Source organism: Sinohyriopsis cumingii, chromosome 14 (assembly GCF_028554795.1).
Source record: "Sinohyriopsis cumingii isolate HCF-2022 chromosome 14, ASM2855479v2, whole genome shotgun sequence".
NCBI classification, from domain to species: domain Eukaryota; kingdom Metazoa; phylum Mollusca; class Bivalvia; order Unionida; family Unionidae; genus Sinohyriopsis; species Sinohyriopsis cumingii.
This window is the reverse complement of record NC_142974.1, coordinates 115,201,987-115,490,344: the sequence shown is the minus strand read 5'-3', so window position 1 is coordinate 115,490,344 and position 288,358 is coordinate 115,201,987. Positions and strand designations below refer to the sequence as shown.

General features: G+C 34.6%; 2 protein-coding genes across 4 annotated transcripts; one reads left to right on the top strand and one right to left on the bottom strand.

The window, feature by feature from the left end:
• The first annotated feature begins 23,434 nt into the window (after positions 1-23,434).
• On the top strand, positions 23,435-102,417 carry LOC149784646 (uncharacterized). 3 transcript variants are annotated; one of them, XM_089932699.1, is made up of 14 exons: positions 23,464-23,558; positions 30,955-31,060; positions 33,036-33,183; positions 38,745-39,527; positions 40,049-40,309; positions 48,355-48,888; positions 51,850-51,956; positions 62,632-62,892; positions 64,333-64,451; positions 73,450-73,613; positions 77,687-77,814; positions 81,677-82,252; positions 87,428-87,932; positions 98,535-102,417. In XM_089932699.1, the coding sequence occupies exons 3-14, from the start codon at positions 33,111-33,113 to the stop codon at positions 98,537-98,539; spliced, it is 3,516 nt and encodes a 1,171-aa protein (XP_089788825.1). In that variant the 5' UTR covers positions 23,464-23,558; positions 30,955-31,060; positions 33,036-33,110; the 3' UTR covers positions 98,540-102,417. The 3 variants fall into 3 exon arrangements, with proteins under 3 accessions (XP_089788826.1, XP_089788825.1, XP_089788824.1); XM_089932700.1 differs by lacking the exon at positions 30,955-31,060 and having other exon boundaries at positions 23,435-23,558; XM_089932698.1 differs by lacking the exon at positions 23,464-23,558 and adding an exon at positions 29,071-29,172 and having other exon boundaries at positions 30,955-33,183.
• Positions 102,418-139,036: 36,619 nt separating this feature from the next.
• LOC149784645 (uncharacterized) lies at positions 139,037-268,480 on the bottom strand. The gene is made up of 13 exons (XM_089933021.1): positions 268,405-268,480; positions 253,524-254,300; positions 249,503-249,763; positions 187,189-187,752; positions 186,811-186,959; positions 182,005-182,106; positions 175,277-175,528; positions 168,247-168,368; positions 165,344-165,555; positions 161,729-161,850; positions 144,879-145,382; positions 142,641-143,257; positions 139,037-140,666 (listed from the first exon to the last, which is right to left on the bottom strand). Exons 1-12 carry the CDS (start codon positions 268,478-268,480, stop codon positions 142,676-142,678), a joined length of 3,723 nt encoding a protein of 1,240 aa, XP_089789147.1. The 3' UTR covers positions 139,037-140,666; positions 142,641-142,675.
• Positions 268,481-288,358: the final 19,878 nt, after the last annotated feature.

Sequence of the window (288,358 nt, the reverse complement as noted above, 5' to 3'; positions counted from 1 at the left end):
GGTGTCAGGATAATGCGACTGGGTGGAACATCATGCGATATGTCTGCGACATGATGCCCCAGTGCTAGACATCAATATAAACTGCCAATCTGCATACATCGTAGCAATATGACTGAAAAACCGTTGAAGCTACGCTAAAAATCCCAAAATTCAAAACATACACACACATACACACACAAAGTAAAACTGGGTCATGTATACATATCCCACATGTTAGATTCTGTGTCTGTTAAACAACCATCAAACCCTTTAGTTTAGATAAAATCTAAAGGTAGGAGACGTACATAATAAGACGTATTCGGACCTTTCATCAGCTTATTGCATGATGTGACACAATATAATTTTAAAGGTATCACCAGTACGAAATTAAGTAAGTAGCTATATGAATACAACCTAATTCATAGTTCATTTTTTAAAAAATCATTTCATATTTGTTTTAATAAATTGATTTGCAAGTACATCACAAGTACGAAACTATCAGTTGCAGCTACTTAAACACAGTAGATAAAGATGGTGTATTACTAGTAAGACTAAGTTCAGTTGTTACTTCTACAGTCTGGATCTAAATTTAAAATTATTGACAAAATTAGGGATGGCTGTAGGTACAATGGCACCAGCTGTGTAAGCCAAAGGAGAAGAATCTAAAGTTGCAGGGAACATTGTAGGTAGAAATCGACATTAAAACCAGTTGTCATTGGAGTATTAGGTAGAGATTTAAGTTCTGTACAAGGTTGAGTATCTCGGTTAGATGGCAGATCATACTAATTCATACCTAGATCATGTTTTTTATTTTTATTGATTTTTTGCAAGTTAGATATACATCATGGAAATGATATTCTTGTACTATGTGAACTCTGACCCTTGTCTAGTTCTGGCAGAGTTATCTTTCTTAAGTGGTGTCGGGAATCGACTCAATGTATGCAATTTACTTTTAAACTGTTGCTTTCCGCTATTTCATGCACGCATTGAAAACGTAGTAGTTTTATGTGTGGGCCGGAAATATTTAATGGGTCAGTAGCTGTAATTATTGGTCATTAGGTGTAGCTAGTGGTCAACACGTAAAGGTGCGCATACTCAGCGCGAGCCACCATCTTAAATTCAGATGGATTCTATCAGCCTATCTGTAAAGTCAAATCCCCATAACCGCCATCGCAGAGCAAAACAATCATTCTGTAGATCTTTAGATTATTAGATTCGCATAACCTCCATAGTGTTCCGATCGAACATAACGGCGTAATTAAATTCTTGATACCTACATAGGGTCATATTTACCATTGTAGTGGCGGAATCGGTGTAGTATAGAGCAACCGTACGTAGGGCGATATTATTTACCATACTGTGGTCCAGCAATAGATTTTGGATAAAGTTTCAATGGAGTTTATTCCCATGATACTAATTTCACCAATTATATCTGTTTAGTCGTAAATAGTTATCCTCTTGATTTAAAGTATCAAGGCGGTTTGTGTGGGGCTTTTTTTTTGGGGGGGGGTGGTAGGTGGCGTAACAACAATTTGATATGTTCTCCTCTATACAACACTTTTCCAACGGTCTTCCAACTGTCAAATGTTGTAGCTAAATTCCAAGTATATGGCGTTTAAGGCCCGGGGAAGCTCAAATCGATGCAAGCCAGAGCACAAGCAACGAGACAACAGAACATCTGCAGCCCATATTCCTTGGGGTTGTACAGCATCATTTAAGAGTTAGGTTTAAGAGACAATATAGCAAAGCATTGGTGTCTACTTTAATTTAGATTTCAGTTTCTTCTGTAAATTATTCTGGAATTATTTTATCGCATTCACGATTTCAGAAGTTAAAGAATTAATTATAATATACATGAAGCTAATTTGAAATGTAAATTCGGTACTTAAATGTAGAACTTAGCTTTTTATATTGTTATAACGTTATACATTTATCCTATATTCCATTTTCATGAGTTTTATATATTTAGGTGTTCAACATAAATTTTCTTTTTACGACACTAATTGTTTGCAATTTCCATATTGAATAAATGTGGACGATCCCGCCTTGACGCCGGGTACATTGCAATTGTACAATGTTGTTTTGGTGATCATTAATGACGTTTCCTAACCAGATATCGCCTCTTTCTTATTAAATCCTGTGAGGCCATTGAATGGGTCTATTTTCTCTTCACTTACCACGCTTTTACTAATGCATCTTGCAAGATCGTTGTATGATAATAATATTCTTGTTATATTGTACCAGTTCAGTACTAAAAAATGTACATGTGATCATTGAACGAATATATTTAACTTCAACGATCACACTTTCTTAGACTGAGACTCTCAGTCTGATGAACATCTGTGCGTTCGTCAAACGAACATAATCTTCTCTCAAGATACCACACCAAAACTGCAAGTATTTATCCTTTAGGAAGAGATTCAAGGGGAAAAACTCTTATTCATATTGAAACAGTCAAATAATTAGTTGTCTCCCCTGATATATTTGGAAGCCTACTGACTACATTTGTCAATATCAGCAAGAATTTCACCTAATAAAATTGTCTTCTATCTAAGACATCACAGATTCTCAACCTGTATTTATATGAACCTCGCAGAAGGTAAAGTAGTTTATCCGACACTTGAATGTAAAATACTTGAGTAACATCCAGTAACAATCGCTATTCCATGTTTAAACATGAATATAATTATCCTCATTGTATAGTCAGTCCTATAAACCTTACTTTTAATTGGATCAGGTGCGTTATTTTCATGCTTAAATAAATGTCAAAGAAACATTAGACCGATGGTCATAGGTCACACATGAAGTATGCCTTTCGTCATGAAAATAACATTCAAATATTTAGACAGGGGTCAAAGAGCATGCTCTTGAAAAACATCGATTGTCCAGTTTTCATAATTTGTGCTGTTTTCCCATGAAGAGTAGCGATGTACGATTTTGTCCAAGTAGGGATCATTCATTACATACTATCACTACAAAATCAAATACAGTTTGCTTGTCCACAAAAGTTGTCAATTTTATTTTCTTCTGTACTGCTCTAGTTAGAAAACACAAATGTGTCGTGTATTTTAATTTCTTTAATGCTGCACAAGACAGAACTATAATACAAGTCGTGTATATATTATTTCCTTATATTGTTCGATATATAGAACACACATTTATTGTGTATTGTATGCTATTTGCCCCTGTTCATGATAGAGAATACAAAAGCTTTGTGTATTATAATTTCGTCAATGATGTTCAAAATAGACGACACAAATTTGTTGTGTTTTGTACCTCCTCATATTCTAATCAAGACAGACAACAAAAACGTGGTATGGATTGTAACTTCTCCTATACTGTTTGAAATAACGAAAACTCATTGCTGCACGTATGAATGTATGTTGATGTGCCTGATGTTTTGCAAATATTGTTGCACATTTCGATTGATTTGATCCCGAAAAGAAAAACATTTTTTACATGCATTGAGGAAATAATATTTTCACATATATCTATTTTTCCCTTGACCCGTGAACACAATTTTGCAATATACTTCCCTCCAGTACCCTTTTAAAAAGAAATATATGCTCTTATTTTGAATTATTTTTATTTCCCATCGTTGAATATTTTTTATTCGTACATATGGAATAAAGTTGTAAAATTGTAACAAGATCAGCACAAGTTATAAATTTACATTTGGTTAAATGTTGTGGAATCATCTTTGCAAAATTAAAAGTACTGTAGCAAGAAAATATTACTTTCCCAAAAACCGTCAGTCATTTAAAATGTTACACAGGATTTTACGTTGTGTGCATGGTATACATCAGAAATCTTAATTTAGAAAACAAATATCGAGCTAAATTGCTAAGGCAATATGTTGTAAGGTAGTAACTATTGCGTTAATCTGCTTCGTTGTTTTCTTCTGGTGGTGTTTGTAAATGGACTTAATATATTCAAAACTCTTTGTATAACACAGTGTAGTTAGTCACTCATTGTTTAATTATATATCATATTATGAACCCCTCTCTATCATTATCTAACTGTCCGTCTGTGTGTCTGTTTATATACTTTATGATAAGTAATGTGTTCGGTGGAGAGGTCTGTACTTGTTGAAATAATATCAGGTTCTCATATCATTTCACTTTCTTTTTCATGGTCTGGAAGTGTCAGAAAACTAGCACGTCATGCTGAGAGCCCGTATTGTGAAGCTACTAGACAAAATCTAAATATAAGTATGTAATGAGAGCTTAATCCACGAAGTGATAATCTATGGAATATAACTTTTGCATGTATTTCAATTATTTATTATCGTATTACGTAATTTCAAATATCAATTGTATTGTATCATTTAGGTCCATTCATCTATCACTTCTCTTTGAAATTCAGTGATTTGTAATTTATTCCTGAGATCCATTGATCTGTCATTTATCCTTTAAATCAATTCATCTGTAAGTTCTCCTTTAGATCCATACATATGTCACTTCTCTTTTAGATCTATATTTAACCTTGAATCTGTCATTTGTTTTATAGATCCGTTGATCTGTCTTCATACTTTAGGTACATTCATGTCATTTATCTTTCAGATTCAACCATGTATCACTTCTCCTTTAGATCCATTGATCTGTCATGTATCCTTTGGATCAATTCATTTCTCAGTCTTCATTTAGATCCACATAGCTACCACGCTTCCTTCAGATTCATTCATTTGTCACTTCCCTTTAGGTCAATTTATCTGTCGATTATCCTTTAGATCCACTCATCTGTCACTTCTCCTTTAAACTCATTGATATGACATTTCTTCATTAGACCCGTTCATCTGACATTTCTCCTTAGATCCGCCAATCTGTCATTATTCCTTTACTTCCACTATCATTTCACTTATCATTTAGATTCATGCATCTATCATTTCTTTAAATTCATCCAACCGTTACTTCTGCTTTATATCCTTTCATCTGCCATTTCTCTTTAGATTGATTCAAATAATTTCTCATTTAGATCCATTTATCTGTGGTTTCGTTTTTTTTTTTGGATCTACTCACGTACCACTTCTTCGTTAGATTCACTCATTTGTCCCTTCTTCTTTAGATCCATTTATCTGTTACTCCTCTGTCCACTTCACACATTTGAGGTGAAATCATTCCTTACTATATCACACCAAGACTAACCACATCGAACTAGTTCAAACGATCTAATGTTTCTTCTGATGGGATACAATTCCGACTCAATGTAATTTGTCTATGACAACTGTAGTTTTCTGTTCTACCAAACATAATTAAACGTACCTACCCTATGGAACGTGTAAATGTGGATAATTAACTCAATTATGTATTTTATTTCCTTATTTTTTCTTTTTGTTAATCTTATTATAAGGATTACATAACGTTACTAATCTATTTTATATTATTTTCAGTACAAAAAATGGAAATTGTATGACCTTCAAAGTACAAAAAATGGAAATTGTATGAACTTCAAAGTATACTATATTTTAATGTGTATAGGGTCATGGTGACAATGTATATTGTGACATAAATCGGTGGTGGAGTATGTTTACAATGGCCATGGGATTTATCCAACTTTCAAACTTATTAACGGCTTCAGATTTATGTCAAATATTGCTTTTTGTATGGTAATTGTAAATTACAAAACAGTACGATTTGATCTTCTACTGTTGAAAAATATCGGAAGGGTGAACAACATTTGAGGATATGACTGTATAGATAGGTAAATGCAATAATATTACAATTTGTATCCTATTCTGAAAAGATGCTGATTCAACACTTTTAGTATCATTACATCTATATTTGGTCCAGATAATCAAGTTGTTGTTATGCTCCATTTCCGCAGAAGACGAAAATAATTCGATTTAATCGATGCAAATATGGAAACATGGAAAACAAAATATCTCATATCTGAGCAGATATATATGAAACACTACCAGTTACAAATGTAGTTCAAATAAATATTATAATTCACTTCTGTCAGACGTATCTGATATTGAAATTGTATGATTATAAATATGGTATAGTAGTGCTTCTCTGACGATACCACAGGGCATCCTTTAATTTGTTTTTAGAGCATTATTACATTTAAGTTTTAGTTATCAAAGGTTTTCTTAAAGAATAATTGATAGAGAAATAGTGTACATGTTTCTTAACAAAGACCGGACAAGTGGAAGGTGCCTACATGTACACTTCAAGTTAACTTTGAAATTGAAAACTATAGCTGAGTTTTAAGTTCATAGTTGACCTATGACCATTGATGGCGTACCATTATTCAAAAGTGATGATAGCATGGTAACTTGTCATAGAACATATGGGATATAATTATAAAAATATTTTGTAATGGACTGAACACGTTAAGATTTATCCACATTTGAGTAAGCCTACACCAATTTTACTTTGCACTCATACCACGGATCAAAGAAAATGCAGTGGTGAATTTGCTCAAATAGTGTGCCGATAAAAAAAGAACAATAATATATATATTTTAATTATGATATGCTTATTGTCCATTCATTTTATATTTCTCCGTTAACTTTACTTTGTCAGAAGCGTGCAGTATTTTTTCCATGCTACTCTGCTTCATACTGCACGACACGTGTGTCACAAAATATGATCGTGTATAAGGATCTACATTTTAAACTACATGACCGGAATGACTTCGCTCATTGATGCAAGATTGTGTTCGAAGATGAACACGACGTTATTAATTTTTTCTTCTGTGAAAACGTGATGATCAAGCTCGTTTGTTCTCTGAAGCGTCTGTTGCACACATTACGGCTTACTTTGTCGGTAGAGGAATCAGATTTCATATTGAATTGTTTCGATATATTTCACTTGACATGTGTTTGCTTTTAGTTCTTTCTCATTTAGAATGTCACACAATTGTGAAATTGATACTCTGTTCAACGTAAAAAGACAGATATTCGTGTTTAAAGAAGGACAAACTTAGAAACGAAATATATAGCATTGAAATTCTTCACATACAAGTTTGAAATTTCAGCTGCTAACTTCTTTCGAGACCAGACCTGGTCCGTTACTGAAATGAATGAAATACAAAACATGTTAAATGTAAAATAAGTCATTGGCTCTTTATGTTTAAAATTTATCCCTTCCTCTAAAGTTGAGTTTTTTCTTTCTCTTTTTTTTTTTTTGAGGTCTAGTTATCAATATTATTCTATAAATACGAATTTCTTGCGGAAGAAAAATTCATATTATAACGTGAACATGAGATAGAAAATTTATATTAATATTATTGATTCTACAATCAAAGAACACATGTTATGCAATAACCCGTCGTCCGGCATCGTGCGTCCGTCTGTCCATTAGAACAAAGTTGTTATCGCAACTACAGCGAAACTAAAGAATGGCATGAATCCTAACACATACTTTCGTCAAACGTCTGGATGGTCCAAAATAAAAAAAGAGCGCCATTCTGACGCCCCTTATGGCCTCTATGACATGTTTTGTATTAAAAGACTTTTCTGATGTCTATTGAACAGTAAGAGGTATTGATACCAATTTGACTTCCAACATGGTCGTCATGCGGTCAGCTTGAATAGATTGCTATCATTACTTGTCCTGAAGGGATTGTCCTTGCGACATGAGGTTGCCATGAACAGACACCGTTTGTTTCGCGGTTGGTTCTAAATGAAAATAGTAAAAATCGAACCAAACATACGGCCCCATAGTAGCCATTTTGAAACTCCGTTTATCGTTCTTTCTTCTAAAGAGATGGTCAAATTTATATTTGGTCGTAAATGAAAATTATACTGATTGTACTTACAAAATTAAGGCGGCAGGGTTGGTCTTTTTGTTATGAGATTGTCACTTAAGCACTTCTAACTTTAGCTCTTTTTTAATGAAAAAATGATACCGATTTGGTCTAAATATATACTTTAATGAAAAATAAAGCTAGATTTCGTGCATTGGTTTGTTACCTGTCCTTAACTGGTATTACAGTAAATATAGGACCAACCGTTCAGAAGAAGCCACATACAGATTTGTAGGATGGCTGTCAAGACATCAGTTTCGGAGGATGGGTTAGGAACATTTTCTGTTATTGGAATAACGGTTTATTGCAACAAAGAATTTACATCAAATTAACACAGGTCAATCTGGCCATCTGTTCGTGGGAGGTAGCTCTAATGAGATTTGTGTCAAATTTATTTTGTTGAGGGAGGTTTGGAGTGGGGCGGTGGTGGTCACATCAACATTTTGTTGTATGTTTATTTCTTAAATGGGTTAAGGGTTATGGATGGAAGCGTACTAGCTCGACCCCCTACTCTATCCGACCATGTGCAACACAAAACGACGTCATGTTTTACATGTCACGACGTCTGGTGTCTGTGTTAGGGTTTTCTAACATATAGTCGTGTCTTATACTGCGTTCAAATATGACCGGTAAGGTAAAATATTTCGTCAGAATGGACAGAAATGAGAGTGGAAATCAATGTAGCACACAAAATCGAAGATTGTAGACATAGGACAACTCACCCTCTTTGTTGCGACTTGGATCATAAATAGACATAATGCATTATTCAGCTAATCGGATTAATGAATAACTGGTTAGAAAGATACTGTTCGGGGAAAAAGCATAGCATCACATTAAACAAACTCCACAGCTTGAGTGCACACTTAAGCTCATGCGAATTTGGATAGCTTAAATTGTAGAAATGTAATATATTACAAAGCAGCATTTAAATACATCCTTTTGGCGAAGGTAATTTTAGTTAGAGTGAACACTATAGTAGAGATGTTTCATGAGTACGGGGTCTGGTTGCACATGATTGTGTGTTAGATGTTGAGCACACTATGCATGAGAGAGGGATAGAGAGACAGAGAGAGAGATTATTGAATGTTAAAAGATAAGACTATATAAATAAGGTACATATTTAAAATCTTGCACCATTTCTCTGTAACGACGTAACTTTCGTTTTCTTTCTTTTTTCTTCTTCTCTCATTAATTTATTGATATGTTACCTGAAGTGCGAACTCAAAACAATGCTTTCTTGTTAGTAATATCTTCACTATAGTATTGATTTATTATATATATATATATATATATATATATATATATATATATATATATATATATATATATATATATATATATATAACATAAACAACACTAACACGTAGAATGTGTTGACCGGTTTCGCTTTAATGCTTCATCAGAATTAATTCAAACTGAATTCAATACCATTGCTTACATCATTAAATGTGTTGTTTCTAAGTGATCAATTTAATAAACAATATGACATAAACAAGATGACGTCATAGCTTATATTTTTAACTTAATTATCCTATACTTTAACGAATAATTTGCATGGAGATATGCTTATGCAGCATAGATTAGTGATATCTTAATACATACAAATATATAAAACTTCATCTTAAAGATACATATATCTCCACTGATAACTATATATCTTTAAAATAATTCTCAATACAAATATGATTAATTATTTATAAAATACTTGATAGTAAGCATTATGCACACCATAATTTTGTATTATATAAATTGAGTTCTGATAGACTATTTAACATTTGTCAAGAATATATCAAGATATATATGTTTTCCATTTATTTAATTTCTATATCTTTAATAAGTGCATTATACATAATACAAATATTGATAAAACTGTTTATCTCTATTTAGTCATATATATATATATATATATATATATATATATGTATATGTATATGTATCCTTACTCAGTTCCAATTCAGGTGTATTATATGACAAACGTAGAGGAAATATCATTTATTATTTGAATTATGACTGTACCAAACTTCTATCTGAAGTTTTCAAAGATTATCAAACTATAAAACCCCAAATTTCCTTTAGAAATCAAGGAGTATTCAATGTCTTATTTCAAAAAGCCTATCTATATCATATGAATAACTATAAAGTTGAAAACAGATTTATTAATGGAGGCTTTAAAATTAGATACAATTACTACCTTAATTAAGGAATTTAACTTGTTTTCGTTTCGTCATACTATAAAATTATTATTAAATATGCTTAAACCAATAAATCATGACCCACCGTTTCAATGTTTGGAGCACGTTTTATGCAAGTAATTTGTCTCTCACAGCTAGTTAGACTTTTGCTGAATGAAAATTATTCTGCACCAAATAATATCAAGAAATAATTCATAGAGTTGCCACCATATTTACTCATTGCTGTTCAAGCTTATTCCTGATGCGACCAATGGCTCGCAAAAGGTGGACATATATTTATTATTTAAACCAAAATAGAAGTGAAAGAAGAGATGATGCAACTTTCATTTGTTGCGCGTAGAAAATGGTTGCTTAAATTTATTGCGCTGTTATACAGCCAGTAAATATTTTTAGTCTCAGTATACAAATTGTATTTCCGAATAAATATAATGTTTGACTCAAAGAACATAAATTTTCCACGCAGACGGTATATGCAAGTTCAGTTTATATCACATAATTTCAGTTCGGTTATAGAAATGTTCAGTAGACCTTTGCAGATGACCTTGCTATCTCAAGGGTGTGCCTCTCGCATGCTAATCGATTACATGATTAGTGTAATGAGTAAGATATTACTATTCCTGGACCATTCCTGCAACAACGGTTGGCTCACGACAAAAATACAGCTCGAACAGCTGCACCTGGATGTGACAGTGTATACAGATGTAAGCACATGTTGATAAGAAACCCATCTCTGGCAGTGTCAACAATTGATCTTTGTCACTGTCAAAACAAGTGGGGTCTGGATAATACAGGACTCCACATCAGTTTCTTTGAGATGAAATCTATCATTAAAGACTTTCTATTTTGCAGCAGCCATCTACGTTAAAAGATGTCATGCCCGTTTGTTTGTTGCTTACAGTAGGTCTAATTATTTCCTCCACCAAGTGAAATTAAAACCAAATATATACAAAGATTACGTTCAGTTGAAAAGTGTAACGAGAGTCACAGGTCATTGGGGCTTTGAATCAATCTACAGTTTCTACAACTGAACTGAAGGTCATAAATGTCTAAATGTAATTATGAAAATGAACTTGAGGTCACTAACGTCTAAGTGTACGTATGAGATTGAACGTGCGGTCATTAACGTCTAAGTGTACGTATGAGATTGAACGTGCGGTCATTAACGTCTAAGTGTACGTATGAGATTGAACGTGCGGTCATTAACGTCTAAGTGTACGTATGAGATTGAACTTGAGATCATTGAGGTCTACATGTAGTTATGAAACTGAGCTGGAGGTCATGTGTACTTAAGAATTTGAACTTGAGGTCATTGAATCTATATATAATTATGAAACTGAACTCGATGTCATTAATGTCTTATTGAACTTAAGAAAATGAACTGGTGTAAGTCAGGGTCTAAGTGTACATAAAACTCAACATGAGTTAACACACGTCTAAGTGTACTTATGAAAATATACTAGAGGTCATGAACGTCTCAGTATACCTATGGAACTGAACTGGGGGTCATGAACGTCTCAGTATACCTATGGAACTGAACTGGGGGTCATGAACGTCTCAGTATACCTATGGAACTGAACTGGGGGTCATGAACGTCTCGGTATACCTATGGAACTGAACTGGGGGTCATGAACGTCTCAGTATACCTATGGAACTGAATTTAAGGTCAAGAACATTTATCTGTAATTATGGAACTGAACTGGACGTAAAATCTTTTCCAATGCATATTTTACATCATCCATGGCAACAAATGCAGTATAGTGTTTTGTTGTACCTTACTGAACTTAACATATCATTCTCTGTGTCACTTTTTAGGTTTCAAATTGTTGGATATGTTACAGGATGTTTATTAATGCAGATATTCCAGATTTACAGTCATGCATTTGTTCTTCGATTTGGAACAGTAGACATTTACAAATTCGGAATTGCATCATTGATAAGAGTTATTTTACGGCACTAACATGCTTTGTGTTCGATAACGTTCTTTCAGTTCGGAGAACATTTTGTGTCCACATTCTTATGTGAAGAGATGTGTGTTTATCAACTCCTATAAGTTAATATTTAAACTACTAATGTACATAGGGTGGATTCCATGTTACAGTTATACTCCCACCGGGTCCACACGCACGCAATAAGTTAACCAGTTCCCTTAGTTTTATTTGTTGATGATCTTGATTGAGGTTTAAGGCTAATTTTCAGCGCATCATAATCTATATATGGTGTAAAGAGCCCAAGTGGGGGTAGATGGGCCATATTCAGACAGACATAACCTTTATTCACGATTCCCTTTCGGAGGTCGATTCGAAAAAAAAAATGGTTACCAAACTGTTAGCGAGTAATGGTAAAACAAAACGTTCCAGAGGGCGGGCTAATTAAATGTTCCCTCAGTCGCAGCTTATTTGGACCAATTATAATGGCATCAAGTGATATTTCACTTGTTATAGTATCACAACTATAAAACAGCACATATTACATCTAAAGTGTACCAACCACGTGATGAAATATGTTATCGATATTGTTTATTATAACTGAATTTATGAATTGAAAATAGTTTCCATTAAATAGAAATATTATAGGGCCAACAACAAGCCTTGTATACATTAAGCCTATTGCAAGATTAAAATGAATCGGTATGTAGTGTTATAAATAACATGTGGCTTTAGAAGAATACACCATTAATCATAATCGCAACATTGTCAATACATTTGCAAGGTGGAAAGTTTGAAAATATATTTGTCCATTTTAACAATTACAAACCCTAGTAGTAATTGTAGAAAACAATATTTTCGCATCATTGGTATGCAAGGGACAACAAATCCTATGATTTCAGTCCCGTTTCAGTTTTAGTATGGTCTTAGGTGACATTCCTACAAGGTTGGATCAAATTGGTGTCATTAGAATTCGATAATAGAAACGAATTTGTACACGCTCTACAATGAAATTAAAATTATTGACGGAGATATTATCGAAGATGCATTTTCTAACGGTGTCTTCCTAAATAACTATATTGTCGATTTTGATCAGGAATGATTCAGTAGTTAAGTGAATGAAATGCAAAGTCTAACGGGAACTTCATCAAACCTGTATTACATGTATAGAAACAAACAAGTAATCAGCTTAGAGTCGATTTGGATAAGTCTAAAACAGGTTCGGCACATTTAAAGCACTACCTCTATACAGGACACACCAACTAAAACCAATGGCAAATGTTGACGAATGACAAAGGCAAGGAAAACAAACAATGTGATCAAGGATCGTACCGAAAGAAAACATGACCTTACCATCAAGTATGCTAAACGATCCTAGTAAAAGATAAGGAAGTAAATATATTGCAGTGTTTTGGGGACAAATTATTTGCATTAACTTGGTGTAGATTACAATTAGTTTTTATGTCAGAAAATAGATGGACACTTTGCAGGGTATGTCCACAATGCTGATTGAGAATATTGAGATATTTATTTATGTATGTATGTATGTATGAACATTTGGACTGGCCCAGTGCGAGGGTGCAGAAGAAGAAGCAGGCAAAACAAATGTGTACAAACAACATTATAGAGTGGACAGGCATGGGCTTTCCGTTAGGGCAGTAGAGAGCAGGGACAGATGGAGATAATTGGTGTGGTACGTCATCTGTGGTGCCCCAACGGCCTATTGGGTTACAGAATTGATGATGATGATCATCATCATCATGAATATAAATAGCATTGCTTAGTGACAATCGTAAAATTTACTATGACCAAAATTTCCATATGTCAACCTTCATACATAATTTATAAAAGAATAAATCCTATCAACACTTTCAAAACAGGATTTCTTCTTGTTGCAATCCGACAATGATGTTGATATAATGGTAATTTCCCCATGTCCCTATAATGGCACAAAAGACGAAGGACACCAAAAACCAGTAATTGCGACCAGATGTAAATTTCCATTATATTCCTATATTTCTCAGACCCTCTTTAACATAAGATTCTCGTTTACGTCTCAAGGGGCATTATATACTAGTGCCATTCACAGAAAGATATTCGCATACATATTTTGATCAGACGTGATCCCCAAAACTAATACAGATTTCGCTATAAAAAAATGGAGATCTTGTTAGTTCTGAGAAATGAAAAGTTTCATAGAATTTGCACAATAGATAGAAATTCAAACAGTTGATTGGCCCAGTCATTCTAGAGAACAGTTATCAGGTTTTACACCCTGTCGTTACAATATTTAAGTTGGGTCACATCAGCTATAATTTAGGGCACAGTTTGATCAAAATGGCCTGAACCAATATGGAGAAATAAAATATAGCAAATTCTGACGGAACGGAAAATGCGAGAAAGCAATATAAACTAACACAGTATGGACACGGGGCCATACCAGAAGTGCATTTGACCTTACCGCAAAGTGATGTAAAGGTAAACAGTAGAAAAAACGAAATAAAAACGAAGGTTCAGGGGACAAACTTATACCTTAGCTAGGTGTAGATTACACATGTTTTTTATGACATATAAAAGGTCCCGTAGAATTGCATGCTGCATCATCAACGCCGATCACCTCAGAACCAATAATTCCACAGTTCTCACCATTTGGTCAATTTAGACTCAAAAAATGCTAAACCTCCTCTCCTGTCCAGCTCACCAAGTGTCCCTCACTAATTTCATCTGACAAGCCAGTATATGTCCAGGCTGTGTAAATAGTAAATATTTATATGCATCTATCATGCTGACTCTTGATAAACACATACATGTATGTATGTATGTATGTATGTATGTATGTATGTATGTATGTATGTACGTACGTACGTACGTACGTACGTATGTATGCATGAATGTATGTATGTATGTATGTATGTATGTATGTATGTATGTATGTATGTATGTAAACAATTTGTTTAGCTGTTCACTTATGCCAAGGTAGACTTAATGTTGGCTTATGTCACAAATCATATCAATAGGTTTTGAATTTACTGTGTTTTTGAAATAAGTAAGAAATATAACAGGCGTCAGTTAGAAGAGATTGGCAAAAATGCTAAAATTATCCCTATTTGTCGCACAAAATTTTCCCATTTTTATTTCTGTTATGTATATTTAATTTGTATTGATTATCGTTGTTTTTCATGATTATATGTTATGTATATCTATATTTAGAACTTTGTCCAAAATCAAGTTAAAGGTGTATCTGACCAGTGACATTTAACAATATAACAAATATTGCTGTATGATTATTTAATCAATATTCCGATCATCATTAATAGTAAACATGTTTACTTCGCTTTCGAGTTGATGATTCAATTTTGATTCTGAACTTACACATTTATAGCAAGGACATTTCCCATCAATTTGGCATAGTGTTTCCAGAAAATGATAATTCAGATCTAGGTCAAGTAGAGTGGTATGTAATCGTATTTACATTAGGATTATTCATTGTTACGGTATCATATGAGGCATGATCAGTCGTATTGCTGTGTTCAGTTTATAACCTGGGTAGATGTATTTATTAAAAATTATTTACTGTAATTACAAAGTTCTCAATACTTTTCTCGGACTAAAACATTCATTTGGAATTATAGTGAAACCAAACAAGGACACGTTTTGGATTATATTATTGTGATACATCAAAACAATATTAACACATCGTCACATTCTAGGCCATAGGCACAATATCACATTTGAGGCTACAAGAATATCTACATATTTAATATTTGAATGCTGTAACTTCTAGGCCTATTTGGGATTCAAATTAATTGGCAAATAAAATAATTTTGAATTTCGCTCTTTTCTGCTATTCGGTTTAAGATCATAGAGTCGTAACATTTGCAGTTACAAATATCAATCTATCATACAACTAGATCTTCCATATTTAAGACGATAATATTTTCTCGTTGTAAAACAAAGCAATTGCAGACCAACAGAAGACGATTTAACACTCAGAATTCAGGGGCCATTGCATAAGGCGGGAAGCTCGAAAGCATTCAGATTGGACACCATGCTCGTCTTTAATATTAAAAAATATACTTTCCAGAATGCACACTTCCCACAAATAGTAGTATCTACCCTTGAATTATTGTGCTTCACCACTACTTTAATTCTTTACTAGATGTTATACTGTTTTCGGTGAAATCTTAATTAAATGCGTGGTTAACATAAATAATTACGTCGTTCGTTTAATATAGAAACAACATATATTTTACAGATATAATTTAATTAAATTTACGAAATGCAAGCAAATAAATTAATCATCTTGTTGTATAAGCCTCAATCAAAACGTAAATGTCATTACCACTGAATGCACAACATAATTATTTTGAAGTCAGAATTGTTTTAATAGTATAAATCCTTTCACGAGGCCTGTTCAAATACCTCTGAAAAGAATTGGTCAAATTTAAAATCATCCTGCAAGAAAGACTTTACAGGCATATATATATATATATATATATATATATATATATATATATATATATATATATATATATGTGTGTGTGTGTGTGTGTGTGTGTGTGTTCCGATCGTTTGAGGAGAAGATGTTATGCAACACTATCGCGGGTCTTTCAACTGTTGACTCCCCTAAAAATGGAAGTTTGTAGTCTAGAGATTGAAAATTGCGCATAAAGAGATAAATATGTACAGCCCATGAATTTTGCTGAAAAGCAGACCATGTGTTCCTACTGGATTAAATACAGGCCGGGCGATATCATGGTACATTACATATTGAATTTCAAGTTAAAATAACAATACCTTTTGGAAAGTCATATAGGTCCATGCAAAAATAAATCTAACCAGAATACATAAAACTTAGTTTAGAAATATCGCACCTCCGATAGATGTACGCTGACGATATACTAATTTTGTAATAATAATAATGAGGACTGTGTATAGCACCTAATCTTTAGAAGCTCTAAGCACTTTACAACATTAGACAACACCTATAACTTAAAAAACTTTATATAATGATATGGTTACAAAACAACAAACACCATGATATCAGAAAACATTAAAAACATGCTGAAATACTTAAGATAGGAAACATTATTAGGTCTTTAAATTTGTTCTTGCAGTCGAACTAAGTGAGTTTTAAGAGCACTCTTGAATGGGATTACTGTGTCTTTGTGTCTAGGTTCAGTCGGCAATTCATTCCACGTTGCTGGGCCCTGAGATGCAAATTAACGTTGTCCATATGACTTTGTTTTCATAGTGGGAATAATGAGTATACGATTGTCAGAAGAGGAGCGTAAGTATCTAGTGTTTAGACATGGGTGAGGTCGGATAAGTATATTGGATGGAGTCCGTCAGTGAAACGTACCACAAAGAACAAAGTGTCTGTATGATTCTGGATTGAATGCATAGCCAGTGTAGGATACAGAGCAGCGGGGAGGTGTGCTCCGATCGTGGTACTCTAAGTATGATCCGAGCAGCTGTTTTGAACTTTTTGAAGTTTCTATAGTAGATAATAAGATGAACCAGACAGAACTGAGTTAAAATAGTTCAGTCTTGATAGTACTAATGAACACATAAGTGTTATAGTGGCATCTACTGAAAGATATTTGCGAATGGAGTTGATGCGTCTCAGCTCAAGATATGCCGCCTTGCATATGTTCATGACATGTTGGTGTAGTGTGAGAGTACTGTCCTGAGTAACACGTAGGTATCGTACTGATTGTGTGAATTTAATGTTGGTGTTGCTGATATTTATTGTTCGATGTTAAGAATGTGAATGAGAAAGTATTTTTGTTGTGATCAGATTGGCCTCAGTTTTATCATCATTCATCTGCAGCTTGTTACATGTCATCCTTGACTTCAAATCAGAAATGCACCTCTCTACACCTTGAATGGTAGCATGAACTTCAGTTGGGTGGCTAGATTTGTATATTTGGGATTTATCAGCGTACAATTGGTGAGACACTGAATGATGATATATGACACTTGAGAGCGGCTGAGTGTATAGAATGAAGAGAACATGTCCAAGAACAGACCCCTGTGGAACACACCACAACATAGATTAACTGGGCTGGATTGTATTCCATTTGCAGACACAATTTGTGCTCTGTTGACAACGTAGGACTTGCACCACAATAAGGCTGTATCATGAATGCTAATTAAATGTTTTAGCGTCGTGTATTGCACCCAATCTGCGAGCACACACGGGAAAGTCATGTTCTCAATGTACACGACACAATCTGTAAAGAAATTCGGATGCGGCTTTTGATTAAATGTTTGCTGCTGTTTACGCAATAGACAGCCGAAGATATATATAATATCACTGTGTCAGTCGCAAAAATCTGTATAATTTAATTAGTCTGTGCAGAACGCTTATATATTTGTTACATGATCAGAACGCTGTATAACGCTGTATATTTTGGGCAGAACTATCTATATCTTTGTGTGGGTATAATTTAAACTTCTCGTGGGGAGGAAAAACCTTAGTAAACTTTAGGAAAGGTCAAAACTGCCCGTAATATTTAAATAACTGCCCGCTAACTAAACACATGAAAATGACAAATATAAGTAAATATACAGATTTTCAACACACACACACACACAAATATATATATATATATATATATATATATATATATATATATATATATATATATATATATATATATATATATATGTGTGTGTGTGTGTGTGTGTGTGTGTGTGTGTGTGTGTTTGTGTGTATGCGTGAAAGAGAGAGAGAGAGAGAAATAATACCTTTTTATCTATAATTTAATTTTTAATTTAAATTATATCATGACCATCCAGTAAACTTACTTTCCGACTAGCTGCTCACACCGTACGCAATATATATATATATATATATATATATATATATATATATATATATATATATATATATATATATATATATATATATATTCCCAAATTGCACAAGTTTTGTAGTTGTAATAACTAGTCTACGTACTCCCGCGCCAAATAAACGGCCTAATATGCAAGGTGTCAGAGAGGCAACTTGAGGTATATAAGTCAGTCCGACTCTCTCGCTCTCTCTCATACACTCTCTCTCTCTTTCTTGATCTTGATCTTGAGTATATCATCGTGCTATGTTATATCGATAATGTCGTCAAAGAGAGAATTATTATAGAGATCGAACTCACTGCGTCCATCCAAGGGAGCTTAGCTATGAGCAGATAATCAAAACATATTGCGTGGAATATTTCCTCCTAACAAGTCATCTGGAAAGCAACAGTTGCCATCTTTCGGTTGAAGTGCGACGTTGTTGAATAACGCATTCTTGAAAATTGAAGAAAGATTTTGTCACTAAAATTGATTTGCTACTAAACGGAAACAGCACCTAAAGTGTGGTTTAAGTAGATTTTATGAGGACAAAAGAACGTTTGAGTCACTATTTCCTCTGGGACAAAAGAACGTTTGAGTCAATATTTCCTCTGGGACAAAAGAACGTTTGAGTCACTATTTCCTCTGGGACATAAGAACGTTTGAGGCACTATTCCCTCTGGGACAAAATAACGTTTGAGTCACTATTTCCTCTGGGACAAAAGAACGTTTGAGGCACTATTTCCTCTGGGACAAAATGACGTTTGAGTCACTATTTCCTCTGGGACAAAAGAGCGTTTGAGGCACTATTTCCTCTGGGACAAAATAACGTGTGAGGCACTGTTTCAATGAGAACAAAGGAACCCGGACAGACTATTTTCCTTAATTATATTGAGGCATATTGAAAAGCAATCTTATGGACAGCTGAAACTTTTATATATTCGAACAAGATTCAAATTCCAATCAAATTATACTTCATAGTAAGGGCTATTGGTAATGTGAATAGACGTAATAGGTGGTTGGGGGTGGTATAGTCAAATATCATATGTAGAATGTAATGCGTGTCAAGTCATATAATAAGAACATAACATCTGTCCTTTAAATGTTCAGAGACGATATGTTTTATGTAATATATGTTAACATGAGCTAAATTAGGCAACTTGATAATGTAATTTACGCGCTAGAGAAAAACACCCCATATGGAATACTAGCACATATAAAACACAAAAACAAACACAACACTTCTATTTCTGACTCTCTCTTAACTATGCAGCTCACGTACCGTATATTTAACTAATAATAGTTGAATTTTGGCCATAATAAATAACAGAGGGGGCCAAAACTAGAGTCGGGCGAAATACAACAAATACATGAAGTATGGACCATCACTCGAGTACAGCCCAACTCAATTCAAAGAAGTAAATCATGATATGATCGACACATGTAAGCACGTATATAAAACACTAGACTTTTTGTTTGTTTCTATTGAAAATAGTACACTGCTCAGTCGCCCTTTCAAAAATTATTAATACAAAAATATGAATTGACAATATAAAAAATCGGTACTAGGGACAACTGGGGAAAATTGACTGATATGCTGTCTCAACATGAAAAATAGTATAGCACTCACACACACTGCAATTCACATATAGCAAACACGAGACTAAGGAGACCTTTAGCAAAGGTCACAAACACGAGCTAGGGGAGCTAATTCGAGCTAGGTGAATGAAACTTGGTTCGGATGAACACCCCTATAAATAACACTGGGGAATATAAATACCACATCAAAATCTTCATATAAACAAGTTTGGATTGGAAATTCTTTTCACACAAATGAAACAAACAGCATACCTGGGGGACACACATACACATACAATACTTTTTTATATTTTTTTGGAAATAGGGAGCATCTGTCTGGTGCACACACCCCATCCCCCCCCCCACACACAAAAGGCAAGAGATCACGGCATTGTTATAGTATTTAGATATTGGATTGGAATTATGATTATGGTATTGTTATATTATTTAGATATTGGATTGTAGCTATGAGAATAGCATTGTTATAGTATTTAGATATTGAATAGTAATTATGATAATGGCATTGTTATAGTATTTAGATATTGGATTGTAATTATGATAATGGCATTGTTATAGTATTGAGATATTGGATTGTAATTACGATAATGGCATTGTTATAGCATTGAGATATTGGACTGTAATTATGATAATGGCATTATTATAGTATTTAGATATTGGATTGTAATTATGATAATGGTATTGTTATAGCATTTAGATATTGGATTGTAATTATGATAATGGCATTGTTATTGTATTATATATTGGATTGTAATTATGATAATTGCATTGTTATTGTATTTAGATATTTGGTAGTGATATTGATAATGGCATTGTTATAGTATTTAAATATTGGATTGTAATTATGATAGTGGCATTGTTATAGTATTGAGATATTGGATTGCAATTATGATAATGGCATTGTTATAGTATTTAGATATTGGATTGTAATTATGATAATGGTATTGTTATAGTATTTAGATATTGGATTGTAATTATGATAGTGGCATTGTATAGTATTGAGATATTGAATAGTAATTATCTTTCTGCATGAAGACTAAACATGATACAAGAAGTATCTAAATGTTAGAATAGAACAGATATAGTGTGCTAAATAGGTACACACATCTAAACTTAGTGGAGTTAGAATAACAATATTAGTACAATGGCCGTCATTACATCACCACCACAATATTCATCACCTACATCGCTGCCGTCACTACCACAGCCAGTGAATGTCTAAATTAATAATGTTGTAATATAACTCGTTACGAAACAAAGCGGGGTCAATGTCTACAACGCTGACCCATGTTAGCAAACACACTGAGTTAATCTCTACGACACTGACCCACGTTAGCGCACACATTGTATCAATCTCTACAACGATATAATGGCCTACGTTAGTGGCCGAGTGGTCTAAAGAGCTCTCCGTTACGGATCAATACCATCTCACCTCTGCCTGCGCAGGTTCGAGTCTCGGATTTGGCCAATGTGGGTATGTGAGAAAGCTTGCCAGCAGCTTCTCGAGGGTCGGTGGTTCTTTCCGGGGATTTCCTGGGTTCTTCCTCCACCATTAATACTGGCCGCCATGTATAGCCTATCTTGTGCTGAAAAATGGCGTTAAACCCTACAACAACAACGTTAGCAAACACATTGCCGTAACGTTTGCGACGCTGTAATGACCTACTCTAGCAACCCAAACGGGGTCAATGTCGCAAACGCTGCAATTACTTTAGTTAGCAAAGGTAATGGGATGAATGTTACCAACGCTGTGATGGCCCACTTTAGTAACCACAGCGGGGTGAACGTCGACAACCCTGTAATGGCCCACGTTAGTAAGCACGGAGGTATCAATGTCGACAACGCTGTGATGGCTCGCATTAGCAAGCACAGCTGGACTTGAGGCTTATGCACTACAAAAGTGAGCATATCATATAATTTTGTTTCATACTATTTTGATGTAAGACAATCCTTAACGACGCAGCTTCAAGTGGACTAAGTAATATATTAGACCAAATGTGTCATACGATCAATATATATTTATAATACATATGATGTTGGTGGTATCTGGAAAGATAATGAAATAAATAAAGCAGGGGCAGCAACTCTGGTGATTGTATTAGCAGATTTATCTATTTTCGGTAGTCTTTAGTAATACATACATCATCAATAATCTGTTGCAGCTGCGCTGGTGTCAGCAGCACAAAAGACGAGCAAAAACGTAAAAGAAAAACAGAAACGGTGACGTTTGTAAGAATATCAACTAGGTGTTAATAGCGACATCTGGCAGATAGATTGTATAAAACATAACAGACAGTTAATTTAGGAGTGAAAGCGATAAATACAGCATTGACAGTAGTAGTGGCTCCGATAATGTTACTTGATGAGATAAGTGATGACTTGCTGTAGTGGGAGAGTAAAGCTATAAACACAGCCTTAAGCAGTGTTAGTGGTTGGACCAGATTGGGTGTCCTGACAATAGTTCTGATACTACTGTTTGATGAGATGCTGAGTGTTGATTGTTGTGGAAGCAACATTGACACTAGTAGCAGTGATAGCTGCATTGGAGTTAGTTATTGTAGCAATCATAGTGGTGGTGGTGGTCGCATCATTAGTAGGAAAAGGAAATGAATGGTTAAGGAGGACGGTGATTTAAATCATAGTAGTAGTATTTGGCTGACGCACAACTAGATAGATAGATAGATAGGTAGATAGATAGAGAGAGATAGATACGTACGTACGTACGTACCTACATGCATGCATGCATGCATGCATACATACATACATACATACATACATACATACATGCATCCATACATACATACATACATACATACATGCATACATACATAGATAGATACATACATACATACATACATACATACATACATACATACATGCATGCATACAAAAAACTGAAATGCTTGTATGCTAGGGTCGAAGCTTTGTTCTCATATTTTTATCCTTTTTCATTATTTCATGTTTATTTATTTTCATAGTCTTTCTTAGTTTGAACAAATCACGTGTCCGAGGGATCCATATCATTATACAATGAATTTTAATCCTTCAAATGTCCTTGAACTAATAATTCCCAACAGCATAATTTAGCCAGGTAAGGTGTTACCTATTCAGTACCTAGCTATCGTGTTGCTACATGCTTCACAAATTCTCTGCATTGACTGGTGGTTTTGTTTATAGCGTCGCAGCATTGCCTGAGAAGGTACAACAAATACATGTCAAAATGTCACATTCCAGATACGTCAGGATTCTTACATTTTGAGGGATTTAGACAAATGTTGTAAGTATCATTTTTCTTTATATGATTATTATACTACACAAATGAACATTCGTAGTACACATGTTATGATGAGTGTTAGGCAGTTATAACAGCCAGCGTAAGTCTAAGTACATACAAACGTAGCCATCTTACCCGCATTCACAATTACGGTAAATTCTATTTAGTCATTGAATTGTTCAAATATCATTCTGACTACATAAATATGCATTCCTACTACCCATGTTCTCAATTACGGCAACTCATACCCAGTCAATGTATAAAATGAGGATATATATTAGCCACTATTGACATATATACATATCTTGGTTGAGTTCAGACTTTAAACAGATCTATAAACTTCTGATCGCTTCGGTAGAGACTTGAGTGGAGGACGGTAGTGATTCTAAGAAGCTCAGTGGTATATACATTATTTTAATGACATTAAATTTGTAAGTTTAATATTTTGGATACGGTTACATTCTTGAATTAATATATTTCAACACAATCAGCCAGGTATGGTGTAATCTATTCATTACTTAGTTTGTTCATACATGCTTCAGCCATTCACTGCGGTGATATCGCGGGTTCGTTTAGAGCGTCATAACTCTCTCTGGAAAGCTAGAAAAAGACATGTTGCAAAATGTGACATCCCAGCTATTTCAGGAACCTTACATTTTATGGGATCTGTATAAACTTTGTAAGTATCAGTCTTCTTTGTCTGATTACTAGACTACACAAATGCACGTTCATATTACCTGTGTTCACAATGGGTGTGGGGCAGTTTCCTGCCAGTACCGGTTTGAAAACAAACAAACTCAGTCATATTACCCGTATTTACAGTTAACAGCTACTTTTGCCTAGTCATTGTATTTTGCAAATATCAGTCGCGGGCCTTGAGTGGCCTAGTGGTATCGAGCGCTCACTATTCCAGATCGATGCCATCTTACCTCTGCATATTTTTTGGTGGGTACGTGAACATTTTGCCAGTAGCTTCTTGTGGGCACTGTGGTTTTTCCCGGAGTTTTCCTGGGTTCTTTGTCCAGTAATACTGGCCGCTATGTATGACCTATATTGTGCTCTATAAAGCACTCCGGTATATGCATTTTTTAAATATCCATTAATTTTTTAAGATTTGATATTGTTGATAGGAAAAGGAACAACAAAATAGGTTGCTTTGTACGTTTATTCTTGTTTGTAATTGCAAGATACTATAAATTGGTATTACAATTAATAAAATAAATACATAAATAAATAAACAATACAATTTATGATCCATCACATTCATGATGCGGGTAACTATAAGTTTTTTCTTAAATTATAATGGCTATTGTTTTCAAATATATGAATTGAATTTAAATCCTGACCTACGACACATTGCATTGGCAGCAGTATAGGAATAGCAGTTTCTAGTGAATATCGTGTGCGGCAGATTTCATTGGAAGCAATGTGGTACGGCTTCTAGTGACTATCGTGTACGGCACATTTCATCGGCAGTAAAAAGGTAGTTTCGAGTGACATGTACGACTACTGGCGACTAGAAGCAGTTACATATATACCATTGCTTGGTTTCATTATTCATAGAGATGCCCCGGATATGTGAGACGAGTGGGTATGAAAATGTATGTACAGCGTAATCACTTGATAAGCGTGTCGTTATCTTCATTGATGCAAACTGTAAATGGCAGCTTGCAAGTGCTTAGATATACTTTCCATTTGCAACATTGTATCTTGCAATTTGCCTATTACTGAAGCGATTCTGTAGTTTGTCATATGGCAAACGCTTCGTCAGTTATTACAAGTTTTTTATATTCTGTTCTTAAATTTGCCATATTACGATTACATTGTTCCAACTGCCGTTTTCATACAGATTTGGCCATGCAACCATGTAAATACCAAGTTGTATCAGTATCGTCTTTCTGGTCCAACTCGTGTCGCCATCTGATGTCATAATGGCATACTAGATATTAGCGTGGTATTCTGACAACAGACGGCGCTCTAAATTTCTAACGTTTTTCCTTTACCATAAGTAATTAATGCTCCCCACTGAGCTTTACAGCATTCATTTTGAGTCGATAAACATTGTAATTCTTTCAGTCCTCTTTGATACGGTGTACGTTAGCAACGAAGTGTTAATCGTTCTCTAAAACCACGTGCTTTCTCGAAGATCTAAGTGATTTATATCACAATCCAAAATCAAAAAGGCGTACAGTACAACAGGGTGGTTTATCAACCCCAGTTTTTACGCACTTAATTAATTATTTTTCACCGTTTAAGAAATCTACTTCTTAGTAATATCTCTCATTACTTTGGAAACATCATCTATTTTAGCAAAGTAAGGATCAGAAATGACAATGCTATATTCCCTCGTGCTCTTCATAACGAGCTTTAATCAGACGACCCCTGGTTGTAAGGATCCTATTGTACGTCATCCATTTTGACGCACCTCACAGACGTCTGTCTTCTCCTGTGATACTATTGCACATAAGCTCCCGGCAAAAATAATATATATATATATATATATATATATATATATATATATATATATATATATATATATATATATCAGAACAACATCTATAGCACATTAAAAAAATTTTATCGGCAAAACGACATTTATAAAAATTAGCCATTCCAAAAGGTTTTCTTATTCTTATCACAATCCTCATTTTGGAACATATTTTGTCGCAAAATCCGAAATAACCATATTGTGGAAAATGATGTTCGTATCACATGATAAAAATGTTTACTGGCAATTAGAAGTATTAAATTTAGTGTACGATTTTTTACAATACTTAATTTGAATTGTTACTGTACAGAATCTCAACTATTGAATGTATTTAGAAAAAATAAAGAAACATCATTAAAACTGGTTTGCATCCATTAAAACTTTTGTCTCTAAAAGTGGAAATAATCAGAGATATAACATGTAATCTTAAGGGAGATATAACTTTTATTTCTTGTAATTCTTACCATTATAAAACCAATTAAGATTAATAATTTGGTTCAAGAATTTTAAAAATATAAATATAGCACCCTTAGGTTTTAATTATTCAGCTGTTCTTTGTCACATTAGATTTAAAATAAACCTTTAAAGAATTTTTGTAATATGAATGTACTGACGCATGGTTCCGACTTATTAAGTGTGCTGCTCTTTGCAATATAAAAGTAAATTAGCGCATTATATATGATCAAACAGAGAGAGAAATTATACAATGCATGATTTTACTGATCACTGTCATTTTTAAGGTTAGATCCAATATAAGTTGATAGATGTGTCCTGGGTAGGTGAGTTTTTCCAGACAGTCTTGTGCTAGATCCATGACTTTCAAGGTGATAAGCAGAACAATTAAACTGTTGGATGTCTCATTCATATATAAGTTGTTGAAAATAATCAAATATAAAATTGCTGGACAGATTTGGGAGGCAAATAAGTGTTAAAAACATTGCTTAAACTTTTAGAACATTTTTTTGATTTGATATTCTTCAAAGGAATAGCCTGTGAAAATCTTGACGAAACACATTATGATCAACAAGCATTGGTTGCTTGACTTGGTATTAGGTAAGGAACCGATACTCTACAATATGTCTGCAAAATGGCTTGTGTAATTGCCAAATGCAGGAATAGATTGCAGATGTGCCTTAGCCTCGTTTCCTTTTAATGAAAAGTTAATACATACCGTGGTATATCATTGATACAGCGTACACACACACACACACACACACACACACACACACACACACTAACAGTAAAATTAATGTCATAGGGATGAGAGAATAAACAGAATCCTCATCTCTGTAATTATCTCTCTCTCTCTCTCTCTCTCTCTCTCTCTCTCGTGAATGAATAAGAAAGAGAAAGTATGGCATTGAGGTGCAATTATCTGCAATTTGCTCAAACCTTTTGAGGTCTTTACTAATAGAAAAAGCAGACTTTGCACTGCATTCTAAAATAATAAAAATGCTCTAAATTGATAACATTGTGAATGAAATTATATAAACAAATTTGACCTTAAACCTTGCTTTTAGGCTGCTACCGTATTCTGCCACCGTGCGGCAGTGGTAAATTACACCCACAAAATGTCCAAATAAAAATGGGGTTGGAAGGATCAGTGGAAATATAACATTCTATAAATGCATCTAATTGTATACAATTTGATACATTTAATTTGTTTGTGCTTCTTGCATGCCACCTCTCTTTCTAATGTTAATAATCTAATAAATCAGCTGACTGTAATGCGGTTATATAATTCGAGCGATATTTTAAATAAGACGCCCAAATAAACCACAAAATGATATAAACTCTTGTTGCAATTGTCAGGGGAGTAGTCGTATTGTAAGAAATTGACTTGGCACAGCGCAATCTGTTGTCATAATGAGGCATTATGCTCACTTCCGTGATGCTAACTTGCAACGAGCTTGATTCTACATTAAAGGTGTAATATATGTAATTTATCATATAGCAAGTATATAAATAGAATATTAAAACTTGTAATGGAATAATGTAATTGTAATATGGAAAGTTTATAAACAGAATAGACAGAATATACAAAACTTGTAATAACTGACATAGCGTTTGCCAGTCGACAATCTACAGAATCGCTTCAGTAATTGGCAAATTGCAAGATACAGTGAGGCAGAAGGAAAGTTGATCTAATCATTTGCAAGCTGCCACTTACAGCTTGCATCAATGAAGAATAGAAAATTCATGACTAGAATTATGAATGTAACACTTGCAAGCAGCCATTGACAAACATGCAGACGGAAGATAGCACTTGCAAACTGCCATTTACAATAATGCATCGAGGAAGCTTAGAAAATACATGCATATAACTATGGCGGTAATCCCCTTCCACAGTAGTGGTGGTTCTGATAGTACTGTTTGACGAGATGCTAAGTACTGATTTCATTGTAGTGGGAGCAACAGCGGCACTAGTTGTAGTGTTAGCTGTAGTCATATTAGTCACTGTTGAAGTCATTGTGATGGTGGTGGTGGTAGCATTAGTAGGAGAAGAAAAAGAAATGAAAAAGAGGAAGGAATTTCAATTTAGAGTAGTAGCATCTGATAGATAGATAGATATGCATAGATTCGAGATAGAGATTCAAATAACCGAGTTTCTAAATTCAAACAGCTAAACAGAAATATATGTCTGCAAAGGTCAAAGCTTTGTTCTCATAAACTGATCTTTGCTCTTTATTTCGTGCTAATTTGTTTTAATGTCTTTCTTTGTTTGAACCACAGGAACTCGTATCGTTCCTTACAATTGACCTGTCATATATATACTATATAATAACTAGTTATTATATAGTACATGTATGACAGGTACATTTTAAGCAATGATACGAGCCCCTGTGGCTTGAACAAAGCACGTGACCGAGTTATACATACAATTAATTTGTATGCTTCAAATGTCCTTGAACTAATAGTACCCAACAGCATAAGTCAGCCAGGTATGGTGTTACCTATTCAGTACCTAGCTAGCTTGTTGTTGCGTGATTCAGAAATAATCAGCCATGATTGTTGTGTTTGTTTATAGCGTGACAACTTTGCCTGCGAAGGTAAAAAACAAAATGTTCTCGAACGTGACATTCCAGATAATTCAGGAAGCTTACAGTTTGAGGAATTTACATAAATATTGTATGTATCACTTTTATTTATATGATTATTAAACTACATACATGCGCATTCACAGTACATGTGTTCACAGTGGATGTTAGCCCGTTATCAGTATATGTCTAACTGCATACGAACGTAGTCAGAGCACCCTTACTTACAGTTTCGGTAATTTCTGTTTAGTCCATGTATTTTGTAAATATCAGTCTAGCTACACAAATAGGTGCTCACATTAGTCATGTACACAATTACGGAAAGGTATAATATGCTTTTGGAATGGCCATACATTTCAAGGTATTTATTATCCATTATTGACATAAATACATGTCATGGCTGAGTTCAGACTTGACACAGATCTAAAAACTTCCAATTGCTTTGGTAGAGACTTGAGTGGAGGATGGTATTGATTCTAAGAAGCTCTCTGGTGTAAACATTTCTTTAATGTTATTAATTTTATAAGGTTTAATACTTTGGGAAATATTTTGAAATTGATATATTCTTGAAGTAATAGATTGCAACACAATAGGCCTGGTACGGTGTAACCTGTTCGCTACCTAGCTTGTTAATACATTCTTCAGAAATTTAGTTCAGCAATTTCGCGGGTCATTGCAAGCGTAACATCTTTGCCTGGGAAAGTTGAAAATAAATGTCGAATGTGCCATACCAAATGATTCACGAACCTTACATTTTAAGGGATCTGTATAAATTTTGTAATAAATTGTAATAACATAAATTGTCTTCTTTGTCTAACTATTAAGCTACAAAAGTGCACATTCTTATTACCTGTGTTCACAATGGGTGTGGGGCAGTTACCTACTAGTACCAGTCCAACTACATACAAACACATTTATATTACCAGTATTCACAGTTATGGTAGCTTCTGTTTAATCTATGTATTTTGCAAATATCATTTGAGGGCCTCAAGAGGCCTAGTCGTCTCAATCGCTCACTGTTCCAGATCACTGCCATCTCACCTCTGCGTGTTTTCGAGTCTCGGGCTGGGCTAATGTAGGTACATGAGGAAGTTTGCCAAAAGCTTCTCGTGTTTCGGTGGGTCTTCCCGGAATTTTCCCCGGGTTCGTTGTTTGCTATTAATACTGGCCGCCATGTATGGCATATCTTGTACCAAAAAAAAAAAAAAAAACAGTTAAACACAATAGCAACAACAACAACAACAACAACAACAAATATCAATCTGACTACACATATACGGATTCATATTGCCCTTGTTCACAATTATGGAAATGTATAAACTGTTACTCGAATGACACTGCTTTCGAAGATATTTATTATCTACTATTGATATATATCGCATGGTTGACTTCAGACAATGGTCCTATGAAGCTCTCTTGTGTTTTCATTTTTGTAATGACATTAATTTTGTAAGATTTAATATTGTGGAAACGAAAATGAGTAACAGAGTATACAATGGTAGTTTTGTATGTTTCTTCTAGTTTCAAATCGCTAATTATTAGTAATTGGTATTACAACAGATACAATAAATATGTGAATATATAAACAATAATAACTAAGATCCATCGCATTCATTAGATCTGAAAGTTGTAATGTTGCGATGGTTAACCCACTCCTTCATAGCAGTACAAACTAGTATTATTCAACACGGGTTAGGAGATATAAGGTGACAGAGTAACTCCAAAATGGGACCGGAGATGTCAAAGAAACTCAAACTATGATAAATTGAACTAAATTGCTATTAACCTGCACAAAACGTTCATGATTGTATCGGATACCGTATCATAATACAGTTTTTCATCGCGTTCGCACCAAAATAATTCTGTCTTATAGGGTGGAAGTGTACAGACTCGACAATAATGTGTTCCATTGCCAGTATCCACCAGCAGGATGCCCAGTCTGGTCGAAGTTCGCTCTTCAGGAACTATGCATGAGTCCGGTATATGTGTGGTCAGAAGCGCTATCGGCACTATGATATCTCTACGATTGGTTATATACGAGGGATGCCACTATCCAATGGCGGCTTATACGTTCTAAAGTTTGCTAGTGGTGTTTTTATTCCACATATTTTTGCCTAAGCCAAAGAACAGAATGAATGATATATACATCATATTCTTTACTAGATATATAATATTTCAGTATACTGAATCGTCCATTTTGAAGCATTTAAATACAAATGGATCATGGTATAAATTGTAATAAAGTTGGTGCAATCCGCACCTACAATATTACATCAACGATGTGCTAAAGTTTAAAGTTTTGTTATATTTTTTCGAGTAGAAATCAAGTGCGTAATGTCTGCGTGTGCATACGGAAAATGTGCTTAAAAGATCTGAAGCGTTAAGTGGACGAACGTCTTTGTAGTCGCCTTTAGTTCGGCTGCTTATATTGCTCAAACCTACCACGCGTGAAGATTTGAATGTTTGGAGATTGGATTAGTTACTTACAGAACAGAAAAAAAACCTAAAACTATGCAAATACACAATTTGTCATTTAATTCAAGATTTATTAATTTGAAAAGATACACAAGAAAGAAAACGCGGGTATTCCTTATAATAAATTCCGGTTGGTAATGAGTGAGCATTGAATTTTGATGAGAACAAGAAACTTCCTCACAGCTCATTTCAGGTTTGCATGATATACATTGTATATATGTTAACTCGATGATGTAGCTCATTCTGGTTTGCCAGATATTCAGATATTTTAATTCAATGATGCAGTTCATTCTGGTTTGCCAGATGTTCAAGTATGTTAACAGTTTCATAAGTTACTCAAGCACATGATACAATATTCATTCAAATAAAATAAATGTCCAATGAAGGTCTGATAATACGGTGCAGACATAAAAGTTAAGGTTGCAAAGCCATCAAATCGTACTGTATCTGATAAACAAGACATCAATATCGACATGATATATACATGTTGAAATGACCCATACAAATTTAAGAATGTAAGAAACAAGATTATTTAATACAATGAATTATGTTATATCGTTTAACTTGATTATTGTCGTTGTTATTGTTCGGGTTTAACGCCATATCTCAGTATAATATAGACTATACGTGATGGTCAGTGTAACTGTTGGAGGAAGAACCGGGGAAACCCTGGCAAGAACCGCTGACCGATGAGAAGTTATTGACAACTTTCTCCCATATCCACATTTGCCGAGCCTAGACTCAAACCCACGCAGACGGAGGTGAGACGGCTTTGATTGGAAAAGGCAAGCGCTGTAGAGCAATCGGCCAGCCGACCCATGATTATTTATAAAAATGATTTTTTTATGTTATGGGGATTATTTATTAGAATGGTTTACTTTTATGTTTACTGATTTTTTTTGTTACTAAAATGATTTACTTTTATGTTTACTGGATTATTTAATAAACTGATTTACGTCTCTATTTCCGGGTCATATGTTTTAAAATCATTTACTCTTATGTTTGCAAGGATTTTTATTAGAACTTTTTACTTTTATATTTCCGGGGATTATTTACTAACATTATTTACTATTGTGTTTTCGGTGATTATTTAATATAATGATTTACTTCGACCAGGTGCACAAGAACAAGTGTGTAATACACATGTTTGATACGCTAGTGTATTTCTCAATCATTAATTTTTCTCAGTAGCTGACTCTGAACGGAAATTGATTAGAAAGAAGATTAACAATATTAATACATTATCAATGCTGGTTGAATACTTTTTCCCACTTTATTTTCAAAGGAATCATACATGGTGTGACAATTTACGCATGCTTATAATCTAGACTTAGTTTTACAGTGCTTAATAGTGCATATTTATTTGATTCCAAAGACAGTATTCTATTACACACAAACTGATCTGTCAGTAAGTATTTCTAAATTAAATAGTAGTTATATAATGGATTTTGGTTGCAATTTGTTCTCTATCATTTGCAGCCATGTCCTAAAATTAGCACTGTGTTAGGTTGACCATTCACTTCACCTGGAGCCACAGCAAATTAAAACGATACGATGGCCACATCAAGATCACAAGAAGCTATTTGCAGTTTGGTCGAAGATAGCATTCTGGAACTAGAAACGGAAGGTATGTGATAAATACATTCAATATACCAGCATAGACAGAGATAACATGATCTATCCTAATTGTTAGACACAGAAAAGTAGCATACAGATGTATCCTTTTAAATTTCACCAGTGTAATGTAAATTATGTATATTAATCTGCTCATGAACGTAATTTATTCCTTTTTATACCGAAAGGTTCTATGAATCTTATTATCAGGGTTGACGCTGCTTATTTCAATGTTAACAATCTTGCTATCATCGCTTACTGTACTATATAAATATTCATGTTTTATAGAACATTGTGTGCTATATCTTTGATTTAAAATTGACAAATCAACATTTTATTCTCCTGAAAGTTATATTACAGGGCATCAATCTTTGACCACACTCGTATCCCATCGAAAATTGTAAACAAATGCACATTATCATTTAATTCTTACATTGTTGTTTTTATGTTAAACTCGTGAAATATTTTCATCAGCCCCCCCCCCCCTATCGGACGTTTTACAATATTGTAATGAGTCATTATTATAATATGCATAATTGTTCAATTTATTTTTTGCTCTTCTGTTTAGTGAAGATTATTATTTGGGTCTAGGTACTGCAGTGCATCATTTTCTAAAACAATCACTGGTTTATATTTGAAATAATGTTATTGGGTGGGGTATGATATGGATTCATGTTTTTTAATTAAAAATACGGTTCGTAAATTCCCTTGTAGGGAATGAAGAAGTTAAACAACGTTTTAATATTTTGTAAAAGTAATCATGGAACTCGAGTCTTTTCTTTTACTACATGTGTGGCTCAGGAATTGGCGTATTTTGAGTAGAGAATGTCTAGACTATTTACGGTGCATTTCAAATTTACCTACTATTTAAAACTTCTGTCAAAAGACAGTATTATTTAAAAATCTTACAGGGGCATAGACTGTCATTGTATACGTGTTTCTTTATAGTCCATGCTTAATATCCAATATGGTGCTGGATGCGTACAAAGATTTGACGTGAATATGTTTTGGGAACTTTAATCTCAACCGACCTTCGATAGGCAATCCATTTATTATTAAATTGTAAATGATTGCGCTTGGCACCTTTAAATGAAAGTTAAAGGTTATTGCGCTCGTTTTAAATACAGCTATGGTTACATATGTTAGAAAATAAATCAGTGTTCCTATCATTGCGAGGTTAAACATAGTTATGAAAGTTCACCTATCAATATTAGAGAAAATATCTGATATTAAAAAAATGTTGATGAATTTAAAATAACATATATTCAAAATATAATCTATATCCAATACATGTATATGATATCAAAAATTAATTTACGAGAATATCTATTCACATTTAGGTTATCAAAAATGTTTTCAATGTGTGACATTATACATTCAGCTATATGACATACAATCATTTTTTATATCGTAAAATAATACATCATCACATCGATTCATTGATATAATAAAAGAAATCAATTGTATTTAAACTGATCAATCTAAATTATTATAAGTTTTAACAAGTATGATATTCTTTTACCTCTCAAACCCGGAATGAAATACAATAAAAACTTTAATTTATATATTTATTATTGAGACTTCACCTATTTAATGTCTCTTCCATCTTGGCCATAGCATCCTCCAGTTTTAAAATTTTCCAACTTAACCTACAAACTTCATCCTCTAATAATTTTACTTTTCTGCTGTCTGGTCTGAAAGAAAGGTAAAGTTAGTTAATTACAGATAATCTCTGATCAACATTGTTTTTAGTTTTTAGCACATTATCATTGTACCCCAATTTATTTACTGGAATAATTATAATCCAACTCAAAAATTATTTAATCCCTTACAACTAACGGAGCATTTATATTATTGAACAATTTTGTCACTAGTTTTATATTAATTGAAGCTGTCTAGCCATAGGTATAGTCACAGGAGTCGGATGTTTCAGTCAATAAGAAATGACCAATTGTTTTTACAACATCGTTACACTAAATAACCTTATATATATATATATATATATATATATATATATATATATATATATATATATATATATATATATATATATATTACAGATTACGGTTATTTCGTGCTTTCAAATATTTTCGCCATTTTGTATTGATAAAACGTCAGGCTTGTGTGATATAGACCCTTAGTATGTCACTATTGCATCCACTCCAAATCCGCATGATGCATATAGCAGGTTCCGGTTACATCACGTTGTTATTTGCAACTGCATTGTGTAGTTTCACACATTAACTATTTTGTTTGTTTTTTTTTAAATTACCAAATTGCATCAGATTATAGAAATAGTGATATCATGTAAAAGAAAACGTTCTCGAACGTCTCAATTCCTATCGTAGATGTCGTACCGAGTCTGGTATCGATATTTAAGGGGGGATATGATAATGGTTAGTGATTTTAAAAACTTCGATGAGCACGTTTGAATTAGGTATGAACAAAATTGTATAGCATTAGCTTGGTTATAACTAATATGATGACATAAAAACCAATATATCCATATAACTTCCACTGAAATAATCACGACTGACCAAGAAAAATATACTCACTGTAATTTTGATCATCCAGGATGGATCGCTTTTTCTGCCTAATTTTGCTCTCACCAAATCATTTCCTTCACATTCTTCATAATTATTTATTTGCACTTCTACTTACTTTAAAAAAAATATTTTGAAAATATTCTCATATGTCCATTCCACGGAGTCCACGGTTTTTGTTCGAGGTTTTTGCCTAACCGCCTGCGTGTTCTTTCGTTTCTAGGGAGAAAAAAAAATGCTCAACTGTTGAAATCTCACGCGTATATTGACCAATCATATCACGTCTTCTTTCAGTCATCCAATCAGGATAATCGTTGTTTACATATTACGTTTTTTTTTTACGGCAAATTGGCAACTAGTGACTAAGTCAATAGAATATGAAATTTATTACAGTAATGGACAAATACGTAAGAACAAAGTCATTAAAAGCTTTCTAAAGCAAATACATTTTGTTCATGCTGGCCAGAAAATATTTTCCCATATTAATCCAGCACTACTCAGGTTATGTACACAAGTACTGAATTAATGATCTGTATGAACAGTTATACAGTCAGGGCCGGCGCCAGACTATCTGGCGCCCTAGGCAAGGTTAGAGTCTGGCGCACCCCACCCCCCGGAAAATATCAATTTCAAAATTTATAAACATAATGTACATTTGTCTTCTCATAGCCAACAAACATATAAGACTGAATCTACTCGATTTTTTGTCCCTGTGTGAAAAAAACAAGTATAAAAAAGACCCTCAATAAAACTGAAATGTATTTATTTATTTTTCAAAACTGTTGTTGATTTTGAGAATTGCGCCCCATGAAATCAGCGCCCTAGGCGGCTGACTCGTTTGCCTATATGGTAGCGCCGGCCATGTATACAGTAGCATATCATTTAAAAAAAGAAAAAAATATTCACCTTTATTTAAATTTCACTAATATTGTGAGAAGTTTATATGATGAATTTTCATGAACATTTAATGAATATAATGATATAGATATTTAATATACATTGTTTTAAAATAAATATCTTGGTGGTGCACAAAGTACTTGCATTGTTCATGAACCAAGTTCCTGACATTTCAGGAACTTCAAAGATCTTATAATAGTTCATAAAAGTTCATCAGTGTGTTCATGAACTTCAAGTACATGATTCATCAAAATACATGAAGTGTTCATGAACTTAGTTATCGAACTTTCATGAACATTTTTTCATGAACTCAAATAATGAACTGATCATGAACATTTCAAGAACGTTCATGAACATTCATGAACAGTGCATGATTGTTCATGAAGTCATGAATTTGTTTTTATAGGGGTCATGGGGTGCTTGTTTCCTTCAGTAAAAAGGAACTATATGGGCAACACCCATCTCCATTCTTCTCATATTTAGATGGGGAGCGGGTGTTTTCAGTAACTGTTTTTTCCCCACTAGCATTTATATATTCGAAAGAAAAAGTGTATGTTTATTTTTAAAAAACACTTTTTACATATAACGAGTTTGTCATTCGCCTGGTATTATATACTTCATGTAGTTTTTCACTGGTTTTTAAAATAGAAAATATAATTTAAATTTAGTGTCATACCTTGTGCATACCTTGTGGATGATTTTATGTGATAATTTTACCTAAAAACAACCAACAGTTTGAATATTGTATATGTTAAACATCTGCCATAATCTTCTTCATTTCTTCCCGTTTGGACTAAAAACCTGAAGTTTGAACCTAGTTTGGGTAGGTCACGATCAATTTGATAAGAATTGATCTAGAGGCAAACATCAGTTGTGTATGTGTGTACATTTGTCTTTTTTAGCCAGCAAATAACTTTCTGCCATTTGTATATGATATTAAGGTGGGAAATACCCAATGGCTTAGTCTACTGAGTAAGCGCTATTTCATTTGTACATATTAATCTGAATTTTCATGCACAGTTTGCACGCTGTAGTTAAATGGTGTATATTTCAAAAGTTTCCAAGTTATGATTCAGGGGAACAAAATAAATCCATTAGAGTAGGGGCGATTCCTGTGGTCGAAAAAAGTTACAAGCATGACTCTTTTTTTAATGAACTCGAGGATCTGAATATTTTCCAATCAATTACCCAAGGGTGAAATCTCTTTAGGGGGTGATTATTGACTATCGTAAATGCTGGTTGTGTTTGCAAATTTGTCTTTTGATGGCGAATAAGTGTGCATTATATTTATAGTGTGGTGAGTTTCTGAATAGTTTCTATGATATGACCCAGGGGATGATTTTCTTAGGGTGGGGATACTGCATGGGATATTACATTATGAGGTTTTATATTGATACTTGGGCCGTAAATCACATATGTCAACTTCACATGTGTTACTTGAAATTTATGTAAACTCACTGCTATCTGTTTTAGCCCTCCTTTACTTGGAGCGAGGCACTTTTTCAATTTAGTTTATGGTCAAGCATTATGACATGTAATATTTATATCAGATTGAAGTAGCATATATCTAACTCGATTACCGTTTATTTATTATGTTTTTCTTTCTCAATTAAGCCAGTAGGTTTGAGCATCAGGTAAAAATATTTGCATACTGCATGTGAATAACGAATATGATTCATCACGTTGACAAAAAACTTGGTATTTTCAAGATTCGCCACTGGTGAAAATACCAAGTTTTTCACCCACTCTACGAAATATATCCATTATTCGCTCATTTGAACCAAATATTCTCTATTTATTGACTGAAAGTGTCCAAAGTGACTTATTAAAAATATTCGTAAGTTTATGCCTTGCGTATACGAAAATTATGGTATAATTATTAGTATTAGCAGTAGTAGTAGTAGTATTTGCAAAACAATATAATATAGCAATTATGATAATAGTAAATATAATACAAATAATACGATTATTATGATAATGGTGGTGTTGGCTAAATTACGACACTACACCTTTGTTTTAGGTGTAAAATAGATATATTGATATGTACCATTTTACTTTGCATTGTTTACTAAAATTATATATGTCTGTATTTTGTGTGTTCCATATCCTGATGCATGTCACTTTTTCTCCACAGCTGGCCGTAAACCCAACTACTATGGCATTGTGCTGATCCAAGACACGTTGCTAGTCATAGACTACAATGAGTGTAATCTCCAGCTTTACAGTCCTCGTGATGGCAAACTTATGTATACGTCGCATAGACTGGAGTCCAATCCCAATTGTGTCTGCCTTATTAGCAAGACGGAAGTTGCCGTGTGTCTGTTTAATAGTACAATTTTAATCCTGTCCTTTCAATCTATAGATGACATAAAACTGGTTAAAACATTAGATGTAAGAACAGGATTTTATACCAGTGATTCAGTAGCAAAATTGAGTTCATCTGACAAACTCGTTGTCAGCGGTTGGAAAATCAACAGAACGTATAACTGGGGTGTTGTAAACCTTACAGATGGACATATAGACTCAACTCACAAGATTTTGATTGGGGGCCTTGGTCGTAGTCACTTGGCCATACAAGACAACACAGTTTGCATCTCGTGTTGGACTAATAACTCCACTGTTGATGGTGTGTATGCATATGATATGTTTAATCCACAGATACAAAAGTTTCTATATCAACACCAGGAATTAAAATCACCGTGGTCAGTAATGGTTGACAGGGATTTCATTTACGTGTGTGACAGGGACTCTAACAGCATTCATCAGCTAACAGACAGCGGTCAACTAGTGACCATACACAGAGTGTCATCAAGGCCCTGGGAAATATTCTATGATGACAAGCATGGAGCCCTGTACACCACAAGCGGGAATAGTAATGTCATAAATGTATACAGACTGGAGTATTTACATCAACCAGGTAATTATATTTTGTTTTACATCAGCTATTACATCACATAACAAAGAAAACTACATGATTTATTATTTACATTTATGAAGGATTTCAAGTCACCATTCAAAACAATAAATATGAATTATAAATGTTACAATTATAACTTTATGATAAGACAGATATGCTTAAAATATATCAAAAAAGTCAAGAATAGAAAAACTAAATTATTTTGTATTATCATGATTTAATGTTATGTAAATGTCATGATGCTTATGAATCTTTTTTGATTTTAGGTTTGAATAATAATATACATGTACTCAAGTCCATTATTTCCTGATTATTAAATGATATTCATCTTGTATGTCATAACAAAATTTTCATATAAACATTTTAAATATCAACTAGCGGTGACAATGGAGTTTGGCTAGTACAGTCGTAAATCTGTCATTCTAAAGTAATAAACGTTTGTCCCAGAAGATGGCACTTCTTTGATGATCTCCTGGCACACTGTTCTTAGTATATATTTAATTTATCCATCATTTGCTCAGGTATACCAATAGAAATTTTAAAGATGGGTGACAGATCCATTCAACTTTTTGAAGAGGCTCTAAAAGATGGAAAGGAGACAGTATACAGCATACGACTTATGGTTGTTGGACACATTGGTGTAGGCAAAACAACTCTGGTCAAGCGCCTTCTTGGGGAGGAGGTCATAATTTCTGAGAGATGTAGTACAGAGGGTATAGATGTCTATGTCAACTGCTGTGATATTTCTTTATCAACCCATGAATGGACAAGGCGAACAAAAGGTATATGGGCACACAAAATAAGAAAAGATCCACATTTATGTATTTATATACATGCTGTGAGGTGAGCTGTTTGTACACAACTTACATGTTTATGTTTAATTACAATTGGCTTACAATAAAGCATTTCATTTTTTCATATTAAGGATATTATTTGTTAGGAAATCTTCCTGAGAGTGTATAGCGACAGTGTGCTTACTTTAGCAGCATCAGAGAAAACATCCATCACAATGTGCTACAAGCCATGTTTGATTACGTTTGCTATGTCTAATCCCTTCCTGACTCAGTTTATTAATGTACCAGCTGGATGCTCAGTCATGATCATTATCTAGACCTGTCAACAAGAACTTGCTTGAGAACTCTGAAACATGATCTGTAAGTATCAAAATGGATTAGCCATGGTATGTTTTGAAGTTTCATTTTATGCCTTGGAATTCAATCGGAACGCCCACAAGCTGCAGAAAAAGAGCATCAATTGAAAACAAAATCTTGAAAATGGAAAGGTTGTTAAATAACTACATTTCACAAATTAAGTAAGTGAAAAATGTACATTAAAAATCCAACTTTTTATACTTCATTTTGATTGTCATGAGTTTGTGATCATATTATATGAAAACAGTAATCATGAGCTATGAGGAAAGCTATCCTATCTGATAAGGACCGCCCAGTTAAATTAAATTAAAACATGCAAAGCATGCTATATTTACACTCCAGCCCCCATTCTATAAAAATCTGGAGATCCATGCGATTATTTTGATAAGTATTTTTGTGGATCCAATCACAGTGGGGGTTATCACTGTATTTTGAGTTTTGAATCAATATGTGAAGTCTAATTTACATTGAAGTGCATATGTCAGAAGGGCTGGGCAAATGTGATGATTAACAAAATCAAAGACAAACTGTTGACTGCTACAGTTTTGGTAATATTGAATGTCTTTGTAGACAGTCCATTTCAAATGTCAGAAATTTTGTATGTATGATACTGCCAGTCATGCAAGATTGGTGTGCACTTTTTCTTGCTCAAAATAATCCAAGGTTGATGCAGTCTGTACATTAAGCAATTAAAAATGTAATGGTTCTAGTGTGATACTGGGTACAAATCACACGGTTTGTATCAGGCCCTACAATTACTAAGGCCAGCAAACGTTCTTACCTTTAAACAAAAAATGTTGTTTTAAAAAATCCTGATTTTTTTCAGTACAGAGGTACAGAATCAACCAAGTTGTAACTATGTTCTAGAAATAATTAAAGACAGAAATTAGTTAATACAAATTTTAGAAATACTGAGGGCAACACTCACTTTAGCCTAGGGTGGCCATTTATTCGGTTTGATACTGGACAGTCCAGTTTTCAGCTGTTCTTTGCCACATCCAGTATGTATGCTGAATCACCATTGTTATATTTCTTTTCACTGGTTAATATATGTAATGTATTTAAGATTGTAGCTATATTGGTACTGCAAATGCAAAGACCGTATTGGACCTAGCAAAGTGACTGCATCCTCATAACAACCTTGGATAATTTTGGTCATTATTATATCATGCCGGGGATCTTACTCGGCCTGGCCGTAACGTGATAATTCTTGTGTGTGTGTTTATTGGTTGTCATGGAAGTGTCCAGTATTGTCAAGTTCCGTCCATGGTCGCCCTTTGAACATACAACTCAGTTCTTTTAGCAATTGACATAACAATCACTGGTTTGCTTATAAGTCTTAAAAGAACTAGAATTAATGCAATTTGGTTGAGAGAAAAACATTTATATTCCCAAAATAATTTGCATGGTGGCTATGTACTGAGTTTTCTTTAAAGACTATTTGCATGACTAGTGTGTACCCACTGTAGAAATGACTATCCCCATGGCAACTAGCGAATACATTATGAATTTGAAATACTCTGAACTTAAATTAAATAATCTAATGAACACAGATTCATTACATATGAAATTAAGAGTATTGGTTAATAGTTAGAATGTTGGTGCAATGGATGGGTTCCAAACATGTAGTGACATTGTCATTGGTTTGGAATCCTCAACCCACTTTTATCTATTAATTAATATTTGTAAATACTTTTGTAATAAGAGCCTATGAAATGTAGAAGTGTAACACTGTACCTGTTTTCAACATAGACTTGCACATTTGGCCTTAAATTTATCCTGGAGTGCAATTTAAAATATTTATTTTATGAGAGAAAATAAAATGTATGTCAATTTCAGTTCTCCAATCCAAAAACATTTAGTCATTTCTACAAAAAACACAACTTGTTTTTGGCTAGTAATTGCCATGATTCCAACACAAGGTGAAATATAGCCTACACATCAGGTATAGACAAAGTGTATGGCAGCTATGCAGATAGTCTTTCTTCTGTTAAGGTCAACCTTAGTATTAATATTAGACAGGATCCGTGTGAATAGCCCCAGTCAAAAAAATATTTTCTTATGCTTAAAAATGTAAAACTAACTTTTTCTGTCCAAAATGTTTTCTAAACTTCCAAACTCATACAAAAGTAATAAACAACAACAACAACAACATGATAATAATAATAATAATAATAATAATACAAGTAATTTAAAATCGTCACATAAGAAAACTTCCAAGCTGAATCAGGACAAGCCACGAACAACATCATTATATACTTTGGATGAAGCCCCCGAAATTGATTTTCATTTACCAATGGTACATTTAGTAAATTTCCACAAAGATTTTATTTCAAAATACCTTTTTACTGAAATTGCTTAAAACAAGAATTCGGAACATGTATCAAGTGATGAACTCATGAACGTTACCGAAGTAGATCGCATGGTTAGATAGAGACAATAAACTAAGGAAATCGCAAGTTAAAATTAATGATATAGCAAAACTGAAGAAGGGATAATTTAATCATCTTCATTAGGCACTGTGTAGACTGAAATGGTTAAGTAAAAATAGGTATTTGGTCAAATTTAGCATATCAAAGGCCGGGGAACTGTTACTCTATATTTTCGATTTGTAGACTATATCAGCTGACAGTCATTCAAAGCAAATAAGATCATAAAAAGAGGCGAATAGCAATTTTGAATCATATGAGAAATTCCTTATCAATGCCTTTATTAATGGAAATTGAGACTCGGAAAATAGATATACATACACACACACACACACATGTTTATATATAAATATATATATATATATATATATATATATATATATATATATATATATATATATATATATATATATATATATGCTTACATACATTCCTATCTGTCATGATTTTGTATGCAAATACCCAAAATGCAATGCAAGCGCACGTTGCACCACCATTTTGATTCCATAACAGACCTTTCTCAACATAAGTAATCAGTATATTCAAGATGAAAATCTGATTTAATTGTCGATAATCATATTTTGTTGATCAAAATGATAACATAGAATATACTTGAAATTAAGTGCCCCTATAGCAAATGAAATGGGGAAGTTCCCTGGCTTATACTGAAAAATTGAATAGTGTGGTTGAACCGCTATCATGCATGTTGCTATCAAATAGAAATAAAGTTATATTTTTAAATAAAAAACAGGCAATATTGTGAGTTAAAAAATTTTTTTATATGAATTCTCAAGAATGTTACCATGATCTTTGGGATGCACTATCAGTTACAGAATTTAAATATCACAGCATGTGGCTTGTGCCAGAACAATTGTATGCACAAATACTTTTAGCAAAAAGAAGTACTTGTGCCAAAGACAGCTGACAAACAAATTTTAATTAGTACGGGAAAATCAGGTATTTGTGGTAGATTGATGAACAGAGGATGATATTGTATGAAAGTTTAAAGACATTTCATCTTTAGTATAATAAAGTGAAACATCTGCCTAATGTAATATGACTTTGTATGAATGTGAAAACAAAGTATTCTTGAAATGCTTTAAGAAATAAGAAATTACATGTATATATTAATGATTGGCTGTTTAACCAGAACGATAACCAAAAATGATTGATTTCAGCCAATGAAAGTTCAGAATCTTGACATGTTTCTACTTGTTTGTGTATCCATTTCTTTATGTATCTGTTTACTGATGGATCTGCTTGTTTATGAAAGTATAAAAAAGATGGTTGAAATTTCAATGTTTTGTTTGAAGAATAAAGGGGAAAAGTCACACATTCGGTCTCGTGCAGTTGATAAGCTCAACACATATATCCTTATGCACTGGTACATAATAATAAATAAATCCAGGCACATATAAACTTTATGTCCTAGCGTTCTGTCTTAGATTTTTTTTTCTGGAAATATGCAGTTTCTGCATATATGTCTTCTTCCCTTTGATATATTCATGGATGGGTTTGTAAAGCAGACCTACCAACTCTTACGATTTTGCTGTAAGTCATATGAAAATTACCTTTAAAATACGCACTTACGCCATAAAAGCAAAAACTACGGAAAAATGATCATTGCCAAATTTGTTCATCGGTGTTTGAGTTGGATCCGGGTTTCATATTTAAAGAAGTGAATATGGTCAAGGAACAAGACTAACTTTACAACACCACTTCAGATGCTTTAAACTTTACCTTTTGGTTAATGCGAAGCGTCTGCATGATGAAACTATAGAGAAGGTACACAAGAGATAGATATGAGGCACATACAAAGGGAAAAAATACCTAGTCTTACTTCGGTAATGATATCAATGAAAATAGCGCATCCAGAAAGTATAAACAGAGTGTACTCCATAAACCCTAACGGATACAAAGGTTACATCATAAGACCGAGAGGGAAGACACCGATTTTGCCGTATAGAGAGATGATAATGGGGAAAGAAACAGTGATAGTTAAAGAACCAGAACCTCTGCGAAGGAAAATAAAAAAACGAACAGAAGAACTACATGTGACTGACATCCCACTTGAAATTCCAATAGAAGAAGTAGTAAAACGCTTTGAGGAAAAATTCCACATTCCAGTAATCTCAGCAAGGAATAAAACTATCGAAAAAACATCAATACTAGACGGCACACGAATACTGGAAATTGAAAAAAATTACATAAAGAATATCAAGAGAGCGTTCTACATGTTCGGCTTTCTAGCCAAGTCTTGGTATAAAGGATGTATATACGACCGTACATGCTATAGATGTGGAAAAATAGGACACACCTTTTAAATGTCCCCAAAATCAAGGAACGACAGCGGTACCAACAACGACAACAACAATAATCACACCCGTTAGACAAATGGCAAAAGTAAAGATACAACAACTACAGGCTAAAGCAACAACAACAACAGTTACAAGTACAGATGCAGTACCAAACAACAAAAAGATCGATCAAATACAACCACAACAACAACAAGGAAATATACAGCAACAAGAAAGACAAAAGTCACCACAGAAAGAAATTGCGAACGCAAAACAAGGGCAGAAATTTCAACAACAACAACACCAACAGACTCAAGCCCAAATTCCAGTAGAAAATAGACAACAAGAATGCAAAACAAAAAGGACAACAACAACAACAACAAACACAGATACAAGCAGGGAATAAAGACGTACAGACGACAATAAACCCAAGGCAACAACAACAGAAACAACTAGTCCAAACACAAGAAGAAAAAAGCCAACAACAAAAAAAACACCAAGCCAACAAGTTATTTAAACCAGACAACAACATCAGCAACAGTTACAAGTACTGGAAGCAGTGGAGGATAACCGGCAAAGTACCAAACAACAAAAAGAACGACAACAAATACAAGAAAAGAAAGTATCGATACAAACAGCAAAAACACAAAGAATCGATCAAATACAACCACAACATCAACAAGGAAATATACAGCAACAAGAAAGACAAAAATCACCACAGAAAGGGCAGAAAATTCAACAACAACAACACCAACAGACTCGAGCCCAAATTCCAGAACAACAACAACAACAACAACAACAAATACAGATAGAAACAGGAAATAAAGACGTCCAACAACAACAGGAAAAAAAAGCCAACAAAAAAAACAAACAAAAAACACACCAAGCCAACAAGGTATTGAAACTAGACAACAACAACAACAACAAAGAGACCAACCACAACAACAAACTCTACAAAGTTTACAAGGAACAGAAATTAGACTAATACAACTACAGCAGCCACAAGAAACCAAGTCACTACACCAAGGTATAGAAATTGAAAAACAACTGCAAGAACAGCAACATTATATAAAGAATCTAAAGAAGACTCATTGCAAGAAGAGATTACAACCTTCCAATTACAACAAGTCCAGAAAACTCAAGTGCCTCAACTTTCAGATGGAAACGCAAATCCGCAGGAACATCCATATATAAGGAGGGTAAGAGAGGTGGAATCGCTGATAGAAAATCCAAATACAAAACAAATACAGGAAGAAGTATTACAAACAACAACAACAACTAAAGATGAACAATGGAAAACAAGTCCAGAAGTACGGAAAACACTCAGGGAATTAACGAAGAAGAAACGAAAAGAAAAAAGAAGACAACAACAAGAGGAGGAGGAAAAAAGAATAGAAGAAGTTTGGTCTAGCACAGATGAATACATTGAATCCTAATTAATTTTAAAAAAAACAAATACAAAAAATATAAAACAGTAACATGATACCAATTAAATATTATAAAACAATAACATGATACCAATACATACAATATAACAACTAAAACATGTAGGGCAGGAGAGCCTCCTTAAATGGTCTGCGAAGATCAGAAAGGAGAGAGAACCCTCCATAAAAAACTAATAATCAGTACAGGAAAAATAAAAAGGAATATTCAGATTCTTGTGAATAAAGGCTGGAAGGGACACAATTATGTTTATTGGACATCACATGCCAATCTGAGTATGACTCGTGGAGGGAAATATGATTGCTGTCGTCATGAGAAATATAAAAAGAATTTCTGGAATTACGTCAAGTTGAGAGACAGCCACAAGCCATTGAGCTGCATAGAGTTTGGAACTAAAGTTTGTGCACTGTATTAGTGGTAAATAAAGTTCCTGCGTACATTAAAAACGTTTCAGTTGAACATAATGTTTATCGTCGCTGCATGTTCCGAATACCGAACTTTTAATTACGTTTTCCAGCTTTACAATAACAGTTTATGAAATTTTGTTACACCTTAATGAATACTGGTCAAACTTACGGAAACAAATTAACTGCCTTACTGAGATGGATTCGTCAGGGTTGGCAGGTCTGGTAAAGGTGACTAATTTACTTTTTCAGTTTCATTCATAGCTTCATTGCTTGTAGCTACGATGTCGTAGCCTCAACTTGATTTGTTGTGGTTGAGGCTACGAACTGATCCCATATCATGTAATGGAGCAAAACAATTCATCACTAAAATCAGAAAAACAAACAGTTTAGAAATCTGCTACACAAGTATAATTATGATGGCTTATTTTGAATTTATTAAGCCCTTACACGATAAAATAAATTGGCATGGTTACTCTAACCGTATTCTGTCCGCCATGACAGATAACGCAAGACTCGCCGTGACCCCTTTTCTACGTAAGGCTAGCCAGACCATATTTTGGATATTCTATGCTATATTATTATCAATCAAGTGCGAATAATCGTTTCTTGGTGGAATTTTAAAGTTGCCGATAAACCGTATTTACTTTTAATGCACAGAATTTCTGACACAAACGGTGCCAAATTTTTACTACGATTTGTTTACATTTCCAAATAAAGCGTCAATGTCCTTATATGGCACACAAACAAACCAGGCTGAGAAAGGAAGTAATCATTATTTGAAATAATATGGCAGACGATCTAAATGAAAATATCGGCTAAAAAAGGTAAACAAGATTTTACAACTATTTCTACAATGATTTTCGATACTTCCGGTATTAAATAAGGGGACTACTCAATGCATTGGATTATATGCAAGGAATAAGTTTAAAGTGTTGTTATTAGGCTAAAAGAGTCAATCACACCCGGCTTGCTCCATTAACACGTATATGCTCATGTTAGTACCCTGTCCACGAGGTACGAGTAAGGGTACTAATATTAGTACTACATTGCCTGATGCAACTTAAAATTCAGCTGTATTTGCTTGTTTCTTTTATTTTCAGATTCTGAACAGGATTATCGATTACAGCGCCTTGCCAGAGTTCTGAATGAGCAACAGTCAATGAAAGACAAGGCTACTCGTGAGGAACAGGTGATAATTCCACCTCAAGGAGAGACAACTCATAGGAGCCAAAAAGTTGCTTATGTTTCTACGGAGGGCGATTTCATAGAAATATTATACATCCGTTCTCCACAGCAAGATGTTGGCCAAGTTCTTTCGTCTACTGCTAGGCAGCAAGAAGAATCCTCCCAAGCATTAGCTCAGAGGGAGCCCATTCAGTCAGAAACAAACATGATAGCCATGCTAAAGTTGTTGCAAGAAAATGTTTTTAAATTAAAACAAGATACAGACAAAACTTCACTGCTGACAATGTGGGACTTTGCAGGCCAGTACGCCTTTTATACAACACACCAGACATTCCTGACCAGGCGAGCCATATACCTGTTGGTTTCAGATGTCAGCCAACAGTTTACTGATCTTGTCGCTGATGAGTATTACTTTGATAGTCACGGGATAATGAAGTGCAAAGTTCATGGTGAGTTCTACTAATACTGTGCCAGAATTAAATAATAAGCTCTTTATTCTGAGTTATGTACAATAATGCACATTCAGCACAGTTTCATTCCCCAAAAGGAAAGAAAATATAATAGAAAATAAAGAAAAGCCAGTGCTAATCCAGACTTAGTTGAACCTTGGCATATCAGTGCATTCCTTTTATTCCATGCCATTTATTTCACCCTCTTTGCATTTGGAATATATCTTCAGTGTGCACCTATCTTTATCTAGACAACAGAATGTAAATTCTACAAAACAAGTTATTTTTGAGCCATTGGACAAAATTTGGGAGACAAATTATGTTTGTTCCTCACCAGGAAAAGCCATGAAATTTTGAAAATATGGATTAAAGTCCATTGGGGGGTGAAGTGCAGTCCTGTGAATTTTCAGTCAACACTTGATGACAGAAAAATATACATAATTGAGTCCTAATTGAATTTGTTGTTGTTATGGGTTTAATACCATTTTTCAGTATAGGAAATATACATGGTTGCCAGTGTAAATTGTGGCAAAAGAACCCAGGAAAATCCCAGTAAGAACCACTGACCCATGTGGAGCTAATTATAATTTAGTGAATTTTTACTATAATTGTTTGGGGCTGCAGAACTCACCATACAGTTCACATCCAATTGTTGTGTGGACCATTTGGGTGATAGACCATAAATATATGTATACAGTCAGTTGAAGTGCTCAGGCTATCAAATGGGCAAAATAGTGGTTACAGATTTATAGTCCATATCCATACAAGTATCTTTTCCTATGTGAAAGATAAGAAGACCTGTAAGATCGTTGTAAATATTGGAGGAAAGTAATAACGCTAATCTACCTGAGTTCCCATCTAGTATGGAAGTTTAATGAAACTCTGTTGCAAAAGGTCACTGCTGTTATAAGTAGTTGACATTAGGAACATGTTGTAAGCATTATTATCAATAGTAACCCTTGACAACCCCAACTCATCTTTGATGTGGTCGTAATTTTCAGTCCTTGCTAAATATATAGAAATCTGCAGATTTTCAATGCAGAATCCCACCTTATAGGTGGCTTTGTTTTGGCAATGTATTAAATATACCTGTCCATAATCAGATTATATTGAAAGTCGATGTTTGGACATCAACCAGACACAGGCAGGCTTCATGAAAACCACTCCTTCTATTCATTGTCCGATGCCAAGGAAATTTTACTACTCATCCTTGAATCAAGTAGATGAAGATTGGAATGCTGAGAATAACTGTGAATTTTCAACCCTAAGCAAGCTATGAAGTGGAGTTTAACATCTAGCATATATAAAGTATGCCGGTTTGTCACAACGTATGCCAGAACTTGTCAAAAAGAATACTGACATTGCATTTTACACAGGAATCTGCTGCAATCTTGTCACTAAAATTGGTTCACGTCTTTAAAAGTGTTCAAGTGATGACAGTATGTGAAAACATCTTCTAGTATCAAGCTTGTGTTGGATGCCAGTGTTTATTTTAGTAAGAGTTTAATTAGCATTGTGACAAGTCTACTGTGTTGGGTGGCAGTGTTTATTTTAGTAAGAGTTTAATTAGCATTGTGACAAGTCTACTGTGTTGGGTGACAGTGTTTATTTTAGTAAGAATTTAATTAGCATTGTGACAAGTCTACTGTGTTGGATGCCAGTGTTTATTTTAGTAAGAGTTTAATTAGAATTGTGACAAGTCTACTGTGTTGGGTGGCAGTGTTTATTTTAGTAAGAGTTTAATTAGCATTGTGACAAGTCTACTGTGTTGGATACCAGTGTTTATGTTAGTAAGTTTAATTTGCATTATGACAGGTCTACTGTGTTGAGTAAAGTGATACAATTACGTGGACAATTATCTGTTGAGACTCACTTGACCCAATGCATGCTTTATCAACCAAAATGTTTTTAACTTTTAAAAAGAATTGAAATGGAACCAGGAAAACAAGTTTTTATTTCAAGTATTGTTTAAATCATTTTAACAGTCTGTTTGTATTACTCATTTTTAAACTAAAGCATTTGAAATTATTGCAAGGTATCCTTTGAAATACTGTATTTAAATAATTGAAAGTGATATGTTTTGTTGAAAGAGCAGTCACCTGCTTGACTGTTATGAAAATGTTGAAACTTACAATATGGCCCTTTACCTGTCCACTGTAAAATGGAAAACATTTTACTATCACACTGTCCATCTGTCAGAGCATCAGTTTTGTTCCAAGTTCACATAGATCACTTTAAATATTGAGTCCATCACCTGCATCTTGATTGTGGGCTCAAAGGTCAAGGTCACTGATTCAGGATAGACAGTGTTTCCTCAAAATAACTAAAGTTTTCTCTAATCTACAGTTATCAAATGTTGTGGATAGTTTGCATGAAGGATAAGAACAAATTGTATTATTATTAAGATAAAAAAGTTAAAGTCAGTGTTATTGAAGTTACAAAAATGGATTCCATACTATAACTTGAGTCTCACACCATATACAGCATCAGTTTTAAACACAAGTGCTTAAAGAAAACCTTGTCAACAAAATAATTAGTTTCCTCACAATAATTTGAGTTCTTTGTGATTTTCAGCTACCACGTTATGGAGATGATTTATAATTGGACTGGGAAGAACCCTATTGATTTAAAGTAGATAGGTCAAAGGTCAACGTCATTGAAAGAATGAAAATGCTATTTTACACAATGACATAAACTCGACATCACAGCCTTCAAACAGCAGCGTTGGATGGCTTTTGCTTGGGATAAAGTAACAACATGGACTGATTGAATGTCTTAGGCTTAGGGTAAGGAAAATGTTAATTTATATTGGGGTCTAGAGATCAAAGGTTAAGGCCACTGTTACTGAAAGAAAAGAATGGATTTCGTACTAATGCGTATTTATTTATATAGACAGTTAATTGATTTGTGGTGGGTGCATAATGTACTACTGACACTACTCTTTTTATGATTTATTTTCAGAACTAATTGAAGTTTGGCTAAATTACATTCATTCCTGTGCACTATCATCAGAAACCAGCACGCCCCCTGTGATTTTGGTGGGAACACATGTGGATAAAATTTTACAGGTACAAATTATGGCCATAAACATAAACATTAGATGTGTTGGTTTCTTCTCTTCTACCAGCTTAGCTCTGTTGCTGATAGACCAGAATAGTTTATGGTATGGCCTGTTGTCTATTGTCTGTCTGTCCATTTGCATACATTTGTTAACATGACTCATTTTAAACTGCTTGGGGATTGCTATTTATTTATTTTTTGTTTGTTTTGCATACCTTTTATTTATTCTTCTTTCAGTTAAAACAACATTTAAATGCAATGCAGTGATAAATTATGTATGGTCGCAGTAGCTAAAACGTTTATTGTCTGCAGGTATTTATTATAAAATTAAGCAGGTTTTCTTTAAAGCGTTGATAGTCAAGAGGTAAATGATGTTGGGGGAAATCTCATGCAGTTTACAACTATACTATCGTTGGTTCTAACCCTGGAAATATGTTGGTGGATTTTTAATTGACGTTATTTATAGAAGTAGGGAGCCGCAGGGAACATGTTTGAAAGTCAACCGTTAAATATAATTTGCTCACATCTAACATCAGTCGAAACTGATGGTGATGTGTTTTATGCACCACTTCAGTAAAGCTGTACTGATTAATCGGCCATACTCCTAATTGGGCTGATTATTAGAACAATCGATATAATTGGTATCGGCAGAAATAATTCTTGCCGATGTAAACCAGTTTCCAAAATATAAATTCAATCATCACATTCATTTTAATATGGCTTGAATTTTAAATCAGAATTAAATAGTGGAAATTAGGAATAAACATTTGATTTGGTGGTTAATTGAAAGACAATCTATTCTTTAAAGAGAATACTTTTTAAAACACTTGCTGTAAAATGCCGTTTGTTGTCTGCACAAATCATATTATCAATACCATCATGCACTCATTTCAATCACAGCAGCCAACCAGCCAATGAGGCCTATGTGCAGCATACACATCAGCAGATAGCTAGGCCAATTAGATAGCTAATGAAATTTCCAGCTACTACGAAACTATAACTCACTATAGTTAATATGTTCTTTAGCCAGTACTGCAATGCTGCTAATCAGCGAATAGCAGTCGGAATCTGAAGCAGCTAAACGCTGACATAGAAATAGTATGCAGTATTGATATTGTCATGCCAGCGCCAGCGACGTTACCCCTGAATACCCCAGCTGCTGAGCTGCTTCAGTCCGCAACCCCCAGCGTTGTGCATGCATCCATCTAGCCGCGTGGCCAACTTAATAGTATCTTAGTTGATTTAAAGCATTCTTCCAAGAGAGCGAATCGATTGGATTATTTATATTGACTAGCAATTGTACACTATTAAATATACTAACCATATTATGCATAATTGTGAACTCAAAACACTCAAGTTTAGTCTGGAATTACTTCAAAGTAACTGCAGATGACGATTCCAAAGCAAATTGTACACTTTGCAAAGCATGCATTTCCAGAGGTCGAAAGGATTCTAAAAACTATACATCAAATCTTGTCCAGCACTTGCGATGCAAGCACATCGTAAACATGGCCTGTTTCTGGCAGATAAAAAGAAAAGGATGCTGTGCAATTAACCTCAGTAGCTGAAGCAACTTCTCATCTTCCAACTATTGACGCCATGCTGAACCGGAAGCAGCCGTTTGCATTTGACAACCCGAAAGCTATTAATTGGCACAAAGCTATTGCAGAGCTTATGACAGTAGATATGCAACCATGTTCCGTTGAAGACATTGTATTTTGACGTCTGAGAGCTAAGGAAGTACTGCACTATAAAATTCCAAGTCGGAATACGTTTCCACATCTTTGATACCTGACATGGATAAGGCGATACAAAGCAAGGTGCGTGATTTAGTTTCTGCCCAATCTGATCTTAGTTTGACCTCTGATGCATGGTCAGACCGGTCCATCGGTGTAGCCTTATTGACTCTTACGGCACACTGGCTGAAAAAAGATATTCAGGGGAAACAGGTCATTTTAACAGCAACGCCTCACACTGGAGAATATTTGGCGAGCAAACTGGACACATTGTGCGAAGAATACAACATTCCCAAAACTCATTTCCATTTTCTTCTGTGTGACGGTGGTGCAAACATGGTTAAGTCAAAGAATCTGGCTGAAAATCGACAGCATCAGCTGTTTTGCACACACGCTGCAGTTCATTGTCACTGATGGCATTCTGTTGCAATGAGCTGTCAAAGATGTTCTGGCGATTTCGCGATTCATAGTCAGCAAGTTCCGGCACTCCATCTTGGCACAACAGCAGCTCAAAGAGCAGTAGGAAAACTTTGGCGTTGCCCATAAGAAAGTCATCCTGAATGTCCAGACACGCTGAAATTCTACATACAATATGATGGTTTCGTTATATGAACAAAAACAAGTCTTGGGGCTTACGCGACTATCTGACCTTCCTAGCCTAACAGCTCAACAGTTGTTCTGTGGGCTGTGATGAATCTGGCCAAGCTGTCAATGAAACAACCCACTTTTATTACGCCATTAATGCGATGCTTGAATTGTATCTGGCCAGTCCTTTGTTGCCATGAGAAGAAGACATATACGGCTGGTGGAGCGCTCACAGTTTTCATTTCCCTTACTTGGCCAAATTAGCTAGACGGTATTTGTCTGCACCAGAATTTATGTTATATCCTCTGGGTCCAGTATTAAGGTTTATTCAATATTTTGATTCAGCACAATTGATAGAGTCCCTGAAAATTCATCGGTTGAATGACGCCATATATTTGTGGTAAATATCCACATTACGCTGCACTAAACACGGACAGCCTATATATCCCAGTGACCTCATCAGTATTTTGTTGTGACCGTGTGGCGAGTCCTGATGATGCTGTGTATACAACGTTGAATAGGCGGGGTTGTATGCGGAACATTAATAGTTTTTTTCTTTGTTACAAGTTTAATGTTAGCCACCATTTAATTTCCTAAAAATTCCGAATTGGCTCTATTCATGTTTTTGTGAAAAATTGTATACCTGGTCGTATAGCCAGAATAATCTGATCTAAAATTAGCTAATTCTTCATTAAGGGCCATCTATGTAATCCTCATCACATTGTCACTGTTGTCGACTTATAATTTAGTAATAGCATAGTTGCCTAAGTCTGCTTCTCTCATGTTAAATTTTTTATTTGTATTCATGTTGAGTTTGCCGGTCGTTGTGCCACCAGTTAACTGTACACACTTAGCAACATTTTTGGTAATTTCATTTCTGATAGCTGCGATTGATATACTAGAGTCTCGGATTCTCCCATCATCAGTAAATACGGGAAGATATCAAATATGGCCTCGAGAACTCATCAGATAATATCAGCGAGTTTTACATCAGAAGTCATTTGCCTGCTGTGCTGTCCTGAAAAATAACCACTTCATCTCGATCCACCTCAGCAAGACTCGTGAGGTCAGGAAGCTGACATCTTTAGTGGCATATTTGGATACATCAGTGTTGCTGAGACTACTTAGATGTTTCTTAACCCCCTACTTCTAACGCTAGAAGAAGATCTCCCATAAATATCCATCATTATTATAAAACATTTAACCTGTTTAAAATAACGGACGGTGGTAGCGTCTGCTTGTATACTCGTGTCCAGCTTTATTAAGGGTGGGGCAGTCGCAGATGAGTCGATCTTGATGCAGCATCAAATGCAGCCAGTACTTCAAGGCCACATACAGGCAGATCTATTATTGATTGTGTTGGTAATGTGGAATACCAGATCGGTAAGATACTCTGCATTCTACTGCTTTAGTTTAAAGATTCTAGTGGTGGGGTGAGCCCATATGAATCAAAATAAGCAATACCATGTGGGTCAACAGCATAGGCAAACCAGTGAGTGTGTTTTGACCGGACTGCGAGTCCAGATTAATGATACTAGTTTCCACATGATTGGATTTGTCAGGTAATTTATCATGCATAATAACTCCTTGAAAGTTTTTAATGTTTAATCGACGAGCATCTTCAAGTAAATCAAAATTAGACATAGAAAGCTTTACTTGATTCATTATTGAAGCATTCCTTGCAATTTTAGACCCCAACCGTACCATGAACTTCTAGGTTCAGGCAATCTTTCGTAAGGAAAGCTCTCCCTTGAAGAAATGACATCGCAGAGCCTTCTGACCCCGGCTAGGTCGTTATCCGTGGCATATATTCAGTAACTGGAAACTGCAGTAAATCTTCAGGATGTGAAAGCCACCCCCTTTTTTGGAATTTGCTTTAATCCCTGCCCTGTAGCTTTCTTTAATGCTATCCCAGCAGCAGTTCCAACTGCTCCAAGTGCAGTCGTGTTTGCTATGGCATGGGCTGCAGCGGCTAGTAATCCTGGTATGAGTGCAAGAAGTGCACATATCCCCTCATCTTAGCCGTATCATAAATAGCACCAGCAGAAATATCGAGTAGCATTTAAGTCGCTGATCGTTTGGCACCATTAAAGTGTTTCAGTCGATGTTCAGTTAGTGAGCTTATTTTGGCCATATAACGCAGAGGATTTCAGTGTTATTTTTAATACGGCATACTTTTCGCTGCCGATTGTAGATTTTTAATCTGACCAGTAGTCAGAGTGACATTCACTGGATGATATGACATTATACTAAATATCATCAACAATAATGTAATCGCTGAATGGAAACATACATGTTTTTCATTGGGACATCAGCCACTCTCATTCGTCCACCCCCGTCAAGCAGCATTGTTTTGTTGGAGAGTATAACAGCGATGGCGCTGTAATTAGCAATAGCTCCTCTTGTTACACTAGCTCGGAAAAGTATATAAACAACATTTTACCTAAATAAATCCAAGTATTCCAGTGAGAAATAATAGATCAGATATAAATTTGTAAAATCCAGCTGTGATATTTGTAGTCCAGAATCCACAGTTTGATCGCATCCCATGAATGTTATTAAACAATGATATGCACTTGCAACATGATTATTTCTAAAAATTCAATATGTCCTCAGGGGGATCTTGATGCCCATTTGTTCCTGTTTATTCTTAATGAAACTCCAGTAACACCAAATTTATCAAATATCCTTGCACTGTGTTCTTGTGAACCTAATTGTGCAGTATCTTGGAGAGCAATAAATATATGTCGCAGGGCAGAGATGCAGTGTCCGGATGCTATTTTGTCGCAGAAATAAACCATTTGTAGTACTCAGAAAACTATCTGTGGTCATCATCAAACATGACAGCGGGGATTTACTACCTTGGTCCGTATAATATATAAATCGTTGATCTTTGGTCAGCGATGGTGTCCTTGTTGGCATCCACAGTGAAAGCTTTGTCATTTTTACTCTACCAACAGTAGCCCCATAAGGGCACCAGAGTGCATCGTTGTCGTCACCCTTTATGCTTAGCTCCGAAAATAACCCTTCTAACATTCCTGCAAAATCCATAGATGTGGGACAGTGGAATTGAAACGTTTATACAGTCACCTCCTAATATTCCTCGATGTGTATTAAATCCTGTGTTGAAGTTGTTATTGACACACAGTAATGTAGAAAATGCATCCGCACGTAGGGATATCATTCCAGCTGGTAGTGTATCAGCTGAACTAGGAAGTGCTAATTATACCAAGAGATGCTGCCTATGATCAGGATGCTCACTCGTATCCTTTGCAAACATCATTGATGGACTGGCTGACCTTGAATAATAATCGGAATATCTTGTTAGACCAAATATCGCTATGGCAACATCGACATCATTGATACATGATTTAATATTTCTTCCGTCGATCATGTATATGACACTGTCAAACAACGCCATGATGCCATTCTTAACAAAACCAATTCTACTCTAAGCCCCATATGAAACAGGTGGATCAGTCTGTCAAAATTTCACCTTCTACTTCAATAAATGCTTCAGCGGGTTAGAAATATCAACTTGTATTCTGAACTTTAGCTCAGATCTTTGTCTTATTTGGCTCTCAGCATCATACGAATACTACTGATAATCACGTATCAATGCATCTTTAAGGAATGGGGCATCCATGTCAAATGCTGGATCTTATACATGCACGAACATTGTATTATTAATTCATTATCGCCTGACACGAAGACCACTTCCCGCTACTAGACATGCAGCTATATTATTCTCTCTTTCTGATTCTGACCATGGTATGGATACACTTGCTACTTCTTTCAACGGTTCATTTGCAGCTAGATTATTACTTTACTGACATTGGCTGGTATCACTTCAGTGCATGGAAGAGTAACTTGCTGTCGTTTTTGTCTGCGTATTAGTCGTGAGTGTCGTTCTTTAATCACTGAAACTGCTTTTCTCACAACATTGTCCACAGTGCTAATACGTTTTTCACGAACAACATTAATAGCTTTCATTCCTAATTGTTTTACAATCGGTATGGCTTTTGAGGCCATCCTTCTGTACAGACCCTGAATAACATCACTGAGTCCATCTCCGTAGATCGATTTGCATACAGTCAATCGCGAACGTATAACTCGGACCATAGTAGGTCGTCATTGAGCACTGTATGATCATGTTATTTTTCCTGTCAGTGATGTAATTGTGATCAATTATTGTAATAATCGTCAGCAATTTCATCGATAAGTGACTGATAAACATTCATATCCATGGCACCACCACTAATTAATTGCTGACAAATAGCTACTGCTTCATTGATAATTTCCAGGCGAAGTATTGCCAGCCCGTCGCCCACCAATTTATATCTCTATAGTCAATCAACATCGGCAAAGATGTTACTGGGACACGGGGTAACAAGACCACTCCCACTGATACCAGTACCAGCCATGGGTAAACCACTTTCAGTAGCACCTTTTTCGTCAATACAAGGTTGTGGTTGTTGTGGTGTCAATGGCTGAGATCGCCTCCTTCAGGGTGGTGGAATTGGTGTTTTAGTACTCTTGTATTTCAATAATGTCTTCCTTAATATGGGGTGGCCCAAATTGTGATTGCTTGGGCGAGAATATATCTCCAGGGGCGCTGTTTGTTAACTTCTTTGACTTATTTCTGAAAAGTTTCAAATTCAAGACTCCATTTATTTTGTGGTTTTACGTATAACCACGTGATGCTCGAAACAGTGTGAACCCAACTTTGTTCTGAAATAACAGCGGCTTCTGATTTAATAATTGATCATGAACTTGATATCTTGTTGCAGTGGTTGCTATGGAGGTATCCTTAAAGGAGACCAGCAATAAAATTGTTCCTTTTATGTATGTAATTCTATACAAATTTAAATTAGACTGTAATGGTTATGAATTAAAAAACGTAGGTGGGTAGTGATTATTTTGTGCAGAAGATACCATGATTTCGTAAATTGCCATGATTTTCTGAGTTTTGATAAGACAACATCACGTGGTCTCGTGATGCAATACTAACCAGTACTCGAATACAAACAGAAACACGGTGAGTGAGACAGGCAGGAGGAGACCAGATTTGGGTTGCACATTAAAAAGTTGAATCTGCTTCTGAGATATGCTCATAACTATATCCTTTGAATTGGCTGCTAACAATGTGTTTACGACCTGACAGCATAATAGTACAGCAGTAAGAAGGTGTTCCTAATTTCATATTTTGAAATTTGAAAAAGCAATGTAATTTTAAAATAATTACTTTTACATTGTGCAAAAATGTAATAAGGATTAAGTGATGGTGCCCGATTTAAATTAAAAGTTTACCACAATGCAATAAATTCATTTAAGAAAGATGAGGTTCAATCGTATTATATGTAAATTACATATGCATTACCTACCCCTAACACACACACACACCATCAAAGGACTGATCTCTTGAACATATACATCCAACACTGAGAGATAATACTGAATTCTGGGCGAAGAGACAAAACTTGGGACAGATTTGTGTGTGAAACAATATCCATTACCGGGGAGGTGTAATAGGCATTGAGGACGGTTTTCAAGGGTCATAACTTAAGCATTAGTTTTTCACACTCAAAAAATCGCACAAAGAAATCTGCAAAGCATAAATCTCAAGTAAATAATTTAAACATTAGGAAGCTTCCTTCTTATGATTCAATTGCAGTGTATTGCCATGCAGGCTAGAGTTAGCGTATTGACAAATCTGATAGTATATACATGTCTGTTATAAATAGTTTATGTACTGTACTGGTCAGAGCTGAAATACATTTCTTTTAGGCACAGGCCCCGGGCTGGTGAATTACACTCACTAGCTATGACTGAAATTACACAAGTCCGGACAGTTCAATGTGTTAACTCTCAAGCCGGGAGGAAAACCTTCTGATTTTTGGGTTATTTCCACACCTACCTCCTGTTTTCATAATATTTCCCGACTTTTTCGCAGAGCACTCCCGATTATTACATTATGTCTGTCAATTTTCATTTCTCAGAAGAATAACAAAACAAACCATTCATAAATAGATATAACTTACGCAGTTAACTTAAATCCCATTATTGTTCACTGTGAAAGTTGTTTGTAATTTTCTCTGTAAACGAAATCACATCTCCATTTCCGCCAAAGAAATTCCGCCTGTTAACACCTGACATTCTTCTACCATATATGTAAAGTTTAATTACCGTGATTAATAAAAATGAAGGAATGAAACAATATACCACGCGGTATATGTGCTCCCGAAGAACTAATTGACAATAAATATTTTATTCAGTAAACGTTGTTAAATGCGTTAAGACATAAACCTAAGGAAATAAGGTGGGATATAAAATATGGGGCAAAACAGTTGCCACATGTACGGTAACTTGTGAATGGATATTTGAATTTACAAAATGAAGTTCTTGGCATCGTAATTTACGATAAAATAGGGCATCGTTTATTTGCCAGTCAATTGCTGGTGCTTATATACACACACTGTCGAACATGATTTCTTTGAAGTATGTCCGAAGGGAAGTCCTTTTCACAAGATAAATGAAAGGATAAGAATTAACTGTTAATCAGTCACACTGGCTTTATTCCTTGTGCAGTTAAGTCAAAACTTGAGTTACTTTCCAGTTTATCCACAGCTGAGCAGAATATGAAAAACGGTCTTGTCCTGGGTGATATGGCGCATCTCATGGGCGCTTGTCCAATTTATATTTGTTTGCCAGTTAATGTGAAACTTTGATTTTATACTTGACCTCTTATTTTAATCGCTGCTATTTAAACTGAACAAGGGATAGCTCTATATCAGTTTCAATCATTAGAGATTACCATTTATACATTCTACGTGTAAAAGGCATACACTGAAAGTTGTTTTATTTTGTTTTGTTGTTTTTTTATTTAAAATTATTACTTTCTTAAGATAACTGAAACTAGTATTAGGGGTTTAGGATCTTATTTTCTTGCAAAGCTTCCATTCGATCAAATTCAGATCTCAATTTCATATTGAACCGTTATTAGTTGATTTACATTGTGCCGTGTTAAGGTAGGTATGCCATCATCTTGAAAATACATATACTCATGTCATCCTAGTGATTAAAGTTTCCTCAGGCAAACCATTATTTTTGACAAGCCTGATGGGCACATCACTTTGAATACAGGATGAACCTGAACCAAAATTAGAAAGGCCCCGGGTGTCGGTCGGTCGGATTTTTGTTAGCACTGCTGGTGTAGATAAAAAATCTTTGAATTGATTGTTGCATTTTGTGGTCACTTACTCAGCCTTCTGCCTTTTTTCGTAACTCACACGTTGACAAATTTCCCAGGATTTAAAATATCCAATGGTATGTCTGGAACAGCGTCAACTTTTAGTCTAATCCTAGCATGTGCATATCCTAGAGCTGCCCTTTTTTTCAGATTCCCTCTCGTAACATTCCTTTGAGACATGTAATGAGCACAGAGTGCTGTATGGTTTTGCTTTTAAATCGACTCGCTTGTAATAACATATCAATACTTTCTTTATGCCTTTCTCTTTTCGAAAAGGTAAAAATTGTTGTTCACAGCCTTTTCTTAATGTGATATTACGCACCTAAGCAATGCAAAATGGCTTTGTCTTTTACTCTGGTAAATAACTTGATAAATAGGCAATATCATCGAGGTGATGCATTGTTTGATTATGAGTCAGACCTATGAATATTAGTGAAATGATTTTCCATCTGAGTAAATGAGTTCATTTTACTCCTGTGGAAATTGCATGTTGAAAAGGATTTTGACCAAACTTGGTATGAAGGCATACATTACAATCATCTCAAATAGTTTGATGGCAATCTAGATTTATGGATATTAATAATGTCATCTTACATTTTCTTTGCCAATGACTATTGTGTCAGCAACTTATCCAATTGTGATTAATATTGTTAAACAGTCTATATGTTTAATAACTTTAGCAAGATCTGCATATTTATCATGTAATAATCTGTGTTATCAGTTGACCATGCTACCAGTTGGGGTCAAATTTCAATCATAATGGTGAGATTTTGCATCTGACTTTCTAAGCTTCTTTTCCTTACTGGAGACTATTTAGATAAAACCTGGTAATATATCATTATGATCTAAGATGAGTTGAGCATGCTATCACAGAGAATTGACAACATGATACAAATATATTGGGTAGGATCTGGGTCATCAAATAGGAATGGGATAGTTAATGATGAGAAATTTGAAAAAGTGTTACCATTTTATTGTTCAAATGAAAATCAGTAGATGTTGCTAGTCCTTAAAAATATATACACTCTTTTGAATTGACACTCATATTCTGTAATTATTGCAAGTATTTATTAAGTAGGTGGCATTGCACAACTATATTCCCTGTATCTCTAGAGCGGCCTTCATGATATAAATGAGATCTGTGAGAGATACTTCAGAGAGATCCGCACTTGTCTAAGAGACAAACCTACCAGGTTTCACTTGGTGGATGAGGATTTTGCCATTGACAACACAGTAGTGGACAGAAAACTAGCTGATTTGAAGAGGAAAATTGTAGAGGTGGCATCCCATCAGCCATACTGGGGAGAGGAGATACCTGCACGGTGGCTCCCTCTGGAACAAGAACTGATGAAGATGAAGGCAGCTGGAGTCAAGGTATACATTTACTCATGAGTTGACATATCTATGACAAATTTTGTATTGCTGGATCAGGAGGAGTAACATGTAGTCATTAATCTGTGATAGATTTACAAGGTATGGAAAGCCACACTGAATCTGAAATATGTTTTATTGGTTTCTAGCATACAGCGATTTCACAACAATTATCATTTTGTTATGCAGCAATCCCAATTTCTTGTCTTAGATATTGCACCCGGCATTATATGTTCATATTTATGTCGGGACATGACTACATCTGACATTTTTTCTTGCTGATATATATATATATATATATATATATATATATATATATATATATATATATAAGCTGTTTCTGTTTCACTCCGATGGCCTACTGGTTAGAGTGTCCACCACGGATGTGGGTGTTTGCATGTTCGATCACCCGCCGGGTTCTACCAAAGACCTATAATAATGATACTAACAGCTGTCTTGCTAGGTGCTTAGCATTAAGAGGTTTGTGTTAGGACTCGTCTGCCTAATGTAGGATAATGTGACTTGGTTGGACATCATGCTACATGTCTGCAGCATGATGCCCTAGTTTTAGAAATCACTACTAACTGCCACACTGCAGAAATAGTAGGGATATCACTGAAAAATTGTTAAAGCTATGTTAAAAATCTAAATCACACAGTCACACATACACACTCTGTCTTTGTTTTATTAGACTAAAGTCTGACATGATACATCCACTTTAATTATTGTAGGTTTTGCAGGATTTTAATAAAGTTGTTCCTCATTAGTTTAGCTCAGGTTTTAAAATTTGTTTTGTGGACATTTTTCTCAAAATATGTCGCTGATGGTCATGCATAAAATTGGTATTTAGTTTTAATGACTCACTTAGTCATACAATGATTTTGAGATGTTTCATAATTATCCATGGAGAGAAAGAGATGTGGAAGTGTTTTTTAGTGTTATGATAATTGACAGATTGGTTGCCAATAATCACCTTTCAAGAATGTATGATTGTAATTCGGGAACTCATTGCTTACTTTTACAGAAAGTGCATGTTTTTTCAGTATAATTAGAACATTTTAAAAGTGTTTGATGTCAAGAACTCTGTAGAGTAGGGTTACCTTTTCTATCTGGAAAAGCTTTTAATCTGCATGCATTTAATATGTTAAAAATTTGAGTAATTAAAGCCTAGAATATGGTCTTTTGAAATGATTGCACAGATTAATCACAAGTGACTGAATTATGTTAGATAATGCAATTGTAAGACAATACATTTGGATTGAGTCATTTTCCATTTCAGTGATGAAGAAAATATTTTCATTGTATACTCTGTGCTATTTCTCACAAATGCAAATAAAGGCCATGCCATAAAATTATATTCTACAAAGAAAATAATCAGTTTAAAATTAATGAAGAAAAAAAGAACCTATGGAACTAAATAATTTTCTTCTTTTGTGTGTATAGGTGATTCCTCTGAGCTTATTGAAAGACATAAACCAGACAGGAGGTATTCCAGTATCTCTCGATGAACTGGATTTGTTTCTTAGATTTCAACATGACATTGGCACAATCCTTTACTTCAGGTGAGATTGGGATCTTTTCCTTTCTGATCATTAGTTTACTACCAGAGTCAAAAGGGAGATAACTGACTGATAATGTTTCTGATAGTTACAGTTATTGAACGTTATGCAGGCTGTATCGAAACATATTTGTGCTATAAGAGAACGGCAGGATAAATGTAACCATTAATATCATTGATGATTTAGGACAGTTATGTTTTAGTCTGCCTTCTTTTCATTTATAAATAATCTAAATTGGGTACGTTTTTTATATGTAGATCAGTTCCTTTAAAGGGTATCCACTCTTATTTGGGGGCTGTGTTTTAGATCAATTCCTTGGAAAGATAATCAGTCTCAACATTTTATGCCATGAGCATATTTTTTCAACACTGAGTGACAGGCCACTCTGATACATACGTGATTTGAGCATCTACTTCGCATACAGAAGGTCGCAGGTTTGAACTAAAGTCGAATCATACCAAAGACTTCGTACTAGCAGCTTCCTTGCTTGGCACTCAGCATTAAGAGCATATTGTTAGCACTAGTTAGCATGATGTCAGGATAATGTGATTGGGTGGAACATCATGCTACATGTCTGCGGCATGATGCCCCAGTGATAGACATCAGTATCAATTGCCACACTACAGACATTGTAGCAATATGACACACAAATTTAAAGCTACTTTAAAAATATAAATCACGCACAACATTTGAGATGGCTGAGTGCTCTAATGTGCTCACCTTTACCGATCACTGCCATCTCATCTGTGTACATGGGTTTGAGTCTCAGGTTTGGCAAGTGTGGGCATGTGAAAATGTTGTCAGTAGCTTCCCATTGTTTGGTAGATTTTACTGAGGTTTTTCCTAGTTCTTCCTCCACCATTTTTACTGGCCACATATATAGCATATCAAATGCTGAGGAATGGTGTTAAACCCTAACAAACATAAACACCAACAATTCGACTAATTGTTTTACAAATTAAGATTTTAAGCTATGTGTATTATAAACATAATGCAGACATTGCGCAATGTGTGTTAAGAAATCAGAATCCATTTTCCCTGCAATATTTATCAAGAAGTCAGTTGTCGGTTTGGTATTGGTTTAGCAACTCTTTTATCAAAGAGTGTATGACTTAAGTCTTTTGGGCTTCGAGTGGCCAAGTGGTCTAAGGCGCTCACCGTTACAGATCACTGCCATCACACCTCTGTCTGTGAGGGTTGGAGTCTTGGACTCATCCAGTGTGGGTACATGAGAAAGCTTGCCAGTAGCTTCATGGGTCAGTGCTTCTTTCCAGGTTTTTCACAGGTTCTTCCTCCACCCATAATACTAGCCGCCATACATAGCCTAACTTGTGCTGAAAAATGGCATTAAACCCTACAACAACAACAGTAACTTAATTTTTCTTCAAACGTTACACTTTTATTATTGTCGATAAACATCATATTTGACAAAAAAGACAATGTAATTTTATTTGAGATATAATTTGAAGATAATGATGTGTAAAATGCCAACTTAGTGATTTTAGATAAAATCATGAAAATGTATGTGCTTAAAGTTGCCATAGTTGCATGTGCTTGTTAGAGTTGTGGGTTTATATTTATGACGTTGTTCACTGAGGACGGTGAAGGCTACTTATAGACCTTTTCAGTAAGCAATTTTGTCTCCCCCTGGTAGGTACTCTTCTGTATATCTTCTGCGCATGTGTTTGCTGCAGCTTGTACTTCCAGAGGCCGTGTCTTACAGCAGTATTTTATGACCATATGCATGATGACATTACTGTCAAAATTTCCAAAACACTTGCCAATATAACAACACATATTTACACAACAATATGAATTGCCGTCTTAATTTTTTTAAACTATTCAGTTTATATTGTTGTTTAACCTTATATTCAGATGTGAGTTGAGTCCATACATGACTTGAAATGTCACCTTATCTTGTTAATTTGACAATCACTTTATATCTGTTTCTTATCATCGCTGACCAACCATACAAATAAATACCTCTAAGCACACGTTTTGTGTACATTTTATGAGCAATTCCTTTCAAATAGACAGAATTTACTTTTTCTACCATAATATTGCACAATTATAAATTGAATGAAAATTGCCTTCATTGTCAAAACGAAACTCAAATGTCACTCTCTGTAAATTTTGGAATGTTGCACTATCTCCTGACTGACCTAGCATGGTCAATTAAATTCTTTGTTATGCTTCCATAACTGCACTTTAGTAACATAACTCCAGAGATTCATAAGAAGCAAACATTTCCAAGTCTCTCACCATTGTTCTCACTGACTTGACATGTTCAATTCAACTCAACTCAATACTTGCTTAATCCAGCATTTCATACACATCATGTATTAAGTTATCATAAGATACCACATTGTCCAATTCATTGTGAGCATCACCGTCACCAGTTTTATGAACTCGATTAAATTTACTATTATGCCAGCTCAATTCGGTGACATAAATGTTTAATTCAAAACATGGTAACAATATCCCCGAGGCTTCATAAGTTGCTAGTCTCACTGAGTCATTATGAATGGCAGCCTCACAGACTTTACACACTTAATTCAATACTTAGTAACACAATATCAGAGACTTCATTGTTGATAGTGTCTTTATGTCACTGTGAGTGTCATTGAGCCAGACTTTACACACATAATTCAAAAGTATATCAATTCATTTGATTTTGATGCTGACCACTCTCATTAGATCATCCGCCTCAGATGCAGGAGGTCGCAGGTTTGAACCCCAGCCAAAGTAAACTGGCAAACTGCAGATATCATAGTGATATGACTGAAACATTTTCCAAATCACACATATAGACTCATTTTGATGCCAGTGCAATTTGATGTTATAATTGTTTGATTCAAAACTTCATCTAATTAGCAGCTGAATTCAGACATATAGAATGATAACATTTTTCACTAAATGCCTTTCTTGAAAAAGTGTTACTAATGAAAGAATAGTATGATGATAATTGTAAGCATGATTTTATTCTGATAATAGTCTGATAAATGTCATGATAATAGTCTAATAAATGTCATGACAATAGTCTGATAGTTGTCATGATTATAGTCTGATAATTGTCATGATAATAGTCTGATCATTGTTATGATTATAGTCTGATAATTGTCATGACAATATTCTGATAATCGTCACGATAATAGTCATGAAAATAGTCTAATAATTGTCATGATAATAGTCTGATCATTGTTATGATTATAGTCTGATAATTGTCATGATAATATTCTGATAATCGTCATGATAATAGTCATGAAATTGTTCTAATAATTGTCATGATAATAGTCTGATAGTTGTCATGATAATAGTCTGATAATTGTCATGATAATAGTCTGATAATTGTTATGACAATAGTCTGATGATTGTAAAGATACTATTTTGATAATAGTCTGATAATTGTCATGATAATATTATGATAATTGTCACGATAAAAGTCTGATAATTTCCATAATAATAGTCTGATGATTGTAGTGATAATTGTCATGATAATAGTCTGATAATTGTCATGATAATAGTCTGATATCTTGATAGGAGTCTGATAATTGTCATAATAATAGCCTAATGATTGTCATGATACTAGTCTGATGATTGTAATGACAATAGTCTGATAATTGTCATGATAATAGTCTGACCATTGTTTAAGGACTAGACGAGTTTGTTGGGTTTATAAGTTGCAACTTTATTGATTTTTCTTTAGTTAATAATTGTCTTGTGTTATGGTTGAAATGAAGTGGTCACATTCTTCTGCATTCACTTGTCCTTATTCAACAGGAATGAGTCCTACTCATCACTGGTATTGTTCTCTGATGTAATATTATAAGGACTGAGTTCTGTCCTTACATGATGTGTGTATTGCGAGAGAGACACATGCGTGTTAATGTTACATAAAATGCAGATAATTAAGTTGTGAGATAAGACCTTTCATTTACCTTGGTTGCCTCAGTTTACGACAAAGTATCTCATTTTTATAGTCCCATCATAACTTATTGTGATGTCTGTCTGTCCATCTGTTCATCTGTATGTTACCGTTTGGTTATGCAACATAATTGGAGTTGTCCTCTATCTACAGCTAGTAAACGTCATGGATGGCTGGCACCTGGTAAGGAAGAAACCTGTCATTTTTGGGGTCAAAAGTGGAAACGTTAAAGTCAATGTGACTGAAAGAAGAAAACTGTTTTCTGCAAAAAGATGTGACATTTATACTACATGTATTCACTTAAAAGTCAACTCAACTAAAAATCTCACCCACACATTTAGGGCTAAAGAAAGCCAGTTTCTCCTTGACCCTTTTTTAAGTCAGGGTTTATTTTGCAATTATTATGTGGAATAGATTGCAAATAAATTGCCAACATCAAATTTGTCCATCTTCATGGAATAAACGCTGTTACAATCTGTAATGTTTGACAGTTTAATTCTCCTTTGAATAGATTCCCCAGTCACATTACGTTAGGAATATTATCCTGCTACCTTGCAAATCCAGCCCTACTAAAGATGAAAATCGTTTTTCTATTTTTAGAAAGACAAAGGGCAGTAACTACTGGCCATTACATCCCCTTGATAACACCAGGTATTGCCAGTTTATAGCTTCCCAGTGTGTTCAGATACACACTTTGCAATAACCTCCGACAATCCAGCCCTTTTTGGTGTTCCTATGGACACATCCAACATTCTTTTATTTTTGTTGCATTTATTGTGCAAATGTATCAATCTACTGCAGATGTACTGCAGATTGTATGGTTTATTTTACAAATTCTGTCAATATTTTGAGAGATTTATCACATGTCAGGACATCTGCTGCTTGATAATTATGCTTAATGTATTCGTATTTCATGCTATTTTGATATAATTAGTATTAACCAAGCATGCTTCATAACATTTTAAACAGGGCCACTGGTTTCTGAAATGACATTTCACCGATCTGGTAGCTATGAGTGTTTTTAGTGACCTTGTATTTTCAACACATTACTAGTTTCTGCTTTATTTTATGTGTCTTGTGTCATTTTAGCATATATCAATTAAACATTCTACAGGCCACTTCAGAGCACACAAGTTTACCATGACTCCTGTTTTGTATGTTATATATATAGATGATTTCTCTTATGTAGCATCTATAACATGTGGTCAAGACAGTGTTTTGTTTAAGCGGGGCCCTGACTGGCCGAGTGGTCTAAAGCGCTCTTCGTTACGGATCACTGCCATCTCACTTCTGTCTACGGCGGTTTGAGTCTCGGATTCGGCTAATGTGGTTATGTGAGAAAGCTTGCCAGTAGCTTCTCGTGGGTCGGTGGTTCTTTCTGGGGTTTTCCCGGGTTCTTCCTCCACCATTAATACTGGCTGCCATGTATAGCCTATCGTGTGCTGAAAAATGGCGTTAAACCCTACAACAATAACAATAAAATTTTGTTTAAGCGACCTAGTAATTTCAAAATATTACTAATTTCTACGTGTGTTTCTTGTATCAGAACATGGTAGCCTACCATGACTCTTGTTCAGTTTTGAGTATGTCACTTTGCTCCTTCGCTGTTAACTATGCATTGTGCTTAAGCTTAATATAGGACCTATGTTTATGATGCGATACATTTATGGGTCTGTTAGTTATGGCAGTGTTTTAGTGACCTATTTTTTTCAACCCATTGGTAGATTCTGCTTTATTTTGTGATTTTATGATTTTGTGTCATTTTTGTCCTTTCCACAGGATATTTAATCGATCTATATGCAATTTCAAAGCATGGAAGTCTGCCATATCTCCTGCTTATTATGTTAGGTGAACATTGTTTCTGATATACAACATCAATAATACGTTGTCTGGGCTGCCAAGTTAGGTTTAAACTATTAGCTAGTTTGTCACATACCAACTTGCTAACCTATGCTTTGTTTTCTCTTGTCTTTTGTCGTTTCAGGAGAAATATTCACTACACACATGACATGCTAATTGGCACCCCATTTTACGTCCTCTTATCAAGCAGTCATGATCACATCTAAATTTGATCATGTCAGTGGGGTACTCCAATCTGCTTGACCATTGGAGTCACACTGAAGAACCCCAGGCAGAAGTAACGTAAAGTACTTCCACCAGTGCACATGGTGGGAGTACCATCCTGTTGCTGACCTTCACTACTGTTAGTGAAACCTGGGACAACATCCTCTACTCATCAATATCAAAGAAAGGAAAGCTGTCATCAATACCTTTCATTTCTGTAAAGATCGATCTTGCAGCAAAACGATGCTCTTTCGATTTGACTATAATTGTGACCTGTATCCTCAAAAAGGGAGGTACCAGGCCACTCGTCCAGTGTTCTGATTTGCCATTTTCTATGTGGGTGCAACAATCTCCATATCAACATACAATTCAGACACCATCTGGCTGCATCAGTGGCTTTGCCAAGAATCATTTTAGAAGGGGGCATGTCCCGGAATGGCCCCTCCATGAATTGGTCATCACTCTAATTCATACCCTTCAAGGACATCAAATGATCGACCACTTGACGACGAGGTGGAGCAAGCCACCTTCATATCCGCAGTTCCAGACACAGCAGCTTGGGCCATGAGATGCACTGTCAGCCATCTGAGAGCGGTTGTGGGCCTCTGCCGCCTCTCCTACGGTTGTACAGTTACGGGATCAGGATGGCAAGATGACTCAGATAGCCCCTCTTTTAGGGAACAAGTACTGATCTATATTTCCCAATGATAATACAGCCGGGAATAGTCTGGCCAACCTGAATAATTTGCCCACTTATTCTAAATGCTTGAGTTTTACCTATCGTCGCTAGCCAAGCTTCCGATAACGCTATATACATATTGAGCAGATATTTCTGTGCCTTGGGTCTGCAGATTTCATGTGATGAGGTAGTGCCACCACATCCATTCAAAATTAAGTTGTTCAAATTTGAACAATTTTCCTACGTGATTGAGGCAAGGGGAGCACTTGAATGGACTGATAAATAAGCATTTTTTCCAGTGTCAGTCCACGTTTGCGAAAATACCTTTCACTCAAATACACCTATAATGGCTTCCCTCTGGTACATAGTTATACTTTGGATGTTAAACTTACAAAGTATCCTTGATAGGTCAATTGCAACCACCGTTTTCAGCGAATGTACAGTGCACTACACCTTTGGTTAGCTGGCATTACATACTAAGGGAGGCAACACACAAAATTGAATATATATCGCTAGGACAAAGCACCAATATTTATGTTTGATCTGCCAAGGTGTAGAGAGAGTTATCAGAACCTTGGCTAGTGAAGATGAACCTTTACCAGGACAACTTTATGAGTCAGACAATTCAAACCTTCGTCAGTGAAAATGTTGGTACGTGATAAGTTCTCAATTTCATCTTGTCAGCCATATATATATGAGTCCCAGATCAATGGATCTCTGCAATGTTCCTTGGGTCATTAGGAGATAGGGTAATCTCTCATACTGGGAGTCCAGCCACTCATCTCCAGAAGGATATGTGAGGTAGAAGCCAGATGCTCAGTATCCCCTCCTAACATAATGTGATTGGGGAGTGTATTGGAAGGAGAAAGCAAATTGTTTAAATAAAACTGTTTTTCTCCGAGAATACTCAATCACATTACTATAATACTTGCCCAATCACCCCACCATGTGAACATCCGAGTTAAGTTCTCGCTCAGCTAAAAACCAACCACATCTGGTGGTATCAAAGGGAGGTAATGGGCAAGAGTTACTGCCATTTTTCTGCCTGAAAATAGATGGGATAAGATGATTTTAGTCTTTAGTAGTGCTGGATTTGCAAAGTAGCAGGATAATATTCCTAATGTAATGTGATTGGGTAAGTATTCTCAAAGGAACATATACAAATTTAATATCTATTTATATGATAAATCCATAAATTTAGTTATAGGTTATATACCTGTATAGAAATTGTTCAGAAAGATATGATTCACAATATCACATAATACATTGAATCCATGTGTCTTACAAATAAGCCATCAAAGATACATCCACATTTTTGTGATTCACAAAATCCTGTAAATGTCACAACCTAATTCCATCTGGTACAAAGTCCAAGAATTCATCCTTATTGTCTGATAATCTTCTGAAACCCTCCATCATTTTCTGGTCATTGTAAACCGTCATCTGGGCAACGTAATTACCACAATATGTTTCATTGACATATGTAGTGATATGTACTGGACTGTGTAAGTAACACTACGTTTCCTGGCACTAAGCAAGTATCAAACTCGGGACTCAAAGGGTTGTCCTTCAGGAAAACCGATTACGCTGCATTTGCAAACCAATGGATTAAAGTCAGACTGGTACAAGAAGTTGCAGAAGTCTACTTTTGACTGAACAAGTATTAAAGTTGCTGTGTTTTCAAAAGAATTTAAACTAATTAAAAACAAAGTGATGGCTGCCATATAAGACAAGGGCTTATAATACCAAAAGCAGTCACAGAAAAAGCAGGAACTATAACATTGGCATTACATCTATCTGATGAAAAAGGATTATGCAAATTGAGTGCAAACTTGTATTTCATCAAACACTATGTTTATACAGCAGAACTCAAATATTATTACAAATACAGGTTGTTCAGACTCGTACGAAAATGGATGGAATACACTTGCTAGTAGTCATCCACAGGAATAATATTTTCAAATTATTAAAATCCAAGTAATTGTAGATACAAGTATTGTTTATCTAATACTGCCATGAAATGCATTACCTCTGTGCATACAAAATATGCATTTGCGAATGGGAAAAGTGGCATGAAAACTTATATATTTTTCGATAGACAATATTTTATTTACTGCAAACACCAGGTTTCAAATGTTATCCCATTGTTACAGCAAACAAGACTAACCTTTCTTTAAAACTTTGTTTTGGGTACTATAGGTTGCAATATGGATTTTAATCTGAATGGGATTTTCTATGAGACACAACTTTGATTTTATGTTTTCATTGAGTCTGAACAAAGAGTTGATACATTAGACCTTATGTGTCATTTATTTCCTGTGTACCATCTACAGCATAGACATATTAAAAGAGAAGATTGTGTTGGACCCCCAGTGGATGATTGATGCCCTGAAGCCTCTCATCACTGCTGAGATGTTTGTTCTGAGAAGCAATCCAGCTGTCACCGATAAATGGTTTGAATTTAAGGACAAAGGAAAACTGTCTCTTGAATTAATTGGTTTGTAGCTTTTAATTTTTTAACATTTTTAACAATTTTTTAAATATGACTATCTTTTTCACTTTCATTTAAGTTAATTAAAGAACAAATAATGGGTCAGAGATGAACATTTATTTGTATCAATTGGTGCACATGGAGAACAGTGATGCTATAGAACTGCTGTAAATTAGCTTTAAGTCATGTACTCGACAATGTTATTTAACTGTTGACCCTTACAGTACATGTTATGACATAGTCTGACTGTTGGTAGAGATCTCGTGGAGTTTGTCATTATATCTGTTTCAAGCAGGCAACTATTTACAACTCTGGGTACTTCAGCATGATATAAACGATTCTTAAAAAAATTGTTTGACATATTTGGACATGGAGCACTTGTTATGTCAAACATTGAACCTTGTATTCACTGAAGAGGTCTTTCAAGTGCTTGATTGAAATACGGGCCAATTAGAAAATCCAATATGGCTGATTTCCTACATGGTTCATCTTTGGATGAATTAAATCAGCAAATGCTGGCTGACAATAGCAGTGTTCATAATTATTTGGAAATTGTGGAAGTATATGAGATTATTGGAGCTGAGAAAATATTACTGGATATGCCAGTGTGTGATTAGGACACGAGATACGTTTTGTGTTTTTAATGTTATTTTCTCAGGTACTGCTCATGCTAGACTTAAATTTATGAAATACATCTCTAATAATTCCCCACCCTTACGACAAATGAAGCTCATTGTAGGCTATATTGCATCTGCTATTACCTTTGGTTAATTATGTTTCATTTAGCTTATGATTACATGAGTATATCGTCCCACAAAGAATCATCAAACTTGGTGAGGGAATACATTTTGATAATTACTGCACCCTTAAAATCAAAGAAGATGTCACCTCCATTATGATTTTATTACCAAGATTGGTTAAATATTTGTACTTAGCTCATGAGTGGGTAGACATTCCATACAACATTGATCTTAGTCGACACAGTGGCTCGTTTCTGAAGATTGTACTTGGAAGAAGTGATAAATATTATATTTCCAGTGATAAACTTTTCATATACTGTTTATGGTATGATATGTTAAACGCAGGATGTTAACCTTGCTATGTAATAATGTAAGCAATGGAAGAATTATATTAGACTGGATCTAATATTCAGTAGTGTAAATAAGTATAGGAATTAGAGGAGGTTAACTGCAATGTGGATTCATGTAAATGAAAAGAGGAATTAGATGAGACTGACTCGTGCAAATGAGCGGGCTGAATTCTTTTCATCTGGGGCATCAACCTTAGCGGCTGTACAAGATAATGAATGACGTATGGACTATGTTTATAATACTGCCTCTTTCTCCAAGGAATAATACAAGTTTATGGTGTAATGATATGAAAAGCTCACACGATGGTTCATAATTTAATGAGCAGGAATGAGTCTTAGTCGAGTTCTTATTCATACATTATGACTCCGAGGGTGGGATTTCCATGTCACTATACGACTGATTATTTTTCAGACATATTCCTGTTCCATCTTTTTACAAAAATGTTAAGTCTAGAAACCTGTTTAAAGAAGCTTGTAGAATACAACTTTTTGAGTAGATTGCAATACAGTTATATAGACTGCAACAGGTTTTAGTTTATGGTGAAATAGTATGTATGTATGTATGTATGTATGTATGTATGTATGTTTTTTATGGTACATCAGCACAATGCTGGCTACATTTTATTTAGTCGAAGTGAGGTTCTGGAACTGTAAAGATGAAAAAAGCCTTTTGTCACAGGATGTGCCGGGAGTGTTTAGATTATGTGACAATGTACATGCAACTGTGTCAGTGCTTTGTGCAATTGGTCATGTAAGCTCCGCTTTCACTACTGCATAACAGGATGATCTGGGTTGGGTTCAGGTTATAGCAAAAACACCAAAAGCAATTTCAGGAATAGATGTTTATTAATAATGTGATTAAAAAGTAATTAATCTGACACAAAACTTGTGAACATATATTCCAACAGTGGATAAAAAAATGATGCCCACAGAGATAAACAAGTGATATAAAAAATAGAATTATTCCGATATGGAACAAATCCTAACATTTAAATTAAATGTGTAATGAACAAGAAATAATGAATAGAAATTAAACAAATATGACTTATGGATTTGTCACCATCGATGATCATTGTTTAGAAATTAAACAACGATTAATCTACTAATTTGGTGATTAAGTTATGGATTTCCCGAACAGTGAATGTGTGATTATTTGCCATGGGGGGATAAAATATGAACATTGTACAAAATACGAATATTTGTTCCACAGCTAGGGTGTAGACTATATATACATATAACAATGGGCAACAGGTTTTATAAAATAGATTAGTGGCATTCACGTTTGTTCAGCAGTACTTGGATTATGTTGGATATCACTGCTGTGTAAATAAAAGATGTTCGAATCTCTTATGGTATTAACAATTACCTGAATGGATGTGAGGACAATATCATAAGAGATAATGAATGTGATGGCAGCGAAAGAGAAGAGGACGAGTTTGATGGATTTGAGCCTGATGAGGTTGAGTGGGCAATTAACGTGGACAGATTGAAGGGTAAAATATATTAGCGGCATGTAGTTTTCGATTGATTTAAAAGGTGTCTCACAACTTACGACTCGAAAAATCGATGTGTTCCAGAACATTCAGTGCAGAAAACAATTACTTTTAAATAATGTGAAGGTCTCCCAACATATACGGTGTCCCAACATATACTGTAAATAAGGTAGTCGTGTCTTGACAGAAAAATGGTCTTTAAAGAAAAGGTCTAGCAAAATTACCCTGGTAATGTTTAAATTAAAATAGAGATGGACCATTTTAAACATCATTAAAGCTGTTTTACCCTGTTATGTATCAGAAAAAAGATTTTCATTTCACTTTATAAAAATGTATCATTCTAATGAATATGTTGATATAAAAAATGAACAAAACATTTAGATCTACCTAGACCAGTACAGCTAATGCAAATGGGGTTTTCTTTGTCCATTGTCAGTCATCCATTATATGTTAAGTTTCATATTTCTGCATCCCCTAAACCCCTGAGTGGATTGCCACCAATCTTTCAGAAAGCAGAAAAACCCCATGGCAAAGTCTAGTTGAGCCTTAAATAAAATAGATAATCATGACCACCATTATAGCCACCTTCGAACCTTGTCATTGACGTGAACAGATAATCATATTAGCATGGAGATTTTATTAAATGATTTATGATGATATCTTGCTGGTCTCACATGAAAACGATTTCGTTCTTTATCCACGTGTATGCCGTAATGCCAGGCCTGAAATTCTTCTGAAAGGATGATAATATGGACATGGGATCCAAGCTAAAAACTTGTTATGATGTTTTGCTGGTTTTAAATGAAAATGATGCCATCTAATGTCCAATATGATCCATGACCCAATATGGCTATCATAGCAGTCGTGTGGAAAATCTTGATATTGCTACTGATTCTGAACAGATGATCATGTTGACATACAGTTATTACAGTTGCTTATGGTATTTAGTTGGTATCTCTTAGATAATAAAATATCACTGTCTTCTATTGATGTATCCACATATTTTCCACTAGAAGACTTCATTTGACATCGCGTGATGCAACATTCCAATGCCCAGTATGGCCACCATGGCCGCTATCTTGAGAATCCTGTCTTTGGAGTTTTCTCTGAAAGAATTCTTATGATGTAAATTAGTTTCAAATGGCAAATGGTACATTGCATACATCCAGTATGGCCGGAACAACAAATGTCTAGGAAATTTTGCCACTTCGTTCTAATGGATGGTCATATCTTTATTAAGAACATATCCATTTGTACTAAGTGAAAATGTTGCCTTTTCAGACCTTTACTTTTATAGCTGTTTCTCCTAAACAATATTCTTTGTTTCCAGTTGGATTCCTGGAAATTCTTTTCAACATTAGCATGTCAGTTCCATCAAGTGATTCTTTTTTTTCACGTTAAATTGAACAAATTTGAAAATTATCTAAACTCTTTTCTTCATATTTACCACAGATGATGCATCTATGCTCAAACAACTATTTTCTTTTCAATTGAAGATGCTGTCTGGACAAAAGAGAAGCACCAGGATCTCCATGACAACAAGGAACACATATTGTTACTGATGGAGCAGTTAAACATAATTGCTAAGCTGCAATTATACAGCGAGGAGGCATCAGAAATCAAGGTAAGTTCATTTTAAAATATAAACCTTGTTACAATTAAAAGCATGAACATCGAAGTTTAACCACCTGTCAAAACGTCATATTAAAACAACATTGAATATATGTTTTAGTAGTTAAATGGACTTAAGCTCGACCAATAAAGAATGCACAGATCATCAGTTAACAGAACGATGCATCTATTATTTTGTTTTGCCCCAGCAATGAAAAAGAGAACACCTGCAATAATGCAAATAATGTAGATGTGTTACTTTACTAAAGTTTACAAGATCTCACATCAGCAGCATATGGACAAAAACACAAGTGAAACAAGGAAGAAAAAAAAACAGTATACATATGTGTCAATCCCTCGAGATGAAACCCTGTACGCCAGGTCAATAAAAACCTTACAAAGACCAAGAAAACCTTACATGAGAACTGTATTCATACATTATATAAGTATCAACAGTTTTTAAAACAACAAATGCTATACACAAACTATTTTTACACATAGTTACATACTGATTTATATTTCTGAAACTTTATTTCATTCTTTTTATTATGTTTTGTATTATCTGCAACACATCCACCTTTTACATTTTTCAAAATGTACTCTGGGGTTTTAAAGTCTCTGCAGCAGGTGCCATTATTTATTTTACTTTGTAAAAACGTTGCTATTTTGTCTGAATTCATAGACTTCTTACACTCTGCATGCATTTTCTTCATCATGGATAAGGATCACACAGCTTGAACTGCTATAGTGCAAGGTAAGTCGCTCAATAAGTACTTTCACATTTGGGAAGCGTATGCCACCAGTCCAAATTATCTGCCTGATAATATGCAGCCAGTAGCTACAAAAGCTCCTTTTATGACCATCTTCTGTTAGTCATCAGGTACCTTGCAATAATCCTCGAACTCATCTTTAATCGCTTCAATATATATGTGTGGAGCCAAGGTATCTGCCAGTCTACTGATGTATGTGTACTGCAGGCTATCTTTATTGGTTGAATCCAGTACTTTCAGGGCCTGAAACACAGATTTTCAAATGCATATTGTCCATTATCTTTCTCATTACTGCAAAACAAATGTTTCTCACGTCCTCGAATACTGTCATTTTGACGCTATAGTCAAGCTCGATTTCCCCCATTAATGTTCTCTAGGAGAGGCCTACTGCTAATGTGCTGTCATCATGCCGCATATCATGGTAATTATATCTTACAAACCTCAAGTCAGCCACCTGCTTGATGTCTCATATGACAACATTTCACAAGAACATTCCTAAGTAGTCTATTCCATACATCAATATGTAATGCTTAGATTTGAAAGAGCTTATTAAATTCATTCAAAAGTGACAATACAAAATGAAAGAAACACAGCTTATGGATGTATTTTTTAAGTATTCCGCCGTGCTATTCCACATCACTGTGGCTCTCAAAATAGGATGAAAGGACAGCATGTTTTTTTTGAAAACCCTGTCCACCACCTCCTGCGATGACATCTACCGGGTCTGGCAGTGTTTTAGTATATTCTTGTCATCAACCTGTGTGAAAAACTGGAACTCTTTATAAGTCTTTCGTCACTTAGAGCTGTGCTCAGAATGTTAGTAAATGTCCACCAACATGTTATTAACTGGCAGTCAGTTACATGATTCCATTTTTGCACACAGATTGTCAAGGTGGCGAATGCAGCACTATAATTTTTTGCTGCATATTTTACAAAAAAACTTGGGTCGATCTTAATTTGGGAAGGCTTTAATCCAATTAGCCTGAAACTTGCCATGATCTTGGTCAGTGTCTTCAACCTTGTGTTTGAGTTAGGCTCAGATGGAATATTTCAACTAGATAAAAGAAATGATTAAAAAATTTACATTTGACATGTGACAGTGGAAGATCTGATTACAGATGTAATATGAGTTTATATTATTTCTCCATAAACACCTACATATTACTCCAGGAGCTATCCAAACATTGAAATATAAAACAAAATCGGCAAAGTAGCAGTCAAGAAGGTTATGCTTCGTAATCTGCTGATAATTTTTATTAAATTGCACATCTGGTGTTTAAAAAGCAATGAATTTGCTATATGGCGTACTGATTTTGGTCGAAAACTTGATATAAATTGGCAGTGCTATATATTTTCGAGTCAAAATAATGACGTCACTCAGTATCTGTACTACTTCTGTCATTATGGCAATTCCTGTCATTATGGCAATTCATCTTCATGTTTGCATTGCGTATCTGATTCACTTAATACGAAACTATAACATCGGTGCTAATTCAGCAGACTATTTTTAATTAGTATAGTTTTAATAATTTTAATAAAACGACTTTATCTCCAAAAGAAAAGTCATACGAACATGAAAATTGATGTAACCTGTATGCATTTGATAGTAATAACTATAGATAATAATTATTACTAATAATGTATAAAATAAGAAAACACACTGCATAGATAGTTAGTCAATATTAGAAATCCGAGTGAGCGTCAAATTTCATAGTGATAAACGATCTTCACACAAAAGAGTTGAACCATGAAATTAAACATGTTTCATTACCCGACAAAGGACAAGCGCCATTTTGAGTATGAATTGATTGGTTGTTTCGGGCTAACCGGTTTTTGTTGAATTCTCGTTCTAAAAAAGTCATGTCTAGACTCCCGCATGCACACAACACCAACAAACAAACAATTAAAAACTTAAAATTTATACCAAAAACTGTACAAAATGGTTGTATAGCTGTAGAACGAATGAAAATGGAACGAAAACATACCAATTATGGGTACACCATATAAGTTGAGAGGTATGGTGTATATAAAAAAATGTAGGCAATTTTTAAGTTAAATAAAAATGAAAAGGAAACATCAAACGTTCACTCAAATTCAAATGTCCTTGAAAAGCAAGACAGTCATGAGGATGAATATATATTTACACAGGTACAAACTTTAGTTCTTTTCTGACTGCTTGTATACTGTATGGGACAAGCCATTGAATTTGTTGTTCGTTCTGATTCATTCTTTACTTTATCGCAAAATAAATTTATTTCAAATAACCTTATGGAAACTTTAATGGTTTCTCCTTAAGAAAGATATGGCTTGAGCAGATGTTCTGCAGAAATACAGATAGTGACCATTTTAAATACTGTTATAAGCTTTTAGTATCAGAAGACGGTGCCAATTTAAAAATGGGAATGGTCAATTTCAAACAGGAATTTCTAACGGGAAGCGATCTGACTTGGTGCATCATATTTTACAGATACCATTTAGGTCCTGTCATTAACAGCAAATGTTTGGTAATTGTTCATATGGTTTACTGCACACCCTGGTTAACGTAATCTAATTACATTTATCTCAAACACGTACGTTTGTTGAGAATGTTTACACTTTCTTGTACCAGTATGTGCATATTTTGCATACTAGGTCATGTAGTGCACAACATACGTGAAGTTATATTTTATCAAATGTTACCATTGATGTTCATAAAAATCTATATGATGTGATTCATGGGGTATGTTCATTGAGTTAGACCAGTTGAATTTATTCACCATTTTGAACAGGATTAAGGAAATGATGATTGCAGTGACCTAGTTTTATACAATAGCATATACTTTGCACATTGCTTCCGCTGTCCCACAAATGTGGGTTACACGGATTATTATTTTCCCACACTAATTACCCTATAATGAGTATTTTAGAAATATCAATCTGAAATGAAGATTTGTGTCTGTCACAGATCTGGTTATCACATCTATTTAAAAAAATATGCATGATTTTTTTTTATAAACATGTGTTACAAAGTAAATTAGTTTATTATTCATTTTTTTTGTCATATGGGCTTAGACTATGAGAAAAGAAATAATTATCACTTATTACAAATGAATTCTATTATTTTAGGATGAGAATTGCTTCCTTGCACCATGCATGCTCCGTCAAAAAACTCCCAGAGAAGTCATCTGCCTTGAACCACATCCTCAGATGGAGAGCTCATCAGTCTTGTGTTTTCTCTTCGTGGGTAAATATTTACCCTCTCCAATTTTTCATAGACTCCTTGCTGCTTGTGTTGCACACTGGCCAATAGCCACAAAGAAGAAAGAGGAGACGTTAGAGAATCTGATCTTTTGTGGGTGTTGTGTTTTTCAGCTGGACCATTATCACAAACTGACTCTTCACTTTAGGGACTACATCATATTTATGAGGGTCACAAGAAAAGGCATCACAGAAAAGACTCCATCTTCAAAATTGTGCATTGAGGTCAGAGAGTTTGTCTCTGCAATGCTCACAAAGATCATTGGATATCTGGGCCAGAGCCTGAAGTTTGAACAGTATATACAATGTCCAGAATATACTGGTGACAGTATCAACAGCTTGATCCCTGTATCTCTGCTCAAGGATAATGCAGAAGTATGTTGTGAACTACACGACAATATAATTGAGTCAAACAAACTATTGAAATTCTGGTTTAAGAATATGGTGAGTACGAGTCTTAAGTCCCATTGAGATCTCCCCAAAGCAATGTAACCCTTTCACTGTGACATATTTTATATGTACGTTTTAAAATTGTATATTAATGTGTTTTTTAAATGCATATTGTCAAGTTGGCACTGTCTGATTGGTCTTAAGTGTTGTATATTCAATATCAGTCTGATATATTGCCTGATCTGATTCTGTTTACTGATTGGTCTTACGTATTGTAGATTCAATGTTAGTTTTCACTTTTGTCTGGTCTAATTATGTTTACCCATTGGTCTTAAGTGTTGTAGATTCAATATCAGTCTTACCTATTGTCTGGTCTGATTCTATTTACCCATTTGTCTTACGTGTTGTAGATTCAATGTCAGTCTTCCCTTTTGTCTGTTCTAATTCTGTTTACCCATTGGTCTTAAGTGTTTTAGATTCAATATCAGTCTTCCCTTTTGTCTGGTCTAACTATGTTTACCCACTGGTCTTAAGTGTTGTAGATTTAATCAGAGGTGCCTATTGTCTGGTCTGATTCTGTTTACCCATTGGTCTTAAGTGTTGTAAATTCAATATCAGACTTACCTATTGTTTGGTCTAATTCTGTTTACCCATTGGTCTTAAGTGTTGTAGATTCAATATCAGACTTACCTATTGTCTGGTCTGATTCTATTTACCCATTGGTCTTAAGTGCTGTAGATTCAATATCAGACTTACCTATTGTCTGGTCTGATTATATTTACCCATTGGTCTTAAGTGTTGTAGATTCAATATCAGACTTACCTATTGTCTGGTCTGATTCTGTTTACCCACTGGTCTTAAGTGTTGTAGATTCAATATCAGACTTACCTATTGTCTGGTCTAATTCTGTTTACCCATTGGTCTTAGATGTTGTATATTCAATATCAGACTTACCTGTTGTCTGGTCTGATTCTATTTACCGATTGGTCTTAACTGTTGTAGATTCAATATCAGACTTACCTATTTTCTGGTCTGATTATATTTACCCATTGGTCTTAAGTGTTGTAGATTCAATATCAGACTTACCTATTGTCTGGTCTGATTATATTTACCCATTGGTCTTAAGTGTTGTATATTCACTATCACACTTACCTATTGTCTGGTCTGATTATATTTACCCATTGGTCTTAAGTGTTGTAGATTCAATATCAGACTTACCTATTGTCTGGTTTAATTCTGTTTACCCATTGGTCTTAGGTGTTGTATATTCAATATCAGACTTACCTGTTGTCTGGTCTGATTCTGTTTACCCATTGGTCTTAGGTGTTGTAGATTCAATATCAGACTTACCTATTGTCTGGTCTGATTATGTTTACTGATTGGTCTTAAGTGTTGTATATTCAGTATCAGTCTTCCCTTTTGTCTGGTCTAATTCTGTTTACCTATTGGTCTTAGGTGTTGTAGATTCAATATCAGACTTACCTATTGTTTTGTCTGATTCTGTTTACTCCTTGGTCTTAAGTGTTGTAGATTCAATATCAGACTTACCTATTGTCTGGTCTGATTCCATTTAGCCATTTGTCTTACGTGTTGTAGATTCAATGTCAGTCTTCCCTTTTGTCTGGTCTAATTCTGTTTACACATTGGTCTTAGGTGTTGTAGATTCAATATCAGACTTACATATTGTCTGGTCTGATTATATTTACCCATTTGTCTTACATGTTGTAGATTCAATGTGAGTCTTCCCTTTTGTCTGGTCTAATTCTGTTTACCCATTGGTCTTAAGTGTTGTAAATTCAATATCAGTCGTAGTTATTGTCTGCTCTGATTCGATTTGCCTAAGACAAAGTAACCTCTTGAAGGTGTATATAGAAAGATCAGAGCAAATACGATTGATTGATAAATTATAACAGGTCATAAAGAAAACAGCTTTGAATAACATTTGCAAGTGAACTTCTAACATTGTTTCATAGTTAAGAACAGTACCTAATATAACTATCGACTTGAAGGTGTATTATGACCTCACCATGTAGCATGTTTACAACAATCCATATCATATGATACCACATCAAATAGAACTAGTACGGGATTGTGTAGCGAAAGAGTGTATTGCACTCAGTCTATATAACTCTAGCAATGTCCCACTGGACATCTGAATTGAATCCCTTTCGATAAATTTGCTTGTTTCGTCTACTTAATTTCCTAATATTCTTTGGTGATGAACATGTTTGATTTTTAAAAGGGACTAAAATAATTATTTGGAATCAAAGATATCTCTCATCCTAAACACACATTTCAGTTAATTAGCTTTAATCCAAAGTTTCTAAAGTTTATTAGATCTAAGAAAGGAAATAAGTACATTTGGCCAAATAAAACAATCTGTGGCTCTGGTTCCATCAAAATTAAAATTAAGTTAGGTCAGTACCATCATATTTTGTTTGTGTCCATATAGGTTTAAATGAATCATAAGTAGAACATAAGTGTCCTTTGCAACCTGTCTTTGACTGTGATTACAATTGCATCCCTTTGTTAATTTGTTTTTCTCCAGAATGTTTTGTTTATTCTAATATTTCTCTGTCCAAAAACGTAAATAAAGGCTCAGTGGGAAATAAAATAGGATATGTTGTGTAACCAGACCCACGCAGATCTTTTTGATTTGGCCTTCTCAAGAATGCGATATTTATAACTTTAGATGCATAGTGTCTGTACACTTTGTATGTTTTTAAAGCAATTTAAATCAATAATGACGTATGTACTGAAGTTCACTACCATCTGCAGTTACCAAACTTTGTGAATGAACTGCAGTTAATTGTAAGAAAGAATCTTGTCCTATGCACAAAGATTGATGCTCAAGGTTACCTGCTAAATAAAAATGTTAGGTTTATGTCAGAAAACTGAGCCACATTTGTGTGGGTGATTTGCACTTGGGTTAAGGAGGAAGCTCGTTTCGGGGTTGATTGTCAAACATCAGAGACACCATCAATACATAATTTTCAAACAGAATTTTTAGATATTGACTTTGATAGCCTCACCACTTTTTGTCGATGTGTTGCACACTGGGTAAGAGGGATGTCTGTTTTTTGGGAGGGTTGGGGTTGGAAATGTTAAACATCAAAGTGACCATGACTTTAACATGTACTGTTCATATATCGCTATGCTAGATAGGAAGGTAGGTCGCTATAACCTGTTTGTCAGGCATCTTTAACATATGTCAGCTCGAAGTTAACTGTTCATGCATATATTACAAACCAATCTGCCAAACATTTGTCACTTTGACCTATCGTTGAACCTGCTTGGCCAACAGTCAACAACATTATTTTTGGTATCCATACGTCTGGTATATTGCTTGTCTGTCTTGCTGTCTGCTCACACCCATGATAAATTGGCTATTGGATCGACATGCAGACTATGGTAAACATCTTGTGAATTTCTGTTGTCAAAGAAGTATCACTTCAAATCATATGGTGGTACATGCAGTGTCATTTTTCTTTTATTTTTCACGTATCTAGCATTAACGAAATTTGATTTAGGATATTCCTATCGAAGAAACTTACAAGTGTTATTTATTCAGACATACTTTATTAGAAGTGTGTATGGAGTGGCTACCTTAGCAGCATTGTAGCTTCTATGGAAAACTTATTTCATTATCTCCAGACTTGCGTACCAATTTTCATGAAATTTTTTAATGTTTGATAGAAAAATGCCCTGTTAAAATTGCATGGAGGGTGGCTCTACCAGCTTTGATGTGGCATCCTTATTGATGAGAAACTTATTTTCTGGTTGTTTTATTGAAATACCAAATGAAACCATCCTCATAGGTGCCATTTTTTTTAAGCCATGCGTAATCTTAATTGTGTCCATGTTTGCAACAGTGTTGTTTTCAAAGCCACAATAGGGACTATGACTAGTTCCTAAATGAACTATTCAAAATTGTTCAGGGTAACTCCCCAACAGCAGTGTGGGTTACTTTGCAACTCTGTTGGGAATGTATTGTTACATTCTTCTCAAGAACAGGTTTATAGTCAGTTTCAGTTGTCATATGAATATTCCATGCAAGATGCGCTGTCAATCCTTTTTAAAATTGCTTTGATAGTAGTTGTGTTACTTCCTTAGCAACAGAGTGGAAAGGCCATTTCTAGTTATATCATAGAACGGCTAATTTAGTTTAAATCAAACTTTGCATTAATATTTCTTAGTACATACTTTATCATGTTTTGAAGTTGTTCCCATCGTAGTGATGTGACTTCATTAATAGCTGGGTGGAACACCTATTTTCAAGTTTGCTTCTAGAATAGCTGGGCCAATTTATATCAAACTTGATATGAATATTTGCTAGGAAAGGCAGTATTCAAATTATGTCGTAATGTGGTTTCCTTAGAAATTGTTAGGTTTCCAAAGCAACCAGATAGAAAACATTTTCGGTATCTTCCTATAACAGCTGAGACAATTTTGAACAGATTTGGAAAAAAACTGTTTGTTAGGACATTTGCCATTAAAATTGTTTCCATCTAGCAACAATGTAGCTTCCTTAGCAAGCTAGTGGACCAATGTTTGTGACATCAACCCTAGAATGAGCTAGGATTCATCAAATCATGGTAGTTTTACTTATGGTATGCTTTTTGAAAGTGTGTCTAAAGTAGTAGTCTTTTCCACAGCAATTATATAGAACACCTATTTGTTGCTATTCTTAGAACATATAACATTGCTGACCAAACTTGATATGAACATTTTAGGACATGTTTATTCAGTATTGTGTCTGAAGTGACTGTTTTATTAGTGATGTCATGACGTCCTTAGGAACTGCATGTAAACCTTAAAAAAGTATTCATCATTAAAATAAACTCTCATAGAAATGACTTTCTCACTAGATCTGAATTGACAAACTAAATTAGTAGGGTAGGTGGACAACATCTGACCAAGTAAGAACTCCTGTTATGGACATTAACTTTCCACATTCAAAGTATCCCATTATTATTCTCGTTACCTCTCTATACTCACAAATAACACATCGTTGGGTTTTAAGTGATGTCTAAACACGACAATGCACACCCACTTGTTATCCATTGTGCCGCATCTAGTTTAAAACAAGATTTACAAACTGCAGACCTATCATTGATTAACTTGTCTTGCCATAATAGATAATGTTGCAGTAGAATTTCTTATTTTTGAAGATACAATTCTTATTTATGGGAAATTGATAATAGTTTAATATTTTTATTTGCTTGGCAGAACAAGATTGAACCAAGTGAGCAAATGCATCCAGTTGAAACAATTTCCATTTCAAAAGGGGAATGCCAAGTGTCTGTACAAAAGAGAGCTCTGCCACCAGGAAAGAAATACCATACCTTTTTCAGTTATTCTAGCGCAGACATAGAGTGGGTCAAACAAACTGTAGAGAGACTAGAAAATGACCACGGGTTTGTTTGTTGTGAGTATGATCGAGACAATACTCCAGGAACACCATTATTGAAATTTGCTGATGACAGCATCAGAAATGCCTACAAGACTATAGTAGTCATGACCAAGGAAGCTTTTGAGAGTGGTTTTGTTTTGTTTGAAGTTGAAATGGCCATTACTCAAGGTTTTGACGAAAGGAGAAAATGTGTTGTCCCAGTTTTATTGAAGGACTGTGAAGTTCCACGTCACCTCAGGATTCTGAATTATATTGATGCTCGGGATGCCAACATGAGAGACACCTGGTGGCCCAAGTTATTGATGGAGCTGGAGACACAAGGTAAGCAAGTATCAAATTAATAAGTCATTTAGACATTCTCACATTAATGATTTTGCATACTATGTGGAGTTTTAATTGCAGATTCATCTAGCGATTCTAAACCATAAATTCAGCTCCAGGTAAAAATAAGAATCCATGTGACATCTATAGTCTCAATACTTCATATGAAAAATGTTCATCTGCCATAAAAGTACAGCAAGCCAATTTCCTGTGTTATTTATCAGCTTTGATATTATTTCTTACTGAATGAATGTTCAGTAAAAAAAAGACACGTTGACTTTTCATAGTTTCTTTTCATTTCAATCTCCAAGGTCCACTTTATATAATTTACAGAATGCAGGAGAAAAGATAGGGATGAAAACAAAAATGCTATCAGGACTCCAAATTACTCAAATGTACACCGAATGTTCTAATTGATAAGTTAACTTTGCAGTACAGTCCCCAACTGGTGACAAATCAAAGTCCATGCTCAAAAATATGATTCCCGTGTATGATTCATGCAATATTGGAACGAATTTGCACACTTGAAACTTCCCACATAAGTCATGCATACAAAATATGATGTACTGATGATAATTGTGTAGTATATACATTTTAGTTGTTATGATAAGTTGAAAAAAACACATTAATCTAAAAATAAATTAATATATAAGTGTATTTTTCCACCATATCTCTTCCATTCCAAAGTCTGCAGATGTATGCTAATACAAACGGATGCTTGGAAATTCCACTAATTGTTTATGACCAAAACATGCGTGTCCTAGATGTGCTATGCAAGTGTGTCATTGGCACATCTGCAACAATTTGGTCTCTTCCTGATAAGTGAAATCAACCATGAAGGGACATGACATTATTGATTACTTTCAACTTAAAGTTAGTGCAGGTGGTAGGGGTGTGGAAAGTAAACTAGAGAATGAATAACATAGTGGAGATTCTCGCGAAACAGAGGATGATATTTGAACAGCAATGTCAGATGCCAAGTTAGATGTGTCATAAAAATAAAAAATAAATAAAAATTTGCTGAACAGTTTGACAATTCTATGTTGTCAGACTATAAATAGTTACAAGACAACTACGTTATAGGAGGTGTCAACTCAATTTTGTTCCAGATAATTTCACGAAAGTTTCAGTTGTACCACTACTGATATGCAGAAATGGTAACCTAATGGACACAAACAGCTATAGACCGATAGCTTTTATGACAATTATTTCAAGCATATTTGAATGCATCTTATTACAAAGAAGTGAAGCTAAATCTCCGACAATCAACTGGGTTACAGGAAGCAACATTCAACAGATTTATGTCTCTATGCCTTTAAGGAAACTGTCAGCTAGTATATATGTGTTTGGATTATGCTTAGATGCTAGTAATTCAAACTTTGGACAGTCTTTAAAAGGTTGATTCATATTCAGATACCCATCTATGTAGTTCATACTCTAGTTAGCTGGTTGTACTATGTGCTCTTGGGAAGTGTAGTATCCAGCTCTTTCCATGTGACCAGTGGGGTGAGACAGGGAGGTGTTATTTCCCCATTGCTGTTTAACTTAATGCATGGAGTAGTTAAGTTAGAAATTTGGACATGTGTCACATTGGGTAACATCTGCTACCCAATGTGTCATTTCTTGACAAATTTAGGTTTCCTGATTATATGTCATTGATAAGTCCTTATATCACAGGTTTATGGAAATTGTTAAAGATATGTGAACAATACGCTTTAGAGAAAGATATATGAACTACACAAAATTCAGTAATCATGGTCTTTCAGTCAACTTCTTTCAAAGTACCATCTCCACCCCCTTTACAACTTAATGGCAATGCTCTTACATATGTCACTAGTTTACATATTTGGGTCACATTTTAAAATCCAGTCTGTCAGGTGATGAAGATATGATTAGACATTACATATTTTTGTGTACTTGTACAAATATGGTTCTTGTAAATATTGGAATTGTTCAAAACTGGATTATTCAAAATCTAATTGCTGCACTATGTGTTGTGCTCCTCTGTAGACAAACTTTAGTGACGTATGACATGAAAGCTAGTTATTAGTTTTAATAATAGTCTTCATTTTCTATGAAGTCTTCCAAGATGCCTCTAACATGTTCGTAAATTATAATGTATTCAGGTTTCATGAAGAATTGAGAAAAAATGTGTTATTAATGATGACAAGAATATCTAATAGTAACAACTGTATCATGAAATCTCTCTGGAACTATGAGATGCATTTAAATTCTTGTACTATATTAAGTAGATGGAAAAAAATTACTCTTTAAATTTGCAATATGATTTCATTGTTAACAATACTGGACACAATCCATTACAATAGTCCCCCTCTTATAAGGCCACCCACATTGAAACAGGAAAGTGGCCTTATAATGAGGGTGGCCTGTCTAGACGGGGATTACGATGCGAATAGTAAATACATATGAAGAAAGTCACAAGTACATTTAATTCTAAAGCATTTAATATTTTCATTAAAAAATTACATGCATGTTGTGAAATAAATATAAAACAAACTGTTTCATCATTTTCAAAAAAATGTTATGAATAACCATAGATATAGTTTTAAAACTGTCTTTATAATTATGTTACAGATCACATCATCTGTCACTTTGTTGGTAACAGTCTAAAAAAACAAACCAGTCTCGTCACAATTAAAAATATCCTTGCTGTCATATCCCATCATATATAATTTAGTCTTTCGTTCCAATCTTCAACAATTGCGTTATTAACATCAGCTGAATCCTTTCTCCATCCATTTCACCTTCCTACTTCTGCAGAACTGCTTTCTTATCTTTCACGATATTGTTTACCTGAGTCTTTCCGACATTAGTTTTCTCCAAGGATCCTCGACCTCCCCCCCCCCCCCACCTCTCGGTCAGTTTAATTACTTTCACTTTCTCTTCTAAACTAATTAGTTTTCTTTTCCTCGATGACATGTTGATCTTTTTGAAGCAAGTTATTCATGTTGCCAACTACAATACTGATAAAACAATTTGTATGCGTATAAACAAATTGCCGTGTGTTTTTAAATGACGTGATCTTGTGATGTGATTCGTTAATCGCAGTCTGGTAACCTATTGTTTTATACATTTCTTTACAGTAAGTGAGAGAAGCCAAAACGGCTTCGATACATACCATTAAAATCACGCAAATTTGACCTCGCGGCCGTTAGGATTTGTAATTTTGACAATTATTGTCAGTAGCGATAGCCACTAATTATCAAAGTGAACAAGCTCAACATCTTATTAAGGGAAGCTATGAAGGCTATCAAACCATTTTCCTGCTGACTTGTGTATTGTACATCAGTGCTGCCACTTCACAACTGTTACTTCAGAATGACTAAAGTGGACATATTATGATAACGCAGCAATGGATTACATGTACTTACCGTTTTGTATGGATCAAATTTTGAGACTTTCATGGCTTTATGGAATAAATGTGGCTTCTCGTGAGGCGTAAATGATATAGTATTAACCTTAGTGGTAGATGTACATTAGTCATCACTTCTTTCAGTAACGAAAACCTGACATCGGGAAACAGAAATCGGATTAATTAACACACATTATGTCTAAAATATTGGTTCTGGATACATATTAAAATACAATGCGTCAGATTGTGAGGGGTAAATTTTATATTATTGTACAAATATGCTAGCCGCTGCTTGCGTTAGACAGGTGGCCTTTCGTAAGTGGTACTTTTGAACACAAACTTGTCTGTGCCAACGGATTCTGGTCCTAAGGAGCGGGTGGCCGCTGGTCACAGGGGCCGTTCAAGAGTGGGACTACTGTACAATAATTTTGTGTTGAAGAATTAAATAAATTAAAAAATAATAGTGTATAATAATGCAATTGTATTTGTCTGTTTATGAAGTTAACTTATATATTTCATAGTTTTAATACCTGAGGAAATGATAATTCTTATTTTATAATAGTGTGTCATGTATGTTATATTTTATGTACACTAAAAATAGTATTCTGGTTGTTTGTAGTTTCTGTTCTTCTGAACTTTAGATGAGTCTTTTATTTTCATTCACTAAAGTTATGTCTCCTGCTTCTGTCTTGAAATAGTCAACATGTATTCAAGTTAGCTAATTTAATGAAGCTATTATTTGCTAAAAACATTTCAAACCAAAAGATGAAATGCAATAAGTGATAACAATGCTGTATGAATTGTCCTAAACTTAAGATATTGTATGACTTTTATGTCAAATGCATTCCTAGCTGAATCTTAAAGTTGCAATTTGCAAACATTTAGTCACCAGTTATGAAAACTACTATTTGACAAACAAACCACAGTATATAATATTTTATATGAGATGCCGTAGCGGACAAAAGCTGGACAAATCAGAACGTTGCGGTTGAAATTTTATGTCATATGTCCAGGATTCCAATTTCACTTGTTGTATCAAAAATACTTGTCCTTAAAATTCCATTTTGTAGATCATGATTTTAGATTGTATCTGTTGAATTAAACAGGAGTGGTTGAAAGTTATATTTACTACGTCGAGGGGTTTTAGATTGTGTCGTTTGAAATACAGGGTGCAGGTTGAAACTTAAATGTTATACGTCGTGAATTCATAATTGACGTAATGGTTCAAAGAGTCTATGTTGAAAGTTTCATGTCATGTGTGGAGTATTTAGATTTCATGTTGAATTATTCATCTCTGGTTGAAAATGTGATGTTCAATGATGAGTTTTTAGATTGTATCTTCACAATTACTTGGTGGTTTTTGAAATGTTAATGTCATGTGCCTCGAGTTTCAATATAACATGTTGAATCACATTGTGCTGAAAGTTCAATTTCGTATGTTGAGTTTTTAGAATGTACCTGTTGAATTATATAGCGGTGATTGGACTTTTTATTGTGCTTGTCAGAATTGTTATTTTTATATGGTGAAATGATATGTTGGTGTTAAAAGTAATATTACACAATGTCCGCTTTAACAATTGAAAATAATATCGAGTATTAAGATACATCATTCGTGTATTAAATCATGAGGCACCATTACATTTCATGCTTTTACAGTTTGAATGTTGCCATTCACAGGTCGACAAAATTACTAAGAATTTCTTCGCTAGAGGTCGCTCTCGTGAACAGACCATGTTATTTTTAAATAAGGAGGCTGTTTTTCATTGTTGTGAAATTCAACAGATGAAATCTAAATACTCACATTATGAAATGGAACTTTCATAATAAACAGTTGCATGCAACGTGAGAATTAAGGATTCTCGATATATGATATTGGAATTTCAACCACAGCTGTGTAATTATAAAAAAATATGATGTCAAACGTCAACATAGGAAATTGAACTTTGAACTACCACTGTATAATTCAACATATAAAATCTCGATCTAGAAAATGGAACTTTAGGACATGCAATTTGACCAACACATGATATTGGATTTCTCGACATACGACATCGAACTTTCAAATGCAACTTTCTCATTGGACCAGCTTTCGTCCGCTACGGCGCCTCATAACTTTACCTTTTAATGACATAATGACATGATGAAGCAGAAATTAAAATTATTTGCATTTTCCAAACTAGGGCTGTCAGGGTAGAAATTTACGTTAATTTATTTATTGGCAATTTCAAAATTTCTTATGTGGCAAACAAGAATATTTCACATCTGGACTACCAAGACGTTTAGGTGATGCTAATTGTATTAGTGAACAATATTTGCTTTGTTGATTTTGTTACAGTATTTTGACTAATAAACTCTATTGTAAATTGCACTACAGAGTTTAAATAACAGCTAGTTGAATGAATGAGCGGATGTGGAGATATAGCATTATTTAAGAAGCCATGAAGGCCAAGAAGTGAGACCAGATAACTTTTAAAAGACACTGTATCAGTGCATAGATATTAATTTTTAAGCTTTGCTTTTTATGCAACTTCTTTGCTGCCGCACTTTTTATTGCTGATTTGATATCACCTCATCAAGTACACCTGCTACACTCTAGGTTTGCTTACATGACATATTATGCCATATCATATATGTTGTCAATTAGTAATGACCCGAAATTTATAAATTGTGTGCTTTTCATTGTTGCTAATATTTTAAAATGTATTGGACATCAATTGCATCTCGTGTTTGTATGGTGGCTCATTCCTTTTCATATGCCTTAAAATTATTAAGATAAGACCTATATCCTATTTCAGACTGTTTTAGCTTGAAGGTGTCGCAAATATAGCACGACATCATAATGAACTTTACACAACAAGCATAGCAATGTGTGCTTGTCTCTAAGCACCAATAAATAAGTAAGGGAATATAAAATTACCTTTGCAGGAGTGACTTGGCAAGATTCTAAACTGCCATTCTAGGTTCTAAATCAGTCGCCACAAATTCCATATTTCATCCTCTCTACTCTCAAAGGAACTTAGAAGTTTTATTGTGATGTTCATGATATTGGAGACTGCATGTTTGTGTCCATTCTGCTTCAGTGACTGAATTGTATTGGGCAAACTTCTGCACAGCAACCATGCCCGGGTATCATTCACCTTGATGAAGACTAATTGGGTACTGCATATAGTTATATTATGTTTTGTGTGTAAAATTAAGAATGAAATGAAACCCCAAAGTATTTATCGTCCCTGTATCTCATGTGGTAACAAGATTGGAAAAGATGTTGTCAGCTTTTACTGTACATGATCACATTGGTCAAGGGTGACTAAGTGGTCTAAGACATTCCCTTTACAGCACTCTCGCTCTCACACACACACATCTCATCCCAGTCCGCATGAGTTCAGGTCTCAACTTGACAAACATAAGTGTGTGAGATAGCTTGTTAGTTACTCGTGGGTCACTGCTTCTTCCCAGGTTCTTCCTACACCAAATATTATGTCCGCCATTATACATACATACATACATACACACACACACACACACACACACACACATATATATATATATATATATATATATATATATATATATATATATATATATATATATATATATATATATAACCAAATCAGAACCAGGATCAAATGTATCATCATCAATACATGCACACACACATGTGCTTTTGAAATGTGTTTTATATCAGTGAAGCACTTCTATACCAACTGTTTTGCTACATTCCACGTTAACATTTTGATACATTTTCAGATTTTGCGATAGACACCAGATTTCATAAAATTGTTTGGTACCTACAGATAATATGCAAGCTATAAAGGCATAAACTGTCTCCTTTAGCTAGTAATAAGAATGGCAAAAAATGTACTTACAGTTTTACGTCGAGAATTTCCTCCAAATGTACTTTTTTAAACGTAGCTTTAACAATTTCTCAGTCATATCGCTACGATGTCTGTAGGGGGTCACTTTATAGTGATGTATCGCACTGGGGCATCATGCCGCAGACATGTAGCATGATATCCCACCCAGTCACCTTATTATGACACCAGGCTGAGCAGTCATAACACTAACCTCTTAATGCTGAGCGCCAAGCGAGGCAGCTGTTAGTACCATTTTTGTTATGACTCATCCAGGGATCGAACCCATGACATTCTGCATACGAGGCAGACGTTCTAACCACTAGTCCACTGGAGCAGTTCCGGCGTAATGCAATGTAGATAATAAAGTTGATACATTCTACTTCATCTCGTTTTAGTTATTATATCAACTAATGTTATAACCTATACTGAATTAAATGGGATTCGACTTAAGAACAAATGCAATAACTTTATAAGTTATATTTATTCTTGTTTTAATAATGTGAAGAGAAATGATGCAACACGTGTAATATGCAGAACTGTACTGGTGTTTTTGTTTTAAACTGATGGATGTTGCATCCCCGTGTCCATGTTTGTATTTTTGAACCAGGAAAAATTCATGAACAGTCAGTCTCTTTGGTGTTGAACAAAAGCATATTAGAGACAAGCAAATATGGGTCAGTCTATGTGGTTGAACAAGAGTATATTAGGGACAAGCATTTCAGATTTAGGAGTTATTATCTTGGGGTTAAACAGGATCATATTAATCAGTTTAGTTTTATGAGATAAGATAATATGTGACACAAATCCTGCCCAGAAACAGAATTATACTAGCTGAGCATATCATCAGAGGAGACAATGTAACCAGTCTTACCTAAATCAACACAAGATCACTGAAATATTTTTGTAATTGTGAATGAAATGGTTGGACAAAATAAGATATAATTATAACATTGTATTATGCTCCCCATGTAAAGTGTTTTATTGTGACCTAGTCTATCTTTTGCTATCGTTAGGTAAATGCATGACTAATGCATTAGGTTACACTGTAAACAGCATATATCACGGCGATGGAAAGAATACCTAAACAAAAGTCGTTTTATTTGAAGGAGTTATGCCTGCATATTTTGCTGAATTTAACGAGTTTCGATAACAATGTATAGTATATCGTTTGAAAATTTAGCAATTCAGAAAAATATTCAAGAGTTTAGAATTTAAATTCGCATTTTCAGCAAGCAGATGTTTGTCAGTATGTGAGTTTGAATCTTGCTTTTGCTAAAACTTATCTCGTTTTTAATTATACTTAGTAAATTATTTTTATATGATATTATTGTGGAAGCAAAGTAAATAAACATTCAGTGACTTCATGAAACATGAAAATCTTTCATCGCATTACACTTTTGCACGATACTTTTATCATTTCTTCCTATTTTGTCCACTTGGATTGAAATTTGGAATTCTGAGCGCTTGGTTTACGGTGTACCATGCATTGGTTCATTTCTAATTGGTGGCTTTTCATTGTTTCAGCCTACGATAAACAATGACCAGTAAGAACTGAATGCAGCTGCGTCTTTGTGGAACACACCAGAAGTTTGTGTGTGTATTCAGGATAGCAAATTGATTGATAGACTGAATATTAGAACATCTTTAACAATGCATAGCAACAAATCCAGCTAGGTTTAACATAACCACACTTTGTTTTGTGTTGCCATGTACATTTGCAACTGTATCAGTTAAATTTTGGTTTGGTATGGTTCTTTACAGCTTGACAACACATGTCGGTTATTTTGTGCCAAAGCACACTTAAGTTAGCTCATTTGTCCATGCTGCAAGATGGGATTATGAATTAATTACAAATTTAAATCATTTTCATGATGTCTAATATCCCTTGTGTCAACAAACAAAACTGCGTTTGAGTTGGGGTATTTTAGTTTTCATAAAGGGCAGACAGGGGATACATAGGTATCATAACATGCAATATGTGCCATATTATACAAAAGATAAGAACCATAACTTCAATAATCTCTGGAGTTTACTTTATGTTAGTGGTCTATTTCCACTGTATGATTTGGCATTGGCATTTTGCACATGTATGGTACTTTGAGCAAGTATTTTGCTTTAAAGCAATGCTATTATTACAAGATGGAGATTCTGATCACTTTATGGCAGTTATTTAAATGATATGAAATGATGTTTGTTCCATTTGTGAAAACATGTGGCATTAGCAATTTTGCAACAAGAACTCGGGCATTTAAAAAAATTGTATGATAAGTAGATTTAGTTGCATAGCATTAGACATTGGTACTTCCAGTTTTGCAACCAGAAATGGGACAGTTATGTAAATACTATAATCTGACTTTTAATTCAGTAACATAAGCATACAATATGGGCAGCACTGGAATCGTATATGATTTAAAGGGGTTCGGGTATTTCTTGCAATAATGGATTTCATTCTTTGGTAATGTCTGTATCAACCATAGCATTCTTTGCTTGCATTTTGGCAAATCGGGCATTGAGCTGGTGATCTGTGAGAGTCTCTTCTTCCACAGAACTGAGTATGCGATTCTAAATGAAAATGAAGGGGAATTGGCTTCAAATGTTTGAATAGTTGTGAGGTGACAATGGGTTTGGGGTGGGGTGGGGGAGAGTTGCTTTACACCTGTGAGTATGGGATGCAAATTAACGTTCATTTCAGTATGAGGTGTTTGATGTATATGAGGAAAAAGTGTTTGCTTCTCACCTAAAAGTATAATGCATGGGATTAAAATGAAAGGAAACTCGATTCTCACCAGAGGGTATATGTGAGTTGAAATTACATCTGAGTATGATGTGTGGAGAGACAATGAGAAAATATTAGTCCTCACATGTGAAAATGAGGTGTGTGGTGAAGCTAAGAGGCAGATGGCTTCTCATTTCTAAGTAGCAGTTGTGTGATGATAATAAGAAGAAACTTGTCACAGGTGAATACGAAATGGAGGATGATACTGAGAGAAACTGTTTCTCACATGTGGGTTAGAGAATACTTGGTTTTCTGATGTATGAGGTATGGGTCCACACTGACAGCTTTTGGATCATCTGGGTTTGAGGCATGAATGTAAACTGAAAGGAACTTTGTTCCTCGCCTGTGAGTATGGTGTATGAGTTGACGTTATAATATTTGTTTCTTACATGTGAATATAATGTTTGGTGTAAAGTGAAAAGACAATTTGCTTTTCTCATGTGTGCACTGTCTGCAATGAAGTTGAGAACATTTGCTTCTCACATCAGGATATTAAATGTGGAATAAAACTGAGAGGAAACTTGCTTCTCATCTGTAATTATGAGGTATGGGTTAAGATGAGAGATTCTTGTTCATTTGATTGTTGTTTCTGCTTTCAGATTAAAGGAAAAGAGCATGTCAGACCCAGATATCCATGCTGAAGCTGTGAAAGGAAAGATTGTGTCAGACCTTGATACCCTTGCTGAAGGTGCATATGCTTATTTGTCGAGGTCTCAGGAGGTCAATGTTCCTGTCACAAGATACAGCAGTGCTTAGCATTTGATAAGGATACTGGATTTTTGGCGTTGATCAATACCTTTTGATAAGGATACAATAGTCTCAGTGGTGATAAATACATAATACAAACGTTATCAAAGTGTGCTAATTACAGTATTTCAAAATATGGAATAAAACGGATATCTCTGTTGCATCTCAGTTCTAGAAATTCAGTTTGTTGTCTGTCATGCTAATCTGAATCAAGTTATCAGCTTTGATCGATTAAATATGCATCAGAGCTGTTATTAGCAAAATTGTGTACTTGGATCAAACAGTGTAGCGGGCAATAAGTATTCCTGAATGTCTGCACTGTAGGAATATTAGGTTGCATTACATCGAGTATGAATCAGAATGTGTATTTGGATCAAATAATTGAGTAAATCAGTAACTCATCATTGACGTAGTGCAGGATATTAGACTATGCATTACAGCTGATATGTAACAAAATATGCTGTTGGATGGAATAATTGAGTAGCCAATCAGTAATCCATGAAATGTGTACTGTAGGACCATTACATCTGTTATAAATCAGAATGTGTATTTGCGTGAAATGAAAAGCTTCATTCAAAATTGTTATATAATAAACACAAAATTCTGGAACTGCTTGGAGATGTGCTGATTTCAAGACTTAAATATAGATTAATGTTCAACTTCCTTGAGCTTCAGCAATACCAGCCAGTTTGTACCTCTTAACTCGAAACATTATTCTGCTCCGTATCTGATGTCTCATCAATCCTGACCAGATTGTACCCTAATATATCAAGAACATTATTAAACTGCAAAAGAAAAAAAAAACAGTTGAGGTTTCATTACTGGATGCAGCATAATTATACTGACTGACAAAGGAAACATCATCTTAAACTGCCACGTAACATAACATTACGTTATAATTAAGTGGACTAGAATCAGTGGAAATATTACCATAAACTGACTCATTTCAGATTTCATTATAGGTTGTGACATTACTATATTGACTGGCAAAAGAAACATCTTAAACTGACACATAACATAATATGATTTTTTTTATTACAGGGACCAAAATCAAAGTATTGTTGTTGTTGCTGTGGGGTTTAACGCCATTTTTCAGCACACGATAGGCTATACATGGCGGCCAGTATTAATGGTGGAGGAAGAACCCGGGAAAACCCCAGTAAGAACCACCAACCCATGAGAAGCTACTGGCAAGCTTTCTAAATACCCACACTGTCTGAATCCGTGACTTGAATCACAAAATCAAAGTAAACATATGCTTAAGCTTATGCATAACATAATATGATACAGTGTGACCCCACTATAACACGGTAGTTGGGAGCCAATGAACCTGACAGCGGTATATACCGAACCATGTTATAAACAACCAGGTCAGTTAGCTGAAGAAAATGTACACCTCAAAAATATTTGTGTTTGGGGGTAATAAATGAGGGCGGTAAAATATGTGCTTCGTTGGCACAGTTACGATCTTAAATTGATGCATACTAAATGAGAAATACACCTTTAGTGAAAACAGAGAAGGCATAATAGTTTACTTTATTTAGAAAAACATGAAATGGTATATATACGTGAATCCTGTTTATATATAAATGTCTAATGTATAGCATATATAGAGTATCAACTCCATGTACTCACCTATGAACCTCATCATGTACAAGTGATTCCATCGAAAATATGCACACACACAGCTTTAAGATGCTCAATAATTTTGTCACAGGTCATGATGGTCTGAATTCAGTGGAAAAACAAAGCACAATCACATAACGAATGACGAAGCACATTTACTTTTCAGTACGTTCCATGTCGGTAAAGGTTACTTTGCGTTTTAAGGCGCCGTTGGTAGCGTTTTGTAACCATAAAGTTTTTCTATGCAAAAAGAAAACTTTCACAGCACAGTTAACTGGTTCCAGTCACATTGGAAAAAGCATAAATCCATCTGAATCCATCACTTTTATTTAAGTTTGGTAATGACTTCCTTTGAAGAAAAGTTCTTTGCTGTTACTGAAAGATTGTAGTCGGCTTTCTTTGATGAAGGGTGCATGCGCTATTTAAATCACCGCTAAAGGAGAGCTTTGGAGAACCAAACGAATGCCCATTTCTTATTTTCGTTGCAATATCAAATAATTGTATTGCATGATTGAGACTGGTATTTTTTTCATTTGCTGAGTACGTTTTCATAACAGTCGGTGCTTCAAAGGTAATATCTTTCCTTTGAAATTTCAGCAAGCTATTTTATCTGGGTACATTTTTAAAAAGGAATAGGCCATTGTTTAGACTATTATAGTTTCTGTCTCTCCATGCCTATTGAATAAACCAATAAGTAAGATGTATTTTTTTTTACATTTGTGGTAGCAACGTGATGTTGCATTCAACGCATGCATCTAAAAATTAATGAAGGGTCAACGGACGATAGAGGCACAGGTGTTCTGACGACAGGAATTATTACAGTACGTGAGTGTTCTGAAGGATTTAATTCTGAGTGAAAAGAAGACTAATTTTACTTACCATCCACATACAAATGTCAGTCTTTGTAAATTTATGAATTGCTAGCGAGTGGCCAAAAATCCGATGAAAGATAGATTACGAGACAATGCCTCGTCCGGTTGATCTCCGTTACAAGAAATGTCAACAACAAAAAAGTGGATATTTCACAACATACAGAACTCATGCTAGATGCCAAGATAAGCGGATTATGATATAACAGTGCACTGTTTAGATGGTTTCTCAATTTTGACAAAGAATTCATGTATGTAACAATATATAAATTTATATCCAGTTTGCGGCTTCCTGTCATGCGGCCTCTGAATTTCTGCACTCCAAACTAATGATTGTATATAAAAGTTTAAACAGCCAACAATGCTGTCAATAAATAAAAAAGCCACATGTATGTTTTGCAGTCAATAAGGAAAAATAATCCAAGTTTGGGACATTGGAGAAGACCTACGCAATCCGAGAATAAACTTTTTACGCGTGTTTTTCTTCTTACTTTTAAGAAGAAAAAAATACGTTTTAGTGTACGATAAAAATACATATTAAATGTCATGAGCCAAGACACGATCGTCTTGTATTATTCATATGCAATCTCTTCCACAAAAATATAACAAACTTTTTGCGATTTTTTTCTCTCGTACATTTTAAGAATTTTTTTTGCACAAGAAAAATACATGTATATGAAATTTCTGGAGCCATGCCATGTTATATCCGAATTCGCGTTATAACAGCGTGCTATAGCGGGGTCACACTGTATTATGAATTGGAATTAAATAAATCATCACATATTTTAAACTGGCACATAATAAATAATTATGATTACATGAAATAGGTATGAGATATTATTACTGTAACTATTGATTTTTAAATCTGATGTATTCGTCCAGTAGATCTGTGTATTATTCATATATATTCATCCAGTCAATGCATTCCATGGTAAGAGTGTAAACTGTGATAGTAGTGTAAATACATATCCATGCTATCAATGCTTTTCATTGTACTAGTCATACATCGTATAAATACCTTCCATGGTAGTAGTGTAAATACCCATAGATTCTATTAATCTTAGATCTATCTATTAACTGATTATCCCATGACCAATTAACTACATATTCCCCATCAACATAAAGGCAGAAGGGATATAAGCCTGCTATGTCCCAAATCCAGCCCTACTAAAAGAGGAGAATTTGTATTTTTTGCCTCTATCTTATAAACAAAAGGTAATAAAGCTTGTCCATTACTTTCCTTTGCCTTCACTTGTGTTGCCACATTTTAAGCTTAGCTTCTATATAAGAACATCCTATGAGACACCTCAATCCAAGCCAAATATGTGGTACTTTCAAACCATTTATACGGAATTTTGGATTTATTTGGATTAATCTTCATTCCGAAATTGGTGGTAAATGTTACCTCTTTATAGTTTTGCCAAACTGTTTTGAAATACATCACATTTTTAACTTAGTACATTTTAGACCACATGGTGCAACATACACCACTCCCTCGATAACTCGCACACATCGGGGTCCAGAAACATCGACAGCACTATAAGTGAGGTTCGATTTATCGAGGAACCTATAAACTAAGCCCAAAACCAATAAAGTGATTGACGACATAAAATAAAAATAAGGGGGTGGGGTAGGCAGATTATACTGTTGAATACACACTTTATAATCGTGCTGAGATTAACTGTGAATAAATATCTCTTCATAATGGTGTACTTTATTATTTCCTCTTAGGAAAGCATTAATTTCAGGATAAATTACAGTATATTGAGGCGATCATCGAAAACATTATTCCACGTGATTTCCGTTCACTTAACATGTGTACCATTTCACACCTTGTGTACTACGTCACTAATTTTTATGTTGAATTGGATACATTCTAGTTGTATTGTTTGATCAAAATAAGACATTGTTTTAGATAGAAAAGATCGACTCTTTTCCGAGAAACAGTGTCGATCGAACGATAGATAGATAGATTTGAATGCGATAGAAGTAAAATGGAAAACAAAAAAACAAGGGTTAATCAGTAAAAACATATTTAATTGGTCTACAAATTTAAAACAACGTAAATTAGAACACGTTAATACTTGCCGTTTGTGCCACGCTTGACAAATATCAATTCACTTTTTGAAAAAATCAGTTAATATTTTTTTGTGTGTTACTCCTTGGTTTCTCTGCCGCCGAGCAAAATTCCTCAGATTTCTCAACTGCATGAGCCTTACGTAGTCAATATTTTTGGTCTCCAGCCACCTTTTGGCAATATCAAAATATTTGATTGCTTCCTGTGCAGAGGGGAGGGGGTGCAACATCTGTGTCTGCATCACTTTCAACACTTGTGTTCTCCAGTTAGAATCGTCTTCTGCTGCAAATATTTTCGTTATAGAATTAATTATTGTTTCATCTGACATGTATTCGGCAGTGGGGCAATCATTGTCAACACAAATTCACTCCTCCATATCATCAAGAGAAATGCCCATCTCAGGACCATGAGTCTGTAGAAATTTATCCCAAACAGCCTCGGCATTAATGATATCAGTTTCACTGAAACCTTCGAAGTCACTATCATCGTCGCTGTCTCTGTTACTGTTTTGCTTTACGTCAAAGGGAGCTCCAAGACTCTTAATCCAGCACCCCAGGTCTCTTGAAATCGATCTTTTTTTAATGCAACAAACATTTCCCCAAGTTGTTGATCAAACAATGCCGGCATGTAATTAGGTTCTCACAGAAGTATTCACGGGTTTCGATGTGACGGTCGATTGACTATTTTCATGTTTTGAATGAACAGAATATGTTGTGATTATAATGCGTACACTGAAACGAAATTAAAGGACTAGAACGTGACTTTCACACAAGAGGACGTTTAACTGGTGTTTATTTCATTCTCTGTTGCCACCTGTTAGCATTTACCAGAAGTTTTCATTGATCGTTATTTCATCAGACTGTTTATTTACAGTATATTGACAACTATTTATCATAAAAAATTACGTAATATATGATATCTTTAAACAGAGGTCTCGCTAGGATTGTAAAACTGGGTCTTTCTGCCTCTGAATTCAATCACTAAATATCAGTACATTTTCTCACCCTGCCGCCAGTCAAAGCCTTTGAACTAGCCGCCTAGCTATTGCATCATGTTCCTTTTTTTAATGGACTCTTATAAAATGGCAACATGTATGTACATCAAAGAGTCTTTCAGTCACCGTATTCTGTCATTGTAAATATCAGCACAGTTAACTGATCAACACATTTTCCCACAAAGCAGGTGGCTGAAACAGGACCGGCAAATCTTTGAATCTTCCCGTGCACCTATTACATGCGTACAGAGGACTCCCGCCTCACTGATTTTCTGCGTCCCAGATAAAAAATTGGCATCTAAATACGCGTAATTAAGCGTTTTCGAGATCTCTGAAATTAGATCTTATTTAGAACTTGCAAATTTCAAAATATGGATTATATTTTTACGGGCATTAATCAATATTTTCGATGATAAAACGAGCAATGTATCAAGGTTTAATTTCTCAAATCTTATCGTAAGTTTTTCATGTTTAGCATATTTTAAAGATATTTTAAATACATTTTCTCTGGAAAAAATCAGTAGCCAAGACGGACACCACGTTATAAGCGGGATCACGAATTATCCGGGCGCGAGTTGTCGAATGAGCGGTGTACTATCTTTTAATTCGCGATTTTGCGCACATTGTCTATTGCTTACCCAGTTAGTAATGGGAGTTGTTTTAGCAATTTAACATACAGTATCATTGCTTTATACAGTTTTGTTGTGCTTGTTTTCATGTGATTTCAGTGAAACCTATTGAAGAATGGTATGAAATGCAACAAATTCGAGGTCAAGGGATACATGTTTAAGCCATGCCTTGTGTTGGCAAAATGATCTTCGTCAGCAACGTGTCCTGTGTGGTCCGCGAGTGTGCAGACCAAAGTTTTGCATTAGATAAATAAAAGCGCAATAATGATGCAAATTTTAGATTCCTACAAGTAATTATGACACAATGCTGTCCAAATTGCCTAAGTTCCCAGCATGTCTCAGCATGGTCTTTGTGCCTGTATGTTACGGATTTTAAATGGATTCAACAGATATATTACAAAAACACTGACTTAACACACCCACCGCTTGCAGAGAGACTACATCTGTAGTATGCCAGTCTCTTGCAAGTCCGATCATGTTAAATCACTGTAATACAAATGAATGATCCATTTCATTTTGTATGCGGTTTCGATATTTTGTCCGAACTTATCATTTTTCTTCATCAACCCTTTTAACGGATGTGCCATCAGATCGGAAGAAGGATGAAATTCTTCAGCATGAGCTCCAGTCGCTCATTGCCAAATGGGCAGTGGATATTGTACGAAAACCACAATCTCTGAGGTTCTGTTCATATCCGCTTCTTATGAAAAAGGCCATTGTAATGTTGATGCCCATCATAGAGTTGAGTTGCCTCAACAAATTTATTCTTTAACCGAGGTTAAAAATAGAGACGGCAAAATCTATACTCTATTCAAAGCGAAGAGCAAGCCAGATACCTTCATTCATATCCGTTTTCACATACCCTGTCAAATGTTTATTTTGTTTGCTAACCACAACAAAGTATACTAATTTTAAAATTGTCTATCTGGTCTAAGTATAAACCGCTTGATCTTTATGAAATTATAGATTGTGTCCTCACTCTATTTTGATCCACATCCTTTACAGTAACAGTGTCATACCTGGATGATCACCCGCAGCAGCATCTGGTAAGGCTTATTCTCCACAAGGTTGGAACAGATCTATTCCTTTTGAGTACTCTCAATTTTCTGGCAAAATGTGAACGATATGACCTAAATCCATTCAAAATGTTGCCCACCTGAGTCTTGAGGTACTCAGTCTTGTACTTCTCCCTCATGAATGCGACATATGGATCGACCAACTCATAGAGTTGGTTTCCAGTATGATTGGGATTGCAGCAAGATAGTTCTTGCAACTCTTTGGGTTACATGCCCTTTCAGTTGCAGCGAACTATCTTTAGATCAGATCTGATGTCTAGCGATCCTCATGACAGAACCAGACTTTGTAGCCAGAAACCGGTTACCGTTTGGGTACTCGAGGCTATCATCAAATGCCCCCAACATACATAGATAAGCTGCAGCCATGCAAGATCATTTCCGTACCCTCAAGCAATGCTTGAATCACACAAAGACAGGTTGTGGCAACCACAAGTGATTGTTTTCTACTTGAAGTTGGAAACGAAAGATATCACCTTCCAAGTCCCGATCTTCTTGGCTTAATTGGGTTATATATTTTGCGAACTCTGAAATCTCACATGAACACATATGCCTCATTTGGACCTGAGACATCACAGAAGCTGTTAGCCTGCATACAGAGTAAATCTTTGTGATATGTTATCAGTGATTTAGATCTGCAGAAACAAAACCATAATTGTGTGGGTCCGGCATCCCAGATGAGCACAAACCTCAATTTAGCCTAAACGGCATTTTAGCTTTGATGGATTTGCCAGTGAATCATTTTGTTCTGGTAGAGAATTATGGTTCACGTGACCATTGGCTGCGTGGCATTAACCTGGAGAGTATTCACAGAAGGAATTCATTATTTCTTACTTAGAGGAATAAATGTGGCATAGGTAGGATGCATGTCACTCCTTTCTTCTATTATTTATTCGAAAAGTAATGTGATTTGAGAAGGTATTCAAATGTTACATTTTCATTTAGACTGAGTTTCTTGGATCATACTTAATCGATCACATTGCTTTGAGATACTCCCATCCATCCCCCAATGCGAATGTGTTCATTGTTAGCTTGCTCAGTTTCAAAACTGTCAACACCTAGTGGCCGCGAGGGGAGGTAATGGGCAAGAGTTGTTGCCCTTGTGTCTATGGATAGAGATTGAAGAAACAAATTTGTATATTATTAGATCTAGATTCATGAGGTTGAAGACTAATATTCCAATATTCCAATATTAGTGTGATTAAGTATTGTCTGAGAGACATAAATTACTAGACTTTTCTTCTTTTTTTGTTCATTGTTTTATATGTATGCATAAGCTAACATTTGATTGAATGATTTGCTGGCATATCTAGTATGGGTCAGAAATAGCAACAAACTGATGGGTGCTGTATAAACTCATTGTGCATAATAACGGCTTATTCTGAAATGACCATTCGGAAGAGGCACCCAGTACGTACATTTGAATGAATTGGGGTTTTTTTGTATGGCACACACGAGATCAGGTAGTGTATAAGAAGTTACCACGGTATAAGAAGATAAAGGTCACCTTACATGGCCCTACACTTTAAGATAATGTCTTATCAAATAAAATACAGTTCTTCCATAATTCTGACCTGATCATGATACAGTTAGAATGCAGCCAAACTATGTCAATCCATCCCTCGCAAGTGCAAATAATAATTATAAATGGATTTGATATCCTGTTTTTTATACTATAAATTATTAACACACGTTTTCTTAAATAACACAAAATTGGAGAGATTACCCTCCCCTTGGATGGTCTTTAGGTGCCACATATCTCGGTTGTTAAAAAAATCAACAAGGCTTATCAAGTGATGCACCTATTGGTCGAGCTCTTCAAATCTGCACAAATATGATGTTCCATCTCAGAAGATTGGGCAACCTCACACGCTCCATATCTGGTATACTTCTGCAGCACAACTTCCAGAATTCACAATTTAACTATCAACATTCTCGAGATGAAAGCCATTTTTTAAGTTTGTCATTGGAGGCAGGGGGATCTACATGGGAATAGATTAGACGTTATGTTCAATAATCCAATATGATGACATCTCAAATGGCAATTCCCCAGTACATGTGTTCTTTTGGAATTTTCTAATGTGTTGTTTTCAAAGAAAAAAAGAAACACATCCAGGCTAATCATATTCCTGGGCATTTGAATGTTTTAGTGGATTCATTGAACCAGAAGAATCAACAAATAGAAAACAAGTGTCTTCATCCCTTGATTTTCACTTACATATGTGTGCCGTGCGATCGGCCAGTGTTTGACCTATTTGAAAAAGGTGGAATGCTGAACTGCTAAGCATTGTTTCACCAATAATGGGTCTAAAGTCCTGGGCAATCGATTCTCTTTCTATGGATTGCTTTTCAACACATCTGATTCCGGAGGTGATACAGAATCCAAGGCAATCGGAGTCTCGCCATATCGTGATTGTTCCAACGAAAAGGGAAATATCATGAATCAACATTTACCAGAAAAATCTCAGAAAAACCGAGATATTTTCTCTTCTGCTACTGCAATCACGAATAATATGTTTCATCCCAACACGGAGTTTGTGAACCTGGATCATATTCAACAATCCCTCACGAGAATTAATTCAAACAACCAGTGGTAGAGCAATTGCTCATTCCAGGTGGCCCTCCATTTTAAAAGGATACCAAGGTAAATGACAAACCTTTACACAGTAGTTTTAGAACAGTATTAATGGTGGAGAAAGAACCCTGGAAACAAAATTTGGAACATTCAGTTGTGGTGCAGGTGTTCAGAAAAATGGATTCCTTTTCCATGCTGCTAAGGCATGAATAACATCTTCACTAAAAGCACGGCTATTGCACTTGCCAATTTCTTGCTTAGATGACGTTTGACATATCTGACAATAAAATGTGGCGATGTATGATTCTGTGTAAGGTTAGAAACATTCAGCAAGTGTTTGTTTCTCAAGATTAAATAAATAATTTCAGCATCTTTATCAAACCCAAATTATTTTGGTCTCACTCCAGATTTATGCATATTTTTTGCACTTATGCACAGGCTGGGGGGGGGGGGGCGGAGAAAAAGAGAAAGTAAAAAGCAATAATGATGAAATCATGTGTACCATGTAAAATTCGTTTAGAAAATATGGGTTATTTACTTTGTTAATTATTTTCTTACATTGGAAATGATTAATCTGTGGAAATGTGTCCTTCATCTATTCAGTCGATTGCATTCAGTTGAAACAATGATTATAAATGTGTATTAACATGTCGTGGGGGAATCACAGTTTGATATACCAACATTATTTGTATATCAAATTGCATATACTATTCACCGAATCACTCATCCAATTAATATTCATAGTATCGTGTATCCTACTATGTGATCCATAGATAGCTCGTTTCGCTCTGTATGCTATATAGTTGTAACTTTGTAACTCTCTGTGTGTCTCTCTATTTCTCATTGTCTCTCCTTCCACAAATATATATATATATATATATATATATATATATATATATATATATATATATATATATATATATATATATATATATATATATATATATATATTAATATATATATATATATATATATAAGAATGTTGAAAATGTTTATGTAAAGTAATATTTTAAAGTTGTTAGCATTGTTTTAATAATATTTGAAGAGCAATCGACATTTCATGTTGTCAAATTATATCCTGTAATCATCTTCATTTTCAAATCATCATTAAGGTAGATAGTACCATTTTAAACAAAATATTGTAAACAACACTATCAACATCTTTTTATATGGCAGATGTTTGCATAACGTACTAGGTGAATTGATTAGAAGCAGTTCTGCGAAAGCACGAGAAACCTCTCCAAAAATAATGAATTACATTATTTATCGTGGAATCAATTAAATATCTTTTTGTCAGAGGTCTCGCTAGGATTTTAAAACTTGGAGTCCAGGACACATATTTTGGTAAAAGTTAGAGTCCCACCAGCAAAAGTTGCAGTCCCCTCCCAGAACTTTGCAGATTAGAAGAACTGTTGGTTGCAATTAAGTTTAATTTCCACATTCTTTATAACAATGACATGTACAACCATGTCAGCCTATTCTGCGCGTCTGGTAATTCTGCACAACAATACGTCATTTCTATAAACGTTGGATTGTGTTGTTTTGGTTAAAAATCCAATGTTTGGCTGAAATGCTGACAGAAAGAGTCCAAAGTAATGTATTTAATTTCCATAGCCTGATGCATAAACATTACATCTTTTCAAAGTCATGAGCAGAATAGTCTGGCATATCGCGAGTCGTGAAAACATAGGGGTAGTATCCCGTTTGTCCAAAGTTAGTATTATTTTGAATAGAATATTCTGGTGACAATTGCCACTTTTCAATTGGTAAGCATTGCAGAATTTTATATTCGTCAATTGAATTCGGTATGGGTTTTGCACCAATATTGGTGACCTTAGATGCACAGAATAGCCAGACAGCGGTGTAACTCTTGTTAGTCCTTCAGGGGAGACTGAATTTTGTCAATCCAAGGAATGATCTGATTCCACTAAGCCAGGCATCACATACATTCTTACACTTTGCTACTATCCCGTCCAAACTATCAGTTCTAGCAACTTTAGCACTCTTCTGAATCTCATTAAAATCTTTGTTAGTTTGCCGTTTAACCCCAAAATACTTTTTCAAATTTGTAAACGACGTTTTGTCCATGTCTTGATGTGTCTTGATTTCAAGGTCGCTTGCACTATTTATTTGGCTATAATCAGAAATGAACACAACAATGGAAGCTAATGTTCTGATGTACTCTTATAATAACCACATGTACATATCTGGGTCTTTCTGCCTCTGAATTCATTCATTGCAAATATGAGCACATTCTCCCACCCAAGCTGCTAGCCGAAGTCTTTGAACTTGCCCCCCCCCCCCCCCCCCCCCCGCTATTGCATCATGTTTTTTTGATGTATTCTTATAAATACTGCAGGTAGATCTTGGGCCCTTTCAACCACTGAATTCTGTCATTGGAAATATCAGCACAGCTAACATGATCAATTAATCAACACATTATCCCACTCAGTAGGTTGTTGAAGTAGGACTAGCAAGTCTTTGAATTTGCCGCCCAGCTATTTGCGTGTGTGCGGATGACTCCTGCGTGAGTGATTTTCTGCATCCCAGATAGAAAATTTGCGTCCAAATTTGTGTAATTAAGCGTTTCCAAGACTTCTGTTTTTATTAAAGTATTTCGTTTTATCTTATTTTGGCTCCCTTCTATAGAAATATGTACAGTAAGTGTATCAGTTTTATTAACTGTTTGCTCTGATAGATTTTATGAAGTTAATAATAAAGGATACAGCTTTGAGATCACGTTACTTTTTATAATTGCAATGTTACAGCTGGTGTAAGATCGCCAATATTATTTTGTGAGAACACACTTATTCTATTGGAAAGCATATTCTGAATTTCTCTTAATTTATTGGGATTGTTGAGTGTTGGAATAGTATCTAAATTAGTTCAAAACTGAACTCCCATGAAAAAAACTTCACTGCAGTCTAATTAATTGTTTTGCTTAGAACACAATTTGCAGAGTGAGAGTATCTCAGTATTAATCCCTGTCTATGGTATATCTCAGTATGAAAACAAAACCGTTTCTTAAATGTGGTATTACTGTATCTATGAATAACCATGCGACATAATCAAATTATTTTCAAAGTTGATTTAAAGAAAACGGCTGCATGCTTTTTAATGTGAAACATCAAATTGTTCCTGACATATCTCCATTTTAAACAACAAGCAAACAACAACAGCAAAACAAACCATTTGATCTTCGTGCAGTATTGAAGGGCGCACAGACGTGATCCTAATTCCTGAGGAATTAGAGGCCTATTTATACGTCAGATTAAGAAGTGAAGTAGGTCTCAGTTTTGAAATATTTTGTTGTGGCAAATGTCACCTTTAGGTAAATATTTTACTGCATTCTCATTCAAGGTGGTAAATAGTTAGCCACACTGATGCTCAAAATTTATTTCATCGTTAGATGGGAACTTGTTCGGTTATGAGCTTGCTTGGTTTTCACATACTTTTGAAACGCCTGGTGGCTTATGAGTGGGATATAAAGTAATGAACCGTTCTGAATACTATTTAGTTTCAGAATATCAATGTAAATGAAAAGGGTCTCAACATAAACAGGTTGGTCGCTGCATTTTTTTTTTTTTTTTTTTTTTTTTTTTGTTATTGGGGGGAGGTCTTTTTGTTTTCTAGATTATAAAATTATTTGGTTAATGTCTCCTCCTTTTCAAATAATGCTTTGTTTATTCGTTTGCATTCCTTCTCCCTTATAGTATCTCAAACAAACCTTGATCACCAATAGTAAATATCAGATCATCAGAGAGAATATTTACCAGACTGTCGGATTAATCTGCACAAATATACAGGTATTTTACATTCTGAATGAGTTCTTTATGCTTCATTTATGACATCAGTCTATGAGCTGTGAATTATTACGTTTCCAAAATAATGTTCGTTCCGTTTCAATTTGAAGGAGTACTTTCATTCGTCCCAAAGCGTGATATAGACCGTATCATGGTTCAATATGTTAAAATGTAAATAAATGTTCAGAGACTAAAAGCAATAAAGTCTTGCTTGTTTTTTTTTTCCTCCATGTGTGTCAATGGATGCCACTATTAAGCTAGAGGTAAACATATATAGGACTAAAAACGTACACGAACCTAAAACAAAAGTATCTTATCTCTATTGTTCACATTATTCTAATTACAGATGGTAACGTCTGGATTTATCATGTCTTTATTATTCACAGTATTATAATTATACATGTCATAGTCTGGATCTGTCTTTATTATTCACAGTATTATAATTATACATGTCATAGTCTGGATCTGTCTTTATTATTCACAGTATTATAATTATACATGTCATAGTCTGGATCTGTCTTTATTATTCACAGTATTATAATTATACATGTCATAGCCTGGATCTGTCTTTATTATTCACATTATTATAATTATACATGTCATAGTCTGGATCTGTCTTTATTATTCACAGTATTATAATTATACATGTCATAGTCTGGATCTGTCTTTATTATTCACAGTATTATAATTATACATGTCATAATCTGGATCTGTCTTTATTATTCACAGTATTATAATTATACATGTCATAGTCTGGATCTGTCTTTATTATTCACAAGTATTTAGATTAAATGAATCGGTTATGGTAAATCTTTGCTTTAAATTCAATACATTGGTAATATTACCACTGAGTCATTTGAAGTGTATTGTAATTAGTTTCTCGTTATTAAGTTTTCGATTTCATAGATATATTCTTTATTATATTTCCACAAGCCTGTACCGCTAATGAATTTTGTTAATTTAAATGTAATATTACCATGGTGTGATCAGACGTATAGCTTTGTTTACTTGTCACTTTTACTACGTTTGGAATAAGACATTCAGAAAGAATTCCAGTCTTCTCCATGTATATCTCTATATTCCAGCATTGAATGCTCTAAATGGATCAAAGCGACCAAAGATTTCTTTTATCGTTAATCCTAGCATTACGGTTATTGACATTTCTATAATTATATGAAACTCATTCTGGGTCTTGAACCAAGTTAAAGTCCCCACTTACAATAGTAGACTCATTTTTATATTGGTAGATAAATATCATTATTATTATTGTAAAATTCTGGATAATCATTATATGGCCAATATATATGAATCATATGTTATAATATTGAATCAATCCGACAACCATCAGGATCATTTTTACATTCTTTTATATCATGTTTAATTACCTAACCACACAGAATCTCTCTTATATATTAAAAATTGTATCCTCTCTAAAATGTTTATCTTGTAAGCAATATATGACAATGTTTTATTCTGAGATAATCAAAAACATTCATACTATTTCAAATATCCAAGTGCACAATTGTTGCTATATCGTCATTTATGTTTAATATATTCACTTTCATTGTAAGTGTACAACTTTCTCACCTATTAAATGCATCTTGTTTTGTGATCAACTAAGGAAGTGATTATAAATGCCACAAATAGATTAAGATAGAACGACATATAGATTAAAAAAACAAGTGATTTGATAAAGGCAAGTGAATTTTAGGTTAATCGGTTAAGTGTTTGAAATAAATAAATAAATAAATATATAAAGAAGTAAAATAAATAAATAAATAAGAATAAGCAAAGAAATAAAATAAATAAGAAATAAAAAAATATCTAAATAAATAAGAAATAAATACATATATAAATAAATAAGATATAGATAGATAGATAGATAGATAGATAGATAGATAGATAGATAGATAGATACAAGAAAACATAAGAAAATAAATACCTAATAAATATCTAGATACATAAATATAACGGTAAATAAATAAAGAAGTAGCATTAGTAACAGAAAATAAAATAATGGCAAGTAACTGTTAAATTGTAAATAAAGAATTAGCAAAACTAGTCTTGTTGTTTACATGTCTCATTTCTTTTCTAACATTAGCTTTTATGTCACTTTTCTATCTATCTATCTATCTATCTATCTATCTGTGCGATGGTAAATGGCGCTCGGGGCCAGGGGCGCCCCGAGCGATCATGCTGGCCCAAATGGTCAGAATACTAGGCGCGAAGGGCTGAAGCCGGGAGAGGTTTCTTCGGAGTGGCTGGTGGGTTTGGGGGTGCTTGTGTGTTTGTGTGAGCGCGTAAGTTTGTGTGTATGTGTGTATCTGTGCACACCTACGTTTGTGTTTATTTTTTATCCTAACAAAAATCATTTTTCCATAAACTACAAAAAGTAGTGTTTGTGTGTATTTTTGTTCGTGTGTGTTCACGTACGTTTGTATGTGTTTATGTGTGTTTGCTTCCATCCTTAACATAAAGCTTATCCCTTAGCAAAAGTGTGTGTGCATGTATGTGTTTTTGTATGCACGCGTTCGTTTGTGTGTGTGTAGTGTGTGTGTGTGTATATATTTTTTGTGCCCGGGCGTACGTTTGTATGTGTTTGTGTTTGCTTTTTCCCTTAACATAAAAACCCTAGTCCCTGCTCAATGTGTTTGTTTTATGTGACTATAACCACTAACTCTTTTGCAGAGGTGGTTGTAGGTAATGGTGTGTTTGGTATATTAAAAATTTCCTTCTCCACAATGTATTGGTAGTAAATAACGTGGAATTCTTTTAGTATGAGTGATATTGATTGAATAAATTTTTTTTTTTTTTTAGAATTGCACACTCATCACTATAGATTGTTTGCTAGGTGATTCTATGTCTATAAAGCTTTCTATCCCGTCCCGCCAGGCAAATATTTATCTTTTCCCCGCTGTCACTGTTTTTTCTGATTGAGGTCAGCCAATTGCAACGTTGTAGCCAGTGATCAGTACAGGGTCGTCATAAGTCGTATTGTCCCTATACAAACTCAGTATTTTGGACCCTATACAGGCCCAGTATTTCCATGTGAAAGTCCCATTATCCCAAAGGTGCCGGTCCTGTATTCCCCATGTTAAATTCTCATTGTCCACAACCATGACTTTTTTAACTGGGAATTCCACTGTCGGCGAATCGTCGTGAAAAGATATAGCGCTTGGTGCGGCGGGACATGTACCGTTTTATTATATGCTCATTTTTGTTCTCTAAGTTAACCTTACATTGTCAGAATCGTTCAGTATTTTACGATATTGCACTCGCGCGCGCAATTCATATTTCACTAATAAAAGATCTACTTTCTTTTGTAAACAAACAATGGACGCAGACGCCAGCACTTTTGATTTATTTTATTTGTCTATGGACAAAGTAAACCAACTGTTTGAGCCATTTGAAAGTAGAGATGCCAAAGTCACAATGTGGATGAATTCATAGACTCATGAAAGAAACATTCAAGGAGACTGAACGTGATATCAGAAATGTGCAGCGATGGCTGTATGATAACTACTTTGCAAACAAATCATGTACACCCACGTAGTAGGCGCATTACGTTTTGGTTGAACACATTTGTTTCAGAAAGCAGATAGTTCGTGGACTGACACATATCAGCTGCTTTGCTACTTTCCGCGTTAACTTTTTTGATACAATGTTTCGGATTCAGGCGGTCGATAGACGCCAGACTCCATAAAATCGCTGGGTCCCTACAAATAACATGCAAGTGGCAAGGCATAATCTATCTTCTTTAGCTGGTAATAAGAATGGCAAGAAATATGCTCACAGTTTTACATCCTGAATTATCTCAAAATGTAATTTCTTAGTTCTGCAAAACCGATTTACATGAGCCATGTCATGGGTTCTCAAGCTTGATTTCACATTTCGAAATTGTAATGTAATTTTGACTATATTCCAAGAACAATTACATCCTCATTACTGCACTCAAAATGAAATAACCATTTTATTACATTGAGTCCTTTTGATAATTGCAATTGAAAGGCTTCATATTTTTTCCACATTATGATTTCAAACATTCACTTTGACAGAACAGACACTCACTTGCAGATGTCAACACGCTGCTCCGTCGCTACAGAAATCCGACGTAATTCATGTAGAATTGGCACATATAAATCCAGTCCATAAACATGAAATTTCGTAGAAGCGACAAAAATACCAAAATCTATTCATTCCAGATGAAATGCAAAAGTTGTTGCAATGCGTATTCGTTCACAATATGACTTCAAATTTCAATTTTAACTAGACCAAAACGTCATTTTCTTTCGAAAGTTATGACGAGCTCGCGACTTAGTTCAAATTTATCTGAGCGGAGTCATGTGCGCATTAATAATGCTGCGTAATGATGAATCAGCGCTTATGTATTTCGTTTGGAATACTGCATACATTCAGTTACTTTTTTCGTGTAGTGTATTTTTGTTTACATAATTAAACCTTAGGTAGAATAAGAAAATGGGCATATAATAAAAAGGTTGTCGCATTTGTATGGGAAAATGTGAACTCATTTGTTCAGATGGATATACTGCACTCCCAAGTGTGAGGATCATTTTAAATCAAGAACTAGTTTTTTCTGTATGTTGGAAAATCTCCTGCAATAAAGAAAGCAGCTGTTTCATATGTTAAATATTAACATATCTACTAACTCCTAACTCAGACGGACCATACATTTCACCCTGTAGTCCTTATGAGTTACTATTTCATGGCAATATTTATGTGGATTTGTCGACCCATTCTTGATGTATACACTAACATATTTTACCTGCTAACATCATTGTGATGTAACTTATTTACCTGCGGAACATATAATTCGCGAGCTGATTATTAGCTACGTTTGTATTTACATGTGTGTGAATTCTAATCGTACATTCCTATATAAGAAATAAACAAATGATGTAAAAAATGGAGCTAAGGGTTGCAGAAATGCTGGTTGTGCTTTGATATATTTATCTAATAAATCACCATTTCTCTGAGATGACCTCACTTAATACAACTCGTCAGTGAACACACAAAAGAAGAAGTGTTTTAACGTACAGTCTTATCAGACGTGATGTAAATCAATAAAAAAAAATACAATGTCTTTAAATTTATTCCACATGTCGCAGGTGCTTTGCGTGAATGAGTGTTTCAATAAAAACGTAAAAAATGTGTACAATTGTTATTTGATCATCGATGCAATTTGTGCGTTGAATTGTTCCAACTGTTAAAACGAAGTCATACGGACAACCTTCTTTGCATACTTGTGCCCATCTACGTGGAACGAATTCCCCATGGAACTTAGACAAGGATACTGTAATCTAATTCAAGAGTGCATTTCACCGCCCTACCACCATTTAAAATTGACCTATCAGGTTACACTTACATTGGTATTCATATTAATAATATTTCCAGGCCCTATCAGTTTACACTTTAATTTGTATTTTCAGCATATATATTTATTTTCGTCAATTTTGATTTCATTTTCGGCTATTTTACATCTATTTTGGGGCGCAGTTTGTTCAGTTTTGTAACATTTAAAATAATTTCCTGTAAGTGATTGCAAATCTATCACTCAATTCTTTTTAGGTTTGATTATGAGGCATCTACTACTTCCGAAATTTAGAATCATCCACAACGATCTAATTATCATGGTGAGCGAAGAACAATTTGAAACATATTATATCTTTTCCTGTACGTACATTTTCGGTTGCAACTGGATCAATTTCAATTCGTTTAAGTTTTGTTCATTGTTTTTATTTTCGGTAATTAGTCATGTCATACATCTAATACACATTGAGGACACTCCGTCAGTATAACCTATTTATATTTAACTTTCAAAAAAAAAATCGAAATAGCGTTAATAGACCAACAATGACCTAACTTTTGTTTTAAATATAGTGAAGAGTCTGCCTTAATTTAAGATGTCTATATGTAAATCTATATATTAAAGCAACCTTTCGATATCACGCAAATGAACAACTTAAGTCCTCAATTGTTTTCTTACCTTCTTGTTTCTACGTCTTCAAAAACTGTTTGATTTTATGACACCCTATTATTACGTTGTAACATTTTTGAATTTAAATGAATGCATCAAGGAGGGATGGGATTGCGTTTCGTAAATGAGAACTTAAGGTTTGTATGGATAGCTGACTATTTTACCTTTCCCAACACCCTGCCTATAAAGGGAGTTATTTAAATTATTTGTGTACATCTGTCTTACATTGTATATTCTTGCGTATCGTTGTCTTTATCTGTTCACTTCATATTTGCATATATGTGGAAGGTTAGATCTTCATCGTTGTAGTTTTGAAACTTATACTTTGGTTGGCACTACATACCCAGTATTGTGCTGACGTATCGTATGCATAAACATACATTTCCCAACCTTTTGTATTAACTTCCACACACCCCGCCTATTACAGTACTTTAGCATCTGTATGATATATTTCATTCTTACTATGTTCAGTATGAATTGAAAGAAACCTGATAACATTTACATGATTATTTCCTGGCAGCCTGGCATAATATTCGGTATTAGAATTGTATCTACTTGTAAAGTTTGTTAAATATAAAACTTATCAGAGTATAAACGATACGCCTGTTCGCTGTGAATGACACTTAGGAAATGATAACGCTGACCAGGTCGTCGCCTTTAGCAACGTCGTGACTTTTGATGTATATGACGCTAATCGTGCTCATCGTTACGTAGTTGTAATGTTAATTCTATTAACCGTGTTTCAGATCTAATTGCACAGTAGGTCATTCTTAGTGATGAAGCTTAGAGTTACTATTCATTGCAACACTCATATTTCGCATAATAACAGCGTGAAATGAAAGGGTTAAATGGATGATTTATAATCAGTGTATATGGAAATATGAAAAATATCCGATAATTATACCAATCATCGTTTTGTATTGAATACAAGTAGGTATTAATGAATAAATTAATATTGACCGTCAACTAGCTGCGGTGTCGCAACCCCGTCTTTGAAGTAGAGGCACTAGTGTTAATACTACCACTCATGCTGCTTTACCATCGAAAGCTTTACAATTAATAAACATAATATTAAACAAATAGAGGCTAGATTTCCTGCCAATTGCAATATAATACTCATTAAGAACAATACCTAAGAAAAAGTATGCCAGGAATGCATGTGTATCTCTCCTATGTATTAGCGTCGTTTCCAAATGTGGCTGTAGTTGTAGGATTTAGCGCCATTTTTCAGCACACGATAGGCTATACATGGCGGCCAGTATTAATGGTGGATGAAGAACCCGGGAAAACCCCAGGAAAGAACCACCGACCCACGAGAAACTACTGGCAAGCTTTCTCACATACTCATTTTCGCCGAATCCGAGACTCGAACCCAAGCAGACAGAGGTGAGATGGCAGTGATCCGTAACGTAGAACATTTTATACCACTCGAGTCCCCTCCAAATGTGGTATATTTAGAATACTCCCGTCGTTATCTCACATATTGGTTAGTGGTCGCTTACAACACGACTCATTAAAAGACAAGGGGCAGGGGCCAGTTTTTATGTACAAATTTGATGCCGCAATCAGCGACTAGTATCAAAAATCATAATATTCAAATAGACAAGTGAGGTCAAAGTGGTCCATCTTTTTGGATACCTATATTAAAACGAAGCATACGAATATTAGCCACTTGACCAAAGAAGTCAATGGCAGTTCATAGCAGAAAAGGTTTTGCACCTCAACCCAAAATTTCTACCTGCAATTTTAATGTCCGAAGTTCATTTTTGACGCCATGTGATGCTCACAGTACTGACATAAGCCCTTTTACCAGATGACAATTCCGCAAAACAGTGTGTATTAAACAGGCTGATGCGATTGAAAATAGTTGTCATCCTAGCCGTTAATGAGATATTCTACTTGCCCCAAACCCATGTGTTTGCTGCTTTGGGAGGCTAGCTCTTCTTCCAAGCCGACTATTGGTATTTCACTATCAACATACCGCAGAGTAAATATGGAAGGTGTATATGCCTAACATCAATTTCAAGAACACAAACCCGAAACACCTAGTTGACAAATATATCCATATCTTTTTAAATAGTAAACGATAATAGATGAGAAATCACACCATAGACTTAAGTTAAGAAATTTGCCAGGGGCCAATTTACGAAACTGTACAGACATTTTGAGATGTCCCCTCGTACATTGCAATGCTCGTTACCTGTTCGCGTATTTTATACAACAATACAATATTTTAAAATCAAATTACCTGCACAAACATTCAAAGATGAGAATGATATATTCGGGTAGGTTTGTCACGACTGATCATATTGTCTAATATTACGTTGAATTAGAAGAATTAAAACACGGAGTTGTGTGTATTACTGTCGAGAGGTCATGTTCCGTCAGCATGGTCGATTTGGATTGGCCGATCGATTGCAATACCCACCAATCCATGCTTTGTTTACCAGAATGCTTACACGTGCCAAACTTCTATATAAAGAGCGTCGTTGTTTCAAGTCGGGGACAGATAGGGATAAGGAAGAGGCAGCAGACGGATAGAGGAATGGGCTGGTGAAGATTAAGATCTAGAATAAAGATTAGTTAAATCAGAGAAAATGAGAGAGGTAATTTTTAAAAAGGAAAATTTAATGTATGAAATTTTGAAGAATAATTTGGAACTTAGACTTTAAGCTACAAGTTCTTATAAGCAGACGAATTTTCTACACACGAATTTCGGAACCCCAGTTTCGATTCCGAAATTGAAAACTTATTCCAAACAACATAATTTGCCCACATTATATATTTTTAACACTCGGGCTTAGTTTTAGTAAATTATGAACTGCTTTTAGCTAATCGAGATATACTCACTATAGTTCTGTATACTGGTATGCTTCTATAAGTAGAACTTGAATCTGTAAACTGGTAAAAAGGGTGTAGTTCTGTTTTACACATTAAAAATGATTGAATAAACCTGTCCTGGATTTTCAATCTTTCTTTATTGTTGTTTTTTTTTTTTTATCTCTAATGTCAGACGAACACTTGTAGCTTCAAGGTCTGAAAATTACAGCTAAAATCCTGACTAATTTTCCAGAACCATGAGGTTACAATAAGATAAGCCATTTGTAAACTCAACCAAAATGATAAATATGGCTATTGTAAACTTAATCAAAATGACAACCATGGTCGTTGCAAACCTAATCAAAATGATATTTATGGCTATTGTAAACCTAATCAAAATGATAAGAATCGCTATTGTAAACCTAATCAAAATGGCAACCATGTTCATTGCAAACCCAATCAAAATGATACGTATGACTATTGTAAACCTAATCAAAATGATAACATGGCTATTGTAAACCGAATCAAAATGACAACCATGGTCATTGCAAACCCAATCAAAATGATAACTATGGTTATTGTGAAACTAATCAAAATGATAAGTATGGCTATTGCAAAACTAATCAAAATGACAACGATGGTCATTGCAAACCTAATCAAAAACAATATGGCTATTGTAAACCTAATCAAAATGATAACAATGGCTATTGTAAACATAATCAAAATGATATTTATGGCTATTGTAAACCAAATCAAAATGGTAAGTATGGCTATTGTAAACCTAATCAAAGTGATAACTATGGCCATTGTAAACCTAATCAAAATAATAAATAAGGCTATTGATTATATCCAGTCTGGTATGACAACTGTGTTGAAATTACATTAATCTTCAGACTGACTTTCTTTCTTAAAACCTCTTAAGAATACGAGTTCTGATCTGCTGCCAATTTATTGCGCTGTTATATATTTACACATATTTGAAACGATTTAACTTCCTAAAGTACTGTTGTGATTCTTACCTTTCAATTGGCACCCATATCATGTAATATGTCATCTGTACCCTATACATAGATAAATATCTTTATCAAAATGTTACCTAGTCACATCCATACACTCCCATATATTAGTATGACTATGACATTTATTCCTTCGCAAAGTTTTCAATATGAATTGGACAATCTGCATAAAATTTACACAATTAACTTTCGGTAACATAATTGTATCCATTTGTGTAATATGTTTAATAAAATAACAAAAAATTATCAGATCCGATGAGACACTACTGTTCGCTGTGAATGACACATAAGAAATGACAACTGTAACGTGGAACGTGGTGTTTAGGAATGTCGTGACGTTTGATGTCTATGACGTAATTCATGGTCATCGTAACTTAATGTAATGTTTATTAAGTATGTAGGTACGTTTACTAAAGATTATGACCATCTGTATGTGCTTGAAAAGATGCTATTAAGATAATTTTATAGCCAAATTTATTTAGTTAAAGTTGCCCAAACTTGATCTTTACATTCTTATCCAACTGCTGCCACGTTCGGCCTTGAATCTGAAGTTTCCAAAAATCAAATCATTATTGTTATGATCGTCTCTATATTTGTCTGTTAAGTAACTTTAACTATTTTTCGCTCACATACATAATGTACTGTTTTAGATAAACTGTTTTTGTCATCCTCTGTGAAGAGAATACCTTCTGCGTTTTCGACTTCAATTTGTCTTACACTAATTTTGCGATCCGACCCAACCAATTATTAAACACCTGAATGCAATCAGTCCCTCCTTACTGTAATATAGTTGAACAGCAACAAAATCCTGATTGTATTTGTTCGGATGATTTGCTTTTGTCAGGATCTACCTCATCTTGTATATAGCGTTCAAAATCACAATACATAATATAGGGAACATGTTAATGCTACCGATAAATTTTTAATGTCTCAACCATGTCTTTTCAATCAATATATGTATATAGTGGTTTACACATAACCTTTTTGTGTTCTAATGTTTTAGTCCTACAAATAATTAACCTACTTATGATCTCCAGTCTGTCGTGCGTCGTACCTTCTTCCATAATTGCTACTTTAAACTACTTCAAAAGATACTTTACTGTGATCCAGTTTTGTACAAAGCATCCTCACACTAATGGCAAATTTGTTTAAATTGCCATTTTACCGTCATCTATGCACGCTGTTGCTAAAATAATTAAAACTCTTTATACGAATTCTTCTCAAAATCGGCTCTACAAATATAGACAGAAAGAATCATAACATGGAAATTATACAAAAAATGCCGATCCATCATAAAGTATGGCCGCTGTTACAAAATTGGAAAGTCCCCGTTACTAAAAGTAGAAGAAAAAAATCATTTTGAACATTTTTGTCCAAAACCGCTGACTAGAATTTCATCAAACTTTAGAACGAAAACTAATCTGGCACAGATAGCTTTGAAGTTGTTGTAAAAAATTATGATGCGCCATCACAAACAGCCGACGTGAATTAAATAGAGAACCATTTAAAACGCTTTTCTCAAAAACTGGTTAACAGAGTGTGACAAAACTCGACAGAGCATAATAGTAATTAGGACTTTCATTTTCGTACAAATCTTGCTGATCAGCCACCACTTGATTACTCTGTCGGTCCTGGATTCCCTGGGTGGCCGAGTGTGCTAAAGCGCTCGCCTTTACCGATCACTGTCATCTCACCTTTGTCCGCGTGGGTTCTAGTCTCTGGCTTAGCCTATGGGGGTATGTGAGAAAGCTGCCAGCAGCGTCACTGGTTCGGTGGTTTTTACCGTGGGTTTCCTTCCAAAAAAGATACTAACCGCCACAGTCTATTTTGCTCTGAGGAATGGCAATGAACCTAAACAACAACTTTCTTGCTCGTAACTCTGCAGTAGTTGTTGATTTCATGACCTAGTATCACGCTGTAACATTACTAAACTGGAATGAAAATGCCTGGAAAAGGGGTGGGATTCTATTTTCTAAACGATACCTTATGGCTTAGAAACTTTAACAACACCATATATTTTAAGTAATTTATGATTTGAGCCTTTATCCTTTGTTCGATCTTTCATTTGATATACCATTTAAATAATTTTGATCTTTAATTTGATATACCCTTGAAATAATTTTAATTGTTTATTATATATATATATATATATATATATATATATATATATATATATATATATATATATATATATATATATATATATATATATATTCAAAAGGAATTGAAACAAAGCAAAATGTTTTATCTCCCGGCAGACTGGTGTAATATTCGTGACTAGAAGTATATCCATCTGTGAAGTCGAGTAGGCTAAAAGTGTCAGAGCTACAAGTCTGTTCTCTGTGAGAAACACAGGATATATTAACGGTAACTAGGTAGCTCGTCCTTATCAACGTCATGACGTTTGATATTTATGCCTTTAATCATACACATTGTAATGAACTGTTCAGAGTTACTGACCTTTCTATCATTCGTACTTTGACAAGCATTTACCAAAATTAACAGTGTATTGTATTCGTAATGACGATGATATAAAAAATATATAGAACCATGAAATTTCCTCAAAATAGATACCTCAACAAAAAGTACAACAGAAATAACCGCATCAATGGCACAAAAAAAAAAAAACAGAAAAAATTATATTTCTGCCACCTCCATCACCACTACTAGTATTATTATCACCACCACTGATGCAATTATTATCAGCTGCACCACCACCCTATCATCAACGCCATACAATAATAATAATTTGCACTAAAGAACCGGTATTGTGCTGACGTGTCGTATATATGCTATACATATATACATACCTTTACCAATGTTGTCTCTTCACTTTCACAAACTCCTCCTGTTAGAATACGTTAGAATGTTTACGACATTTATCTTTCGCAATATTTTCAGTAGAAATAAAACTTAAACAAATCTATCCCGGCGGTCTGATGCAATATTCAGAATCGAATTATCTTCACTGGTTACGTATGATAAAAAAAATCAGCCATTATTATCAGAGCTAAAAAGACACATCAGTTGGTTGTGAATGACACATAGTAATTGACATCGGCCTTTAGCTACGTCATGACGTTGGACGTTTATGACGTTAATAATGCTCATCTTTACGTAATGTTTAGAGTTACCGTTCTTTCTATCACTCGTGCTTAACACAGTTATCCGTGCTTTGTATTCTGAATGATAATGATAATTATGATATAAATAAACAGGAAATTCACATTGAATTGATATTAATAAGACTTCAGTTAGGAAGAAGGACACCAACGATAATACTCTTGCAATATCAGAACCAAAACCAAGAATAAATGCAACCAAATCCACCACAATCAATCCTACCACTATCAGTAATATTATCGCAGGAACAGAAGTACCACCACCACCATCACAATGCAATAATAATAATAATAATAATAATAATAATAATCCATGACCAGATGTATTTTCGAGTAAAGGTAAATGAGAGGTGGAATCATTCCTAATAATGGGGGTTCGTTACAGCACAAACATAGTTTAAATTAGACTCTTTGTTTTTCGCTTCCTTATTTGCCCGTCCCCATAAGCCAATCTTAGCTGCATATCTGAATTCGTATTTTCGTGATCAGTAAAAATATATAAGGTTAAAGATGCGTATGTCAACTGATTTTATGTAATGGCCCTGGGACAAAGTTCACGCTGTTTAGAATAGACTCAGAGTTTAAAGAAAGTGATATACCTGATTTTGCAAATTCAATTCCAGTATGTGTGTGTGTGTGTGTGTGTGTGTGTGTGTGTGTTCAGCAATAGGGAGGAGGATCTCAGTTATTTCGAGTCCAGTGTGTGTGTGTGCAGTAATAGGGAGGGGGATCTCAGTTATTTCCAACTTGCAATGTAGGGACTACAACTGTATTGCCAAAGAGCATGACTTACGGACCGCATTCTAAATTCATATTTTGACATATATTAAAACGAGTCATTGATTACACAGACAGAGAGACAGACAGACACACACACACACACACACACACACACACACACATATATATATATATATATATATATATATATATATATATATATATATATATATATATATATATATATATATCCAGAAATCGAATCGTTCTTTTCAAAGCAGCGTCATTATCATACTTCATGGAGCTATCTAGAAAATTTAATTGTTGCTGAATAAAAAAAAAAAATATTTTGCATCGTTTTCAGATACGATTTCTGCAACTTCTTTCCAAATGGCCTGCTAAATAAGTGACTGTCCTATCCAAACGAGTTGTAACTGAATAGAGGGGTACATGTTCAGTACTTCTCTGTACTTGATAGGCATGTGATCATGGCCTCAAAATGTTGCCTTGAAATATTTTTCTTTCACATACATGGCATGTATATGCTGAGCTAAAATCTTTTTCGTCATCCTCTGTTTACACCATCGGTTTTGCAATTCTCGGCTTTAATGCGTCTGGCATTATTTTTGCAATCCTACCAAATCTGTTATAAAATACCTGAATGCAGTCAATAGCTCGGTACGCGAATGGTACGTAATCGAACTGAGGTAGGAATACAATTTGTACGGATAACGTTTGGAAGCTTGGATTGGTCAAAATGTAGTTGTCTGTTGCATGGCCCGATTTAAAGTGTGGTAGGATGATGCTTTACAAGGATCATGAATAATAAAAGGGACTCAATATTGATGACGATACTGTTTAATTTTCACTACCGTGACTTTTTCAAGGGTTAAATCTCTCGGATTGTTTCTTAGTCTTACCTATAAAAAATGCGAATGTCTAGCCCACAGAACCATGTCAAGGGCATTTAGCTAATTGTTGTACACATAATGTATATGATTCAAATATATAGCTATTATTACAAAAAAAAACAAATTGGTCTAAAGAAAGGCCCTCGGCAGAATGTAATCAAATTTGACAGAATGCAACTTATAAGGAACACATTTAAAGTTTGTGCCAATGATGCCGACCCATTGTTACTAAAAATAAAATAGTCGTTGTACTATTAGGTAAACTAATAAACTCGTGCAAATCCAAAACTGATGGATACAATTTGATCATGATTGTCGGAAAGCATCCTCGCATTTAAGAACTTTAAAGGTTATACAAACGTTGCTGATTCACCATCAAATATAGCACTCTTTGATAAAAATAAGAAAATATTTAACTGTTTTCTTCTATAAATCCGAGCAACATAATTTAACTAAATTTCTTCTCAAGGTTATACACGCATTGTTTCACCGTGACATATAGCGGTCGTTACTATAAAAGTATGACAGTCTTTAAAGGTTTTCTACTCAAAATCCGTTCGACAGAATTTCACTACATTTCATGGAACGGATCCTGACATTGAGAGCTTTACAATTCATACAACTGGCACTGATCCGTCATCAACTGCTGCAAAAATACAATCTCTTCTTCTCTAACAAAAATGTAAAATGTACATGCATTTAAAATGATTTTAGTATTTGTACATTGTATTGTATTTGTACAAATACTTTCTGTTGATTGAAATTGCTAAAATATTTCTCTATCATTCTGGTTTGATAGTCTTTTCAACTTGAACAAAGAATGAATCTAGAAACCAGAAATCCAAATCAAATCATACCCTTTTGTTAGGTGGTGTGAGCATGTATACCCTTTTATACCTGTCTCCCCCATGTATGTATGTATGTATGTATGTGTGTATGTATGTATGTATTGTTACTACTCTATGGGGGACCACGAGTGGCCGGTGGTCTGAAGCGCTCACCGTTACGGATCACTACCATCTCACCTATGCCCACGTGGGTTCAAGTCTTGGATTCGGCCAATGTGGGCATATGAGAAAGCCTGCCAGTAGCTTCTCGTGGGTCGGTGGCTCTTTCCTGGGTTTTCCCGGGTTCTTCCTCCACCACTGATACTGGCCGCCATGTATAGTCTATCATGTGCTGAAAAATGGCATTAAACCCTACAACAACAACAACTATTACTACTACTACTATTTCTCTATGGCCTTAAACTAAGTAACAGAAAGAAGCAAAACCAACAAGTTTAGTAATATTTATACAGAAACTATTATGTGGAAACCATGTGTCAGCAGACGGACATTACAATAATGATCAAGCGTTTGAAGACCGTGCACAACTCAAAATTATTATCTGGAGGCCATTTGGTAACATACAAAAAAAGACAGTTGACAAGCAAAATGTATATTGAAAACAAGATTATAAAAAAATGACACAAAAGAAGCAGGTGAATAAGGGGCAAAAGTTCATTTTTAGAACAATCGTGGTTATATTTGTTAGGTCTGTTGTTAAAATTATACTAAACAACATGACTCTACAGCCAGATGGCTGAGACAACTCAAATATCACCTATTCTACAGCCAGATGGCTGAGACAACTCTCAAATATCACCTACTTTACAAACATGTGGTTGAGACAACTATCAAATACCACCTACTTTACAAACAGATGGTTGAGAAAACTCTCAAATGCCACCTATGTTAAAACCACATGGCTGAAACAACTCTCAAATACCACCTACTTTACAAACAGATGGTTGAGACAACTCTCAAATACCACCTACTTTACAAACAGATGGCTGAGACAACTCTCAAATACCACCTATGTTAAAACCAGATGGCTGAAACAACTCTCAATACCACCTACATTACAAACAGATGGTTGAGACAACTCTCAAATATCACCTACTTAACAAACAGATGGTTGAGACAACTGTCAAATACCACCTTCTATACAAACAGATGGTTGAGAAAACTCCCAAATACCACCTACTTCAAAGGTATATGGCTGAGACAGCTTTCAAACACTCCCTACTTTACAGGCAGAAGGCATAGCGAATTCTCAAATAGCACCTACGTTACAGGCAAATGGTTGAGATAATTATCAAACAGTGCCTACTTGACAGGCAGAAGGCTGATACATCTCTCAAATACAACATACCTTAAAAGCAGATGGCTTGGATAAGCTGGAAAAATGATGTGGATTACTGAAGGCATAATCATTACACTATGAATAGCATCACTCCTGAAAGAGTTACTTCCCATGTATCCATTTTTTTTTAGTATCTGTAATGTGTGTAGAGAGTTATGATGAATGTTGTCGACTTCTGGGACAGCCAAGTTCAAAAGGAAACAGAAGTTATATCTGTTGTTACTGTTATCAGGTAATAAAATTGGTGGAGAAACACAGATGCTGACCCAAATCAAATCGTACTTACATATCGATCTTGTGGCCTATTTCCAAATATCTCACACACAACAGTACCGATATATATGTAGGTTATTACACAAATATATCATGTCATATTAAAAATATAGCTATTGTCAATTATGCAAATATACCTATAATTTTCTATACAAATATACCTAAAATCTGTTATAAAATATACCTATTGTCTCTTTAATAATATCCCTTATTCTACTGTACAAACATAGATAAAATCTATTATAAAAATATAATTATGTTATATCCAAATATAACTATAGCCTATTATATCAACAATTCAGGGAATAAGCCGGAATGGAGCCCCTAAGAGAGTTTCATGTCAATATAGACATTTTGCCAGCAACTACTGCAGATGAACTTGTCCCAGACTGCATTGGATAACCTTTTCTATTGGACTAAATCTATGATGCAGAGAGGGAGATCCTGATTGTTTGGGCAACCCAGGGTCTCCATATTAACCTTCTCAGACACAACATGGTAGGCAGCAGTTTACGGTTATAATAATGAGCATGATTGGAGAGTTCCTCATATTTCAATGGACAGCTACTTCCAGCCACAGATCTGGCTAGTGCAGTTTCCGGTTATAAGAATGAGCATGAGAGGAGAGTTCCTCGCATTTCAATGGAGAGCTACTTCCAGCCACAGACCTGGCTAGTGTAGTCCTACCACAGCTCACCAACTTCAATTGGTGCTTGGAGCAAAGAGGCTATACTAGACAAGCAGACTGAAATCATTGCAAGACAAAAGTGAATAAAAAGAAGAAAACGTAAGAACTGGATGTTGGAATGACACAGCCAAGACAAATGATCTGTTGAGCTGAAAAGACTAAACACTGACATTACAAACCTCCATGAAATATGTCTCACATTAGCTGGATTGCTTTGAGAGAAAGACTACACCTTTTTCAGGCAAGGATAAAACACAGAAGAATCAAGAGAATATGGAGTGGGCTTTGCAGTTAAAGGCAGACTCCTGGCGATGATAAACCCTTATATAATCAGTTCAAATAATCCTGGCATTGTGCCTATTAGTTTTTTAGGGACCTGTAAACCTTGCAAGTAGGTAAACCCCCACATTTCACTTGTAGTCTAAAGCAAAGGACCAGATCTATGAAGAACTCGAGGCCACTATCAACAGAATCCCAACACATGAACACCTGTACCTGTTAGGAGATAATGATGCAAGAGAAGATGCTCATTGTACTTCCAGACAAAGCCTCAACATAGAGTGTTATGGAGAAATGCAATATCTGGCTACAGGCACCAACTCAATCAAATCATTACCAGGCACATCAGTCTCAACAGTGTCATCATTACTTGCAGCTGCCCTAACACTGACTGCAACTAAGATCATTCCTTGGCATGTAGTATGGTCACACTTCATAGTAACTGCACTGGTTGAAACATAGAGGAATTCTTGCATCAACGTCAACACCAAAACTGATGAAAGGAAGTCACAACTGTACACTGATGCCTTGCAACAAGCACTCTGCTCCAAGAACCCTGGCATGAGTTCCCAGCAGAAATGGGATATACTAAAGAATGTTATATACAGCATGGCCCTTTCAATTTTTGACCAAAAACAAAAGACCTAGTGATACGATTTTTGTCATTGAGGAGAAATGCATTACCCTTATCAACAAAACGAGTTCCCAAACCATACAATTTTTACAAGCACTGCGAGCTGGCAGAAGCAATGGTCAATAAACTGCAAGATGCTGTGCTAATGTCAGAATATCCAGACATCAGCAGATACAGGTAATATCAGGGGCATGTAAGATGGGATCAAAAAAGCAACAGGTCCTATTTAAAACAGGTCAGCCTCTCTAAAATCAGTAAGATGGGATGAAGAAAGCAATAGGTCCTATTTAAAACAAGTCGGCCTCTCTAAAATCAGTTACATGGTTGAACACAAATGTTTGTGACAAGCAAATGGAGTGTTGAGTAGAACACTACTCATTGCTGTACTCCCAGGAATACATGAATGATTCAGTCGTCAATGCCATTGAGAGCTTACCAACCTTGGCCAAAAATGATCATGAACTGCCTATTGATGAACTGAGTAGCCTAGTAAATAGAAAGTCTAATGGAAAAGATAGCACCACCAGAAGCCATCAAGTGTGAGAATTATATCCTACTCAGACACCTCCACATCAAACTTCCTTGTCTATGCTGGAAAGGAGATGAAACAACGCAATGTATGAAATACACTAACATCCTCACTCTCTACAAACACAAGGGAACAGGAGATGTTACAATAACTAGAACAGCATGTCCCAACTAAGCAACACAGTATTGTTATCTTGTCAACAGAAGCTGATTCTTTGAGCTGATAGAAAAGATTAAAAGTTCCAAAACTCCTCATCATGACCCAGTTGTTCTGAGAAAACATGCATGGTACCGGTTAGTTTGATAGCTCATCTTTTGAAATATGCAGTGGTGTTAATCATGGCTATGTTCTTGCCACTACCATTTTCTGGATATTCTTCTCCTTCCTGCTAAAACAAGGCTTTGGTTCATCAACCAAGGGAATTTACCTACAAACAAGTATAAATGGAAAACCAAGATCTGCAAAGTTCTCATATGTGACCTACTCTTTGCTGACAATGTAACAGTGTCAAGCCACACAGTAGCTTATCAACAAACCTCACTGACCAATTTTCACAAGCATGTCAACACTTCAGGTGTACTTCAGCCTAAAAAAAGAGATGATATAGAAGAGTCACCCTCTATCAACATCAACAACTACGAATTCAAATACTTTGCATCTACCATCACTAACAACTGCTATATTGAAGCAAAGCTAAATTTAAGCACAGGAAATGTCATTTCAGCAATGTATGGCAACACATTATTGACACTGTACTCAAAAGGAGAAAAGAGGCTAGAAGGGTCGAGTTTCCAACATATAGGTTCTAGGGCATGCACCCATCACTAACATGGTCACACAGATTTGCCTATAATGACTTTGGCATGAACACCGAATGGGTGATGGATGCAAATCTAAGGACATACTTTATAGTGAGACGGAATCTGTACAAAAAGCCTGCATTTCAGAGATGTGTGCTAGAGAGACCTCAAGGCAAGAGACAATGATATAGACAGCTGGGAAGCACTTGCACAGGACCAAAGTAGCTGAAGGCATGAACTCAACCGAAGACTTAGAGCAGAAAAGATCCCGCATAAACAAACAAGATACAACTACACGTGGAACCCGAAGGCATCATCTTTAAGTATGACAAGTGCATCAGATACTACCATGATTGTCAACTGAAGGACTACCTCAGAGTGCAACACATCTGAAACTAAAGGATGTTTATACAAATAAATCTAAGTCCATTATACAAATCTGGCAACACAATACCACACATATGATTCTTTTCTTGTGGATGAATATTAAATTTGTATATTAAATTATGTTTCTCTGAAAATACTTACCCAATCATTAAGATTAGGGAATTACTTTCACTACCTCCATAATACAGCATTCCCTCTAATGGACTTAAAATGTTATCTCTATCTATGGTGGAGGGTCCAGTTTTGTAAATTGGCCCCTGGCAAATTTCTTAACTTAAGGCTATGGTGTGACTTTTTCAGCTAATTTTTGTTTACTATTTATATACATGGATATATTTGTGAACTGGGTGTTTTAGGCTTGTGTTGTTCTTGAAATTGATGTCAGGCTTTGTACACCTTCCATAGCTGCTCTGCAGTATGTTGATAGTGAAATACCAATAGTTGGCTAGGAAGAAGAGCTAGCCTCCCATAGCAGTAGACACGTGGGTTCAAGGCAAGTAGAGTATCTCAAAAACGGCTTGGATGACAACTATTCTGAATTGCATCAGACTATTTAGTAGACAATGTTTTTCAAAATTTTCATCCAGGGAAAGGGCTTGCATTTGTACTGTGAGCACCACATGCTGTCAAAAATGGCATTTGGATGTGAAAAATGCATGTACAGTGGAACCTGTCTTGAAAGACCACCCCTTCTGCCAAAACATAATGGTCTCTCATGACAGGTGGTCTCTCATAACAGGTTATAACACTATATAATCTCTAAATCTGTACATGGTGAACCTGGTCTCTCAAGACAGGCGGTCTCTCATAGCAGTGGTCTCTCAAGACAGGTTTTACTGTATAAAATAGGGGTTGGGGTGCATAAACTTCTTCTGCTATGAACTGCCATTAACTTATCTGGTCAACTGAATGCTATCCTTATGCTTTGTTTTAATATAGGTATCTAAAAATATGGACCTTTTTGACCTTACTTGTGTATTTGATTCTTTATGACTTTTTTTATACTAGGTCGCTGATTGCTGCATTAAATTTGTATATAAAAACTGGACCCTGCCCCCATACTTGAATGGACAAACGGAAATAACTCTTATAGATTACCTCCCCTTACCCTGTTAGGTGGCACTTTGCATACCAGATATCAGTTTTGACTTCAGCACTGCCTGAGACAGAATGATCACATTGTGAGGAGGGTTGTAATGTGATTAAAAAATATTTACGAGAACTAAAATTTACTATAAAATTTAATTTCTCCATCAATTATCCAAACATATTAATGCTAAGAAAATGGTAAATTGGCATAGCAGAAAAAAAGAGCTCACAGAATGAACAAGATGAAGGAGCATGCGGAAACCCATGATGCCTGCTTTTCAATTTCAACAAATGCAAGATTGTTACTCTTGAGTGGGTGTCTTTAGCCACAACAGTAACTGGTAAAGTGAATGACTGACTAACTCAGAGCCTAACACCATATTCTTCTGAATATGAAGGCTGCCAATATGATAATACAAATAAGCCCAAGTCAACTATATAAATCTAACAACACAAACACCACAAATAAGGGATTAGTTTGGTGTGGAAAAATAAGACATTTATGTTTCTCCAAAAAAGCTTACCTGATCACATTAATGTAAGCAAATTACTCTCACTACTTCCAAAATCCAGCCCTCCCATAGACAAGAAAAGTCCCTCTGTTCATTACATGGACAAAGGGAAGTAATCCTTACTGATTACCTCCTCTTACACTGTTAGGTGATGTTTCATATGGTATCACAGTACCAATTGTTTTTCCATAGATCTTAATATGAATGTTTGGGGAAATAAAGATATTTTTTATCCTACTTTAGCGTGCATGTCACACACTTTTCTAGAGAGCAGTGTTAGATTGTCAGTTTGACAAAGACAAAACCAGGTACTCCATTGCATTTAAGAGAGATAACTCCACTGGAACTAGACAGGGGTAAGAGTTATCTAGTCATAACATACACAGTTTCAGACATGTGTACCACATGTTAAAAAAATCATAAAAAATACAAAATATCATTTAGATAGGAATTAACATAATCTCACATGTTGCCAGGAGGCACAACTTTTTTTAAGCCAAACAGAAAGTACAACTCTTACATAATGTACCAATCACAGCTAGTTTTGTTTGTTTATTTTGAAATACGTTCCCTACACCTTAAGCTCCATCAACCTGGACTTGCGCAATTGGTACCGTTATAAAATATACTGGATATCTTCAGTTTTATCTTGACTACTGTCTGAGACAGGATGATCGCATTGTCCTATTGAGGGTGTGGCTGTGACAGGATTGGTGTGGTCTGATTAATGTCTTGGCAGCCATCATGAACAAAATAGTTTCACCTCCATTTAGTCATGCGAATAGGAAGAGGAAAGGTGGATTGGGCATGCCAAATTACTGATGCCATTGTATCTATAATGAGACATTGTTCTAAAAGGCAAGACTCACAGCTTTTATTTTGTGAGCCAAAATGCTCATCAAATGAACTTATTCCTGTGAGAGATCAGATTAAAAATTAAACTGAATTTCACTTGGGCCGTGGCAACAATTGCAATCATCCTTCCTCCCATGCGACATACTCAGATCAACAAATGATGTCAACTAAATGTAAACATTGCCCTTCCTGCTCTTTCCCAAATAATCTGAATATTCCATTCTATTCCTTGAACTATAAAAATTTCTCAAACTTTATCATCCCTTTCATCCTGAGATGTGACTTGTTGGATGCTAGTTAAATATATGCAACAGCTTGATCATGGAGATGTGTTGCATCACAAAAAATGCATAGTCTAAAGTGTGTGCGGTAATCCCGTAAAGTTAGTCTGGTTTCTGACTAATTCCACTTAATCTAATATAAAGCCCCGATCTGAATCAAACAAGGACAGGTCAGCGTCAGGATGCTGCCACAAACAACCATATTTAAGTAATTTGTTTTAATTCTATAAGTCTGTATTTTAAGGGCCATTTCTGTAAGACTAATGACAAGAACTGTAAGGGTTGGCAGGTCTGGGAATGAAAGCTGAAAGTAGTGTGATATCATTTACATCACACATCACAAAAAAATACCATTCCCCTCATACACTTTAAAAGCGGATCACTATTAAGCTGATGAAATTCTTTCCTCAACTGAAAACTTTCTGTACAAGGCCTGCTGGATAAAATGCACGCATGAAGTAGAAGTGCTCAAAACATGGGTGAAAGATTAGTTATCACAGCTGTTTGAGAAGTTCTGAGGTCAAAAGATCGGTGACTCTTGACTTGTCTAATGGGGGGGGGGGGGGGCAATCATAATTATTTTTCAATCTGTGCCACGAATTTTCTCGATTAATATGTGAATGAAAACAGCTGGGGGAAAGGCACAGGCCCAGAGTCCCTCTCATTCAATTGAAAGGGCATTGACAGCCCATGTATTCAGATATATGAATGGGTAGATGAAAGAGGGCAGCTTGTTGTTCTGTCACAAACAGGTCTAACATCGGTCAATCCCACAGGTTGCAAAATCCATGGACCACACCGGTGGCCTAGTGCTTAGAGCATCCACCTTGGATGCGGGAGGCCGTGGGTTTGATCCCCTGCTGAGTCATACCAAAGACTTATAAAAATGGTACTAACAGCTGCCTCGCTAGGTGCTCAGCATTAAGACGTTAGTAGTGTTAGGACTGGTTGGCCTGGTGTCAGGATAATGTGACTGGGTGGGACATCATGCTACATGTCTGCAGCATGATGCCCCAGTGCTAGATATCACTGTAAACTGTCACACTGCAGAATTCGTAGCGATATGACTGAGAAATTCTTAAAGCTACGTTAAAATTCCAACTCATACACACACATACACACATGCACACTCCATGAAAGATAGCTAAAGGGACCACTCTGAGTACATTAACTGTCCCCTCCTTGATATAGAATGGGCCAGAAAATTCAGCCTGCATGAAATGTGTCATACCTGAATGTTTATTTGCATTTGATGTTGGGAACACTAATCAATTTAATCCCACATCAACATATATAATAGTTGTGGTAACTTCATTCCACCATGTTTCTGAAGGTAATCGACCATCAGTGAAACATATGCACTGAACCAGTATCATAGATGTGGTCGGATCAGTTTTATTACCAAAAGGCGGCAGGATGGGCAGCAGGCTGACTTGGCCGGTCTACAGAACAAAGATAAGATATCATCACTGCTGGTAAGATCAATGATGCTTGACAAAGGGAACCCAAACAGTATCTACTGTCTCTGAACTGCTGTATGGTCCTGCTGACAGGAAAACAAATATATTGCTGTGGTCAGGTTGCTGGACAGATGACTAGATGAGCTGGTTGACAGCTGGAGTGGCAAATAAATCGTCATTCACTGCCTAGAAGATATTATAAATATCTTATAAATATATTTGAATAAAGAGATATGTGCAGAAATGTGAACCTATGACTGAAAATAGCTGCACTGGAGTACTAAAAAAAATTAAGATGGCACTGCTGATAAAAACATGTTATATGAAGTGTTAAAATAATTGCACAAATTAACTGCTTTACAAAACACGGTAGGATTGTTTGACTTACTGTGCGAATGAATATACTATTTTGGATGGTCTAGAGGCCTGTTGTCAGTTTGAGGCAAAGGTTAAAGCTGATCATATCCAGTATAGTAAGCCACCTGGTGGGGATGGGGTAAGGGGAAGTAATCTGTATGTTACTGAGTAATTTCCTTTTATCTATACAATGCATGGACAGCAAGTGACTTTTCAAGTCCATGGAAGCAGAGGTAATTCCCTATCATTAATGAAACTGAATAATGAATTTGATGGATAAACCAGTGAATGTGAAAAGAAATTTACTTAAGTCTGTTTGGAGAAAACATGCCAATATTAATACTGAATACCACATTTCAAAATATTTGAGATACAAATTAGACAATATTAATAAACTAAAATGTAATCATCTATTAAATATCATGAATGAAAAGTCCCTTAAATGGACGGATACTCTACTATCTAAGAAGAATCACCAATAAGTGTTTATCCTTTTTAATTTAAGGTTATCAGCACCATTTCTGATATTCTCCACAAAGTCAGTCATATTTGATTTGGTAACAAAATCTTTTCCTTACGTTTGGATTAATATCTTCAAAAGATAAATATCTAATGAACACTATTTTCATTTAGGACCAACTAAATGTTTTTTAATTACAAACCCATTTTGCTATGACTACATATTATCACTAACTAGATATAATAAGAAGCACTTTAGTTAAAACTACATGTAACTGTGACTATTTATATCACAAATAACTAAATAAAGATTTTTGTTATGGTCACCATAGTTGTCAAATTGAACATAACATTTTCATCTAAACAAACCAGACATGAGAAGCAATCTTTGAGTGAAAGCCCCATGCTTCTAATGTCATCCATTTTGAGGTTGTAACAGTAGTTGGTGTCAGTTGTAAGACAGTTCAGCACTTTTTGTAATTAGACCTCACAAGGAGTCTTTTAATAAATATCCCATATCAGTAGGACTTATCTCAGTTAGTAACTAGACCTCATAACAAGTCTTTTAATAAATATCCCATGTCAGTAGGACTTATCTCAGTTAGTAACTAGACCTCACAAGGAGTCTTTTAATAAATATCCCATATCAGTAGGACTTATCTCAGTTAGTAACTAGACCTCATAACAAGTCTTTTAATAAATATCCCATATCAGTAGGACTTATCTCAGTTAGTAACTAGACCTCACAAGGAGTCTTTTAATAAATATCCCATATCAGTAGGACTTATCTCAATTAGTAACTAGACCTCATAACAAGTCTTTTAATAAATATCCCATATCAGTAGGACTTATCTCAGTTAGTAACTAGACCTCATAACAAGTCTTTTAATAAATATCCCATGTCAAAATGACCATTTCGAATCAGGGCTATATTTGATATCAGACTGGGACTATTTTCACTTAGAACCAACTGACTATTCCAAAGATTCTTTCAGTTCAAGTTTCATATTCATATGGCTCTCTGTTAAGGAGTAACAGATGAAAAGCTTTTCAAAATGCTTCCAGTCTGGTCATATTAAGTTTCGGAAGTTCACCATTTTCATAGAGAACCAAAGAGACCTGGAGTAAATGTGTTTGTAATGTTTAATTTCATTTCTTTAAAAGTTTAGGAACAGTAGCAAGAACACCCTTATGGTAACTGACAACCACTGCAGGTGCAAGTATCAATTCAACTTTCTTGTGAAGGTGGAGTACATCATCTTAAATTGAGCTCGGCATATATATATATATATATATATATATATATATATATATATATATATATATATATATATATATATATATATATATCGTGTGCTTTGTACCACTTTCACTTGAAACCTCTTCAGTGATTTTGTGGCTGTATAGGTAGCTCCCTGAAAACAATCAAGGTGTCATCAGTCACATGACCATCACAACTGTCCTGGACACCAAAATGTAATTATGCTGGAAAACAAATGACATCATAGGATCCATGCTATGAAACTACTGAGGCTGCATAAACACATTTAGAAGGTTTAAAACATCAATAATAAACATACTCAAAATTTACAATAAAACAGTTCCATCTACAATTAATAGTTTAGAAGGAAGTTTTTATATTATCAATAGTTATATCACCACCATTACACTGATAAAAAACTATTTCTGATAGTTACCGCTTCGCTAGCCAACGTTTCAATATGATAACTGTATATACACCTTGGCATATCGAACAGATATACTGGTGCTTTGTTCTAGCGACATCTATTATATTTCATGAGTTGCATCCCTTAGGATGTGATGCCAACTAACCAATAGCATGGTGCATTGTACGTTGGCCAGAAATGGTGGAGGCAACTGACCTAACAAGGATTCTGTGTAAGTTTAACATTGAAAGTATGACTATGTACCAGAGGGAAGCCATTACTGGTTTATTTGAGTAAAACAATTTTGTGCAAACACAGACTGGCAGTGGGAAATTGCTCATGTATCAGTTCTTTCAGGTTGTGTACTTCCCATGTCTTGATCATGTAGGAACAGTAGTCAAATCTGAACAACTTAATTTTGATTGGATGCGGTGGCTTGTTGCTGCATCCAATAAAATTCACAGATGCAAAGCAAATAAATATATGTTCGATACACCAAAGTGTAGATAGGGTTATCATATCATAAACATGGCTAGTGAAGATGCCATAGTCAATGCTAACTGTTTTCTGTTTCTGCTTAAAAAAACATCCAAATGGCAACTCATATGCTTATGCATTGTATGTTTCAAATAACCTTATAAGGCTCACACATCCTGATGCTGCATCCGAATTATGCCTCTATACAGTAATGACTCAAGACATGTGATTATGCATAACACTGGTTTGAATTATGCCACATACAGTGATCATTACTGGCATGGCATATTGCATGATGCTGGTTCCTAAATGTGGCCACATACAGTTGTGTCTCTTGGCTTGGGATTATGCATGATGCTGGGTCCTAATATGGTCATATAAAGTAGTGTCTTTTGGCATGCTGGTTGCTGGGTCCTAATAATGGCTATACACATTAGCGTTGTTAGGCTTGGGATTATGCATGATGCCGAGTCCTAATTACGGCCATATACAGTAGTGTCACTTGGCAATGCAGGTTGCTGGGTCCTAATAATGGCTATACACATTAGCGTTGCTAGGCTTGGGATTATGCATGATGCCGAGTCCTAATTACGGCCATATACAGTAGTGACATTTGGCATGCAGGTTGCTGGGTCCTAATATAGCCATATACATTAGCGTTGTTTGGCTTGGGATTATGTATCATGCTTGGTCCTAAATATAACCACATGCAGGAGTGACTCTTGGCATGAGATCATGTATTAAAAAGAAATTTCTCCTGGTGCATTGGATCCAGTCAAGCATTCTTCTTCCAAAGGATAGTACCTCTAACAGGGAAAACCTGAAAAAAGCATACAGCTCATGCTATAGTTTCCACATTTATAAAAATCACATGGACTGCTAGAATTTAGTCAGGGAAATAGTAGATGCATGTTTCATGTCATTAAAACACTATAACCTAACTACAGCATAAATTAAAAGTGTGTAATTAAAATAAAACCCATAACTTGATATAATGTATAGAAAGCTTGGTTGTTTTCTATCTAGGTTTCCATACCAAAAGTCCATAAAATATATAATGGTCACTAATATAATGTCTATAATTAATTCAGTCAAAAGAAAGCCTGTATGTGTGTATGCATGTATGTGTGTATGCATGTATGTATGTGTGTATGCATGTGTGTATGCATGTACCTATGTATGTATGCATGTATGTATGTGTGTATGCATGTATGTATGTGTGTATGCATGTATGTATGTGTGTATGCATGTATGTATGTGTATATGCATTTATGTATGTGTGTATGCATGTATGTATGTGTGTATGCATGTGTGTATGCATGCATGTATGTATGTATGGGTGTATATATGTATGCATATATCTATGTGTGTATGCCTGTATGTATGTATGTGTGTATGCATGTGTGTATGGTATGCATATATGCATGTGTGTATGCATGTATGTATGTATGTATGTGTGTATGCATGCATGTATGTATGTATGTATGTATGTGTGTGTATGTAGGTATGCATGTATGTATGTGTGTATGCATGTGTGTATGTGTGCATGCATGCATGTATGTGTGTATGTATGTGTGTAGTTATGTATGCATGTATGTATGTGTGTATGCATGTATGCATTCATGTATGTATGTATGTATGCATGTATGTACATATGTATGTATGTATGTATCTATGTGAATCAGTGTTTAATGGCACCTCACCACAATATTGATTGTTTAGTGCCATCTAACAGTAAAGTTAAAAAAAAAATTAAAAAAGAATCTCATAAACAATTCAGGAATATAAAAAATTATGAAAATTTAAAGATGAATGATAACAATATAATATGAATGATAACAATATAATGATATAAAAGGTAAAGATGTAAAAAAATGATATAAAAGGTGTATCAAATAAAATATTCAATTCAAACATGTAAAGTCCTGAAAACATTAAATAAAAATTTCTCATATGGACCATATTCCCTCAAAAAAGTTTAAGATTTTGAACACACACTGAATTAGGGCCTACAAATTTCATCTTCTAAATGATTTGATGGAATAGAGAATACTTGGGAAGTATACTGTGGAATGGTTCTTTCTCCCAACATGTATGTTTTCTACCAGTAAGTTCAGATGTACTTAAAGTCAAGTTACTGATTATGTATCTTATAAAGCATCTGGAGGTTTAAAATTTACAAACTGACACAACTGAGTTAATGTCAATTTAGATCTTATAAATGACATGTATAATGACCTGTGAGACTTTCTGATCTGCTCCCCAATTTATATTTTCCAAGGCTCTCAATAAATCTGGGACGTCTCCATATCTATCCCCTGACATATATAGTTTGTGGAGTCAAACTTTGTTACATTCAAAATATTTGTTAGCCAAATTTGGTATCCTCCACAATAGAAAAAAAACAACCAACCATCATGACAGAAATATGGATCCACATGAATTCAATGTATTCAGCAGAATTACATACTATTTTGGATTTTTAAAAGTGGAACCAATTTTCTTTTACCCATTTCTTAACTCAGTTTATCTTAGTTGATTTTCAACATTGTTTATTCTCGTTATCCTATAGTAGATACAAAAAATCACTGTCATATTATGGACATTTACTAAATTGGAGGAAGGTGTTCCTTTAGACCTAGGCTGAATAGGTTAAATTCACTATGTGGTACTTCCATGTGCAGTTATAAGCTTTCTCGAAGTTGAAAAAGATGGTGACTGTTGTTTTTTTTTTTAAACTTCTCTTTTGAAAGCTGTTTATACTGTGCCATTACAATTTGTTTATTATATTTACCTGTATCTCTTATTTTTGCTTCATTACTTTTGTAGCTAACAGGCTTCATAGACAGAGATCACCTGTCTCTTTTGCTTCTCTAACTGTGCCCTGTATACCTGTACTGTACCAAGTGCATTTTCAATGTCCTGTAGCACAGCATCAATTTTGTCCCAGTAATCATTAAAGTCCTGTTGGTTCATCTTTCCATCCATGGAATGACCGACAATATGATTCCTATATGAACGAATTCGTTCCACACTAGCTCCTAGAGATATGTCCCTTGGTTGATCTTGTGGATCATTTCCCCAGCCTGTTTGCGGAGCAAGAACTGTGCTGACATTTCTTATTAGAATATATAGCAAGGACAGATCAAACTGGTCCACTGTACCTGTTGTCTGCCCCTGAGGATCTGGGAAAACTAATTTACATTGATCAGGGTTAAGAAGAGGTCTTCCCTGTCTGCTGGTCAGCTTGCCTCTATTTGCTACGATTGCTTGGTAGATGTCTTTGCATGTCCCAGGAAAGTTGGTAAGGAGAATTTCTCTTAGAGCACTTCCACAAACAGTTACGAGAGCAACACAGAGACGAGCATGATTCATGTGCTCAGGTGTTATGGGTGAATCAGAATCATGTCCCTAAAATATGAAGGAAAGAATATTATTACAACACCATTTTCAACAGTAACTAAAAAAACACAACAAAAATATTCTTAATTAATATATTAGAAAGGCCTGGGCTGCTTGTTCAGCCAGTCATGAAATCACTGTAGTACAACATATGACTTTCAACCCAAAGTCAAAAGTCTGAGTATGCATTGTTTTAGAACAAATTGTCTTGGCTTCATAATGATTCATGCAAAGTGTCAAGAAAATCCATTAAGTAGATTTTGGTAATATAAGCAAAAGAAAATCTTTAACCAATCTATGATTGTGTCCCTGATACCAAGGTCAAAGAGGTAAACAAGCATTGAGTACAGTACAGTATAAAAAATGAATTATTTTTTATAAATATAAATGCATACATTCAGGGACAGTTATAACAAGATATAACCAAATGATAGACGTAGGACAACATATCATAAAGTAAGATATTATGGTCTATGACCAGTAGAGCTAAAATCGTACACCAGAACATACAAATCTGTAAACAACACTTAAACATTTTATCACCTCATTAACATATAAGGCTCTTGCTCTATATCAGACTCGTGCATTATCTCAATGAGTTAAGCTAATATTCCATGTTCAATCCAAATTTTCAGACTCATGCATGGTCTCAGTGAGATAAGATAATATTCCATCTTCAATCCAAAGTTTCAGACTCATGCATGGTCTCAGTGAGATAAGATAATATTCCATCTTCAATCCAAAGTTTCAGACTCATGCATGGTCTCGGTGAGATAAGATAATATTCCATCTTCAATCCAAATTTTCAGACTTGTGCATGATCTTGATGAGATATTATTCACCAATTTAGAAATGGATAAATTATAGAAAGTATAAGTACTACAGCCTTGACAAAAGTTTGTGGAGAAAAGCCAAATTCGTCAATCATGATAAAACTAAGGCTAAATGATAAACCTAGGATACAGCTGCAGTTTCACATTTGTTGCTAACTCCATTCAAAGTACATTATTTAAGTGAAAACAAGCTTAAAGTTGTTGTTTTTTTGGTATTTTGAATGAATATAGTAAACCAGCATTTATTAAACTGTGTATTTTTCAGTTAATACAAAGTAAAAATCAAACATTTGAATTTTCTTTGCCAGCCTCAACAAGTTTTTTTATTTATAATTGTTTTGATGCAAATTAATCTTAAAAAAACATCATGACTGCACTGTCTTTAAGTCTATCATATAATATACTTTCAAGCTTAGAAAGAAAACAGCTGGAAGTTCTCAAATATATTGCATCATAAATTATCAGGGTTTGTATGGCTGCCTAACAAAAAAAAATTATTTCAGGACATTACATTTTTCCTCCAGACTTTGGCAACTAATCACAATGACAGTCATTACACCTGCTTAAACCTCATATCAATATCCCATGATGCCAAATTATATTATGTGATGTATAAATGCTTTCTCCATTAGAAACAGCTTCTCATACAGTGCTGTCTGGTGGGTAAAGTGACCTCACCAATGGTTTGGGTGCTTGCATACAAGACCAGACAACACCACAATAGAACACAATGTCAGAGAAAGGCAATAATAAAATAGTATTTCCCTTCCTTTCAGTAATATTGAATAACAACTTACCTCATCTACAAACCACATCTGAAATGGTACTGCCCTGCCATCTTTAGAGACCACATGGGATGGTGACCACCATGTACACAACTCATATTGTAAGTTCTGGCCCAGGTAAGAGGTAATCTTGGAGAGATTCAGAGTAATGAACTTTCTAACTCTGGTACACAACTTTGCATCAGGCGTCCTGACTTCATCAATCACCATCCTTGTTATTCTTGCAAACACAATATGGCTTCTACAGTGCACGGTTAATCTGTGGAAAAGGCCAATGTCAAAAACACAGCAACCACAGAAAATGAGATGTTCTGATGTCCCCTTCTTCTTGGCGACGGGCCAGTGAGCTATACAGGCAGCAAGAAGCCTGTGGAATATGGGTGAAGGCAAAAACTTCCCTGTAAAGTCACAGCACAGGACATGTGTGCTCACCATCTGTGGATCTTGTCCAGGGCAGATGATTTCTCTCGGTGTATCTTGACGAAGCATACAAGGGGTAAGGTAATAGTTCTCCACCTAAAACAAGAATATATATAAATACATTAGATATGAATTAGTAAACTGAAAATTTTAATTGTTTTAATAAACTACATTTACTACTAAATACAAACTTACTCAAAGGGGTCTCAAGACATTAATGGTGCCTTAATGAATTTATCAAATACCTTCGTGATCAAGACTAATTAAAGATGTATTCAATTACATGGTTCTGTTTCATTTAGCATACTAACAGTGACACTGGGTACTATTATTTCAAGTATGCACAGACATGGCTGAAACTATTCACCAATGTTTGAATAATTTTGCTATCTTGATACACACATGAATACTTAGGTATTGATTCAAAACTATTTGTTTTGCTCAAGTCAATTTTGATCATCAAGGGAGGAATATCTCTTAGTTGTGTGTCTGTTCATTCTGTATGTGCTATGTGTTGCATTGTGCATCATTGTATGTATTGATACAGTGATACATTCTGTGCCCAATGCCTATGTGGCAACAAAGCTAATTTGAGACATTGCATTATGAGTATATCAGATTCTACCAAATAGTCAAACAGATGTGACTGATAATGGAAAGAAATGAGGATGTTTCAAATGAAGGTCAAAGGTGTGCTTGTCCAATCAAGTAAAAGAGTCATTGAACAATGTTATACAATAGTAAATATTTTAAATGCATTGATGAAAATGTTAAAAAGTTAAAAGTGCAGTAACAGAGTGTTTTTTTTGTCTCTAAAAAATTCACATGTTTTATAAAAATCTTCAAAGGTGAGGTATGGCAAAAAGAAGCCAATGCTTCTTGATGTTGCAGTGTTACAAACCAGTCAATTCAAGTAGGTACTGGAACTGTTACAGTTCCATATTTTGACAGTCATGTTAAAGTCAATAGGCTCTAAGGCTTTATATGAAAGTATGACTCATATGTTATCAATAAATGCAGTAAACTCGTAACTCATTCCACTATCCAGGGTATCCCCTAGGGGTGTAAGACTGAGAGTCCAAAATCTCCTTGGTGTGAGAACTGGGGGTCAGACTGAGTAAAAAACAAACTTTGGTATCAAAACTGGGGGTCAAATACAAAATTTGGGGGTCTCTGAAGCGCAACAGACTGAAAACGGGGTGATCTTGCATTATGGTGATCGCCTGGGAAAATATGCTAATCCACTGATACAGGCACAGCATGGTAAATGTCAAACATTTTTAATATGTGCTGTGACCAGTGATTATGATTGGCTTGCTTAGAAATAAATGATTTTATTTTGTCTTAATCATCTTTATTCTTCTAGTACGTTTATAATATGTCAATGATATTCCATGTTAATTAGCTCTTTGCTTCCAGTAAACATTTGATACATCAATGATATGCCATGTTAATTATCTTTCTGCTTCTAATAGAATTATGATATTCTACAGTGACAAACCATGCTTAATAGCTTTCTGCTTCCAGTAGATTTATGACATATCAGTGATATATCATGTTAATTAGCACTTTGCTTCCAGTAGATTTATGACATATCAGTCAGAGTATCTGCCTTGGATGCGGGGGGTCATGGGTTCGATCCCCGACCGAGTCAAACCAAAGACTTAAAAAAATGGTACTAACAGCTGTTTCGCTTGGCGCTCAGCATTAAGAGGCTAGTGTTAGGACTGGTTGGCCTGGTGTCAGAATAATGTGACTGGGTGGGACATCATGCTACATGTCTGTGGCATGATGCCCCAGTGCTAGACATCACTGTAAACTGCCACAATGCAGACATTGTAGCAATACGACTGAAAAATTGATAAAGCTACGTTAAAAATCCAAATCACAACACACACATATGACATATCAGTGATATATCATGTTAATTAGCTCTTTGCTTCCTGTAGATTTAGGATATATCAATGATATACCATGCTAATTAGCTTAATGCTTCGAATAGATTTAGGATATATCAATGATATACCATGCTAATTAGCTTAATGCTTCCAGTAGATTTAGGATATACCAATGATATACCATGCTAATTAGCTTAATGTTTCTAGTAGATTTAGGATATATCAATGACATACCATGCTAATTAGCTTAATGCTTCCAGTAGGCATTGGATACATCAATGATGTACCTATGTTAATTATCTTTCTACTTCTTGTATACTTATGATATATCATTCATATACACCATGTTCCTTAGTTCTTTGCTTCCAGTAGACCTTTGAATCATCAATGATATATACTATGTAAATTACCTTACTGCTTCCAGTACACTCATACATGAGATACTATGCCAATTAGCCTTCAAAGTTAAATACTATGATAACCTCTACTTCCATTAATTAAGTGCTATGATTTTTTTACATACAAATTAGTATGCCATTAATGTTTCGTGGAAATAAATTTTAAATGTTTGCATGAATATTTATGAATGCTGTAAGGTCTATTGCAATCTTATATTTGCAGAACTTACAGTTTGTAATACCACATATATTGTATCATCCATGCAATGTTTAATATAATGTACGAGTCTCAGTGTATTATGCAAGAGTGTTAGTGTATTATGTACATGCCTTAGTGTATTATGCACGAGTCTTAGTGTATTATGTACAAGTCTTAGTGCATTATGTACGAATCTTAGTGTATTATGTACACATCTCAGTGTATTATGTACGAGTCTTAGTGTATTGTGCATGAGTTTTAGTGTATTGTGTATGAATCTTAGTGTATTATGCATGAGTCTAGTGTATTATGTACGAGTCTTAGTGTATTATGTACGAGTCTCAGTGCATTATGTACAAGTCTTAGTATATTATGTATGAGTCTAAGTGTATTGTGTATGAGTCTTAGTGTATTGTGTATCAGTCTCAGTATATTATGTACAAGTCTTAGTGTATTATGTACAAGTCTCAGTGTATTATGTATGACTCTTAGTGTATTATGTATGCATCTCAGTGTATTATGTATGAGTCTTAGTGTATTGTGTATGAGTCTTAGTGTATTGTGTATGAGTCTTAGTGTATTATGTATGAGTCTAGTGTATTATGTATGAGTCAGGTGTATTATGTATGAGTCTTAGTGTATTATGTATGAGTCAGGTGTATTATGTATGAGTCTTAGTGTATTATGTATGAGTCTAGTGTATTATGTATGAGTCAGGTGTATTATGTATGAGTCTTAGTATATTATGTGTGAGTCTCAGTGCATTATGTACGAGTCTTAGTGTATCATGTATAAATCTCAGTGTATTATGTATGAGTCTCTGTGTCTTATGTATAAGTCTTAGTGTATTTCTACCTTCTCTCCAGTCGACCTTCCAGACATGTTTGCAAATTTTTTCTGTGACAAAGTACAAACCATTAGAGATAAGCTTGACACCACAATTTCAATTGACTTGTCGTCACCATACAGTTAGGATACAGAATTTGAGCAGCAACCATTAGCAGCATTTGAACCTGTCTCTATGGATTTTGTATGTACAATCGTGATGAAGAGTGCACCAAAGTCATGTGAACTTGATCCAATTCCAACATCACTGCTGCTTGAGTGCTTAGATCCAGTATTGCCTTCACTAACTGATGTTATTAATACCTCTCTCTCATCTGGGGAATTCCCATCATTTTCAAAACTGCCATTGTAAAGCCTCTGCTGAAGAAACCAACAGTAGACCATAATGATTTAAAGAACTACCACCCAGTTTCTAATCTCCCATTCATTTGAAAAATCTTAGAAAAGGTTGTTCTATCCCAGCTTGTATCTCATCTAAATTCAAACAGTCTTTTTAGCAATGTACAATCTGCATATCGCCCTTGCCACAGTACTGAAACTACTCTCTTAAAAGTAGTTAATGACATTCTCTCTGCATTGGATAGCGGAAAGATTAAGTCCTCACCCTCCTTGATTTGTCTGCAGCATTTGACACAATAGACCATGATATATTACTTCACCGTCTCCAGCATGTATTTGGCATTCATGATACAGCCTTACTGTGGTTCAAGTCCTACTTGGTCAACAGGACACAAATTGTATCTGTAAATGGAATACACTTCAGTCCAGTTGATCTATGTTTTGGTGTTCCACAGGGGTCTGTTTTTGGACCTGTTCTCTTCATTCTGTACACTCAGTCGCTCTCAAGTGTCATAGATCATCATCCAGTATCTCATTAACTGTACGCTGATGACACACAAATATACAAAACTAGCCACCCAACTGAAGTTGATGCTACCATCCAAGGTGTACAGAGGTGCATTTCTGATGTGAAATCATGGATGACTTGTAACAAGCTGCAGATGAATGATGATACAACTGAGGCCATTCTGATCACAACACAAAGACTTTCTCATTCATATCCTTTACCTAAAACAATAAATATCAGCAACGCCAACATTAAATTCACACAATCAGTACGAAACCTAGGTGTTACTCTGGACAGTACTCTCACATTGCACCAACATGTCATCAACATATGCAAGGCTGCATATCTTGAGCTGAGATGCATCAGCTCAATTCGCAAATATCTTTCAGCTGATGCCACTAAAACACTTGTGTGTTCATTAGTACTTTCAAGACTGAACTATTGTAACTCAATTCTGTCTGGTTCATCTCAGCATATACTCCAGAAACTTCACACAGTTCAAAACACAGCTGCTCGGATCATACTTAGAGCACCACGATCAGAGCACACCTCCCCACTGCTCTTTACCCTACACTCTACACTGGCTATCCATTCGATCCAGAATCAAACAAAAAATTTATTCTCTGTGCTACAGTTCACTGTTGGACTCTAGTCCAACATACCTATCTGACCTCACTCACGTGTACACACCAGCAAGATACTTACGCTCCTCTTCTGACAATTGTATGCTCATTATTCCAAGTATGAAAACAAAGTCATATGGGCAGCATAATTTTGCATACCAGGGCCCAGCAACGTGGAATGAATTGCCCACTGAACTTAGACACAAAGACACAGTGATCACATTCAAGAGGGCTCTCAAAACTCACTTATTTCGTTAGCAAGAACAAACTTAAAGACCTAATAATGTTTCCTACCTGAAATATTCTCAGCATGTTTTTTATTTTTTTAAAATGTTTTTCTAATTTCATGTTGTTTGTTTTTGTAATAATATTATTTTGTTTCTTATCTTATAGGTGTTGTCTAAAGTTGTAAAGCGCTTAGAGCTTCTAAAGATTAGGCGCTATACAAAGTCCTCATTATTATTATTATTATTATTATTATTATTATGTACCAGTCTCAGTGCATTATGTACAAGTCTTAGTGTATTATGTACGAGTCTCAGTGTATTATATACGAGTCTGGGTGTATTATGCATGAATCTCAGTGTCTTATGAACAAGTCTTAGTGTAGCATGTATAAATCTCAGTGTATTATGTAGAAGTCTTAGTGTATTACTTATCAGTCTCAGTGTCATATGTATGAGTCTTAGTGTATTAATGTACAAGTCTCAGTGTATTATGTACAAGTCTTAGTGTATTTTGTACAAGTCTTAGTGTATTATGTATGAGTCTTAGTGCATTATGTACGAGTCTCAGTGTATTATATACAAGTCTTAGTAGGAGTCTTATGTGCATTATGTATTAATTTAAGTGTATTATGTATGCATCTTGGTGTATTATGCAGGTACTGAAATGTGTCAATTCTTCATGTGTATATCTTACTATTCATGTGTATTTTTATGTTTGTATCTATGACATTCATTTTAGTTTCATGTATGTCACATGCACATGTTATTGCTATGAAACCGCTCCGGTGGCCTAGTGGTTAGAGCGTCCGCCTCGGATGCGGGAGGTCGTGGGTTCGATCCCTGGCCGAGTCATACCAAAGACTTACAAAAATGGTACTAACAGCTGCTTCGCTTGGCGCTCAGCATTAAGAGGTTAGTGTTAGGACTGGTCGGCCCGGTGTCAGGATAATGTGACTGGGTGGGACATCATGCTACATGTCTGCGGCATGATGCCCCAGTACTAGACATCACTATAAACTGCCACATTGCAGACATCATAGCGATATGACTGAAAAATTGTTAAAGCTACGTTAAAAATCCAAATCACACACACACACACACACACACACACATATTGCTATGAAACCTGCCTGTAAGTAATTAAAAGTTACTTGACTTTTCTAAGCATGCATTTATTATTAATAATAAATATCAAATGATGCCAGGTATAATTGATTTCTCAGGTTCATCAGTTATGTATCTTGTTTGTACTTTGATTTCTATATCCATTATTCACTGATAATAAAAATGTTTAAACACATTTTCATTTAAAACTAAGTAATGATGTTTAGCTGTTAATTTGGGAACATATGGTCACTTGTACTTTGGTTAGATGAATTGAAATGTAATGGGAAAAGTTTTGAAAAAGATGGGAAATATTTTCTAAATACAGAAGAGGAAATAAATATATTGCTGGAAGATGTATTCTGCTCATCTGGGTTGACTGTTCTGTGTTATTTCTAACAGTATAATTGAGCCCCCTAAATCTGACTCAGAAACCATTGCAAATCAATGTTTGATCCATACTGTAAATTACACAATTTCTACACTGGATAAAAACAGGGTGTTCCAAAAATTGACCCTGATCCAATGCAAATCAATGTTTGATTCATAATGATTCATAACATAACTTAATAATGTAAATTATACAATCTCTACTTAGGGTCAAAACAGGTTAAATAAGATTTCCATGGGACAGGCATAGACAACTAAACTTGACATTAATACAAGTGGGGAAACTGTAAAAATTCAGGTGGGTGTCAGTAAATATTTTAGTCACTGACATGCTTAAATACATCTGTGCCTGGACACTGCTTACTTACAAGAGATCTGCATGATATGGGGGGTGGTGCTCTACAGATATCAAGAACTTCTGAGAGAGTGGTGGGTGTAAGGAGAAGTTGTTCCCTTTTGCAACATGTACTATTGAGAGAATGCTGGTAAACCTATATGTTACTTGGATGCACTCTTGCTGAAATTTCTTTGGCTTTTGTACTTATTGAAACTGTTACATGATCAAAACACACATCCAACTAAAATGGTTGCTCCCTTGTGCTCAAAAATCAGCTTGAATTAATCCAAAGTACACTATCTTTAGCAGTTACCAAAATGAAGAAAATGAATTTTGCCACTATACTCAATACCTGCTTCTGAAAATGGGATAATTGAAATTTATAAAAAGTAAAGAAAAAGTTACTGGTTCTTTCTTTAATATTTTTCTTTGATGTCCTAAGTGAAAATGACCCAGTGGAGCACATCTGAAATAAGGCCATAAGCTGTATAACCTATAATTCACCCATCAACCATACACCAAAATAACGCTGTATACTCTATAATTCATGTTAGCAGTACACATACCAACCATATACCAAAATAATTAAAATTTCTTTAAACAATACCTAAGATATACAAGGTCCTTTTTAAATAATTAGTGTAACAAGTGGAAAATGGGTAATTCTTCTTCTTTAAAAATCTAACGTTATGCAAAATGCAAAACTGCAGAGTGCCACCAATAAAATGAACATGAAAATATGTACAAATATTTTTCTTATTTTCTTATCATGTTACATGACGTTCTGAATAAAATGATACAGTAACATTGATATTATTCATGAAAGTGAGCTAATTATGTTTATTTTGTTCATGCTTACACAATATTCTTGAGGCAGTATTGTATGTGTAATGACCTTAATTATGTAAAACTATGAAGTCTTAGGACACAGGAATGAAGTCAACTTAAATTTAAAACTTGCATTTAAGTGAAACAAATATACAGTGAAAATATTTCTTTTCATTCATTTGTACTGAAATTATAAAATAAATGATGACAAAGCAAAATTGCTTTCTTCAATATTCTAGCATTAGAACAATAAGCAAATAATTTAACCTTTGACCTCCAGGTAACTCATCCATTATATCTCTATTCAAATTGTACAATTTACTTGTGACATCTCAAGAATAATTGTGTCAGGTTTCATGTTTCTATCATCAGCATAACATTGGTTGCTATGTTAACAAATTGCAATGTGTATTTGTAAAATAGCTCACTTTCCATCATAATAAAGGGGGTGGGGCTGGGCTTGTGTGGGACTTTGACACTAATGTATCATGTTGTGCTGGGTGGATACATGAGAATCATTCAATAGGACTATTTTGATGCTTGCAAATTAAATGTTTCAGCCATGCAACCAAAATTAAATTATACAATAATTATACCTATGTGTACTTTAGGCGGGGCTCTCTGGATATTATGAACTTCTGAAAGAGTGGTGGGTGTAAGGTGAAGTTGTTGACACGTGCACATGCACAATAAAGAGTATGGTTTCGATTTTTAACATAGCTTTTTTAACAATGTTTCAGTCATATTGCTACGATGTCTGCAGTGTGGCAGTTTATAGTGATGTCCTGTGCTGAGGCATCATGCCCCAGACATGTAGCATGATGTCCCACCCAGTCACATTATCCTGACACCAGACCTACCAGTCCTAACACTACCAGTCCTAACACTAACCTCTTAATGCTGAACACCTAGCATGGCAGCTGTAAGTACCTTTTTTATAAGTCTTTGGTATGACTCAACTGGGGTTTGAACCCATGACCTCCTGCATCTGGGGTAGATGCTCTAATCACTAGGCCATTGGAACAGTCAACAATGAAGAGAATGTTGGCATACATCTGTTTCACATTCATGCACTGTTGCTGAACTGTTTTCTTTTTGATTTTGTACTTGTGGAAACTGTATATGATCAAAGCACACAGCTAATTAAACTAGCAGCTCACTTGTACTCAAACAACAGCCAAATCAGTCAAAAGTATATTGTTTTTAGCAGTTACTGAAATAGGGAAAATGAAATTTGCCATACTAGACAGTACCAGCTGATGTATGTGCAATGAATGAACTACCAAATATATAGCATGTCAAAATGTTGTTGGCTCTTTTTTACAATTTACCTTTGAAGTCCAGGAAGTGAAAATGACCAAGCGAAGCTAGCATTTTCTGAAAGATGCACATCTGAAGCAAGGTCAATCTGTATACTTTATAACCCATACTATACCCAAATATGAAAATAAAGGGAATTAAAAGTTCTTTGAATAACACCTAAGGTATACAAGGTCTTTTTTAAAAATAGCCAGTGTAACTAGTGTGGAATACTGGGGAAATTATTTTTCTTAAATAATCCAACACTATGCAAAATGTGAGCCTGTAGAGCACCACCAACAGTGAAATGTAAAAGCAGTTGGCCAAGACATCTGGGTCAGTGGGACACTTTATACCAACATTTCAATAATGCTAATAGCACATGCTATGATGGATTAAAGCAACTATTTCTAGGATTCTCTGTTTTTGAATCAGCATTGAATTTGACTGTACAGCCACAAATTTGTCCAATATTGAGAGGACTTTTTATACCAGGATGCTTTCTCTGAAATTTGCATAATTGCTCTTGAGCAGATTTTAGAAATAAATATACAGTGAAAATGTTTTTATATTGTCAGAAATGGTGGTTATATATGATGGCAGATTGGATTAATCTGTGTAAATGTTGAAAGCCCTTAATGCCAAAATTAGACCAAATTTAAAAGCCCATTAATGCCAGCATTCAACCAAAGTTGAAACCCCACACTGCCATAATTATACCAAATTTGAAAGCCATTTGTGCCAGCATTCTACCAAATGACTATAAATACCCTTTAGGCAAGAATTCAATTATGTGGTTTCTGAATCCATTGTAAATGTAAAATCAGGATTATTAATTTATAAATTAAGCTTCTTCCAATGTCATATACGATTGCAGATTTCCACCATTTGCATAAATATAAAAGCCCTTCAGGTCAAAATGTGTTCGATAAAGTTTGGTAAAATTTTTGTGTTTTAGTAATGGTGTAGCTATATATAGTGGAAAACCCTTATTATCAAACTGCATTATCAAATTTGGATACGTTCTGCTGAGAAGTTTAATTCTTACTAATGGCAGTGATATTTTGATCCTGGCCAAATTATGCTGAACAGTTTTTCACCAGCAGCTGTGTAAGCTAAGCATTGTTCAAATTTTAACAACATGGGGTATGCGTGGCAATATTCTGGCATCCTTGTATAAAATTGAAAGCCATTGCTACCACGATGCTTTCTGTCAAATTTGTTCAAATTTTGTTGAAAAGTTTTTGTAAATAATAATTTCACATTGTAATTGTTTTTACAATGGCAGCTATATATCATGGTGGTTCAACTAATGAAACCTTTTTTTTTTGAAGACACAAAAATGATTTCCTCCAAGGTGCCCTTAGGCCGCATACAATGTCCCAAGAAAAAATATTACAGTTGAATTTAAATGAGCACATCCCAAGCTTACTGAATAGAATATGCTCATTGCCAACGAAACTTAAGGTGATTACTTTTTTAAGCTTTGGCACCAATTTATAATATATGTGCGATGATCACTGTTAGAAAATATAAAGAAGAAGTGATGAAATCTTGAGTGAAAACATTAATGTATTCATTTTTAAGACAGTGTACTGGGAGAAAAAAAATAAGATTCAAATGTCCAAAATAAATTCGTTAGAGAGGGAAATGGCTACTTGAGCATGAAAAACTCAATCCACAGTATGGAAGGTTCATGACAGGAAGGACTGACAATGATCACAGATGCTTCAGTAGGGGTGAAAAGATTGACTATGTATTGATGCATCGCTACTTTCGCTGTACCAATAAATGTATGGATACAAGAGGTGAAGAATCGATACAAAACAATACTTACTGCATGCATTTATTTTAATCTTCAGTAGTAATGAATAGTTATTAGTCATTTGCTTTGATATTCTTTAAATTGAGAATTCATCTGAGACAGCTGTTGCTGGCACCACAGTAAAAATGAGAAAGACTCTTGAAAACACTTAATTGCTTCAACAACTTAACAAAAAGTCATGGGGTTAATAATCTGCACCCCCCCCCACCAACTGAATGCTATTATCTTATCCCAACAACATGTTAAACATAAAGGAGACATTACAAATGTGTTCCACACATACAATACAGTACTTTATTCATCATTTGATAACAACTTTTCTGCTAGGCTTCTATGTTGATTTGTTCTGGTCAACTGTGGTCAAATTTGAAAGCTACAGTACCGGTGTACATGCTACATTTAATTTTGATTGATGGCTACTGTTTGCTCCAGTCCAGGGTTAACAATAACCACCAATCAGAGCTTAACATAGATTATTCCCTGCATGACACACACGAAGTAATGGCAAATAACAGAAACTTCAAGGAAAAGTGGTCATAACAAACAGTTTCCCAACTTATTCAAGCTGATTAAGCTAGGTATGTACATGTCCATTCAGACAGAAGCACTGAACAATATTCATACAAAGATAACGAATAGAGCATGCTCAGAAACAATGAATAGATTAATGCTTATACAACTAAAGGTGACGTATTTTAATTTCAACAGAGCTCTCCCATAGGGGAGCAGATCTTGTGCAAAGTTTTACTTTTTTATTGAATTGGAGTGGGTGTTATATGGCAGTGGGTGCATTCATGGGAGAGGGTGTTGTCAGAAAGTACAATGTGATAGATTTTGTTTGTATTTATCCCCACTCACACTCCAAGGCTTGTTCTAGAAATTTTTTTTGCATGAGGAAATTGCATTATTTCTTCTGTTTGAAGATAACATTGTAATGTCTTGCATGGTTAAGTGAGACATGAAACTGGTAATAGGACATTTTAAAAGCATTCATACAACGCAAAACAAAGGGCCTTACATGGCCTAAACATTGAATAAAACACACTGACAACTAACAGATACACTGTTGAAAGTATTTTTGTTATCTTGTCATTGATGGGAATGGTATATAAATAGATGCTATGTATATGTATGTCTGCAATCTGCAGACTGGAAATACAACCAGCATGGTAACACATAAAAGGGCACCACACACCACTGACGGACCTTCCAAAAGAAAGACCATAAAGTTCATTTTTGGATTGATAACATATCGTATCGTACGGTGCGTGTCATGAATCACATCGATACCTGGCATAGGTGGACCATTTCACCCCTTTGCTTCAGTCACTGATTGATTGATTTCTGCAATAAATACTAATTTTTCATGCAATATACCATGCAATGGTTATTTAGCACTGTTTGACATAATTTCCATATCAACCAAATTAACTGTGGACTGCACTTTCAACATGCTACGGGCCACTGCACCATACTCTTTCCATTTCTGGACACCAGCTTTTCTATTTTTAGTAATACTGGAATATTTATGGCAGACTAGCATCCTTTGTAGAAAGCATCAGAAGTCAAATCTGATCAAATTCTGTTTTGCACATTTTGAGAGCAGGTCATTTGAAGCAAATATCTTTAGAAATGGCAGCCATAGTTGATGGCTAATTGGAATAATTTGTATAAATCTGAAAGCCCTTTATGCCAGGATGCTCTGAATCAAATTAGGTCAGGTAGTGTTTGAGAAGTTTTAAAGATCAACTGTGTGTGTGTGTTTTCTAATTTTAATGTAACTTTAACAATTTTTCAGTTTATGGTGATGTCTAGCACTGGGGCATCATTTCCACAGACATGTAGCATGATGTCCCACCCAGTCACATTATCCTGACACCAGGCCGACCAGTCCTAATACTAACCTCTTAATGCTGAGCGCCAAGTAAGGCAGCTGTTAATACCATTTTTGTAATTATTTGGTAGGACTTGGCCAAGGATCGAACCTACGACCTCCCGCATCCGAGGCGGATGCTCTAACCACTAGTTCAATTGTTGATTGACATTAAAAATGCACAGTGGATGGTGAATCATACCGTAACTTCATTTGGCTTTATGACCAGGCAAACTAAAGACATGAAAGCCCTGCCAGTATCCCTTCTGTCAGCAGGTTTTTAACCACTGTTTAAAGTCTCTTTTAAATATTTAAGAATAGCAGTTAGATTTAAAGCCCTTTCTGTCTGGATGATGTCAGATAAATTATTCAAGTGGTTGTTGAGAATTGTTTTCCAATTTTATGTAACAGAAAACATATTTGATCAACATCACTTGTACAAAATTAAAGTTTAATCTAAAGTACTTTCTGTCCAATTTGATCAAATTATTTCTGCAATGTTTGATAAAGCATCATTTATATTTATTTTTATTTGCTTTAATAGCAGCCAACGTCTACATCAGATTAGCATAATTTGTGCAAAATTAGAAAATCTTCATGCCAGGCTGTATGAAAAATATTCATGCCAGGCTGTATGAAAACTCTTCATGCCAGGCTATAAGAAAACTCTTCACTCCAGGCTGTATGAAAACTTTTCAGACCAGGCTGTAAGAAAATATTTCCTGCCAGGCTGCAAGAAAAATCTTCAGGCCAATCTGTTAGAAAAATTTGCATGACAGACGGTTAAAAAAACTCTTCATGCCAGGCTGTCAGAAAACTCTTTCCCCATAACTGAGGTTATCAGACATTTAGGTCCTTTTATGTCAGTGTTGCTCTCTGATATTCATTTCATTGGCAGGGTGCGGGACATGTGCCTGCAGACATTCAGTCTGTCTCCACCTCTGATATTTCTTGTTATAAATTAACTAATTTTAAAGTTATTTCTTGGATTCATTTCTTTACTAAAACCTCGGTGCCTTTAATACTGAATACAATAAATAACTGAAAGAATCCAAGAACAAGTAGTTTGCATAATATATGAATCTCCTGCCAAATTTATTTAACTTTAATTAAATAAACATTACTGACAGACTGGAAGGTCACACTAATGTTGTCTGGAGGATCCAGCTAATGTCATTTAAACACTCTCAAAGAAATAAAAATTACTTGCAAATTATTGATAATCATGTTCATTTCTTTATCAATACCATGAACATTCACACAATATTTTGAGAAAATATTTAATCAGTAATCTATGATGAGTATTTTCAACCAAACAATTATTTGGTATTGCTGGTTTTCTACATAGAAGCTGTTGAATTATATTAAGAGAGGTAACCACTCTAATTGTTTACTCACAGAATCAGAACTTATGTCCTTTAATATCAAGATTGGTCTTTCATAGGCCATAGGTCGCCAAGTGGTCTAAGATGCCCACCTTTACAAATGACACACATATATCACCCCTGTCAGCACAGGTTTTTGTCTTGGATATGGGTGTGGGGATGTTTAAAAGCTTGCAAGTAGCTTCCTGTGGGTCGGTGATTTTTCCTGATGTGCTTCTGGGTTCTTTATCCACTAAACATACTGGTTGCCATGTATAGGCTATCATGTGCTCAAACACAGCAATTAATCCCTGTTATGTTTTAGGCTCTTTAAAACAATAACAAGTGAAGAGTGAAGACAACAAGCTTTGCAAAATTTAACAAATAATTTATTTCCCTAGACAAACTAGGTAAAAATGAGAAAAATAACTTACAGTTTTACGAATCAAATCCAAAAATAATCCAAAAATTAAAAAATAGAAGTCCTAGAAATAAAAAGTCCTAAATGAATCTCAGTTGGAGTCCTGATAAAAAATCCAAGATGGAGGACGATGACATATGCAGTAGTCAGTGTTGTCATGATGTGTCAACAGTTCCTTGTTGAACCACAGAAAATAATATTCCAGTTTTGAATTCTGAATACAATTTCAGTAAAAGTCTTTGTCCAAGAATTCTGTATGAGTACTTAAATATTTCCAGGGAAAATAATAATTCCATAAAAGAGAATTTCAACTCAAACTGGTTACAACAAAACAAATTTAAGTGTCAAAAGTTTATAGCCCAACTGACTAAATGTTCTATAAAAAAAAGGTTATACACTAAGTTAAGACGCAAAAGAGATTCCCGCATGAGGGTCACATGATTATGTTTCTAGAACAAGACAGATGCTCATTACATGCTTAACATCACATACTCCCAGTGTGGCCTCGACTAAGACCATAGATTTTTACTCTGGGAAAAAATAAAAAAATAAAATTAAAAAAAGTTGTTCAACTCATTGATTTCTGAATCAAGGTCAGGAACTAGGTCAGCATTAGATACAAATTTTCTATTATTAGTGTTTACGACCACAAAAAAAAAAAAAAACAGTCAGGTCAAACTAATTTCTGTAAATTGTCAAATCCAGTAAATAAAATTACATTACACTAGCAGGTAACGGAGTAAAAGAAATTAAAACTAACAAACAAACAATTAAATTAAATCAAATATAAATTAAATCAAACATACATAACAATCCCATGAAACCAAACAAAACTGGCCTTTCAAGATTTAAACATTGGAAGAGCTAAATATGGTAAGTCTTATTATTAGAAAAACAAACTATTCTAATTAACAGACTTAGATACCATGACAAAGACTGTAACAAAATTCATACAAACCAAAAACATCATAGTCAATGAAGCATGAAAAATTAGTACATGTAGCAGGCTATTTATAGAAAAATATTGTATTTTTCAAGACATATGTACAAACATCATTTACATTCAATCATGTTTGTTAGGTATACACATATGCATCAATATATAGGTATTAAAGTCAGATCAACACAATCCTGGCTGCATAGTATGTATGTATGTCTGTATGTATGTATGTATGTAGGCATGCATGCATGCATGCATGTATGTATGTATGGATGGATGGATGTATGTATGTATGTGCAGGGTTTAATTGTCACATCAGTACAATCATGGCTATATAGTACCACTTAAAAGTTAAGTTCTTAAAATGCAAATGTAAAAATGTCAAAGAGCTTAAGAAAAAATCAACCCTTGTAAATAAATTTAAACTCGAAGCCCTTGAAGGAAAAACTGAAATGCAATGATGCTAAAATTCTTTAAATGGTATATGTAGGAAAAGATTTTCAAAAAAAATCACAAATGTGACCTAAGCATAACATTATAAATCATAATGAACTATTTTCTAATATGTTTCCACACAAAACTGTATGACCTGGATATCGACATATCAGAAACTTAATTTACTTTATAATGTATGCAAGGATGGATAGAGAAATGGAATGACAGATGGACAGACAAAAGCACGGATAGAATGACATGTGATTGGCTGTATGCCCTTTACATTTGTATGATTTTAAAAATGGTAATTTTTTAAAAGAAATTACTGTAAATGCATTCATTACATTTTAAAAACCAGATGTATTTAGAAATATACAGACCATTTATATATTGTAAAAATATATTTTTCAAGTAAGTGATCTGAAAATTTGTTTGCATGCTTTCAGCTAATAACAAAAGGTTGTTTAGGATGTTTCTCTATGCAACTTCAGTGTTCTTATTTACATTATTCATTGAAGGCCTGACAACAGGTACAATTCCCAAATAAAATGACAGAAGAAGAAAACCTGAACATTCGTATCAACTGACCTTCTCCCCAATCTCACTGAATGCCCTTGGCCTGGCAATGATGTTGAGTTGCTCCATTATCCGCAAGATGTGATCTCTGTGAGAATGTAGTTCTGGATGCTTCTCCTTGGTCCAGACAGCATCTATGAAAGAAAATGAACTGATTTTATATCAAATGGAATAACTGTAATAATAAATTATTTGTGATAAATTTTTTAAACAATATTCATTTAAAAGCGCAACAAACATATTTATTCTCATGAATTTGGAACTGCAGTTGTAAGATTTAATTTCATTATATAGTAAATAGAATTTATGTTTAAGAAACCATTAAAAGAAACAAAACCAAAACAAAATTCAACAAAGTCAATTCAATCATATTTTTATATTATCATACAATTCACTATGATATTGACAAAAATAATTTAATTACTTTTATTATGCCTCTAGGTTTAAAACTGCAACAGAAAGAAGTGAAACAAACAAGTTTTGTAAAATCAGCAAATATTAATAAAGTGAAAATTAAAAGACACTTAAAGTATTGTGCGTTAAACCCCAAATAATCCTATATCTCCGATCACAAATACAAAAGTAGGCAATGTTCAGAATGAATTCCAACAGTCTTGAATGTGATTATGTACCAATACTATTGATGTAACACAATCATATATTCTTCAATGTCTTTGAATAAACATTCAATTATTCCAACATTATGTTCAGTCCAAATATTCAATGAGCAATTCAAATGAATACTTTCAAATAATACTTACTGGAAATATATCAGAACACAACTGCAAATTCTGATCATAGTTTCCTAAAGACTGATATTAAAATAGGAATGAATTATTGTTTACCAAGTCCTATTCATACTTTCACTTGAATTAAAACAGAATGCAATTTTCTGCATAATACCCCACTAACTTGTAAACAAGGTTAGGGCTTTAACTCAGATTATTGTAAAATCCTGTCTTGCCACCCCCAAAGATGACAAACATCAGGTAGGCAAAACTCTACCATTAATCACAGACAAAGGTCAAGTGCACAATATCAATTAAATATGCATAACATTTTTCCATCAACGAATCATGTCAGCAGTTCCAAGACTCTTTAAACATCTTGATTCGCCACCACTGGTAAATTAAATATAGACACAAACTTCATATAATTCCAGTTCAGGACTGAGTTTATTGGTGAGGTGAAAATTAAAGTTATGATCATATGGCTGTCCATCACTGAGTGACTATGATCAATTTTACTATCGATAATTACATGCATTCTGAAGTTAATTATGTCTTGTCCTCAGAAAGACCTGGTATTTTGGTTGAGGTCTTAGTTATTTAAGTAAGTTTTTAAACATATTCAATCAGATTTAAATCAATTAACATCATTATGCCATTAATTTGCATTTTATAAGTCAAGATATCCAATCAGATTTAAATCGATAAATATTGTGTCATTAGTGCCCATTTAACAGTCAAGATATCCAATTAGATTACAATCAATGAACATTGTATCATTAGTGCCCATTTTAACAATTATGATATCCAATTAGATTTATATCAATGAACATTATGTTTTCAGTGTACATTTTATGATTAGTATGTGTCAGCTGTTGCTCTGAAATGACAATAGCAGAATTTAGGATCGTTAATTGAAATCAGAGTCATTATCATTCATTCTGCTATTGCACTCTGTTCATTTTCTAGGTTTCAAATGTCTATTTGCCTGATGTTAATTTTTTAATTTTTTTACTTTTTTTAAATCCACTACCAAGCAATAAAAGCCACGTCTATCATAAGATACATAAACTTTGTTTCTAGTAAAATATGTATCTTCAGTAATATTTAGTTACCTGATCATAATATCTCAGAAGAACAAATACTACCTCACAAATCCTGCCCTCCCAGTTTAAAACTGTATTGCTAAAATACTAAAAGTTATCTGTCCACCTAGGTGGCAGATAGAATGATCACCCCTTGATACAGAGACTGGCACCAAATTCCATTAATTCTTCAGTTACCAACTGAGCTGAAGGGATGCTCTTTATATAAATGTAACTGCAGGGAGGCTAGTAGGGTGCATGTTGATCATAATAAAGTAAGAGTCGGTAACAGGTAAGGATGCATGTTACCCATACAGGTAGGGTATTGGAGCAACACTATTAATGCTTATGAAGTGGATGATAAAATATCCATCCGACTAAAAGTTGCCTGTAGGAATGTCCAATTGACTGCCTGTACACGTAATATCACTGAAACATCACTTATAACACCTATGATGTGGACACAATGACTAAGCAACACAGAGAAGTATATCGTCATTTCAATCTGCCAAATTTGTATGTGACACAAAATTTTGGTATGCTTGTACATTTGTTTCAAGAAAATGGTTTATCTCAAGAATGCCATGAGAGATGAACATGTCAGATCTTAAATTGGTAGATGTTGCAAAATGAGGAATTCAATTAGATTCTCAGTTACTGTTTCAGCGAAGATTCTATAAAATCTTTGACTGCATTACATATTTTGACAATATGTTTCATGGCCACACCATTAACAAAGATATTCCATGACTTCCAAGAAATCAGAAAGTGATTATTCTGTTCATTATACAAGACCCAAGCAACCACTCCGGTGGCCTAGTGGTTAGAGCGTCGGCCTCAGATGTGGGAGGTCATGGGTTTGATCCCTGGCCGAGTCATACCAAAGACTTACAAAAAGGGTACTAACAGCTGCCTCACTTGGTGCTCAGCATTAAGAGGTTAGTGTTAGAATTGGTTGGCCTGGTGTCAGGATAATGCGACGGGGTGGGACATGATGCTACATGTCTGCAGCTTGATACCCCAGTGCTAGACATCACTATAAACTGCCACACTGCAGACATCGTAGAGATATGACAGAAAAATTATTAAAGCTATGTTAAAAATCCAAATCACACACACTCACAAGACCCAAGCTACCAATGACACCTGCTACCAATGACACCTGATATTTTGTTCCGATACGCAATCACAACTTGGCTTAGTATGTTGTGTTCCATGTTTTGGCATAGTCTCAACTTTTCATGCAAGTCTAAATTCATTGACACCCGTCCCTCTAAACTTAATGCCCCAATCATCATCTTGGTCATAACTAGAGAAGTACTTTATCAACTTATTGATATTCAGGCAGACTCTTATAATATTTGTTAACAATGCTATCTAGAACCATATTTGGCTTCAAACCCCAAAGTGGCTGATACATTTTCACAAAGGATAATAGAGGTCCAATTGTTATTTTTGTTTTTGTCTGATGCACCTGTTTTCTGGTGATGACTGTTTTAGTCCATTTGAGTAGATATTGAAATTTGCAGACAGATGCATGCAAAACCTTACTCATATTGTTCTATGTTTAGTATTCTAGAAAAAAATACACTTTTGTTTCTACATGTTTTATAATTTTAGAGTTACACAAGCCAATGTCGCTGAGCCTATGTGAAACATAGTCCAAGGTATTGAGAGTGAAATGAAGAAACAAATGAAAAGATGAACAAATGAACTGACAAAATAGCATACCCCTCCCCAATTCATTGTGATGGAATAAAAGTGTAATGCATACATTTTGAAAACATCTAACAAGAAGTAAGAAATGTACAAACCGACAAGTTCTAAAGTAAGAATGCCTTTCTCCTTGAAGTCCAACCATTTCTGTGCGACAGCTCCATCAGCATTACTGCCAGTTGGACCAACTGATTCAGCACCATTATCAGCCGAGTTACTTGGTAGGTTAGGCTGAGCATTGATAAGGGACTTCAAGGCATCAATCATCCACTTTGGGTCTAACACAATATTCTCTCTCAATACTTCAATGCTGAAAAGTAGCAGTTTAATAGAGGAATTGGAATTAGGCAAAGGCAAACCTGTATATCGCATGTAATACAAAATTCAATAAGCACTACCAGTATACCACATGTCATACAAAATTCAACAAACACTACCAGTATACCAAATATTATACAAATTCAACCAAGTACAACAACTAACCCACATGTCATAAAACATTCAACCAAGCCATACCAGTATACCGCATGCCATACAAAATTCAACCAAGTACAACCAGTATATCGCATGTCATACAAAATTCAACCAAGCACTACCTGTATACCACAAGACATACAAAATTCAACCAATTACTACCAGTATACCACATGTCATACAAAAACAGCAAGTCTTAAAGTACCACCAAAGGAATATATATATATATATATATATATATATATATATATATATATATATATATATATATATATTCCCAGCATGTTTCACTCTTCTATATACATTACTGGCTGATTTGTCCATCTATCAATGTTTGCCTCTGTCAGTGACCTTAATCTTTAACTTTTTTACTGTAAAACTGAGAAGCTTCATCCTTTATATATGCACAAAATCCATTCCAGGAATGGATCCAGGTATATGATATAAAAATAATTTCCTTGTGCAAAAGCCATTTTAATCTTTAAACCAGTGACCTTAATCTCTGACATTATGACCTCAAAGTATGCTTCTTCCATGTGCCAATTCCATGTCATCCACAAAGTTTATTACCTGTAATATGGCCAATTCAAGTTCTCTGCAGAAACCAAAATGGTTTGGCATTTATCTTAGCACAAGTAAATGTCATCTACAATATTTGGCAACTGCATATGATTCAGACTCATGTTTCTGAATGGAAACTGTGTTTATTCATTCAGTCACAGTAACCTTGACCTCTGCAGCTTGGTCCTCATAATCAATAGGAGTCTTCCTTGTCCCAAGCAATGAACAAACATTGGCAACTGTAGAATGTGAACAATTCAACCTGCATATCCCTACTAAATAATAAAGTTTGGCAACTGGAGAATGTGAACAATTCAACCTGCATATCCCAAGTAAATAATAATGTTTGGCAACTGGATAATGTGAACAATTCAACCTGCATATCCCAAGTAAATAATAAAGTTTGGCAACTGTAGAATGTGAACAATTCAATCTGCATATCCCAAGTAAATAATAAACTTTGGCAACTGTAGAATGTGAACAATTCAACCTGCATGTCCCAAGTAAATAATAAAGTTTGGCAACTAGAGATGGTGAGCAATTTGATTGCATATCCCAAGCAGTTAATTGGTTGAAATATGTCAGATGATTTACATCTCACTATGATAAGGTGTATAAAATTAAATGGCTTTAAATTATTCAGTTGTATGTTTGTGGCATTTACTCAAAATTGGATTTCGGGTAGATGTATGAACGTATAGATTGACATCTGGAAAAAATATGTTCGTTTTGCTCTCGCAGTGTGGTTATAAAACTAATTATATCTGGTGTTAAAGAATTTTTTTCTTAAGGCCCACTGTGATATCAAAGAACCCCTTGTGATGTTAAGTTACAAAACCACTGTTAAAGGTGCTCTTTTCTTAATATGTCAAAAATGGGTTAAATTTTTGAATCAGAACAATTGAGTCTATTAATGAAGTTTAAAATAATTATTCTACTGTGAGGGTCTGCTAATGCAAACAAGACCCTCTTTGTATGTTTGACCAATTATCAGCAACAGGTAATGAAATATCATTTATGTTTTTGTTAACTTGGAAAACACTATTTTGAAAAGTTCAGAAGTGTGATTTAAAGCATCAAAGACAAAGAATATATTACTTTAAAAGGAGCAAGACAGTAATTATCTCAAGTACAGACTGATATAAAACTGCATTTGAAAACCCTAAATAACTCAATCTCTTATTGCTCAATCTCACATCTTGACTTTTTGTCTTTCCGATGCAGAACCTATTCAATTCAACATGACCTGATGTCCAATAAACATAATTTTTGCCATTCCTGGAATTTTTCCCCCAATAATCCGAAAAAATATTTCCTGGTACTATTCTGTGTTGACTTGGATTTTTTATGAGACTGATTGTCCCTTTCACCTTAAGTATATTTTATTTCTTGGACAACATTTAAAATAAGAACTAAAGAAATAGCTTGTTTATGCATGTATTTTACATGAAAAATATGGGCATTATCAAATGCATCTAAGTCGATCCCGACCAATTGTACTGAATATCAAATGAAACCCAGATCCGCCTTAGACCCCAATAAGCATATACATGTATCTGGATTTGACAAAAACAGCTGTATTTTTGTATTTTAGGCCATTATTGTGAAAGTATAAAATTGAAGGCTCATTTTAGTAAGACCTATGGTCAAACTGAAAGGGTTGATAGGACTGGTACTAGCAACTTGTCAACATTTAATCTGAAAGGGTTGACAGGTCTGGTACCAACAACATGTCAACACTTAATTTGAAAGGGTTGACAGGTCTGGTACCAGCAACATGTCAACACTTAATTTGAAAGGGTTGACAGGTCTGGTACCAGCAACCTGTCAACACTTAATTTGAAAGGGTTGACAAGTCTGGCACCAGCAACTTGTCAACACTTAATTTGCAAGATTAAAACCATCATTATATCAAACCATCTTGATATTCTTGCATACAAGACAATTATCTGTCTTATAATCTCACCTGAAGTAAATGACTGTTCCTGTTTCATGCAGATATTTAAGAAACAGATCCAGTTCTTCACATTCTTTAATTTGGACAGTTGCTTTCTTGTTGAAATCTTCCACGGTAATGCGAGGAATCACCTGCAATTACAAGTTGACAAAGCCCTTAATTTTATTACTTTATAAATAAAACATTTAAGCTGCCATTTTGTGAGTGGTATTACATAATGAAATCACAATTTAGCAAGATATATGTACTCTAATTTGACCTTCTCAATATACAAGTTGATATGGTCTCCTAATTTTACCTTGTAATATTCAACTGACATGGCAACAATAAACAACTGAATGCATATGTTACAGGTTACTCTGATTACTGTGCCAATATCCAAGTTAACTTATGACATTACCTGATCATCAGTTATGTGTCAAGCATCTTGCAAATATTAATAACTGCATGCTTATACAAAATGGGACACTGATCGCCTTGCCCAATAACCAAGTGAACTTACGGCTTGTCTCGGTCACCCAGTCATCCTGTATCCAACTGAGCTGACGGCTCGTCTAGATCACTCAGTCATCCAGCATCCAAGTGAACTTATGGCTTGTTTAGAACACTCAGTCATCCTATATCTAACTGAGCTAATGGCCTGTTTATATCACTCAGTCATCCTCCATCCAAGAGTGCTTATGTCTTGCCTAAATCAATATGACATCCTGCATCCATGTAAGCTTATGGCTTGTCAAGAGTCATCCCAGGAGAGCTATGGGTTGTCTAGATCACTCAATCATCCTGCATCCAAGTGAGCTTATGGCCTGTCTAGATCACTCAGTCATCCTGCATCCAAGTGAGCTTATGGCTTGTCTAGTTCACTCAGTCATCCTGCTTCCAAGTGAGCTTATGGCTTGTCTAGTTCACTTTGTCATCCTGCTTCCAGGAGAGCTATGGCTTGTCTAGATCACTTAGTCATCCTGCATCCAAGTGAGTGTATGGCTTGTCTAGATTACTCAGTCATCCTGCTTTCAGGAGAGCTATGGCTTGTCTAGATTACTCAATCTTACTGCATCCAAGTTAGCGTATGACTTATCCAGATCACTCAAACATCCTGTATCCAAGTGAGCTTATGCGTTGTCTAGATCACTCAATCATCCTGCATCCAAGTGAGCTTATGGCTTGTCTACATCATTCATTAAACCTTTATCCAAATGAACCAATGGGTTTTGCCTGGTTACCTTAGTCATGTATCATGTATCTTACATCTGTCAAAAAATGCATTATGCTACAGGCACATGACAAGCATCCAGCAACAAATTACAGCATGTGTAAACTACTGTCTAGTCTTAGTTATCCATCCATAACAGCATCTATATGCTGCAGACTACAGTGTCAAGAATCCAGCAACAATAGCATGTGTATTCTACTGACATTTTGTGAGTGTTATTACATGATGTACTCTAATCTGACCTTGCAAATCTACAAGGTAGATATAGGTATCCTAATTTTACCTTCCTGATATTCAAGTAACCTTATAGCATCAATCAACAGCACTACAAGTTACTCTTATGACTGTGCCAATATCCAAGTTAATTTATGATATGGCCTGATCATCTGTTATGTGTCAAGCATCCTGCAACCATTAATAAATGTGTGTTTATACAACATGTTACACTGATGACCTTGCCAATAACCAAGTAAGCTTATGGCTTGTTTAGATTACACAGTCATCCTTCATCCAAGGAAGCTTACGGCTTGTCTTGATTACTCAGTCATCCCGCATCCAAGTGAGCTTATGGCTTGTCTAGATAACTCAGTCATCATCCATCCAAGTGAGCTTATGACTTGTCTAGATCACTCAGTCATCATTCATCCAAGCAAGTTTATGATTTGTCTAGATTAGTTAGTCATCCTATATCCAAGCGATCTCATGGCTTGTCTAGATCACTCAGTCATCCTTCATCCAAGCGAGCTTATGGCTTGTCTAAATTAGTTAGTCATCCTATATCCAAGTGATCTCATGGCTTGTCTAGATCACTCAGTCATCCTTCATCCAAGCAAGCTTATGGCTTGTCTAAATCACTCAGTCATCCTTCATCCAAGTCAGCTTATGGCTTGTCTATATCACTCAGTCATCCTTCATCCAAGCGAGCTTATGGCTTGTCTAAATTAGTTAGTCATCCTATATCCAAGTGATCTCATGGCTTGTCTAGATCACTCAGTCATCCTTCATCCAAGCAAGCTTATGGCTTGTCTAAATCACTCAGTCATCTTTCATCCAAGTGAGCTTATGGCTTGTCTGCATCACTTAGTCATCCTCCATCCAAGTGAGCTTTTGGATTTTCTAGATCACTCAGTCATCCTTCATCCAAGTAAGCTTATAGCTGCTCTAGATCACTCAGTCATCCTGCATCCAAGTGATCTCATGAGTTGTGCTTGGTTATCTTATTAATGTTTCATGTGTACATCCATCAACATCTATGCTATAGGCTACAGTGTCTGGCATTCAGCAAAGAAATGTGTATGCTACTGGCAGCAATCTCATATACCCACATCAGCAGAACCTAAGACTGAAACCCACGATAAAGGCATACAATTTAGAGCATTTATGCCACCATTGGTGCCCCTTTATTTCATTTGCCACAACACTGTTGATGCTGATCCAAACACAACAGAGCCATTGTGAAATTAAGATCTCACTAAAGTCCTGTACTATCTGAGCAACAACATATGGTCTGTGTGCCCAGTCAGTGTTGGCCATAATTCACATTAAATCCTAGACATTTTTTAACAATTGTTTCTGAGCTAAACATTGACCATTTACTTTTCTGCTGGGTGAAGGCTGGGATTCTGAAGAAAAAAAATAGAAGTCAAAGATATCTATCTAAGATGGTCAGACCAAAGGATGAATAGGATTCCATGTCAGGATACAGCAAAATAGAGGCCTTATTACAGTGTATAACAAGGCAAATGGATTAAAGATATTCAGTTGTAAGGATGAATAGGATTCTGTGTCAGGATACAGCAAAATAGAGGCCTTATTACAGTGTATTAACATGGCAAATGGATTAAAGGTAGTCAGTTGTAAGGATGAATAGGATTCTGTGTCAGGATACAGCAAAATAGAGGCCTTATTACAGTGTATTAACATGGCAAATGGATTAAAGATAGTCAGTTGTAAGGATGAATAGGATTCCGTGTCAGGATACAGCAAAATAGAGGCTTTATTACAGTGTATTAACAAGGCAAATGGATTAGAGATAGTCAGATCCATGGATGAACAGGATTGTGTGGCAGGATACAGGAAATATAGACCTTATAATTAACAACGCGAATATTGTATTTTCAAACAAATCCTGCTATTGTATTCCCTCCCTAATTGATGTATGGTGGCTGCATAAGTCACTGGTTAGAACAAAATGTATTGGTAAACATTCATTATGAAGGGCAAAATAAGATAGACTGATTGGAGTACATAGGGATATAATGTAAACAGAGTGACTGATTGGAGTACTTGTGGATATAAAGTAATCAGATATACCGATTAGAGTACTTGGCAGATATAGAATAATCAAGATTCATTGATTGGAGTACTTGGGGGCTATAAAGTAATTAGATATACTGATTGGATTACTTGTGGGATGTAAGTAATAAGATCAGTTGACTGAAGTGCTTGAAGAGATATCAAGTAATCACATTAATTAATTGTAATGCTTGGAGCAAGTTGGTATAAAATAAAAAAGAATTTTTTTCCTATGTAAATAATGATCTTACCTTGTGTTACAAAAAATGATGTATTTATCTCCTGACATCTCCAGATCTGCACCCATAACAAGTCCCTCTTAGTAAGATAGTCAACAGTTTCCATGACAGGCCAATCGTTAGTACAATATGATAAAAGAATATCATACACTACTACTGCTGACATAAGAAACAGGCATTTGTAAAATGTGATCCAAGGCAGCACAGGCAGGCATTATAAAGGCAGTGAAGTAACCTTTGACCTTTATGACCTCTATTACAGTTCTAGAAACTACAGTTTTAAATGCCATAAAGCTCAATGGCTTTTTCCTATATCTCTCAACTTGACACAAGCCTTGGGTTTCTTTTTTATTTCATGTATTGGTGACAATCATCTGCTGTAGAACACATTTAATGAAATCATGCCTCATTTGGGGAATCTGACAAGCAATGGAATTTCATTTAAAACATTAAATAATATGACACCTTCTTGTGCAATTTCTTATACTCCGGGCATAAATATCTTCAGAGTTCAGAATTTTCCTCCTGTGAAATGTTCCCAATATGAAATTCTTGAACAAGAGTCTGTAAGAGTGAGTGATACTCCACTGTCTGCAAAATGTACAATTTCTGCATTGTATCATTGTATCTGCTGTGATCTGAAACCATCACTGATATCCTGAGCAATAAGATTTTCAAATTAGCAGCCATGGTGCCCATATTGAATATTCATTTAGGAAATACTAATAAACTAAACAATATTATAAGACTCTTGGTAATTTGCAAATATGATATTTTGTGATGTCATGTTAAAGTCTTCAATGCATATGTGGTGATGTCAGATTAAAAGATTTGATGCAAGTGGTGATGTCAAGTTAAAGGATTTAATGCATGTGCTGATGTCACATAAAAGGATTTGATGCATGTGACATCAAGTTAAAGGATTTGGTGCATGTGCTGATGTCAAGCAAAAGGATTTGATGCATGTGGTGATGTCAAGTTAAAGGATTTAATGCATGTGCTGATGTCACACAAAATGATTGAATGCATGTGGTGATGTCAAGTTAAAGGATTTAATGCATGTGCTGATGTCAAGTTAAAGGATTTGATGCATGTGCTGATGTCAAGTTAAAGGATTTGATGCATATGGTGATGTCAAGTTAATGGATTTAATGCATGTGCTGATGTCACGTAAAAAGATTTGATGTGTGTAATGTCAAGCTAAAGGATTTGATGCATGTGGTGATGTCAAGTTATAGGATTTGATGCATGTGGTGATGTCCAGTTATGGATATGATGCATGTGGTGATCTCGACTTAAAGGATTCAATGCATGTGTGGTGATGTCATGATGAAAAATGTCACTATAAATGCAATTCTGTTACCACATTTTCATGAATTAGGTATTTAAACTTTGAAAGCAAAAAATATTAATTAATGGTGACCTCTGAAACTTTAAAAGCAGTAATACATAAACTGACAATAGTAAACATGAGCAAAAATGAGAGAAAGTACTCTTAATAAGGTTGCAATATTGTGCTAATGCACAATGCTTGTCATCATTAATGACAATATACATATCTGTAATAGGCAGTAATGATCAGAACATAGGAAAATTAACTTTTCTTTCTTCAAACAAATTATATTACTTTACAATCTTTCAATCTAATAATTCCTAATGATAGTCCCTTATCAATGGCAAAGTGTTTTATTTTTAAACATAATGTTATGACTGATAAAATACATCAAGTAAACACTGGAAACTATGTCTAAAGTGTCCCAAGACTAATAGTACATTACAGAATTACTATATGTCTCAACTTCTGTAGGTCATAACATATATTTTTGAAAATAATTTAGGGCATCCCAAGACTTACTATCATCATGTTAAATATCATTATTAGCCTTCTGGTAAAAACCCAATGGAGTAATGACTTTCTGTTCATAAGGAATAACAACAGCAAGATTTTCAAGAAGGCTGCCATGGTGACCCGACTGAATATCAGACTGGCACCATTTTCAGTTGGGTCCAACAAGACATCACAAGAAGTATTTTGGTGAAAAACCCAATACTGATATGACTGTCCATCTATAAGAAGAGATGAAAACATTTTCATGTATGTATGAGGATATGATGCCCCAGTTTCATATCTTTCAGTTTTTGTTGTTTTGGGTTTAATGCCATTTGTATCTACAAGTTAGGATGGGAGGTCGTGGGTTTGATCCCCGGCCGAGTCACACCAAAGTCTTACAAAAATGGTACTAACAGCTGCCTCACCTGGCGCTCAGAATTGAGAGCTTAGTGTTAGAACTGGTCGGCCTGGTGTCAGGATAATGTGACTGGGTGGGACATAGGTTACATGTCTGCAACATGATGCCCCAGTGCTAGGCATCACTATAAACTGCCATACTGCAGACATCGTATCAATATGACTGAAAAGTTGTTAAAGCTATATTAAAAATCTAAATCACACACACACACACACACACATACACACACACACACACATATTTACAAGTTAGGCTATATATGGCAGCCAGTACAACTGGTGGAGGAAGAACCAGGGAAAAACCTGGTAAGAATAGCTGACTAACAGGAATCTACTGGCAAGCTTTCTCACATACAAGAGCCCGATAGTCAAATCCATGCGGACAGAGGTGAGATGGCAGTGAAGGTAAAGATTAGCGCTTTAGACCATTCGAAAACCATATCTTTCAGTTAAAAGATTTAATTAATAAAGACACTAATGGGATTAGGAAACTGATAAATGAAATCTTATGTAAAATATGACAATTTTAGAAAACTTATGAAATCTGATTTGAGGCAAAGACAATATTTAAATCAGTGCTTGGAAAACACCCTGAATTTTCTAAATTTAAAAAAAAAACTGCTGGACATTTTAATTTTTGCATGTAAAATGGTAGACACTGATTTTTAAAAACGGTTGTCATTTCATGTGATGAGGGGAGTGTAGTTGACATTTGTCAAAGAATGTTGCAATTTGTTTTGTTCTTGGTGGTTCAAGGCAATCTAAACAAGTTTGGAAAAAGCTTATGTTACAGAGTCTCTCTAACAAATGTTACATTTTGCTAATCAAACTTCTTGTTTATTAAATTAAATAAATTACTTGATAGCTTAACCTTCCATGCCACTGGCCACATATGACTCATGGGATATTAATTATATTATTCTAAATTCAATTTTCACTTGTCTTGAGCAATAAGACAACTCAAAAATCAGACTTGAAATGCCCTGTAACCCAAAGGCTTCACTGCAATTTCACATAATGAAAAAAATGCCTTTAAATGTGTACCTTAACACCAGCATCCTTGAGCCTCATCAACTGCTGTTCCAGGAGAAACCATCTAGTGGGTATCTGCTCTCCCCAGTATGGCTGCTGTGATGCCACCTCTACAATTTTCTTCTTCAACTCCTCTAATTTGATGTCAAGAACTGTGTTGTCTATGGCAAAGTCCTCATCAACTAAATGAACTATGGTAGGCTTGTCTCTTAGATAAGAGCGGATTTCCTTCAAGTATCTCTGACCATATTGGCGACAATCACGCTAGAAATGGAAAGACAATTCATATTAAGAGACAACCGGTCACCTTTAAAAGAAGGACAGGTAACATTATGCATATACTGTATGTCTACAATTATAAACTCTTGACAGGTAACATTATGTATATACTGTATGTATACAGTGATAAACTCTTGACAGGTAGCAATATGTAAATACTAATATATCACCATAATAAACCATCTTTATTTTCACAATCTTTCCTATTAATCTAAACTAGATTGATTTTTAGTCTCAATGCTTGTCTGCACAGATGAACTGGCTCGTAAAAATATTTGAAGATAAGTGTGGTAAGAGTATTTCAAGATTCAATCAAGAGATTGATGCATTTTCAGCCATTTTAGTGATTGTAAGGCTCTTACGTCCAGACAATGTCTAAACATATTGATGTCCCTACATGCCACACAGGGAAATGTGAGCATTAGGCAATGCTAATTTAATATGTATTAAGCATACCGAGTAGATGACATAATCAATAGATACTGCAACATGTTCTACTAGGTACAAGCCAAATTCTGGGAATACAAGTTAAGACAATTTCTTCTGTTTATAGCTTCCTTTCAACTGTAGGTGATGGAAAGGGAGGAGATGAACAGAATGTTAGTGGCAGTACGTGGAAGACTTCCTCAAATTAAGCCTGGAGGACTGAGTTTTCAAACAACATAGTAAGGTCAGAAAATGATAACAGGCTTTGAGAGCAAGTTTCATTATATATGGATGACAATCATGATACCAATGTTTCTTGGGTTACCTGTGAAGCAGAAAGAATGTTGTGAATGTTGGCTCGCTATGTTCGCATAATGCCAGGAGTCAGATACGGTGACTTGCAAATAGTAACCAAGTAAAAGCTCCCTTTGAGTTAGAAAGACTTGAGAACAAAGTGAAACAAAGTCCCCTGGATAATGAGGAACTAAGCTGGACATCGTTACAGTGACTGCCTTGTTGCACTATGCAAGTTAGACTGATCCGTGACAGTCATGTATAAAATGGATTCATCAAACTGGACAAAGACCATTCTTATGGTGGCTGATACTGGATGTCCAATTGCAATCAGAGCCATATGACCGAGTCTGGATGTTATGGGACAGAGCCAAAGTACTTGGCATGACATTGTCCAAATCAAGAAGTAATGGATATTTGATCCATGTAGCTGGGTTGTAAATACAAAATGGTAACTGAGACAGTCTGTCTCTTTATCTCACTCCCCACCAAGTGATATGGCATTGCACCAGTGTGATAAACAACCTATTGAAAAATGGTTTATGCAGCTGATGAACCATATGAAGTGTTATATCCTCCTGCAAATATATACAGCACTGAAGTTGCATCATTAATGGCACTTATGGTATCGTCATCCCTCAATGTGCACTTTTGCGCTATTCCATTAGAAATGCATTATGTATACAGCTTGAGGAATTGATCGTTAAGATTAGATTAGTACAGAAAACTTACCTGTATTTATTGTACAAAAGCAGAACTTATACAATAATACTGAATAAGTGTTTCATATCTGACCTGCACATGTTAAAATATGGCTATAGCAATATGAGGGGATGGAGAAATTACCTATTCTATGAAACATACTGTACATGTATTAATATGCAAAGTCATGATTTTAAGAAGACTGATCCATGCCATGACTAAAAGAAAGTGTGTGTACGTGTCTGTGTGCATGTGATTTTGATTGTTACATGATAGCTTTAAAAGAAATTTCAGTGATACTGCTACGATGTCTGCAGTGTGGCAGTTTATAGTGATGTCCTGCAACCATGCATCCTGCCACAGATACATAGCATCATGTCCCAATATCTTGCCTCTATGCCGATCTTGCCACTATGTCGATCTTGCCACTATGCTGACCTGTCCTAGCACTAACCTTTTAATGCTGAGCGCAAAGCTAGGCAGCTTGTGGTACCATTTGTATAAGTCTTTGGAATAACTCGGCCTGGGTTCGAACCCATTAGCTCCTGCATTTGATTGATTCTTATTATTATTGAGAGAGTATGCTTTCCTTTGAAGTGATGTAACTTCTAACTTGCTTTAAAGCAGAAAACTTCCAGAGAACTGGCATTGGATTGCAATTCCTATCTGTCTGTTGACTCAGGTGTGTGACACAGCAAATAAGTAGTGACTGAAATATTCATGGAATTTGGCACTAACCCCTGTAGCAAGTGGAAACCACTCTAACTCCCATCAAGTTGGGCAGATACCCTCTAAACCTTTAGCTAAAATGTTTTAGCTTCGAAGGGCTGTATGTGCGATACAGTGGTTGGTGTTGTAGGGTTTAACGCCATTTTTCAGCACAAGAGAGCATATACATGGCTGTAAGTATAACTGGTGGAGGAAGAACCTGAAAAACCCTGGGAAGAATCACTGACCCATGAAAAGCTACTGGCAAGCTCATGTACCACAACTAATCCCTGTAGCAAAGGGAGACCACCTTAATTCCCATCAAGCTGGGCAAATAACCTCTATACTTTTAGCTAAAATGTTTTCGTTTGGAAGGGCTGTATTTGTGATAATGCGGTAAAACTAAACTACTAAGATGTTATGATTGGGTAATGTATTTGAAGAAAGAAATATTTAATCTGTCCATTCTTTGGCATGTGATTTAGGAAAAAAACACGATTCAGTCATTCTGTGAGGATCTATCGTGTTTACAGCAGTGTTGCATCTATAGGGGTGGGGGTCCCTCGATGTCCGATTTGTGCTTTTTTTGAACATTGAGCATTGAAATTCATTAGCAGTGAATGCAGCTAACTCTAATGTTATTAGCATCTGTAACTGTATTATAATTTTCCTACAGTATGCTGTTTTGAGCTTGTGATTGGCAATTGTTTTCTTCAATGTTACTGTTCTGTTTAATGATGAATTTGACCTCATGAAGTAACTTAACGGTTCACTTTTAGGTCAAAGTTTTGTAGAAAAGTTTGTTTTTCACCATGCAGAGAGAGAGATGAGATGGCAATCATCTGTAATGGTGAGCACTTTAGACCACTCGGCCACTCAGGGCCCCCTAAAAATAAGGTTGTTCCTCATTAAATTATTTGCTTTCTGAATTATCATGGTGGTTTTCAGCAGAATTCCATAACCCTTACACAGTTTTGTTGGTTATATAAACCTAAGGTTTGGTAGAATCGGGGAGGGGGATAGTTAAATATTTTTCTTAGGGGACTATCAACATTTTTGGTCAGAAATTATAGGTACATATATTAAATTTATCAGTATTTCAACTTGAAGTAAATACAACTGATTGTACTATAGTTTACTATAGTCTATTTCAAATAGGGGAGGGGAAGCTTTTGAATATTATTCTATCTCATATAAAAGTTGTTGGACACATGATCTAATAAGAAAATTATTTCCTTGTTATCATATCATTTTCATGCTGCTTTAATTTTCATATAGCTATGGATGAAATGAAGCTGAAATGCCCATGTGAGGTTTTAATAATTTGAAATTTTCATTTCATTTCCATCATTCTATTTAATTTCAACTGATGTAATTAAGATTTTACTGTGATATTCACCAGTGTAATTACATATATTGAAACCTTAAAGTATTTTAATTCTTATGCATATTGCTTAGTTACATATATACATCTTTTTTGGCTGAGTGTTATTAAATTATTTTTGCAATAAACTGAGGAACCTAAAATCAGATTTGGGTTATTTAATGAATTTTGAGATATGTTTGCACAAACACACATTCATGTGTAATCAATATAATTACAAATTATTACATACAACCACAATGATGGCAGTCACATATACACACGCTAACGAAGATGTCACAATGGGACTCTGGTCTAATTTTCCAAAGTGGAGCAATTGAGGACTGTCTTTCTTATTAACTTGCCATTTGGACCTTCACATTATGCTGGAATGGTTTCCACAAGATTATAACAACACAACATACATGAATGTTGTAGCAATATGAGTCACTCCATCGTTTCCAATCAGACCAGGGACATCACATCTGAGGACAACACACGGAAAAGAAAGGTGAGGGAGACAGCTGATATATGACAGCAGAGACCAACACTAAACAAGGGACTAGGGATTTGAATTGCCACTCATCAACATCAGTCTCCTCACATCACATAATCATTGTTACCTCATATCCACTGTAAGTAACACTAGTTAATGATTAAGGCAGTGTGATATTGCTAAACAAATTAGAACTCGTAAGATGTTTATGCTCTGAATGTTGAAAACTTCCAATGATCATATGTACCAGCCAGAAATCAATCACATGGCAAGCTAACTACCTTTGTAAACACTTATCTTTTCATGTAGTAACAACAATTGGTAGGAATAGATTTCTGCTAAAGGGTGAACAATTTCAGATATTCTCAGTTTGGAATTCAAAGTGGAAATAATTTAACTTATGAAGAGAAGGAGAGTAATTTAATCATGGCTGACAAATCAGATGTCAAACAGATTTAAATAACATTAATATCAGTTTTATCACATTGATTAAATATCCAGCAACAACAATTAAGAAACAGATCTTATATAGACCTAAGTTTCAATTCTTATACAGATTTGGAGGCAATCAATGCAGTTTTCAATATTATTCATCAGGAAACAAGCTGAGTGTTCCTCTCATAATTATCCTTCAGAATTGACACTTTAAACATGTACCAAATGTGTTTTATTCAGAATTGTTGTTGCCTTTGTTTCTGTTTTGTTATATTTTGATTTTTATTACTACTATAATTGCTGTGAAATTTGGAGATTTGCCAGAGGATTTGTGATCTTGTAAAATTAGAAGAATCCTGTTTCTTGTGTAATCCACCTGTAAAAGATGACACGAGCTCTCAGGTGTAATCCCCCTGTAAAAGATGACACAAGCTGAGGTGTAATCGACTTGTAAAAGATGACATGAGCTGAGGTGTAATCGACCTGTAAAAGATGACATGAGCTGAGGTGTAATCCCCCTGTAAAAGATGACACGAGCTGAAGTGTAATCCACCTGTAAAAGATGACACGAGCTGAGGGGCACTCTGCATAAGATCAGTCAGGATCAGTTACCATTGTGTGGGAGCCCCATGTGGCTAAGTGGTCTAAAGTACTCACCTTTACCAATCAATGCCATTTCACCTCTGTCCAGGTGGGTCAGAGTCTGGGGCCACTATGGATATGTGAGAAAGCTGCCAGTAGCTTCCTGTATTTGGTGGTTTTCACTGGGGTTTTCCTGTGTTCTTACTATGCCAGTTATATTTCCTGCCATATACTCGATCTTGCACTGAGAAAAGGAGTTAAGCAACAAAGCAATAACAACAATCATGGTGTGTCCTTAGGCAAGGTCATATATACTTCAACTGCCTCAGCACTAAATAACCTAATTGTGTTGACGTCCTGTAAAATAACAAATAAGACCCAAACCCGAATATACTGCAAGTGTCGAAGTTTCATAGAATCTTTCATCTTTTTCTTTAAGTCATTCTTTATAAAAGATACTATTTTGAGAGGAAGTTGATTCCATTATTAAGTACATACACAAGGTAGAAATCCTACTGATAATAAAGACAATGATTAATTAGTGTGAATACACTGGACACTAGAAAATTCATTACTTCATTAAAGCTTATATTACACATTGACTTTTATAATGCCTTCAAATTCCTAGTGCATGATAAAAGTTTTGAAGAACCAAATATGTTCTCTTATTTATTAATTTGACATTTAAAAATGAAGGCTATAGCCAGTCAGTAGTATTTGGCGTATCTTTACGTTCAGTCCTCCTGATATTGTAACATTATTACTAAAATGGCAGATATTCCCTCTTCAAATGTTAGCTTTAGCTTGCACCAACAAACTATATTAATGCCATTAAATTATCAACCGACAAATATAAAAACCGTCAGAATCTATCCGCTACAAATAGCTCAGGAAAAAAAAAGGCAAGACAGTAAAATCCTAAGAACACAGGAGCTCCTCATTGCTGCTTACCTTTTAACTATCAGTTATACATATTATATAAAAAATAGAAGAGAGGACACCTCTCCTTCCTTGTATAACCTTTTTAAAATTGATGCTAATACTTCAAGCTACATTTCACATGGCATAATAAATCTGGTACTGATGTTTAGCTCAGGCATTTAACTTTGTATGCCTATCCAACGGTTGGCTTAGTGTCATATCTTTAAGGAATGTCAGACGATATTCCCAAGCTACCGCTTGTCATGGCCACGAAATCGCCTGCTTAATATGCAACTAAAATCCTGCTCAATGGAATATGTTCCTCTCATAGGTTAAAAGAAAAAGATGTACTGCATTTATTTATAACTTATTATCAGTTGACCAATGAGAATGCAGGATTCATTCAGCTCGTTGTACTTGCATATTAAGCAGGTACAAACGCATGTTCTTGCTTACGTATGGACAGTGAAGCATCCGAAGACTTGTCCACAGAATATGACTAAAATGCACAAATAAAAGTCATGAACAACTTACCCTTTGAGCCTGGGTAAGGATTCTTGGACCAGGGCTGCTACCACCAGGAGAGGCAAACCTATGAATGTGATGTACATGACTGTTATCCATACTCAGCTTTTTCTGAAAGTAAAAAGAGCCATTGTTCATATAAAATATACTTGACCTCTCTGGCATCCCAACACACATTCTAAAATGGAGATGGATACAAAAGATGACAGTATACCTATCTTCAACACACTCCATACAAATCAGTGTAAGATAAGTTGGACTTGCAAGAGAATAACAATAACATAAAATCCGATATCATATGACAAGATCTCAAAGTTTCATGGCAATCCAACTAAGACCTTTTAGTTCATGCTAATCAGTCAACTTCCATTGTGTGTCCTTAGGCAAGGTCATTTACTCCACCTGCCTTATCACTATATAACCTACTGGTGTTGATGTGCTACCATGGTGGGTCCTAGGCCATTTACTCCCACTGTCTCATCACTAAATAATCTACATTTGTTGATGTGCAACCATGGTGTCCTTCGGCATGACCATTTACTCCACCTGCCTTATCACTATATAACCTACGGGTGTTGATGTGCTACCACGGTGTGTTCTCAGGCACGGCCATTTACTCCAACTGCCTTAACACTATATAAGCTACTTTTGCTGTTGTGCTACCATGGTGTGTCTTTAAGCAATGCCATTTACTCCAACTGTTTCATCATTAAAAAAGCTATTTGTGTTGATGTGCTACTATGGTGTGTCCTTAGGCAAGGCCATATACTACAACTGTCTCATCACTAAATAACCTACTTGTGTTGATGTGCCAATATAGGATGTCATACTGAGCTTTTTTCCACAAGAAGGCACGTCAACTCATTAGAATGTGCAGGGTTTTGGAATGTATTTGTTTAAATCCTTACCACTCACTCCCCCACCACTCTGATGTGTCGATACATTCTAAATCATGGAAGCTTTACATCTGCCACAAGTTCAAATATTTGTGAGAGATCTGCTGACAGGTAAAGTCTTGATAACTATATATGTGAGGGATATGCAGGCAGGTAAAGTCGTTTGAAGTATATTTGTGACAGATGAGGTCTTATGAAGTTGAGTTCTCTGTCAAAATAAAGCCACCCATATTGGGGTTCAGGGTAGCCTGGTAGTTTGAGGTGTTTACCTCTACAGATCACTGTCTGCATGGGTTTCAGTCTCAGCATGGACAGTATGGATATGTCATAAACATACCAGTGGATTCCCGTGGGTCAGTAGTTCTTGCCGGGATTTCGATATGTTTATCTTCCATTAATCATAGTGGTTGACAAGTATATCCTATCATACGCTGAAAAATGGCATTAAACTCACAAAACAAACAAAAGAAACACACACTTCTAAAGTGTCAGTAGTCTGTCTTGAATTTCTATATCACTGTTATCCCAGATAGAACAGCGATACTCAAGATCTAACAACTCATTTATTTTAGGAATTGTAAAAATATATTCAGTTCTTGAAGGACAAGATTTCATTATGTTCATGAGATAAAGAAGTGAACTCCAGCTCTAGATATTGTTGATCATGACATCAGGAAGTTTCTCAGTTTTAATCTGCCCTATATCTATTAAATTTAGGATTACTTGGAAATTTTCTTTCACAGCTTTTACTTTGGCTTGACGAGGATCATAACTTTTCCTGGGCTGCATTTATCGTCATACCTTTGTGCCAACACCAGTTATTATCTTTAACCAAGTCCTGATTTAGCTTCAAGCTACGCTCACGACCAGTAGAGGGAATGTTAGTGGTAAATAGCTCACTTTGACATCATAAATCATTGATGTACAACAGAAAGGGCAAAGGTCTATTCAACGCCCAGCAACAGTTTCTTAATTGCATGCAATTCAACTGGCTGTTGCACAAAATATTATTTTAAATGCCATATATTGCACAAACTGTTTCATATTTGAAATCTGCCAGAACATTTGGATAAAAATCAAAACAAGTATTTATATCTTTTCTATCCACACATTAAAGAAAACAGCCATAAACAGTCTGAGTTGTTCCACAAATGCAACAGCCAGTGAAATTATGCATGCTGGGCAGTCACAATGAGCAGGGTTTTCATTAAGAAACATTTCAAGAGACCCCATACCAATCTGAAGAGGCCAAACTTTGGCACAGGCTGAAGATGCTGCTGGAGTGGATACCCCACTACCCCACCCCCAAATTGTTTGTAAAATATATGTAAAATCCTGTATTTGGAGCATACTTGGGCAGCTCTTCTGGCTAAAATTTACTATGGAAGAGAGACATTTTTTTTACCTAGACTTAATTATTGCCACTTATTAGTATAAACTATTCAAACACAGTACCGAAAAGAACAATATTGGTGTAGATATGTCTATTGTAATTTTATTTGTTATGCAAACTTTAATTTGAAATGACAAGGTAATTAAATCTCTTTGTTTTGTAAATATAATTGTAGCAAATATATCTCCAATCTCATCTGTAATATAGGATGAAAGTCAATTGAATCTGTTTTATAAACCACTTTAATATTCATGAATTGATGAAGAAATTGCTGTCCAAAATAGCAAGTTAGTTTTACAAAACACATATACATGGAATGAAGACTAAACACAATGAAGGTTACATCAAGATTATTTAATAAATCTGAGCTTCTGTCATTCTGTGATTTCAACAGCAGTAGTTTATCCAATCTGACTCAACCTGGTCATCATCAAAACATCCCAAGCTTAACCTTTCTAATGGCCAGGTCAACAGCTGCACTGATAGCAACATCATCATTAGGACTGTCCTACGAGTACCGATTCAAAATCCATACAAAAATGACATTTCAGTTTTCTAAGCTAATTGTTTCAATTAATAAAGTGTTACAAGGAAAGATTACTTTCAAGTCGTTATTTAAAAAGTGTCCGTCCTTTTGTGGATCCAAGAAATTAAGGTGAGACTGAGCAGATCATTTCTTCACAGACACTTAAGTATTTTCCTTTTTATAAGAGGAATATTTTTGAGCAGCTCTCATCTTATTTTGGTCAATTAATGTCAAAATGCTGAAATGTGCACTTTCTCCTAATGAAAAAAAAAAAAACAGACTAAGAAATATTATTACAAGTTTAGCAATACTTGGAAATTCAGGTTTATCTGTGTGCTGGCAGGTAGCAAAGGTCACAATTTTGCATTGTCTGTTTCGTGCAAGATGTATTTTAAAACAGTATATGGAGAAAAAAAAATGAGAGTTTAGAACCATAAACAGGATGTTCATTGAGATGTTTACCTCCATCAAAGGCTTGAAAATTTTAAATCAATGACTCAAAAGTGATCATAGATCACCTTTGATCTCTTTATTGCTTGTGGAGACAAGATAACAAGAAGAGACCAAACATAAGCTGATTTCAAGACAAACTTCAGTAAGTATTTTTTATTGATCATAGTACAAAAATAAGTTTTGCCACATCATATCACGCAAAGATACAAAAGCTTCTGAATATGATGTCCCATTTTTAAAAAAAGAATTTGCTTTCCAGACTGCATCAAAACAAAGTGGGAATGTAAAACTAGGGTGGGAAATTTAATCCTCCAGCCTTTGGCCAATATTTCTATGACTGCTGCTCATCCACTGTATCAAATGATTGGAATCGGGAAAATTATTTTCAATATTAGACCAAACGCCTATTGGACTGAAGATGCATGTTTAAAGATAGACTAAAATTTCAAACTGGGTTGTAAAATAATGATAAAAATCATCTAATATATATACACACACATCCATACAGTAGGAAACCAAGAGAAAAGTGAATTCTCAGTGAACCCATTGGGACTGGATGCCAGACAATAGGTAAACATACAAACCTAAAGAATATCCCATCCAAATAAACTTTAAAAACACTTTGTTTAGCATTTGACAGTTTTTTTTACAACTGTGAATGAAGTTCAGGAGCCAAGCCTTTGGGCCTTGACCTATTTGTAAAATAGCTGCCTCTAAGAAAAAAGAGAAAGGATGATGTTATTTGATTCTTTGACCATAGTGATGTCAAACTCTTAAGTTTTTGAACCCAGTGAAAGTGCACAATGGACAGAACTGAAACAAAGATCAACATCTGCAATTTTTTTCATCAAGAAGTAAAGCAAAAGGCAATGACAGCCGAAAAAACTTGATGTGCAAGTAGAAATGCTAACAAATATTCCTGAGTTGAATAAATTGTTGCATGACAATGTTTGAAAGAACTACATCTTTTTAGATGTGACCTATATGCAACCAGATTCTGTTGTTATTCCAATAGAGAATGAATGAAATATTGGCATCCAACCAATTAATGAGACTGACAATGTTGGCAATATTAAACATGGTATGGAATTCTTCTCTGATCAATACGATCAGTATGATGAACAGGTTACCAGGACTTATAGCAATGCTCCAAGTAGTTTTGAAGAAGTTGTGAGAACAAATTTGTGCTAATGAACAATAAAATGACAGATAGCACACCATCTGATGAGCTCTTTTTGGTTATAACCAGCTGAACTGATAAGGCATGAGAGTTTGCATTGGCATTTTCCCCTTGTTGGTGAAATAATAATAATAATAATAATAATAATAATAATAATATTTATAAGAATAATAATAATATTAATAATAATAATAATAAATGCCCAAAAGTGATTTTATTAAAAATTTAAAACTAGTGCAATAGGAAACACTCATAGTTTACTTAGCCTTACAGCTTAATGCACTCCAAAAGAGTATTTCTATCAACAGAATAAGGTAACACTTTGTGAAATCTTTAACTTTCAGATGTCACTGACAAACTTAAATACCTGTTGAATTTGATCAATGTGTGTTCCCACTAAAATCACTGGCGGTGGGATGGCTGTGTAAGAAGATGTATTAGAACTTGCAGAATTCAAGTTTTCCTTGTCAGATGGTGCACAGGAATGTACTGAATTCATCCAAACCTCAACTAGATCTGAAAAAGTCAAAAGGCAATACATTGTTAACACTGTAGGTATTGTCAGAATGAAGTGCATATACTTACTGACAAGATATTCTTAAAAACAACACTGACTTTAAGTGTAACATACATGTTCTTAATGACAAGATATATTTAAAACCAATAGTGACCTTAAACATATTAAATGTAATGTGTATATAATCTTATTGACATACTCACTAGTTAGAAACAGCCCAGAACTCACCATGAACTTTGCACTTCAATGTCCCCTCACTGTCAAAGTAACACTCATCTTCTACAAGATCACTGACCTCTCTACTGGCATCTGAAACCAAGAGATATATGGCACGTCTTGTCAGGAACAACTGGTGTGTTGTATAAAATGCGTACTGCCCGGCAAAGTCCAAAATTGTCAAATATGCATATCTGCTTACATCTTGTTTTGCTTTAATGGGATTTTGTTGCAACAACTTTAACATTTCCCTTAATGGATCTATCTTGTGACTTTCCAAGGCAACATTTTCTCCAAGCACGGATCCAGGCATTGTGGCAACTACAGTGGAAGGAGATTCTTCCTGTTGATTATCTGTTGATGAAATATTTTGGCCAAAGTTCTGCTGTTGAGAATGGTGATATAGTACTTCTGTATTCTTGTCCTCATCAACATTATGGCTCATAGGATTGCTGTCAGTTCTCTCCCTTTGCTTAGAGTTTGCACCCTGTTCCAAATCAGCTACCCTGTCCCTCGTTTGATAGTTTTCAATCAGGACCTTGACAAGGCGCTGCAGTTTATAATCCTGTTCAGAATCTGAAAACAGAAGAAACAGTGAATACAGCTGCATTTTGCTTTCCAGTAGAACAGCTAGCTTATAATGATATTTGAAAGCACAATATGGCTCTGACAAATGAATTTGTATTCATCTGCTAAATTTGATAGTGCAACTACACTCCTCTATGCTCACTACAAGATTAACAGGGGTCAAAACTAAGCAACTCACCACCAAATTCCTGTCGTCACACATGCACATCCACCACTGAGGAATCAATTAAATGCAATACTTTTCAAACTATAAAAATTATTGCACATGAACTTATGGAAAATAAACCGTTCCAAAAATGTAAACAGTGCAAAAAGATACAATATAAAAAGTAAAACTGTTAAAACTCTTTAAAATGTATATAAACACATGATAAAAATAACTGTGCAAATGATAATTCATCTTTATGTCAACTGCATGTTTAGCAAATGCAAAATAATTTTGAAATAATAATAAATATTCAAAGCAATAGAACCTATACAAACATTGGTAGAATACCTTCTTTTCATGCACAGATCAGTAAACATCCAACTCATGCAATCAATAAATTTGAACATTCTGCATGTAGTAGTATATTATTTCTATCATTAGGAGAAATTTATGTTTGCTTCTTTCTGAGACCACAGCATATTATTTCTACCATCAGGACAAATCTATGTTTGCTTCTTTCTGAGACCACAGCATATTATTTCTACCATCAGGACAAATTTATGTTTGCTTCTTTCTAAGACCACAGCATATTATTTCTACCATCAGGACAAATTTATGTTTGCATCCTTCTGAGACCACAGTATATTATTTCTATCATTAGGACAAATTTATATTTGCTTCTTTCTGAGACCACAGCATATTATTTCTACCATCAGGACAAATTTATGTTTGCATCTTTCTGAGACCACATTTTATTATTTCTACCATCAGGGCAAATTTATGTTTGCATCTTTCTCAGTCCAAGATGTCAACAAGTAAAGAAATGATTGGAAAAAAAGAGGGAAAGACCAATCACTAGAGTATATCCTTACCCTTTACAGATCTGTCCTTCTGTTCACTAGCCAGACACATTTTTTAAAACAAACTTTTTCACCAGTTACTAAATCAGCTTATTTTAGTGAGCCATTATTCAGTTTCATTTCATTTTAAACTGAGTGAATATCCGGCCTGCATTGCAAAACCTTGGTTACCAATAAATCCTGCGTCAAAGAGATGCAAATTTATCTTCTATTTTTAAAATAGTGCAGCATCCTCAACAGGCAAGGGGGATGGGATGGTCACTATGACTCAAGATCAGTTACCCCACCCCCAAAAATATCTGTGGAACATAACTAGATTTTGTTATAGCACTGTGAGTCATGGTGGGCCATTTAAAAAACATGTAGGGTATGTGTTGGTTGGTACTGGGGGTTGCAAGGATTGGTGGAAGGCACTGTGATGACTGGTCCAGCTTCAAATCAAGTAATCTAGTCAGTATGTCCCCCACCCCACTACCCACTAGTACAGTTTTAATCTCTCTTTAAGTAACATCAATGTATTCCATTGTCAGAATGGAAAAGGCAAATTAACCTAAAACATGTACAATTAAATTCCATCACAACCACTGCTAAGAAGAATTAGGTTAATCAATGTCATAAATGCATTGTGATCTTAATTGTTTCTCCAAAATTCAAACCAGGAACTCATAAAAGTATGCAATACTGTATACGCCATTCAGCTGCAACTGTTCTCACTGTTAACTTCACATCTGACATGTAGTAGTTGTCATGCACTGGGCCATCAAAAGGGGCAGGTATGGTGGGGGAAGCCATTTTGTGCAGTTTTTAAAATCACCAGAAACAGAAACAGGAAAGAAAGAAGAAAAAATGATGGAAGAAAGAAGAAGAAACAAGACATTCATAGCAAAACATACTACATACTGAATTTTGACAAAGAGCTAGATGACACATACTATGACTGTAGTGATATATCCATGGAGATGACACCAACATACAATTTGCTTTTAAAAATATTTAAAAAAAACAAGTGAGAAAAAAAGAATAAAAGGATCCATAACGGACTCATACAAAAAGAAAGTGAGAGGAAAGAGTGACAACACTCATGTACACATGGAAAAGAATGGTAATGACAGCCATAAAACAGTTGGAAAAAGCCCAACTAAAATCTTGTACAGATACAGATCTTAAAAATACCAAACAACCAACCCAACTGACCTCTGGGCAGAGTTCACTCATCCAGTCAAACTTGGGGGAACAAAGAAGGAAAACTCAACCAACAGAAAACTGTCTGAAGGGAGGAGAGTACCGAATTTTTACCCAAGACCCAAAGTAGTAAACCTTAAAAGAGCGTACACATTATTCCTGTCTCATTACAAAGCAAGCAATAATGCCATTGGGCACTCATAACTTTTGGAGGGGATTCCCAAAGTTCTAACCAGCTATATATGCTGGGACGGACTAAGAGTTGCACACTAAGAATTGTGCACTCTTTTCAAAGTTAATGTTCCGTTTTTATTCAGTGTACAATTATCAAAATCAGAGAGTATACCAGCCATATTTTTACATGCTTGATAATTTGACCAGTATCTCCTTTTACTTCACCATTTCAGTCTGCACTATATCTTATCAAGGTGGTTATATCTCCCATTTTAGAGATTTTGCAAGTCATTGCGTTTAATCTCTGATTTTCTCCTTTTTTGTGTTGTCTTGATTTAAACAGCGTTCACTTCCTTATCATGCGGTATACCTCGGTAACGTTCAAAGTGTGCATGATATTCCAAACTATCGCTATTAGCAACATCATAAACAGTTTTGAGGTAACCATTTGTAAATGGCTCTCTCGGTAATTTCTGTTTAAATAAGTCATTGTGGAAATTAACTAAACGTTATGTTGCCATAGTCTAGTTTCTCATATTTCTTGGATGATGAAAATCAACTTTTTTAATTTTGTGAGGTTTGTCATCATATTAGTTTCCTCTGGCCATTCCCACCCCAGTTTTGTTATTTAGACATTTATATCTGGGAGTGGGGTCAGAACCAATTGCTCATTGAAAAGTTATAATTTGCTGCCACCGTGTTACTTTGATTTGGAAGGCTGAAAATCAAATAACAAGGTCTCATCAGGTTTATACTACAGTGTACATGCCAAGTCTGATTGAAGTACAAATGTGATATAAAGTTGTCTTCTGGACACCAAAGATAGAAATAAGTGCAATCAGGGGATATAACTAAACCCATTAATGGCAACATGCAAGTCTGTGAGGCAAGGTTCTTACCTAACTGTATCATAATATGTTGAAAGGTTCTTGAGATAAGCCAGTTTACATATTGTTACGGGGTAGCGTTGGCCGTTAAACTTTTGGTGACCACTCAATGACTCCCTATGTTCTCTATGGCTGATAAGTCCTCATTAGAGTAAACCCCCTGCTGAACTTAGACCTTAACTCCAAGTGGTCTCTGATTCTCTGATGAAGTGGGGAATTCTAACAATAAGAATGGGACTAGTGATGAAATGCAGACTCATATTTAAGTTTTATGTGATTTATTATGTCACAGACTTGTATGGTATTAAAAGTTTACAACTCAAACATCAGGTACATCACTTCAAATAATAACTCATTAATTTTTACATCACAGTGGTAGAGTGCAGTTGGACAAACATAAGTAAATTAAGTTTTCGTGGCAGAAGTTGATAATAACATTTATCAATGTCAAAGTTTAGTGTTCAGATGTTATTTTAAAATCATGGTTTACTTATAGACTTAGAAACATTGTCTAACTTTTCACTAAATTTATATAGGTTAATTTCAAATAGAGCCTTGAGAAACACTCAGTGGCTGTAACAAAATAAATAACAGCATATGTACAAAGCCTTGAGAAACACTCAGCAGCTTTACAATTTAACAAATAGCTATTAGAGAGAGCTTTGAGAAACACTCATTTGCTCTCTTTTCAAACATGCACTTATTATTATTATTATTATTATTATTATATCCTATTCCTATTGAATTGTCATAAACATCATTATTCAAACAAGGTCTGCAAGAAACCCTTGACTTGACCTCACAGGATAATAAAAATATTGTCTGAACACTATTTTACTGATAAGCAGATATGTAAGCTGAAGTTGCTATTTAAAACATGACAATGAATGAATAGATATCCATAAAGGTATTTTGTACACAGATGTAGATTTCAAAACTTAGTTTTAGATCTATCTAAAAAATGTTCTATAAAAGGAACATTATTTTCTTTGCATTTATTTAGGTAGATATTGTGAAATAACTGTGAATTCTGATTCGCGGAAAATAATAAACAAAAGAGTTACCTTATCTTAGCGTAATTCCTTAAATGGTATTCGTAGTAAAATAATAGTAAACGATTTTCCCACGCTCTTTCTGAACGTACGGAACTCGTAATGTGACTCTCGGAAACCCGAACAGGTCCTGGTAAAGATGCTGACAAGCCTTTTACACCTCCCTCGGAATTATGCAGAATTCTGCGTTTGACAGGGAAAATTCTACCGTTCGCTGGGTAGCAACCGCAAGGAAAATTCTGCGAGCGCGCGCTTGCAAGGGCAACCGTACTCTGCTACCGATAGCAACAAAACTACACCTAAATTAAAAATTGAAATTGAAAACCTATATACCCTAGAGTGTTAGTAAAGTGTGCATACAACTAATTTATTCCACAGTGGTCAAAATTTGCAGTATGAATAAATGTTTTAGCTTGAAAAATTAGTGATGTCGTAAGTGACCCCTAACTATTATGGTGGCGCTCACCAGATAACATGTACTTTTGAAAGAGTGTCATATGTAAGGTGAAGTAGATCGTATTTAAAACATGCACAGTGCAGAGAATGTTTGCATACCTCTATGCTATATTAATGTAATGTGGATGATATTTCTTTTGGATATTGTACTTTTGGAAATTTTACATGATTTAAGCACACTGCTAACTAAAATGACTGCTCCCTTGTGTTAAAAAATCAGTCTTAATTAGTCTAAAGTAGACTATACATAGCAGCTATTAAAATAGGGAAAATGAATTTTGCCAGACTAGACAATACCAGCTTCTGAAAGTGCAATGAATAAATTACCAAACATATAAAATGTAAAAAAAAAAAAGTTATCGCCTTTTTTTTATACGATTTACCTCTGAAGTTCAGGAAGTGAAAAAGACAAAGTAGAGTTAGCACTATTTTGAAAGGTGCACATTTGAAGCAAGGCCATGCTGTATACTCTATAACCCATAGTACACCCATCAATCATACACCAAAATAAAGGGAATTAAAGGTTCTTTGCATTATACCTAAGATATACAAGGTCTTTTTTAAATAACCAGTATAACCAGTGAGGAAAGCCGGGGACATTCTTTTTCTTTAAAATCCTAACCCTATGCAAAATGCAAAACTGTATAGCGCCACCTATGCGAGATAACGACGGGAGTACTACAAATGTGCCAAAACTGGAAACGAGGCTGATACCTAGGAAAGTTATACATGCATTCCTGGCATAGGGGGCGCTCACCAATTAATATGTACTTTAGAGAGAGTGACGTATGTAAGGTGAAGTAGTTTGCATTTAAAACATGAACAATGGAGAGAATGTTGGCATACCTATATGCTACATTAATGTAATGTGGATGATATTTCTCTGGATATTGTACTTTTGGAAATTTTACATGATTTAAGCACACTGCTAACTAAAATGACTGCTCCCTTGTGTTGAAAACTCAGTCTGAATTAGTCTAAAGTAGACTATACATAGCAGCTATTAAAATAGGGAAAATGAATTTTGCCAGACTAGACAATACCAGCTTCTGAAAGTGCAATGAATGAATTACCAAACATATAAAATGTAAAAAAAAAGATATCGGCTTTTTATTATACAATTTACCTTTGAAGTTCAGGAAGTGAAAATGACCAAGTAGAGTTAGCACTATTTTGAAAGGTGCACATTTGAAGTAAGGCCAAGCTGTATACTCTATAACCCATAGTACACCCATCAGTCATGCACCAAAATAAAGGGAATTAAAGGTTCTTCACATTATACCTAAGATATACAAGGTCTTTTTCAAATAACCAGTATAACCAGTGAGGAAAGCCGGGGACATTCTTTTTCTTTAAAATCCTAACCCTATGCAAAATGTGAAACTGTATAGCGCCACCTTAAAGAAAATATAAAAATGTTTGCAATTATTTTTTTTATTTTCATATAATTATGTATGATGTTCTGAATAAAATGGTACATTCATATTGATGTTAAGCATGAAAATAAGCTAATTATGATCATTTTTCTCTTGCTTACATAATTTGCCATGAGGTATGTTTGTGTGGGTAGTGACCTTAATTATGGGGAAATTAGAAGTCTTAGAATATAGGAATAGAGTCAACTTAAATTTAAAACTGTTGCAATAAGTGACAGAAATATATGGTGAAAATGTTTCTTTTCCTTTATTTGCAATGAAATAAAAAAATTAATGAAGAGAAAGTGAATTTACTTCTTCCATATTAAACAATAGGCAAATATTTTACACTTTGATCTTTGACCTTTATGAACCTGATGAGTTACCTCCCTTTCTAATTGTAAAATTCATTGTTGATATCTCAGAAATAATTCTGGCTAGTTTCATGTTCCTGTCATTCAGCATAACATTGGTTGCTATGTTTACAAAATGTAATGTGCATTCTTAAAATAGCTCACTTTTATCATGGGGGGGGGGGCTGGACTTGTCAGAGACTCTGACACTCATAAACACCGTTCTGTGGGGGAAAAGGCAGAAGAATTATTCAAAAGGATTGTTTGGATGCTTGCGACTTAAATGTTTCAGCCATATAAACATAATTAAATCATACAAAAGTAATACCTATATCTTCTTTATGGTGGCGCTCACCAGATAACATGTACTTTTGAGAGAGTGTCGTATGTAACGTGAAGTAGTTCGCATTTAAAACATGCACAGTGGAGAGAATGTTTGCATACCTCTATGCTACATTAATGTAATGTGGATGATATTTCTTTTGGATACTGTACTTTTGGAAATTTTACATGATTTAAGCACACTGCTAACTAAAATGACTGCTCCCTTGTGTTAAAAAATCAGTCTGAATTAGTCTAAAGTAGACTATACATAGCAGCTATTAAAATAGGGAAAATGAATTTTGCCAGACTAGACAATACCAGCTTCTGAAAGTGCAATGAATGAATTACCAAACATATAAAATGTAAAAAAAAGTTATCAGCTTTTTTTTATACAATTTACCTCTGAAGTTCAGGAAGTGAAAATGACCAAGTAGAGTTAGCACTATTTTGAAAGGTGCACATTTGAAGTAAGGCCAAGCTGTATACTCTATAACCCATAGTACACCCATCAATCATGCACCAAAATAAAGGGAATTAAAGGTTCTTCACATTATACCTAAGATATACAAGGTCTTTTTTAAATAACCAGTATAACCAGTGAGGAAAGCCGGGGACATTCTTTTTCTTTAAAATCCTAACCCTATGCAAAATGCGAAACTGTATAGCGCCACCTTAAAGAAAATATAAAAATGTTTGCAATTATTTTTTTTATTTTCATATAATTATGTATGATGTTCTGAATAAAATGGTACATTCATATTGATGTTAAGCATGAAAATAAGCTAATTATGATCATTTTTCTCTTGCTTACATAATTTGCCATGAGGTATGTTTGTGTGGGTAGTGACCTTAATTATGGGGAAATTAGAAGTCTTAGAATATAGGAATAGAGTCAACTTAAATTTAAAACTGTTGCAATAAGTGACAGAAATATATGGTGAAAATGTTTCTTTTCCTTTATTTGCAATGAAATAAAAAAATTAATGAAGAGAAAGTGAATTCGCTTCTTCCATATTAAACAATAGGCAAATATTTTACACTTTGATCTTTGACCTTTATGAACCTGATGAGTTACCTCCCTTTCTAATTGTAAAATTCATTGTTGATATCTCAGAAATAATTCTGGCTAGTTTCATGTTCCTGTCATTCAGCATAACATTGGTTGCTATGTTTACAAAATGTAATGTGCATTCTTAAAATAGCTCACTTTTATCATTGGGGGGGGAGGCTGGACTTGTTAGAGACTCTGACACTCATAAATACTGTTCTGTGGGGGAAAAGGCACGAAGAATTATTCAAAAGGATTGTTTGGATGCTTGCGACTTAAATGTTCCAGCCATATAAACATAATTAAATCATACAAAAGTAATACCTATATCTTCTTTATGGTGGCGCTCACCAGATAACATGTACTTTTGAGAGAGTGTCGTATGTAACGTGAAGTAGTTCGCATTTAAAACATGCACAGTGGAGAGAATGTTTGCATACCTCTATGCTACATTAATGTAATGTGGATGATATTTCTTTTGGATACTGTACTTTTGGAAATTTTACATGATTTAAGCACACTGCTAACTAAAATGACTGCTCCCTTGTGTTAAAAAATCAGTCTGAATTAGTCTAAAGTAGACTATACATAGCAGCTATTAAAATAGGGAAAATGAATTTTGCCAGACTAGACAATACCAGCTTCTGAAAGTGCAATGAATGAATTACCAAACATATAAAATGTAAAAAAAAGTTATCAGCTTTTTTTTTATACAATTTACCTCTGAAGTTCAGGAAGTGAAAATGACCAAGTAGAGTTAGCACTATTTTGAAAGGTGCACATTTGAAGTAAGGCCAAGCTGTATACTCTATAACCCATAGTACACCCATCAATCATGCACCAAAATAAAGGGAATTAAAGGTTCTTCACATTATACCTAAGATATACAAGGTCTTTTTTAAATAACCAGTATAACCAGTGAGGAAAGCCGGGGACATTCTTTTTCTTTAAAATCCTCACCCTATGCAAAATGCGAAACTGTATAGCGCCACCTTAAAGAAAATATAAAAATGTTTGCAATTATTTTTTTTATTTTCATATAATTATGTATGATGTTCTGAATAAAATGGTACATTCATATTGATGTTAAGCATGAAAATAAGCTAATTATGATCATTTTTCTCTTGCTTACATAATTTGCCATGAGGTATGTTTGTGTGGGTAGTGACCTTAATTATGGGGAAATTAGAAGTCTTAGAATATAGGAATAGAGTCAACTTAAATTTAAAACTGTTGCAATAAGTGACAGAAATATATGGTGAAAATGTTTCTTTTCCTTTATTTGCAATGAAATAAAAAATTTAATGAAGAGAAAGTGAATTCGCTTCTTCCATATTAAACAATAGGCAAATATTTTACACTTTGATCTTTGACCTTTATTAACCTGATGAGTTACCTCCCTTTCTAATTGTAAAATTCATTGTTGATATCTCAGAAATAATTCTGGCTAGTTTCATGTTCCTGTCATTCAGCATAACATTGGTTGCTATGTTTACAAAATGTAATGTGCATTCTTAAAATAGCTCACTTTTATCATGGGGGGGGGGAGGCTGGACTTGTTAGAGACTCTGACACTCATAAATACTGTTCTGTGGGGGAAAAGGCAGAAGAATTATTCAAAAGGATTGTTTGGATGCTTGCGACTTAAATGTTTCAGCCATATAAACATAATTAAATCATACAAAAGTAATACCTATATCTTCTTTATGGTGGCGCTCACCAGATAACATGTACTTTTGAGAGAGTGTCGTATGTAAGGTGAAGTAGTTCGCATTTAAAACATGCACAGTGGAGAGAATGTTTGCATACCTCTATGCTACATTAATGTAATGTGGATGATATTTCTTTTGGATACTGTACTTTTGGAAATTTTACATGATTTAAGCACACTGCTAACTAAAATGACTGCTCCCTTGTGTTAAAAAATCAGTCTGAATTAGTCTAAAGTAGACTATACATAGCAGCTATTAAAATAGGGAAAATGAATTTTGCCAGACTAGACAATACCAGCTTCTGAAAGTGCAATGAATGAATTACCAAACATATAAAATGTAAAAAAAAGTTATCAGCTTTTTTTTTATACAATTTACCTCTGAAGTTCAGGAAGTGAAAATGACCAAGTAGAGTTAGCACTATTTTGAAAGGTGCACATTTGAAGTAAGGCCAAGCTGTATACTCTATAACCCATAGTACACCCATCAATCATGCACCAAAATAAAGGGAATTAAAGGTTCTTCACATTATACCTAAGATATACAAGGTCGTTTTTAAATAACCAGTATAACCAGTGAGGAAAGCCGGGGACATTCTTTTTCTTTAAAATCCTAACCCTATGCAAAATGCGAAACTGTATAGCGCCACCTTAAAGAAAATATAAAAATGTTTGCAATTATTTTTTTTATTGTGACATATAATTATGTATGATGTTCTGAATAAAATGGTACATTCATATTGATGTTAAGCATGAAAATAAGCTAATTATGATCATTTTTCTCTTGCTTACATAATTTGCCATGAGGTATGTTTGTGTGGGTAGTGACCTTAATTATGGGGAAATTAGAAGTCTTAGAATATAGGAATAGAGTCAACTTAAATTTAAAACTGTTGCAATAAGTGACAGAAATATATGGTGAAAATGTTTCTTTTCCTTTATTTGCAATGAAATAAAAAAATTAATGAAGAGAAAGTGAATTCACTTCTTCCATATTAAACAATAGGCAAATATTTTACACTTTGATCTTTGACCTTTATGAACCTGATGAGTTACCTCCCTTTCTAATTGTAAAATTCATTGTTGATATCTCAGAAATAATTCTGGCTAGTTTCATGTTCCTGTCATTCAGCATAAACATTGGTTGCTATGTTTACAAAATGTAATGTGCATTCTTAAAATAGCTCACTTTTATCATTGGGGGCGGGGAGGCTGGACTTGCTAGAGACTCTGACACTCATAAATACTGTTCTGTGGGGGAAAAGGCACGAAGAGTTATTCAAAAGGATTGTTTGGATGCTTGCGACTTAAATTTTCCAGCCATATAAACATAATTAAATCATACAAAAGTAATACCTATATCTTCTTTATGGTGGCGCTCACCAGATAACATGTACTTTTGAGAGAGTGTCGTATGTAACGTGAAGTAGTTCACATTTAAAACATGCACAGTGGAGAGAATGTTTGCATACCTCTATGCTACATTAATGTAATGTGGATGATATTTCTTTTGGATACTGTACTTTTGGAAATTTTACATGATTTAAGCACACTGCTAACTAAAATGACTGCTCCCTTGTGTTAAAAAATCAGTCTGAATTAGTCTAAAGTAGACTATACATAGCAGCTATTAAAATAGGGAAAATGAATTTTGCCAGACTAGACAATACCAGCTTCTGAAAGTGCAATGAATGAATTACCAAACATATAAAATGTAAAAAAAAAGTTATCAGCTTTTTTTTATACAATTTACCTCTGAAGTTCAGGAAGTGAAAATGACCAAGTAGAGTTAGCACTATTTTGAAAGGTGCACATTTGAAGTAAAGCCAAGCTGTATACTCTATAACCCATAGTACACCCATCAATCATGCACCAAAATAAAGGGAATTAAAGGTTCTTCACATTATACCTAAGATATACAAGGTCTTTTTTAAATAACCAGTATAACCAGTGAGGAAAGCCGGGGACATTCTTTTTCTTTAAAATCCTAACCCTATGCAAAATGCGAAACTGTATAGCGCCACCTTAAAGAAAATATAAAAATGTTTGCAATTATTTTTTTTATTTTCATATAATTATGTATGATGTTCTGAATAAAATGGTACATTCATATTGATGTTAAGCATGAAAATGAGCTAATTATATCATTTTTCTCTTGCTTACATAATTTGCCATGAGGTATGTTTGTGTGGGTAGTGACCTTAATTATGGGGAAATTAGAAGTCTTAGAATATAGGAATAGAGTCAACTTAAATTTAAAACTGTTGCAATAAGTGACAGAAATATATGGTGAAAATGTTTCTTTTCCTTTATTTGCAATGAAATAAAAAAATTAATGAAGAGAAAGTGAATTCGCTTCTTCCATATTAAACAATAGGCAAATATTTTACACTTTGATCTTTGACCTTTATGAACCTGATGAGTTACCTCCCTTTCTAATTGTAAAATTCATTGTTGATATCTCAGAAATAATTCTGGCTAGTTTCATGTTCCTGTCATTCAGCATAACATTGGTTGCTATGTTTACAAAATGTAATGTGCATTCTTAAAATAGCTCACTTTTATCATTGGGGGGGAGCCTGGACTTGTTAGAGACTCTGACACTCATAAATACTGTTCTGTGGGGGAAAAGGCACGAAGAATTATTCAAAAGGATTGTTTGGATGCTTGCGACTTAAATGTTTCAGCCATATAAACATAATTAAATCATACAAAAGTAATACCTATATCTTCTTTATGGTGGCGCTCACCAGATAACATGTACTTTTGAGAGAGTGTCGTATGTAACGTGAAGTAGTTCGCATTTAAAACATGCACAGTGGAGAGAATGTTTGCATACCTCTATGCTACATTAATGTAATGTGGATGATATTTCTTTTGGATACTGTACTTTTGGAAATTTTACATGATTTAAGCACACTGCTAACTAAAATGACTGCTCCCTTGTGTTAAAAAATCAGTCTGAATTAGTCTAAAGTAGACTATACATAGCAGCTATTAAAATAGGGAAAATGAATTTTGCCAGACTAGACAATACCAGCTTCTGAAAGTGCAATGAATGAATTACCAAACATATAAAATGTAAAAAAAAGTTATCAGCTTTTTCTTATACAATTTACCTCTGAAGTTCAGGAAGTGAAAATGACCAAGTAGAGTTAGCACTATTTTGAAAGGTGCACATTTGAAGTAAGGCCAAGCTGTATACTCTATAACCCATAGTACACCCATCAATCATGCACCAAAATAAAGGGAATTAAAGGTTCTTCACATTATACCTAAGATATACAAGGTCTTTTTTAAATAACCAGTATAACCAGTGAGGAAAGCCGGGGACATTCTTTTTCTTTAAAATCCTAACCCTATGCAAAATGCGAAACTGTATAGCGCCACCTTAAAGAAAATATAAAAATGTTTGCAATTATTTTTTTTATTTTCATATAATTATGTATGATGTTCTGAATAAAATGGTACATTCATATTGATGTTAAGCATGAAAATAAGCTAATTATATCATTTTTCTCTTGCTTACATAATTTGCCATGAGGTATGTTTGTGTGGGTAGTGACCTTAATTATGGGGAAATTAGAAGTCTTAGAATATAGGAATAGAGTCAACTTAAATTTAAAACTGTTGCAATAAGTGACAGAAATATATGGTGAAAATGTTTCTTTTCCTTTATTTGCAATGAAATAAAAAAATTAATGAAGAGAAAGTGAATTCGCTTCTTCCATATTAAACAATAGGCAAATATTTTACACTTTGATCTTTGACCTTTATGAACCTGATGAGTTACCTCCCTTTCTAATTGTAAAATTCATTGTTGATATCTCAGAAATAATTCTGGCTAGTTTCATGTTCCTGTCATTCAGCATAACATTGGTTGCTATGTTTACAAAATGTAATGTGCATTCTTAAAATAGCTCACTTTTATCATTGGGGGGGAGCCTGGACTTGTTAGAGACTCTGACACTCATAAATACTGTTCTGTGGGGGAAAAGGCACGAAGAATTATTCAAAAGGATTGTTTGGATGCTTGCGACTTAAATGTTTCAGCCATATAAACATAATTAAATCATACAAAAGTAATACCTATATCTTCTTTATGGTGGCGCTCACCAGATAACATGTACTTTTGAGAGAGTGTCGTATGTAAGGTGAAGTAGTTCACATTTAAAACATGCACAGTGGAGAGAATGTTTGCATACCTCTATGCTACATTAATGTAATGTGGATGATATTTCTTTTGGATACTGTACTTTTGGAAATTTTACATGATTTAAGCACACTGCTAACTAAAATGACTGCTCCCTTGTGTTAAAAAATCAGTCTGAATTAGTCTAAAGTAGACTATACATAGCAGCTATTAAAATAGGGAAAATGAATTTTGCCAGACTAGACAATACCAGCTTCTGAAAGTGCAATGAATGAATTACCAAACATATAAAATGTAAAAAAAAAGTTATCAGCTTTTTTTTATACAATTTACCTCTGAAGTTCAGGAAGTGAAAATGACAAAGTAGAGTTAGCACTATTTTGAAAGGTGCACATTTGAAGTAAGGCCAAGCTGTATACTCTATAACCCATAGTACACCCATCAATCATGCACCAAAATAAAGGGAATTAAAGGTTCTTCACATTATACCTAAGATATACAAGGTCTTTTTTAAATAACCAGTATAACCAGTGAGGAAAGCCGGGGACATTCTTTTTCTTTAAAATCCTAACCCTATGCAAAATGCGAAACTGTATAGCGCCACCTTAAAGAAAATATAAAAATGTTTGCAATTATTTTTTTTAGTTTCATATAATTATGTATGATGTTCTGAATAAAATGGTACATTCATATTGATGTTAAGCATGAAAATAAGCTAATTATGATCATTTTTCTCTTGCTTACATAATTTGCCATGAGGTATGTTTGTGTGGGTAGTGACCTTAATTATGGGGAAATTAGAAGTCTTAGAATATAGGAATAGAGTCAACTTAAATTTAAAACTGTTGCAATAAGTGACAGAAATATATGGTGAAAATGTTTCTTTTCCTTTATTTGCAATGAAATAAAAAAATTAATGAAGGGAAAGTGAATTCGCTTCTTCCATATTAAACAATAGGCAAATATTTTACACTTTGATCTTTGACCTTTATGAACCTGATGAGTTACCTCCCTTTCTAATTGTAAAATTCATTGTTGATATCTCAGAAATAATTCTGGCTAGTTTCATGTTCCTGTCATTCAGCATAACATTGGTTGCTATGTTTACCAAATGTAATGTGCATTCTTAAAATAGGTCACTTTTATCATTGGCGGGGAGCCTGGACTTGTTAGAGACTCTGACACTCATAAATACTGTTCTGTGGGGGAAAAGGCACGAAGAATTATTCAAAAGGATTGTTTGGATGCTTGCGACTTAAATGTTCCAGCCATATAAACATAATTAAATCATACAAAAGTAATACCTATATCTTCTTTATGGTGGCGCTCACCAGATAACATGTACTTTTGAGAGAGTGTCGTATGTAACGTGAAGTAGTTCGCATTTAAAACATGCACAGTGGAGAGAATGTTTGCATACCTCTATGCTACATTAATGTAATGTGGATGATATTTCTTTTGGATACTGTACTTTTGGAAATTTTACATGATTTAAGCACACTGCTAACTAAAATGACTGCTCCCTTGTGTTAAAAAATCAGTCTGAATTAGTCTAAAGTAGACTATACATAGCAGCTATTAAAATAGGGAAAATGAATTTTGCCAGACTAGACAATACCAGCTTCTGAAAGTGCAATGAATGAATTACCAAACATATAAAATGTAAAAAAAAAGTTATCAGCTTTTTTTTATACAATTTACCTCTGAAGTTCAGGAAGTGAAAATGACCAAGTAGAGTTAGCACTATTTTGAAAGGTGCACATTTGAAGTAAGGCCAAGCTGTATACTCTATAACCCATAGTACACCCATCAATCATGCACCAAAATAAAGGGAATTAAAGGTTCTTCACATTATACCTAAGATATACAAGGTCTTTTTTAAATAACCAGTATAACCAGTGAGGAAAGCCGGGGACATTCTTTTTCTTTAAAATCCTAACCCTATGCAAAATGCGAAACTGTATAGCGCCACCTTAAAGAAAATATAAAAATGTTTGCAATTATTTTTTTTATTTTCATATAATTATGTATGATGTTCTGAATAAAATGGTACATTCATATTGATGTTAAGCATGAAAATAAGCTAATTATGATCATTTTTCTCTTGCTTACATAATTTGCCATGAGGTATGTTTGTGTGGGTAGTGACCTTAATTATGGGGAAATTAGAAGTCTTAGAATATAGGAATAGAGTCAACTTAAATTTAAAACTGTTGCAATAAGTGACAGAAATATATGGTGAAAATGTTTCTTTTCCTTTATTTGCAATGAAATAAAAAAATTAATGAAGAGAAAGTGAATTCGCTTCTTCCATATTAAACAATAGGCAAATATTTTACACTTTGATCTTTGACCTTTATGAACCTGATGAGTTACCTCCCTTTCTAATTGTAAAATTCATTGTTGATATCTCAGAAATAATTCTGGCTAGTTTCATGTTCCTGTCATTCAGCATAACATTGGTTGCTATGTTTACCAAATGTAATGTGCATTCTTAAAATAGGTCACTTTTATCATTGGCGGGGAGCCTGGACTTGTTAGAGACTCTGACACTCATAAATACTGTTCTGTGGGGGAAAAGGCACGAAGAATTATTCAAAAGGATTGTTTGGATGCTTGCGACTTAAATGTTCCAGCCATATAAACATAATTAAATCATACAAAAGTAATACCTATATCTTCTTTATGGTGGCGCTCACCAGATAACATGTACTTTTGAGAGAGTGTCGTATGTAACGTGAAGTAGTTCACATTTAAAACATGCACAGTGGAGAGAATGTTTGCATACCTCTATGCTACATTAATGTAATGTGGATGATATTTCTTTTGGATACTGTACTTTTGGAAATTTTACATGATTTAAGCACACTGCTAACTAAAATGACTGCTCCCTTGTGTTAAAAAATCAGTCTGAATTAGTCTAAAGTAGACTATACATAGCAGCTATTAAAATAGGGAAAATGAATTTTGCCAGACTAGACAATACCAGCTTCTGAAAGTGCAATGAATGAATTACCAAACATATAAAATGTAAAAAAAAAGTTATCAGCTTTTTTTTATACAATTTACCTCTGAAGTTCAGGAAATGAAAATGACCAAGTAGAGTTAGCACTATTTTGAAAGGTGCACATTTGAAGTAAAGCCAAGCTGTATACTCTATAACCCATAGTACACCCATCAATCATGCACCAAAATAAAGGGAATTAAAGGTTCTTCACATTATACCTAAGATATACAAGGTCTTTTTTAAATAACCAGTATAACCAGTGAGGAAAGCCGGGGACATTCTTTTTCTTTAAAATCCTAACCCTATGCAAAATGCGAAACTGTATAGCGCCACCTTAAAGAAAATATAAAAATGTTTGCAATTATTTTTTTTATTTTCATATAATTATGTATGATGTTCTGAATAAAATGGTACATTCATATTGATGTTAAGCATGAAAATGAGCTAATTATATCATTTTTCTCTTGCTTACATAATTTGCCATGAGGTATGTTTGTGTGGGTAGTGACCTTAATTATGGGGAAATTAGAAGTCTTAGAATATAGGAATAGAGTCAACTTAAATTTAAAACTGTTGCAATAAGTGACAGAAATATATGGTGAAAATGTTTCTTTTCCTTTATTTGCAATGAAATAAAAAAATTAATGAAGAGAAAGTGAATTCGCTTCTTCCATATTAAACAATAGGCAAATATTTTACACTTTGATCTTTGACCTTTATGAACCTGATGAGCTACCTCCCTTTCTAATTGTAAAATTCATTGTTGATATCTCAGAAATAATTCTGGCTAGTTTCATGTTCCTGTCATTCAGCATAACATTGGTTGCTATGTTTACAAAATGTAATGTGCATTCTTAAAATAGCTCACTTTTATCATTGGGGGGGAGCCTGGACTTGTTAGAGACTCTGACACTCATAAATACTGTTCTGTGGGGGAAAAGGCACGAAGAATTATTCAAAAGGATTGTTTGGATGCTTGCGACTTAAATGTTTCAGCCATATAAACATAATTAAATCATACAAAAGTAATACCTATATCTTCTTTATGGTGGCGCTCACCAGATAACATGTACTTTTGAGAGAGTGTCGTATGTAACGTGAAGTAGTTCGCATTTAAAACATGCACAGTGGAGAGAATGTTTGCATACCTCTATGCTACATTAATGTAATGTGGATGATATTTCTTTTGGATACTGTACTTTTGGAAATTTTACATGATTTAAGCACACTGCTAACTAAAATGACTGCTCCCTTGTGTTAAAAAATCAGTCTGAATTAGTCTAAAGTAGACTATACATAGCAGCTATTAAAATAGGGAAAATGAATTTTGCCAGACTAGACAATACCAGCTTCTGAAAGTGCAATGAATGAATTACCAAACATATAAAATGTAAAAAAAAGTTATCAGCTTTTTTTTATACAATTTACCTCTGAAGTTCAGGAAGTGAAAATGACCAAGTAGAGTTAGCACTATTTTGAAAGGTGCACATTTGAAGTAAGGCCAAGCTGTATACTCTATAACCCATAGTACACCCATCAATCATGCACCAAAATAAAGGGAATTAAAGGTTCTTCACATTATACCTAAGATATACAAGGTCTTTTTTAAATAACCAGTATAACCAGTGAGGAAAGCCGGGGACATTCTTTTTCTTTAAAATCCTAACCCTATGCAAAATGCGAAACTGTATAGCGCCACCTTAAAGAAAATATAAAAATGTTTGCAATTATTTTTTTTATTTTCATATAATTATGTATGATGTTCTGAATAAAATGGTACATTCATATTGATGTTAAGCATGAAAATAAGCTAATTATATCATTTTTCTCTTGCTTACATAATTTGCCATGAGGTATGTTTGTGTGGGTAGTGACCTTAATTATGGGGAAATTAGAAGTCTTAGAATATAGGAATAGAGTCAACTTAAATTTAAAACTGTTGCAATAAGTGACAGAAATATATGGTGAAAATGTTTCTTTTCCTTTATTTGCAATGAAATAAAAAAATTAATGAAGAGAAAGTGAATTCGCTTCTTCCATATTAAACAATAGGCAAATATTTTACACTTTGATCTTTGACCTTTATGAACCTGATGAGTTACCTCCCTTTCTAATTGTAAAATTCATTGTTGATATCTCAGAAATAATTCTGGCTAGTTTCATGTTCCTGTCATTCAGCATAACATTGGTTGCTATGTTTACAAAATGTAATGTGCATTCTTAAAATAGCTCACTTTTATCATTGGGGGGGAGCCTGGACTTGTTAGAGACTCTGACACTCATAAATACTGTTCTGTGGGGGAAAAGGCACGAAGAATTATTCAAAAGGATTGTTTGGATGCTTGCGACTTAAATGTTTCAGCCATATAAACATAATTAAATCATACAAAAGTAATACCTATATCTTCTTTATGGTGGCGCTCACCAGATAACATGTACTTTTGAGAGAGTGTCGTATGTAACGTGAAGTAGTTCACATTTAAAACATGCACAGTGGAGAGAATGTTTGCATACCTCTATGCTACATTAATGTAATGTGGATGATATTTCTTTTGGATACTGTACTTTTGGAAATTTTACATGATTTAAGCACACTGCTAACTAAAATGACTGCTCCCTTGTGTTAAAAAATCAGTCTGAATTAGTCTAAAGTAGACTATACATAGCAGCTATTAAAATAGGGAAAATGAATTTTGCCAGACTAGACAATACCAGCTTCTGAAAGTGCAATGAATGAATTACCAAACATATAAAATGTAAAAAAAAAGTTATCAGCTTTTTTTTATACAATTTACCTCTGAAGTTCAGGAAGTGAAAATGACAAAGTAGAGTTAGCACTATTTTGAAAGGTGCACATTTGAAGTAAGGCCAAGCTGTATACTCTATAACCCATAGTACACCCATCAATCATGCACCAAAATAAAGGGAATTAAAGGTTCTTCACATTATACCTAAGATATACAAGGTCTTTTTTAAATAACCAGTATAACCAGTGAGGAAAGCCGGGGACATTCTTTTTCTTTAAAATCCTAACCCTATGCAAAATGCGAAACTGTATAGCGCCACCTTAAAGAAAATATAAAAATGTTTGCAATTATTTTTTTTAGTTTCATATAATTATGTATGATGTTCTGAATAAAATGGTACATTCATATTGATGTTAAGCATGAAAATAAGCTAATTATGATCATTTTTCTCTTGCTTACATAATTTGCCATGAGGTATGTTTGTGTGGGTAGTGACCTTAATTATGGGGAAATTAGAAGTCTTAGAATATAGGAATAGAGTCAACTTAAATTTAAAACTGTTGCAATAAGTGACAGAAATATATGGTGAAAATGTTTCTTTTCCTTTATTTGCAATGAAATAAAAAAATTAATGAAGAGAAAGTGAATTCGCTTCTTCCATATTAAACAATAGGCAAATATTTTACACTTTGATCTTTGACCTTTATGAACCTGATGAGTTACCTCCCTTTCTAATTGTAAAATTCATTGTTGATATCTCAGAAATAATTCTGGCTAGTTTCATGTTCCTGTCATTCAGCATAACATTGGTTGCTATGTTTACCAAATGTAATGTGCATTCTTAAAATAGGTCACTTTTATCATTGGCGGGGAGCCTGGACTTGTTAGAGACTCTGACACTCATAAATACTGTTCTGTGGGGGAAAAGGCACGAAGAATTATTCAAAAGGATTGTTTGGATGCTTGCGACTTAAATGTTCCAGCCATATAAACATAATTAAATCATACAAAAGTAATACCTATATCTTCTTTATGGTGGCGCTCACCAGATAACATGTACTTTTGAGAGAGTGTCGTATGTAACGTGAAGTAGTTCGCATTTAAAACATGCACAGTGGAGAGAATGTTTGCATACCTCTATGCTACATTAATGTAATGTGGATGATATTTCTTTTGGATACTGTACTTTTGGAAATTTTACATGATTTAAGCACACTGCTAACTAAAATGACTGCTCCCTTGTGTTAAAAAATCAGTCTGAATTAGTCTAAAGTAGACTATACATAGCAGCTATTAAAATAGGGAAAATGAATTTTGCCAGACTAGACAATACCAGCTTCTGAAAGTGCAATGAATGAATTACCAAACATATAAAATGTAAAAAAAAAGTTATCAGCTTTTTTTTATACAATTTACCTCTGAAGTTCAGGAAGTGAAAATGACCAAGTAGAGTTAGCACTATTTTGAAAGGTGCACATTTGAAGTAAGGCCAAGCTGTATACTCTATAACCCATAGTACACCCATCAATCATGCACCAAAATAAAGGGAATTAAAGGTTCTTCACATTATACCTAAGATATACAAGGTCTTTTTTAAATAACCAGTATAACCAGTGAGGAAAGCCGGGGACATTCTTTTTCTTTAAAATCCTAACCCTATGCAAAATGCGAAACTGTATAGCGCCACCTTAAAGAAAATATAAAAATGTTTGCAATTATTTTTTTTATTTTCATATAATTATGTATGATGTTCTGAATAAAATGGTACATTCATATTGATGTTAAGCATGAAAATAAGCTAATTATGATCATTTTTCTCTTGCTTACATAATTTGCCATGAGGTATGTTTGTGTGGGTAGTGACCTTAATTATGGGGAAATTAGAAGTCTTAGAATATAGGAATAGAGTCAACTTAAATTTAAAACTGTTGCAATAAGTGACAGAAATATATGGTGAAAATGTTTCTTTTCCTTTATTTGCAATGAAATAAAAAAATTAATGAAGAGAAAGTGAATTCGCTTCTTCCATATTAAACAATAGGCAAATATTTTACACTTTGATCTTTGACCTTTATGAACCTGATGAGTTACCTCCCTTTCTAATTGTAAAATTCATTGTTGATATCTCAGAAATAATTCTGGCTAGTTTCATGTTCCTGTCATTCAGCATAACATTGGTTGCTATGTTTACCAAATGTAATGTGCATTCTTAAAATAGGTCACTTTTATCATTGGCGGGGAGCCTGGACTTGTTAGAGACTCTGACACTCATAAATACTGTTCTGTGGGGGAAAAGGCACGAAGAATTATTCAAAAGGATTGTTTGGATGCTTGCGACTTAAATGTTCCAGCCATATAAACATAATTAAATCATACAAAAGTAATACCTATATCTTCTTTATGGTGGCGCTCACCAGATAACATGTACTTTTGAGAGAGTGTCGTATGTAACGTGAAGTAGTTCGCATTTAAAACATGCACAGTGGAGAGAATGTTTGCATACCTCTATGCTACATTAATGTAATGTGGATGATATTTCTTTTGGATACTGTACTTTTGGAAATTTTACATGATTTAAGCACACTGCTAACTAAAATGACTGCTCCCTTGTGTTAAAAAATCAGTCTGAATTAGTCTAAAGTAGACTATACATAGCAGCTATTAAAATAGGGAAAATGAATTTTGCCAGACTAGACAATACCAGCTTCTGAAAGTGCAATGAATGAATTACCAAACATATAAAATGTAAAAAAAAAGTTATCAGCTTTTTTTTATACAATTTACCTCTGAAGTTCAGGAAGTGAAAATGACCAAGTAGAGTTAGCACTATTTTGAAAGGTGCACATTTGAAGTAAGGCCAAGCTGTATACTCTATAACCCATAGTACACCCATCAATCATGCACCAAAATAAAGGGAATTAAAGGTTCTTCACATTATACCTAAGATATACAAGGTCTTTTTTAAATAACCAGTATAACCAGTGAGGAAAGCCGGGGACATTCTTTTTCTTTAAAATCCTAACCCTATGCAAAATGCGAAACTGTATAGCGCCACCTTAAAGAAAATATAAAAATGTTTGCAATTATTTTTTTTATTTTCATATAATTATGTATGATGTTCTGAATAAAATGGTACATTCATATTGATGTTAAGCATGAAAATAAGCTAATTATGATCATTTTTCTCTTGCTTACATAATTTGCCATGAGGTATGTTTGTGTGGGTAGTGACCTTAATTATGGGGAAATTAGAAGTCTTAGAATATAGGAATAGAGTCAACTTAAATTTAAAACTGTTGCAATAAGTGACAGAAATATATGGTGAAAATGTTTCTTTTCCTTTATTTGCAATGAAATAAAAAAATTAATGAAGAGAAAGTGAATTCGCTTCTTCCATATTAAACAATAGGCAAATATTTTACACTTTGATCTTTGACCTTTATGAACCTGATGAGTTACCTCCCTTTCTAATTGTAAAATTCATTGTTGATATCTCAGAAATAATTCTGGCTAGTTTCATGTTCCTGTCATTCAGCATAACATTGGTTGCTATGTTTACCAAATGTAATGTGCATTCTTAAAATAGGTCACTTTTATCATTGGCGGGGAGCCTGGACTTGTTAGAGACTCTGACACTCATAAATACTGTTCTGTGGGGGAAAAGGCACGAAGAATTATTCAAAAGGATTGTTTGGATGCTTGCGACTTAAATGTTCCAGCCATATAAACATAATTAAATCATACAAAAGTAATACCTATATCTTCTTTATGGTGGCGCTCACCAGATAACATGTACTTTTGAGAGAGTGTCGTATGTAACGTGAAGTAGTTCGCATTTAAAACATGCACAGTGGAGAGAATGTTTGCATACCTCTATGCTACATTAATGTAATGTGGATGATATTTCTTTTGGATACTGTACTTTTGGAAATTTTACATGATTTAAGCACACTGCTAACTAAAATGACTGCTCCCTTGTGTTAAAAAATCAGTCTGAATTAGTCTAAAGTAGACTATACATAGCAGCTATTAAAATAGGGAAAATGAATTTTGCCAGACTAGACAATACCAGCTTCTGAAAGTGCAATGAATGAATTACCAAACATATAAAATGTAAAAAAAAGTTATCAGCTTTTTTTTATACAATTTACCTCTGAAGTTCAGGAAGTGAAAATGACCAAGTAGAGTTAGCACTATTTTGAAAGGTGCACATTTGAAGTAAGGCCAAGCTGTATACTCTATAACCCATAGTACACCCATCAATCATGCACCAAAATAAAGGGAATTAAAGGTTCTTCACATTATACCTAAGATATACAAGGTCTTTTTTAAATAACCAGTATAACCAGTGAGGAAAGCCGGGGACATTCTTTTTCTTTAAAATCCTAACCCTATGCAAAATGCGAAACTGTATAGCGCCACCTTAAAGAAAATATAAAAATGTTTGCAATTATTTTTTTTATTGTGACATATAATTATGTATGATGTTCTGAATAAAATGGTACATTCATATTGATGTTAAGCATGAAAATAAGCTAATTATGATCATTTTTCTCTTGCTTACATAATTTGCCATGAGGTATGTTTGTGTGGGTAGTGACCTTAATTATGGGGAAATTAGAAGTCTTAGAATATAGGAATAGAGTCAACTTAAATTTAAAACTGTTGCAATAAGTGACAGAAATATATGGTGAAAATGTTTCTTTTCCTTTATTTGCAATGAAATAAAAAAATTAATGAAGAGAAAGTGAATTCACTTCTTCCATATTAAACAATAGGCAAATATTTTACACTTTGATCTTTGACCTTTATGAACCTGATGAGTTACCTCCCTTTCTAATTGTAAAATTCATTGTTGATATCTCAGAAATAATTCTGGCTAGTTTCATGTTCCTGTCATTCAGCATAAACATTGGTTGCTATGTTTACAAAATGTAATGTGCATTCTTAAAATAGCTCACTTTTATCATTGGGGGCGGGGAGGCTGGACTTGCTAGAGACTCTGACACTCATAAATACTGTTCTGTGGGGGAAAAGGCACGAAGAGTTATTCAAAAGGATTGTTTGGATGCTTGCGACTTAAATTTTCCAGCCATATAAACATAATTAAATCATACAAAAGTAATACCTATATCTTCTTTATGGTGGCGCTCACCAGATAACATGTACTTTTGAGAGAGTGTCGTATGTAACGTGAAGTAGTTCACATTTAAAACATGCACAGTGGAGAGAATGTTTGCATACCTCTATGCTACATTAATGTAATGTGGATGATATTTCTTTTGGATACTGTACTTTTGGAAATTTTACATGATTTAAGCACACTGCTAACTAAAATGACTGCTCCCTTGTGTTAAAAAATCAGTCTGAATTAGTCTAAAGTAGACTATACATAGCAGCTATTAAAATAGGGAAAATGAATTTTGCCAGACTAGACAATACCAGCTTCTGAAAGTGCAATGAATGAATTACCAAACATATAAAATGTAAAAAAAAAGTTATCAGCTTTTTTTTATACAATTTACCTCTGAAGTTCAGGAAGTGAAAATGACCAAGTAGAGTTAGCACTATTTTGAAAGGTGCACATTTGAAGTAAAGCCAAGCTGTATACTCTATAACCCATAGTACACCCATCAATCATGCACCAAAATAAAGGGAATTAAAGGTTCTTCACATTATACCTAAGATATACAAGGTCTTTTTTAAATAACCAGTATAACCAGTGAGGAAAGCCGGGGACATTCTTTTTCTTTAAAATCCTAACCCTATGCAAAATGCGAAACTGTATAGCGCCACCTTAAAGAAAATATAAAAATGTTTGCAATTATTTTTTTTATTTTCATATAATTATGTATGATGTTCTGAATAAAATGGTACATTCATATTGATGTTAAGCATGAAAATGAGCTAATTATATCATTTTTCTCTTGCTTACATAATTTGCCATGAGGTATGTTTGTGTGGGTAGTGACCTTAATTATGGGGAAATTAGAAGTCTTAGAATATAGGAATAGAGTCAACTTAAATTTAAAACTGTTGCAATAAGTGACAGAAATATATGGTGAAAATGTTTCTTTTCCTTTATTTGCAATGAAATAAAAAAATTAATGAAGAGAAAGTGAATTCGCTTCTTCCATATTAAACAATAGGCAAATATTTTACACTTTGATCTTTGACCTTTATGAACCTGATGAGCTACCTCCCTTTCTAATTGTAAAATTCATTGTTGATATCTCAGAAATAATTCTGGCTAGTTTCATGTTCCTGTCATTCAGCATAACATTGGTTGCTATGTTTACAAAATGTAATGTGCATTCTTAAAATAGCTCACTTTTATCATTGGGGGGGAGCCTGGACTTGTTAGAGACTCTGACACTCATAAATACTGTTCTGTGGGGGAAAAGGCACGAAGAATTATTCAAAAGGATTGTTTGGATGCTTGCGACTTAAATGTTTCAGCCATATAAACATAATTAAATCATACAAAAGTAATACCTATATCTTCTTTATGGTGGCGCTCACCAGATAACATGTACTTTTGAGAGAGTGTCGTATGTAACGTGAAGTAGTTCGCATTTAAAACATGCACAGTGGAGAGAATGTTTGCATACCTCTATGCTACATTAATGTAATGTGGATGATATTTCTTTTGGATACTGTACTTTTGGAAATTTTACATGATTTAAGCACACTGCTAACTAAAATGACTGCTCCCTTGTGTTAAAAAATCAGTCTGAATTAGTCTAAAGTAGACTATACATAGCAGCTATTAAAATAGGGAAAATGAATTTTGCCAGACTAGACAATACCAGCTTCTGAAAGTGCAATGAATGAATTACCAAACATATAAAATGTAAAAAAAAGTTATCAGCTTTTTTTTATACAATTTACCTCTGAAGTTCAGGAAGTGAAAATGACCAAGTAGAGTTAGCACTATTTTGAAAGGTGCACATTTGAAGTAAGGCCAAGCTGTATACTCTATAACCCATAGTACACCCATCAATCATGCACCAAAATAAAGGGAATTAAAGGTTCTTCACATTATACCTAAGATATACAAGGTCTTTTTTAAATAACCAGTATAACCAGTGAGGAAAGCCGGGGACATTCTTTTTCTTTAAAATCCTAACCCTATGCAAAATGCGAAACTGTATAGCGCCACCTTAAAGAAAATATAAAAATGTTTGCAATTATTTTTTTCATTTTCATATAATTATGTATGATGTTCTGAATAAAATGGTACATTCATATTGATGTTAAGCATGAAAATAAGCTAATTATATCATTTTTCTCTTGCTTACATAATTTGCCATGAGGTATGTTTGTGTGGGTAGTGACCTTAATTATGGGGAAATTAGAAGTCTTAGAATATAGGAATAGAGTCAACTTAAATTTAAAACTGTTGCAATAAGTGACAGAAATATATGGTGAAAATGTTTCTTTTCCTTTATTTGCAATGAAATAAAAAAATTAATGAAGAGAAAGTGAATTCGCTTCTTCCATATTAAACAATAGGCAAATATTTTACACTTTGATCTTTGACCTTTATGAACCTGATGAGTTACCTCCCTTTCTAATTGTAAAATTCATTGTTGATATCTCAGAAATAATTCTGGCTAGTTTCATGTTCCTGTCATTCAGCATAACATTGGTTGCTATGTTTACAAAATGTAATGTGCATTCTTAAAATAGCTCACTTTTATCATTGGGGGGGAGCCTGGACTTGTTAGAGACTCTGACACTCATAAATACTGTTCTGTGGGGGAAAAGGCACGAAGAATTATTCAAAAGGATTGTTTGGATGCTTGCGACTTAAATGTTTCAGCCATATAAACATAATTAAATCATACAAAAGTAATACCTATATCTTCTTTATGGTGGCGCTCACCAGATAACATGTACTTTTGAGAGAGTGTCGTATGTAACGTGAAGTAGTTCACATTTAAAACATGCACAGTGGAGAGAATGTTTGCATACCTCTATGCTACATTAATGTAATGTGGATGATATTTCTTTTGGATACTGTACTTTTGGAAATTTTACATGATTTAAGCACACTGCTAACTAAAATGACTGCTCCCTTGTGTTAAAAAATCAGTCTGAATTAGTCTAAAGTAGACTATACATAGCAGCTATTAAAATAGGGAAAATGAATTTTGCCAGACTAGACAATACCAGCTTCTGAAAGTGCAATGAATGAATTACCAAACATATAAAATGTAAAAAAAAAGTTATCAGCTTTTTTTTATACAATTTACCTCTGAAGTTCAGGAAGTGAAAATGACAAAGTAGAGTTAGCACTATTTTGAAAGGTGCACATTTGAAGTAAGGCCAAGCTGTATACTCTATAACCCATAGTACACCCATCAATCATGCACCAAAATAAAGGGAATTAAAGGTTCTTCACATTATACCTAAGATATACAAGGTCTTTTTTAAATAACCAGTATAACCAGTGAGGAAAGCCGGGGACATTCTTTTTCTTTAAAATCCTAACCCTATGCAAAATGCGAAACTGTATAGCGCCACCTTAAAGAAAATATAAAAATGTTTGCAATTATTTTTTTTAGTTTCATATAATTATGTATGATGTTCTGAATAAAATGGTACATTCATATTGATGTTAAGCATGAAAATAAGCTAATTATGATCATTTTTCTCTTGCTTACATAATTTGCCATGAGGTATGTTTGTGTGGGTAGTGACCTTAATTATGGGGAAATTAGAAGTCTTAGAATATAGGAATAGAGTCAACTTAAATTTAAAACTGTTGCAATAAGTGACAGAAATATATGGTGAAAATGTTTCTTTTCCTTTATTTGCAATGAAATAAAAAAATTAATGAAGAGAAAGTGAATTCGCTTCTTCCATATTAAACAATAGGCAAATATTTTACACTTTGATCTTTGACCTTTATGAACCTGATGAGTTACCTCCCTTTCTAATTGTAAAATTCATTGTTGATATCTCAGAAATAATTCTGGCTAGTTTCATGTTCCTGTCATTCAGCATAACATTGGTTGCTATGTTTACCAAATGTAATGTGCATTCTTAAAATAGGTCACTTTTATCATTGGCGGGGAGCCTGGACTTGTTAGAGACTCTGACACTCATAAATACTGTTCTGTGGGGGAAAAGGCACGAAGAATTATTCAAAAGGATTGTTTGGATGCTTGCGACTTAAATGTTCCAGCCATATAAACATAATTAAATCATACAAAAGTAATACCTATATCTTCTTTATGGTGGCGCTCACCAGATAACATGTACTTTTGAGAGAGTGTCGTATGTAACGTGAAGTAGTTCGCATTTAAAACATGCACAGTGGAGAGAATGTTTGCATACCTCTATGCTACATTAATGTAATGTGGATGATATTTCTTTTGGATACTGTACTTTTGGAAATTTTACATGATTTAAGCACACTGCTAACTAAAATGACTGCTCCCTTGTGTTAAAAAATCAGTCTGAATTAGTCTAAAGTAGACTATACATAGCAGCTATTAAAATAGGGAAAATGAATTTTGCCAGACTAGACAATACCAGCTTCTGAAAGTGCAATGAATGAATTACCAAACATATAAAATGTAAAAAAAAAGTTATCAGCTTTTTTTTATACAATTTACCTCTGAAGTTCAGGAAGTGAAAATGACCAAGTAGAGTTAGCACTATTTTGAAAGGTGCACATTTGAAGTAAGGCCAAGCTGTATACTCTATAACCCATAGTACACCCATCAATCATGCACCAAAATAAAGGGAATTAAAGGTTCTTCACATTATACCTAAGATATACAAGGTCTTTTTTAAATAACCAGTATAACCAGTGAGGAAAGCCGGGGACATTCTTTTTCTTTAAAATCCTAACCCTATGCAAAATGCGAAACTGTATAGCGCCACCTTAAAGAAAATATAAAAATGTTTGCAATTATTTTTTTTATTTTCATATAATTATGTATGATGTTCTGAATAAAATGGTACATTCATATTGATGTTAAGCATGAAAATAAGCTAATTATGATCATTTTTCTCTTGCTTACATAATTTGCCATGAGGTATGTTTGTGTGGGTAGTGACCTTAATTATGGGGAAATTAGAAGTCTTAGAATATAGGAATAGAGTCAACTTAAATTTAAAACTGTTGCAATAAGTGACAGAAATATATGGTGAAAATGTTTCTTTTCCTTTATTTGCAATGAAATAAAAAAATTAATGAAGAGAAAGTGAATTCGCTTCTTCCATATTAAACAATAGGCAAATATTTTACACTTTGATCTTTGACCTTTATGAACCTGATGAGTTACCTCCCTTTCTAATTGTAAAATTCATTGTTGATATCTCAGAAATAATTCTGGCTAGTTTCATGTTCCTGTCATTCAGCATAACATTGGTTGCTATGTTTACCAAATGTAATGTGCATTCTTAAAATAGGTCACTTTTATCATTGGCGGGGAGCCTGGACTTGTTAGAGACTCTGACACTCATAAATACTGTTCTGTGGGGGAAAAGGCACGAAGAATTATTCAAAAGGATTGTTTGGATGCTTGCGACTTAAATGTTCCAGCCATATAAACATAATTAAATCATACAAAAGTAATACCTATATCTTCTTTATGGTGGCGCTCACCAGATAACATGTACTTTTGAGAGAGTGTCGTATGTAACGTGAAGTAGTTCGCATTTAAAACATGCACAGTGGAGAGAATGTTTGCATACCTCTATGCTACATTAATGTAATGTGGATGATATTTCTTTTGGATACTGTACTTTTGGAAATTTTACATGATTTAAGCACACTGCTAACTAAAATGACTGCTCCCTTGTGTTAAAAAATCAGTCTGAATTAGTCTAAAGTAGACTATACATAGCAGCTATTAAAATAGGGAAAATGAATTTTGCCAGACTAGACAATACCAGCTTCTGAAAGTGCAATGAATGAATTACCAAACATATAAAATGTAAAAAAAAGCTATCAGCTTTTTTTTATACAATTTACCTCTGAAGTTCAGGAAGTGAAAATGACCAAGTAGAGTTAGCACTATTTTGAAAGGTGCACATTTGAAGTAAGGCCAAGCTGTATACTCTATAACCCATAGTACACCCATCAATCATGCACCAAAATAAAGGGAATTAAAGGTTCTTCACATTATACCTAAGATATACAAGGTCTTTTTTAAATAACCAGTATAACCAGTGAGGAAAGCCGGGGACATTCTTTTTCTTTAAAATCCTAACCCTATGCAAAATGCGAAACTGTATAGCGCCACCTTAAAGAAAATATAAAAATGTTTGCAATTATTTTTTTTATTTTCATATAATTATGTATGATGTTCTGAATAAAATGGTACATTCATATTGATGTTAAGCATGAAAATAAGCTAATTATGATCATTTTTCTCTTGCTTACATAATTTGCCATGAGGTATGTTTGTGTGGGTAGTGACCTTAATTATGGGGAAATTAGAAGTCTTAGAATATAGGAATAGAGTCAACTTAAATTTAAAACTGTTGCAATAAGTGACAGAAATATATGGTGAAAATGTTTCTTTTCCTTTATTTGCAATGAAATAAAAAAATTAATGAAGAGAAAGTGAATTCGCTTCTTCCATATTAAACAATAGGCAAATATTTTACACTTTGATCTTTGACCTTTATGAACCTGATGAGTTACCTCCCTTTCTAATTGTAAAATTCATTGTTGATATCTCAGAAATAATTCTGGCTAGTTTCATGTTCCTGTCATTCAGCATAACATTGGTTGCTATGTTTACAAAATGTAATGTGCATTCTTAAAATAGCTCACTTTTATCATGGGGGGGGGGTAGGCTGGACTTGTTAGAGACTCTGACACTCATAAATACTGTTCTGTGGGGGAAAAGGCAGAAGAATTATTCAAAAGGATTGTTTGGATGCTTGCGACTTAAATGTTTCAGCCATATAAACATAATTAAATCATACAAAAGTAATACCTATATCTTCTTTATGGTGGCGCTCACCAGATAACATGTACTTTTGAGAGAGTGTCGTATGTAACGTGAAGTAGTTCGCATGTAAAACATGCACAGTGGAGAGAATGTTTGCATACCTCTATGCTACATTAATGTAATGTGGATGATATTTCTTTTGGATACTGTACTTTTGGAAATTTTACATGATTTAAGCACACTGCTAACTAAAATGACTGCTCCCTTGTGTTAAAAAATCAGTCTGAATTAGTCTAAAGTAGACTATACATAGCAGCTATTAAAATAGGGAAAATGAATTTTGCCAGACTAGACAATACCAGCTTCTGAAAGTGCAATGAATGAATTACCAAACATATAAAATGTAAAAAAAAGTTATCAGCTTTTTTTTATACAATTTACCTCTGAAGTTCAGGAAGTGAAAATGACCAAGTAGAGTTAGCACTATTTTGAAAGGTGCACATTTGAAGTAAGGCCAAGCTGTATACTCTATAACCCATAGTACACCCATCAATCATGCACCAAAATAAAGGGAATTAAAGGTTCTTCACATTATACCTAAGATATACAAGGTCTTTTTTAAATAACCAGTATAACCAGTGAGGAAAGCCGGGGACATTCTTTTTCTTTAAAATCCTGACCCTATGCAAAATGCGAAACTGTATAGCGCCACCTTAAAGAAAATATAAAAATGTTTGCAATTATTTTTTTTATTTTCATATAATTATGTATGATGTTCTGAATAAAATGGTACATTCATATTGATGTTAAGCATGAAAATAAGCTAATTATGATCATTTTTCTCTTGCTTACATAATTTGCCATGAGGTATGTTTGTGTGGGTAGTGACCTTAATTATGGGGAAATTAGAAGTCTTAGAATATAGGAATAGAGTCAACTTAAATTTAAAACTGTTGCAATAAGTGACAGAAATATATGGTGAAAATGTTTCTTTTCCTGTATTTGCAATGAAATAAAAAAAATTAATGAAGAGAAAGTGAATTCGCTTCTTCCATATTAAACAATAGGCAAATATTTTACACTTTGATCTTTGACCTTTATGAACCTGATGAGTTACCTCCCTTTCTAATTGTAAAATTCATTGTTGATATCTCAGAAATAATTCTGGCTAGTTTCATGTTCCTGTCATTCAGCATAACATTGGTTGCTATGTTTACAAAATGTAATGTGCATTCTTAAAATAGCTCACTTTTATCATTGGGGGGGGGAGGCTGGACTTGTTAGAGACTCTGACACTCATAAATACTGTTCTGTGGGGGAAAAGGCAGAAGAATTATTCAAAAGGATTGTTTGGATGCTTGCGACTTAAATGTTTCAGCCATATAAACATAATTAAATCATACAAAAGTAATACCTATATCTTCTTTATGGTGGCGCTCACCAGATAACATGTACTTTTGAGAGAGTGTCGTATGTAAGGTGAAGTAGTTCACATTTAAAACATGCACAGTGGAGAGAATGTTTGCATACCTCTATGCTACATTAATGTAATGTGGATGATATTTCTTTTGGATACTGTACTTTTGGAAATTTTACATGATTTAAGCACACTGCTAACTAAAATGACTGCTCCCTTGTGTTAAAAAATCAGTCTGAATTAGTCTAAAGTAGACTATACATAGCAGCTATTAAAATAGGGAAAATGAATTTTGCCAGACTAGACAATACCAGCTTCTGAAAGTGCAATGAATGAATTACCAAACATATAAAATGTAAAAAAAAAGTTATCAACTTTTTTTTTATACAATTTACCTCTGAAGTTCAGGAAGTGAAAATGACCAAGTAGAGTTAGCACTATTTTGAAAGGTGCACATTTGAAGTAAGGCCAAGCTGTATACTCTATAACCCATAGTACACCCATCAATCATGCACCAAAATAAAGGGAATTAAAGGTTCTTCACATTATACCTAAGATATACAAGGTCTTTTTTAAATAACCAGTATAACCAGTGAGGAAAGCCGGGGACATTCTTTTTCTTTAAAATCCTAACCCTATGCAAAATGCGAAACTGTATAGCGCCACCTTAAAGAAAATATAAAAATGTTTGCAATTATTTTTTTTAGTTTCATATAATTATGTATGATGTTCTGAATAAAATGGTACATTCATATTGATGTTAAGCATGAAAATAAGCTAATTATGATCATTTTTCTCTTGCTTACATAATTTGCCATGAGGTATGTTTGTGTGGGTAGTGACCTTAATTATGGGGAAATTAGAAGTCTTAGAATATAGGAATAGAGTCAACTTAAATTTAAAACTGTTGCAATAAGTGACAGAAATATATGGTGAAAATGTTTCTTTTCCTTTATTTGCAATGAAATAAAAAAATTAATGAAGAGAAAGTGAATTCACTTCTTCCATATTAAACAATAGGCAAATATTTTACACTTTGATCTTTGACCTTTATGAACCTGATGAGTTACCTCCCTTTCTAATTGTAAAATTCATTGTTGATATCTCAGAAATAATTCTGGCTAGTTTCATGTTCCTGTCATTCAGCATAACATTGGTTGCTATGTTTACAAAATGTAATGTGCATTCTTAAAATAGGTCACTTTTATCATTGGGGGGGGAGCCTGGACTTGTTAGAGACTCTGACACTCATAAATACTGTTCTGTGGGGGAAAAGGCACGAAGAATTATTCAAAAGGATTGTTTGGATGCTTGCGACTTAAATGTTTCAGCCATATAAACATAATTAAATCATACAAAAGTAATACCTATATCTTCTTTATGGTGGCGCTCACCAGATAACATGTACTTTTGAGAGAGTGTCGTATGTAAGGTGAAGTAGTTCACATTTAAAACATGCACAGTGGAGAGAATATTTGCATACCTCTATGCTACATTAATGTAATGTGGATGATATTTCTTTTGGGTACTGTACTTTTGGAAATTTTACATGATTTAAGCACACTGCTAACTAAAATGACTGCTCCCTTGTGTTAAAAAATCAGTCTGAATTAGTCTAAAGTAGACTATACATAGCAGCGATTAAAATAGGGAAAATGAATTTTGCCAGACTAGACAATACCAGCTTCTGAAAGTGCAATGAATGAATTACCAAACATATAAAATGTAAAAAAAAAGTTATCAACTTTTTTTTTATACAATTTACCTCTGAAGTTCAGGAAGTGAAAATGACCAAGTAGAGTTAGCACTATTTTGAAAGGTGCACATTTGAAGTAAGGCCAAGCTGTATACTCTATAACCCATAGTACACCCATCAATCATGCACCAAAATAAAGGGAATTAAAGGTTCTTCACATTATACCTAAGATATACAAGGTCTTTTTTAAATAACCAGTATAACCAGTGAGGAAAGCCGGGGACATTCTTTTTCTTTAAAATCCTAACCCTATGCAAAATGCGAAACTGTATAGCGCCACCTTAAAAAAAATATAAAAATGTTTGCAATTATTTTTTTTAGTTTCATATAATTATGTATGATGTTCTGAATAAAATGGTACATTCATATTGATGTTAAGCATGAAAATAAGCTAATTATGATCATTTTTCTCTTGCTTACATAATTTGCCATGAGGTATGTTTGTGTGGGTAGTGACCTTAATTATGGGGAAATTAGAAGTCTTAGAATATAGGAATAGAGTCAACTTAAATTTAAAACTGTTGCAATAAGTGACAGAAATATATGGTGAAAATGTTTCTTTTCCTTTATTTGCAATGAAATAAAAAAAATTAATGAAGAGAAAGTGAATTCGCTTCTTCCATATTAAACAATAGGCAAATATTTTACACTTTGATCTTTGACCTTTATGAACCTGATGAGTTACCTCCCTTTCTAATTGTAAAATTCATTGTTGATATCTCAGAAATAATTCTGGCTAGTTTCATGTTCCTGTCATTCAGCATAACATTGGTTGCTATGTTTACAAAATGTAATGTGCATTCTTAAAATAGCTCACTTTTATCATGGGGGGGGGTAGGCTGGACTTGTTAGAGACTCTGACACTCATAAATACTGTTCTGTGGGGGAAAAGGCAGAAGAATTATTCAAAAGGATTGTTTGGATGCTTGCGACTTAAATGTTTCAGCCATATAAACATAATTAAATCATACAAAAGTAATACCTATATCTTCTTTATGGTGGCGCTCACCAGATAACATGTACTTTTGAGAGAGTGTCGTATGTAATGTGAAGTAGTTCGCATTTAAAACATGCACAGTGGAGAGAATGTTTGCATACCTCTATGCTACATTAATGTAATGTGGATGATATTTCTTTTGGATACTGTACTTTTGGAAATTTTACATGATTTAAGCACACTGCTAACTAAAATGACTGCTCCCTTGTGTTAAAAAATCAGTCTGAATTAGTCTAAAGTAGACTATACATAGCAGCTATTAAAATAGGGAAAATGAATTTTGCCAGACTAGACAATACCAGCTTCTGAAAGTGCAATGAATGAATTACCAAACATATAAAATGTAAAAAAAAGTTATCAGCTTTTTTTTTATACAATTTACCTCTGAAGTTCAGGAAGTGAAAATGACCAAGTAGAGTTAGCACTATTTTGAAAGGTGCACATTTGAAGTAAGGCCAAGCTGTATACTCTATAACCCATAGTACACCCATCAATCATGCACCAAAATAAAGGGAATTAAAGGTTCTTCACATTATACCTAAGATATACAAGGTCTTTTTTAAATAACCAGTATAACCAGTGAGGAAAGCCGGGGACATTCTTTTTCTTTAAAATCCTAACCCTATGCAAAATGCGAAACTGTATAGCGCCACCTTAAAGAAAATATAAAAATGTTTGCAATTATTTTTTTTATTTTCATATAATTATGTATGATGTTCTGAATAAAATGGTACATTCATATTGATGTTAAGCATGAAAATAAGCTAATTATGATCATTTTTCTCTTGCTTACATAATTTGCCATGAGGTATGTTTGTGTGGGTAGTGACCTTAATTATGGGGAAATTAGAAGTCTTAGAATATAGGAATAGAGTCAACTTAAATTTAAAACTGTTGCAATAAGTGACAGAAATATATGGTGAAAATGTTTCTTTTCCTTTATTTGCAATGAAATAAAAAAAATTAATGAAGAGAAAGTGAATTCGCTTCTTCCATATTAAACAATAGGCAAATATTTTACACTTTGATCTTTGACCTTTATGAACCTGATGAGTTACCTCCCTTTCTAATTGTAAAATTCATTGTTGATATCTCAGAAATAATTCTGGCTAGTTTCATGTTCCTGTCATTCAGCATAACATTGGTTGCTATGTTTACAAAATGTAATGTGCATTCTTAAAATAGGTCACTTTTATCATTGGGGGGGGAGCCTGGACTTGTTAGAGACTCTGACACTCATAAATACTGTTCTGTGGGGGAAAAGGCACGAAGAATTATTCAAAAGGATTGTTTGGATGCTTGCGACTTAAATGTTTCAGCCATATAAACATAATTAAATCATACAAAAGTAATACCTATATCTTCTTTATGGTGGCGCTCACCAGATAACATGTACTTTTGAGAGAGTGTCGTATGTAAGGTGAAGTAGTTCACATTTAAAACATGCACAGTGGAGAGAATATTTGCATACCTCTATGCTACATTAATGTAATGTGGATGATATTTCTTTTGGGTACTGTACTTTTGGAAATTTTACATGATTTAAGCACACTGCTAACTAAAATGACTGCTCCCTTGTGTTAAAAAATCAGTCTGAATTAGTCTAAAGTAGACTATACATAGCAGCGATTAAAATAGGGAAAATGAATTTTGCCAGACTAGACAATACCAGCTTCTGAAAGTGCAATGAATGAATTACCAAACATATAAAATGTAAAAAAAAAGTTATCAACTTTTTTTTTATACAATTTACCTCTGAAGTTCAGGAAGTGAAAATGACCAAGTAGAGTTAGCACTATTTTGAAAGGTGCACATTTGAAGTAAGGCCAAGCTGTATACTCTATAACCCATAGTACACCCATCAATCATGCACCAAAATAAAGGGAATTAAAGGTTCTTCACATTATACCTAAGATATACAAGGTCTTTTTTAAATAACCAGTATAACCAGTGAGGAAAGCCGGGGACATTCTTTTTCTTTAAAATCCTAACCCTATGCAAAATGCGAAACTGTATAGCGCCACCTTAAAAAAAATATAAAAATGTTTGCAATTATTTTTTTTAGTTTCATATAATTATGTATGATGTTCTGAATAAAATGGTACATTCATATTGATGTTAAGCATGAAAATAAGCTAATTATGATCATTTTTCTCTTGCTTACATAATTTGCCATGAGGTATGTTTGTGTGGGTAGTGACCTTAATTATGGGGAAATTAGAAGTCTTAGAATATAGGAATAGAGTCAACTTAAATTTAAAACTGTTGCAATAAGTGACAGAAATATATGGTGAAAATGTTTCTTTTCCTTTATTTGCAATGAAATAAAAAAAATTAATGAAGAGAAAGTGAATTCGCTTCTTCCATATTAAACAATAGGCAAATATTTTACACTTTGATCTTTGACCTTTATGAACCTGATGAGTTACCTCCCTTTCTAATTGTAAAATTCATTGTTGATATCTCAGAAATAATTCTGGCTAGTTTCATGTTCCTGTCATTCAGCATAACATTGGTTGCTATGTTTACAAAATGTAATGTGCATTCTTAAAATAGCTCACTTTTATCATGGGGGGGGGTAGGCTGGACTTGTTAGAGACTCTGACACTCATAAATACTGTTCTGTGGGGGAAAAGGCAGAAGAATTATTCAAAAGGATTGTTTGGATGCTTGCGACTTAAATGTTTCAGCCATATAAACATAATTAAATCATACAAAAGTAATACCTATATCTTCTTTATGGTGGCGCTCACCAGATAACATGTACTTTTGAGAGAGTGTCGTATGTAATGTGAAGTAGTTCGCATTTAAAACATGCACAGTGGAGAGAATGTTTGCATACCTCTATGCTACATTAATGTAATGTGGATGATATTTCTTTTGGATACTGTACTTTTGGAAATTTTACATGATTTAAGCACACTGCTAACTAAAATGACTGCTCCCTTGTGTTAAAAAATCAGTCTGAATTAGTCTAAAGTAGACTATACATAGCAGCTATTAAAATAGGGAAAATGAATTTTGCCAGACTAGACAATACCAGCTTCTGAAAGTGCAATGAATGAATTACCAAACATATAAAATGTAAAAAAAAGTTATCAGCTTTTTTTTTATACAATTTACCTCTGAAGTTCAGGAAGTGAAAATGACCAAGTAGAGTTAGCACTATTTTGAAAGGTGCACATTTGAAGTAAGGCCAAGCTGTATACTCTATAACCCATAGTACACCCATCAATCATGCACCAAAATAAAGGGAATTAAAGGTTCTTCACATTATACCTAAGATATACAAGGTCTTTTTTAAATAACCAGTATAACCAGTGAGGAAAGCCGGGGACATTCTTTTTCTTTAAAATCCTAACCCTATGCAAAATGCGAAACTGTATAGCGCCACCTTAAAGAAAATATAAAAATGTTTGCAATTATTTTTTTTATTTTCATATAATTATGTATGATGTTCTGAATAAAATGGTACATTCATATTGATGTTAAGCATGAAAATAAGCTAATTATGATCATTTTTCTCTTGCTTACATAATTTGCCATGAGGTATGTTTGTGTGGGTAGTGACCTTAATTATGGGGAAATTAGAAGTCTTAGAATATAGGAATAGAGTCAACTTAAATTTAAAACTGTTGCAATAAGTGACAGAAATATATGGTGAAAATGTTTCTTTTCCTTTATTTGCAATGAAATAAAAAAAATTAATGAAGAGAAAGTGAATTCGCTTCTTCCATATTAAACAATAGGCAAATATTTTACACTTTGATCTTTGACCTTTATGAACCTGATGAGTTACCTCCCTTTCTAATTGTAAAATTCATTGTTGATATCTCAGAAATAATTCTGGCTAGTTTCATGTTCCTGTCATTCAGCATAACATTGGTTGCTATGTTTACAAAATGTAATGTGCATTCTTAAAATAGCTCACTTTTATCATTGGGGGGGGAGGCTGGACTTGTTAGAGACTCTGACACTCATAAATACTGTTCTGTGGGGGAAAAGGCAGAAGAATTATTCAAAAGGATTGTTTGGATGCTTGCGACTTAAATGTTTCAGCCATATAAACATAATTAAATCATACAAAAGTAATACCTATATCTTCTTTATGGTGGCGCTCACCAGATAACATGTACTTTTGAGAGAGTGTCGTATGTAAGGTGAAGTAGTTCGCATTTAAAACATGCACAGTGGAGAGAATGTTTGCATACCTCTATGCTACATTAATGTAATGTGGATGATATTTCTTTTGGATACTGTACTTTTGGAAATTTTACATGATTTAAGCACACTGCTAACTAAAATGACTGCTCCCTTGTGTTAAAAAATCAGTCTGAATTAGTCTAAAGTAGACTATACATAGCAGCTATTAAAATAGGGAAAATGAATTTTGCCAGACTAGACAATACCAGCTTCTGAAAGTGCAATGAATGAATTACCAAACATATAAAATGTAAAAAAAAAGTTATCAGCTTTTTTTTATACAATTTACCTCTGAAGTTCAGGAAGTGAAAATGACCAAGTAGAGTTAGCACTATTTTGAAAGGTGCACATTTGAAGTAAGGCCAAGCTGTATACTCTATAACCCATAGTACACCCATCAATCATGCACCAAAATAAAGGGAATTAAAGGTTCTTCACATTATACCTAAGATATACAAGGTCTTTTTTAAATAACCAGTATAACCAGTGAGGAAAGCCGGGGACATTCTTTTTCTTTAAAATCCTAACCCTATGCAAAATGCGAAACTGTATAGCGCCACCTTAAAGAAAATATAAAAATGTTTGCAATTATTTTTTTTATTTTCATATAATTATGTATGATGTTCTGAATAAAATGGTACATTCATATTGATGTTAAGCATGAAAATAAGCTAATTATATCATTTTTCTCTTGCTTACATAATTTGCCATGAGGTATGTTTGTGTGGGTAGTGACCTTAATTATGGGGAAATTAGAAGTCTTAGAATATAGGAATAGAGTCAACTTAAATTTAAAACTGTTGCAATAAGTGACAGAAATATATGGTGAAAATGTTTCTTTTCCTTTATTTGCAATGAAATAAAAAAATTAATGAAGAGAAAGTGAATTCGCTTCTTCCATATTAAACAATAGGCAAATATTTTACACTTTGATCTTTGACCTTTATGAACCTGATGAGTTACCTCCCTTTCTAATTGTAAAATTCATTGTTGATATCTCAGAAATAATTCTGGCTAGTTTCATGTTCCTGTCATTCAGCATAACATTGGTTGCTATGTTTACAAAATGTAATGTGCATTCTTAAAATAGGTCACTTTTATCATTGGGGGGGGAGCCTGGACTTGTTAGAGACTCTGACACTCATAAATACTGTTCTGTGGGGGAAAAGGCACGAAGAATTATTCAAAAGGATTGTTTGGATGCTTGCGACTTAAATGTTTCAGCCATATAAACATAATTAAATCATACAAAAGTAATACCTATATCTTCTTTATGGTGGCGCTCACCAGATAACATGTACTTTTGAGAGAGTGTCGTATGTAATGTGAAGTAGTTCACATTTAAAACATGCACAGTGGAGAGAATGTTTGCATACCTCTATGCTACATTAATGTAATGTGGATGATATTTCTTTTGGGTACTGTACTTTTGGAAATTTTACATGATTTAAGCACACTGCTAACTAAAATGACTGCTCCCTTGTGTTAAAAAATCAGTCTGAATTAGTCTAAAGTAGACTATACATAGCAGCGATTAAAATAGGGAAAATGAATTTTGCCAGACTAGACAATACCAGCTTCTGAAAGTGCAATGAATGAATTACCAAACATATAAAATGTAAAAAAAAAGTTATCAACTTTTTTTTTATACAATTTACCTCTGAAGTTCAGGAAGTGAAAATGACCAAGTAGAGTTAGCACTATTTTGAAAGGTGCACATTTGAAGTAAGGCCAAGCTGTATACTCTATAACCCATAGTACACCCATCAATCATGCACCAAAATAAAGGGAATTAAAGGTTCTTCACATTATACCTAAGATATACAAGGTCTTTTTTAAATAACCAGTATAACCAGTGAGGAAAGCCGGGGACATTCTTTTTCTTTAAAATCCTAACCCTATGCAAAATGCGAAACTGTATAGCGCCACCTTAAAAAAAATATAAAAATGTTTGCAATTATTTTTTTTAGTTTCATATAATTATGTATGATGTTCTGAATAAAATGGTACATTCATATTGATGTTAAGCATGAAAATAAGCTAATTATGATCATTTTTCTCTTGCTTACATAATTTGCCATGAGGTATGTTTGTGTGGGTAGTGACCTTAATTATGGGGAAATTAGAAGTCTTAGAATATAGGAATAGAGTCAACTTAAATTTAAAACTGTTGCAATAAGTGACAGAAATATATGGTGAAAATGTTTCTTTTCCTTTATTTGCAATGAAATAAAAAAAATTAATGAAGAGAAAGTGAATTCGCTTCTTCCATATTAAACAATAGGCAAATATTTTACACTTTGATCTTTGACCTTTATGAACCTGATGAGTTACCTCCCTTTCTAATTGTAAAATTCATTGTTGATATCTCAGAAATAATTCTGGCTAGTTTCATGTTCCTGTCATTCAGCATAACATTGGTTGCTATGTTTACAAAATGTAATGTGCATTCTTAAAATAGCTCACTTTTATCATGGGGGGGGGTAGGCTGGACTTGTTAGAGACTCTGACACTCATAAATACTGTTCTGTGGGGGAAAAGGCAGAAGAATTATTCAAAAGGATTGTTTGGATGCTTGCGACTTAAATGTTTCAGCCATATAAACATAATTAAATCATACAAAAGTAATACCTATATCTTCTTTATGGTGGCGCTCACCAGATAACATGTACTTTTGAGAGAGTGTCGTATGTAATGTGAAGTAGTTCGCATTTAAAACATGCACAGTGGAGAGAATGTTTGCATACCTCTATGCTACATTAATGTAATGTGGATGATATTTCTTTTGGATACTGTACTTTTGGAAATTTTACATGATTTAAGCACACTGCTAACTAAAATGACTGCTCCCTTGTGTTAAAAAATCAGTCTGAATTAGTCTAAAGTAGACTATACATAGCAGCTATTAAAATAGGGAAAATGAATTTTGCCAGACTAGACAATACCAGCTTCTGAAAGTGCAATGAATGAATTACCAAACATATAAAATGTAAAAAAAAGTTATCAGCTTTTTTTTTATACAATTTACCTCTGAAGTTCAGGAAGTGAAAATGACCAAGTAGAGTTAGCACTATTTTGAAAGGTGCACATTTGAAGTAAGGCCAAGCTGTATACTCTATAACCCATAGTACACCCATCAATCATGCACCAAAATAAAGGGAATTAAAGGTTCTTCACATTATACCTAAGATATACAAGGTCTTTTTTAAATAACCAGTATAACCAGTGAGGAAAGCCGGGGACATTCTTTTTCTTTAAAATCCTAACCCTATGCAAAATGCGAAACTGTATAGCGCCACCTTAAAGAAAATATAAAAATGTTTGCAATTATTTTTTTTATTTTCATATAATTATGTATGATGTTCTGAATAAAATGGTACATTCATATTGATGTTAAGCATGAAAATAAGCTAATTATGATCATTTTTCTCTTGCTTACATAATTTGCCATGAGGTATGTTTGTGTGGGTAGTGACCTTAATTATGGGGAAATTAGAAGTCTTAGAATATAGGAATAGAGTCAACTTAAATTTAAAACTGTTGCAATAAGTGACAGAAATATATGGTGAAAATGTTTCTTTTCCTTTATTTGCAATGAAATAAAAAAAATTAATGAAGAGAAAGTGAATTCGCTTCTTCCATATTAAACAATAGGCAAATATTTTACACTTTGATCTTTGACCTTTATGAACCTGATGAGTTACCTCCCTTTCTAATTGTAAAATTCATTGTTGATATCTCAGAAATAATTCTGGCTAGTTTCATGTTCCTGTCATTCAGCATAACATTGGTTGCTATGTTTACAAAATGTAATGTGCATTCTTAAAATAGCTCACTTTTATCATTGGGGGGGGAGGCTGGACTTGTTAGAGACTCTGACACTCATAAATACTGTTCTGTGGGGGAAAAGGCAGAAGAATTATTCAAAAGGATTGTTTGGATGCTTGCGACTTAAATGTTTCAGCCATATAAACATAATTAAATCATACAAAAGTAATACCTATATCTTCTTTATGGTGGCGCTCACCAGATAACATGTACTTTTGAGAGAGTGTCGTATGTAAGGTGAAGTAGTTCGCATTTAAAACATGCACAGTGGAGAGAATGTTTGCATACCTCTATGCTACATTAATGTAATGTGGATGATATTTCTTTTGGATACTGTACTTTTGGAAATTTTACATGATTTAAGCACACTGCTAACTAAAATGACTGCTCCCTTGTGTTAAAAAATCAGTCTGAATTAGTCTAAAGTAGACTATACATAGCAGCTATTAAAATAGGGAAAATGAATTTTGCCAGACTAGACAATACCAGCTTCTGAAAGTGCAATGAATGAATTACCAAACATATAAAATGTAAAAAAAAAGTTATCAGCTTTTTTTTATACAATTTACCTCTGAAGTTCAGGAAGTGAAAATGACCAAGTAGAGTTAGCACTATTTTGAAAGGTGCACATTTGAAGTAAGGCCAAGCTGTATACTCTATAACCCATAGTACACCCATCAATCATGCACCAAAATAAAGGGAATTAAAGGTTCTTCACATTATACCTAAGATATACAAGGTCTTTTTTAAATAACCAGTATAACCAGTGAGGAAAGCCGGGGACATTCTTTTTCTTTAAAATCCTAACCCTATGCAAAATGCGAAACTGTATAGCGCCACCTTAAAGAAAATATAAAAATGTTTGCAATTATTTTTTTTATTTTCATATAATTATGTATGATGTTCTGAATAAAATGGTACATTCATATTGATGTTAAGCATGAAAATAAGCTAATTATATCATTTTTCTCTTGCTTACATAATTTGCCATGAGGTATGTTTGTGTGGGTAGTGACCTTAATTATGGGGAAATTAGAAGTCTTAGAATATAGGAATAGAGTCAACTTAAATTTAAAACTGTTGCAATAAGTGACAGAAATATATGGTGAAAATGTTTCTTTTCCTTTATTTGCAATGAAATAAAAAAATTAATGAAGAGAAAGTGAATTCGCTTCTTCCATATTAAACAATAGGCAAATATTTTACACTTTGATCTTTGACCTTTATGAACCTGATGAGTTACCTCCCTTTCTAATTGTAAAATTCATTGTTGATATCTCAGAAATAATTCTGGCTAGTTTCATGTTCCTGTCATTCAGCATAACATTGGTTGCTATGTTTACAAAATGTAATGTGCATTCTTAAAATAGGTCACTTTTATCATTGGGGGGGGAGCCTGGACTTGTTAGAGACTCTGACACTCATAAATACTGTTCTGTGGGGGAAAAGGCACGAAGAATTATTCAAAAGGATTGTTTGGATGCTTGCGACTTAAATGTTTCAGCCATATAAACATAATTAAATCATACAAAAGTAATACCTATATCTTCTTTATGGTGGCGCTCACCAGATAACATGTACTTTTGAGAGAGTGTCGTATGTAATGTGAAGTAGTTCACATTTAAAACATGCACAGTGGAGAGAATGTTTGCATACCTCTATGCTACATTAATGTAATGTGGATGATATTTCTTTTGGGTACTGTACTTTTGGAAATTTTACATGATTTAAGCACACTGCTAACTAAAATGACTGCTCCCTTGTGTTAAAAAATCAGTCTGAATTAGTCTAAAGTAGACTATACATAGCAGCGATTAAAATAGGGAAAATGAATTTTGCCAGACTAGACAATACCAGCTTGTGAAAGTGCAATGAATGAATTACCAAACATATAAAATGTAAAAAAAAAGTTATCAACTTTTTTTTTATACAATTTACCTCTGAAGTTCAGGAAGTGAAAATGACCAAGTAGAGTTAGCACTATTTTGAAAGGTGCACATTTGAAGTAAGGCCAAGCTGTATACTCTATAACCCATAGTACACCCATCAATCATGCACCAAAATAAAGGGAATTAAAGGTTCTTCACATTATACCTAAGATATACAAGGTCTTTTTTAAATAACCAGTATAACCAGTGAGGAAAGCCGGGGACATTCTTTTTCTTTAAAATCCTAACCCTATGCAAAATGCGAAACTGTATAGCGCCACCTTAAAGAAAATATAAAAATGTTTGCAATTATTTTTTTTAGTTTCATATAATTATGTATGATGTTCTGAATAAAATGGTACATTCATATTGATGTTAAGCATGAAAATAAGCTAATTATGATCATTTTTCTCTTGCTTACATAATTTGCCATGAGGTATGTTTGTGTGGGTAGTGACCTTAATTATGGGGAAATTAGAAGTCTTAGAATATAGGAATAGAGTCAACTTAAATTTAAAACTGTTGCAATAAGTGACAGAAATATATGGTGAAAATGTTTCTTTTCCTTTATTTGCAATGAAATAAAAAAAATTAATGAAGAGAAAGTGAATTCGCTTCTTCCATATTAAACAATAGGCAAATATTTTACACTTTGATCTTTGACCTTTATGAACCTGATGAGTTACCTCCCTTTCTAATTGTAAAATTCATTGTTGATATCTCAGAAATAATTCTGGCTAGTTTCATGTTCCTGTCATTCAGCATAACATTGGTTGCTATGTTTACAAAATGTAATGTGCATTCTTAAAATAGCTCACTTTTATCATGGGGGGGAGGCTGGACTTGTTAGAGACTCTGACACTCATAAATACTGTTCTGTGGGGGAAAAGGCAGAAGAATTATTCAAAAGGATTGTTTGGATGCTTGCGACTTAAATGTTTCAGCCATATAAACATAATTAAATCATACAAAAGTAATACCTATATCTTCTTTATGGTGGCGCTCACCAGATAACATGTACTTTTGAGAGAGTGTCGTATGTAAGGTGAAGTAGTTCACATTTAAAACATGCACAGTGGAGAGAATGTTTGCATACCTCTATGCTACATTAATGTAATGTGGATGATATTTCTTTTGGATACTGTACTTTTGGAAATTTTACATGATTTAAGCACACTGCTAACTAAAATGACTGCTCCCTTGTGTTAAAAAATCAGTCTGAATTAGTCTAAAGTAGACTATACATAGCAGCTATTAAAATAGGGAAAATGAATTTTGCCAGACTAGACAATACCAACTTCTGAAAGTGCAATGAATTAATTACCAAACATATAAAATGTAAAAAAAAGTTATCGGCTTTTTTTTATACAATTTACCTCTGAAGTTCAGGAAGTGAAAATGACCAAGTAGAGTTAGCACTATTTTGAAAGGTGCACATTTGAAGTAAGGCCAAGCTGTATACTCTATAACCCATAGTACACCCATCAATCATGCACCAAAATAAAGGGAATTAAAGGTTCTTCACATTATACCTAAGATATACAAGGTCTTTTTTAAATAACCAGTATAACCAGTGAGGAAAGCCGGGGACATTCTTTTTCTTTAAAATCCTCACCCTATGCAAAATGAGAAACTGTATAGCGCCACCTTAAAGAAAATATAAAAATGTTTGCAATTATTTTTTTTAGTTTCATATAATTATGTATGATGTTCTGAATAAAATGGTACATTCATATTGATGTTAAGCATGAAAATAAGCTAATTATGATCATTTTTCTCTTGCTTACATAATTTGCCATGAGGTATGTTTGTGTGGGTAGTGACCTTAATTATGGGGAAATTAGAAGTCTTAGAATATAGGAATAGAGTCAACTTAAATTTAAAACTGTTGCAATAAGTGACAGAAATATATGGTGAAAATGTTTCTTTTCCTTTATTTGCAATGAAATAAAAAAATTAATGAAGAGAAAGTGAATTCACTTCTTCCATATTAAACAATAGGCAAATATTTTACACTTTGATCTTTGACCTTTATGAACCTGATGAGTTACCTCCCTTTCTAATTGTAAAATTCATTGTTGATATCTCAGAAATAATTCTGGCTAGTTTCATGTTCCTGTCATTCAGCATAACATTGGTTGCTATGTTTACAAAATGTAATGTGCATTCTTAAAATAGCTCACTTTTATCATTGGGGGGGGGGGGGAGGCTGGACTTGTTAGAGACTCTGACACTCATAAATACTGTTCTGTGGGGGAAAAGGCACGAAGAATTATTCAAAAGGATTGTTTGGATGCTTGCGACTTAAATGTTTCAGCCATATAAACATAATTAAATCATACAAAAGTAATACCTATATCTTCTTTATGGTGGCGCTCAACAGATAACATGTACTTTTGAGATAGTGTCGTATGTAATGTGAAGTAGTTCGCATTTAAAACATGCACAGTGGAGAGAATGTTTGCATACCTCTATGCTACATTAATGTAATGTGGATGATATTTCTTTTGGATACTGTACTTTTGGAAATTTTACATGATTTAAGCACACTGCTAACTAAAATGACTGCTCCCTTGTGTTAAAAAATCAGTCTGAATTAGTCTAAAGTAGACTATACATAGCAGCAATTAAAATAGGGAAAATGAATTTTGCCAGACTAGACAATACCAGCTTCTGAAAGTGCAATGAATGAATTACCAAACATATAAAATGTAAAAAAAAAGTTTTCAACTTTTTTTTTATACAATTTACCTCTGAAGTTCAGGAAGTGAAAATGACCAAGTAGAGTTAGCACTATTTTGAAAGGTGCACATTTGAAGTAAGGCCAAGCTGTATACTCTATAACCCATAGTACACCCATCAATCATGCACCAAAATAAAGGGAATTAAAGGTTCTTCACATTATACCTAAGATATACAAGGTCTTTTTTAAATAACCAGTATAACCAGTGAGGAAAGCCGGGGACATTCTTTTTCTTTAAAATCCTAACCCTATGCAAAATGCGAAACTGTATAGCGCCACCTTAAAGAAAATATAAAAATGTTTGCAATTATTTTTTTTAGTTTCATATAATTATGTATGATGTTCTGAATAAAATGGTACATTCATATTGATGTTAAGCATGAAAATAAGCTAATTATGATCATTTTTCTCTTGCTTACATAATTTGCCATGAGGTATGTTTGTGTGGGTAGTGACCTTAATTATGGGGAAATTAGAAGTCTTAGAATATAGGAATAGAGTCAACTTAAATTTAAAACTGTTGCAATAAGTGACAGAAATATATGGTGAAAATGTTTCTTTTCCTTTATTTGCAATGAAATAAAAAAAATTAATGAAGAGAAAGTGAATTCGCTTCTTCCATATTAAACAATAGGCAAATATTTTACACCTTGATCTTTGACCTTTATGAACCTGATGAGTTACCTCCCTTTCTAATTGTAAAATTCATTGTTGATATCTCAGAAATAATTCTGGCTAGTTTCATGTTCCTGTCATTCAGCATAACATTGGTTGCTATGTTTACAAAATGTAATGTGCATTCTTAAAATAGTTCACTTTTATCAATGGGGGGGCGAGGCTGGACTTGTTAGAGACTCTGACACTCATAAATACTGTTCTGTGGGGGAAAAGGCAGAAGAATTATTCAAAAGGATTGTTTGGATGCTTGCGACTTAAATGTTCCAGCCATAAAAACATAATTAAATCATACAAAAGTAATACCTATATCTTCTTTATGGTGGCGCTCACCAGATAACATGTACTTTTGAGAGAGTGTCGTATGTAAGGTGAAGTAGTTCGCATTTAAAACATGCACAGTGGAGAGAATGTTTGCATACCTCTATGCTACATTAATGTAATGTGGATGATATTTCTTTTGGATACTGTACTTTTGGAAATTTTACATGATTTAAGCACACTGCTAACTAAAATGACTGCTCCCTTGTGTTAAAAAATCAGTCTGAATTAGTCTAAAGTAGACTATACATAGCAGCTATTAAAATAGGGAAAATGAATTTTGCCAGACTAGACAATACCAGCTTCTGAAAGTGCAATGAATGAATTACCAAACATATAAAATGTAAAAAAAAAAGTTATCAGCTTTTTTTTATACAATTTACCTCTGAAGTTCAGGAAGTGAAAATGACCAAGTAGAGTTAGCACTATTTTGAAAGGTGCACATTTGAAGTAAGACCAAGTTGTATACTCTATAACCCATAGTACACCCATCAATCATACACCAAAATAAAGGGAATTAAAGGTTCTTTGCATTATAGCTAAGATATACAAGGTCTTTTTTAAATAACCAGTATAACCAGTGAGGAAAGCCGGGGACATTCTTTTTCTTTAAAATCCTAACCCTATGCAAAATGCGAAACTGTATAGCGCCACCTTATAGAAAATATTAAAATGTTTGCAATTATTTTTTTTATTTTCATATAATTATGTATGATGTTCTGAATAAAATGGTACATTCATATTGATGTTAAGCATGAAAATAAGCTAATTATGATCATTTTTCTCTTGCTTACATAATTTGCCATGAGGTATGTTTGTGTGGGTAGTGACCTTAATTATGGGGAAATTAGAAGTCTTAGAATATAGGAATAGAGTCAACTTAAATTTAAAACTGTTGCAATAAGTGACAGAAATATATGGTGAAAATGTTTCTTTTCCTTTATTTGCAATGAAATAAAAAAATTAATGAAGAGAAAGTGAATTCGCTTCTTCCATATTAAACAATAGGCAAATATTTTACACTTTGATCTTTGACCTTTATGAACCTGATGAGTTACCTCCCTTTCTAATTGTAAAATTCATTGTTGATATCTCAGAAATAATTCTGGCTAGTTTCATGTTCCTGTCATTCAGCATAACATTGGTTGCTATGTTTACAAAATGTAATGTGCATTCTTAAAATAGCTCACTTTTATCATGGGGGGAGGCTGGACTTGTTAGAGACTCTGACACTCATAAATACTGTTCTGTGGGGGAAAAGGCAGAAGAATTATTCAAAAGGATTGTTTGGATGCTTGCGACTTAAATGTTTCAGCCATATAAACATAATTAAATCATACAAAAGTAATACCTATATCTTCTTTATGGTGGCGCTCACCAGATAACATGTACTTTTGAGAGAGTGTCGTATGTAAGGTGAAGTAGTTCGCATTTAAAACATGCACAGTGGAGAGAATGTTTGCATACCTCTATGCTACATTAATGTAATGTGGATGATATTTCTTTTGGATACTGTACTTTTGGAAATTTTACATGATTTAAGCACACTGCTAACTAAAATGACTGCTCCCTTGTGTTAAAAAATCAGTCTGAATTAGTCTAAAGTAGACTATACATAGCAGCTATTAAAATAGGGAAAATGAATTTTGCCAGACTAGACAATACCAGCTTCTGAAAGTGCAATGAATTAATTACCAAACATATAAAATGTAAAAAAAAGTTATCGGCTTTTTTTTATACAATTTACCTCTGAAGTTCAGGAAGTGAAAATGACCAAGTAGAGTTAGCACTATTTTGAAAGGTGCACATTTGAAGTAAGGCCAAGCTGTATACTCTATAACCCATAGTACACCCATCAATCATGCACCAAAATAAAGGGAATTAAAGGTTCTTCACATTATACCTAAGATATACAAGGTCTTTTTTAAATAACCAGTATAACCAGTGAGGAAAGCCGGGGACATTCTTTTTCTTTAAAATCCTCACCCTATGCAAAATGCGAAACTGTATAGCGCCACCTTAAAGAAAATATAAAAATGTTTGCAATTATTTTTTTTAGTTTCATATAATTATGTATGATGTTCTGAATAAAATGGTACATTCATATTGATGTTAAGCATGAAAATAAGCTAATTATGATCATTTTTCTCTTGCTTACATAATTTGCCATGAGGTATGTTTGTGTGGGTAGTGACCTTAATTATGGGGAAATTAGAAGTCTTAGAATATAGGAATAGAGTCAACTTAAATTTAAAACTGTTGCAATAAGTGACAGAAATATATGGTGAAAATGTTTCTTTTCCTTTATTTGCAATGAAATAAAAAAATTAATGAAGAGAAAGTGAATTCACTTCTTCCATATTAAACAATAGGCAAATATTTTACACTTTGATCTTTGACCTTTATGAACCTGATGAGTTACCTCCCTTTCTAATTGTAAAATTCATTGTTGATATCTCAGAAATAATTCTGGCTAGTTTCATGTTCCTGTCATTCAGCATAACATTGGTTGCTATGTTTACAAAATGTAATGTGCATTCTTAAAATAGCTCACTTTTATCAATGGGGGGGGGGGAGGCTGGACTTGTTAGAGACTCTGACACTCATAAATACTGTTCTGTGGGGGAAAAGGCAGAAGAATTATTCAAAAGGATTGTTTGGATGCTTGCGACTTAAATGTTCCAGCCATATAAACATAATTAAATCATACAAAAGTAATACCTATATCTTCTTTATGGTGGCGCTCACCAGATAACATGTACTTTTGAGAGAGTGTCGTATGTAACGTGAAGTAGTTCGCATTTAAAACATGCACAGTGGAGAGAATGTTTGCATACCTCTATGCTACATTAATGTAATGTGGATGATATTTCTTTTGGATACTGTACTTTTGGAAATTTTACATGATTTAAGCACACTGCTAACTAAAATGACTGCTCCCTTGTGTTAAAAAATCAGTCTGAATTAGTCTAAAGTAGACTATACATAGCAGCTATTAAAATAGGGAAAATGAATTTTGCCAGACTAGACAATACCAGCTTCTGAAAGTGCAATGAATGAATTACCAAACATATAAAATGTAAAAAAAAAAGTTATCAGCTTTTTTTATACAATTTACCTCTGAAGTTCAGGAAGTGAAAATGACCAAGCAGAGTTAGCACTATTTTGAAAGGTGCACATTTGAAGTAAGGCCAAGCTGTATACTCTATAACCCATAGTACACCCATCAATCATGCACCAAAATAAAGGGAATTAAAGGTTCTTCACATTATACCTAAGATATACAAGGTCTTTTCTAAATAACCAGTATAACCAGTGAGGAAAGCCGGGGACATTCTTTTTCTTTAAAATCCTAACCCTATGCAAAATGCGAAACTGTATAGCGCCACCTTAAAGAAAATATAAAAATGTTTGCAATTATTTTTTTTATTTTCATATAATTATGTATGATGTTCTGAATAAAATGGTACATTCATATTGATGTTAAGCATGAAAATAAGCTAATTATGATCATTTTTCTCTTGCTTACATAATTTGCCATGAGGTATGTTTGTGTGGGTAGTGACCTTAATTATGGGGAAATTAGAAGTCTTAGAATATAGGAATAGAGTCAACTTAAATTTAAAACTGTTGCAAAATGCAAAACTGTATAGCGCCACCTATGCGAGATAACGATGGGAGTACTCCAAATGTGCCAAAATTGGAAACGAGGCTGATACCTAGGAAAGTTATACATGCATTCCTGGCATGGGGGCGCTCACCAATTAATATGTACTTTAAAGAGAGTGACGTATGTAAGGTGAAGTAGTTTGCATTTAAAACATGAACAATGGAGAGAATGTTGGCATACCTATATGCTACATTAATGTAATGTGGATGATATTTCTTTGGATATTGTACTTTTGGAAATTTTATATGATTTAAGCACACTGCTAACTAAAATGACTGCTCCCTTGTGTTAAAAAATCAGTCTGAATTAGTCTAAAGTAGACTATACATAGCAGCTATTCAAATAGGGAAAATGAATTTTGCCAGACTAGACAATACCAGCTTCTGAAAGTGCAATGAATAAATTACCAAACATATAAAATGTAAAAAAAAAAGTTATCGGCTTTTTATTATACAATTTACCTCTGAAGTTCAGGAAGTGAAAATGACCAAGTAGAGTTAGCACTATTTTGAAAGGTGCACATTTGAAGCAAGGCCAAGCTGTATACTCTATAGCCCATAGCACACCCATTAATCATGCACCAAAATAAAGGGAATTAAAGGTTCTTTGCATTATACCTAAGATATACAAGGTCTTTTTTAAATAACCAGTATAACCAGTGAGGAAAGCCGGGGACATTCTTTTTCTTTAAAATCCTAACCCTATGCAAAATGCAAAACTGTATAGCGCCACCTATGCGAGATAACGACGGGAGTACTACAAATGTGCCAAAATTGGAAACGAGGCTGATACCTAGGAAAGTTATACATGCATTCCTGGCATAGGGGGCGCTCACCAATTAATATGTACTTTAGAGAGAGTGACGTATGTAAGGTGAAGTAGTTTGCATTTAAAACATGAACAATGGAGAGAATGTTGGCATACCTATATGCTACATTAATGTAATGTGGATGATATTTCTTTGGATATTGTACTTTTGGAAATTTTACATGATTTAAGCACACTGCTAACTAAAATGACTGCTCCCTTGTGCTAAAAAATCAGCCTGAATTAGTCTAAAGTACACTATACATAGCAGCTATTAAAATAGGGAAAATGAATTTTGCCAGACTAGACAATGTCAGCTTCTGGATGTGCAATGAATGAATTACCAAATATTTAAAATGTAAAAAAAAGTTATTGGCTCTTTTTTATACAATTTACCTCTGAAGTTCAGGAAGTGAAAATGACCAAGTAGAGCTAGCACTTTTTTGAAAGGTTCACATTTGAAGTATGGCCAAGCTGTATACGCTATAACTCATAGTACACCCATCAATGATACATCAAAATAAAGGGAATTAAAGGTTCTTTTAATTATACTTAAGATATACAAGGTCTTTTTTAAATAGCCAGTATAACCAGTGAGGAAAGACGGGGAAATTCTTTTTCTTTAAAATCTTAACCTATGCAAAATGCGAAACTGTATAGCGACACCATAATAACATGGTGAAATGAAAGAGTTAAATGGATGATTTAGTAACAATTTATCTGGGAATATGAAATATACCCGAGAATTATACCAGTCATCGTTTGGCATTGAATAACAGTACATAATAATGAATACACTAATATTGTCCATCAATGTTGACAACACCCACCCACCTACCTACGATGTCGTTACCCCGTCAACGAAATAGAAACACTATTAGTACTACCACTCATGCTGCTTTACCACCGAAAGCTTTGCGACGAATGAAATTGATTTGTAACTGTTTTAAACAAATTTAGAGGCTAGATTTCCTTCCCATTACAATATTTTGTGAAGATATGAAGCTAACATTCTATGGCCACAATTCTGTCCAAAAAGTGGTTGATGAGACAAAGCCATAAAAAGCACATCTAGTGCTATGAGACGAAATACACACAACTGCATAAAAAAACATGTTTACTCTTTCCTGTGATATGCTGACTACAAAGAATATATACTGTTGAGGGATGTAATATTGATGGAAACAAATTATAATGCTGCCAGAACTGGACCTAACAAGACAAAACCTTTACAAATATTATCTACATCTAATAGGCAATTTCTCTACCAAATGGTTCCAAGGAACTGAACGTGAATTTGTGTATGGACAATTGTATCACAAGGCAGAGAGTACATGCAAATTATGAAGCATTATGCAAAGAATTAGCCAGTCGATTTAGGATTATTGAAACTGCAAAAACATATGACACTCAGTTTAGTCACAGAGACCAGAAATACAGTGAGACTGCTGAAGAGTATGCAGCTGAATTAAAGAGGTTTTATGTCAAGCATGATGATGAGACCAGACAAGAAGATCTACTGAGAAGGTTCCTTGATGGGTTGATAGGTGATAAAGCTCACTTTCACACTCAGTATTTTAAAGAACCGAAAGACATAGATGATGATATCTTTCAAGTAGTAATCTTCAATGAAACATGTAAGACTAGAAAAATAAGAGTGAAACACGAACAGTCAAAGAATACAGGTGATCAGACACTGATAAAGATGGTAGTCTGGTGAATGAAGATGAAAACCAGTCTGCAAACAAAAGAGCTACAAGGGCAACACCAGGGAAGAACAAGAATAAAGTCTTTAATAAATAAGTGCAAGAATCTACACGGATTGACAAAGGCAATAGTGATAAGAAAGATTCAAAGATAGATTTAATTGATTTTGATAATCTGAGAGAGGTTATACAAGAACTGATAAAGAAACAGACTGTTAATTTAATAGAGTTTCTCATCCAAGCTCATGGAATCCAACTAACAACAGGTGTGATAATGGCCACGAAAGTAAACAAAGTTACTAAGATGGGTCACATGGTGAAAGGCAGAGTTACCAGTCATGCAATAAGGCCTGTTTTATTTGTGGTGATCCTTATCATTTCAAATGTGAATGTTCAAGAAACCAGAACAGATATGACAGAAAGCCCACAACAGAGAAAAGTTCAGACAACAGTTCTGAATTAAGGGCATCCAGCACAGGAAAATGTTTAAACTAATGGGAACTGACTCAGCCAAGAGACAGTCCAGGTTTTAAAGGAAATTGCCCTCATTAGTGATCAAATTCAGCAACTGTCCAACGAACAAACTATCATTAATATACCTGTCAAGATACCTGTTCATAGAGGTATACCAAAATTAAAGGGCATACATGTTAAGGGTTTTCTACAGGGAGTAAAATTACATTTGTAGTTGATAATTGTGCTGAGAAAACTGTTCAAGCTGAACATGTGTACAAGAAAATAAAGGAGTCTGAAAGAAAAGAATTAAGGAGCAAAGGATGTCTTGTGCATGCAGGATGATAACCATTTCTGGATTATGGGAAGTATAAAGTCACCTTAAAACCAGACACTGTCAAGATGGATAAAGAAGTCATTGTTTGCTGAAATCGAAGATGAAGTTTTGCTTGGTGCCGCTGCTTTGAAAGGATCTGATGGGAAGCTAGCAGACATTATTTTGAGTAAGAATAAAATCCTTGATGGCAAAGAGATAAAGTGTCAACAGATTGTTAACAATCAAATCAGAAGAGTTTGTTTAGCTGATAAATACATCATACCAGGTTTGAGTGAGCAGATTGTAGACATGTATAATGATTGCCATAATACTGATGATCAAGAAGGTGAATGTGATGTTTTGATTGAACCAACACTGCATTTTAAAGAAAGGCATCCCCTTGTGATGGCTTCCAGCCTTGCTAATCTTAATGCTACAACAATGATAAAGGTGAGGGTTATGAATCCTTTCCTATCAGTCTCACTGAAACAAGGAGCTGTGATAGGCACTGCTGAGAAAGTTACACATGGTTCAGTCATAAAGGTGTTAAGTCTAGAGGAAGATGAAAGTGTGTCGGATGGAATGACATTGCTTCCAGATGTATCAATCTAATGGAGATAAACATAACAGATACCACTCCAAACAAGTTTCCAGATTATATAAAAAATATTTGTAAAGAAGGGAAAGCTCTAACCAGGAAAGCAAAGAAAGCTCAAAGAAGCACACAGAAGGTAAACCTAGAAAAAGATATACCTGACCATTTGAAAGCACTTTTAGAGAATCATCAGATGGGAAGAAGTTTCAGCAACAGAAAGAATTAGCAAAACTGCTCACATATTTCCATGATGTTTTCTCTCAAGATGAGAATGATTTAGGGCTTACTAATCTTGCAGAACACACGATTGACATAGGGAATGCAAAACCCATAAAGCAGCCCTTCAAAAGAGTACCAACGGCATTTGCTAATGAAGAGAAAGAAGTTATAGATAAACTGAAAGCCCAAGGTGTAATCAGAGAATCTAACTCTCCATGGGCATCTCCAATTGTGTTGGTCAGAAAGAAAAATGGTAGTGTCCTTCCATATGTAGATTACAGGAAACTGAATACTGTGACAAAATTGGATGTTTTTCCTATATCCAAGAGTCAATGAATGCCTTGCTGCAGTTGCAAGATTTTTCAGTACATTAGATCTTACATCAGGATACTTTCCAGTGTCAGTTAGGGACAAAGACATCTCTAAGACTGCATTTGTGACCAAGCATGGTTTATTGAGTTTACAGTAATGCCACAGGGTTTGACAAACAGTCCCACAACTTTGCAATGAGTGGTAGACATTGCATTGAAAGGATTGCAGCATTTTTCCTGTATCATCTAAATAGATGACATCATAGTGTAAGGAACTATTTTCTGCGAACACATACAAAGACTCAAAACGGTTACATTGTACACAGATGGCTAATTTGAACCTGACACCTGACAAGTATGAACTTTTACAGGATGAAGCTGGCTTCCTGGGACACCAAGTCTCAAAGAATGGAGTTAGCCCTGATCAGAATAATGTTGCAAAATATTACATTGGAAGGATCCAGAATATGTACTGAACTCCATCAGTTCTTGGGTACCTGTTCTTACTACAGACACTTTATTCGAGACTTTTCAAAGATAACCAAGCCATTGTTTTACTTACCCAAGAAGGACAGCTCATTGGAATGGACAAAAGAGTGCCGAATAAGTTTCAACCAGTTGAAAGGGGCTCTATCAATTATAGAAATCATGGTTTTCCCAAGAGATGAAGGAACTTTCATCCTTGACACAGATGCATGTGATGCTGGAATAGGTGCAGTCCTGTCCCAGATTCAGAATGGCCAAGAAAGAGTTATCATATATTTTCTGGATGATAAGAAAATATGAAAGAACACAATTTCACACTATTAGAAGCAGTGTTTCCCTTGACGCACATTTGTGCGTCAGGGACGTATGCTGGAGAAAACTGACGCAAACATTTTGTTGCCGTGCGTTTTTTTTGACGCAAGGGATTCACATAATGCAATCAGGATTTTGTATTTAATATCCAATGCATTGGAGGAAGGGTGACATCGTGTATACTTCGAGCATAGGCATTGACTGGTTCCCCGCTTTGTTTGCTCCCTGTGTTGGGCTCCTCTACTCATATAGCGGAGTGGAACGCAGGGAACATACGAAATAAGGAACCAGACTAGCATAGACGATGTTATGACGCAATAGCTTCCCCATATCTCGCGGGCTCTCATGCGATTTCCATCAAGCTCAGCAAGATGTCATCTTGATGTTTAACCACAATGCTTGTTGCACTAGAAAGTGATCTCCAGATTAAAATGTCATGCACTAAAAATCATAAGCGAAGAAAGTGAAAGAAGCAGAACACAAAAGAGTAACTGTGCATCTAACTTTAATGAAAAATGGAGAAAATAATTCCCTTGACTGGAATACGGCACATTCATTAGGATTACCGCTGCGATTTCTGATAGCATGATTGCGAAGAATGTAGAAGTGAATAATCCTTTCATGACAGGGTTTAAGAATTTTAACAAATCTGCCCTTGTTCGCTACAAGATGTCTGGAGAACACATTATAGCCCAAGACATTCTTTCAAAGAAAGACCTTAAAGTTCAAGTGTAACCTATTAGAAACAAGATGAATCATTAACCTCCTTCATTTTTGGATAAATCTGTTCATGGACGAAGTACTATGAAACCAATGATAGTACACATTTTATGACAGGTAGTAAATTGACTGCCATTTGGTTAAAAAGATTTATTAGGCTTTTTGTATTGGCTTGTATGTAATATGTTGGTCTATAATATTGCTTCAAAAAGATTATAAGGAGACTGTTAAAAGTACGATTTTAAAAGAAAAATTAACTAACAAAATTATTCTTTGAATGGACAATGCATTTGTTTGTTAAATATGCATATTGGTTTATTTGTATGTTTAGAGAGAGAGAGAGAGAGAGAGAATGTTGTGCAAGTTGCAATATCCTATTTCAAGCTGAAAAAGTATAAGTTGGATGAAAATTTGTCAGTATATTTTTGACCCCATATTTTTTATTTAACCCCCAGTTCTGACACCAAGGTATTTTTTTTTACCCTCCGTTTTACACCCCTGGGGGATACACTGAAATTAGAATCGTTAAAAACATCAGGGCCTAGAAGTTTTGCAAAAGTATCAAAAACTGTAATTAAACAGTGCTTTTATATTTGAGTAAGACATCTAGAACAATGAAGTAAAAGAAAGGTTTTATTTCTCTCAAAACTTGTAAAAGGATCTCCTTGGATACACTGGTAACATGGCCAAAATACATTTTAGCAAAAACCTGAATGTATACCTTACAATTAAAAAATAAACTCTAGACAATGTATTTCATCTGTAAAAGCCTGTAACAAAGTCTGACTTTAACTGGATGCTGCCAGTGAGACTTTTCAAGGTCATTTAATACATTGTCCAGTGCAAGTGTGGAACAAGCTAAAGCCCAATTACTCTTTCTGTTAAATGTGAACTGGCTTAAAAAATGTACTAGTCTTGGATACAGTGAACTAGTAAGATTGTATATGCAAGTTATAATTTGCTTTGATATAAAAAAAATTAAAACACTAATTGTCTACAATTTTTATAAATATCACTTGTCTTATAGTTGTTGCCAAGTGATTTGAATAATTGTAACTGAACCCTAACCTAATTTGCTAGTAGAATTAATGGACCGCTTATCTAAGCATTACCTCTAATGGAATGGATGAAGTGTATAGTAGTAGTTTGGCATTTGAATGATTGCCCATCATCCATCACATTCCTTGGAAGTGAGGTCCATTTTTGATGGTGTAATGATACTGCAAAAGCTGTGGACTTCCAACCAGTTTGGGAGGGAAAGTCTAGATTTGATTAGAGATTTAATATCTGAATTGTATTTAATAAAATCTAATCCAGAAGCAAATATGTTCTTTGGTCTTTAAGCTATCAACATACTTAGATTTTAATATAAATTTCTTGGCAACCAGAAGGACTAGTAGATTGAGAAATTTACTTGTCCAGCTGAATCTTCTTTAATCCTTCCCAGAAAACAATGTAAGACAAATGGAGATTAACTAGCCATTGGATGACTGAAATTATGACAACTATATTCTAAGAGTAAATTCACTAGCGTGGGGCTAATGTACTACCAGTAAATTGGAGCCTTCATTAAGAATTATATATCAAACACACATATAAGCAGGTGCAGGCCTTCTAACCTGAACCCCCAGCTTGGTTAATGGCTTATATGGTGTTAGTACAGATCCCACTCACCATGTAGCTATGTTACAAAGCAGGTTAGCATGCAACAGAGGGTGACTAAAAGCCAAAAGGTGCATACAGGATGCAAGCAGCATATACACATCCAAGCAAATACAACTACAAACTACAAATAAACATTTTAAATGCAAATTTCAGCTGGATACTGCAACCACTTATTTCAAAATATAACATTTTTGCACATTATACAATGTACAAACGTAATGAGTTTATGTATTACAATGGAATTATTCAGATTAACTTTTTAAACAGTGGAGAAACACTCAAAATGTTTGTAGTTACATGTATATTTCTGTGCTGAAAGCTGATTATGCAAATAGGTAAAGAGATTATTCCTCTTTATATATCATCCTGACAAAATAAGTATGAGAAAATGCCGAACAAATCTGTCCTGAATTTTATTTTCTTCTGGATATTGCTTTTTTCCCTCTAGCTAGAGTCAGTCAAACCCCTTGTAGCTTTAAAATCTAGAAAATCTGAAATCCAAACTAATTTTCCAGACCAGCAAGGATATAATATTCTTACAGAAACCATCTTTAGTTTTATCGGTCTTGACCAGATGTTTTATTGGGATGGCCTTTAGTCCATTATCTGTCCATACATTAATGCAGATTTGGTACCACTGCTTTCTCTGAATACGTGAACGATTGCCATGAAACTGTAAACATTCATCCCATGATCTAGTTGGTTCTAAATAAAACTGTTACTGCTTGGACATCCAATATGGCCACCACTGCATCCATCTTGAAAATCTTATTACTATTCCTTTTTCTGAATGGATGGTCATATCAACATAGGGTTTTCACTAAGGGTCTTCTTATAATGTCTGGCTGGTCCTAAACGAAAGTGATACTGATCCAGTGTCCACTGTGGTCAAATTGCTAATTGTATGGCAAATTTCCTTTTATTAGTGCCACAAACCTTAACCCTGATGCTAGAACTTTTCAGCCTGAAATCAATATATGTATGTCTCTTCCTTGCCCCAAATGCAAACAACATAGAACATTTGTTAACATTAGGTGGTGGAAAACCTGGGTTATTGTGCAGATGCAAAATACAGATGCAAGGACAGATAATATATAAAAATAAAGTTTGCCTCTAGGCATACATATAAATACAGACAGGTAGGTCATTTATGATTATGTATGCCAATATACCTTTTGTTCGCCTTGTCCATTCATGGGTTGATAAAGAAACATCACAGCAATTGACATAGACATCTATACCCTCTGTGCTACATCTCTCAGAAATGTTTACCTCCTCCCCAAGAAGTCGCCTGACCAGGGTTGTCTTGCCTACACCCACATGTCCGACAACCATGATTCGTATGCTGTATACAGTCTCCTTTCCATCCTTAAGAGCTTCTTCAAAAAGTTGGATGGATCTGTGATCCATATTGAGAATTTCTATTGGAACACCTGTGCATGTAATGGGTTAGTTATATATTATCAACTTTGATGAAGATTTTGTTTTAAAAAAAGGACTTCTTGCAGTGTTAGCGAGTTTAATTTAGGTTTACAAACTCAGTCATTGTTCTTCACCTTAATAAATATCTGTAACACTTACAAATTCTTTGTCAATAAAACTCACCATATAGAGTTTACCTGTGTTCAACTGGGTCTAGAAAAAAAATAACAACTTTTAAATCTTTAATCTGATGAAAACAGAACTCTCCTTATTTTAAGCAGACTCGACAGGCACCATTAAGATCCCATTCTACAGTTAATACGGTATGTGTTCCCGAAAGAGGGACAAGTATAAAGTGGAAGTTGTTTGCATTTGCAACATGCACAATGGAGAAATGTTGGCATTCATTGCTACTTTCATGTAATGCAACTATATTTTATTTACATTTGGTAATAATGTTGATCAGATGCCATCTAAAGCTGACAGCCAATCAAAATGCCTGTTCCCATTTACTAAAAAATTGAGCATGAATTTAAGTGCAAAGGAAAACTAACTTTTGTTGTTTTTAAATATGCAAGTGATTTTTGCCAGAGTATGCAATACGAGGTTTGAAAATGCAAAAAATACATTAGAAAATATATCAAAACTATTTTTACAACAAAGCAGAGCTAGCGGCCTTCTGAAGGTTTCACATGTAAATCAAGACCAGTCTGTATCTTGCCAAAACTAAATTACATGTACACCCATCACTCATATCCCAAAATAATTAGGGAATTAAAAGTTCATTTAATAATTCTTACATTATCCAGTCAGTTTTAAACAGCTAGGATTCCTACAATATCCAGTCAGTTTTAAATAGCTAGGATTACTTTTTCTTGAAAAAAAAAATATGCACAAATTACAAAACTGCTGAGCCAAACCTAAAATTTCCTGTTTCTACAAAACTTTAGAATTCCTGGTCCATTATATTTTAGTAACATATATCTCTGCCACTAATAAAAGTTCCTGGCCTGCCAAACTTTTTGATTTATCTTCTTTCACTTATAGTAATGGATCAGAATATGCACTGTACTGTCAGTTAAAAAAAACTATTGTTACCAACCAAATTAAGTTTTTCACTTCCATTATTTGAAAGTGCTAACTGATTGTTTAATCAAAATGTCAACAGAACATGGCCTCTTATCAGTGTTTGTCAGATGAATAAATTAGCTATGCATCTCCTCACACTTGAATCAGGCTGTTCTTAATTTTAAAAAAAAAGATCTCCTTTTCTTCAACAAATATGCCACAAATTTCCTCAAATTTAAAAGGCAAAAAGAAATAAGGAACTAACAACCATTAATTTACAAGGTTGTTTGAATTTTCTTTAATCCCTCTTCAAAAATGAAATAGTCAGTCCCTATATGTTAAACCTTACTTCATATAAACAAAAACCATATACCCACCCTACACCTGTACAAAAAGTCATTCAAATTTTAAGGCAGTGTGAGACAATAAGTGATGACAAGCTTTGTCACATATAGATGGACAGACATGCAGACATATGCCCGGAGATAACAAGACTGTCATTTTTTAAAATAGGCCTGGGTGTATAATTTGCTTGAAAAATCTTCCTTTTGGACAAATCAATTACAAGTTTAAAATGTTGGATACTCTCCAATTATTGTTGTAATCTGTATTCCCAAATGATAGACCATTATATTTATATTAAATATTGAGGAAGTTAGTTCTGTCTAGAAACCACATATCATATCATTGCTTACAATTTGCCTATAAATCATACACTTATAAATCATACGTGTACTACATGATACTTCTATAGTAGTATTATATAGTAGTGTACATGTATAATTTATTGATAAATTGTAAGCAACTATACAAGCCCATGTGGGGACTATTACTGATATTAATACCCCTACTTCAGGACAGGATCCTGAAATGTTCATATATTAATAGAGTAGTCAGGTGCGACTGACACCAGGTACTTTTCAGTATACATGTATTTTCAGAAAGCTTGAAGGTAGTGCATACATACTGTTAAACAAATAAAGTATAGTCTGGGTCTGTTTTGTATCATACCCCATCACCAGTCTTGGAAAAAAGAACTTCTATTTTTATTACAGACTGTATATAACAATGAGCATGGTCATAAGGCTGATGCAGGTAAATAGAAATATTTTAATTTCTATTTAGATGGCATTTATCATGCCAGCAATTTTACAATTAAAAAGAGTATGTAATGTATATATTATTATTCGTAAGATTGTTGATGTTGTAAATACAAAATAAATAATTCCTAATTATAAGCATAAGTATATGCAGACCAGCAAGTTGTTCTCCACCTTTTTTTTTTGTTTGACTGGCGGCCCGTCAAACAAAAAAAAAAAAGGTGGAGAACAACTTGCTAGTCTAAAGTATCTGATAAACATTTTAATCATTCTTTAGTACAAAACCTGAACAAATTTCCTAACTTTAAAATTATGATAAAAAATATAAATCCTTATTTTCAAATATTATTATTCCTATTTCTATTTATTATTAAACTAATAAAAATATTGTCATCTGAATATTTTAATTATTGCATATTCTACATTCATATTTATTGCTCTTTATGTCTTATATAATAATAATAATAATAATAATGTCTAAATTACTTGCCATTTTAAATGCAGTCACGGAGAATGTTAATTTTTACCTGCGCGAGCATCCGCGTGAAGACCATGCATTAGTTACGAATCTGGTAAACAATTTCGAAGACCGGCTACGATTCATAATAGACCCGAGCCAAACCATAATATTCTTATTTAATACCAGTATTCTGTCGAATTTCACTGAAGAAACAATACTAAATTAACGCAGCATCATTTAAATTATAAGTCCGCTATGTTCATTCATCTAAGAACTTCTTTCATTGTCAACCGCGTGTTTCCGGTGTGCCATATAAGGCACTGTTTTCTTCTTTGTAAGCGTAAACTAATCGTAGTAAATATGGCGTGTATTAAATAATGTCTCATGGATTATCCAAATATGGCAAACCTTGTGCGTGAAGTGAATGACCGTGTTGTCTGATAGTGATCAAATTATGTAAACATTCCAATGTATTTTACCGTAAATAGGTAAATATTTTTTAAGTTGATAAATTTCCCTTGCAAGATCAGCACAGAACCGCTCCATACACATGAATGCCATATAGAATATAAAAAATAGAAGAAAAAAAGAAACAAACTGCATAAACACACGACACCCTGAACGATCTGGTGTGAACCAGATTTCAAAGTCGCGTGCAGGGATTTATCAATAAAAGCGCCACCTTCTGGGAAAAAAATGTGTATTGCCATGAACTGGTAATGACGTGAGTTTAGTAGCCAACTGTCATTGTGATAGTCCAGATAGAATTATAATTTTTATATTAAATTATATTAAAATTGTGTGACGACAGACAAGTTGCAGGTAAGTTAACAATCAGGAATGAATAATCTTGGCTATAACAACAGCTGCATTAAATTTTAAAATAATACATAATATTTTATTTATACTTAAAATCAACAAAGAGTCATATGCACGTCGACGATGGTGGACACTTAAATCACGACAAAAAATTATATATTCCACTTTAATTTTATTTTACATCTTTTAATCATATTTGTCTTTATAATTAAGTTTTAACTGTAACATGTATAACTAATATTTGTGTTATAAAGGTGAATCAGGAAATGTAAACAAACAAAGTATGTAGTTTTCGTTCTAAAAGTTTATGTAAAATGGAAATACCTGATTGATATGAATATTCCAGTCTGTAGACAGTAATCACATTACTTTCACTGCTTGTGGTGTAAAGTACTCCATGATGGTCATCATAGAATATTCCAATTGGACTTGATGACACTGTGTGTATGGTCACTAGTTGACCTCTGTCTGTCAGCTGATGAATTATGTTAGATTTGTGGTCACACACGTACACACAATCCCTGTCAGCCATTATCGACCCCGGGTATTTTAATTCCTGGTGTTGATACAGAAACTTGTGTGTGTGTGGATTAAAAATATCATATGCATACACACCTATAGTAGTGTCGTCATAAGTGTCACACGAGATGTAGACTGTGTTGTCTTTAATGGCCAAGTGAGTAATACCATACCCTTTACAGACCTTGTGAGTTGAGTCTACACTTCCATCTGTAAGGTTTACAACACACCAGTACAACATCATGTCGTCCCATTTCCAACCGCTGACAACGAGTTTGTCTGAATTCAATTTTGCCACTGAATTACATCTATCAATTCCTGTCCTTACATCTAATGTTTTGACCCGTTTTACGTCATGTATAGATTTCAATGACATGATTACAATCTTACTGTCTCCCAGACACACAGCTACTTCCGTCTTGCTAATAAGACAGACACCCATGGGACGGGACTCCAGTTTGTGTGATGTACACAGTTTACCGTCATGTCGATTGTAAATCTGGAGATTCCACGCATAACAGTCTATGACCAGCAACGTGTCTTCTGTCACCACAACGCCATTGTAGTCGGGTTCACGGCCGGCTGTGGATAAAAAGAATGACTTATATAAGGATGCGGAATGACAACATCAGGATAGGGAATACTCAAAATACAGATATATACACTTTTAGTAAGCAATGATATAAAAACTTGTAAACATCTATATATTATTTTCTGACCTAAACCAAAAATCCAATTTCGTAATTTAGACACCACCACCATTATCGTAATAGTCGTATTATTTTTTTTAGTATTGCTATTAGTACCTACAGCTACATTTAATTACTCTGACCTGGAAATGAGTTACAGATGGAACCAAATTCGCGGTGTGCAACGAACTATATTATAGTTGCTATTTTATAACGGTTTGCAACTGTTACTACTACTACGATTACTACTACTACTACTACTACTACTACTACTACTACTAATAATAACTGTTATTTTCTTTCATGCTAAGCAGTTATTTACTGGATTTTTGACAGAGAAATAATTTGTATAATTTATGATACAAATATGTTTTCACTACCCGTCAGTAGATACACGATATATGCTGAAATGAGTGAATAATGGACATTTTTAATCAAGTGAGGAAAAAAAAGTATTTTCACGTGTGTCAAAATATATCCTTTATTCGCTCGTACTTACAAACTTTATTTTGGTTTTATTCTCATACGCACTGGCTAGCAAGATGTATAACATATTGAAGTAGCAGATTTCTTATTTCGTCCCAAGCGATTTCAGCGGTTTACAGTTTATGTTCTGCTGTGTCTTATGATTATTCGTACAGAAATATAAACAGTAACATTACTCTCATTCCCAATTCGAAGGAAAATATCACATTAAGAAAAAATGTAACTCCTTCTTGCATTTGAAATTTTCTCGATTATAATGGAGACAGCCATATTTGCCACTCGATTAGGAAAGCGTATACAAATAATTTCGAATTTCACGGTTATTATTCATGTTTATTGACGGTCAGTGATTTTTTTCTCCAATGCAATGCAATTATATATCAGAAAATCCAGTAAATCACGGCCTAGCATAAATAAATATACATAGCATCATGGCCAAAAATTGACCACTATAAAACCGGTATCTTTTTTTGCATCGTATACCTTAGTTGGGAAAGAGGAAACACAACAGAACACAAACGGTAATCGAGCAAGATAAATGCTACTTCAATGTGTTAAACATATTCCTAGCAAATAAGTGTGATCATAAAATAAAAATACAATTTCAATGGTCCGAGTAAAGTAGGGCTAAAAAGGTAGCGGTGATTTTACATAAATTTAAAATAACTCCTGAAAACTGTCATATGTGATCAATAACCCAACAATCAATATAACACCATTCAGAGTATTAGTGACATAGTATAAGTTTAAACGATAAGCACTTGGTACAGGCGTTGTTTCTGTTAGTAAAAACGAATAATTTTTTTACAATATCTACTCCCCTTCAGAAAATTTGCAGAGCAAGAGGTGGGTATTGCCATTAATTTTCCCTTTTAATACCGGGAACAAACCGGCCCTGTACCCCTGGCACTTAAAACACTATTTATAAATAAATAAAATTAAACGATAAAGAAATATATTGTCATAATATATTTGCCATGCTACTCATCATTATGAGTATATACTTCCCTGGCTATTTCAATGAAAAGTCCCGTTTGCATGTAAACTTCTGCATTCACCATCGTTGTCGTCTGCTACAAAATCCGGCTACAAGTTCCGCATAGCTCGCGCTTTTTCTAGGCGCATTAATACATAAAACAAGATTCACTGGAACCTCTGAGACATCTGTTCCAAACATTCGAAAACCATGAACCCGACTATATGGCAGCGTTGCCTGGTTCCTGGACCTACGTAGCTACAGACGCTTCAAAATGGGGTCAGACTGGTTTATCAATTGTTTTCCACAATTAATACATTTGAAGATACGGTCAAAAGAGAACTACCTCAAAAGGTATGTCTTCGGTACTATGAAATGTAACGTTGTTCATACAGATTGCATATAAATAAAATTTAGATTGCCCATTTTTAAAATTATAAAGCTTAAGCGTGAATATTATACACAGAGTGCTCGTACTGGACCAACAGTGTAACGTGGGCAGCATCTCATGTGACAACGGTGCTTCATTTGTCAGCAATTTCGGATTTACTTAGTTACTAACTTAGTGAGTTGGTTAGCTTCTTATAACCTTTGACCTTTTCTAACGTATTGTATGACTTTAGCAATTAGTAACAAGGATAAGCGATCTTCAAACCACGTGCAATGTTCTGATGATTACACAAGTTCAAGACGGCTATATGGTGCCTTTTGAGACCGTTATCAATATTGTATGGAAGCTTCCAACGATATCGCCTTTTACACCCATTACCGCCTGAATTATCTTGTGAAAATAATTCAACGTAAACCCAGTTTTACAGTTACCCGTGTTCATTGCATTCATGGCCAACTGCATTTTAAAAAAGCACATGTTATCTGTTATTTTCATAACTATGACATTGTCATTTATTTCATGTTTGTGAGTTGACATAAATTTAATGCTCTTCTTAAAATAAACCTCTATATGACCACTACATAATTTGAGATGATGATGCTTTGTATTCAGTCCAGTCATGCCTGACAACTGTACTCAGTAAAAGTACCGCTATCTGTCATTCTATCTAGGCATGGTATGATCAACTTGTCCAGGCGAGCAGCACCATCATAGGGTATTGCATGTGCTTTTGGTTTTCAAATTTAGATTCAACCCATATATAGGGAAAGTCTATTTCTTGCCTTTTGTTGATTTTCATACACAGAATAATAAACTGTGAAAAAATATGTACTTGGTAACATTATAAAATTTAATAATTCCTCGGACCATTCTTACATTTAATAATTGGAATGTCTCATGTGTTGCAATCACAAGATATAAATTAACTGAATCTCATTACACCTGATTGTTCTTAAGTAAACAATGTTTTTTATTATTTCTTTTATTAGCAGTATGATAAATTACCATAAGCATTTGTAGGTGAGCAGCACATGATGTAGGTTTAAGACATCACAATCTGTTTGTACCCTAATTTAAGTCCAGCCTTTTTGTGGACCGGTATTTAATAAAAAATGCTGTCTCACTTAGGAACGGGCCCTGGTGGCCAATGAATTTAAAGTACTCGCCATTACCGATCACTTCCATGTAACCTCAATTCACTTGGGTTCAAATCTCAGGATAGATGAATATTTGTTGGAATATGAGAAAGTGTGTCACCAGCTTCCAATGGTTTGGTGGTTCTTACCAAAGTTTTCTTGGGTTCTTCCTCCACCAGTTACAATGGCCACCATGCATAGCTTATACTTTGCTCAAAAATTGCATTTAAACCACAACATCTGACTGAAGTAAATTAATGCTCTGTTTCTGTGATTTTATTTACTGTACTTGACTAAAATTCCATTGATTTTAGCAAAGTAGGGCACTTTCTAAATTTTTTTCTCAGTCTCCATTCAAACCTGGACTAAAAATATCTCACAGTTCCAGTATCTCTCTTGCTCTATCAGATGTGATAGACAATTGTTACTCATACAGCAGGATCATCAGCAGTAGTTAATTGTTAGGTTTAAATAGTAATTTGCAATGTAATATGTACCTAATTAATGCATATATTGTACTCATATTAGGTCTTTACCCAAGGAAAGACAAATTGGTTATATAGTATTCAATGTATTATGTACCTTATCAATGTATATATTGTACTCATATTAGGTCTTTATCCAAATAAAGACACAAATTGGTTTTATAGTATTCAACATAATATGTACCTAATCAATGCATATATTGTACTCTTATTAGGTCTTTACCCAAGGAAAGACACAAATTGGTTATATAGTATTCAATGTATTATGTACCTTTTCAATGTATATATTGTACTCATATTAGGTCTTTAATCAAGACACAAATTGGTTATATAGTATTCAACATAATATGTACCTAATCAATGCATATATTGTACTCTTATTAGGTCTTTACCCAAGGAAAGGCACAAATTGGTTATATAGTATTCAATGTATTATCTACCTAATCAATGTATATATTGTACTCATATTAGGTCTTTAACCAAGTAAAGACAAAGGTTGGTTTGGGGACACCATTTCATCACTGGCTGTCACACTATAAATTGTAAGAAATCTGTCTCAAACAATATTAAGTCAGACACAACCAGATTAGATATTTAGATATCTTGAGTGGGTGGAAAGACTCAAATTTGTTCTGGTAATGGACAATATTTTAAAATTAGTTGTACATATTTCTTTTACCATTTTGTCTCATATTTGTGCAAAAAAAAACTGTAGGCAACATTAAGAGAAATCACTTAAGATTGACAAGTGGAATTTGATAGGCATGCTAATATTATATTGAAATAACCTGATTAAACTTTCATGCCTTTTTGTAATTTTCATCTTGACATATTTGTAAAAATTTGAGACATGGATTTGATTGACATAAACCACAGGATGAAGATTAAGCTAAAATCATTTAAGTACACAACTCAGACCTTGTTTGCATGTAAATTGTAACAAGGATATCAACAAGAATAAAGCTATTTAGTTAAACCAGGCCAGATCAGATGCTTATATGTATTGCGTAGGTATTTAGCCAAACCAGGCCAGATCAGATATTTAGATGTATTGAGTAGGCATTTACCCAAACCAGGCCAGATTAGATATTTAGATGTATTGAGTAGGTATTTAGCCAAACCAGGCCAGATATCACATATTTAGATGTATTGAGTATGTATTTAGTCAAATCATGACCAGATATCACATATGTAGATGTATTGAGTATGTATTTAGCCAAACCAGGCCAGATATCAGATATTTAGATGTATTGAATAGCTATTTAGCCAAACCAGGCCAGGTCAGATATTTAGATGTATTAAATAGGTATTTAGCCAAACCAGACCAGATCAGATATTTGGATGTATTGAGTAGCTATTTAGCCAAAACAGGCCAGATCAGATATTTAAATGTATTGAGTAGGTACTAAGATCTCTTTAGATTCTGGTGACTCTGTTATCATGTTTTATTTTTGCACACATATTTAAAATTTAGAATGAAAATTATATAAAAAAATAACAAAACAATTGCTGGCATGGTTCATAAACAATCACATATGGTAGACATATAAAATGAAGTAAATAGGTTTTGTTTTAATATGTACATGATCTGTATAGGTTTTCATGGTGTTATAACAATTCTTCCAGTTTGTCAATCTGATTAAAATCTGAGCTGCACTGTCCTACAAGAAAAACAGTGGAGATCTAATTTTAATCAGAGTGCTCAGTTTGTACACCTTACATCACAATTTTAATTTGGTTTTGTTTTTAAACCAAAAACTGTTAAATCGGTTTAGGAAAAAAAAATATTCAAGCAAGGTACATATGTTGAATGCTTATGTAGACTACTTCATTAGATTGAATGTTTTTTATAGCAGTTTTTCATATCCTTTACTTCTTGCACAAAATATGTGATTTTCATTTACTGCAAAATCAGGTATTTGTATATCACACTGCAAATAATACTTCATTTACTTCCCCTTACTATATTTTGCCTGTTCATCTATGACGTACCATTATAGCAGAATGACATTATCATGGAGGGGGAGGGAGGGTGATATGTTTTGTCTTCCATAACAAAACCCTTCAATTTCACCAAAGTGTAAGTACTATGATATCAATGCTCAGTCAGATTAATGCATTCCAACACATCCCATGCTAAGGTGTGCGAATTTAAAAAATATGGCTTTGCATATATATTTATTTTTTTCTGCATCTAGGTAGACTATATATGTAGTCATACTTTTCCCAATTGCTAGTATTATTATCATTGTCTGTTTTCACATATCTCTTCATTAGCATAATTATACTGACATTTAATGTCTGAAACTGAGAAAGAAAACAAAAACATTGTTTGTTCCTATGGCTTCCATTCTTGTCATTTCCTTATACATTGGACTTTATGGTGACTTTAGAACGTTATACCCGTACAGCAGATGAATAGTTTTGGTATAGACCTTCAGGGCAAAGACAATACTGACTCCACTTCCATATCAGTTGGTAAATATACTGTATCAAGGCAACTTTGGACAGAATCTCCTGTATTCAACACCACCACCACCAACAACAAAGGCATGCGTTCTTTTTACCCCTTGATATGTATCCACATGATTCTGAACATCATACTTGTCCCTTCACAACAATCAGCGCCTATGATTATTGTTTGATTGGGTAGGGGTGGTTGTGTGTGTATAAAATAAAAGAGAATGTTACGTAAAACATTTTATGTACTGCATCACAGAATAGATTAAATGTAGCACTTTCAATGTCTGAGCAAGTTATTGTCAGTAGATAAATATGGCAAAATCGATTTTTGTTTTGTCACTCCGAACCGCCAACCGCACATTCGCCATTCTGTTTACATTAGATACGGTTGTCAAGTGCCTGAATCGGTCGTAACTTTTATATCAAATGTAACTCGGGGAGCAGTCTAAGTTTCGGTTCAAAGGCTTTTCATTGTTACGTCATCAGTGATGAGTGACGTAGACAGCGTTCAGCCTTTTAACATCGTCAGACCTGTGTTGCATCGCCACAAACAAAGAGTTCCTAGATTATTCCACCAACATATTCCGAAAAGTCTTCCCATTTTGGAATAAATCTTGAGTAGGCATTGAACGCGATCTTAACTGTGTATGCTGCATTTATCGAAGGTCCTGATTTTCTCCAGTAGCATTTCGAACCTAATTTAAAGCCTGTGAGGGGTATGCTCAGTGCAATTGAAGGCCAAGGCCATGGGGTTATTAAGTGTAATGTACACTGTTTATTCATAGGTTGGATTCTAAAGTTTAGTACGAAAAAGATATTTGGATCTTTACTTTTACGAGTGTGTAAAGAGATAACGGTAGTGGAAACCTTTGAATAAATGTCATTGTCGTCGATATTGTTATCATTTTCAATTATTTATTAGCATAATTGCCGTAAACTGGCATCACCCCCCTCCCCGTGTTTATCATCATCTTCGTTGTTATTATGGACATGGACGATGCTATTTAATTCTATTTTTTTTTTCTTTTTTTTTTTTGTTGTAATATTATTTTTGTGATGATGATGGTAATGGTGAGGATTATTCCTGTTGTTTTTCTTGCATATTTTTGTTTATTTTTTTATTTATTAGCTGTTGTTGCTTTGGGTTTAATGCCATTTCTCAGCGCAAGACAGGGCTTACATGGCTGCCAGTAAAACTGGTAGAGGAAGAACCCTGGAAGCTCAATGGTGAATGCAGTTAGAACAACATCTAAATCTTTGTCCTCACCCAGCACCCAAAAAGGGTTTTAAGTATGGAGTGGCAAGGAATATGTATACAATCGACTGTCCGCGACCGTTTAAGAGTTAAAAAAATAAAAATAATTTGGTCTTTTTGATGTGACTTTTAGTGTACAGGTAAATTTAAAATGCATGGAGAAATTTCAGTCAATTCTTTACTCAAACTCGAATCGTGGACCACGCACTAAAAATACAATCGAGTTCCTGGGCAAATAATTCTTTTTTTTTTAAAGAAAAAGATGTAGAATTTACTTCCCCACAAAGGCATTTCCGAATCACTCATAAAAAAAATTCATACGATGTCCCTTGATCATAGCGGTATTTGAGATAATGACCACTCATATTTGTTTTGGTAAAAGACACCCTCTAGATTCCAGACCCAAAATAAAAGTGATCATTTTGCATTTAAATCTTTCGCTCCGGTGACGTAGTGGTTAGAGCCTCCGCCTCGGATAAGGCAAGTCGCCGGTTAAAACCCCGGTCGATTCATACCAAAGACTCATACAAATGATACTAGCAGCTGCCTCGCCTGGCGTTCGGCATTAAGAGATTAGTATTAAGACTGGTCGGCCTGGCATCAGGATAATGTGACTGGGTGGGACATCATGCTACATGTCTGCGGCATGATGCTCCAGTGCTAAAGATCACTATGAACTGCCACAATGTAGAGATCGAAGGGATATGACTGAAAAATTGCTAAAGCTACGTTCAAAATCCAAATCCATTTAATCGAGTGAAAAACCATGTGCATCATAATAATCGCTCCAGACTATACTGTGATAAATTCAAATAACGATTTTTAGGAACGTGATGTAAAATTTTCATGTGTTCAACATGAAAACAATAATCTGAATATGAGGTGATACTGTGTATCTGTTTACAAGTTCGGATGGGACAAAGTGTGGTTAAAGGCTGATGTGTTACAAGTTTGGATAGAAAAAGAGTGTGGTCAAAGATAGATGTGTTGCAAGTTTGAGTGAGAAAAGAGAATGGACAAAGATAGATGTGTTGCAAGTTTGGATGAGAAAAGAGTGTGGACAAAGATAGATTTGTTGCAAGTTTGGGTGAGAAAAGAGTGTGGACAAAGATAGATTTGTTGCAAGCTTGGGTGAGAAAAGAGTGTAGACAAAGATAGATGTGTTGCAAGTTTGGGTGAGAAAAGAGTGTGGACAAAGATAGATGTGTTGCAAGTTTGGGTGAGAAAAGAGTGTGGTCAAAGATAGATGTGTTGCAAGTTTGGGTGAGAAAAAAGTATGGACAAAGATAGATGTGTTGCAAGTTTGGATGAGAAAAGAGCGTGGACAAAGATAGATGTGTTGCAAGTTTGGATGAGAAAAGAGCGTGGACAAAGATAGATGTGTTGCAAGTTTGGGTGAGAAAAGAGTGTGGACAAAGATAGATTTGTTGCAAGCTTGGGTGAGAAAAGAGTGTAGACAAAGATAGATGTGTTGCAAGTTTGGGTGAGAAAAGAGTGTGGACAAAGATAGATGTGTTGCAAGTTTGGGTGAGAAAAGAGTGTGGACAAAGATAGATGTGTTGCAAGTTTGGGTGAGAAAAGAGTGTGGACAAAGATAGATGTGTTGCAAGTTTGGGTGAGAAAAGAGTTTGGACAAAGACAGATGTGTTGCAAATTTGGATGATAAAAGCGTGTGTTCAAAGATGTGTCGTGTTACAAGTCTGGATGGGATAAGAGTGCGGTCAAAGACGTGTTGCAAGTTTGGATGGGATATGGATGTGGTCAAAGAGAGTTGTGTTACAAATGTGGATGGGATAAGAGTACGGTCAAAGTTAGATGTGTTACAAGTTTGGATGGGATAAGAATGTTGTCAAAGAAAGTTGTGTTACAAACTAACATTGAAGATAATAAACATTTACCAATTTTAAAAAAAATGAAGTGTTTTTGAAAAGATGAAAATTTATATATTACATTCAGTGATCATAACATTCAAATATACAGCACCAACCAATATATCAAGATTGCTAAAATTGAAATAAGCAGCGTCAACCCTGATAGCAAGATTTTTAAAATTAAAATAAGCAGGTTCAACGATGTAGACAAGATTCTTACCTGAAGTGAGCAGTCAACCCTGATAGCAAGATTCTTAACACTGAAGTGGGCAGAGTCAACCCTGATAGCAGGATTTGTAACACTGAAGTAATCAGCTTTACGACAACAATGCAACATAAGATGTATTCTGGTGGAAACCCCGAGTTGGTATTATTTTTCGTTCTGAAGGAATAAAGATGACAAGATTTTCAAAATGGCTACCATGGTGGCCATACTGGACATCTGATTGTCGCCATTTTCATTCAGATCTGAACATTTTATAAGAAGTATTTTTGTGAAAATTCAATGTTGATACAACTGCCCTTTCGAGATGAGTGACAATAAAAAAAATTGTGTAAGTCAGATTTTTATTAAAGGCCAACTAGACATCATATGACGTCGCTTGGTAAAAATCTCAGTGTGCATACCACCATCTTTTATGGAGGAGTTTGTGGTCTTGTGGGTTTGACGCTGATTTGCATCACGTGATAGCCTATATATAGTCGGAGATATATTTGGTGGACGAAGAACGCACGAAAATCCAGGTAGTAGCATCTAAAAAGCGGTTCCGAACACACTGAAACATGTTTCTTTTGACATGTTTGAATATGGTTTATTTCGAAATTTGGTTCGCTCCTCCTCATATTTTAGTACGATGTAACAAAAAAGCACTCTACAGTTTCACCGGTTACTTACACGTTAGTGGTGTGCATGATTTGGAGAAGACGTTCTTTAGTGATGCAGCATTTGCTGTGTAACATGATGAGGTCCCTATCGCTAATGTGGTTCGTTGGAAAATTAAAAGGACAGTCTGTTTTTGAAGCACTAGACAGCATTATCGGTGCTGAGTCGCGGAAACCATGAAAATTATGGGTGGATCACGGCAGCGGGTTTTACAATAAAACCGTCTCGGATTGGCTTCAAAAACTAATATTGTATTGTACAGCACACGAAATCAGGGCAAAGATGTGGTCGCTGAGCGGATGAACAGGACACCGATGAACCGCACGTGGAAAACATTTTCCAGTGATAACACTCATCGGTATTAGATCTTTAACCGGAGATTGTGAACCAATACAATCACACAAGGTTTGACAGCACAAACATTACGCGCGCTGCAGCACGACCTGATGACCGTAAACTGAAAGTGACAAACGCGTTATTTTAAGCATAAATTTCAGGTGGGCGACCACGTAAGAATCAGCAGATAAAGCACCGTTGGAAAAGGATACACACCGAACCAGACACAGGAAGTGTTTATGGTAGATAAAATTCAGAAGACGCTGACGGTCATTTACACGCTTAAAGTTGTGGAAGGAGAGCCTATTGATGGTGTTTTAACTAGCAGAAATTACTATGAAGCAGCCAGGACGTGTTTAGCATCGAAAAAGTCATTTAGACTAAAGGCAAAAAATTTCTCATAAAATTCTTTGGTTTCCCAGACAAATTCAACTCGTAGAAACGTGTGGATCCCGACAGCGGCGTTAATAACGCAGGAAAAATAATTTTGTCATAAGCCGCTAACACGTTTTTGCCAGTGACGGGTCGGCATTTACAAACATGTTCGGGCAGTCCCATCAACTCAAAATTACGCTTGAACACATAATCGAATTTAATAAAATTGTATCCGGCGGGAAAAGGCCAGCACGTTACCAGTTTTAGCAAATGACAAAATTGCTGTCCTTGTTGCGCATTAATGTTAAAATGATTCAGTTTGTTTTCTATGTGGTATTGCAGATAATGCTTCTGGGCTGACAACTGTTGTTGCTGGTACCGTCTCCAGTTGACTCTTTTGTACACGTTGGGGGTTTATCTCGGCAAAAAGCAACTCGGGAATAACTACGATTCGCTATCTTCACAATCTCATCAAAACGCTTAACTACAGACGCCAGCATCGGATAGGTTTTATAGCAATAATAAACAATCAATTAAAGAACATATCGTATATACACAGTAGAATTTAGAAGGAGGGTTTTGACAAAATTTTAAATGTGCATTTTGACGAGCCCGCGTGGGATCGATTAAATACCGCGGTATCGGGATCTGGTATACGACGCGTGCTGCATTCGCACACCAGAGAGCACCGCAGCATCAAATTCAATGTGATCGTCTATGTGCGTTTAGTTAAGCTCTTTGAGGATGGCAACGACATCATTAAAGAGGTGCTCGAGTCCAATTTTGTTACTCGGCAGCGTGCTCTTTTTAACGTGGAAGATATCGACCGCAAATCCCATTGTACAAGAAGATAGTACAGGAGGTAGATCAATTTCAATGTATCTCTTCTGGTTGGGAGTTCGATGTCGTGACAAAACGCATCGTCAACACGTCCAAGTATAATCCGCTCTGGGCAAGTTCGTGGTTACCAGTGCCCGACAAAAAGCATACATCCAGAGTTTGATCAGTGTTGAAAACATACACAACAATTGCTTCATGTGGGCGGTGGTATCCGCCCTTTATTCTGCGGAGAAAAATGCAGACCTTGTCAGCACTAAGCGCGATACCAAAAGCATGCTAAATTTCACTGGAATTTTGTTTCCGGTGCAAGTCGCCGACATCCCTAAATTTGAAAAAGAAAATAAAATCGGCATTAATTTATTTGGGTTTGGCGCGGAAGTGTGCCCGTTCAAACTGATATCCCTCGGTGCACAAGAAACCTTCATTGATCTCCTGTTTGTCCATATAGAGGCCACAAGGATCTAACATTTTTCCAGGATCATGAGAGGACAGGTCTCCAAGTGAAAGTACCAGATGTTCTTTTGTAAAACAATGTTTGACAGGATTCACCACACAGGATAAGCTCGAAAATTCTATTTTGATTGAGTTAACGTCATGGCGATGAAGCCATCTAAAATAAAGAAAGAATAAAATCTCATTTGACAATGTTTACTGCACGACGAGGGTTCCTTTTGTCGTATGCGTCTATATCGAAGCGTTGATCGTTCCCACTCGCGAAGGAAATGCACCGTATCAATAGCACATGCCGTGTAGTTTTTGTTTCTAAAATCGTCAGTGAAAGCGAACAGCACAATTTTGACGCGAGACTTTGCAGATTATGTGGAAAAATTCGTTCAGGATGTGCTTTATGTGGCCAGTAAAAACAATGACATCATGAAGGGTACGGGATCATGACTTAGTACGTGACGTTTAAAGGGGTTTATCCCTTCGAGCACGTGAGCGACAGGAGTAGACTCGAAGAAATATCTCTGCTGGCCAGAGAAGCATTTTACAGTTCTCTTACCGATTTGTACATCATCGAAGCGGATTATGCCCATGCAACGAGTGTGGGACGTGCTTGGAATGGTCAACATGGGAGATTAGCACGATTTGTCTGTCCAAGGACGTGTTATATTATTGCTCACGTATTTTCACTCATTTTCTGAATCAGACATCTGTCTATTAAAGATGGCACACAGTAATTATCACCTCTTCTTAGAAACATCAAGGTCTTTTGACCTGGGTACCCAATAAGTGTCAATCATTCTAAGAAATGTCAGACAACACCGTCTTTCAAACACGGCACCAAGTAATTTTCATTCATTTATAGAAACAACTTACAACACAGTCTTTTGTATACTGATTTTACTCAATTTTAGAAACATTATCCAAGACATTCTTTTGAAAAGGGCAACCGGTAATTTTCAGTCGTTTTACAAACATCAGACAATACATTCTTTAGAACAGAGCACACATTAAATTTTCACTCGTTTTTAGAAAGACACAAATAGATATTATAACTAAAAATAATGTAACTGTTTCAAACTTCTTTCGATAAATACTTTGATTCCTGAATGAAGAAACCCACGTGAAAAGATGAAGATGTACATATACTTTATAAAGATATGATTATGTGTACATTCAATGGTATTTTTCTTTTAGTGCGTCACAGGGTCTGTAGAGGCGAATACATACAGAAATAACTACAATTATTAACACATGAATACATTAATAAAAGGTATAGGGATTCTCTGGTGATCTGATTGCCATCAATCCAAAGCCTGATACAGCAATGCAGGTCAAATTAGGCCCGTAAATTTTGCAATTTTCAAGATCGGTATAGGATATTATGCCAACATAAAGATATATATTGGATTCATTTGGGTTTAGCACGAGGTAAATACATAATGTAATCCAAAGTATTTTATTACTAAAGAGCATACGAAGACTCCATCCTTAAATCCATAATTATCTGCGGGGCCCCGAATGGCCGAGTGGTCCAAAGCGCTCTCCGTTACGGGTCACTGCCATCTCACCTCTATCTACATGGGTTCGGGCCTCGGATTCAGCCAATGTGGGTATATGAGAAAGCTTGCCAGTAGCTTCTCGTGGGTCGGTGGTTCTTTCCGGGGTTTTCCCGGGTTTCTTCCTCCACCATTAATACTGGCCGCAATGTATAGCCTATCGTGTGCTGAAAAATGGCGTTAAACCCTACAACAACAACATCAAATTATCTGCACAGTCGGACAATTGTCGTGAACCGGTCTATCTCCTACGCATCCTGTATATTTAAAATGGTAACGTTATACAGTAGGGTTAAGTAAATTTGCTGAACATTTTCATTACGTATATTATACCTTAAGCTGCACATGAAATATATAAGCATGTCGTCTAGATTTAGGCTTGCTGAAATGCTGACGATGGTATATTATTTCCGCCTATCCAGCTTAGTACCTTTTTGAACAGTATTTATACCTTTTGACGTGTTAGCAAAAAGCATAAAGTTTGTTATATTACTTACCTTCTTCTGTTTTTAGTTCCAGAGTCTTGTATTTGACCAGCCTGGAAATAACCTCTTGTGATCTTGCTGTGGCCATTGTGTTGTTGAAATGACGAATGGTTACGGTCGTATTGACACTAGGTCAAGAGTGTTGTCAACCTAACGCAGTGCCAAAGTTAGGACTGGACTGTCAACCTAATATAGTGACGATCCGGGGCTGCAACACTATAGAGAACAATGATGTATATAACTACTTTTGTATTTAGAAATTATTGTCGTGATAACAGATTGTGTGCAAAAGAACAATGTCTTAAGCATTAAGTAAGTATCTAGTAAGTTATACAGAAAAGAAGTTTACAATGTGTTCATGGTGCATGTACGAATAGAAACACCGTGTATAATTGCTTTGTGAACAAAGTGGAAAGGAGTTTTCACTCACGTTTTCAAGTTCACCTGGTCAAAGACCAAGTAAGTTCATGACATGGTCTTGCGTTTGTCTTCCGTCATCCTTACTGCTGAATTGGTGTTCGACACATTGCAGTGACTTTGGACATATTTACCCATTTCCTGAATTTTGTCGCAGTTACGGAATTGTTCTAAATTCTGCGCCATGAACTGGATCTGAATTTCGTACCTCTCTCTCTCTCTCTCTCTCTCTCTCTCGCTCGTTCTATCTCTCTCTCTCTCTCTCTCTCTCTCTCTCTCTCACACTCACACATCCCACTGCAAAGTAAACACCGAACTTCATCTGAATTTCGTAACTTTCTCTCACTCTCTCTCACACACACACAAACATCCCACTGCAAAGTAAACACCGCTCTTTCCAGAGCATCAGGGCTTTGACCTTGAAACGGACGTATTTCTCATCGTACATATGTCTCTCAAGAACTGTATGAATGATTTCAAGCACATCTATAATTCACAATACATGATTCCCATTGCGTGTTTTGCAAACGGATTTAAATCACACTGGTTGATGCAAAAGCTGATGTTAAATGGGGAATCCAGACTACATTGTCAGTAACGATTCAAGAGTGTCACACATGATCTTTTCTCGGGAAGGATTAAAATGTAATATAGAGTTTAGAAGGAGGGTTTTGACAAAAATGTATATGTGCATTTTGACAAGCCCGTGTCGATTGATAAAATCTTCGCGGTATTGGAATCTGGTATACAACGCGTGTTGGATTCGCAGATCAGAGAGCACCGCAACATCAAATTCAATGTGATCGTCCAGGTGCGTTTAGTTAGGCTCTTTGGTGATGGCAACAACAACATCCAAGAGGTGACCGAGTCCAATTTTGTTACGTGGTAGCGTGCTCTTTTCAACGTACAAGATATCGACGGCAAATTCCGTTGTACTAGAAGATAGCACAGGAGATGGACATTTTGTAATGTATCTGTTTTGGTTGGGTGCTCGATTTCGTGACCTGACGTATCGTCACCACTTCCAAATATAATCCGCTCAGGTCAAGTTCGTGGTTACCAGTGCCCGACAAAATAGCATACAGCCAGAGTTTCATCAAGGCTGTAAACGACGACAACAATTGCTTCATGTGGACGGTGTTACCCGCGCTTTATTCTGCGGAGAAAAATGCAGACCGTATCAGCCACTATGCGCAATTCCAAAAGCACGCTAAATTTCACTGAAATTTCATTTCTGGTGCAAGTCTCCGACATCCCAAAATTTGAAAAAGAAAATAACACCAGCATTAATTTATTTGGGATTGACGAGGAAGTGTACCCGCTCAAACTGACACCCCATGATGCACCAGAAACCTCCATTGATCTCCTGTTTGTCCATACGGACCGCCACAAGATAGGCGGTGCCGTCACTATTGTTGGATGAAAAATTTCTCCAGGATCATGAGCGGACAGGTCTCCAAGAGAAAGTATCAGATGTTCTTTTGTAAAACAAACTGTTTGACAGGATTCACCACACAGTAGAAGCTCGAGAAACGCTGCCTTGATTGCATTAACGTTAAGACGATGAAGCCACTTAAAGAGACAACGCAGAATATCTCATTTGCCATGTGTGTTTATTTTTTACTGCACTACGAGGGTTCCTTTTCTCTTGTCCTGCGATTTCGAAGCGGTGATCGTTCCTACTCGCGAAGGAGATGCGGTTCCGTATCAGTAGCACATGCCGTGTAGGTTTGGTTATAAAATCATCAGTGAAAAGGAACAGTAGAATTCTTACGTGAGACTTTACCGAGGGCCGGGTTGCGTGGAAAAAATTGTTTTGGATTTGCTTTATGTTGCCAGTAAAATAAATGACATCATGAAGGCTCAAAATAGGTTTACCACGCAAAACAAAATCGATTTCCGTGGCGCCGTAAATTGCCACCTCTGCAGGAAAATGTTTGGAAGTAACACTGTGCAAAATCATTACTTGTACACAGGTCAATACTTGAGGGCTGCCCAAAAATTGTGCCGTGGTCGCTATCAAAAACTTAAATTAATTCCAGTGGTGATGTATAATCTCCGTGGGCAAAACTCACATCTCATCGTGAAATTGTATGGAAAATTCTCGAAGCACAAAATTAAGAGCATTTTGAACAATATGGAAAAATACATGTTTTTCTCATTAGGCAGATTGAGGTTGATAGGCAGTCTTCAGTTTATGGTGGCGTCTCTGAACGATCTCGTCAAAAACAGTTTCGGCACACCGGAGAAGGGTACGTAATCATGACTTAGTACGTGACGTTTAATAGTGTATATCACTACGAGTAGGTGAACGACAGGAACAAGCCCGAAGAGACGTATGTGCTGCCCAGGGAAGCATTGTACAGTTCTTTCACCGATTCACACATCATCGAGCAGATTATGTCCATGCACAACGAGTGTTTGATGTATTTTGAATGCACAGCGTGGGAGATTATCACGATTTGTATCTGACCACAACGTGTTATATTATTGTTCGCTTATTTTCACTCATTTTTTAATCAGATATCTGTCTATTAAAGATGGCACACGTTAATTGTCACGCCTTCTATAAAGATCAGGCAACACAATATTTTGACCTGGGCACCATGTAAGTTTAACTCATTCTAAGAAACGTCAGACAAAACCGTCTTTCAAACACGCCGCCAAGTAATTTTCATTCATTTGTAGAAACACCAGACAATACAGTCTGTTGAACAGGTCATACATTGAATTTACTCAGTTTTAGAAATATTAAGCAAACCATTCTTTTCAAAAGGGCAACTAGTAAGTTTCAGTCATTTTTATAAACATCAGACAATACATTCTTTTGAACAGGGCACACATTAAGTTTTCACTCATTTGTAGAAAGACACAAACGGATATTATAGCTATTAATAGTGTAGCTGTTTCAAACTTATTTCGATAAATACTTTGATTCCTGAATGGATAAACTCACGTGAAAAGATGATGTTCATATACCTTATAAAGATATGATTACGTGTACATTCACTGGTACCGCTCCGGTGGCCTGGTGGTTAGAGCGTCCGCCTCGGATGCGGGAGGTCGTGGGTCCAATCCCCGGCCGAGTCATACCAAAGACTTACAAAACCGGTGCTAACAGCTGCCTCGCTTGGCGCTCAGCATTAAGAGGTTAGTGTTAGGACTGGTCGGCCCGGTGTCAGGATAATGTGACTGGGTGGGACATCATGCTACATGTCTGCGGCATGATGCCCCAGTGCTAGACATCACTATAAACTGCCACATTGCAGACATCGTAGCGATATGACTGGAAAATTTTTAAGCTACGTTAAAAATCTAAATCACACACACACACACACATTCATTGATTTTTTTCAGTGCGCCATAGGGTCTGTAGAGTTGAATACACACAGAGATAAACACAGTTAGTAACATATGAGTAAATTAATTAAAGGTATTGGAGTTCTTTAATGATCTGATTGCCATCAAACCAATGCCTGATACAGCATTGCAGGTGAAATAAGCTGGTACACTTATCAATATTTAAGATCGGTATGGAATATTATGCCAACAGAAAGATGTATATTTCATTCATTGGTTTTAGCAATAGGTAAATACATAATGTAATCCAAAGTACTTTATTACTAAAGGGCGTACGAAGACTCCATCCCTAATGTCATACGAGTTCTCTTCCAAGTGGTTACTGAAAACACGGGCAAAGCTTAGGCCTGTCATTCTAGCATATTTTGGGGAAAATAGGCTTCAGATTATCTGCCCAGACGGACAATTGTTGTGAACCGCCACTGCTGTCGTCCTGTATCATACGCATCCTATAGGTTTACATTGATAACGTTATGCAGTAGGGTTAAGGAAATTCGCTGAAAGATTTCATTACTTATATACATATGCTGACGATGGTGTATCATTTCATCCTAACGAACTTAGTATCTTTGGAACAGCGTTTATACGTACTGATGTGTTATTAAAACGTATAATGTTTGTTATATTACTTACTTTCCGTTTCTAGTTCCAAAGTCCCATTTTCGACCAGGCTGCAAATACCCACGTGTGACCTTGCTGTGGCCATTGTGTTGTAGAAATGACGAATGATTACAGACGTATTGACTCTAGGTCAAGTGTCTTGTCAACCTAACGTAGTGCCATAGCTAGGACTGGGCTGTCACCCTAATATAGTGACGATCCGGGGCTGCAATGAAAGAACAATGATCAATATAACTACTCTTTCATTTATAAACTATTGTCGAAATAACAGCTTGTGTGCAAAAGAACAATGTCTTAAGCATCGTGTAAATATCTAGTAAGCCCTATAAAAATGAAATTTACAATGTGTGCATGTACGAATAGAAATACCGTGTATTATTGATTTATAAACAAAGTGGGAAAGAGTTCTCACTCTCGTTTTCAAGTTGACCCGGTCGAAGGCCAAGTAAGTTCATGGTATGGTCCTGCGTTGGTCTTCCGTCATCCTTACTGCGGTTTCACAGGCACTTGATTCAGGGGAACTAATGTGTAAACTCACCATGGTGAGTGTACATATTAGTTTCCCCAGAATCAAGTGCCTGTGTGCGGCTTGTCAATCATCAATCAATTCAGTGGGTTCAGTTATGAACATGATGTGATCTATTTTGGTGCGTAAGCTAAAACTTTTGAGATCTCGAACGAACAACACGTGTGCATATAAATGACATACTTGCATACAATTAGCTGAACCTATGAACACTATAGAGGCTTCATTTTTCAGGCTGTTTTTCATTTTGTCACCTTATTGCAGTGACTTAAAGCCAGTTTACCCATTTCCTGAGCTTTGTCGCAGTTACGGAATAGTTCTAACTTCTTGCGCCATGAACTTGATTTAAAGATCGTAACCCTCTCTCTCTCTCTCTCTCTCTCTCTCTCTCACACACACACAAATACACACATCTGGAATTCAACCAGCCTTAAACTTAACATGCCATCACGGCATTGTTGAGGTGGTACTAATGGCGGTAACCATGATACAGGCGAGAACAATATAATTATTACGATTCCGCTATTGCTTCCATTTTGTTTATGTGGAACTCAAAATCTTACTGTCGACTAACATTTTCAGATTAACATGAAACGTGTAGTCCCACCATCAAAATCTGTCCGTTATATACTTTATTAAGAAAATAATATCGCTCAATCCCAAGTATGAGGGCATTATCCACTGTAAAATAAACATCGCTCTTTCCAAAGAATGAGGGTTAGACCGTAGAAACGTGGGTATTTATCTTCGTGCATATGCTTTTTATGATCTTTACGAATCATTTCGAGCGCATGTGTTGTTTTTTTTTTTTTTTTGTTTTTGTTTTTTTTTCCAAACGGAATCCAGACCATATCGTCAGTAACGATTGATGAGTATCACACGTGATCATTTTTGGGAAGGATTAAAAAGTAATATAGAATTCTATTGTAAAGCACAGCAAAGGATTCAGTTCAAAAGTTTACACAAATGAGTTTAGCAAACAACCAAAGAGGCAATTTAAAAGTTTACACAAAGATGGTTCAAAACGTCACAAAGATCTGATTTCAGAAACAAGCGGTACCAAATGGATTCTCAAATACATATTACAAAATGTGGTAAAGCAGATGAATAAGAATGAAGTTATGTACGGTGCAATTTCAATGGTGATTTTTATAACGTATTTTAAAATATTTTATATAATCTTTAAATAATGTTTTTAAAAAAATATATTTTTTATTAAAAACTGGTTTATATTCCTTTTTCCTTTTAACATTTTAAATAGCTGTTTTAAAAAGTGACAAAGGTTTCTATTTCTAAAGATATATATGATTAATTTAAATAAAATTAAAATGCTATTTTAAAAGGAAATGAAGAAAATAAATATGATGCATGAATCAATATAAAAGTAGTAACATTCTCTATCAAAATCTTTTTAAAGGAAATTATTAATAAAAGGTGTCGAACCTGCAACAGTTATTATGATAAATATATAGTCATTTAACCAGACTCGAGATCAATAAAATAATAGTGTTTATTTGTAATACAGGACACTAGCCCATGACACATATCAATACATCATGCGATAAAAAAGATGTTATAGTGCGTAACAAGAGAGCATCGTATCTGTTGAAAGTAATATACATGGAAGTAATCATTATTGGACTTTTCGAACTGGGTGAGATACAATTATATAATATACAGTAATCGCAAAAACGAATGTGAGCGGAACAGTAAAACTTGCATGGAGCAAGTCTTGTGATATTAACTGTGACTCTTATGTAACAGGACTCGTTGATAAAACGGTAATTTTAATCTTCAAGTCTTTTATTGTAAACATTGTTAAAATAGTCATCAAAATTTTACTAGTATCATTTTGTAAGACGGACCTAAATGTTTCTATAGTTTGATTTGTATTTACTGTGGTGGGTAAATATTTTCTTCGTATTTCTCCATATAGCGGACAAGCAGTAATAAAATGGAATTCATTTTCCATGTGAACGTTACAAATTTGACACAATCTTTCCTCACAGCAAATCCTTTCATATCTTCATGTAATACCTCTGATTGACAAGTTCCCCACTCTAAGCATAGAGATTATATAAGAAAGATCGTTGTCTCCCAACAATTCTAGATATTTTTGACAAGTAAATTCTACTCCCAATGAACAATAGAAACACAGTCTTTCCATGAAATTTAATCTCATCCTGCAGCTTCTGACTACAAATATTTTCACATCTCTGGCTGAACAATCTAAGAAATGTATTTTCATTATTTACTCCCCGAGAACAACAACCACTGCCAAAAAACAAGTGTAAGTAGAATTTGTTATATGCGAATGCACTTGGAGTAGACTTAGATATACCAAGGATATATTTACTAAAATGACAAATGAGCCTTTTCAATATCATTGTCATCGTAGAAGCCCCCAAACCTCAGCCCCATAATTAAGGATGAGAGCTATCTTCCCATCAAACAATCTATTTACGGGTCATCCGCCAAATTTTGAAAGATTTTGCTTCAATGTATGCCCAGACGTTAGCGCCTGCAAGGATATAGTTTTCTGGCACATATCCTAAGAGCTTCTTTAAGAAACAAAGCATCCTAAAGACTTATGATTCAATCTTTCCTCTGTTTGGCCATGCACCACTTTTTGTAACTGCTGAGGCAGATTCCTAAGAAATACAACCACTCTTGTTTTTGTTTCCATATTCACTTTTAATTTCCACTTTATGCAATCTGTATGTAGCTTAAGAAGCATATTTTTGCAACTGGTGAGCAGTGTCAACAAAGCTAAATTGTAAGCATACAACGGTAAAAATAATTCGTATGTTTCTACCGATACTCTCCTGTTTTATTCAACTAAAACGTGTTTAAAATCGTTCAAAAATAAAGAAACAAGTAAAGGCGATAGAATATATCCTTGGTGTACGCCCAAAGGGCAATTAAAAACATCGGGAATAAGATTTTTGGGCTTAACACGTGTTTTACATCACTATAAATTGTCTTAATGATTCTTAACAATTCTCCACTAATATGTTCACTAACGAGTCTCTCTCTCTCTCTCTCTCTCTCTTCCTATGAAAAGCATTTTCATAGCAAATAAATATTTCATAGGCTCTAACTTTTCGTTTTCTTAAATATTTACAAATTTATGTATATTGTATAAATATATCATCTGCTGAAGAATACCTCCTCTAAACATTGCTTCTTCCTCGCCCAGTAATTTGAATTCCTCCACCCATTCATTTATCCTGTTATTTAGAATCGATGTAAATACTTTGCTTATTACGGGTAGCAGACTAATGCCTCTGTAATAGAGGGCTTCATTTGCATACCTTTTCATCAAAAATTGGTATGATAATAGCCGTACACCAATATTCAGGATAATATCATTCATCGAATAGTTTATTGATTAATATTGTTATTAATGGTACATATAAAGAAATCGCTGGATAAAGAATCTATTCCCCAAGTTTTGTCATGTTTCAGTTTACTCAATATTAGGCCTACCTCTTCAGTGATTGTTCTATCTAAAGTCACATGAATTAGTTGAATGTTTTCATTTTCCTGTATCTGGTCAACAGAACTGGAAACTTAAATAATTCTGAAAAATATTCATACCAAGTTGTAGATCTGATACTGCTTTGCATACCAAGACTTGGATTCTTTACAATGCGCCAGAAAATTTGTTTATATTTAGAGTATAACGTAGATTAAAAGGTCAATTTTTTGTTTGTTTTAATTCATATTGCTTTTGCCTGCTCCTTGTAAGAAACGTATACATATTTCCATAAAATTTATAATCTTTTAGTGATTCACTTGTTCCTTTCAATCTCAACTGTCTTAGATATATTAAGGTTTTGCATTTGGCTGTTGTTCAATATGTGTCAAGCCAAGACTGACATTTAGCAATCCTTCTTGGAGATGTCAAGATGTCAGAACTAGGATATGATTTCTTTATATTGGCTTCATTGTGTAAATATCAGCAATTGTTTTGACGCATTTATTAAGTTTGTTATTGTTTATATAATTTAATATCTTGTCCATATTTTGAGATCATAACAGATCATTGCAAATTTTGGATAAAAGATAGTCCTTCTTCTTCGTTCTATATGTATTTCTTTATTTCGTTACCCCCAGCAACGCCTTTTATTCTAGTTCACCCATGTAGACAAGGGAAAATACAACGGATATGTTAATTGATTCCAATTTATTATCTATGTCAAACGATGATATATTTTTTAAAGCACATGCGTCAATATATATATAATATTAAAATAATTCCCTTCTATGTATAACATTATTTTTTTTATAATGGTCTTATTTGTGTGTTAATATGTGTTATTTATTGGGATTATTTTCATTTATGCTTGTTAAATTTATTTTCAACATGATTTAAGATTATATTTAACAGGATTATATTTTAGATATATTTATTTTTAATTTTACCAGGAATATTTAATGAAATAATTTAGTTTTAATGTATAACACCATTATCTATTAGAATGATTATTTTATGTGTATTAGTCTTATGTACTATAGTGACCCACTTTCATGTTTAAACAGAATTATTTACTAGAATTATTTACTTTTCTGTTGATTGTGATGATTTATTAGACTCTTGTTATTTCATGTCTGTTAGGCTTATTTATTAGAATGAATTGCATTTATGTATACCAGTATCATTTATTAGAATGATGTTCTTCGACCTTAATTGGGATTACTTATTAAAATGATTTCCTTTTATATTCAACCAGACTATTTCAAATGGACTATTTAGTACATTGATTTAATTGTATGCTTAGCATGACTACTTACTACATTGATAGCATTTTACGTTCATCAGGATTACTTAATAGAATGATTTACTTTAATGTATTTAGAATTATTAATTTGAATTATTTACTATTATTTTCATTGAACGATTTACTTCTATGTTTATTAAAGGGTTGGTTTTGTCAAGTGGATTAGTTTATAATGTTTGCATGATAACGTATTAGAATTATTTAATTTTAGTTTCAACAGGACTATTTATTCCTGTGCTTCTATTTCGTGTTCATCAGAATTATTTATTACAATGATTAACGTTGACATTCATTAAGAACTATTTTTTTATAAAAATGATTTTGCGTTTTATTTATTATTTTTATTGTTTGATAGAATCATGTATTTTTTTTTTTTTTTTTTTTTGTTTAAGATGATTATTAATCAGGAAAACTTATCTTTTTATGGTTATCATGTTTTTATGAAATTTTTTATTTATTTGCTCTCAGGCGATACTAATACAGTTATTACTACTCCGTTATATCTACCCTTTAAACAAATATGAAGACCCACTTGTAATTTAGAAAAAGCATCCTTATGTATGTCTACAGGTGAATAGGTAGGTTAGTAGGTAAATAGATAGCTAGTCATTTGGCTTTATTTCCATGTTATGATTGTATGCCAGAATAGAAAATGTAGTGTGGAAAGCTTTTACATCGTGTGTGTGTGTGTGTGTGTGTGTGTGTTCCTTAACGAAGCAGGTCAAGGTGATTTATACACATGCCCCAACCTGATAATTTTCAACATAGATATCTATATATCTGTAAAAGTTTCATACACAGTTAAGCTCATTTGCATTTTTGTAAACAATATAATCCCCAAGCTTTGATAAGAATGAGACGTGGGAACGGCACTCTATCGCATGTTACAAACGATTTAAATATAGGTAACACGATCCTCACATATCTCGTACTCTTCACATATCTCGTATTTGATTTTGTTTAACAGCATAATGAATCGTGCATGATGTCTTAGTATTAAGTTGTATAATGACCTATAACTTTTTGTTTTATACCGAACACATACAAGAGCCTGTTTAACGGCATGATTGTCCCTACTACGAAGATCACTAGGCAACTCATATTTCTGTAACAGATATAGCCACTGCCTATATCTACGGTGGCTCAATAGTTTGTGTACTACGCTTGCCACCAGAAGAGTATGCGTTCGATTCCTTCCAGATCACCGAGGTGTATGTATGAATGGACACATTACTTCAACAGGCTTGGCACGAGATATCCTTTCATGTATTGAGTAATAATTGTCGACTAAAACTAAACCAAAGCCTGACGGGTGTAGGCTAATATCACTGCCCTTCTATGTATTCTACCATGATGGATGTAGGCTAAAATCACCGCCCTTCGATATATTCAACCATGACAGATGTAGGCTAAAATCACCGCCCTTCGATATATTCAACCATGATGGATGTAGGCTAAAATCACCGCCCTTCGATATATTCAACCATGACAGATGTAGGCTAAAATCACCGCCCTTCGATATATTCAACCATGACAGATGTAGGCTAAAATCACCGCCCTTCGATATATTCAACCATGATGGATGTAGGCTAAAATCACCGCCCTTCGATATATTCAACCATGACAGATGTAGGCTAAAATCACCGCCCTTCTATGTATTCAACCATGACAGATGTAGGCTAAAATCACCGCCCTTCGATATATTCAACCATGACAGATGTAGGCTAAAATCACCGCCCTTCGATATATTCAACCATGACAGATGTAGGCTAAAATCACCGCCCTTCTATGTATTCAACCATGACAGATGTAGGCTAAAATCACCGCCCTTCGATATATTCAACCATGACAGATGTAGGCTAAAATCACCGCCCTTCGATATATTCAACCATGACAGATGTAGGCTAAAATCACCGCCCTTCTATGTATTCATCCATGACAGATGTAGGCTAAAATCACCGCCCTTCGATATATTCAACCATGACAGATGTAGGCTAAAATCACCGCCCTTCGATATATTCAACCATGACAGATGTAGGCTAAAATCACCGCCCTTCGATATATTCAACGATGACGGATGTAGCCTAAAATCACCGCCCTTCTATGTATTCAGCCATGACGGATGTAGCCTAAAATCACCGCCCTTCTATGTATTCAACCATGATGGATGTTGGCTAAAATAATTGACCTTCTGTGTTTTCAACCATGACGGATGTATACCAAAATCGCTGCCCTTCTGTATTCAACAATGACGGATGTAGATTAAAATCAAACTATTACTTTAAATCTCACGTTACAATTACATAAACATTCATACACACCTAGTCAGCAGCGAAGTACATGCAAACATTCTTACACACCCATTCAACCGCTCCGGTGGCCTGGTGGTTAGAGTGTCCGCCTCGGATGCGGGAGGTAGTGGGTTCGATCCCCGGCCGAGCGTCTGCCTCGGATGCGGGAGGTCGTGGGTTCGATCCCCGGCCGAGTCATACCAAAGACTTATAAAAATGGTACTAAGCTCGGTGCTCAGCGTTAAGAGGTTAGTGTTATGACTGGTCGGCCTGGTGTCAGGATAATATTACTGGTGGGACATCATGCTACATGTCAGCGGCATGATGCCCCAGTGCTAGGCTAGATGTCACTATAAACTGCCACACTGCAGACATCGTGGCGATTTGAATGAAACATTTTTAAAACTATGTTAAAAATCCAATTGTAACATGAGATTTAAAGTAATAGTCTGAGTTTTATACGACAGAGACGGTCAAGTAATTTGAACTATTTGTAGCGGCGATGGTTACGGGATAGACTAATTGGGTGAGAAATGATGGCAAAGAGACGTAATGAAGATGTAGCTGTCAGCACATTCAGTATCATCATCATCATCATCATCATCGAGATCTATCACGTAATTAGTGAAGATCACGAACAGTACACGTTCGGTCGTACTTGATTAAAATAAAAGAATTTGGTATTCGAAAGGGTTATGAATTGTAAAAGAGACAGAACAGCTACCATGCAAGTCCATCTCTACGACTACACGTATTCTGTAATACAATACTGTTTTTAAGACTAATCGTAGTCAGACATTTAAGACTGCCTCTAACTCTACACGTAGTCTGCCATATAATACTCTTTCCAGGAGGACTGCAGATAATCTACCATACAAAACTGTCTCTAAGACATGTAGTGTGTCATACAAGAGTGTCTATAAGACTATATTCATGTGCTATGATGATGATGTCGTAGTACATACCCCGCACACTTCCAGCGTATTGTTTTCGTATTTCCATAGATTTGGCATCTTACTTTTAAAAATACAAATGATGAAAACTTGTAATGTTAAAGAAAAGACTAATGTCGACATTTAAGATCTTACCTTACAAACGTCTCAGCAATAGAAGACAATAACGTACTTTTCTTCTTGCAATGTATGAAGTGTACTTAGCTGCAAAAACAGGCGAGACGAATGACGAGTCACATGTATTGACTTATATCTACTTTAAATAAATTTGTTATCGCTATTCAGATAACGTCGTAGGTCATATGCCTGGGTCCAAGAGTGTAGAGCTTTGCTTGAATATTAGTTGTTTTCTGCTTGCTAGGTCGTTTTGTTTTCATACTACACCTGTACAGCCAAGTAGTTCTAACTTGGTCTTCGTCCCCCAAAACACTGTCAATAGTAAAAATGGAATAAATAAAATATGTTCGTGCAGCATGCATTTGTCAATCTAACTTAAGATGTGCTTACATCGCTGCTTGCTAAGCGAATGAATTTCGTTTCAAGTTGTGAGTAGGGTTGGGGTTGGGAGGGGGTAATTGCTCTAGGCGTCAGGCGAAGGAGACGTTTTAGGAAACCCACTTTTTCCTATAGTTTAAAATTTAATAGTATTCTGCTTTCCCCCTAGTGTAACGGGGCAATTGTTCAGAAAACTTCTATTTTGGAGAGGGTGCAAGAGGAGGGAGATTGACAAGAAACATAATACAAACTGATTTCTGTATCATAGATAAGGGAGGCACGACTCGAACCCTCACGTCTTCACTGCTTGTTTCACTTAAAACACGCTGATACTGTCATGTGTGGTCAAATCTGCCTTAAATACAGGTAAAGACCTGAATATTTTCTACATTTAGATAATGCCCAGTTCTCCAATACATCGATTAATAAATTGTGGTATATATTGCCACTAATTCAAATACGGAAAATAAATAAATATCGCACGGCATATCAAATTATTTCGCGGAAAGAAAACAGTCTGCGCGCCCAATATATCATTGTCGATAGGCAGAGTTCTTTGACAAAAATCGTCCACTGAGAACACAAGTTGTTTGATATCAGTTCAACATGTATTCCGCATGAAATTGTCACGTTCATACCAAATTATAAAGCTCTTTATAGTATACAATGTGATTGGCTTTCATTACAACAACGTAGAATAATTTATCAATTACTTAATTTGATAAAACAGATTCATCGTATGTCATTCTATTTTCTCAATGAATTGCTTTCAACAACCGTTGCGCAAATCCATTATACATATATAATATTGCGGTGTCTTTGTGTCATCAACTGTATTAGACGATCGGTTGACCTAGGATTTTTTCCAAATCGATTACTTTGGCTTAAAAACTTAAATTTTGGCATGGACATGCAGTTACAAAGCCTAAACACGTCTGATATGGAACGACATATACATCATCCCCTACTTTGAAGGACATACGGTACTAATTCATCTCCCATAGCGAACCTATGCAAACACCATGTTATGAAAAATGAAATAACTTTACATTTCTGAACACTCGTGATCAAACATATATTACTCAGTAGAGACACATCTTTGATGACAGTTTCTGTGTAGAGAAAACTACATGAACCGCGGCATGTTTTATACATGCATGTGCTTGGTATGTGTGTTTTCAGTTCCGCATCAAAGAGTCGGTGTTAATTTCAGTAATGAGGTTTCCAAACGCAAGCATATAAAGTGACTAAAATTCTATCAATAAAACGTTATCTCTATTATGTTCAGTTATAAAGAAGATATTGACTTTAAAGACTCGTTATACGAAAATATTACTTTCAATATCAACCAATTCTGGCCCGTCGAACCCATATGTAATTTATTTTATGTTCATCCATTTGTAGACTGGTTCTCTTTCTTCAATATCATTCGTACCGTGAATCCTGAGATCAGTCAGCCTCAACGTTTTAAAGTGATGTTGCTTTGAACAACAATCCACAGGAAGAGACTATTCCAAATGATGATTGCAAGGTCCAAATAGACTTTGATGACATATCAAAATGTATTTTAATTCACGATAAATACAAAACAAGGCATGTGCATGTTCAACATGTAATATTTAACAAACAATATCGCTTTAATTAAATCAACATACAATAATCACCACTGATTCACTAGAAGACAATGCTGTTCAACATTTCCATTATTCGACAATCTCTGAATTTTTTTTAATGTTTATCATAGGCGTAATATTAACATTGACATCCTGAACACAAAGATGAATTTCCAATAATCTGTCGTATGTATTAACCTTTTATACGTACATTCGTACGTAATTACCTTATCTGCGTACATTCCTATGTATTTCCCTTCTATACGTAGATTCGTATGTAATTACCTTCTTTATGGTTAGGTGTTTGTTTATAGCCCGAGGGACATCAAGACTGGGGAGAGATAATTGAATCAAGAATGACACTGCACAGTGAGCGCTGTTAGAGTTCAGAATCAGGGAAGAAAAAAAAACATACTCCATGATTGTTGTTGCAGGCCACTTTTAATGACTTCAGTATAGATTATATTTAGAAATAATCGTAATTCAAGTCAAAAGGTATACAAACGCATGCCAAAGTTACTGCTATGATGGCATAGCTTCTCCATGCACACTTCATACATTCTTTGGCCTTATTTTACATACATAATGAAGCTCAAGTGCTTGAAATTTTGGGCTCCGACCGACACCACAACATAGTGAAACCATTCATGACCACAATATAAATACCACAATGAATTATCAATAATGAAATACACAATGAGGAATAACGATTGACTATTAAGCCAGGAGATTACATTAATCGACAGTAACAAAATTCAGCATTGTTTATGAAATTTGAGGCATTACAATATTTCTCTCTCTCTCTCTCTCTCTCTCTCTCTCTCTCTCTCTCTATATATATATATATATATATATATATATATATATATATATATTCACATCATGAAAATGAATGCATTACAATCTCATATATGTGTAATATTCATACCCATAGAAATACACGTAATTATTATTTTAAATTTATTTAAAATAATAACAATAATAATAATAAGGAGGAGGAGGAGGCTGTGTAGGGGCGGCGGTGGGACTTAAATTCCACATAAAATACTTTTCTCAAGCAAGGATTGCGTCCCTGCTGCTATGCAGTTCAGTTGAAAGTCACGCTAATTACAGTTGAAATAATTGTGCGCAGTTGCAAGCCCCGACACATGATTGGCCAATGAAACCCTTGTGATCACTACCGGACAATTCAGGTGGCCCTTCCGGGCTCAGCTCATTATCATAAGAGAGTAAAGTAAAAGTTAGATCTAACCTCATTACACCACTCATAAATGTACTTACGCAGGCGTAAGTAGTTACACCTACATTCCTATGTATTTGCCTTCTATACGCACATTTGTATGTATTTACTTTATATACATACATTCGTTTGTATTTACTTTCTATATGTACATTCACATGTGCTTACTTTATATACATAGATCTTATGTATTTACCTTCTATATATACATTCGAATGTATTTACTTTCTATGCATACATTCATATGTAATTACTTTCTATACATGCATTCGTATGCAATTACTTTCTACACATACATTCGTATGTATTTACTTTCTGCATCACTTTCACAATACTTTTACTTTCATGCACGTCTTTGTTTCATGCACCTCATGTTGATATGGATTTCACATACAAGTCTTTGCCATGTGCAAAAATGAAGGCAAACAATATGCTTCAAGACCTTAAACTCGTGTGCAGGAATGAATACAATGCGCGCGGAAAAGAATTATTCTTACCGGGGCGCAATTTTATTCATTCATGCACGCGGGAATGTTTTTATTCTTAGCATATGTGAATAATGAAATCTTGCACAAGACGGTGAAGATTAAAAATTCGCATGCAAATTAAACACTTCCACCTGGCAACTAATAATTACACGGGTATGAAATAATAGAAAATGCATTACATAGTATCATGTCTGGGCTTTTAAATGATCGATACAAATTGATACATTAATTTCACTGTTATAAGTCTACTTACGTAGACCATACAAGTTGATGGATACATTAATTTCATTACTCTGTATCTACTTACATGGTTGATACAGATTAATGCAGCCATATAAACTGAGAAATGTTACGCCGGTTCCTGCCTAAATCAGTTATCGTATTTCAAATGGATGTCATGTATACAGAGGTGGGATTATAGGACGTGATCTGATGGAACAGATACTCGAGTTATCACATGACTTTGAATGTATTTAACAACCCTTGGCATATGGACTTTCGAGGACTACTAGCGATTATTTGTACTGTATGTATTTAACAACCCTTGGTATGTGGGCTCTTGAGGTCTGGAAGTGATTACTTGTTTGAGTCATAGATTTGTAAAATGACTGCAGCCAGATATCAAATTGATACTACTAATTCCGTACAACGTAAACCAACGACACCCACTAAAGAAGTGCATTGGTTCACGCTCAAGCTTGTAACAGAGTTTTCCTATACAGTCCGTAAAACAACCCCCTCTACTTTGCACAGCGTACGATTGGTTGGTTTCTTTCAACGGCATTTTATACACGTGATATGTAGCCATCTCGTGCCGAGGAAAAAGGAACTAAGTGTGTTTTTGAAGAACACGCCGAAAGAGCCATCGATGTTTGACTGGACGATTATCAGACAGTCGAACTTTGAATTTTAAGTCCAACACTGTGCCAACTGAGCTATGGCGGCTCCCCACTGGATGGTCGCCACTTACTTGAGATGTGCTGTCAACTTGTTTAAAAGTAGAAGGTCGCCACTTTCTTGAGAATGCTGTCATATTGTTAAAAAATATGCAACTTGGGAAATATTCACTTGCTTTTCCCAATATAGTCAAACTTTCAGTAAAATATTGAAACAAGACTGCACAAATATCACCATTACAACGGTCTCCAGCTTGCAAACTTAAGCTTTAGTACAATTCTATAATTATTCATATAACTCCTTAAGAAACCAACAATGCCTTCTTCAGTTTGGTTCTTTGTAAAATGTATTCTGATTTAAATATCAATACAATAAAATGCACAAGACCAGACTGGTAAGAACGGGTACACGCGTCGTTTGATGATAAAGTAAGTGAAGGTCGCATCCTCTATATCGAACTTCCCTTCAACAACGCACGTAACGTACACGTGAAAGTCCGTATCATGTAGGTTAAGTTGATGATATCAATGGACTTGGTATAACTTTTGTATGGGTTATCATTACTGTATCATTTGTTCTGTCTAGTCAGCCGGTACAGTGTGGTGCAAACTCCAGGCAGTTTGAGATAACATGTACTCAAAGTTTTGATGTAGATGGAGGACAAACCGTATATGGTGGAAAAACAAATAGAAAATAATTTTTAAAAATATCATCAGTTTAAAATATTTCACTTATATTTCTGTGAACGTTTTGCTTTTCTTATGCTTAAAATTCACTTAACTGAATGACATTTGGTTTCATATAACAACTAAACTTCGAAATAGTAAATCAATTCGATCGTATTACAGAGGCTTAAATTGTATCGGGATTATCAGAAATATTAAATTAATCCAATTTTATTAAACTGAACATGTATACTTTGAAACAGTGAATTACTCAGATCTATTACTATAGTTTAAACTGAACATGTATAATTTGAAACAGTAAATTAATAACATCTACTACAGTAGTAAATGGGGCCACATTAGGGACAATGAGACTTAGCATTAAAAACATCCCTGGGCCACTTTAGGGACAATGGAAATTTAACATGGAGAAAAACGCTGGGCCACTTTAGGGACAATGGGAATTTAACATAGAGTTTGGGTCTGTCTAGAGACAAGGGAAATTAACATGGGAATAGAGTTTGGGTTTGTCTAGGGACAAGGGGAATTGAATATGGGATGTTTTTTTTTTTAAAAAAGTTTTTTTAAATTTAAATTTAAATTTAAATTTAAAAAAGGGTAGGCAATGGAAAGGCTATCTCTTTTCGAGAAATATGGCTGGCCCTGAAAAGGGCCTTTGGGTTTTCTTCTTCTTCTGCTTCTAATTTCTTCTTTTTCTCCACCAAGTTCTTATTTTATCTCCTACACTCTTTCTCTTCTTCTCTTTCTTTTTTTTCTCCTGCTCTTCTTTCTTCTTCTCTTCCTCCTCTTCTTTCTTCCTCTTCTCATTTTCTTCTTCTTTTTCAATTTTTTCGTTCCATTTGCTTATTCTTATTCTTTCCTCTTCATCCTCCTTCTCCTCCTTTATCTCTTTCATGACACCACTAATCTTGTCCTTTACCTTTTTTAAGTTATTAATTTCCATCTTTACACGATGGGGACTATAGGAATAATGGTCTTCAACGAGTCTTATTAACATCTGTTCCATCATTCTTAAGTTGTCTAAAACGTCTTGCAATGTTTGTATTTTGTCCATTTGGTTAGAAGCCATCTTCTTTGTAGAATGGTTTGAACGACGAATACTGTGGGTTCTTATAGTGAAAGCGCGGACGTGAAGGAAAACATCCCCCTACTTTTCTCATTTCATATAATAAAACCCAAACTATACTCTCCACATACGCTAAGAAACAATAAACAAAATCCATAATTTACTATCCACACAATCGTACGTGAGCGGTTACAAAACCCAAACTATACTCTCCACATACGCTAAGAAACAATAAACAAAATCCATAATCTACTATCCACACAATCGTACGTGAGCGGTTACAAAACCCAAAATATACTCTCCACATACGCTAAGAAACAATAAACAAAATCCATAATCTACTATCCACACAATCGTACGTGAGCGGTTACGAAACCCAAACTATACTCTCCACATACGCTAAGAAACAATAAACAAAATCCATAATCTACTATCCACACAATCGTACGTGAGCGGTTACGAAACCCAAACTATACTCTTCACATACGCTAAGAAACAATAAAGAAACCCATAATCTACTATTCACACA

Excerpts from the sequence above, each read along its gene's own strand:
- LOC149784645 (XM_089933021.1), bottom strand. The coding sequence starts at position 268,480 with ATGGCCACAGCAAGATCACAAGAGGTTATTTCCAGGCTGGTCAAATAC. Across the intron at positions 254,301-268,404 it reads GGAACTAAAAACAGAAGAAG|CCGGCCGTGAACCCGACTAC; the intron begins GTAAGTAATATA and ends TTTTATCCACAG. Across the intron at positions 175,529-182,004 it reads TCCTTACCCAGGCTCAAAGG|CGTGATTGTCGCCAATATGG; the intron begins GTAAGTTGTTCA and ends TTCCATTTCTAG.
- LOC149784646 (XM_089932700.1), top strand. The coding sequence starts at position 33,111 with ATGGCCACATCAAGATCACAAGAAGCTATTTGCAGTTTGGTCGAAGAT. Across the intron at positions 48,889-51,849 it reads AATGAAGTGCAAAGTTCATG|AACTAATTGAAGTTTGGCTA; the intron begins GTGAGTTCTACT and ends ATTTATTTTCAG. Across the intron at positions 73,614-77,686 it reads ACTGTCTCTTGAATTAATTG|ATGCTGTCTGGACAAAAGAG; the intron begins GTTTGTAGCTTT and ends TTTCAATTGAAG.